At 37.9% G+C, this 271151-nt stretch overlaps 12 protein-coding genes and 2 long non-coding RNA genes across 16 annotated transcripts; 6 read left to right on the top strand and 8 right to left on the bottom strand.

The window, feature by feature from the left end:
* Positions 1 to 29649: 29649 nt before the first annotated feature.
* Positions 29650 to 52774, bottom strand: LOC112057686 (protein krasavietz). The gene is made up of 11 exons (XM_024098195.2): positions 52624 to 52774; positions 52201 to 52272; positions 39058 to 39234; positions 37363 to 37463; positions 36388 to 36526; positions 34838 to 35003; positions 33483 to 33594; positions 32469 to 32600; positions 31651 to 31797; positions 30566 to 30761; positions 29650 to 30057 (listed from the first exon to the last, which is right to left on the bottom strand). Exons 2-11 carry the CDS (start codon positions 52259 to 52261, stop codon positions 30029 to 30031), a joined length of 1260 nt encoding a protein of 419 aa, XP_023953963.1. The 5' UTR covers positions 52262 to 52272; positions 52624 to 52774; the 3' UTR covers positions 29650 to 30028.
* A 629-nt stretch (positions 52775 to 53403) lies between these two features.
* Positions 53404 to 58443, top strand: LOC112057689 (probable 39S ribosomal protein L45, mitochondrial). The gene is made up of 6 exons (XM_024098197.2): positions 53404 to 53575; positions 53704 to 53935; positions 54590 to 54808; positions 55589 to 55758; positions 57056 to 57261; positions 58313 to 58443. The coding sequence occupies exons 1-6, from the start codon at positions 53552 to 53554 to the stop codon at positions 58383 to 58385; spliced, it is 924 nt and encodes a 307-aa protein (XP_023953965.2). The 5' UTR covers positions 53404 to 53551; the 3' UTR covers positions 58386 to 58443.
* An 820-nt stretch (positions 58444 to 59263) lies between these two features.
* LOC112057688 (regulator of G-protein signaling loco) lies at positions 59264 to 163710 on the bottom strand. The gene is made up of 12 exons (XM_024098196.2): positions 163158 to 163710; positions 159553 to 161069; positions 158936 to 159154; positions 73322 to 73411; positions 72085 to 72245; positions 71196 to 71388; positions 70447 to 70593; positions 69539 to 69673; positions 65656 to 66096; positions 64453 to 64617; positions 63711 to 63816; positions 59264 to 62825 (listed from the first exon to the last, which is right to left on the bottom strand). The coding sequence occupies exons 1-12, from the start codon at positions 163561 to 163563 to the stop codon at positions 62719 to 62721; spliced, it is 3687 nt and encodes a 1228-aa protein (XP_023953964.2). The 5' UTR covers positions 163564 to 163710; the 3' UTR covers positions 59264 to 62718.
* Positions 119103 to 122620, bottom strand: LOC128199345 (uncharacterized). The gene is made up of 2 exons (XR_008251993.1): positions 120652 to 122620; positions 119103 to 119927 (listed from the first exon to the last, which is right to left on the bottom strand). It is a non-coding gene; the product is annotated as an uncharacterized LOC128199345 (long non-coding RNA).
* An 896-nt stretch (positions 163711 to 164606) lies between the features above and the next one.
* On the top strand, positions 164607 to 183005 carry LOC112057690 (nucleolar complex protein 3 homolog). Its single transcript, XM_024098198.2, has 13 exons — positions 164607 to 164758; positions 164856 to 165130; positions 166095 to 166321; positions 166939 to 167186; positions 167977 to 168142; positions 169147 to 169267; positions 174318 to 174531; positions 175305 to 175493; positions 176627 to 176808; positions 177365 to 177573; positions 178295 to 178473; positions 180273 to 180484; positions 182774 to 183005. The coding sequence occupies exons 1-13, from the start codon at positions 164753 to 164755 to the stop codon at positions 182964 to 182966; spliced, it is 2421 nt and encodes an 806-aa protein (XP_023953966.2). The 5' UTR covers positions 164607 to 164752; the 3' UTR covers positions 182967 to 183005.
* Positions 180495 to 181999, top strand: LOC128199325 (uncharacterized). The gene is made up of 2 exons (XR_008251976.1): positions 180495 to 180830; positions 180870 to 181999. It is a non-coding gene; the product is annotated as an uncharacterized LOC128199325 (long non-coding RNA).
* Positions 183006 to 183729: 724 nt separating the features above from the next.
* On the bottom strand, positions 183730 to 200608 carry LOC112057691 (kinetochore protein NDC80 homolog). Of its 2 annotated transcripts, none has more exons than XM_024098200.2 (14): positions 200366 to 200608; positions 199301 to 199481; positions 197535 to 197630; positions 196685 to 196764; positions 195499 to 195688; positions 194769 to 194903; positions 193595 to 193683; positions 192794 to 192912; positions 190867 to 191077; positions 188998 to 189136; positions 188358 to 188491; positions 187213 to 187354; positions 186451 to 186665; positions 183730 to 185177 (listed from the first exon to the last, which is right to left on the bottom strand). In XM_024098200.2, the coding sequence occupies exons 1-14, from the start codon at positions 200416 to 200418 to the stop codon at positions 185021 to 185023; spliced, it is 1941 nt and encodes a 646-aa protein (XP_023953968.2). In that variant the 5' UTR covers positions 200419 to 200608; the 3' UTR covers positions 183730 to 185020. The 2 variants fall into 2 exon arrangements, 1 of the variants encoding a protein (XP_023953968.2); XR_008251975.1 differs by having other exon boundaries at positions 185036 to 185177; positions 185787 to 186665.
* Positions 200609 to 204354: 3746 nt separating this feature from the next.
* LOC112057693 (trafficking protein particle complex subunit 2) lies at positions 204355 to 205501 on the top strand. The gene is made up of 3 exons (XM_024098202.2): positions 204355 to 204638; positions 204976 to 205125; positions 205222 to 205501. Exons 1-3 carry the CDS (start codon positions 204549 to 204551, stop codon positions 205399 to 205401), a joined length of 420 nt encoding a protein of 139 aa, XP_023953970.1. The 5' UTR covers positions 204355 to 204548; the 3' UTR covers positions 205402 to 205501.
* A 441-nt stretch (positions 205502 to 205942) lies between these two features.
* On the bottom strand, positions 205943 to 208916 carry LOC112057692 (uncharacterized). The gene is made up of 4 exons (XM_024098201.2): positions 208673 to 208916; positions 207684 to 207986; positions 207050 to 207196; positions 205943 to 206491 (listed from the first exon to the last, which is right to left on the bottom strand). The coding sequence occupies exons 1-4, from the start codon at positions 208752 to 208754 to the stop codon at positions 206433 to 206435; spliced, it is 591 nt and encodes a 196-aa protein (XP_023953969.2). The 5' UTR covers positions 208755 to 208916; the 3' UTR covers positions 205943 to 206432.
* Positions 208917 to 209252: 336 nt separating this feature from the next.
* Positions 209253 to 218770, top strand: LOC112057694 (DNA-directed RNA polymerase III subunit RPC4). Of its 2 annotated transcripts, XM_024098203.2 has the most exons (9): positions 209253 to 209643; positions 210363 to 210490; positions 211430 to 211536; positions 212328 to 212460; positions 213208 to 213285; positions 215010 to 215119; positions 215681 to 215782; positions 216990 to 217097; positions 217675 to 218770. In XM_024098203.2, exons 1-9 carry the CDS (start codon positions 209489 to 209491, stop codon positions 217831 to 217833), a joined length of 1080 nt encoding a protein of 359 aa, XP_023953971.2. In that variant the 5' UTR covers positions 209253 to 209488; the 3' UTR covers positions 217834 to 218770. The 2 variants fall into 2 exon arrangements, with proteins under 2 accessions (XP_023953971.2, XP_023953972.2); XM_024098204.2 differs by lacking the exon at positions 213208 to 213285.
* Positions 218771 to 219916: 1146 nt separating this feature from the next.
* On the bottom strand, positions 219917 to 221857 carry LOC112057739 (probable 28S ribosomal protein S26, mitochondrial). The gene is made up of 3 exons (XM_024098279.2): positions 221417 to 221857; positions 220779 to 220916; positions 219917 to 220134 (listed from the first exon to the last, which is right to left on the bottom strand). The coding sequence occupies exons 1-3, from the start codon at positions 221744 to 221746 to the stop codon at positions 219967 to 219969; spliced, it is 636 nt and encodes a 211-aa protein (XP_023954047.1). The 5' UTR covers positions 221747 to 221857; the 3' UTR covers positions 219917 to 219966.
* A 10851-nt stretch (positions 221858 to 232708) lies between these two features.
* Positions 232709 to 239312, top strand: LOC112057695 (calcineurin-binding protein cabin-1-like). Its single transcript, XM_024098206.2, has one exon. The coding sequence runs from the start codon at positions 232863 to 232865 to the stop codon at positions 239025 to 239027; it is 6165 nt and encodes a 2054-aa protein (XP_023953974.2). The 5' UTR covers positions 232709 to 232862; the 3' UTR covers positions 239028 to 239312.
* LOC112057696 (protein unc-50 homolog) lies at positions 239302 to 246121 on the bottom strand. Its single transcript, XM_024098207.2, has 6 exons — positions 245662 to 246121; positions 244027 to 244092; positions 243237 to 243357; positions 242044 to 242189; positions 240456 to 240557; positions 239302 to 240231 (listed from the first exon to the last, which is right to left on the bottom strand). Exons 1-6 carry the CDS (start codon positions 245894 to 245896, stop codon positions 240095 to 240097), a joined length of 807 nt encoding a protein of 268 aa, XP_023953975.1. The 5' UTR covers positions 245897 to 246121; the 3' UTR covers positions 239302 to 240094.
* Positions 246122 to 248525: 2404 nt separating this feature from the next.
* On the bottom strand, positions 248526 to 265730 carry LOC112057698 (proclotting enzyme). The gene is made up of 7 exons (XM_052888343.1): positions 265278 to 265730; positions 252795 to 252845; positions 251721 to 252707; positions 251063 to 251255; positions 250407 to 250567; positions 249384 to 249640; positions 248526 to 248759 (listed from the first exon to the last, which is right to left on the bottom strand). The coding sequence occupies exons 1-7, from the start codon at positions 265324 to 265326 to the stop codon at positions 248604 to 248606; spliced, it is 1854 nt and encodes a 617-aa protein (XP_052744303.1). The 5' UTR covers positions 265327 to 265730; the 3' UTR covers positions 248526 to 248603.
* Between the last annotated feature and the right edge of the window lie 5421 nt (positions 265731 to 271151).

Raw genomic sequence — 271151 nt, 5'->3', positions numbered from 1 at the left:
AGTTGGCAGTTGCTGGTTGCTGTTTGCAATTTTTTTACCGTCTTCAAGAGAGAGATTTGTTCATTTTTATTACTTAATTTCATGTTTTATCGATTACTGCGTCAAAGAAAAAAGAGCCCTACCTAAACATCGACTTAAAATCACAGCTTAAAATTAAAATTTTCCAAAATTTCTTTTTTTTTTTGTATAGACTGGAGCGAAAGGTACTGGTAGTCGGTAGTGACCCCTAGTATAGGTACATTTAAATTTTTATTCCGGAAAAATTCGAGGGTGCTGCGACATTTGAAAAAAAAAAGAACTATACGCAAACGAAGTTGCGTTCGTCACCAATTCGTCCCTTCATAATAATGAAGTGTTAATTTCAAAAATAACTAATGACAGTTAGTGATTATCATTAAAATTGGCGTAATTTAACAACAAGTAGTCATATTCCCTATGCAGATGGCGAAGGAATTTCCGAACGAATCAATCTTTGAACAAAGAACAAAAACGGCGGGAAAGGTGGACGCCATGTTGACGCGTGCGCGCCGCGCGCGCAGCTGCGCCTACATCTGCCGCTATGGCCGCCGTACGGTGCGACCGTTTAGAAACTTCCTCTTATTGTGACCAGCCTAAGATACTAGACCATCTAGGATTTAGGAAAATAGGACCATATTATTCATAACCTGTAGGCCTCGTGGGCAGAATTGTAAATGTTTATTAAATCCTGGGTAGTTACCTACCGGCAAAGCCATACCGCCAAGCGATTCAAGCGCCAAGAGAGCGCTTCCATCTTCGATTGCATCATCACTAACCAGGTGAGATTGTAGTCAAGGGCTAACTTGTAAATAATAAAAAAAATGTCACTCTCTCTTTCCTTGCGTTGGGACGAAAGTGATATTTCAACTTATCCGCTGTTGATCGCCAAGGATATGTCTTTTTCTCTTTACAAGATGTCGTTGACGCATGCTAGGCCTACTGGGATCACTATCCCTGTTTGGCGTAAACTACTATTCTGTGGGTACTTATAAGCAGCTGGAAAATTGCGTAACTTGATCGGATCCGTTCCCCTGTTAAGCTTCTAGTCCACTCTAAAGTTATGAATAAACATTTCAATAATTAACTTCGGATGATCTTGAGGTGCCGGCTGTGTTGTCAGCAATTTTAATAGTTCTACTGTCATCACTTATTGCACATTTTACAAAAGAAAAGCAGGTATCTTTAATAGGTCCAATCGGTCGGTGTTTCTTTACAATAAATGCAATACAAATAATAATTCACTAAACAAAACCTCGACTTGCAATAATTACTACAGTTTGGACATTTCCATTCGCCTGTAGCGTACACCATACATCGAATATAATATCCAATCGTTCATTATTATGCCATTATAACCTTGGAAGAAAGCCTATTTTTTGCTTTTTTTCCTCTTTGGTGAACAGTTGGTAAAATTGTCTTCGGCAGTCTTTGATTTCGACCAACTTATTCCATATCTCCGACAAATCTGAACCAAAGGGTTGAACCAAACGGTGCCATATTTTTTGTTGTTCTAAATGTTTAGTTATTTGACTTATTTCCATTTTCAATCACCTGTCGTCTATCGAATTTTGGTATTAGGTATCGTATTAATCCTAATTTAAGGTCGCTGCATACGAAACGGAGTTAGAACATGGACCGGGGCGGTCATGGGAGTGTTGACAGTGTGATATTACCATAGATTTTATTCTAGCAGATATGTCACTCGCGTGCCGAAACTGAGGCGAAAAAAAGTGCCTAATTGTCTTAATTTTATTTAGTCGCTTAATAAACAACGAAAAGTTATTTAAAGAAATGATAATTTTTACTGTAATTACCTTATTGAGGGAAACGGACTTTCATTCAAAGTCCAAGCAGAGATAAGTTTCCTACCTCAGACGTCATCACGTCAGTCTCTCTCGTGCGACTTTTAGTAGTTTTTTTCTCTGTATGCGGCAGGCAAAGACCAGTATCCATACAGCCTATGAGTATGAAATTATTGTCTATTGGCTATTCACATCCTGTAAAAGCATTAGTTCTCAGTTTGGTGTCCCCATATTTTAGGTATTAAAACAACATGACAATCTTACACGGGACATTCGTAAATTCAGTAGATAGCAATTTTGATAGTTTAGTTTGACGTCGAACCTACACTGTGCGTAGGTGAGAATACAATGAAATAAACAATTGCATTATCGGTACTAAGAAAACGCATCGGAATTGTGTTTGTATATAAGTACATAATACATAAATAAATAAATTAAACAAATAAAAAACCCGACTGCATAAATTATACAAAAACTGAAAAGAAAAAAAACAAGCTCAGTCCAGAAGTGTAGAAAGCAATTAGAAAACAGTCGGGACCTATCATATTGAATAGAATGATTTTTGTCTACATTATTTTCTTTTTATAAATGAGGGGGTGAAATAAGGGTTGAAAGTCCTTCATTTTTAAAGTTATATTTGTTCATAAATCATGAAAAAAATAAAAAATATAGAATTATTAAACTTCAACCACTAAAGTGGTGATATAGGGGTTGAAAGTTTCCATTGATTTTCACGCGGACGAAGTCGCGAGCGTCCGCTATTATTATAATATAGCAGGATTCGAACCCATGGCCATAATACAAAACGTAGGGTTACTCTTATTACCCACTGCACCAATCGTTAAAATTGTATCTGAGTTGACTAAAAAATGATTTCGAAATCTACGAGCGAGGTTGCAGGAAAATGATATACCTACCACATTTAGCTCCATGGGGGGTTCCCAGCTGTCAGCAGAGATATAACAAGAGCACTTTGATAAGTGTACTGTCGATTCATTCTTGTAGGTACTCGTAGGTGTCATGTGCCTAGAGACATAAAGTTATAATATACATAGTTAATACTACTTGAGTTTTCAAACTATTTATAGGTTCGTAAGTCTTAATTAATTTATTACAATAATAAACGCTCTGTGACTGAATTCGTCTGGGAAAGTAACAATGACAAATGTTTGTACTTACCTTCGTTTTTATCACTAAGCAGACGGAATCTCGCTGGGTTTTCGGCTGACAGTAATGGTTGCTGGTTAAATTATAGGCGAAAATCCTAATCATCAATCATTATTAGGCTATTATAATAATATAACTATTGTAATATACATGGCTTGGGTTCTCCGTACAGGAGAGGAATAAGCGAGTGGATTTGGTGTTTAGACACCTTAATGCTGGTCTAATGTCATCGGTCCAACTAATGGGGTGTCGACCAACACAGTCTTATCCGGTGCTAGGTCGTCCAGCACCTTCGGACCCCAAATTCCGTCGGCTCTACGAACTATATGCCTCGTGACTCGTCCATTGCCACTTTAACTTCGGCATGGTCTGTGACTAGTTCTTCTACGGATCTTGTCATTTTTGATTGGATACTTAGATACAGCCCGCTGTGTGACTTCTTATAAGGTCCATAGTTAGCGGCCAAATTTCGGATCCGTAGGTCATTAAATAAACTTGTGAATACAAATAATAATAAATAAAACACTGTTATACAAGTGCCGGTCATAATTTTGAGTAACAAAGTGCCTCACACACCAGCTGTCTACAATCTCTGATGCACTCTAAAGGTGCATTCACACTTAGCAAAGTCAGAGGCCAACTGTAACTGCCCACTTTCATATAGTGTGAGATGTCAAACTTGATACTCGATAAAATGAAAATACCCCACAACAAAGATATAGAAGGCGACGAATATATAAACACGAAAGTTTGTAGGGATGTTTGTTTGTATGTTTGTTTGGATATTCGTTACTCTTTAACGAGGGAACTACTAAACCTTTTGGCTTAGTACTAAAAATTTGGCTGAAATTTGGAATGGAAATAGATTTTACTCTGGATTAACACATAGACTACTTTTCATCCCGGAAAAATCCATGGTTCCCGAGTGAATTGTGAAAAACTAAATTTCACGCGGACGAAATTGCGGGCGTCCCCTAGTTACATTCAACTCCTCCTTTGCATGGCTCTTTGAGTGCCCAAGCAATCAACGATGGTCAGGGAAAGCTTCTTTAGAAGTTTCGCTATAAGACAGATATCGTTCGTTCGTTATCAACCCATATTCGGCTCACTGCTGAGCTTGAGTCTCCTCTCAGAATGAGAGGGGTTAGGCCAATAGTCCACCACGCTGGCCCAATGCGGATTGGCAGACTGCACACACGCAGAGAATTAAGAAAATTCTCTGGTATGCAGGTTTCCTCACGATGTTTTCCTTCACCGTTTGAGACACGTGATATTTAATTTCTTAAAATGCACACAACTGAAAATTTGGAGGTGCACGCCCCGGACCAGATTCGAACCCACACCCTCCGGAATCGAAGGTAGAGGTCATATCCACTGGGCTGTCACGACTCTTAAGACAGATATAACAATCTGAAACAATATTAATAAAATGTGTACCTACGGTATCCTCGATCCTTAACGTTGACTTAAGTAAAGTGTGAAAGCTCCTTAATTTCATTACGTCGTCAAGTTTTTCGCGTCAAAAACTTGTTTGACTTGTTGAATGACACAACAAGTGTGACACTTTAAAACATGAGGAAATTATGTGCGATATTTTAACACTCAATAATAATTTGTATAAGTTGGGTTACTTGTAACTTGTTACTAAGTATTACACTGTAAGCCCGATTATATTAAGATGGATTAATTTTTATTGATAAACTAGCTGACGCCGCGCGGTTTCTTCCGCGTTCCCGTTCCCGTAGGGATACGGGGATAATAAATAGCCTATAGCCTTCCTCGATAAATGGGCTATCTAACATTGACAGAATTTTTAAAAGCAGACCTGTAGTTCCTATTCGACGAATTATTTACGCGAACGATTAGCGCGTTCAAGCAAACAAACAAACAAACTCTACAAGCTTTATAATAGTATAGATGTACTGTTAGGTCTCACACTGCTCGAGAGGAGAGAGATCAATCCTTTATTAATGACTAGCGGACGCCTGCGACTTCGTTCGCGTGGAATTTAGTTTTTCACAAATCCCTCGGGAACCATGGATTTTTCCGGGATAAAAAGTAGCCTATGTGTTAATCCAGACTATAATCTATCTCTACTTCAAATTTCAGGTGATTCAGTTCAGTAGGCGAGGCGTGAAAAGTAACAAACATTCATACCATCAAAATCATCAGGTTTTCGCAAGTCTCGGGAATCCATGGATTTTTTCGGGATAAAAAATAGCCAGAGTAAAATCTATTTCCATTCAAAATTTCAGTCAAATTGCTTCAGAAGGAGAGGCGTTACAGAGTAACAAACATCCAAACAAACATACACCCATACAAACTTTCGCGTTTATAATATTATAGTCTGGCAAGTTCATTCATGACATGATATGCGGGCGACGTGGGGAAAAACTGCGCGGGTGTCAAATCATGCATGCCGGGAAGTGACGTGCATCAGTCGTGGGTTTTTCATTAATCGCTACACGCCCCCCGGCTCGCGGGAGTGTTACGAACAAAGTTGACAAGCTCTAGTACGTAGGATTAATTCTTTGTTTAATTTTTCCCATTAGGTAAATGAATTCCATTAATCAGGCAAATATCACCCAACCAGGGCCACCATATTTCTTCAACTTCGACCATACATAACTTATCGTATTCAGGGCGCTGGTCAAGCCCACATACTCAGTGGGGCACGGTATCAAGCCCATAGCACACTCGTACTCTGTGGGGTACGTCGAACAAATCGCAGTCCCTGAAGATAAGGTGGCGCGGGTGCAATCTGCCGACACAGCTGTCGGCACAGCTGTGCATCTCGCGGCTTGTCTGACGTACCGACAGCAAAACACTGCGTTCAAAATAATATTTATTTTATTATGGGGGTCCGTGAAAACTGTGCTTGATTTCCTAGGGGTCCGTGACTGAAAAAGTTTGGAAAACGCTGCTTTATACTATAGATATGTCATCATCAACTGACGATGAAGTATTTTCACATGCTTGCAAACGGCTTGAAAGCCGATAAAACTGATCGTGTGTTGGTGATCTATGTGCATGACATCATGCCGACATTAAAAATGAACTGAGGCAAACAAATGTGTCCAATTGTTTATTTCATTTACAGTGGAGTAATTAAATTCGGATCACTTTTTGCGGTGATTTTGTAGACACGTAACATATCTAATAGTAGAAAATATCGTTGGTATTAGCTATAGGACCAAAAGACGAAATACATTTTTTTGTTTTACAGATTGTTTTAAAATTGACAGATTTTTTTGCAGACGGTGCTATTCGATACGTCGTCCAGTTCGAGGTTTTCTGCGGGCACATTGCCTTAAACTCGTAACATGGATTCGTGCAAAAAGTACCTACTTCATATGTTTTTCGAACAATCATTACTTAACGGGGTCCTCGTACTGTGTATTGTATCATTTAACTGCATTGTGCTTACCCTGGCCACAATATATGTGCACGCCGCTGGATATGAGCCATCTTCAAAACAAAGTTCTCCTACCAATCAAACTTAAACCAAACTCAAACCAATACTGATAGAGAGAGGTAAAGTTTGTGAGGTTGTAGGGGGTAAACTCTAGATCTACTGACCCGATTTTGAAAATTCGTTTACCACTAGAAAGACACTTTATTTGTGCGTGTCATATGCTATATTTTATCCCCATATTCTCACGGGCACGGGAACTATGGGTGAAACCGTAGGCCACAACTAGTAAGTATTATGAATTGAATGAGTGAGGCAGTTTGGGTTCAGTTAAGTAACAAGCACAGAGCAACGTTGGGCACACGCAAGCTTCGGCTGGGAGCTGGGACCGGTCGCATCCGGGCCAACCGTTACTCTGCCCACGCACCGCGCCGCCGCCCGGCGTCGCTTGCTGTGCTATAGCTACACGAGCACACAGACAAAAGTCAAAAATCAAAATTCCTTTATTAAGACTTTACAACTTACAATAGAATTTTTATGATTATTTGTAGAGACTCTATCACTCTGAAGGCAAAGGTTGCTGTGGTTCACTTCATTGTTCATTATCAAACTACTAGCTGACGAGACGCGGTTTCACCCGCGTGGTTTCCGTTCCCGTAAGAATACGGGGATAATATATAGCCTTCCTCAATAAATGGGCTATCTAACACTGAAAGAATTTTAATTAACTGAGATTAACGCGTTCAATCAAATAAACAAACAAACTCTTCAGCTCTATAATATTAGTATTAGTATAGTATTGAAGCGCTAACTAAAGTGCCAGGACTCCTTCCTTATAGCCGTAGTGGCGTGCACGAGGTATTTAACAAGGGTAGAAGGCATTTATGTACATCGTTAAATAAGTACTAATAATTATTTTGGTTTTGAGGCAGTCTACTGACCATATAGGCAGCGCAGGCCCGAAGTAAATTTTAAAATGGAGCGAGATCCAATTATGGTGCCTCTCCTCCTGTTTGTTCCTAATAATATGTAGATATTAAATTATGAGTGTAAAGTAAGATTAGAACGCGAAGATCTTTTTTTTTTTTTTTTTTATTCTTTACAAGTTAGCCCTTGACTACAATCTCACCTGATGGTAAGTGATGATGCAGTCTAAGATGGAAGCGGGCTAACTTGTTAGGAGGAGGATGAAAATCCACACCCCTTTCGGTTTCTACACAGCATCGTACCGGAACGCTAAATCGCTTGGCGGTACGTCTTTGCCGGTAGGGTGGTAACTAGCCACGGCCGAAGCCTCCCACCAGCCAGACCTGGACAAATTAAGAAAATCTCAATCTGCCCAGCCGGGGATCGAACCCAGGACCTCCGTCTTGTAAATCCACCGCGCATACCACTGCGCCACGGAGGCCGTCAAATCTTGACCATACTCTGGGGTGACCAATTGAAAATCAGGCGCAGTACCGTCTACGGTTGAGTGTGATTATCATTAAGGCGCTCTCTAGGATTTGGCGCCTGAAGCGACTGCTCCGTTCGCCGAATGGACGGGCCAGCCCAGCATATAGGTACCTACAAACCATTTTTGACTACCTATGTCTTAATTCATAGAATTGATAACAATCATAAAAATAAAAAAGTATAAATAAAATAGGATTCATAGTGACAAAGTATACATTTCGCTGACATCAACTACTTAGTAAAATAAGGGTTCTTTGTTGATTGTTCTCGTAACTTGTTGATATGAGCGTATAGCGGGTCACGCACTAAGTTGTTTATAATAAAAAAAATATATTTAGGGTTGTCACCACGTCCTAGTTCGTAGTGGACGTTGGGGTTCCAACTTCCAAGATTGACCCGCACCGGAATGCGCAGTATTGGTGGATCTGCAACTAGATGGATAAGTGGCGGCTCAGAAAGTTAGAAGACATCTGACATTCTGACGTTTGTGGCAAATTTTTCAATTTTTTTTTATTTCGCCCGCGGGGTGGGCAGTCTATTCTTTTTATTAAGAATAGTACTGTACTCGCAATAAAAAAAAGAAACCAGAGATGCGTCGATATATACTTCTTAAATACTATTTAAATAATTTCAAAGACCTTATTAAGTATAAGGTCTTTGAATAATTTATAGTGTTTAAAATCAATTGTCATTTTATTTTTTTTAATCATTACCTATTTTTTTTAATTCTGTCACTGTTATGTAACAGATTATTATCCCGCCATAGTTATTAGGATAAGTTAGCTTAAGTTCCCTATTGTATTCTTTCTCAATAAAAAAAAAAAATTATGTCGACTTTCAAATTTTATTTAGGGAATTCAACACATTATTGTTGCGACTTATTTCGATTAATAAGTTTGCGCTAAGTTTACACTGTCTGTTTAGAATTTCACATAGCCGTAGCTTTTTTTTATAATTACTTAATTTTTTACATAAAACTTTTCCTCTAGAACTTCATTGACGTCTGAACAGGCTGTATGGTCAATGATCTTTACCTGTCCCCGAATTTAGTTGCGGACAAATTAAAAAAAAAAACATAAAACTCTGCACAGCTGATGACAGCAGTTCTAATTTTAAAGTTCATTCCGGCCCTTAGGTGGGAAGTAATTTGTATGAGTGTGAGAGGGTCAAAAAATTAAACCGGCGTCGGCATGTAATCGGCAACCCTAGGTAGGTAAGCGTGTAATGTTATAGTCATCTAAACAAACCTCCGATATCAAAAAGTGCGCCTCGGATGTGGTCTAAACGTATAATTCTTAGTACGTATACTATACGTACCCAACTTGTACCGTCCATTGTTTACACTGGTATTGTACTGGTATTGTATTGATTGTAAAAAAAATAGTTCACTGATCTAGCCCAAAAACTTATAAAACCACAATTTTGCATGAAAAATAAAATAATTTCTTCCATTATCTTTTTGTACTACTTTTATGTATTCTGTGTGTAAATTATGGAAATCTACACAATGAGATCCTGACTACAGGATCTCTTTTAATATTTGCAGGATCACAAAAGGTGAGAAGAAAAACGACTATTTTGAATTTTTGCAGCGGAGTGTCCGTTATAATTTAATTTTGTGTATATATACAGAATTTTCATAGACAATATAGATAAAACAATATAAAACAGTAATGTTCACAGATAATGTATTGATTATAAAGTCAAGTCCGCACTATCATATTATAGGCCTCGACCGCACTATCAACAAGCCACATTTTGGCGTTAACATAAATTCCCCCCTCTGAAACGTTAAACGTTTAAGAATCAGTAGGAGGGCACAGGGGTAAATGCCGTTTAACGCTCGTCGCACTACTTTCCGTGCAGCGTGGACGAGAAATGTGGTGACCCTGAGGTGTGTGATGCTGCCTTCTTGCCGTAGAACTTCAGTTGGTTCTCTGGTCTTCAATTCAAGTCGATGATGATGATTAACGTGGTCAGACGCCGGCCGACCAGTAAGTGCCCTGGGAAGAGAGGGAGAAAGTTAGGAGAGGAAAATATAGGATGCAAGGGGTATACTATTTAGTATAGCCACCACTCGAATATAAAAACGTGCACTGCTCCTCAAATATATGAGATTACTAACTACTGTCTTAAAATTGAGATGCCTTATTTTGACTTGATGCCCTCTCCCCATAGCTCACAGCAATGAGGCGCATAAATTATAAATTAAAATTCATTTGCATGTTGCAGAGAGTTGCTAATATGCTCGATTCTTGAATAAAAAAATAATGAATTTGCATGCAGCTGACATGACAGTTAGAAATACGAAGGTAATTATCAGACGCTGTTCTAGTAAATCTCCCATTGTGGGAGTTATCGCTAGTCCACAGTGGAGGGTGATCCTTATGCGATCATGCACAGTGCGTAGTGCTAATATTCTTCCCCCCTGTGGACATACTGTTTGTATAGTGGAATAATACAATGAGTGCATTAGTTGAGTGTGTTCATAGTGACACAATAATTTTGTTATGACGTGATGAATGTCTAAAATGACTCGGTATTTCTTGTCGTACCGGTACGCTGATGAATCCAGCCTTGGAAATGATTTCCTCAATTTTGTGTGGAATAAATAAGCAGTATTTTTAGCTTTATGATGACTAGAATCAAATATAATTCGAGACACATATGCGGGACAATGCTTTAATTTAATTATATTTATGTTAAAATGATTTTTAAATGTAAAAATATCTGGCTTAATAATAGCCGAGCGCGCCTTTAATTCCGCCAATATAACGAGTACAACGTTTAAATTGCACCAATATAATACGCATATAGGTGTGAGGTATGAACCTAGGACTGCTACGCCAGACCTAGCGGCGTGCAGCGCTGAGGATAGCTCCATTCGTGGAGTTATTATGTTAGGCTTCGCAGTTAGAACTACCCGCGATTTCGCGCGCGCGATGTTTGTCTTGAAGTAAATGCAAGCGCGATACTCACACATTGACTCGTCGTAAAACGAACTAATTTCGACCTTAACGTGATTGTCACAAGGCTCATATCGCGAAGTATTCAATGTGTTGCGAATGTTTGTTTTCGCTTGCATACTCTCGCACTCTTTAAAAGTATTACGTGATCTTATTTGATCGCATTCTAAACTAAACGCCCTTATCCTTTGATTAGGTACTCGTATTTTAGATACAAATAAGATTGATTGAATGGACGGTGAAAGTAATTCTAGCGGCTCGAAAATTTTACAAGTCTCCAAAACTATTTGAAGTTTATTAATGCTTGAAGGTACTTGACGTGAAAATAATTTTATCATGTAAGATTGAGTAAATGAATTCCCTTGGGCCGTTGGTGAATCCCTAAGGGGTAATCGGACGCTAAAACGACCTGATTGTAAGCGAGTTGTATATTTATCAAATTGTTGTTCACACAATTTCTCGCCATTGATTAGTGATTTTTGAGGTAATTTTTCGACCTCCCCGATTTTTGATACTTGTTTAACTGATTGTTCGTCAGATGACGCACCACAAACAAAATTGTTTCGCTTAATGTTACAGCTACTCTGGCTTATAGGTTCGGGAATAATCGACCATAATTGAGCGTTGTCTAAATATGGCCTTCCGTAACCTAATGAATTTTTAATGAACCCTATATCATCGCAGAAAATGTTGCGGTTATATTCCAAAACTTGGATTGGAGGCAGTTTTAACCCGATTTTATTACTGACCTGCTCGTGGATAATCGGAGATGCACTACAGGTGTCTTTAGATCTCGAAGATCTGGCATTGCGCGACATTATATCGCGCGCCATAACAATGGCACTAATGAAACCATCTTCGATGTCTTCGCGAATATCTAGTTCATCCTGTAAATCACTTGAATTTAAGCATTCTATTTGGCACTGTAAATTTAAGAATTCGTTTTCTAAGCACTCGAATTTGTTTAATTTTATTTCTAAAGTACTTAATTGTAACGAATCTAAGGAAAGTTCACTTATTACACTCAAATGATTTTTAAACCTCGTTACGCGTCGCTTTATTATGTTACGTTGTAGAACTAATTCGTCAAGAGACATCGTTTACGATTTGCAACCGCGAGTGGACTAAACAAACCGGTTCCTTATCGCTTGCACTGACGTTCCTTTGTAACCTATTGATGCGCGGCTGGATAAATTTTAACGTTATAAATTGAGTTTAGTAATTAGTTTTACGTGCGGCGATAGTTACAATTTTTTGAATTTGATTAAGTATTAAACAATGATGGTTCACGTATGATATGAAGTGCGAATTTGAAAATTAGTGAATGTTTCATGCAAAATGGATGACTATACTAATAGTGCGTGATATTATAAGGGTTATTTTGGTTCGATGGATGTTTGTGATGTGATTGTGAGATGGATTAGTGGATGAATGGATGAATATGAATGTTTGTGAGTGGATTTAGACACTTATCTGAATATTTCGGCCCGACGACTACGCCGGCTTCCGATGAGATTTTCTTGTCACGTCTCGACACTGCGGGACGCTGCGGTTCGCTCTGATGCTGCAGATGCGATGATTTGCGGCTCGGCGACTACGCCGGCTTCTGCTGGTGATGCTTCGCGTTGCGCCTGGTGCTTGCGGAACTGAAAAGCCCCGGCCTAGCTGCTACGGTCTTGCTATCTTCGTCGGCCCACGACTACGCAGGCGTCCGAAGTTGTTTTAGGTATCCCGATTTGCGGGATGAATATTTACGCGGCCCAGCGACTACGCCAGAATCCGGTCTTGATTGATTGCCTTGCGCCTGGTGCATGCGGAACTCAGTCCCGGCCTGGCTGCAACGGTCTTGTATGTTCGGCCCCACGACTACGCGGGCGTCCGATGTTGATTCCTCTTGTTGCGCCCGGTACTTGCGGAACTGGCGGGTCCCGGCCTGGCAGCAACGGTTTTCTTTGTTTGAGCCTAATACCGCGAAACGAATTTTGGCGTTTCGGTGATGGCTTCGTAGACTTCTCGCTGGATTTTGATTTTCTTCTCAGGTTTTTGTAGTTTTGTCACACGGTCGCCAATTATGTAAATTATGGAAATCTACACAATGAGATCCTGACTACAGGATCTCTTTTAATATTTGCAGGATCACAAAAGGTGAGAAGAAAAACGACTATTTTGAATTTTTGCAGCGGAGTGTCCGTTATAATTTAATTTTGTGTATATATACAGAATTTTCATAGACAATATAGATAAAACAATATAAAACAGTAATGTTCACAGATAATGTATTGATTATAAAGTCAAGTCCGCACTATCATATTATAGGCCTCGACCGCACTATCAACAAGCCACATTTTGGCGTTAACACTGTGATTTAGCATAATAAGTACGCGCGTTATAGTTCCCTGATATTTGGTCTAAACGGCCATTTTTTAACCGACTTAAAAAAGGAGGTTTTTTTTAAATGTTTGTTACCTCATAACTTCATCATTTATAAACCAATTTTAAAAATTATTTTTTTGTTTGAAAGAGAATACTTCCAGATTAGTTCCATATCATAATCATGATAATCTGCTTAATAATTTTGTGTTAAAATATAATATAATAAGTGTAATTTGTCTTTGAAGTCAGTTAACTTTTTATTTATGTGAAAAAGTCTTTAAAAAGTGTTCGAGAAATGTACATGCCCCGGACCGGATTCCAACCTACGCCCTCTGAATTGAAAACAGAGGTCATATCCACTGGGCTATAACGGCTGGGTTATCTAAAAAGTTACTAAATACAAATTAGGTAAATAGGTAGGTATATCTTTTTTAAAATCAAGTGATTCTAAAAAAGATATACCTACCTAAAATACTACATGATATGTACCTTCTAGTACCTTCTACAGGATAATTTTTACGCCGGGGTAAACCCCCCGTGCAACCGGGGATCGAAACCCGGAAACCGAGACAAAGGGAGTCTTTGGGACCTTTTGTCGGCGTATCTATGGTCTATGGACGATCAGGTAGAGGGCTCACAAAACCTATTATGATTTATATGACTGAGAGCAATTGTAATTGTGATTTGTGGAGAAAGCAATTGTTATGAAATCTCAAAGCACAAAAATACTGTTATTATTTATACGATGCTTTTTTTATCTTTTCGCCGAAATATGCAATAGGCATATAGGTTGACTGGAGCATTCACTTAATTTTTTTTTTGTCTCTTTAGAATATGTACTTACATTCGAAGACTTTATTTACGCAACTTTTTTATAGACTTTTAAAACAGAACAGATCATACCTACACAATTTTGGAACGAATTCTCTCAAAAGCTTTTTCCCGTTTTTGCCATTTTTGTCATTGGTACTCCGCTCCTATTGATTTTAGCGTGTTAATTCTTCTATAAATGAACTATTCCCAACTATTTCACACAAAAACAGCTTTTCAATTGAAATTGTTGTTCCTAAGATTAACGTGTTTGAGCAAACAAACACTTCAAAATAATATTATTGAATATAAGTATAGATTATTGCGTTTGACCAACAAACAAACTAACTCTTCAAAATAATATTATTTTAGTAATTGTGTGGACTGGTTTGCACACATTTTGATTCCAAAATAACAACGTAAGAAAATAAAAGGATAATTAAAAGTAACTTGATTAATAATAATTAGTTATTATTTTTACTATATCTCTTAAATATGACCAAAAGTGTTCTCCTCCAATTAGTAGTAAAGATTATGTTAAGAGAGTACAGCAGGCGGGAATCGAACTCAAGACCTCTCGATGTCGAATCCGGCCCAAGTACCTGCAGGGCTAGCACGGGCAAGGGAAAAATTTATCCACGGGGAGAGGATAAAACGTTTATCCCCCACACTCGTTTTATCCACTCACCGCGCATGGGCACGCCGGTGGATATAATATCCCCGGTGGATAAACGGAGGGAAAGACTTGTCAACCCATTTGTATATATCTTATAAATTGGCATTAGGTATATTAATAGTCCGAAATAAACGTAAATTTGATAATATTTGGTTATTTTGTGCATATTATTTATTTGTTTTCTGTTGGCATTGTTTTGTTTGGTGATTGTTTTTTGCGGTGGTTTGTAGTAGGTATCTATAGTATCTATCATACTAGCGGACCCGGTCAAGCTTCGTTGTGACATAAGTGCACTTATTCTCTATCCCTACTCTACCCTTCTTTACCTCTACCCCTACCCTACCCCTGCCCTACCCCTACCCTACCCCTGCCCTACCCCTACCCTACCCCTACCCTACCCCTACCCTACCCCTACCCTACCTCTGCCCTACCCCTGCCCTACCCCTGCCCTACCCTACCCCTACCCTACCCCACCACTACCCCTTACTTAAAAGAATACTATCGTACCTTTTCCTTATCACTGCGACAGTGGGGACAAATCAAAATGTATAAAACTTAGTTAAGCTAATGATTTGTTTAGCCACAGCCGGTCTAATTTATAGCCTAATTTAGCCGATACTACGATCTGCACGGCTAAACGAGTTAGAATGTGCCAGGGTTGTCACAGCTTATGAAAACTTTTTAGAAAGAATATTTTTAACCAAACTTTCTATTGGTGAAAGAAATTTTTAAAATCGGTTCCGTGAGATTTGCCGTGAAAGCGTAGGACGTGCAGAGTATTAAGTATTTTTTTGACAGCATATGAAAAATCATGCCAGGAAAACACCGTTACAGATTGAACTATAAAGGGTCTTTAGGCGAAAAGCGAAAGGTTACTACGCCTCTATCGGTCTGACACAGGATTCCTCATGATGTCCTGTAAAAAAACATTTTTATGTTTTATACTCGAACGACTGAGAATCTGGACGCTTGTAACACTTGTTGCTTGTTGTGATTTTAAATATTTATTATTTATTTTATTTATGTAAACTAAGATATGGTCTCTACGAGTATGCATGGCTATGGCGGCAGCCGAATTATGCATAAGGAGGATTACGCAACAGCTCTCGAAAACTTATTTTGAGAGTGCCGCCACCCACCCCAACCAACTAGTGATTGAGGCTTGCAGCTACATCCCCGATACCAACACTGATTGTAGATCTAGACGCCCAAAAAACGTCCTTTACGATCCTGACGATGGCATAACGAACGACAATGCTTCCCAGGCAACACAAACACGAGCTGCACAGCGTCTTCGCCGGCGAAGACGAGGTCCCCGATATCTGACGTCACCCAGACGTGGGCTTTTTAACTCACGATCTCGGGGACGCCCGGACTGATACACTCAGGCCAAAACACCCTTCCCGAACGGTCCTCTAAGCCGAGGTCCGAGTCTCAGAGGAGACGCCCTTAGAGAGTCGTTCAGCCCATTTACTCTGCTTCTGCCTTCGGGCACCATCAGGCGATGCTTCTGCGCTCGCCCAAACCCCCCGGTGACGCCGCTGAGGTCCCATAAGGAGCCTACGGCACTTACACAATCAGAAAAAAAAGCAACTGCAGAGCGGCTTCGCATCAACTACGAGTAGGTCACTAAAAAAACCGAGACTTCCAATAAAATTGAGATTTTCTATACTTCCTCAATATTAGGTATACCTAAATGTACTTTGAAATATTATAAGGAAAGTGGTAAGGTAAATTTAAAGCTAAATGGAAATGGGCCGGACATGTCGATCGACTCACAGATGACCGCTGGATTGACAGAATAACGAAACAGCCGGGACCTAAAGGATCACGAGGCAGAGGCAGACCACGTTATTGGTGGGTCGATGACATCATGAATTTCACCGGCAAAAACTGGCTACTGAAGGCAAAAGGCAAAGGTAAATTAAACAATTAACAAATTAAAATACTTAGCACCTAATTGTAAACTGTTAATAAGAAGAAATAAAAGGCTTTTTTTATTTTATTTATAAGTTAAACCCGGTCGTGTAGGTATCGCAGGTATTAAAACGTGGTTGGTTGCGGTGGCAGCCCTAACTACTGGAAGCTCGAAAGTCAGAGGTGAGGAGTGAGGCCCCGCGGTGAAACGGTACCTCCTGACTCACTCGCGGCCTCGCCGGACCTGCACTGTGCTCACATAGTATACATACATATAGCTACCACATATGTACATAACACGTTTCATCATCATCATCAGTGATGGAAGACAAGATATTATTTATACCAGCGTTTCCCATCAAGTGGGCCCCGACCCGGCACCGGGTCGCCAAAAAAAAAAATACCGGGTTACAGCATTATGGAGGCAATGCTGCGACTTAAAATAAGTACTAGGACACAGTAAAAATATATCTAGGAGATGATCGATTTTATTTCTTGACTAATGAGACAATAATGATCTCTCGCTCGACGGACGGATTGTAGGTATTATGGGTCCAAACACTTAATCTATCTATGCTAATATTATAAAGAGGAAAGATTTGATTATTTGTTTGCATTGAATAGGCTCTGAAACTACTGAACCGATTCGTATTCTTTCACTGATAAGAAGCTACACTATCCCAGAGTGCTATAGGCTATATTTTATTTCCGTATTCCTACGGGAACGGGAACCACGCGGATGAAACCGCGCGGCGAAAGTTCGTTTTTTGCTTATCATACATAAGCAAAAAACGGAATTATCAACGTTCGTTTTAGAATTGCAGTCAAGGGCTAACTTGTAAAGAATAAAAAAAAAACATCTGAATACTGTAACTAATGAACAAGACCAACGGCTTGAAGAGCTCTTTGAGGCACCATTGTGTAATACCACCAAGCACCAACTTCCCAATTACGGGTTAAAAAAAGTACTGAAGTCTGAAAATTTCGTAGTCAAAAGCTCAGTATTTTATAGTTAGACCCAGGACTCGAACCTTGACCACGTGATTCGAAGCCACACTACTAAACCAACGAGGCATTGGGCCTTGGTTCAGTAGATTATTGGTTCTCAAAATTTTCAAGACTAAAAAAATACCGATGTTTTACGAAGCTGGGATGGTGTTTAACAAATCTTTAAAATGGATTTAATTACAAATATCTACCCTTATGACATAAACTTCCGCAAAACGTGACAACCCCTTCCTTCGTAACACAATGCAAAACTCAAAATTTGTCAACCGACTCCCTACGATCGCGACCTACTTGCAAATTCAAATTCATAACCATGTTCTTGAGAAAGGATGTTACGGTCGAAGTTCGAAACCGGGTAAAGTTCATGGTTATTAGATACACTCGATTCGCCCCACGTGAGTACATGGATAAAATACAAATAAAAGATGTAGATTTCTAATTATGAAAGAAGATGAGTAGTTTTTGAGTTAAATAATAATAAACGAACATAAAAAATCGTCTTCATATTCTGGTAAATGGCTTTGAATTGTCATACAACCACTGATGAAAATAAGTATTAGCTGTCCTCAGGCACTCAATGTAGTTACCTCTAACAATTTCCAATATTAATATATTAAAATATAAAAATTTTATCTTATTCTACGTGCTATTGCCTAAATTTAACATTTGTATTACATATTTATTTTCGTAAAACTAACTTGACTTTCATATAAACATTGAACCCCTATTCCAGACCTTTCAATTTTTATTTTTGTGACAAAAATTAACTTATGTTATTCTATAAAGTTGCATTTATCTCTATTTCAAAATTTATCAATATCGGTTCAACGGTTTAGCCATGAAAGTAAGAGACTAACTTTAGCATAATTATAATATTAGCATGGATTGAATTATGCCTAGCCCTCTGTGTAGTAGATTAATCCTGTTATCTAAACCTAGTAGTATATACAGTAAAGTACCGATTGCTAAGAATCTACAGTAATCGATAAAAAAAACTACTTTTCATTCACCGAACAAACAATCCCGGATATTATCAATTTTGCACACTCTCCCATGTAAGACGGCAACACAAACCGTGAAGCTACGAAACCAATACAAGTAGGTAAGACAGCTGCGTAACGTTCAAAGAATAGGAGATCGAGTCGAGGAGACCTCTGAATGCCGCACCTGGGCTATTGAATGTACCAGACAAAAACTGGTTCACTTATCCGCTCACAATTGGGAGCCGGGATAAAGATTTCGCTCAACGATATTACCTGGGCACTGCCGAAGGGGATTTGAGATTTCGATGTACACAGCGCACTGAGTACTTACACGTAGGGTTGCCTGTGCTTATATTAAGTTATAAAGGCGAATGTGAGCTTGTTTGTTCCGCCTAAACTACAAAACCGATTTTATTACAAATTATAGAACACTAGGACGCATAGTTAAAACAAAGATTTATTAATCAAACCTACTAAAACCTACTAATCAAAATTTGTACAGCAGATTTTTTTATTTAGGTATACATTTTTAAATTTTTTTTAAATAATAATTTATTTCAATATTTCATCATAACTACCTACTACATTTACATAATATATTGAAAAATTGTTTAAAAAACTAACTATGAAATAAAGAAAAAGTGTTAACCCTAGTAAAGATTGACAGAACTTTTTTTTACTTTTTTTTTGTATTTTTATCTTAGGTAACATACCTAGGTAGGTATACATTATTTCTGTTAGCTTATTCACGCGTCTAATTTCCCATTTTGTTTAGAAATGCAGGTTGTATTCAATCTCACCTTTTTTATACACTACGTAGTAGGTACGTATCCTATAATGTCTCTAGAAACATTTTTTTTATAAAAGTTCACATTTTACAGTGTTAGATAATATTTTGTGTTTGTCTTGTACCAGAAACCAAGCTGTGGTTGCGACAATAGTTAGCCATTGATATCCGTACTTTGCTTTTCTTATATTTTGCTGTATTATAAATGACAAACTTTAAAAAAAAAAACACATAGTTCAAATTTTGCAAAAATATTTTTAGGAGATATGGATGTAGATGATTTTCTATGTCTCACCATTCCATCATACCCTACCATCAAAATATTAAGAGGGACAGATGGTTTGTGGAGAAAAATTAAAGTCAGAAATTATTGCCTTCTATAAATTATTACGGGCTGACATTTGCCTAGTTTCAATTATGGTTTTCTTTCTAATTTTACTTTTTAAAATAATTCAAAAATGTGTAAATTGTAGCAGGTATAGCATTAACATGTCAGAAAACCTGAAAATATAATAAAAATGATTAAAACCATTGTTAATTGTAGTTTGTCACAAAATCATTTGAATATAACGACCTACTAATAACACATACCTGCTTGATTTGTAAAGCACAATGCACGCGGCATCAAAACATTACAATAACGGTGAATATGAAATCAAAGTAACAAAAAAACTGCGTCACGATTTGATTTTATTATAATTTTATGCTCTTTGAATGGGCTCGTTAACACCCTTTTAAATGACTCCGAACGTACTCGTAAGCTCCTCATTTTAACTTTAACATGCGTATGTTTATCCGACTATGGAAATAGTCGGATAAACATACGCATGTTAAAGTTAAAGTTAAAAAGTAGTGGTAATGTTAAAGTTAAAAAGTAGTGGTATTGTCATTATAAGTGGCGCAGTTTTGGCCTGACTTGATTTTTCATTTTTACTTCTAATTGTTGCTAGAAAATATTGATACAATGATAGATTACAAATCAGTTGTTACTTATTGTTCTTATTTTATGTTATTACTAGCGGACGCCCGCGACTTCGTCTGCCCTTAGACCTCTTTAATCCAGCCCTTACAGTAGTATCGCTGTAAAAATGGAGTAACTTCTCCCATTTTTCCAACGTTTCCCTTCACTGCTCTGCTCCTATTGATCGTAGCGTGATGGAAAGTATACTATAACTAGCCCAGGAGTATGAAGAATAATTGTACCAAGTTTTGTTAAAATCCGTCGAGTAGTTTTTGTTTCTTTAACGAACATACAGGCAGACAGACAAAAATTTTACTGATTGCATTTTTGGCATCAGTATCGATCACTAATCACCCCCTGATAGTTATTTTGGAAATATATTTCATGTACAGAATTGACCTCTCTACAGATTTATTATAAATTCCAAAAACTTTTCATAACTATCTAGCACCTGACGTTGACCTTGGAGCCCCGTGGCCTTGGGGCCGAGCCCTAGGGCCGCAACAAAGGCCCGGGCCGTTAAACGGGTCCTGAATGCTCCGGAAGCGCTGCCCCTCGCGCCATTATGTCGGGCCTGTGTGCAAAATTTCGACGGCTTAACATCGTTTTAACGAATTTTCTATTTGTTAAGATGGACGTTGGAACTCGGAACCAGTATTTAGTATCAACTGTCATAATGCCACCTAAATATGGCGTGAAGCGATAAATTTAATAAATGTTTGTTGTTCGCATGTTTAAATGCATTTACACAAGTTTATACTGCATTTAAATGTATACCTATCTAGTCTTTCCACTTTTTGAAGACGGCTTGGGTAAGCGTTTGAAAGGCGTATTGGTGTAAAACTGAAGAAGCATTTTAAAAGGCCGGTTTTCCCGCGTTAATTAAAAATATATAACCTCGTTATAAACCCATATTCTGCTCACTGCTGAGCTCGAGGTTAGGCCAATAGTCCACCACGCTGGCCCAATGCGGATTGGCAGACTTCACACACGCAGACAATTAAGAAAATTCTCTGGTATGCAGGTTTCCTCACTATGTTTTCCTTCACCGTTTGATACACGTGATATTTAATTTCTTAAAATGCACACAACTGAAAAGTTGGAAGTGCATGCCCCGGACCAGATTCGAACCTACAGCTTCCGGAATCGGAGGCAGGGGTCATATTCACTGAGCTATCACGGCTCCTATCTTGTAATAAAACATTATGCTCTCGACGCAGTCGGGTAATAATAGGACTAAAAATACGTATAAGTGTTTTTCAGATAGCATGGGTACGGTGACAGTTCGTTTCACTCTTGATAGTTTGCTGCGATTCACGATAATAGTACCTACGTATTATGAACCTCTAAAAGGCAACGGTCACCGTACCCATGCTATCTGAAAAACACTTTAGTACCTAACCATTCGCTGCCCGCGAGTATTTTATCGAAAAGCCCGTCTGCGTTGAAGAAGCCGACAGTCAGGGAATGCGGTTTTAATCTACCGTTGTGAGCCATTTAAAAAAATTCTTATATTCCTCTATCGCGCGGAGCATGATACTGTGCTCGCCTATTGCCCTTAGTTTACTTTATATTTTTTTACATGTCACGTAACGGATGCGATCGGTCGTCCATTTAGGAGTCAAGTGGCTAAGTAGTGTTTGTGAAAAAATACTAAAACTTTTATTTAGGTACCTACGGATGTACGGACATTTGTACAGATGGTATGTACCCACTACTTAATACTTATGTACTTAGTAGGTAAGTATTTGGCAAAAGTATTATGTTACCAACAGCTTATTGAAGCAGCACCTCAGCTTAGGCCCCATACAAAGACTGAATAGACGTTTTTTCAAAATCCCGAGTCTAGCCACCACTTAAAACGAAATAACTTTGTATAACAATAGTGAATGACCCCTATTTTCTTTTGTATTCGTTTAGTACCTAAATAACAATGGTAAATAGGCGAAACTGTAAAACGAAATAGTGGATTTTAAGTATTATTTATTTATTCCAATTGTTTGTGCAGTAGTTACTAGCCTATTCGCATTTTTAAACTGAAAGGCGATATGCCTTGAATGTAGGGTGCGTTTGTTTTTAAAATGTGACTGGCGATACTCAGAACATAGACTATAGAAAAGAAACCGTAATCTGAAGCATAATCCCACGAAAACACAGTAATATTGTCAATACAATATTGACATTAATATTCATCATACTTATGTACTAGTTTATGGTCTAATGGGCGTTAACTTTGCTGAGGAACTTTTCGATCGTTCCTTTTACCTTAAGATCTATAGACCTCTAAAGACATCGTAGTAATCGGCACCTTAAGTTATTGATATGTCACGTGATTCAATCGGATATGTCATGTCCATACATTTAGTTTTCGAAACGTTAGCTATTGTAGAAAGAGAATAGAATATGTAAAATGGCTAGGCAAATACGGCAAATAATAATACATTTTTATCAAAATTTAAATTGGTAAGAGTGAACTGAACGATCGAAAAGTTCCCGAGCACACTCTGCGCAATAACTATCAATCTATAAATCGTGACTTTTTTCCTGTTCCTTTGGAACCATTATGTTTTTTTTAGCTAGCCCTAGACCACGTCTCACCTGATGTTAAATGACGACGCAGTCTATGATGGAGACGGCCTTAGTAAGAGGCTTCGGCCGTGGCTAGTTACCACCGACAAAGACGTATCGCGTACGACGTACGATGTCATGTAGAAGTTAGTTAGAGAGTAGATGGGCTATTTTTCAAATCGGACTAATAATTCCTGAGATTAGCGCGACAAACAAACAAACTCTTCAGCTTTATAATATTAGTATAGATAATTGCGCATTTCAAACTTCTAACATAATAATTCGTAAATCAGCCCTATTCAGAGATAATAATAAAAATGTCCACAAAAAGCAATCCACGTGTATCCTCGTCCCTCGGATGGCATCAATAGTAACCCGATCTTATGTCATGGTCAAGGTCGAAGGGCTTGTGTTAAGGGGCTCCAAATTGCTCGATTGTGTAGTCGAACTTGCCCTTGGGATTGAGAATTATTTTGATGCTTTTGTAGCCACTTGGTAACGGGTAAGTACTAAATAGGTAACTAAAAAAATTAGTAACGGAATCGGGAATTGTAAAACGAAAAACCAAATTACTAATCGTTACTAAACCGTAGAGTTTGATTGAACCAGAAATTAAAAAAAAACCTCTACGACTAATGATATTTACGACCCGCCACAATTAATTTAAAGGTACCTACTGTAATAGCTGTGTTCTATAATTTCCCAAAAATTTCATTTTTTTTTAGCCAGGCTATACTACTTAATCATACTAAAATACACATTTTTTTATTTACTTAGTGAAAATAACGATTTTTTGTTATTAATAAAAATATATAAAATGTCTGGATAATTCAATGGGATAGTAAAAAGTTCGCGGAACATTTTGGTCCCTTCGCGGAAAGTGACGTAACCTTGCACAGAAAAGTTACTAGTGGCGCTCTCATTCCAGGGCTTCGAAAATAAAGAAATGTATGTGAATGACATATCCGAGGGCCTAGTGGCAGTTTGATACTGTTACTATCACGTTAACGTAAACGCAAATTTTAAGGAAATAAAAACGCGCTAAGGAATTGAAACAGCGCCATCTAGTGGCACTACTGCACAACTGTTTCAATTCCATATAAAATTGCCTCTACGTTAACGCGATAGTAACAGTATGAAATTATTGAAAACTCCCACTAGGCACACCGATCGATAACTTGATCACGTGACCTGTCGATAGCAAATGTCATTGACGTACATTTTTCATTTTCGAAGCGTTAGTATTTGTAGAAAGAGAATCGGAGTGCCACATGGCTACACGCCCTGGGTTTAATATGATAATAATATAATAATAATATGATAATAATAATTATAATAATAATATAATAATAATATGATAATAATATAATAATAATATGATAATGTACACAATAATATGATGATGTACACCCATTGTCAAGAAAATAACATAATGGCAGTGGAACAAAGAGGTTGCCGACGTGGAGCTAGGGGCTGTAAGGATCACCTGATGGTTAATAAATGCATACTAGAAGATGCACATGAATCCAAAAAAAATCTAAGCATGGCGTGGATAGACTATCAGAAAGCTTTTGATAGTGTATCTCACGAATGGCTCCTTAAAATTCTAGATATCTACCAATGTCCCCCTATGATTAAGAAATTTTTAATGTTAACTATGCCAATTTGGAGGGTTATTATGACAGCGCGTGGCTCACAGGAATCAATTACTACTGAACCGATTTATATTAGACGTGGAATATTCCAAGGAGATTCTCTTTCACCACTATTGTTTTGTTTAGCCATCAATCCTCTCTCATTCATACTAAATAAGTATGAAGTGAAAGGGTACAAACTTACATAGTTGGATAAATCACCTATTATATATGGATGATTTAAAAGTATATGCGAACAATAAGAGTAATTTAAAAGTACTATTAGATAGTGTCGAAATTTTCACAAATGATATAGGAATGCGATTTGGGTTAGACAAATGTAATACAATACATCTTTTATCAGGACACAGAAATAACACAACAGGAGAGGGACATATTGAGTATTATTGAGTGGGGATACTGTTCAACAACTTGCTATAGGAGAACAATATAAGTACTTAGGAATACATGAATCTGGAAAAATAAATCACAGTGAAATTAGAGATAAGATATCCAAAGAATATTTCAAAAGAGTCAAAAAGCTTACAAACACTCATTTAAATTCTAGATTTTTAATAAAAGGTATTAATACTTATGCGATACCAGTCTTGCTGTATTCATTTGGTATCATTAAATATAAAATCAGCGACCTAAAAAAATTAGATGTTAAAACTAGGAAACTGCTAGCAATGAATAAAGCTCACCAGCAAAAAGCTGAAGTTGAAAGGCTCTACTTACCTGTTGACGAAGGTGGGAGAGGTCTTATTAATATAGAGTACATGTATAAATCACAAATAGTCAATTTTAAACAATATCTTAACAATAAAAGCGATTACCTAATAGAAGCAATAGTAAAACACGCAGCATAAAAGAAGCAGCAGAAATAGAATCAGAATTACGGTTAACACATAATGACACATACACTAAAAAAGAAATTAAAACTGCAGTAACAAAAAAACAAAATGAACAGTGGCGCAGTAAGCAATTGCATGGGCAATTCCCTAAAAAAGTTTTGGACCAGGCAAATATTGATCGTCAACTCTCGTTTAGGTGGTGTAAAAAACAACAAATATCCCCTAAAGTAGAATCATCAATATTTGCCATACAAGATCAAGCAATATTGACCAGACAGCATCAGCGAGATATACTCAAACAACCAGTAGACGGCAAGTGCCGATTGTGTTTAAATAAAGATGAAACCACCCAACACATAATTTCCGGATGTGAAAAACTGGCAGGGACCTATTATGTTAAGCGGCATAATAACCTTGTTCAGTACGTTTACTGGTGTTTAGCTAAAAAACACAAAATTGAGGTTTCTGACCTCTGGTGGAAAGAAACCTTAATTCAACCACAAGTTAAAGAAATAGAATCCGCGAAAATCCTATGGGAAATGCCCGTTCAAACTGATAACACCGTTACGCACAATAGGCCTGATTTAATTTATATTGACAAAACTAACAATACAACTTTTCTAATTGATATTACAGTACCATCTGATTACAACATAGGGGCAAAAGAAATAGAAAAACTCAGTAAATATCATTTGTTAAAAACAGAAGTAAGTAGATTATGGGACACTAAAACGGTTGTTATCCCTATAGTAATAGGTGCAACAGGTGTTGTGGCTAAAAGCTTGGAAAGATACATAGATAAACTAGACGCCAATATTGATATAACTATTTTACAAAAACAAGCAGCAATTCACACCTCGACCATAATAAGCAAAGTTTTAGGAGACACAGTATTTGTACACAACACACAAGTTACAGACCAAAACACACATGAATCACAAAACAGCACTATTACATTAAATTTAACGAATCAAACATTAACCACAACAAATAGTCAAACACAAAACACAACGCAAACTTAGCAAAGAAGGAGAGGAAGGGGAAGGAATAGGGGAAGAAGGAAAAATAACTGAAGGGGAATAAATGTTCTTTTTCCTGCGAGCCGCAGGACGGAATGTTTATTAAAACCGACTTTTGGGTCGTGAAAGAGAGAACTCTCAACACATAATAATATGATAATAATAATTATAATAATGGTGAGCTCATATCTCACTTGCTTTACATGGATGACCTCAAGCTGTATGCATCAAAGCGTACAGACCTAGTGTCATTGCTGAAGATTACTCAAACCTTTAGCAATGACATAAGGATGGAATTTGGTGTAGACAAGTGTGCGGTCATCAATGTAGAGCGAGGAAGGATAGTGAGCTCCGAGAATATAGTTATTTCAGAAACTATCATTCTCAGATCACTCCTTGAAGGCGAGACCTATAAATACCTTGGAATGACAGAAGCACTTGGTATTGAGACAGGGAATATGAAACAGGTAGTGAAGGAACGCTTCTTTGGCCGCCTGAAAAAAGTCCTAAAAAGTCTTTTATCAGGCGGTAACAAGGTGCGTGCCTTCAATAGCTGGGTCATGCCCTTACTCATATACACTTTTGGCATTCTAAAGTGGACTCAAACCGAACTGGATTCCCTGGACTGTAAAGTCCGCAAACTGCTGACGTCATACCGGATGCATCACCCCCGTTCATCTGTAATGAGATTGTACATCCCACGCAAGTGTGGAGGACGTGGCTTCTTAAACGCCAAGAACCTCCATAATCGTGAGGTGTGCAATCTCAGAGATCATTTTCTCAAGATGAATGTGAGTATGTTTCAGGATGTCGTTGCAGTGGATAAGGGACTTACCCCGCTATCCCTAGGCAAAGAGAACTGGCGCAAGCCTATAGTAATTAGTAACTCAGATCGTGTGGCAATATGGAAGAGCAAGGAGTTGCATGGACGATTCTACAAGGCCCTTACTGGGCCGGATGTAGATCAAATAACATCTGTATCTTGGTTGCAATTCGGTGACCTCTTTGGGGAAACCGAGGGTTTTGTCTGTGCAATTATGGACGAAGTTATAAAGACGAGAAACTACCGGAAACACATTATGAAAGATGGCACTCTAGACATCTGTCGAGCGTGTCATCGTCCTGGGGAGTCCCTCAGGCATATTGTGTCCGGGTGTTCTCACCTTGCTAACGGCGAATACTTGCACAGACATAATCAAGTAGCCAAGATAATCCACCAACAGCTTGCTCTTCAATATGACCTTATCGATTTTGAGATGCCTTACTATAGGTACGACCCAGCGTCAGTTCTTGAAAATAGCAGTGCATTGCTCTACTGGGACCGAACGATTATCACTGACAGGTATATTGTAGCCAATAGACCTGATATAGTGCCAGTCGATCGGTCAGTGCGTCGTGCAATAATTGTTGATATTACAGTTCCACATGACGATAATCTGGTTAAAGCCGAAAAGGAAAAAGTATCAAAATACTTGGACCTTGCTCACGAGATTACCGCCATGTGGAATGTTGAGTCAACTATTATTGTTCCGATAGTTGTTTCAGTCAATGGTCTTATAGCGAAAAGCTTCGACCAACACCTTAAGAAGCTTTCGCTTAACTGTTGGATCAAGAGTCGGATACAAAAGGCAGTGATTCTTGAGACGGCGCGTATTGTGAGGAGGTTCCTCACTCTGGAGCCCTGACCACCGGTTGCTTGGGCACTCAAATGTCCCGCAGCGGGAGGGTGAATTTTTTTTATAAATTTTTAATAATGTTTTGTATTTTATACTTATATTGTTAAAAATTTAAAAAAAAAGAAGTAATAAATAAATGAGAGAAAAAAAAATAATAATAATATAATAATAATATGATAATAATATGTACTTACACTAGTGTCGCGGAGACTTGAAGGCGCGACTTGGCGAGGAAAAGAAGGCTTAAAGAACTTAACCGGGAGAACTAATTCCTCCGCATGTAACACGAGCAAGGAGGCAATGCCTCTCCTCCCGGGAGGAAGAATAGATTTAGTAGAACAGGTTATATTCTACGTATTTCCGTTTTCAACGATGGGAAAAAAATACTAAAATCTTATTTTTATTATTTAAAAAATATTAGTGATTTCACGAAACCGTTACCTCTATAAAACGAAATGAACCTTAGGTATTATTATGTCGATCGTCGATGCCTTCAGAACCTGCATTCTACACCAGGCGCTGTGAGGTATTATGTGAATGTGCATAATTCAAGGACCATCAATACCACAGGGGTAAGGTATAACAAAAGAATGGACCAACAAACTTGGCAATGGAGAATTACAATCTAAATGAGTTCATAACTATAAACATAATGTGGTCCTCGAATTATGCACACTCGATACCACACAGCGCCTGACTATTCTGTAAAGTAACAGAGCTGCGGCGTCGTTTGTTTCCATGGCAACATAGTTGTTAGTGGCATTATTGACATTTTAATTTAGGCATCATAAAAACAAAGTTTTTACAAACAAAATATCTAGTATTAAAGCTACTACTTCGTTCGTAGATTAGTGTAAAATACCAGAATCGCACCCCTGAGGGCTTATTGGCAGTCTGATAGTGTGACGATCACGTTGACGTGTATTTCTAAGGAATTGAAACGGCGCCATCTAGTGACACTACTGCACAACTGTTTCAATTCCATATAAATTCGCGTTTACGTAAACGCGATAGTAAAAACATTAAAAACTCCCACTACACGCACACAGTTTATACACACAAACCAAACTAACCCAACCCCTCTGCAGTGATGTGAACAAGGCTTTAACTAGGGTATATATGGTTCAACACAGACATTAAAAGTATACAAAATTCATTACATGTTCGTAAGTATTCTCATACTCATTAATTTTTACTGTAACAAGTGATTTTTTGCATCCCAACATAACCCCTAACAGGATGCTCGGGAGTATAGTATAATATAATATTTCTTTTTTAAACAGTATTTATTTTTTAATCCAAAAAAATAAACACTGTTTAAAAAAGAAATATTATTCAAGTTAAATAAAAAAAATAATTTATATGTTCTTTGAACATTTTTAATTAATTTTCGGTAAAGAACATAACCCCAGAGTTATCGGAAATAGTATTTGCGATATACCGCACTAGCGTCCGTCCATTCAATCGTTCGAAATATTTGTGCACTGGATCTATCTACCGGAACTTGTCTCAGAGGTTATAGGATAAAATCTTGGTCTAAGGATAAAATAAATAAAAGATAAATGTGTTGCCACCATTTATTTGAATTTTACTAAAAAAATTGAATAAAAAATATTGTATTTCATCAACATGTTACTTTAGCAATGAATAATATACAGTTGTAGAAAACGTCCCGCACGCGTCGAGTGTGCTACAGTTATTATTATGACATCATTTAGTATTATTTATTTATTTATTTATTATTATTTTTTTAATATTAACATTTAATATTAAACTCGTGTTGTTCGTAAGGCCGCGGAGTGGTGAGTGGTTGCGAGTCGGGTTGTCGCGCGGTTGCGGTTGTCGGCTGGTTGTGGTTGTTGCTGGTTCTGGTTGCGGTTGTGTTGTGGTTGTGGTTGTGGGGGACGGCGCTATGTGTTCAGTCTCACTCGCTGCCCTTAAACTAATCTTCGTCTTCGCCGCTTTCAGATTCTGCAATAAGAAACGATAGGTTTGTAATTTTATTCTATGACAAATGTCACAAGTAAAGGTCTCCGTATACAAAACGGGGTTAGGTTAGACGGTGTAAAATCGTGCGTGTGAGGCAGTGACGTGCATCAGTCGTGGGTTTTTTTATTCATCGCTACACGCCCCCTGGCCCGCGCGTAGCATTGGGTGTTACGAACGAAGTTGCCAAGCTATAGGCGGCCCCCGTGGCGCAGTGGTATGCGCGGTGGATTACAAGCACGGAGGTCCCGGGTTCGATCAGTGGCTGGGCCGATTGAGGTTTTCTTAGTGAAGAGAAATAGACACAGAGAGAAATAGAGAAATAGACATAGTGAAAGAGTAGAAAAGTCAAGAGCTAACTTGTCAAGAAATCAAAAAAGCTTTGCTAGTACTAAAATAAAAGAAACAGCCAGTAATTAACATTGCGTTAAAAAAATAACGCTATAGTAATTTCGTACGGGGTTCTTAATCATGAGCGTGTTCACGTGCATACCTTCCTCGGCGTTCTGCAGCCACTCGACGAAGCGCTTCATCTGGTCGAGGAACATCATCTTGCCCTTGCTAGAGTTGGTGTCGCGGTACCACTTGAGGATCACCTCCTCCGACAGCACGTTGCTCTTGTACAGCATCAGCACCAGCTTGCTGAAGGCGCGCATGAAGCTCATGTTCTCGTAGCAGTACTCCTGCACCTGAATACGAAATTCAAAATATATTTATTTTAAGTAGGCTCAGTTTACAAGCACTTTTGACACGTCAGTTGACTATTTGTAAAGATTCTACCACCGGTTCGGAAGGCAGGTTCTGCTGAGAAGATACCGGCAAGAAACTCAACAGTTGCTCTTTTGAAAAAGTCATACAGTATTACAATTTACATTTGATAACAATTACATTACAATTTCTTATTTCCTGTGTGAAGGTGGAAGCTGATCCAATGGCCTCGAAGCATAAGCAAGTACGAAACTGTTCAACTCTAAGATCATAATTCTTTAGTCTAGGATTCGTCGAGAGACATATATGACTTGAGCTGAGTGAATTTTCTGTACTTGCGTATGTATGTATTCTGTGACAGTGCTGATGCCCCTATATTGCCCCGTGGTGGTAAATATGCTAGATATAAACTAATTTATTGTTCATATCTTTTTGAGATGTGATTACATGAAAATTTTAATTTTTAAATATGTTTTTGACAATATGAGCCTGAATATTTCTACTGTATCATGATGTCACTATGACAAATCCCTTACAAACGGAGCGTTTGACAAAAATATTAGTTAACTATTAGTACATCAAGTAACATTGTGATGACTGAAGACAGCGTTTTTGACATTTGGAAATTTAAAAAAAGTACATGATTTTTAAGAAATCCTTACTTTTATTAATTATCATCGATATATTTCGGACCCTTATTCCATGTACTATGCGAAATTAATATTGTTTATATTAAATTTGATATCAGTCAACTACCCTATTGGAATCTACACACATGTGTCGTAGTCCTAATAGTAAGGACTTGGTATCTAGTCAATATAATCATAGAGCCACTCCTGATGCAATCATGACCGAGCTTGCAAACAGTACCTTGGTCAGTAGAGCGCTCTCAGCCTTGGCCGACTGCGCGAAGGCGGCCAACAGCGGCGTATAGTGACGCAGATGCTTCGCCGCCTGCTCGGCCAACAGCTCCTCCTTCTTGTTCCACTCGCCACGAGACATCACACACTGCCAGATCTAGAACAAACATCACTATAAACAACTAATTCTTTGTTATAAGGTCTGTAATGTCTGTCTGTGGTTATGTTCAGATTGCCATGTCGACAGTGTGACGCGGTGAACCAAACGAGCGATGGATAGATCGAAAGACTCGGTCGCACCGCGCTCGTGTAGTTGTACGCGCGTCACTCCGACTCGTCATCAGGTTTCATCATTCGATTTTTTTCTTAGGAATTATAAAGTAATTTTGAAAGTATCAGGTTGCCAACACTTTAAAATAGTTTTTTTTTAATAAGATTTTACTGCAGAAGCTATGTCTATCACTAGCTAGCTTATAGACTAAGAGCCCGAAACCCCAGACCTTTGTCATTTAATGAAATCTGAAAGTTTGTCAACTCATGCTTCTACCATAAGTACTGTAGCCAATTATGGAGTTTGAACCATGGTGGCTTTGGGAGATAGCAGTTTTTAAGAATCCAGACCCTCAACCGGTTTAAGACCAACCCTCAATTTAAGACCGTTGAGGGTCTGGATCCTTAAAACCTGCTACCATATATCCATATTTGGCTACCGTACTTACTTACGGTAGGAGCCTTTAAAAAATGACGAAGTTCTTGCTGGCGTTGGCTTTCCGTCTATTATTTTACAGTGTTGCAGACGGGGATGGCGGGAATGGCAGGTATACTCACAATGGCGACAATCTCGTGGTCGGGGATGGCGTGCCGCTGCGCCATGTCGCGCAGCTCGGCGATGAGGTCGCGCACGGGCCGCTCGTCCGCCAGCTGCTCGAGCAGCGCTTGCGTCAGCTCGCGACGCGCCTCCTATACACACGACCACATTGTCAGTAAATGAAGGCCACAACTCAAAATGGAGGCCCTCAAATCTATTGGTCTAAGAACCGGCATAAGAAATATGTACCCTCATTTGTTAATTCATTAGTGCTATGAAATAAATGATTATGTTCACTGTGACACATTGCAAATAGGTGGCCTAGTTAAATTGCTGCCAAACACATTTTTCATACAAAATCTTAGAAACCATGAACTTGATCAAAGGCAACCTTTTGCAGGCAGTTATATTAAACATAAAATAAGCTTCCATTTAACATAGACTAAGCTGATGAGGGTATATAAATAACATTACTTCTGTTTATATCTGGTAACCCCACAGTTGCAGTGTGAAAGCAGGCAACCTTTACTTTTTTAATTCTTTTGAGTATATTCTATTAACAAATACCATTAAAATAAATTAGTGTACGATTTTCATTAATTAAGCAAAGAGGGAAGTAGATTAAATAAATTTAATCATTTAATAGGTTCTCACCGGGCACAATTTAATAAGGTAACCTATTTGCAATGTGTTGATGTGAATATTTTCTATGATTTATTTCTTCTTCCAAATAAATAACAGATGAGTTAATATATTCGTTATACCTGATCTCGTACTATATGTTCAGATTGCCATGTCGACAGTGTGACGCGGTGAACCAAACGAGCGATGGATAGATCGAAAGACTCGGTCGCACCGCGCCCGTGTAGTTGTACGCGCGTCACTCCGACTCGTCATCAGGTTTCATCATTAAGATTTTTTTGAGCCTCAATAGAAAAATCGACGTTTTGTTGTCTACATTCGTCTCGAGATATGTCACGGTACCTACTCGCACCTACAGAGAGAGCACAAAGCAAGCATCAGTGCGCGAGTACCTGCGAGGCCTGCGCGCGATGCAGCCGCAGCAGCTCGGCGAGGCCGCGCGACGCGAACGACGAGGCCAGCACCTCCTCGCTGCGTCGGTTCAGTGGCAGGAACTCCAGCAGCCTGGGGCAACAGGGTCGATTAAAGAAATATGATATAAAATAGACAATAGTACAAGTACACAAGGTCCAATCCACAACATCATTTAAATAAATAGCGATTCTTTGTACCACACAATAAAGTGCAATTTGGTTTGCAGAGGGCTAAACTGCCTACCGTTATATGTATACCTACAACTTGTCGCTTGTTATATCACCAACACACTGTGCATGTCTTGTTCTAGTTGTAGACTGTGTTGACACAAAAAGTAATAAAAAAAAATGGACAAGTGTGAGTTGAACTAGCCTACTAGATTCAGAAGAAATCTTTCTTTGTAACAAATTGAAAACTTCTTCTCTGGCTATGTGAGGATTATATTCTATATAAATATACGAGTATAGATATATTTAACCAGCTAGACCTCCCTTCTTATAGGAGGAAGGTCGCTTTATAAATACAGTTAAATGGATGTTACAATAACATAAATGTAGCGACATTAATGACACGGCCGTTAAATAAAACGTCGTGCCAGTACAATGTAGCGTTACTCTACCCAAGACACTCAAGTGATTTTTAACATTACAAAACCACCATTATACTTCATGGGATATCAGACTACCCTTTTTTTATTGGTTTTATCTCTTTCATTGCGATGGGACAAGAGAGTGATAGGTAAGCAAAATTATCTCAATCTCTTGCCGTACAAATGAGCAGGTGGTCTCCAGCAGGCTTCGACCATTAATAACAGGATCTGCCTCACTAACTATTACACCTCTGGCAAAGATAAAAAATCAATGATCTAACGCGTTTATAAAAACTGTTACTAAAAATGCCGGTTTGTGTAGTTGAATGGCATAAAAAACATGCAGTTTAATAAAATATGGAGTAAAGTTTCATTTGTAAGTATTTCTATCTTGATTTTATCAAATTTGTAATAAAAAGAATCAATTGTATTGACGGAACTGCAAAAAAATCGATCAAGAAATCGAATATTCTATGTATATATTCTGTCTAAGTCTAAGTGATGTGTTTGGTAGTCTGTGTAAAAATACGCGTGTGTGTATTGCGAGTCGAAATAATAGTAGTTTGCAATGTATGGACACAGAATATATTTAATGGTGTGTAAATGTTTTCGATGTGTGAGTTTACCTCGTACCCCTCAAAAACGACAGACTTTTTTTTTGGGGAAATTGGGTGGGTTAGGTCCATAGTCTAAATAGTCAAAGCTAGCAGGTGCTGGCAGTCACAAAGAAGCCGCGGCACGCACCTGCCCTCCAGTTGTCCCTTCTTGAGCGCGGTGACGAGCGTGTTGACGCCGCGCTCCTGCTTCACCGTGGCGAACACCTCCAGCACGAAGTCCAGCGCCAGGTTGTCCTTCAGCAGGTGCTCGTTCACCAGCACCAGCAGCACCGACGGCGGCACGCAGCCGTTACCTGGTGACACATGACCAATAAATAACCATCACACGTAACAGACAATTACCGGTCAATTGATGTTTTCAGGTATAGATTTTGAATAAAGTATTGTTTATAGAAACCAAAATTGAAATAGCCAAGTATGAAGGATGAAGGAACGAGAGTGCATGATAGGTCACCAATTTGATGGACTGACCAAGTCAATAGGGTAGTCACTCTTAATGGTTCACTACACAAATGTACTATGCTACAGCCTTTCTTGATGAGTACTGTTATTTTTTTTTTTTTTTTTATTAATCATATGTAATAGTTCTAAGCTTATTAATCAAATGTTTTTTCATTAATCTAAGAACAAGTTAATTATAATTATTATTAGGTGTGTAATGACTAGTAATTTTTACCCTTATTCTTAATTTATTTGTTGGTAAACAGTACTTATCAAGATAGACTGCAGTATAGTTCGGACTACTTTAGTATTTTAGTCGAGCAAGAACGATTTTAACAAGTAGTCTAGTATACTTTTAGACTAAAAGGCTACAGTAGTCCGAACTAGGTTTTAGAGGTTCAAAATTGAAATAGCCAAGCAGTACTTGCAAGGTTGAAGGAATAAGAGTGCATGGTGGGTCACCAATTCGATGGACTGACCAAGTCAAAACGACTCATAATGGTTCACTACACAAATGTACTAGAAGAGAGTAAGAGAGGTTAAGTTGATCCAATTAAAGGCAATATTATTATAATGTCCCACAGCCAGCCAGTAGGATCCCGGACAGACCAGGATCCCAAAGACGTAGCTGTGCAGTCAATGTAGCACACTTCGACACCAACGAGGCTGATAAATGCACACGTTGGTTCTAATTGTATGCAATTAAGCTCTTTCTTTTTGACACACATGGTTTCGATAAATGATTGTTTCTTGCTAGGAAGCTAATACCATAAGTTTCACAAGATATGTCTATATACATTGTAGCAGATTACAGGCTAATTTAATGAATATAAACTGACTATGTATCTGATCAGGATAAACAATTGTTTTCCTTATAGTCCACTGTTCATCATCATCATAATATCTATATTAATAAAAATATCTATATTAATATTATAAAGCTGAAGAGTTTGTTTGTTTGCTTGTTTGATTGAACGCGCTAATCTCAGGAACTACTGGTCCGATTTTAAAAATTATTTCATTGTTAGATAGCTCATTTATCGAGGAAGGCTATAGGCTATATATTATCCCCGTATTCCTACAGGAACGAGAACCACGCGGGTGAAACCGCACGGCGTCAGCTAGTTAAAGATAATTATATCGTGACATACACATCCTAAGGCTTACTTATTTTTAGTACTGTATAGATATAAACGTTTCACAAGAAAAATATTCTGCTAAATTTGTGGAACTTACCAATCCAGAGGGCAGTCATCCGGGCCAGTTTGATACGTTGCAGAGGCTCGAACCCCTTCAGGTACACGAGGACCTTCTTCATCTCCTCCTCGAACATCTTCTCCAGATATTTGTAGCGACGCATCAACCGCACGAATACCTGCAACCGAGACCACTCACCATTAAAAGCACTGCCAACTGCTTTATAAAAGTTTGTACAATACGGTGATATGGTCAGCGTTTAAAACGAACGAGTATGAGTTTGTCCACACAAGTATTCAGGACTCTAGCCATTTTTTTCATCATTTTAAGTAAATTCATTTATACAAAATCTCATTTTTATACTCAATAGTTCTCAATAGTATTTCTTGAGACAGGTTTTAGTCCTCTCATGCGTCAAAGACAATATTCCGTGTAGAAAAAAAGACATTGTCGGCCAAAAGCGGCGGAGCTATCGATATTTTCGGCTCTGTCGCTCTGTCGCTCAGTCGACGTTTGCCTTTCCTCATTCCTCTATCAAAGGCAATGGATTTTAAAATGAACTATTTGATTGTTCTTTCAAATAAAAACATGGTCCCAATTCAAAAACAGCACTGCATGCTATTATTTTTGCAGTCCAGAGCAAAATGCTGAGTGGGTTTAATGTTTTTCAAAGACAAAGAACTCTTTTTCGGCATGTTCACCCGTCCAAATCTATACCTATAATAAATCTGTCGAGAGGTCAATTCTACATGAAATATATTTCCAAAATAACTATCAGGGGGTGATTAGTGATCAATATTGAAGCCAAAAATGCAATCAGTAAAATTTTTATCTGTCTGTATGTTCGTTATAGAAACGAAAACTACTCGACGGATTTTAACGAAACTTGGTACAATTCTTCATACTTCTGGGCAGGTTACAGTATACTTTTTATCATGCTATGATCTAGCGGGCGTCCGCTAGTTATAATTAAACTACAGTTAAGATGATTAAGTTAAGTTATTATAGATATACCGATTCGAAGTTGCGCATGCTGTCCATATCCTCACTGGCGTTGAAGATGCAAGTGTTGGTCTTCGGCGACTCCCCATCCATCGACACCAGCCCGCCGGGCACTGTTGGCGACAAGAGGTCATTAGTACATGTCCTTGTGCATCCGACTAAATAACACGTTTGGTTTGTTGTCAGAATGAAAACGAACGAAATGTTTTTATCAACAGTATAGTTCAGGACTCTAGCCAATTGTATCATCATGTTATGTAGAATCTAGACATATTCAAGCACTTTTAATAAAAAATGAAATGAATTTTTTTTATTTTACAATCACTGATGTGGCTGAGACCTTCTTTTAAGTAAACACCTGTGTCAGAAGGCCTCAGCCACATATTATAGCCAAGCCACATAAAGTATAGATATAGAGGTACCGCCAAGCGATTTAGCGTTCCGGTACGATGCCGTGTAGAAACCTTTACTATATTATACTATCTTTATTTATACTTTCTTTAAATCAGGCGATTATTTGAAACTGGTGTGTGTGTCTATTATTTGTAAGATGCAAGACAAACTTTAACCTGATACTTTATTCTTAGTTTTGTTGACGCAACACAAACTTAACATAATATTATACTCTTTAAACCCAAGACAATCTTTAATAGACTACAAGCCCCACAAAAATTACCTGTAAAATGAACCAACGTGAATAACGCTCAGAAGGCTGTTACTTTACACATATCGTCGTCATCAACCCATATTCGGCTCACTACTGAGCTCGAGTCTCCTCTCAGAATGAGAGGGGTTAGGCCAATAGTCCACCACGCTGGCCCAATTCAAATTAGCAGACTTCACACACGCAGAGAATTAAGAAAATTCTCTGGTATGCAGGTTTCCTCACGATGTTTTCCTTCACCGTTTGAGACACGTGATATTTAATTTCTTAAAATGCACACAACTGAAAAATTGGAGGTGCATGCCTCAGACCGGATTTGAACCCACACCCTCCGAAATCAGAGGCAGAGGTCATATCCACTGGGCTATCACGGCTCTCACGGTTTCATTACTCTCCTGTACCGCTTAGAAATTACGGCATAGTGCTCAGAGTTATTTTCTGATATAGTAACAGCCTTCTAAGCGTTATTCATGTTAGTTCATTTCACATGTAATTTTTGTTCAAGGGCTTGTCTATAACATTTAACTTAAGGGGGCGGGGCAGGCAACCAAATAAAATCTCTGTGCCACCGAGACGGCTGGTTCTTCTCTCAAATAATTGCTTCTGTATGGCTGTTTTTTTGTACTATAAGCTTCCAGAATAATATAAAACTATGCCCCTAATAAAGTTTAAGCGAATAATCTTCTCCATTTTAAATAATAAGAATTATTATAGTGTTGACGAATATGAATGACATGAAATTTTGTAATGTTTAAATATTGACGTTTTATAATTTTAGGTATAATAATTGTAAAATTCTGTAAATATTTGCACGCTGATATATCAGTAAATTGTGTTGGAATTTTTTTCTATAGTGTAAGAACCATTATAACCCAGTTTCAGCAAATAAATTATTATTATTAACACAAAGCAAATACATAGTAATGCATGTTTTCTTAGCGAGTGGAGCTGTGATCCTGTTATAGGGAATAGTTTACCCTTCGCAAAGGGTCAAAAGTGGATAATCTGAAAACGCGGAACTAGCAGGGGTATAGTCTACTCACGCAACAAGCCCCCGGCGATGAGAACGTCGAATATGACCTCGCCATAGCGGCGGTAGTCGAGCTTGGAGCCGGCCGCGTCTAGATACTTGTAGGCCGCCTCCAGGTCGCCGCCCGCGCGCTCGAGCCCCGCGACCAGCGCGTCGCGGAACCCGTTCGGGTCGTACTTCTCTTTCTCATCTGTAACAACAATAACAAATGTCACATTATAAAGCGGACCCCTAAAATACTCTTTACTCCTGCCACAACGTTGTACTATCTGTCCACAGGCTCTGCTGCTCTTGTGCAAGTAATCGACTTTTTTTTTGAAAAATTTTGACGGACTCCGTGGCGCAGTGGTATGCGCGGTGGATTTACAAACTGGAGGTCCTGAGTTCGATCCCCGGCTGGGTCGACTGAGATTTTCTTAATTGGTCCAGGTCTGGCTGGTGGGAGGCTTCGGCCATGACGAGTTACCCTACCGACAAAGACGTACTGCCAAGCGATTTAGCGTACCGGTATGATGTCGTGTAGAAACCGAAAAGGGGTGTGGATTTTCATCCTCCTCCTAGCAAGTTAGGACGCCTCCATCTTAGACCGCATCATCACTTACCATCAGGTGAGATGAGTCAAGGGCTAACTTGTAAATTAAAAAAAATCGCCACACCCCTAAATTGTCCTTAGACACGCTCAAAAAGCGACAAAATAAAGTCTCCGCCACCTTTCCACGTACTTCCCATGCCAATCGTCAGTGTGTGGCAGGTTCTTAACGAGTTGAAGCTGGAAATGGACGAGGCACAAAAATTTATAGCCTTTGGTTACCTGCTGGCTTCCAGTTCAGAGATATTAGTGTCCTGCAGTTAACGTCATTGTAATGATGATGATATATAGGTGTCATTGAAAGTTCATATTTATTTCAAGCTATTCACAAATTACATTTTACGGTGGAAAATGGTGTTAGAACCCGTGCCTTCATCCCTGGTCAATATTATTAACATCGTTGATTCGAGTTCCATATCTTCTCTAAGAAATCGAGCTAGCTCTGTAGAGAACCGTTAAAATAGACATAATGATGATGAAAATTGGCTCAAATCATACCAAAATACAAACAAGTTGTTAGTCAACAATCAAATAACACCCCGACACTTAGCTCGCCAACAAACAGCTTGTGTAGCGCTAATGACTTTCGTGACGTCATCACTATCCGGATGACGTGTGGACGCCATGCGGACGACAGATGCGAGCCGGACGCGCGGCAGACATTGCGTGTGTACGCACATGATACGTTATTATACTAATATTATAAACTACTAACGTAGGATACTAATATTATATACGCGAAAGTTTGTATGCATGTTTGGATGTTTGTTACTCTTTAATGCCGCTACTACTGAAGCGATTTGGCTAAAATTAAAAATAGAAATGGATTTTACTCTGGATTAACACATAGGCTACTTTTTATCCCGACAAAATCCATGGTTTCCCGAGATTTGCGAAAACTGATGATTTTAATGATATGAATGTTTGTCACGCCTCGACTACTTAACCGAATTAGCTGAAATTTGGTATTAAGATATATTATAGCATGGATTAACACATAGGCTACTTTTTATCCCGGAAAAATCTATGGTTCCCGAGGGATTTGTGAAAAACTAAATTCCACACGGACGAAATTGCGGGCGTCCGCTAGTTGAGGACAATAATTACTGCAGCATGTTAAAGAAAATCCTTTACTGACGTAATTTAGTGTCATATCTACAATTTTCTTATTCACTTTAGGACTATAGCCACCCACTTTATATGGGATATTATATAGCTTTATATCCTGACGAGAAAAAGAAAACACCTTGTCATGTTGCGGAAAAATAAAAACTCGTTTATTGTATTAGCAAACTGAGCAGACTGCTTTATAGATTTTTTTTCATATTTTTTTGAGACGTGATTATTTATGAAAATTTTAGTTTTTAAATATGTTTTGTCAATACGAACCAAAACGCCTATCGGCCATGACAGTCTATATTTCAACTGTTTCATGACGTCACAACATATAATACCCATTAATCCAATACAAACGGAGCGTTTGACAAAAATATTATTTCGACGTTTGTGTGATCAAGTGTGTTAATGACGTCACAAAATGGACGACAGCGTTTTTGACGTTTGGAAAATTTGAAAAAAATCGTGATATTTAAATTAAGTTTTATAAGAAATCCTTAACTTTTATTAATTGATGTCGAATATCGATATTTCGAACCCTTATTCCATGTACTACACGAAATTAATATTGTTTATATTATACTAGCGGACGCCCGCGACTTCGTCCGCGTGAAACTCGATGTAAACTTTCAATTACCTCTACCCTACCCTACCCGTAAAAAAGCATAAAAAGAAAAAGAAAAAAAAAAAGTAAAAAGTATCCTATGTCCTTCTCCCGGCTCTAAACTACCTCCCTGCCAATTTTCAGCTAAATTGGTTCAGCCGTTCCTGAGTTAAGTGGAGTAACTAACACGACTTTCTTTTATATATAATATATACCTATAGATTGGATATGAGACAACTACCCTATTGGGACAAACAGCATAACGTGCTCTATGAAGCAAGGGAGACTATGCGACCCAGCACGTCGACAAGCCACATAATCATCATTGGCATCTAAACGGCAGTACAGAGTTATTGATCTACAAAAATGTAGTTAAAATTATTTCAGCACTTTCTTCCAACAAGAAATTAAAAAAAAACCATCTAGAATTTTCTCTTAGCAATTTTAGAGCACTGCACAGATGTCAAAGTTCAAAGATCTCCGCTCGGTGAGTCACTCTAATGTTGACCTCTGAACTTTGAGACTTTTATGATATGACACATAATATGTATCTATGTTTTGTCTATGTACGAAAGTACAGTTAGTCTATACCTACTGAGAGTAAGGTTTTTTGTTTGTTTGCGGCTTTGAAGGTTTTTTTTACATTAATAGAAAGCTGCATTCAGTGTAACTTATTTAAAAAAAATTTAGAGATCCGTAAACCAAATCACGTTAACGAAATATAAAATTCGCGTGAATATTATAAGATAAACACCTTCAAACAAACTATTCAATATGAGTCTATAAAATAAAGATAAAATGCGTTCAACTTACCAGATATCAAATGATCCCAACATACAATCTCGCCTTGAAGTCACTTACTTGCATTAATATGGGTGACTGAGGTAAAATGTAACGTGTAACGCGTTACATTGACATTGGCGTCTAATTATAACTGGTCAAGTGCATGTAGAACTGGCACAAGGAATGGCTGTGGCCACGCCATTTTTTTATTATTATTTCTTTACAAGTTAGCCCTTGACTACAATCTCACCTGATGGTAAGTGATGGTGTAGTCTTAGATGGAAGCGGGCTAACTTGTTAGTAGGAGGATGAAAATCCACACCCCGGTTTCTACACATCGCATCGTACCGGAACACTAAATCGCTTGGCGGTACATTTTTGCCGGTAGGGTGGTAATTAGCCACGGCCGAATCCTCCCACCAGCCAGACCTCGACCAATTAAGAAAATCTCAATCTGCCCAGCCGGGGATCGAACCCAGGACCTCCGCTTTTAAAACGGCCACGGAGGCCGTCAACATTACATTCAAGTCATTTCTAGTCATAGACAGAGTCCTACAGACATGCTTCTGACGGCCTCCGGTATCGCAGTGGTATTGCGCGGTGGATTGAAAAGACCGAGGTCCGGAGTTCGATCCTCGGCTGGGCCGATTTAAATTTTCTTAAATGGTCCAGATCTGCTGATGGCGTCAGCTTAGCCTAGTTACCTTTTTACCGGCAAAGACATACCGCCAAGCGATTTAGCGTTCTCGTGTAGAAACCGAAAGGGGTATAGAATTTTCATCCTCCTTTTAACAAGTTAACCCGCTTCCATCTTAGATTTCATCATCACTTACCATCAGGTGAGATTATAGTCAAGGGCTAACTTAGTACAACATCTCAAGTAGATGCCCGCAACTTTCGTCTGAATGAATTTAGGGTGGTAAATTTTGAAAATTCATACTCTGTGACAGGTAAAATGTAAACATCAGAATTCAGAAACTCCAGGTATGCCCATAAGGAATGAAGCCATTGAAATAACTCTTTATTTGGTGAAATTTCACGACATAGCGAATTGTCATTGTGTATGCTAAACAGGCTCAGACCAACTATTGTATAAGACCTGCCTCGCTAGGTGTTACTTTTCTGTCTATATGATAATGATCTAATGCGATTATAAAAGCTGTCTCTATAGAATAGATGTTAAATAGTTGTTATCGTGTTCGTCGGTTAAAGAGTTCTGTAAAAACAAAAAAATTTAAGCTTGTTTTCCTCACAAAATGACAGACAATTTTGTTTGTGACTATGAGTGCAATACAGGTCCTTCTATAATTGGTCTGAGTATACAGGTACAATTTTTGGAGATAATGCGTACTATATACTACGACATTAAGGAATATTTGACTTAATTTTTAATGACATACTCGTACTTACTTTTAATTCCAATTATTGTATTATATTGTAATTGTAACTTTTTCTTTTCTTTTTTTTTTCATTTAATTTGGTGATTATGACTATTTGTGTTATTTTTATTTTATAATTTTATTTAATTTAATTTAGTTATTGTGACTGATTGTATTTATATTTTTCTTAATTTTATTTCACTGTTTGTATTTTTTTTCTTTTTCACCATGTATTTGCACACTATTAATTTGGTTGAATGCTGTAAGGAACGGTAATTCTTGCAAATAAACGATATTATTATTATTATTATTATTATAATGATGGCTGAACGTGGTTTCTGGTGTTTTCTGTATTCTGTGAATGTACTGTGTTGCATTGACATTGGCATCCGATAATAAAACTGGTCAAGTGCATATACAACTGGCACAAGGATGGTTCAATTACATTCAAAGTCAAATTCTAGTTATAGATGACCTAACGAGCAGACTATATCACCTGTTATACAAGTGAAAATGCTGTACTATCATTTGATAGTACTGCAATATTACTCTAGTATAGCAGTAGCGAAGGCTGAAATTTTCCAATAGGTAACCCGATCGTATATTTTTGGGTGAGTACCTACGTTAAATTATTATTTAGATCTACGTTCTTATAGGTTTCGTTTTAATTGCGCGCAAGCATTTATTTTACAAATAGTATAAATGCTATGGTAATATTATACCTATTTCGAGCGAATAAAATAAATTTATAATTATAAATAAGTACATATATATTTGTATGTGGATTTTTGAAAGGTAAGCCGCTAGGAATCGCGTTGTTTCGACACCTCGCTGCTGTAGTATAGTATAGTTAGACTTTATAAGCAGATGGCCGATTATACACCGAAAGCAGAACTAAATGGCTGGCGAATTGGTAAAATACAATTTATTATTATTATGTCACCATAGTCCAAATTTTATAATTATGGTAAGACCATAGGTTGACCAAGTTTTAGGCTTCGTTATATTATAAATAGGAAAGGAAGGAAATATCTAATACTAGCGGACGCCCGCGACTTCGTCCGCGTGGCAATCAATGTAAACTTTCGACCCCTATTTTACTACTTTAGGAAATGATTTTTAAAAATTCTTAAATCACATTATATTTCTTATTTTTTTATGATTTATTTATTTAACAAATTTTTAAAACCGTAACTCTAAAAATGAAGCACTTTCCATACAAACATTGAACCCTTATTTCACCCCCTTCTATTATTATTTTAGGGTCTAAAAGTATCCTATGTTTTGCTTCAAGATCTCATTTACCAATATACCAAAATTCATCTTTATCGGTTTAGCCGTTTAGCCGTGAAAAGGTAACAGACAGACAGACAGAGTTACTTTCGCATTTATAATATTAGTAGGGATTATAAATAGGAAATATTTGATTGTTTATTTGCATTAAAGACTCCAAGCTACTGACACGATTTGAAAAATTCTTTTACAGTTGGGAAGCTACACTATCCCCGGGTGCTGTATATTGTCCCCGTACTCCTACGGGAACGTGAACCACGCGGGTGAAACCGCGTGGCATCTGCTAGTATTCAAGTAAACATAAAACTGCATTTATCGAGTAACGCAAGAAAATACCAGACACGGCACGTGTAGAAATAAATAAAAGATAACGTAAATATATGTGAGTTGCCAGTGTAGTGCGCTTTAATCTGCTCCGAGAGTAAACAACATTTAATTGTACGTTGTCATTTCTATATATTATACCTGTTATTTACTACACACATTGTTTTCCTGATAGCCCAGTGGATATGACCTCTGCCTCCGATTCCGGAGGGTGTGGGTTCGAATCCGGTCTGGGACATGCACCTCTAACTTTTCAGTTGTGTGCATTTTAAGAAATTAAATATCACGTGTCTCAAACGGTGAAGGAAAACATCGTGAGAAAACCTACACACCATAGAATTTTCTTAATTCTCTGCGTGTGTGAAGTCTGCCAATCCGCATTGGGCCAGCGTGGTGGACTATTGGCCTAACCCCTCTCATTCTGTGACGAGACTCGAGCTCAGCAGTGAGCCGATTATGGGTTGATTGTTTTCCCTCATATTTTTACTTTGCAGTATGACTTACTGTTTCTAGACTTGCGATTACATAGAGCAGTATTTTTAGAATGTGGCGAATTTTCCGTTTTCCATAAAATACTATTTTTCATTTAGTGTATTATTTTTATATCTTAGAATTAAAAATACTATATTCATTTGATCTGAGCTGGAAATTGAACCTTTAGAGAACCTTTCTCGTTATCAGTAGCGTGCACAAAGATTTTAACTAGGATGTAAAGATGATACAAAATGAAAAAAATCCTAACAGGTTATGACTAACAGCCAGATTCTTCATGTAAAGCTAAAGTAACAGTAAAAGTAGTAAGTAGTAAAGAAGACTTTATTTTTCAGTGAATAAGACCGTCACTTTTGATTTATGACGTTACTTTGACTGTTACTGGCGATGAAGAAACTGGCCGTTAATGAGTCCTCGTACGTCAGGTTGATCTTAAAGTCAATGAATTAAATCATCACCTCGCATAAAATAAAGGCGGAAGAAGAACTAAACAATCAGTTATCAAGCTATTCTCTAAGTATTTGTAAAGGTAAGTAGTTTTTTATATAAAAGCTGGTTATCTAATAAGGAAGTGTTAATGAAAAGCCGATTCCAATGCCATTGTCAAGTAATGAGCAACGGCACCTTGCCACTATGTAAATGAGTAAGTTCTACTTAGATATGCCCACAAGGAAACTTGGGCGCCCATGTTAGAACTAGGTAGGTAACTTAGTATATAACACATTTGCTAGTAAAGTATCGCTTATTTCACCAATTTCAATATCGTATCGTCCCAAAATCTGTTCTTAGCACACGCTTATAAACTACCTCCCCGCCAAATTTCATCTTTTTACGTCAAATCATTTTCGAAATTTCGTGAACCTTCTTAATCCGGCCCTGTCACAGAATCCGTTATTAGCGGACTTCTAACAACTATAAACTACCTACCTCCCCGCCAAATTTCATCTTTTTTTTTCTTTACAAGTTAGCCCTTGACTACAATCTCACCTGATGGTAAGTGATGATGCAATCTAAGATGGAAGCGGGCTACCTTGTTAGGAGGAGGATGAAAATCCACACCCCTTTCGGTTTCTACACGGCATCGTACCGGAACGCTAAATCGCTTGGCGGTACGTCTTTGCCGGTAGGGTGGTAACTAGCCACGGCCGAAGCCTCCCACCAGCCAGACCTGGACAAATTAAGAAAATCTCAATCTGCCCAGCCGGGGATCGAACCCAGGACCTCCGTCTTGTAAATCCACCGCGCATACCACTCCGCCACGGAGGCCGTCGAAACGTAAAGCAGTTTTCGAGAATTCGTGATGAGTACCTTTCACACATATTTAGATTTTTAAGTAATATGTAACACGAAAACATGAGAAATAATCTATATCTATAATCATATAATATCAGCATTATAAACATAACGGTGGGTAGTTTCAAATCGCCGAGGGATTTGCCAAACGGGTAAGTAGGTCTTGGATTTGACCCAATTCTGTTACTTTCCGTGATATTGATCTTACTCGTTTCATATACACGCTTATAAATACGATTCTTTTACCATGACAATACGTAACTTAGAAGTGTGAAGACCTTGGATTTCTTTTATGGTAAATGAAATTTTATCAAACGTTGTTTTGTCTTTCATACAAAAATACCAAAATCTCAATTAAAATATTGTGAATGGTGATGAATATTTTCTGATCTACTCCAACGATATTTTATACTTTAGATATGTTACATGCCTTCAAAATCACAGCAAAAAGTGATCCGATTAGCTACTACACAGAGCGCACACATGCACAATCTTGTTTACTTACACTACATCTATACTAATCTATACTAATATTATAAAGAGGTAAAGTTTGTAAGTTTGTAAGTTTGTCACATTTTTTAAAAATCTTCGGAACTACTGGTCCGATTTTAAAAATTCTTTCACCAGTAGAATGCTACATTATCGGGGAGTGCTATAGGCTATATTTTATATTGGTATCATATATATTAGCCGAGTTATCACAGTTTTTGTCATACAGGTCGGACTGAAAATCCTCTTAAAAAGACTTATTCGCATGCGCTGCCTTAACTATTGTGTAAAATTGAAATTAATGTATGGAGGCTTTATGTATCTTTAAAAGTTCTACAAAAAAGTTCGCGACACCATATATCTATCTTCTATATATTAGCAGATATAGTACCTTTTGTTTTTTAAAAATTATTAATTTTATATACTTAGGTTTGCGTAATTATTTATGCTACTTAACTTAAATCCTTATAACAATAAATTATTTAATAATCACAAGGATATTATGGAGATAAGATTTGCCCTTTATAGTATGTTAATTAGTTAAATAGTTTCGGAGATAATACAAAATTTCTAAAAGACGCAGAAATCCCGCTACATGACGCCCCGCGCTTTCAATTACGTAGTTCCCGTTCCTGTGTGAATATGGGAATCAAACATAGCCTATGACACTCGCAAATAACGTAGCTTTCTATTGGTAAAACAATCTTTCAAATCGGTCCAGTAGATCCAGAGATTACCTCCTACAACCACACGAACTTTACCTCTTTATATTATTAGCATAGAAGTCTCTATTTCTCTTGGTACGGGTAGGGTACGGGTAGGGTAGGTTTAGGGCCGGGTTTAGGGTAGTGGTAGGGTAGGGGTAGAAGTAGGGTAGTGGTAGGGTAGAGGTACGGGTAGAATAGGGAAGTGGTAGGGTAGGGGTAGGATAGGCGTGAGATAGGGGTACGGGTGGGATAGGGGTAGGAAAGGGATAGGGTACGGGGAGGGTAGGGGTAGGATGGGGGTAGGGTGTAGGTAAGGTAGGGGTAGGGTAGGGGTAGGGTAGGGTAGGGGTAGGGTAGGGGTAGGGTTAGGGTAGATGTAGGGGTTGGGTAGGGTAGTGTTGGGGTAGTGACAGGGTAGTTGTAGGGTACGGTAGGGGTAGGGTAGGGTAGGGGTAGTAGTAAAGTTGACATCGAAATTTACGCGGACGAAGTCGCGGGCGTCCGCTAGTATTTATATATAGTTTTTACACTTCCTGAACACACAACAACACGACATTGTAAACGATATTTAGGTGTTATTTGTTTAAGTAACGTTTGTTGTTTAACAAGCGACTAAATGAAATTAAGACATTTGTCCGCCTCAGTTTTGATGCGCTAGTGCCCTATCTCTAGTATAAAATATCATTGCCTGTCGTGCTTTTTTTTTATTCTTTACAAGTTAGCCCTTGACTACAATCTCACCTGATGGTAAGTGATGATGCAGTCTAAGATGGAAGCGGGCTAACTTGTTAGGAGGAGGATGAAAATCCACACCCCTTTCGGTTTCTACACGGCATCGTGCCGGAACGCTAAATCGCTTGGCGGTACGTCTTCGCCGGTAAGGTGGTAACTAGACGGTGGTAACAAGGAGGTCGTCAAAAAGTCGGAGGTGCTGTATGGATCAGAATGTGGGCGGTAAAAGGGACGGATAGTAAAAGAATGCATGGGAACGAAATGCGTATGTTGAGATGGATGTGTGGTGTGACAAGAAAGGATAAAATAAGGAATGAGTTTATAAAAATCTGAAAGTGGCGCCAGTGACAGACTAATTGAGGAGTAAAAGGTTAGCTTGGTATGCACATGTAATGCAGAGGGGATGAAAGTAATATTACCAGAAGAGGAGGCAAAGAGGAGTGTGTGAAAGAGGACACATGTGTAAAAGGAGTGGATGATGAGTTTATGGATAATAGAGACAAGTGTGAGAAAATTTGACATATTTTGTTTGTTGACCCCAATTAAGTGGGATAGTGTCTAAGTCACTGTTAAGAGCCAGCGAGAATCTCAGTTTGAAACTGTGACTAGGGTTGCCAGGTCACCGAAATTGAAATACAGAGATTTTTGCCTGACATTTGGGTAAAAAGGCCTGAACGTACTGTAAATTTTGTTTGCACAAACACTTGCCGTTCGCCAGTTTGCTAAATGTAAAGCTTAACAAAATCTGTATACGCCAGAAATTGTTTATTTCGGCCAGACACAGAATAGAAAAGCCTTACTATGTCTGGCTTTATCCAGACACCTGGCAACTTTAACTGTGACTATGAAAGACAACAATTTAGTCAGGTAAATCAATACACTAAGTAAACGCAAGTTTGATACACCTACAACAGTTAAACAGTATTCAGTGTTGAATGTGACCCAGTTAGTGTGAATTATTTGCCAGCTAAGGAGATTTCTGCAATGACACACTTCCAATGCATTGCCAAATAACTAACAAACAAGGTTGGTATAATGTAATGAACTAAAATTATTTGTAATGATGTTAATATTATTGTATGATGTTTCTAAAAGAGCAATTACTGTTGATTTTCTTACTGGCTCTTCTCAGCAGAACCTTTCTTCTGAACTGGTGATGGTCTTGAAATAATTGAATTTTGATTTTGAAACTGATACATTTATACCTAAGTTATAATTATAAAAAGGTTTGATTTGATTGTTTGTTTGTTTGCATTGAATAGGTCTGAAATGATGGAACCGATTTGGAAAATTCTTTCACTGTTGGGAAGCTACACTTTCCCAGAGTGCTATAGGCAATATGTTATCCCCATATTCCTACAGGTACCTAGCGGGTGAAATCGCGCGGCGTCAGCTAGTAATACAATTAACAGGGGTTGGGAACCATTGGCTCATAACCCGCATGCAGCTTTATTTAATGTAAATTAGCTATTAACAGAACCCAATCCGAAGCAGGGCATTTTCCAGAGTGGCAAAAATTACTTATTCCCTAGCAGACTTATTTTATTCATTTCAACTAGTTTACTATTTTTAAATAACAAACTAGGCTTAAAAAACTATACTATTCTAACAATATACTAATATAATATTAATTTTGGGTGTAAGCAAAGGGCTGCAAAGTTTATCTTTGCCCAGAGTGGCAAAATTGTTGGATCGGACCCTGACTAAGTTCCTTGAGCAAATATTATAAATAAGTAAATCTACTGAACCAACTTTGAAAGTTCTTTTATCACTAGAGAGCCACATTATTTGTGTGTTATGGTATATTTTATCCTCATATTATAACACAAACGAGAACTACTCTGGTGAAACCTAGTACAGTGCAACCTTAATATAACGTACCTCAATATAACGACTTCCTCGATTTAACAAATTTTTCGTAATCCCCTTGAATTGTCCATAAGAGTCAATATAAAATATACCTTTACATTGCGAACATTCTTTGCGTACAACCTCTTTATAACGAATTTTCAACTATCAAGAAAAAGTATTCATACCTCTAATTAACGAATTTTGCCAACCCAAAACCTTTATATAAAGTTTCTACCAATAATATAACTCTTAATCTTATAATGTGATTCATGTCTCGACATGTTTCGAAACGCTTTTGTTTGTAAAGTAACTTGTAAAGTTGCTGACATCGTCACAGCTGTGTTGCCAGTTACTGATGCAGAAGCGGATGAAGACGAGGAAGAAGAGGGTGAAATTGATGAGCATAACTTCACAATAAAAGATGCTTATAATGCTTTGAATACAATAAAATCTGTATTTCTCAAAAAGGGAGGTTTGAGTGACGATGTAGTGAAATCCATCACGAAATTAGATTGCGCTTTGGATGTCATAACTCATACCGGTGGTAAACAGACAACTATCAATGACTTTTTGTCTAATAAATGAAAAAAATTGACATTAAGCTACTATGTATAACCACTTCTTAATTCTTTTTGATTATTAATGTAAGAAAAAAAAATATTATTGTTTTTAAATACATAGCAAATACATTATAGTAATTTGATAAAAATGTGTTATCATTTATTAGTAGATGTTGTTCGCTATAACAAGATAAGTACGTAATATTGAGGTGAATAAAACTATTCTTTTACCTCTTTATAACGAATTTTAGACCAATCTAACCTCAACATAACAAACCTCAGTTCAACGAATTACTTGATATTACGAATATTTTCTTGTTCCCCTCCGATTTGTTATATCGAGGTTGCACTGTAGTATATTACAAACATGAAATTAAAAAAAAATCATTTCAAATTCAAACTACTAAATCAAATCATAGCTACATTAGCAAAAGTGTTAAAACTAAAATTTAAAAAATCATAAAATAATTAAAAATTAATATATATTACCAAAACAAAAAAATCTTTGCTAATTGTAGACACATAAAACTAAAAGATCTGCGCCAAAAAAAAACCAATAAAGCTTATTATAAATTTTAATTTACTTACATTTTAATGTAAATAGTAAGTGTTGATAGTGTAGGAAAATAGTTAGAAATAATAATCAAATGAACTACCAATTTAATGATATCAAGCTTTAAAATTATGTTTGGTTATTGCTCGACTTAGATATTTTTTTTATTATTGTGGTATTTTCCACATTATTGAAAGACTTGTTTACGATAATAAATATAAGAATTTACTGTAATTGTTGTTAGTTTAGCGTGACTAATAATGATAAATGTCAGAGCAAACGCAAACTTTACCTTGTGCAATGAATGCTTTGTGCAATAATTTGTAGGTAGTGTGAATGACCGAAATCGAAACAATAAAAAAAAAACATGTTTTTCAAAAAAATCACTCACCTCTTTTTCTGGTCTTGATCCGTTGACCCGATAATACTGGTTTTTCTACCTTTTGACTCATACAATATATTGCTGGAACAAAACACGTGGCGAATTAATGCTACGGGCCCGTTAGACGTACGTCAGGAGGTCATCGACTCGGCGCCCCTACTACACCCTACGTGAAACAATTCAACGTTTTCTACATAAAACAAGATTAATTACGTTAAGATGACGCCTACTCACTAGATAAGGCTGGGGACCGCCGTGAAAACGACAGGGACTGTATTTCCTCTTTATTTGGACAAGATTACACCTTCGCGTATGACTCAGCAAGGAATACGGGGAAATCGCGTGATTCTACCAATTTCAGCAGCGAAGAGACGACGATCGATCCAAATTACTCGCAATATATATTTTAACCAAGTATGCACTGATACTCACGTTATTACAGGTTATGTAGGAGCCTTTTACTCCTTTTGCGGGTTCTCTCGGACTGCGCCTGTTCCAAAAAGAAAGAAACGCTGCTGCGGTCTCTATTCCTTCGAGAACTAGAGACAACGTTTATGGAGGCGCCGGATATCCGGTTTATAGGTCACGAATATTGATTCAAATCTTCTGCCACGATTTTCCTTTCAAGTTATATAAATATTTGATTTGTCGCCTTAATTTAGATAAAAAATATTTTTATTACAAAATCCAATTATGAGGTTTAATTAAAACGATTTAATTATCAATTTAAAGGTGATACATTCAAATTACAACATCAATTCACAAAAAGTAAATTTAATAGTAAACAGTGAGAAAAATATCTTAAATTTAATTTTACTATTTTTAAAAAGCGTCACGATAATTTGTTAAATTTAGTAATACTTTATTAAAAAATCTCAGTTTGAAAGGAAAATATATGACTAAAAATGGCAGTAAGAAATCATCATAGACAATTTATTTTTCATCTCTTACAGAGGTAACTTGTGTTTTAGTCCTTTTGCCTATAAAAAAAAAAAACTTTGATATTAGTACAGCCATTATATAGGAATTAATAAAATAAATTTTTAACCGTAACTAATTACTTGTTTTGTAATATTAAAAAGTTATGAATCCTTAGACTTTGTATGTATGTGGATCATAAGTATGTACATGGATAAGTATAGCCTGTGAACATTTGACATTGACAGTTGACAGTAACATATTATTGTAAATGTAGCTGTCTGTGTTTGCAATTTTTGAGGTTATTTTTGTGGATAAAATTTTAATTAAACAATATAAAATAATGAAATTGAATTGTAATTTATCAAATTAATAAAGTTTATCCGGTGTTTACATCGACATTGATAAATCACTGCAAATAAATATTATTATTAAGCTAAGTATGGCGAATACTATATTGAAAAGGGTAAGATAATTTATCACAATTGGTTTAGCCATGAAAGTGTAATAGACTGACAAAGAGATAGACTTACTTTTTAATGTATAATATTAGTTTAAATATTGTATGGTATGTAAAAGTAATCGTTATTATAGCTATGGCGACCGTCTCAAGTTTTATTCCTGCCATCGCGCACGACCACAACAAAACATTACAATCCAAAATACAGAACACACAGAGCCAAGAAATATCTCAAGATTGACTTGCCTGATATGAACGAAGATGAAAGCGAATTTACTCAGGAGAAAATGAGGCAGAAGATGAAAGAAAAGGGAATCTTACCACCCCGGCCATGGATGGAACGACCATTTTATATTAGTGCTACAGGTAACTAACTAACTGTACTTCAAGAGGAGCAGATGTTTCTCAGACAGTAGGAGCAATTTCAAAAGAATTTTATGTATAACTAGAGGACCCATAACATAGCCCTCTTCAATCTGACCCCAAATCCGTTCTTAGCTGATGTTTACTAACTATAAACTACCAAAATTTATAGAAGCAGGTGTTACTTTCCTGAAGTTCATTATGAATATATAATAATTTATTTATTTTGCTATCATCATCATCATGTTGACTCTACTATGTGAAATGGCACGTTGTAGAGTCAACATCTCCTGAGGATGCTCCAGTTTAGGAGTGAAACATACGTAAAGATTATTTTGTCGGATTTGGGTGACATTGTCGCATGGATTTGTTGGTTTTTCACGGATGATAGCAAAATAAATAAACTATTGTATATTCATGTTTATTTTTGGTATTTCACAGTAAGTGACCTTTCACTTTTATATATTTAGATTAGTGTTATGATATTTAACAACCCATATTAACATGGTTATTAAAAAATTGTGACTATTAATTTTCTAGAAGTTTTCTCCCTATATTCAATGAGGATTGAAAACAATGATTACCTACTTGTTTTGAAATTGTCTAAATAAAGACTTTTATATATTATGTTTTTAAAGCCTAAAAAATATTTTACAGGTGGAATTTTTGAAGCATACGTCCCTCCAGAGGGTGATGGAAAAGCATCTTTAGTTTCGCCAGCGCGGGCCAAGCAAACTGTGCAACTGCTAGAAAAGAAGTCCAAGTCAATGTTGGCAATACGCAAGGTCAAAACATTTGATGAGGACTTTGACAGCAAGGAGTTTTGTATACAAGCGCAAAACATCTACATCAAGGCACATGAATGTTTAGTTAGTGGTATGTAAATAATAGTTCAAGGAGCCTATGCTAATTGGGTTCCTAAAAACCTAAATTGATGACCCCCCCACTTGGTAGACCGAGGACATCAAGAGGGTTGCCGGGAGCCACTGGATAACTGGAGGCTCAAGAACATGGTATGGTATGGTATGGTATTGAAGTCCATTAGCCTATGTCTATCGGCTGTAATGATGATGATATATACAAATCACTGCTTATCATAATGGATAATAGGCAGGATATAATGCATGGAAGGAAGATATCCTGTAATACACATGTGCCAAATAGTAGATGGAGCATTTTTCATACAATGCTGGGGCTTAGATTTGATGAATGAACAATTCAAATGTCAAAATTAGTGTCATTTGTTAATAATAATATCAGTTTCATGTGGGCTACAGACCTGCAGTTTGAACTGTATAGTGGAACTGTTGAGTTAAAATGTCTGTGTGTAGGCATAAGTGACACAGATGTTTTTGGCAACATCCTGGGCCTGAATTGGTGTTTCTTTTCCCTTCAGGCTGAAACAGAACTGTTTCTTGGTGGCAAAAAAGTTTAGAAACTACTCCTTTTTTACCTGACTACGGCAAAGCTTTAGCTTATTTTTGGCGTTACATACAAATAAATGTGAAATTCTAATAAAACTTGTTACAGGCGAATATTACATTGACAAGTGTAAAACAGAGCAATGACACCCCAGGATGTTGTATCTCGGTAGCTGAGCAAAACGAAGTCGACCCTCACCGAGGTGTACTAGTAAAGTCTTTGTATGTTGTCCAGGTGACCGTCGCGAGCTGCGGCAGTATGTAACAGAGAAGGCGTACCCCGAGTTCCGGCACAACACGCGACACAAGACAATCCGCTGGCGTTTCCTAGAGTCGCTGGAGCCGCCGCGTGTGGTGCATGCTCGCTGCACTGACGTCGTCAGCAAACAGAATATATTTGGACAGGTATGATGTCATGATGTCGAAATAATCAATCATCATTCAGGTCATTGGTCATAGGATATCGCTTATGAGCACAATTAAACACCAGGAAGTCGGATAAGGGTTCTCCTTTTTACTAAATATCATTATTTATTACATTAAATATCACATCACATCACACTATCACATTAATATTATAAAGGCGAAAGTTTGTGTCTAAGTGTGAAAGTGTGTAAATGTGTAAGTATGTTTGTTCCACCTTTACGCTGCGGCTACTGAAGCGATTTGGCTGAAATTTAGAATGGAAATAGATTTTACTCTGGACTAACACATAGGCTACTTTTCATCCCGGAAAAATCCATGGTTCCCGCGGGATTTGTGAAAAACTGAATTTCACGCGGATGAAGTCGCGGGCGCCCGCTAGTGTATAATATTTGTCTGACCTTCTGGAAATTGATTGAAGGCATTCAGATTACATAGTCTTACGAACTAGGGTTCTAGGATTTGAACACCTGGTGACTCATATGAGACTTTATTCCACTCCTTAATACAATTATTAATACCAAACTTCTGAATAGGCAATTCAAAATCAAAAATCGTAGTCGAGTTCACTATTGTTCACTTGTATCGCTTGTATCACTCTGATGCTCACTTCACTTCGTTTCGAAGTTAACTGCCCGACGTTGAAATGTTCGACGCGTATTTATACCCATCAGAATGTGAGTAGATCATTCTGGTTGTTTATCCCACGAAATTCGACATAAATAACGCAATAAAACTTCTTATCTCAAATGGTGAACGACCCGACATGAGCAAGCGATTATGAACCCTATGTCTGTAGTAATAGGGTTCTCTGTAAAAGTAGATTCAGATATTTGTACAGGAAGTAAAACTATAAGAAATTGTAATTGTTATTTGTAAATTGTAATACTGTATGACTTTTTCAAAAGAGCAACTGTTGAGTTTCTTGCCGGTATCTTCTCAGCAGAACCTGCCTTCCGAACCGGTGGTAGAATCTTTACAAATAGTCAACTGACGTGTCAAAAGTGCTTGTAAACTGAGCCTACTTGAAATAAATGATTTTTGATTTGATTTTGATTTGATTTGTATGTCTTTCACCAGATCACAGTCTGTGGACGCGTATATCCCCGTCAGAATGTGTGTAGACCATTCTGGTTGTTCATTCCACGAAATTCGACGTAAATAACGCAATAAAACTTCTTAACTCAACATTACATGAGCGAGCGATTGTGAACCCTATGTCAGTAATAATAGGGTTCTCCGTAACAGAAGATTCAGATTTTTGTATGTCTTTCACCAGATCACAGTCCGCTTCCACAGTCGGCAGCAGCTGGCCGTGTACGACCGCTTCGGGCGCCTGTTGCACGGCAGCGAGATCCTCGCCAAGGACGTGCTGGAGTACGTGGTGTTCGAGAAGCACCTCTCCAACATGTACGGCGCGTGGCGCGTGCACGACAAGATCATACCCGACTGGGCGCCGCCCAAGGACCCCTCCAGGCTTACCAGGTTTGTGGAATATATCTATACTAATATTATAAAGCTGAAGAGTTTTGTTTGTTTGATTGAACGCGCTAATCTCAGGAACTACTGGTCCAATTTGAAAAATTCTTTCAGTGTTAGATAGCCCATTTATCGAGGAAGGCTACATGCTATATATTCCCATATTCCTACGGGAACGGGAACCACGCGGCGTCAGCTAGTCATTCAATATATCTATATCTATACTTATAATGCAACTGGTCAAAATCTATACATTAATTGGCAATTTTAGATTTTAGTTACATCATTTGTAACGCCAAACGTTACCTTGGAATAAAGGACTACTAGCCCCATCTAGAACTTATAATAAAACTGCAACAGGTACATTTTTCACATTCTGTACATTGAAGATATTTTAAAAATTTTTGTCGGAGGGCATTATGTATCGGACGCCCGCGTGGAACTCAGTTTTTCACAAATCCTACGGGAACCATGGATTTTTCCGTGATGAAAAGTCCATTTTCATTCCAAATTTCAGCCAAATCGTTTCAGTAGCCACAGCGTACAGGAGGAACAAACATACACACACACAAACTTTCGCCTTTATAATTTTAGTGTGATGTACGATACGTTTCCATAACCGTATTATCATTTAAATTGCTCTTTCTATTATAACCTGTTCTGTTCTGTCTTCTGTTAGTTGGTGAAGAAGGAGAATAGAGGTTACTCATGTACTTGATTTAAATTAAAGCAGACATTGTTCTGCTCTAAAATGATGATGATGAATGGTTCTTGAAGTGAAACTTCTTTATGCACGCTTGAGTTGAGGAATAATTTGAAGTTGATGATAAGAAAAATGTAATAGGGCGATGCGTGCTGCCATCTACAGGCGTAGTGAAACAGTGTTTGTTATTTTAAACTACCAATAGATGGCGTTATTAGAAAACTTTGAAACAATCCCTTTTTGTACACTAAAAGAAACTCGATGCAGTTATGCGTGAGGCTTGGTGCTTTGTTTTTATTTAAAAAAAAGTGTTACCTAACACTTGATATTAATTTGATTGTAAATTGTCTGCAGGTTAAAGCCAGACCCCGAGCCGGTTCCCGTTGTAGAAGAGAAGAAAGAACAACCCGCCATAGCTGATAAATAATGTTATTGTAGTGTTTAGTTGATAAGATAGTTGGTCAATAATATAATATTTAACAAAATTATTGTATTTTATTTATTACTTATGACAATGTATATAATATGTTTTTATACTGTTACTATCGCGTTATCGTAAACGCGAATATAAATGGAATTGAAACAGTTGTGCTGTAGTGCCACTAGATGGCGCTGTTTCAATTCCTTAGAAATTCGCGTTTACGTTAACATGATGGTCACAGTATAAAACTGCCACTAGGCTATAAAATCGTGGATGTTTGCGATTTTAATGACTTTTGTAGCCTTGTCCAATGATTAGCCTACGCGGCGTCAGATATTGAGTTCCAGGGTTCGATACCTGAATTTCTTTCATCCCGATCTTCAGCACTAATATAAGTTGTGATTGTAACAGTCACTATTACCCTGACCGTCAAACCAAAGTTAAACATCGTGGTGGGTCTAAAGTTTAAACTGTCTTAAAGAGCCTTGCAGTGTGCCTAGTGGAAATTTACAAAATTTTATACTGTTACTATCGCGTTAACGTAAACGCGAATTTATATGGAATTGAAACAGTTGTGCAGTAGTGCCACTAGATGGCGCTGTTTCAGTTCCTTAGAAATTCACATTTACGGCGATAGTAACAGTATCAAACTGCCACTAGGCCCTCTGTTGACTTTAAAAATCGGACGATAGTAAAACTCTTTAATCTAAAAAAAGTCAATTTGTTTTAGTTTTAGGCTGCAACACAGAAGGTTATACAAAAACATTATTTCTGCAGATTATTTACATTCATAGAAAAAGAAAAATCGCATCTGCTCTGTTATACCATTGAGTGAAGTCTAGGTTGGTCATTAGTTTGGGAAATATTGTAATAAAACATGAAAGTCTGCTATAAAAAATTTATTTCATATAAACATATAACTCTGAGCTCCAATGCCGACGCACTGATATACATTACAATAAATTATACTTTACATTCGCTCCACTTAATAGTTGCCGTCATACTTAGTATGATATCTACACAAATCCACATACAAACATACAGAAACTGAAATTACTTATGTTATCAGAAGTTCGACAGAAACTATTGATTCATATAAATATTGAAAGGACTAACTCAGTCTAAATGAGGGTAGATTTGAGAAGGCGTCGATTTATAATTTTAGAATAATTTATTTATTTTGGTACTCTTACTGTGAAATTAATAGACGCTGTAGAGGTACCCCCAGGGGTCATTCAGCCGCTGAGTGTCGAATTATTCTTTATATTTTGGTTGAGAATTCGACGACACTCAGCGGCTGAATGGTCCCCTGAGGGTACCCCTACGTCTATGAATTTCACTGTAAATCGGACTTCAAGAAGTACTCAGTGCACACAATCGTATTACTATTATAAATTCTAGTACAATAATTAATTTGGATACTATATAATAATAATTATAAAAGATCTGTGTCCATATATTACAAATTTTATTTACAAATCTCATATATTATAAATTTATAAAGGTTTTACACATTTCAATACAACCCTTTATAGAAAAGAATATCGATAAAATGTATGTTTTGTTGGCTGGTGGACTTCGGACGTGGCTAGTTACCACCCTACCAGCAAAGACATACCGCTAAGCGATTTAGCGTTCCGGTACGATGTCGTTTAGAAACCGAAAGGGTTGTGTGGATTTCAATCCAACTCCTACCAATTTAGTCCGCTTCCATCTTATATTGCATCATCACTTACCATCAGATGAGGTTGTAGTCAAGGGCTAACTTGTAAAAAATAATAAAAAATAAAAAAAAAACTATTCTATATAGTAGTACCACCATAGAGACTTTTTACCCGACTGTGGTGAAGTCAAGGCAGGGTTGTTATTTTAGCAGTATATGTACATATATATGTTTGTATGTTCCTTCGCAGCACCTTAAGTCCTAAACTATTCATCAGACTATATATTTATTAATATATTTATTTTTATAGTCCGAAATTTTAACACTTTCGCTGCGGCACTGATTTTTCTGTACTTTCCTCTAGTGCAATACGAGGGGACCATCGACCTCGTACCGCTTGAACACGTTAGACATACGAGGTCAATTGACCTCGTACAGCTTGAACGCGCTAGACGTACGAGGTCAATTGACCTCGTGCCGCAGCGAATGTGTTAACCGACTTCAATGATGGGAGGATTCAAGTTTACCTATTTCCTACATTTTAGTCCGTTTTCCGTAGTCGGGTGATGTTTTTTCTTGTTTACAGTAATACTAGCTAAAAATTATAAAATAGTTTTTTTTAAGAGCATGAGAAATTGAGTCTTATGTATTTGACAAACAAACTAATGTGATTAAACTATATATATGTTGAAATTGTACTTTGTTGACTAATACACAAGCCTCATAGATTGAGGCTGTTATAAAATTTGTCTATAATTAAGTATATTATTATATATTTTGATATAATTTGTACATTATACATTTTATAATACAGTTATGGAGAGAGTTTATTTTACAATTATGAATTGTAGTCGCATTTGCAAATTCAACCTTAAACTCAAACATTAAGGTTGAATTTGCTCTGAATTTGGGATTTTATTGAATATTGGACTATATTTAAAGGCCTTTAGGTATAATTTTCTTTACCAATATATTCTAAAACTGTCAAAACCAGTTTTTAAGTGAATTTCCTACATGATTGTGCGAGGTCAATGGCAATTACATAAAATTAAGACAATTAGCCACCTTTGATTGCCTCAGTTTAGACGCATTAATGGCATATCTAATAGTATAAAATCGTTGACTTAACCAGTCAAGCTGTGTCTCAAAAAATCCCATTTCAGCGCCATTTAGAATCGACAGTAAATAATTTCACTCAATAATTTGGCTAAAGCAAAACTAATAACTAATGGAATTTCAATTATCAAACTTTAAACAATCCAAGTTTACTGGGAGTCTAGTGGCGTGCAAAAGATTTTCAATCAGAGTACGCATTATACTTAGAAATTGTACAAAATGGTATCTATAGCTTGGCAAATTCGTTCGTAACATTTCCGATGGTCCGCGCGCACGACTTCATACCCGCGCAGTCCTTCCCTCTGCCCCGTGCGCACGACCTCACACCCACGCAGTCTATCCCCCCGTCGCCCGCATTTCATGGGATATGCGGGCGACGTATAATCTCTACATTGTAGGCATTTACGAATGTATGAAGTGCAAGCCACTAACTGGGACGGTAAAATTAATTTATTAATAATACAAACAAATCACTGGAGATTGTTCTAATACTTAATTTAATGGAACACTTACATAAACGAGATTGCTAAATATTCATACAGTAGATAATAATCTAGATCGAATATCGATCAAAAGTACATAATTATAAAGAAAAGAAAAACTAAGAAATGCGTTTTTTTTTCTTTTTTAGATGTAATTAAAAACACAACCTAATATGTGACTTGACTATATAACAAATAAATAGGTGTTACTGTTAGTGTTATGCAGTGGTATTATAAAATATTATTATGAGTCTATAAATTGATTTTACATTACAGTGAGATAGATGCTGATGACGTCATCAGCATTTCTATTCAGAAACCACCATCGCTTGCTTATGTAGCTTTTAGTGAGTAATGACTTGCAAGCGATTCTGTGCCATAAAACCATGTACATAGGGTATACAATTCATAGAACAACAATGCAATACCTTAATGTATGAACGATCATAGATCAGCGAGTCGTAAAGTAACGTTTGTCATTGCGAGCGATTTTGTGTCTTATTACCCTGTCCATAAGGTACACAATTTATAGAATACCTCTAAGTTACCTACTTATAAATCTATGAACGATCACACATTTTTCACCTATGTTCTTGCAAGCAATTCTATGCCTTAATGCCATGTCCATAAGGCATACTATGCTTGGAAAATCTTTAGTTATAAATGTGTGAACATTCACACATCTTTCAGCTTATATAAGCGATTATGTACCTTAACACCATACCCATAAGGTACACAATTTATTAGAGAACTGTATTACTTGTAAACAAATGAACGCTTATAAACAGCTTATGTAAACCATATCGGTTGTTGCAACGAAATCTCAGTCTTAAGCCTTGTACATAAGGCACATAACTTATAGAAGAACGTAGAAATGTGCGAACATTCACGATTTATTCACAAACGATTCTGTGTCTTAATACCATATCCATAAGATATACAATTTATAAGAAAACTCTGTATTATTTGTAAACGTTTGAACGCTCATACACTGTCTTCCGGCTGGCGTAAGCGACATTGGCCGTTGCGAGGGAAATTGCTTCTTAAAGCCTTGTCCATAAGGCATATAATGGCGTGTTCAGACGACGGTGGGCGCGGACCTCTGCGGGGGTTTGGGTGGCAGCGGCGGGGGGGTGCGCGGTTGCAGCCTCTGTCTTTGAGTCTCGCGGAGGTTGTCGAGGAAATCTGTAAATAAAATTATTAATTAAACAAATTTGTCTCTTGCAGTGCCAGATTATTGGACGTGTCTGTCTATTGAAGTGCCGAATTATTGGATGTGTCTGTCTATTGAAGTGCCGGATTATTGGATGTGCCTGTCTATTGAAGTGTCGGATTAGTTGTATTGATCTACTGGAGCTCGATTATTGGACGTAGCGGTCAGTTTAAGTGCCAGATTATTGGACGTATTTGTCTCTTGCCATGCCTGATGTCTGTCTATTGAAGTGCCGGATTGTTGGACGTGTTTGTCTATTGAAGTGCCAGATTACTGGACATGTCTGTCTATTGAAGTGCCAGATTACTGGACGTGTATGTCTATTGAAGTACCAGATTACTGGACGTGTCTGTCTATTGAAGTGCCAGATTGCTGGACGTGTCTGTCTATTGAAGTGCCGGATTATTGGACGTGTTTGTGTCTTGCAGACTCAGATTATTGGACGTGTCTATTGAAATGCCAGATTATTGGACGTGTCTATTGCAGTGTCAGATTATTGGACGCGTCTATTGAAGTGCCGGATTATTGGACGTGTTTGTGTCTTGCAGACCAGATTATTGGACGTGTCTATTGAAATGCCGGATTATTGGACGTGTCTATTGCAGTGTCAGATTATTGGACGTGTCTATTGAAGTGCCGGATTATTGGACGTGTTTGTGTCTTGCGGTGCCGGATTATTAGACGTGTCTGCCTATTGAAGTGCCGAATTATTGGACGTGTCTGTCTATTGAAGTGCCGAATTATTGGACGTGTCTGTCTATTTAAGTGTCAGATTATTGGAAGTGTCTGTCTGTTGAAGTTCCGGCTCAATGGATGTATCGAAGTGAAGTGTCGGATTACCGAGTGTACCTACTGACCTGGCGGGTGGTGGTGCAGCGGGTGTCCGGTGCGCAAGGCGGCGCGCACGCGCGAGCCGTCGCCCGACACGCTGGACGCGCTCGACACGCTGCTGCGACTGGCGCTCTGACGGACAAACGCTTAGTTAGTTACTACAGGCTACTAGACAGATACAGGAAAGCATAATAGTCTAGTTGACACTTTTTTTAAAATGGATTTAAATAAAGGCGAATTAATATTATAAAGGCGAAAGTATGTGTGAAAGTGTGTAAGTGTGTAAATATGTTTGTTCCTCGTTTACGCTGCGGCTACTGAAGCGATTTGGCTGAAATGGAATGGAAATAGATTTACCTGTGGATTAACATAGAGTTTTCTTTCCGGAAAAATCCACAGTTCCCTTGGGATTTGTGATAAGTGAATTCCGAAATCGCGGGCGTCCACTATTTTTTTTTTATTTTTTTTTATTCTCTACAAGTTAGCCCTTGCAGTCTAAAATGGAAGCGGGCTAACTTTTTAGTAGGATGAAAATATACATCCCTTTCTTTTTCTACACGACATCGTACCGGAACGCTAAATCGCTTAGCGGTACTTTGTCGGTAGGGTGGGAACTAGCCACGGCCGAAGCCTCCCACCAGTCAAACCTGGTCTAATTAAGAAAACCTCAATCGGCCCAGCCGAGGATCGAACCCAGGACCTTCGTCTTGTAAATCCACTGTGCATACCATTGCGCCACGGAGGCCGTCAAATATATAATATCAATACCTGTGCGTCCTCGTTGTTCTCGTCCTGTATCCGTAACGCGACGTCACTGAGGGAGTCGGTGTCGTCGTCCCGCTCCCTCGCCTCCGGAGTGACGAGGACGGCTGCGCTGGGCACGCCCTGCGTGCTCGACACCTCTACTATTTGAATACGTGCTCCGTCTAACTCCTGTAACAATGCATACATAGATACTAATGTCAATTAAAAACCTTAAAGAGCACGATATTACTTTTTTATATAATTTTATTTCCCAATCTTTTTTTTTTTTTAAATATTCGAGTGGGTACGGCAATAGACCAACGAGGCGGCTTCGAACCACCATCTCTCAGTGATGGATACGACCGCTCTTACCGTTGAGCTATTGAGGCTTCTAAATTACAAGTCTACTTAGTCTTATCGTCGGTCTAGATGTGATAGCTCGTACGTGCAATCTGCCGAACTTTACAGGAGCGACAAAAAAACTTTATTTTAAAGCTAACTGTAATAAATATGTTCACAATTTTAAGTGATTTAGATTTAAGAAATTGTACAAAATTTTATTATTATAAGAGTAAATTACTGGAATACCGTTTTCTATAAGAAAATGGTGGCACTTACGTAATTGTTAGTTACGAAGTATCACATCTAGACCGACGATATTAAATTTTAATAATTAACAAAAAAACTGACAATATATTATGAGCTTTTCTAGACAATAAGTATTAAAAATCGTTACAAGTACACAAATATAGTTTCTCTACAGGATGAAGGAATAATATGCTATATTTTCGATTCTCCATACTGATAGGTCATCCATGGTGTGTTGATCTTATTAATATTATAAACGCGAAAGTTTGTATGGATGTTTGGATGTTTGTTATTCTATAACGCCGCTACTACTGAAGCGATTTAGCTGAAATTTGGAATGGAAATAGATTTTACTCTAGATTAACACATAGACTACTCTTTCCCGAAAAAATCCATGGTTTCCCGAGATTTGCGAAAACTGATGATTTTGATGATATGAATGTTTGTTACTCTTTTACGCCTCGACTACTTAACCGAATTAGCTGAAATTTGGTATTAAGATATATTATAGCATGGATTAACACATAAGACTACTTTTCATCCCGGAAAAAATTATGGTACCCGCGGTATTTGTGAAAAACTGAATTCCACGCGGACGGTGTCGCGGGCATTTGCTGGTTATTAATAAACTCCACGTACCTGAACGAGAGTGTCGGGGTGCAGCGGCGTGGAGTCCAACAGCGCGATGTGGCGCGCCGCCAGCCGCGGGCAGTACCGCTGCAGCACCGGCCGCAGCACGTGGCGCAGGCGGCGCGCGGGCCGGCAGCGCACCGCCACCAGCCGCGCCTCCACCGCCACGCGCAGCACGCAGCGCCGCTCCACCGACAGGCAGCGCCCGCCGACCGCCGTCGACGCGACCGACGCGTCCAGCGTCCGGCCGCCGCTCGCCTCGAGCAACAGCACGTCGTACGCGGCGCACGGCAGGTTGCGACGCGACAAAAGCCGCTCGACCAATCGCCGCACCGACACGTCGGGGGACACGCCCACTACGGACGTCGCGCCGTCGGGCAGCACGACGCGACACAGGGCAGAGTTGCCCGACCATAGACACTGCGTTTGACCGCTCGTTGATTTTGCCGCCTGACAACAAACGTGCACTTATAAATATACAAAAGTTAATTAAACATCTCATCTTAACTGTCATTAAATACAATTTGCTTAAAGCTGTTTGCACAATAGTGACGGAATAAAATAAAGTAATCATCTTTATTTTACACTACCAGAACTTCACTATTAGTGCAGGTAACAGTTCGTTTCACTCTTGAAAGTTTGCCTCGATTCACAATAATAATACGTATTAACGTCATACAGGCGAATGTCACCATACCCATGCTATCTGAAAAACATTTTAGTTCCCATACCCAATAAAATATACCATATACTCTCTATTGGTGACAGAATTTTTAGACTGGTGCAGTAGTTTTTGAGTTTATTCGTTTCATAGAAAAATGCAAATCTTTCATCTTTAGAAAATTAGTGTAAAATAATAATTAAAGAAGTTCGCTTATTTGAAGGAAGGGTAAAATTTAGTTATTTGTTCTGTGAGATAGCAAAATATTTAATAGGAAGCGAAGAATTCTAAGATTGCTTCTGGTTCAAAGTCAGAGATTCAAAAAAAGAATCCTGCACATTCGAATCAAGTGTAACAAAATGAGTTTAAATTAATTTGAAAAATTAAAACACCCTAAGGATTAAGTAAACTTGAAAAGTAAAAAAAATACATCTAACAGGCGTAAACCGTGCAAAAGAATTACACGAATAACAAAACTGCAGCAATCAGGCAAACGACAATAATTAATTATAACTGTCGTAAAATTAAAACATTTACACAACAGAAATAGACTGTAAATAAAGTAAACAAAGTAAACAATGTAATACTGTTAGAGATATATTCATCCAAGTAAACAAGAGATACACAGCGGAGAGGCGTGCAAGTTAAGGGTTTTGTAGTGGATCCTAGTTATAAATAGATGTGTTTAGTTTACACGTTGCTAAGCAAACTGATAACGTATGCAAACACGTGGCTGGGCGTGGCCAATTCATGCTGACGAAAAACTTTCCTATTCTTGGTATTACACCACTAAATATAGTACGAGTAAATAGAATATGTCAGGCGCAATTATAAAAATACTACTTCAAGATACGCATACCGTGATAGGTAAAATTACAAACTTTTATCAGATTTCGATGATATTTAGCGGACGCCCGCGACTTCGTCCGTCGTGGAAATCAATGTTAACCCTATTTCACCACTTTAGGGGTTGAATTTAAAAAAAAATTGAATTACATTATATTTCGTTTTATTTTTACGATTTATGAACAAATTTTTTAAAACAGTAACTCTTAAAATGAAGGACTTTCCATAGAACTTTCAACCCCTATTTCACCCCCTTCTCATTTTATTTTCGCAATAAAAAATATCCTATGATCTTCTCCGTATTATGGTCTTAAACCGTGCCAAGTTTCATTTGAATTCATTCAGTAGTTTCAGCGTGATGCCCGAATGCCAGTTTTATTATAAGTATACATATAGATTGTTATTGTGAACGATCAGTCGAACGTCTATATTATTTTAGTCATTTCATCTATCGAAACAAAACCATGCCGATCTAGCTCCCAAGACTTAGTGATCAGACAAGTCAGTCAAAAATGTTAAAAATTATATTCAATCTATTATTTTTTAACTCTATCTTAATTTTCGTTAGTTTTATTTGACGCTCAAATGTCTGATTTTTTATTAAAGCCCGCAATTTCACTCACGCGTATAATTATCTTAATCTGTTGCAAAAGGTATACCTTTGAGATTATCGCGAACAAACAAACACACAAATAGTTCCGCATTATTGTAATATAACTAAACTAAATGTAACGTAACGTAAACGGAACCATGTATATGTAAATGAACACTAACTTGGCCAAGTTTTTCATGTATATTTGTTTAATTATACGCATTTAGCACAACGAAGTCGTCAGAGGCGTCGTTTCGGCAAATATTTGTTCCATTTTCCGAGATTTTCCACTAACTGTACGCGTTGTCGAGGACAATTAAAATCGTATTGTGCCAGTATGACTTGCAATATGTTATGTGTGTACAAGAAATGCTAGTGTGTGATTAATTCCAGTAATACAAGATAACATTAATACCATTGTCTAGTTTTGAGTTTGTTTACAATTATGCGGTTTTTCCCAAAACGTATGACGCATCCGTTGGCTCGCTGTTTGGGACAGTGCTGACCGCAAATGGAATGTATTGGTAAATAAATAAATAAATATACGTATACCGACATACGAACAATATACTAGTAACCAAATTTATGTTTACAGTTGTGATTATGAGTACTAAGATGATAATTAATACATATAAATAAAATGTCAGCGTCTATCTGTGATTTCAAAATATATTCAGATACATTTTCCTGGTATCTTACTATTTTGAAGATACTCGGTTCCCCAAGATACGAAATGCGTCGTTTAAAAATTTTGTCGATTTTGTCAGAAACCAAAATGTAGTTACCGACAACATCGACTTGTATGATATACTAGCAGACGCCGCGCGGTTTTACCCGCGTGGTTCTCGTCGCCGTAGAAATACGGGGATAATATATAGCCTATAGCCTTCTTCGATAAATGGGCTATCGAACACTGAATGAATTTTACAAATCGGACCAGTAGTTCCTGAGATTAGCGCGTTCAATCAAACAAACAAACAAACAAACTCTTCAGCTTTATATATTATTATAGAAAATTAATATTGAAAATATGGATTATATGAAAATTGTTTTCTCGAACAAATAAACTTGAGTTCAAATAAATGAGTTTTCTTACAAAAGTATTTTATCTTTGTAATTATTTGAAAAATACTAAATAACTAAATACATTTGTATAGATGGGTATTTCGTATCTAGTACTTATTTCAGATACCTTTTTAGAAAATTATTTGTATCTGTATCACCTACTTTGTATAGAGTATCTTATACATCACCACAGATAACATAATGTACAAGTAATAATATTACAAACGACGAACAATAACGAACGGGCGAGGCACGTCGCGCAGCGTGTGCAAAAGCGTCCGATCGGAGCGGCGACACTCGCCTGTATAAGTCGCCCCGGGGCTCAGACCAATTATAGAAGGACCTGTATCGTACTCAAAGTCACGAACAAAATTGTCTGTCATTTTCTAAGGAAAACGAGCTTAGATTTTGTATATATCTTATACTAAACTAGAAGTTTTTGCCCGTTTTTTACAAAATTCACTTACACAAAAAGGTATTTTTACGAAGCTCTTTAACCGACGAACACGATTACAACTATTTAACATCGATTCTATAGAGACAGTTTTTATAATCGCATTAGATCGTTGATCATATACTTTGACAGAAAAGTAACGACTAGCGAGGCAGGTCTATACAATAATTGGTCTGAGCCCCGGGGTGACGCGACCATGTCCTGTACATTTGCGCTAAAACACGGAGTGCGCCAGGCCTGACATCACTACTACAACTACTATAACAAGACTCACTTCGTTGTCTTCAGCGGCGGAGAGCGTGGAGGCGGCGGAGGCGGCACGGTCGCGCGAGGCGGCGCGCGCCTTCCACGGCAGCAGTGAAGCGCCGCTTCGGCGACGGTCCGACGCGTTGGACGCTGACTTCTTTAACTGCAAACGTCAACACCACCCATTATACACTTTTCATCTCACTGGTTAGAAAAGGGTTACTTTGCAACCCGAAATCGGTGCGTAAAATTAGACTTTACGCCCTAGAGCGGAAAATTAAAACATTATATACACTATCTACACAGAATCGGATGACACTTCATATTTTAGTTTTTCACACGGTACCATGGATTTTCTGGGATAAAAAGTATTTTATGTGTTAATCCAGGTTATAATAAATCTCAATGCCAAATTTCAGCTAATTCGGTACACTAGTCGAGGCGTGAAAGAGTAACAAAAATTCATATCATCAAAATCATCAGTTTTCGTTTTCGATAAAAAGTAGCCTTTGTTTTTTTTTTATTCTTTACAAGTTAGCCCTTGACTACAATCTAACCTGAAGGTAAGTGATGAAAATCCACACCCCATTCGGTTTCTACACGACATCGTACCGGAACGCTAAATCGCTTGGCGGTACGTCTTTGTCGGTAGGGTGGTAACTAGCCACGGCCTAAGCCTCCCACCAGCCAGACCTAGACCAATTAAGAAAACCTCCATCGGCCCAGCCGGGGATTGAACCCAGGACCTCCGTCTTGTAACTCCACCGCGCATACCACTGCGGCACGGAGGTCGTCAAAATCCAGAGTAAAATCTATTTCCATTCCAAATTTCAGCCAAATCGCTTCAGTAGTAGCGGCCTTAAAGAGTAGCTAACATCCAAACAAACATACATACATACAAACTTTCGCGTTTATAATATTAGCAGTATGTTGTACCTTGGGCGAGTCGGCGTGCGGCGAGCGCGGCGCGTAGGGCGGCGGCAGGCCGCGCAGGTCGGCGCGCGCGCAGTTGGCGTGCACCTCGGAGCGCAGGAAGCGCGGGTAGCTGTCGAACTTCATCACGTTGAAGATGTGCTTCTGGGCCTGACCGACAGTACGACTCATTAGCTATTGAATAGTATTAGTTGCCGAGTTGTATACTAGATGGCGCTACTGGTAGTTTGGCTAAAATTGTATTGCGCTATTAAGATTTTATAAACATTATCTTTGTATGCCGTTGCTAATTATGGACAATTGTCTATTTCACTACACGAAATATCACATTCACATGGTGAGTATTTTCCTTTAAGCTATCCCATCCTTATTGTAGTTCAAAGGCTACAACAAGTTTAACGTATACCTATGTGAAAGTAATTGATTCTTGCTTCAGGTAGTGTGAACGCCATACTGCGGAGTTAGAGGTTATAAGAAGCTAAATAATTCTTGCTACGAGGAGTGTCAACGTCTCGTCAACATCAATTTTAATTTTGAGTATTCGACTTTCCCTATCATCTCAGTATCAAAACCTGATATTTCAAAAAGTGCTTGAAAAGTAAACCTACTTGAATTAAATTAATTTTGGCTTTAACTTACGATAGAACATGACATTTGACGTTTCATTTTTATTTTGTGACGTTTCATTTTTTACTTTTGACGTTCCATTTTTACTTTTGACGTTCCATTTTTTACTTTTGACTTTGCGTTACCTGCAGGAACAGGTCCTGCGGCGGCGGCACTTGGTGCAGCCTCTGCGCGGCGTCCCTGCGCGGCGCGGCGTCCACGTTGACGGGCTCGGGCGCGCCCTTCTCCGCCAGGTGCGTGTGCCAGATGCTGGCCGCCTGCGCCGCGCGCGCCGCCTCGTCCGCGCACGTGCGGTACTGCTCGCACGCCCACCAGAACCTGCCAGCATCGACATGAGAGCCCTGCTTTACTTAGGCTAGGCGTAGGCTTAGCTTGCGACCAACGACATCATCTCGTGAAGAGAAATAAGAAGACGGAGTTGTTCTAGTCTCATCCCTTTCGTCCCAACGCAATCAAAGAGTCCCAGTCTTTTTTTTTATCTTTACAAGGTAAGGTACGATCCAATCTAAGATGGAATCGGGCTGACTTGTTAGGAGGAGGATGAAAATCCACACTCATTTCGGTTTCTACACGGCATCGTACCGGAACGCTTAATCGCTTGGCGGTACATCTTTGCCGGTAGGGTGGTAACTAACCACGACCGAAGCCTCTCACCAGCCTGACCTCAACCAATTAGGAAAACCTCAATCGAAGATCGAACCCAGGACCTTCGTCATGTAAATCCACCGCGCTTACCACTGCGCCACAGAGGCCGTCAAGTCTGCATACAAACTCGGGCCCAAAATATACTGAATTAAATACTCTGAAAAGCAGAGCTGAAAATTGGCTATAAATTAGGACTATAATCTTCTCAATATAAAACCTCAAACTATACTATAAAACTCACAAAGCTGTTTTCGTTGAATGAATTACCACACGGGTAAACCGTGTCAAAATGATTTTTTTTTAAATTTTAAATTAGTTCCATGGCTATAAAATTTAGGCTACAAAATCGACCCCGACTGCTGCACTGACCTGATGTTCTCGGCGGCGAACTCCTGCTCCAGGAAGTGCTCGAAGGCCGCGGCGCCCGCCGGGTCGGCCAGCAGCTGTTCCAGGCCCAACGACCAGCGCGCCACGCCGCCGCAGCTGCCGTTGGTGCTCGCAGCCAGCGGTGAAGCGCCCTCGCTCATTTGCTGTGGACCACGACCAATGTGAGCAACCAACGCAACAAACACAGCATGTTATCTTTTACTAGAGTTCCTCAGGCGTTCTGGATTTATTTATTTTGCTAACGGCGAATACTTACACAGATATAATCAAGCAGCCAGGGTACCTATAGTCTGGCAAGTTCATTGATGACACTCCCATGATATGCGGGCGACGGGGGGAACGGACTGCGCGAACAGAGCGCGCGGGGCATCGCTACCCCCTCCCGGCCCGTGCCACCATAGGGAGAGTTACGAACGAATTTGCCAAGCCATTGCCATTTTGTTTTTCGTCCCAGCAGGACATTACGTAATTATTGTGAAAACACTTAATTCTAGCTAAATAATTCAATATGGTAATGTTTACGGGAAAATTCTTATGTTACTTATTAAAAGACACATTCATATAGCATATTAATTTGCAAAACACAATATCCTCGTCTGTGTATTTTTCAGTTTTCTCAATGTCTGTAGTGACTCGGTTGATTTCCTGTTACATTTAAGTATACCTATTATATATTTCAGTTGGACATGAAAAATGCCTAATAAAATCGACAATAAAGTGCATGTATAGTAAATATTCAGGAGCCAACGCTCTTGGCACAATAAAAATAACTTTAATAGTAATTTTAACTAAACATAAACAAGATTTAATTATCGACTTTATTTATCTGTATAACAATTCATAATAATTCATAATTCATAATTCTTTATTTGCAAATTGTTAAATACAGATCTTGATATAAATGTTGGCATACAATTTGCTACAAAATAGCATGCAAATTTTGAAAATAATCTTATAACTAAATTACATTATAATTATAGAAATATAATACGCTATAATTATAGAAATGTACTTAATTACTATGATGTTAAAATTATTAATTTATTATTATGTCCGTTATACGTTAATTATGATGAGTGAAGCAGATTTTGTTTTTCCTCCGTTCTTTATCTGAATATTTAAATAGGTGTTTATGTAATTTGACATAACTTGACCTCTTGAAAGTGCTTGTAAACAAAGCTAATATGAAACAAATGAATGTTTGACAGTGACGGCATACCTTGCTGTAGATGCCGTGGTCGTGGTGGCGGTAGGAGGAGCCCGCGCCGCTGCCCGTGGTCCAGCGGCGGAACGGTGACGACTGTTCGCTCTGCGGACAAACAGACACACACGTCAGCAAGCTGTGCAACTCTAGCACTCTACTATCGCTATCAATCCATATACGGCTCACTGTTGAGCTTGAGTCTCCTCTCAGAATGAGAGGGGTTAGGCCAATAGTCCACCACGCTGGCCCAATGCGGATTGGCAGAGAATTAAGAAAATTCTCCGGTATGCAGGTTTTCTCACGATGTTTTCCTTCACCGTTCCATTAAGGAGTCTATAGCAATTACACAATCGCCAAAATAATTCATTTTCAATCGGAAAAAGATTAACATTCGCAATCACTATTTATACTTAGATGTTTTTTACATGGTCTACAAATAGACCATACGTAAAAAATATCTCATGAAAAGGAACAGACTAATTGTAATATGCTGTCTCTTTCGTCCCAACGCAAAAAGATAGAGAGAAAGAGATATATTTTATTATATATTTTCCGACGCCATTGGTCGACTTTTGTCTTTCTCTCACCTCGAGATATGTCGTGGTACGCATCTAAACAAAGCACAAGAAGAGCCTGTCCTGGGTAGACTTTCGTCATTTTATGATTGAAAGCTCATGTTCCTACCATAGGTGAGTACGGTACATACACGCTATATGTAGTAGTACGGAACGTAGAGCCTTTGGGAGGTAACAGGTAACAAAGAAAAACACGATCACATCCTATTCTAACCTTTCTCAGTTGTAAGCACATTACACGAAGCGATCGAGAAGATTTTGTTATATCACAAATTGTCACCATCACGCACTACACCATACGTAATATAATGTTATATACATGTTATACACTATTAAATTGTATGCTATTGTATTATACACTTTGCTATTATATGTTAATTATAATTATAAGGAATTCTCGTCACGTGTATATCGTGGCAGTATCCAACAATGTTTGACTTCAATTAATTAAATATCCAGCAATTTTCTCACTTTTTTTCTGTTTATTCCAAATATTCTGATGAATTGACCGCATTTTGGTTTATCCATATCGAAATCACCGAGTAAATAGCTATTTTCTCCACTAGTAAGGAAAATCAATTTGAATTTAGAACCGATGAAGCACAATAGTAAATAGGAAAAAAAACTGTGCGTACTATTTTTTTAAAACTTAACCACTAACATAGACTTTATAAGTACATTTATTATATTTTATAGGTCCATCACATTCTAAATTTGAATTTACTTTCCTCCCTAGGTAACAAACAAGACTTTTACTTCCTGATTTCGCCGAGTAAAGAAGACTTTTCTTAAGTGAGATAAAAAAGTAGTCAATTTACATATACATATACGAGATAACATTATAAAGTAAACCTGTCATTGTAATGAAAAATAATTCTCAGAAAATGTCTCGCTCTACAAGATAATATTCAAAAGTTATTAAATTTTATTTACGCAGTATCTACACGGTAAACGGATGTTATAAAACCCAGTTCATCTATTAATATTATAAAAAAATAAAATTTGTTGTGTTGTTTTTGGAGGTATTCTCTAGATGTACTAAACCGATTTGCAAATTCTTTTACCACTAGAAAGCGTCGTAGGCTACCTATATTTTATCCACGTATTCTCATTCGAGTGATACAGCTGTGCGTCGACTAGTACAATATAGGCGGACAGATGACGGATGTCTCTGCTGTTATTGTTTATATAAAAAATTTGACCATGACTATGATGATTGACATTTAGAATTGATTTTTCCATTACCCCACTAAATAGGCTATATTAACAACTTTTTCATTTTGTTTTATTGTTCTTATGTAATCAGTCTACAGACTATGAGCAGAATAAGGTCCATATACGTGTATGCCATACGTGGTTGTCAAACAAGAAAAAAAATCAAAATAATAATTTACCTCAACTTTCCAATCAGTGATGTACCATACGACCATTTTTCCGGCAACGCCGTCAAGACACACTTATACAACACTTATTAGTTATGACAACACACACGCATTAGTTACGCTCTAAACATAACCGAAACAAAACACACTTCATAAAACCCTTAAGAATAAAGAAAAAAAACTACGCCCCTATTGGGTTTAAATTGTTTACATCACAAACACAATATTGCTTAATTCAATACGGATAACGTACGTAAACTTTATCCTGAATTCGGCAAACTATTTGTTAATAACAAAAACTTGTGAAAAGTGTCGAATTTGAAAGAAACGCATGAATAGATTTTAAAAATAGAACGCGTCTGTTAACTGTGATTATTTGTTCTTAACGACAATGATTTTTAAAAATTAAATGCGTCCGAGTTCTTGCGTTGCGTTGCCTTTTTTTCAATTCTATTATTTTTAAAATGCACCGTCTTCGTAGAGTCCGTGAACTTTGATTGAATGATTAGTTTCTTTTTAAAAATGGAACGTAACTGAGTCCGTAAACTGTGTAAAATTACTTTTTTTCTGAATTAATTTAAAAATAGAACGCGTTCGTGGAGTGATGCTCTTGTCGAGTCCTCCAATGAACTGATTCAGTCAGTCAATATAAACTCAGTCACCAATGCGGGCATCGTAATGCGAAAATTACAATGACAATCGCAGAGTATAAAACCCCCGTTTCCGGCGGTTTGTGGCGCGTGTTCAGAACTTAAGCGGACAATTTACTAATTTATTTATTTACCTTATTATTAGCTAGTTATGATTATTTTTGCCATAGTTTGGCCCTAATAAGGCACTGTCGGTATTGGCAATTCATTCCCGGAAGACAGTTTACCTTTGGTTTGTAGTAGTGAATTGACATTCATGTAGGTAATTTAAGGAATTTATCACTAGTAAATGCAATGCCTAATACTCCGAAAGTAGAATATAACAGTTATACCGTGCTTTATAACGTGTATTCTTAATTGGCATTGAGAAACACCCAATGTTATATCTATTGAAATGCCTATGGAACCTCGATGTTTACAATGGTTATTGTATTGTAGAAACACCGTGTTAATATAAAACACTGTAATGTGACGCAATCGATATTGTGTCTTCTACATAAATAAAAATAAATTACCTCGTGTATCTGTATGCTCTTAAAAAATATTTTTAAAAATACCAGGAGTTTTTTTAAACACCTGGTATTTTTTTAAAATATTGTTGTTGTTGTTAATGTAGCTGTTTTTCGTGTTGTTGTTGCTGTTATTGTTGATGTTGATATTTGGAATTTATTGTTTTTTAGTTTATGTGGAATAATAACTCCAACAGATGAGAAATCTATTAAGAACCATTTAACACTTTTATCAACCACAAAAACTATCATAACCGAAAATGTTTACCTTTATAATTCAAAACTAACACAAGTTCATATATAATAAGAAAAAAAAATATTTACCATGCGCGCATATTTTCCACCACTAAACACTTCGAAGGCTAAGCACTAACATGCTAAATGGCTAATACATTCGTGCTTCCAACTAAACGACAACCCACGAAGGTCGGGGTCGTATTAATATACACGATTGGCGCAAATCGAGCGAACGACCTCTTTCTAGACGTTCTGGACTCAGATATAAACGATCAAAGATTTAATCACGGGCTCTTGTGAACTGAGAGAGACCTTCAATGTCATATCCATTAAAATGTGTATCAAACCTTGATGCGTATTTACAGAACTTCATTTGCATTGATAGATTTTGCACAGATTGCAGAATATATCTAATCCTTAAGCTTATTTATTTATAATGATTGGTATGAAAGAGAAAACTGATAGACACCCAATGTTATATTCATACAATCTAACAAACCTTGATGTTTGTAATAAAATGCGATGTGTAGCGGTTTTCAAAGTAACATTTTGTTTGTAATTATAGATTTTGCGTGGCTTGCGGATCAGATTCAGATCTACTTCTAAAAGTTATTTATTTATAATAACTGGTGGCAAAAAAATATTCACAGATGTATTTTTAGTGGAGACTGAGAGACACCCAATGTTATACTTATTTAAATCCCTACGAAACTTCGACGTTTGAACAATTTGAATAAATTAATTTTTATATAATAAAATATGCGGTGCATTTATTTTGTAGGTCTTGTGAACTTCAAACTGTTTAAATCTATGTCTTCAGTTGAACCAAATTGTATAATACAATAATTCATTATTTTATTACACGGAAAATAAAAACTGAATGTCCGTTCTAGACCTTCGCAGCCATGAGAAACCAAATCCCCTAGGGCGAGTCAGTGATATCGACGTAGGGGTATTACTTAGTACAAAGATCCCCAGTCGCTACGGTTTATAACTTGGACCGACCTCTTGCTCATCAAGTGACGTCACACGCTGCAGGGACGCGACAAAATCATGGCGTCTGGCAAACGTCCAGATGAGTGGTCACATACGGCGCTAACATACCTCATTGTTTGCCAAATATGGTGACGATAAGCTCTACCTTCCTTCTTTACTGGATTTATATTCGCTGTAGGCTCCTTAAGGGACTGCAGTAGCATTGCCAATAGGCCTAGCATGCGTCAAAGATATATTGTCGACCAATAGCAGGGGAGTTTTTTTTATATATTATTTACAAGTTACCCCTTGACTGTAATCTCACCTGATGGTGATGCAATCTAAGATGGAAGCGGGCTAAATTGTTAGGAGTTGGATGGAATTCGACACACCCCTTTCGGTTTCTATACGACATCGTACCGGAACGCTAAATCGCTTGGCGATACGTCACCGGTAAAGTGGTAACTAGCCACTGTCGAAGTTTCCCACCAGATTGACCTGGACCAAAATTAAGAAATGTCTCTGAATGAAAGCTCTCTGGGCAACGAAACGAAACGAACGGGCCTTCTTCATTGTAGCATAAATGTATTCTGTGATCTACCACGAGAGCCGTGATAGCCCAGTGGATATGACCTCTGCCTCCGATTCCGGAGGGTGTGGGTTCGAATCTGGTCCGGGGCATCAACTCCAACTTTTCAGTTGTGTGCATTTTAAGAAATGAAATATCACGTGTCTTAATCGGTGAAGGAGAACATCGTGAGGAAACCTGCATACCAGAGAATTATCTTAATTCTCTGCGTGTGTGAAGTCTGCTAATCCGCATTGGGCCAACGTGGTGGACTATTAGCCTAACCCCTCTCATTCTGAGAGGAGACTCGAGCTCAGCAGTGAGCCGAATATGGGTTGATGACGACGACGATCCATCACGCTAGCACAATGCAGGATGGCGAGCTCATAATTAATTTATATAGTTATTTTAGATATAGTATTTTGAAATCGGTTGTAAACGTAAAAATAACATTATGATTCATAGCATCACGGGAATTCAGGATGTTTGTACGATCGTCTCATCTCGTGAACGCGACGGACGAGCGACGAAGGTCGTTCAATGAACGCGGCTCCAGATTCGATTCCCGGCCGCCGGAAGCTTGTTTCGGTAGTAAATTTCATCATTTGTTTATAATACTCGTTAAATCGTTCGTTATTAAACTCATGTCTGTCCGTATATCCGCTTCATTAATGCCTTATTTCCGCATCTGACTTCGATCGTTTACATGCTATAATATGAGTTAGAGATGTATTTTCCCTAACCATAATCCAAGCGTTTTCATCTCTAGAACAGTGGGCAGTGAAAACAATATCGAAACCATACCATAATCATAATATCAATATTTAATTAACTGCCCACATCCCTTAGCGCTGCAGAATTGACGGTTCACTAGACCGTGTGTAACAGGTGTTATTTATTTCAATCAGCCATATTTATGCGAGCTACAAACCTTCAGTTTTAACTGTACAGTTTTATCTAATCGAAATTTCAATCAAAATCATTCAATAAAAAACTGTACAGTTCTCAGTTATTTTTACACATGAACATTTTAACTGAACAGATCCACAGTACAGTTAAAACTGCAGGTCTGTTATGTAGTCCGCATTACAAACATTGAAGCTATTTGAAATAATACATTGGAAACTATCGAAATCGTATATTAAGAAAAAAAAACTAGTTATTTTAACTGCAATAACCAATCCGACAATTACGAAAGTGGACCGGTAAGTGATATTACATTACGGATCGTTCGATTACATATCGACTCTAAAACTGCAAAATAATTACAAGATATTACGATATTTATGAGCGAGACTGGATGTGTGGGTTTCTATCGATTAAATTAACGAGTTCAAGTTGCATTAACTAATGATCTTTTTTGTAATCAATACCGTAGTTTGTAGATTAGCAGCGATTTTTATTATCCCGCCATAAATGGATCGGTTTTCGAAACTATTTCATCAGTAAAATATTTCGTTAGTCAATTCATGCAAGATTGTGAAAAGGATCGGAGACGCGTTCAAACAATCTCATGATATACCCTACAAGAATGAATACTAGACTAACTGACGCCGCGCGGTTTCACCCGCGTGGTTCCCGTTCCCTTAGGAATACGGGTATAATATACAGCCTATATCCTTCCTCGGTAAATGGGCTATCTAGCACTGCATTTTTTTTAAATTGGACCAGTAGTTCCTGAGATTAGCGCGTTCAATCAAACAAACTCTTCAGCTTTATAATATTAGTATAGATAAAGGCATTAAGAATCAAAAGTTTGTAAAGTCCTTTTCATGAAAGAAGTCCCCCAGACGCTTGGTAATGGCGCTCTTACTCGTATTGTCATTTGTGTAAGGCGCTGTTAATTTTAGTTCAGGTTTAAGCCGGGGGACTTTTTTCACGAAAACCTTTAACCTTTAACTTTGTATATAATCGATAAACAGAAGAGCAACAAACACAAAACGAATATTTGGAATTCCTTTTTTTAACTGTATTCGTACTAAACCTAATGAACGTATTATTTCTATAGGTAGTTTTCACAGGTAGCAGTATAGAAGATTAGGTAAAGGAAAAAAGTTATTCAGAAAAAATCAGAACTTAACTCAACCGAGGTGGGATATATTAACGATCTCGAAAATTTTAACTTGCCATCTAGATGGTTAAAAATGGGACCACCCTCAGGAATCAAACCCTTCAAACCAAAAAAAAGTAATTTTTAAAATCGGTCTATAAATGACGGAATTATCGCTGCTGGACATACATAAAAAAAAAACATACATACAGCCGAACGTAGAACCTCCTCCTTTTAGGAAGTCGGTTAAAAACAGACAAACACGAATACTTACAATCCACTGCAGCTTCGTCATCAGCCTCTCAATCAGGAGTGTAGGCATTTCGGGAAATGGATGGCCTCGCAAAGCTTCCCGCAGCAAATGTCCGCACTCGATATACTAGCACTTAGCGCTTATACTATTAAGTACTCCAACGCGGAATGTTATCTACAGATAAACAGCGGAAACTTTAGTAGCGAAAACTATTTTCCTACTAAACCTAACACCTAACTACGAGTAGACTCCACGCCACGAAACAAGTCCTGTAGACGCGGCGCTAATGTCTTGATGGCGTCCATAGTCATTTGTGTAAGGCACTGTCAATTTTAGTTCAGGTTTCAGAAGCGGGACTACTTTCGTAGCGCGGAGTCTATAAATACCTACAAATGTCATGCTAAACTTGAGTTTGCAATTTTGTAAGAGTTAGGATTTTAAGTGTTGCTCATCTATACTAATATTATAAAGAGGTAATGTTTGTAAGTTTGTAAGTTTGTCACATTTTTTAAATGGGGTAATCTTCGGAACTACTGGTCCGATTTCAATAATTCTTTCACCAGTAGAATGCTACATTATCGGTGAGTGCTATAGGCTATATTTTATATTAGTATTATATATATTCGCCGAGTTAACACAGTTTTTGTCATACAGGTCGGACCGAAAATCCTCTTAAGCAGACTTATTCGCATGCGCTGCCTTAACCATTGTGTAAAATTGAAATTAATGTATGGAGGCTTTATGTATCTTTAAAAGTTCTACAAAAAAGTCCGCGACACCATATATCTATCTTCTATATATTAGTAGATATAGTACCTTTTGTGTTTTAAAATCTATAAATTTTATATACTTAGGTTTGCGTCATTATTTATGCTACTTAACTTAAATCCTTATCAAAATAAATTATTTAATAATCACATGGATATTATGGAGATAAGATTTGCCCTTTTTAGTATGTTAATTAGTTAAATAGTTTCGGAGATAATACAAAATTTCTAAAAGACGCAGAAATTCCGCTATATGACGCCCCGCGCTTTCAATTACGTAGTTCCCGTTCCCGTGTGAATATGGGGATCAAACATAGCCTATGAGACTCGCAAATAATGTAGCTTTCTATTGGTAAAACAATTTTCCAAATCGGTCCAGTAGATCCAGAGATTACCACCTATAACCACACAATCTCTTCCCTTTATAATATTAGCATCCCACCACGCTTGGCTGGATCGATTTTGCTAAGGGTAGAGGTAAGGTAGGAAAGGTATAGGGTAGAGTAGGGTGCGGGTGGGGTAAAGTAGGGGTAGGGTAGGGGTAGGATAGGTGTTGGGTAGGGGTAGGGTAGTGGTAGGGTAGGGTAGGGTAGGGTATGGTATGGTAGGGTAGGGTAGGGTAGGTTAGGGATTAGGGTAGGGTAGGATAGGGGTAGGGATAGTTGAAAGTTTACATCGAGTTTCACGCGGACGAAGTCGCGGGCGACCGCTAGTAGATAATATAAAAATGTCCATCATTAGTGCCATTTGCAAACTACAGATGGCCTATTTGATTTTAAGGGAAATTTGGTATTTTCTGTAACAAACCAATCCTTCGCATGGCATGCCAGGAAAAAGACATGTCACACAGCCTCATTGGCATGTAAATACATTATGCTAGCCACCCACCATCCGATAAATCCACATGCCTGCAGAGCTAACGGCTTGACATCCGACAAAACTGATCGTGTGTTAGTCACACCAACACACAGCGCTGCAGATATGTGGGTTTATCGGATGATGGGTAACTAGCACACCACACCCTTCAAATTACAACTGCTTGACTTAAAAACCAACACACAGCGCTGCAGGCATGTGGGCTTATTGGATGGTGGGTGGCTAGCATTAGCAGCCATACCCTTCAAATTACAATTGCTTGACTTAAAATAAGCATAGTACGACTATACTTATTCAAAGCCAGCAGCGTACGTACGTCCCTATACGAAAATTTGTACTCCTATTCGTTCTTGTGTTATATATATATAATACAGGCATACCATTTTGTTTCAACAGTTTTTTGGCCAATTTAGACAAAAGCCATAAGAAAATAGCCACTGTTTCAAAACAACTACTTATCAAATACACCTAAGATTATAATGATCGAGAGTTAGATCAGACGTTAGATAAAATGGCGGTGTATAATGTAAACAGAGAGTAATGTTACAGAGACGCGGCAGCGGAAGTTGTTTACAGTCGGGATGAAATTTAAAACCGCTCGTAAACGGGCGGTAAAATTAAACTTTACCACCGCCATTGCTATACAGTGCCGTGTGCTTTACTGTTGAAACCTATTTAATTAATTTGCCGAATCGTAATGTTAATACGGTACATATTTAGTTAATCAACTAGCTGATTTGACAAATGCTGTTCTGCAATATAAAATTACAAGAAAATTTATTTTAATTACTACTGCAAATTAAAAGAATCACGACTACTAAATTTGTGTTTTAAAAGTGATAAAAAGATAAAAATCGGTCAATCAGTTCTAAGGAAGTTTGATTACAAACACAATTTTTTTTAAATAGGTGTTTTCAGTATCGTTTACGAGCAAATGAAAAAGCAATTGGTTTCTTTTTTCAGTATAAAGAATAGAATTCTTTTTTTTGTAAGCATCATCAAAATATTTTTAGGTTAATGCAGTGACTCTATGAGGAAATGTTAAAAATAATATATTTATAAATAAAGAGATACTATGGCAATGCTTTTATGTTTTTTGGTAAGCGTAATCAAAATGATTTTGCTCATACAAGCATTCTTTACGAGATGAACCAAATGTCTATAGATGATCACTAAACATGAGCTGACCCGTATTGCTCATTTGCTATCAACAATAATGAATCCGAACATTCGAACCCAACCAAACAAGTTAAATACCATTAAGCACCAACGAATCGAAGAGATCCTTTAATGGTAATTTTAAACAGAAAAATCTCGGTCAAACTTTTACTTCATATGTATTTTATTATAATTTTATTCAAGTAGGTCAAATCTAACACAAACAAAATCGCGAAATAAGAATAAATTTAAATATATCCAATATCCATACTTCTTTAGGAATCTGTATTAAAACATGATATGATCTTTTTTATTTAATTTACTTTTTTTATAATTTACAGATTAGAAAACTGTGCACGGAAACCTTTGCTAATAATATCATTTTCATTCAATTTCAATTTTAATTAATTTTTTTCCATTTCATATATTTTATACCTTCTTAAAGAGATTTAAGATTTCATTAATTAATACACTCCGCTACCGATATCTCTGTAACAAGATGAATATAATTTCTACACCCAACTTAGACAGCATATTCATGTATCTACCTACTCGTACAGATATGAAAATCAAATTGTTAAAAAAAAATAATTATTTTAAAAATTATTACATTTTCCGACACTAAAATTCCCCTAATTCTCTCATTTACCCATTTAAGGATATATAATGTTAATACTGATAATCACTTGCACTACGCGATAATTAAAATATTAAGAACGAGTGTATAGTTTCAGCGCTCCTGAAGTACTGAAGTATAGAAGTCCGCGCCGAAGTATAGGACTATAGAGTTTAGACAATACAGAGTGGGCGGCGCGTAATTTGTTCAGTTATCATCCTTATCAGATATAACACGTATCGAATGCGTGGTTAGAAGCGCCTCCAAGCGTATCCTATACTTTACGTAGGTGTAATACAATTTTTTGCTATTTTTTATATTAATAGTTTGTTTTTTTATTTTATTAAGTACCTACCTATTGTGATTGTTGTTTTATAATAATAACAAAGTTAACTTTAACACGCGTTTCGCTTTTTTAATCCAATTTATTGACTACTTTTTATAATGACACCCACGGTTAGATATACCCTCATGCCTGCAGCGCAGCCGGTTTGACATTCGTTAATGCTAGCCAATGACGATCAGCGCCAACAAATTGACGTCCGATAAAATTGATCGTGTGTTGGTCGCAATCGGCATGATGTCATGAATATCGCGACCAAAACTCGATCAATTTTATCGGACGTCAAGCCGTTAGCGCTGCAGACATGTGGGTTTACTTGATCGACATTAAACGCATGTGTTGGTTGCACGTTGTGCATGACGGCTCGGCTTGAAGCAAAAATCGAACAACAAACGATTTATTAATGTGGATAGTACTAGTAAATAAGAGTCAGTCTGGAAAAGTAGTACCTACAGCCAAGCAGCATTGCTGTCTATAATAAAAGTTAAAGGGGTACCCTCTGGGGTACTACTGAGTAACTTCAGGACCCCCGTAAGGGTTCAAACGCTTGAGAGAAAAGCCATACAAATATCAGCCAGGTAGGTAAATATCAGTCAGATTCTGACGGCTTCTAAATTTTGATGATTTTGACGGCCTCAGTGGCGCAATAGCATGCGCGGTGGATTTACAAGATAGAGGTCCTGGATTCGATTCCCGGCTGGGCCCAATGAGTTTTTCTTACTTAAATGGTCCAGGTCTAGTTGGCGGGAGGGCACGGCAAAGACCGCCAAGCGATTTAGCGTTCCGATACGATGTTGTGTAAAACTGAAATGGGTGTGGATTTTCATCCTTTTCCTAACAAGATAGCCCGCTTCCATCATCACTTATCATCAGGTGAGATTGTAGTCAAGGGCCAAGTACCTACCCTGACCTTGTGCAGGCCGGTACACAGTTTATCCCAACAGGCAACAAGTTCAAACTAGATCAGTATCTAGAGTACAACATGATGGCAAGTGACACCAGATGCCAGTGATACCGTATCCTTATCTACCAATCCGGTTGACGCCTTGTAAATCTAATACCGGTATGATAAACCAATCTATCTGGAGATAGCATAGTATTAGTTGAGCCGACAACTTTCAGTTATCGTCGTCAGCATATTATAATGACCTCTGTAACCTATAGGCCGAGCCTCCCTCCTTATATCTGGAGTTAAGACCCATCACTCTCTTCTAAACTGGGTAGACGGCCTTGGGATGACAATGTGTGGTTTTGTAACGATGACTGTCAGATGTTAATGATAATGACCAGCAGATCAATTCACTTACTGTAAAAAAAAAAACAGAAATTCACTAACTTTGACATATATGTATAGTTTGTTACTATTTATTCAATTGTAACAAATCAAAATTGAGATTATAGATAAAGTATGCCATCCTACTGACAACCCTAATGCTAGCCACTCACCATCCGATAAGCCCACATGCCTGCAGCGCTAACGGTTTGACGTCCGATAAGACTGATCGTGTGTTGGTCGCGATTTGCATGATGTCATACACATAGCGACTAACACACGGTCAGTTTAATCGGCTGTCAAGCCGTTAGCGCTGCAGGCATGTGAGATTAATTGATCGTCACTGGCTGACATTAGTGGACATTGCCCAGTTGACATTGTGATTTTTGTGGACAACGAAAACACGAGGTTGTAGGTTCGAAAGCAGGATTCGAACCCACAACCTCGTTTTTACAAAGACTAATCACGAATTAACGAGGCAACTTCTATCAAAAAAACGAAAAATCAAATCTTATTAAGATAAGTTTAGATTACCGGTAGCCCGCGATTCAGTACGCGTGGATTTCGAGTTTCCACAAATTCCACCGATTTTTTCAGAACAAAAGTTATCCTAGGTGTTAATCCATTGTATAAATAAAATTATAATATAATTTAAATTTTAGCCAAATCCAATCAGTAGTTTACGTGTGAAAGACTAACAATCATCCATATACATTTTCTGTTTAATAATTTGTTTATTAACTAAACTAGCGTATACTCGGGTCCGCCCTTGCCTCCTTAATCCGGCCCTGTCGTAGGATCCGTTCTTAGCGGACGCCTACTCACTATAAACCATCTCCCTGGCAAATATCGTCTTTCTACGTTAAACGGTTTTCGAGATTTCGTGACCTTCCACTTTTATATATTTAGACAGATTAGTAAGATTAGTCATTCATAAATTATTAGTAGAATGAAAATAAAGATTATAAATAAACTAAATTAGGCTTTCATTCCAAACGATAATACGCTTAAACTCAATAAAATGCCATAATATAATAAAAATACCCGACACAGTATTGCTATAAAAAAATAATCTTTAACGTAAATAGCACAAGATCTCAATTGCTTTGAACATTCTGTTCCATGAAATAAAACGATAAACCAATCAATTATAACCTCTAACACTCACGATATAAGTTTCTTAATCCCTTAATAGTAAACAGTAATTTGCACCGATAAATTGTTATTATCAAAGAGTTTCGGGATATCTTACAATTGAAACAAAACCTTCCAAAGGTAAACGATAAGGCACCTGATAACTCAACAATACCACATACCAACGTCAATCAATAAACTACTAAGCCTTGATCAATTAGAAATGTCAAACTTTATAAACAATAGACAAGAAATGATAATCCAATTTCAAAACTTCTTATTAAAAGCTTTAATACTTAAACAATTCAGCGATACTTTAAATATTCGCAAGATTGTAGAATCTACATAGGACACAACTATGACTAATTAAAGATTTTAACTCAAAATATGTGCAGCGTCAGAAATTAGAATTACGTATTATGTTTATTTTTTGAACATAATCATAAAAGTAAGAAAAAAAAAATTCGTATATAACTAAACTTAAGAGGGATCAAACACACCGAAGTATTTTCAAGACTAGTTCCTGAAATAGTTTAATTAATAATTTGTATTTAAAATATATTGTTTTTAATAAAAATCGGTTGTCTGTAAACAGTTTACTGACGATAGTTGAACGTGACAACGTCATAAGAAAATACTAATGGAATATTACAAAAGAAAATGTTCGTTTTTCTAAAATACTTTAATACTTTTCATAGACCAGAATATACTTTATGTCTTGTAAAAAAGTTGGCAACTGTAGAGCGAGGGAACGACGCATGACGTCAACATTTTTCGAGTGTGCAGCCGGCACCATCGAATTATAAGACGTTGTCATGTCAAAATACAATTTTTTCTTCGTCATACAAGCTGTTCTTATCTGTTTGCGTCCGGATAAAATCTCGACTGTCATCTAAAACGGATTTATAGGCTCACTTGCAGTTCTTAAGTTACGAATATCCAATTTTCTCGAGCTTTTTCCACAAATATCAAATCGGAAATTTCTATTCATACGCAGCGTAGGATTGTACTTATGCTTGTGCTAATAAACAGATCCAGATACTTTGCATAATTTATTGAGTGTTTATATGGCATCACGATTATTACACCATCTTGATACTATTTGTTTATAAGTGGGTACAATTGTACGTATCTAGAGCAGTGAAAGTGCCATGATCTTCTTCAGGTCATATATGTGATGTTTTGTCTTTTTTTTCTTAGGCCATTGAACAGTTTACATAGAACCTCGGAAAGTTACAAGGCAGTTTTTTTATTTCATCATGCAGTAGGGTGCCGATATCTTTTTAAGTCAATACTCAATATTCATTTATTTTAATTAGGCTTGTAAACTGCACTTTCAAAACATCAGGTAATAATACTATAAGGAAAGTAATGGTGATAATAATTAGACGAAATAGGGTTCCAATCGAGCCTTGGTCTAAGAAGAGCCCACAAGAAACTCAGCCAGGTTTTACTTTTTTAGTTTATCACCATTTAACAATAGGTATATAAGTAGCCAGTCATGTAACACATTTAATTTCCAAGCTATTTTGTCGTTTATGTAATCATTAACACATTAAGTTTCGGGATCCTAAGCTCTAAACATCAGCCGTTGAAAAATGGGATGAAAAACGTTTTTCCACTCTAGTAGCAATAGTCAAAATACACAATCCAAAAAAAAGACATTAGTGAAAATTGAATTCTTGACAATTTTGGTAATATAACTTTTTACCATACATTCAAAAATAAAAAAGCTATAAACCAAAAAAAAAAAAAAAAACGCGTAGAATAAACGAATTTATGTATATTATAATGAGACACGGGCAAATACAATAAATAAGTGTGAGTTGAAAATATTAATAGTAAGTTAAATAGGAGAGAATGTATGCGAATGGATTAGCGCTGCACTATTATCTTGCTACAATAGTGTGGTATTATAAAGAGAAAACATATCGACGTGGCTGAGCAAACTGATGATGTTGGAACATATTACGACTGTATAACACTAGCGTTCCACCCCGGCATCGCACAGGTGTATACAGGGTGCTCGGGAGTGTATCCCATAACTTCAAGGTGTTGACCACTTACCGGTACCGAACTGTAAAAGTAATATTTTTTTTAATTATAAAAAAAAATATTCCGACTATCCACGTAACACACGCCTTTATCTATCCTTGCATTTTAAAATACGTAAAACTTGGCTATAATAAGGGACACATTTTAAGATCTATTTACTATCTCTTTTAGATCTATTTAAATAAATAATAAATATTATTTACTCCGAAAATATTCATTTTAGAATTAACTTATGTTTAAGAATATAACCTAAAAGCTATGGGAAATACATCTGAGCACCCTGTATATGTAAATTCATAGCTACTTGACTTCTCAATACATTCACACTGAGCAATGTGTATAAATTACAAAAGTTTAAGTTTTTTTTTATTATCTACAAGTTAGCCCATGACTACAATCTCACCTGATGGTAACTGATGATAAAAATCCACACCCCTTTCGGTTTCTCCACAACATCGTACGGGAACGCCTAATCGCTTGGCGGTACGTCTTTGTCGGTAGAGTGGTAACTAGCCACGGCCGAAGCCTCCCACCAACCAGACCTGGACAAATTAAGAATCGACCCGACCGGGGATCGATCCCGGGACCTCCATTTGTAAATCCGCTGCGCGAGGTTTCCTCATTTTAGAACCCTGACTTACTAATTCAAAATTCCCGCGATAAGGTTGGATATTATTTAAAAAAATTTATAGTGTTTTGTAGGTATCATATTTTTATACTCTATAAGTAAATTTTTAATATAATTCTTAAAATTGCAAGTAAATAAACAAATGACAGAGCAAAGAAACGGAAGACTTCAAACGACAAAACATATGCCATATCTACAATAGATCGTAATCTACGAACATACAGACGGATTACTCTGTGGTATAGATTAATAATACCTACAATACTACAACTACAGCCTACTGATCTTAATTTATGTAAACAGACAGATTTAAAAATAGACATTACATAAATAAAATCATCGCTTTTCATTTAATACGATTAGATTTTAGATTTAAAAAACATTCAAAGATTTTTTCACTAGTTTTTTAAAATATGACTAACGTTTCAACTGAGCGTAAAGCTTTTATAAAAGTTGGAACGAAAATAGTTCAACGGAGGAGATCGAACCCACTACCACTCATATTAAAGTCTTACCTTTTAACCGAGGACCCATTGCAGCTGTTTCAAAAACTTATAAAGCATTAAACAAGTTTGTGAGGTTGTAAGAAATAATTTCTGGATCTATGAACCGATTTTTAAAAGACTTCTACCAATAGAAAACCACGTTATTTATGAGTGCCATAGGCTATATTTTATCCCCGTATTCTCACGAGAACGGAAATCACGAAGATAATACCGCGGGGCGTCGGATAATAATCAATCATCAATTAATAAATAATCTCTAATATTATAAAGGTAAAGTTTGTGAGGTTGTAACAAGTACTCTCTGGATCTACTGAACCGATTTTGAATATACTTTTACCAATAGAAAGCCACATTATTTGCGAGAGCCATAGGCTATATTTCATCCTCGTACTCCCATGGGTACGGGAACTATGCAGGTAATGCTGCAGACCGAATGCTATATAAATGTAAAAATATTTCTATAGTTATTTGTGTTTCTATAAATTAACCCATTACTAGGAAGGTAATCGAAACCCGCGAGAAACAACTAGTTTAGCACAAATTCACAGCCATTTAAAATACAGACAGCTGACATACCAGTAGAATGTTCATTTAATAGTGAGACTCCATTGCGATCCAATTTCAACACCAACTATGAACCTTAACACGTTCGTCATAAGGTCTATCACTGACGAAAGCTCTCCAAACAAATTAAAAACTTTCACTGCGTACAAATAAGTTTCTTCCGCTGTATTAAAATTAAGCACTCTTATTTATATACACTATAAAGTTTATTTTCGAATGACACTTGTGTTACTACCCACACATCAGTATTAGATTTCCATCATTGAGATAAACTCTTCCTGTATTATTGGCTAAATTATTCGGCACTCGTATTGTAAGCACATAAGGGGCATATTCGTTTGGCGAATGGTTTTTTAACTGTAAATTAACGTTTGTATTTTGTAGTTGGGCGTTAGATTCGCCCAGCGAAGCCTACGTTCGGATGCCAACTGTTAAAACAATCGGCCTATACTGTCACGGTCTATGTAATGTTCCCACATTAGTTTGTACTGCAATGAGATAGTAAAGACCTTAAAAACTTTTAAAGTAACTAGCATAAAGTTTAAATTTGAATAACTTTAAATTTCTGATTTATAAGTTAATTAAAGTTACGTTCAATGGAATTGACTTGTACTGTTAATGGATTTGGAAACTACATGAATCTAAACAATTGTAAAAATGTATATGGATGTCTGTTTGGTTGTGTCTGTCACACCATAAATACGACAACCTTCATTTGAGCAACGTGGTCAGTTTAAGCTCCATATCCCCAATCTCATAAGCCCTGGCCCTGCAGTAATACCGTTAAAATGAGCTGGCAATGATGATGCCACAAGTAACTTTCATCTCCATCGTCGTTATCAACCCATATTCGGCTCACTGCTGAGCTCGAGACTCCTCTCAAAGTGAGAAGGGTTAGGCCAATATAAAATATTCTTGCATTGCATGTTGCATTACATGTTGCATTGCACCAATCTATACCCACCTTTAATTTTCTAAATAGCACGCAATCCCTCACGGAATTATCTAATAGTTTTACCATTGTTGACTATCCATCCGTTTAGGGCAATAGCGTCCCCTGACAATGTAACACCATTTCTTTAGTATTGGGTAATTGATACTAATAAAGACAAAATTCTTTAATGAGTGTATCTTGCCTGTGATGACGTATGGAGCGGAAACGTGGACACTGAAGATTGGCTTTATCCACAAATTTAAAGTCGCTCAGCGAGCTATGGAGAGGGCTATGTTAGGAGTCTCTCTGAAGGATAAAATCCGGAACGAGGTAAATCGTCGGAGAACGAAAATAGTTGATGTAGCCCAAAGGATTAGCAAACTGAAGTGGCAGTGGGCGGGCCATATCTGTCGTAGAACAGATGGCCGCTGGGGCAGACGTGTTCTGGAGTGGAGACCGCGTACCAGCAAGCGCAGTGTAGGACGACCTCCAGCTAGATGGTCCGACGACATCAAGAAGGTAGTGGGAAGTGGCTGAATGAGGAAGGCTGAGGATTGCGTGTGGTGGCGCGCTGTCGGAAAGGCCTATGTCCAACTGTGGACGAATACAGGCTGTTTTTTTTTTTCATTCTTTACAAGTTAGCCCTTGACTACAATCTCACCTGATGGTAAGTGATGATGTAATCTAAGATGGAAGCGGGCTAACTTGTTAGGAGGAGGATGAAAATCCACGCTCCAATCGCTTTCTACACGACATCGTACCGGAACGCTAAATCGCTTGGCGGTACGTCTTTGTCGGTAGGGTGGTAACTAGCCACGGCCGAAGCCTCCCACCAGCTTGACCTGGACCAGTTAAGTAAACCTCAATCGGCCCAGCCGGGGATCGAACCCAGGACCTCCGTCATTAAATCCACCGCGCATACCACTGCGCTACGGAGGCTGTTGATTGATGCCTGACAGTACTCGAAGTCAATAACTTGTGGTTCGAAGCCACAAAGGCTAACCACTAGACCAATCAGATAGTCTCAGTTTTGATATTAAATAAAATAAATTGCGGCAAAATTTCAAGACAAATGTGGCACACGCCAACTATAGATTAAACAGAAAGATATGCCTCGAGTCTCGACACTTGTGCAAATATTGCAATGGAAAATATTGGCTACTTCTAGAATCATTTTTTATACGACCTGCAGCACGGTAGTTGGAAATGCCTGACTTAATAACAGAGAGGGTTCCAATTCCTTGGTAGAATATGAATTTTGTATTTTCAACTACACACTATCTAAGTGTTATAAATCTATGGTGGTAGGTTTTAACTTAAAGAGTTCAGGTTACCGTGTAAAACTGCATCATATAACTTCAAGGTTTACTACCTTGAAGTTATATGCAGTTTTAGCCACCATAAACAGATACACTAGACTTTTCTCTACACTACTCCCACTCCAATTAAAATCTTGTAATAAAAGATCTTGAAATTATATGAAAGGCAAGTGAAACCACGCGCCACCTTAAAGGAATCATCAATGTCATATTTCCTTTGAGCTCCAATTCATAAGTGTGCTATAAAAATAATATCACAGCATAATGACATCTCCTGCTTTGACAATAGATGATAAAGTCCCGTGCAAACAAAATAGTGTCACTGCCCAAGTGTTTATGATCACGATCAATCCTTGATTAAGTTAGGGACACACTGTCGGTCGCTGAAATTGATTCGATTTTGATTCTTATATATAAAGAAATAAAGAACTGTTCGTGACAGATGCACACTGTACAGTAATTAACAATAGGCGATAAAGTGTGACGTGACTTGCATTTTTAAAGACACACATACATGTCTGGAGGTCACTGCACCTACTAACAGACTGAATTGCAGTGAAATATGTGTCGATCGTAAACGACTTTATCAACCGCCTTCAAAAAAGCTGGCTGGCTTTGTATGTATATACACGATTTTCTCACAAACTACCTACTGAACGAACGGAATGGTGTGTCATAGATATTTGAGAATTTCAATACCTACATAAGTTAATGGTGTCTTAAGAAAGGGATTGTTTTTATAAACATCCAATGAAATAAACCGAGAATTATTAGTTTAATTATTAAGTCAATAGGTAAATCAATCTAATATCTCTCTAGATACGCTGAGATTATATTATACGACATTATACTGAAACGCTATAAAATTAAATCTTTCTTCTAATATAAAATATAATGTAAAATCATAAATTGACCGGACCTGAGAATCGAACCCGGGAAATTTCTATTGATAACTACATTATTACTATCTGCGCCAGAGAGGTCGTAGAAAAACTGTGCCGGAAAGGTCGGGACACCGAAAAGCCGTAAACAGTTAGACGATAAACTGTAAAACAGTTGTTTTCGCGGTGCTTCCGCATAGCACACAAGTGTAACACAAACAAACACAACTGAAAAACGCAGTTAACAACGTGCGAGCCGACAGACGACAAAACGGACCGTCCTAACCTTAAATTTAATAGTTACGTGAAACTGATACGTTGTTTTTTTTTTATTTTTAGAAGAGACTGAAAATATTTCCTTTAACTTCCTGCCTTTTCGTTCGATATCTCAATAACGATGAGCTATAGGTGAAAAATATAGAGAACCTTAATTACAGAGCTTTTATAGAGCAACAAAAAAGCATTGAGTCAACATTTTCGTATCTAAACCGAGTTATGGTAAAAAGACTGAATTGAACCCTTTTTTCAAGATGTAACAAAAATTCGCATAGGCAATCGTCGAGAATTTGGAGTTAAGCTGTTCTAGGTTTTCCACGTCATATCCAAAATTGAGATTTCTCGGTTCATTTTAATTTCGAAGCCGAAATTTCCGACATGATGACTGTAGCTGTAGTAATACTAAGTAATTGGTGAAATAAGGAAAATATTGATTTCATCCGGTTTTTGGAAAACTGTATTTTCATCGAATCTCGGCCAAAACATCACAGTAAACGTAGTCAGAATTACTTTATCCTGACTATTTAAGTGTCTGTCTTTAGTGTCACTAAATGTGAGTGCGCGTATGTTTGTAACTAACTATGCTCATAAGAAGGCTCGGAGTCACTCAGCGGATCATGGAACGAGCTATGCTAGGAGTATCCCTGCGTGATTGAATCAGAAATGAGGAGATCCGCGGAAGAACCAAAGTCACCGACATAGCTCAACGAGTTGCCGATGGATGTTGGGGTCAAAAGGTGCTGGAATAGCAACCCCGCACTAAGCTCCCCGTACCCCGCCACCCCGTAGTAAGCGCAGTGTTCAACATCAAGCGAGACGCAGGGATTCGCTGGATGCAGGTGGTTCAGTATCGTGACGTTTATAAGTCCACGGACTACGTCCTTCAGTGGACGTCCTTCGGCTGATATTAACTGATTGAAAGTTAGATTTCCTAAATCATTTGCACCGATTTGGATCAGTAGATTTAGCAAATCTCTTTACTTTTTATTATTTTTTTAAACGGCTAAACGGTCGATTGAATAAATGTAAATAATTATTCTCCTCCATGAAGACACAACGATAAAAACCTCAAAAAAACAGTGATGAATGATACTTATCAATGAACGTAAGCCGGCTGTGACTGTGATGTCCCCGTATGAGACAAATTGCTCTTAATTGTTGTCAGCCGAGTGCGGGCATATTTGTGTAGTTAAAATTAATTGTGACTCAGTTGGCTTCGTCGGAACTGTTGTTTATGTTATTTTATGTGGCCCATAAACTTATTGTTATTAGTATAACAAAAACCAGTAACTTTAGGTAGATATGGCGCGTATTGTGAAGAGGTTTCTTACTCTGAAGCCTTAGCCCCAGAACTCAAAATTCTGTAACTACAGTACCACAACATTATATTCACAAATTGTAAATTCTATTTAATGATCAAACAAAAATAAAAAGTAAACAAATAATAATTAGCAGACGGTCACGACTTTGAAATTCTCATTTCAAAGAATAGATTTTCATACTAAGTTTCGCTACCTATGGTCTCAACCTTCAACATAAACCTAAGTTACTCTTTACGGACAGGGCATAGTTGTGATTTCCTTACCCCCTTCCCCCATCATTGACCTCAAAACAAAATAACAAATCGTACATTGTTATAAGAGGTCAAGCCTCTCCCTATGAAACTTTGCATACACGTTTAATTTTGAAAAAAAAACACGTTTTTTAACCTCCATCCTGTGCTATTAGTTTGACGTGTCTGTCTTATTATTATTATATATTATATTCAACCCATATCCGGCTCACTGCTGAGCTCGAGTCTACTCTCAGAATGAGAGGGGTTAGGCCAATAATCCACCACGCTAGCCCAATGTGATTGGCAGACTTCACACACGCAGAGAATTAAGAAAATTCTCGGGTTGTCAGGTTTCCTCACGATGTTGTTTCTTCACCGTTTGAGACACGCGCGACACATGCGAGCGGGGCCTCACTACCCCCCTCCCCCTCACAGCCCTCGCGGAGCATCGGTAGTGTTATGAACGAATTTGCCAAACTATAAGTGCTACAAAAACTGGATGTAAAGCAAATAATTGAGGTGAAATCGGTGACATAACGCCTCGCGCTGTTGAACAGTGTAATACTGTATCAACAGCGGGTATCAGGTCAGTCGACGAGCGGCATCAAACTGTCACTCCGTTACACCGATCACATGATCACACGGAGTTACATCACCGCAACCATTGCTACACAAACATACAAGAGAAACCGACCGACATAACGACGCGTTTGGACTACTATCGCGTTAACGTAAACGCAAATTTATATGGAATTGAAACTGTAGTGCCACTAGATGGCGCTGTTTCAATTCCTTAGAAATTTGCGTTTACGTTAACGCGATAGTAACAGTATCAAACTGCCACTAGGCCCCCTGTAGGCAGTGCAGCGTAAATAATTCACAAGAAACGTTAACGACCTCCGTGGCGCAGTGGTATACACGGTGGACTTAAAAAACGGAAGTCCTGGATCCCCGGCTGGACCGATTCAGGTCTTCTTAATTGGTCCAGGTCTGGTGGAAGGCTTCGACCGTGGCTAGTTACCATCCTACCGACAAAGATACTACCAAGCGATTTAGCGAGTAGAAACCGAAACCTCTTCTTAACAAGTTAGCTTGCTTCCACCTTAGATTGCATCATCAGGTGAAATTGTCAAGGGCTAAGTTGTAAAGAATAAAAAAACGAAAAGAAAAACAGAAGATCGATAACTATTAATAAATTCAAAGTTCCTCCGACGCTCACGAATAATTTTATCGAAAATTCAGTCCATCATACTATCAAATAAGGGTTCCGTTTTTGTACTACGTACGTTCGGAACCCCAAAAACCAATATCTTCGGATAGGCTTGTATCGGATCCTCATCATAAATATTCCTACACGAAAAACATTGCAAACGGGATGAATGGAAACTTACCATCAAATCCATCGAGTGCGTAAATACGCGAAAAAAAAAAAGAAAACTATTTACGCCCCGCCCAAGGCTATGGACGAAAGGAGCGAAGCGATCGCGAATAGGTATCATACACAAACGCGAAATAATGCGTATAACGGATAGATGTAAACAAACAACACAGACAGATGGGAATATTGATATCGGAATTGGTACTCGGAAAATTCTGTGAAAATTGTATGAATGAATTGTAATCAAAGGCGTTGTGTTTAAGATAGTAAGTGTGGTGTAACATCAACACACTGTTGCAATGATTTCTAATGAAAATCTTAACTAATATTATAAAATGCGGATGTATGTTGTTTGTTACGCTTTCATTATAAAAGGCTTATATCTATACTAATACTAGTGGACCCGGTCAAGCTTCGCTTTGACTTATGTGCACTTCTTCCCTATCCCTACTCTACACTACTCTACCCCTACCATACCCTACCCCTTGACTCTTAAACGTTTGTATGGGAAATAGAAAACAATTGTTTTTATGGTTTTCCCGGCAATTATTCTAATTTTTCTCACCTTTTAAACCTTCCCTATACCTCCACGAACATTTGAAGACCAAGATAAGATAAATCCGTTCAGCCGTTCTCGAGTTTTAGCGAGACTAACGAACAGCAATTCATTTTTATATATATAGATTATAAAGCTGAAGAGTTTGTTTGTTTGATTGAACGCGCTAATCTTTGGAACTACTGGTCCGATTTGAAAAATTCTTTCAGTGTTAGATAGCCCATTTATCGACGAAGGTTATAGTTTATTATCCCCGTATTCCTAAGGGAACGGGAACCACGCGGCGTCAGCTAGTATAGTTATAAAAGGCTTGCTAACGCTTAATATTAATACAGTGGCGTAATTGAGACGCGTGGCGAATGGAGCCACAGTAATATCGTCAGGATTTATTTTTGATTACTTCAGTGTGTCTTGTGGCAGTTCTCAATGTTTTCATACAGTGACTATCGCGTAACCGTAAACGCGAATTTGTAAGGATTTGAAACAGTTGTGCAGTAATGCTACTAGATGACGCTGTATCAATTGCTTAGAAATTCACGTTTACGGTTACGCGATCGTCACAGTATGAAAACATTGAAAACTGGCACACTGAGCTCACAGTCCTTCAGCTGGGGAAACGCCTTTGAGCCTTGCTACCCTATAGTTAAGTCACTGCGATAATGTATCTTGTTAATCCTAGACCCTTTCTCTAAAGAAAATATTTTTAAATAATTACCAGAAAATCTATGAGTTAGTAGGTATAGTAGTAAGTAGGTACTCGTAACATCCCAAAACCTCATTTGCATTTGGATATGTATGAGGTACCCATATTGATGTATGAGGGCAACAATATATCGCAAAATATTAACTCTTCAATCTAGTTTATCTTTTTGTAAGAACAATTATTTTTGTCGTTATTAAGAGTAGAACCATCAGCGCTTCGGTAGATTACTTTGTTATCTTTGTACGGAACCCAGTGCACATGTAACACTCACACTTGGCAGGTATTTTTTTAATAGGTTATGGAACAGTGTAACATTCCCACATCTCGTACAGTTTACGGCGCCAATAAAACGCTTGAGGTTACAGATCTTTACTGTTTTATAGCTTCAGTGGCCGCGCATTGCGTTTTATTACGAAGTTTTTGGCAGAGACGTGTTTTTCAAAGTCAAAAGTCAAAGTCCATGATTATTTTCTGAAAAAAAAAAGAAAACCAAGCGCGAGTCAGTCTCGCTCACCGAGGGTGCCGTGCGTATAGAATCATTATTAATACTAAAATAGTTCTGAAATCGAATGTCGCAGTTTTTACCGTGCTCATCCCGCATTTCGGACACCATTTTTTTAAAAGATTTACTTTGCAAATTACAAATTGATGAACAAAATCGATAAATTAAATATGAAACTAGTAATTCTTTAAACACATTTATAATTGAACATAATCTTTTTAACATTAAAATTGAACCGACTTCAAAGACGTATTTCAGTTGTTTTGGTTTGAACATAATATTATTAAACCGCTTGTCATAAAAATGAAAAGGGACCAAAACAAGAGTGAATAGGCACCTTCTAGGCAAGCGTGTCCCATCTTAGACTGTATCTACCCTTACCATCAGGTTAGATCATGGTCAAACGCGAGCCTATTTGCATTAAAAAAAACTCTGTCAAACAAAAAAAGAATTTTCAAAATTGGTTAATAAATGACGAAGTTATATGAGGTAACAACATTCTCGTCAAATTGAGAACCTCCACCTTTTTTTTTGCAAGGTTAAATAGTAGTGTTACAATAATAGTAATAATAGGAAAAACGAAGGCCACAAACAACAGTTGTGAGGACTTCCAAGTAATAAAAATGATATTAAGTCCTCAAATACGCGAACCTTTGCGGTTAGACTCGAGGAAAAGGTCGTTATGATAATAAATTAAGGCCAAAACGCGTACGATGTAACTGCTCTGTTGGTTTTAGTTATACGCCTAGCTTATTTATTATCTATATTTTAATATTATAAATCTGAAGAGTTTGTTTGTTTGATTGAACGCGCTAATCTCAGGAACTACTTGTCCTATTTGAAAAATTCTTTCAGTGTTAGATAGCCCATTTATCGAGGAAGGCTATAGGCTATATATTATCCCCATTTTCATACGGGGCGGAACGAGAACTACGCGAGTAAAAACGCACGGCGTCAGCTAGTTTATTATAAAATAATATTATGGGGCATTAAAAACGGCTGATATTGAAAAGTTTTATGCCGACAATGTAGTAAACTCAAATAAATAAAAAATATATTAAAGATAAGTTTATTTTGTATTTTTTCATTAATAAGATTTTCAATTAAACCTCGAGCTAGTTCTTGATGTTCTTGATGCAGTCAAAGATGGTAGCGGAGATGCTTACTCATAATCGGACTGGGATGCTTAAAAGCATTTCGCAGCGCAAAAAAAAAGAGATTAATTACCCCATACAATAGCACAATTTTTTTAATATAATATAATATAAAATAAATTTTATAATATTAGTATAGATTACATTACAAATACCAAAATTAAAAATAATTATAGAGGTTAATGATAACCTATAATCTAATATTTCATGTAGTTTATTATGTAAGTTATATAGAACAAGTATTTTGATAATTGAATTTTAATCTATATTTGATATAGTATTAATTATATAATCAAATCTAGTTTTCTATTTAATTAGTCATTACATACACAAATAACAACATAAATATTTGACAGTTGAATATCTTGTGTAATTTAGATATTAATTTAATGAGTACCTACGAGTTTTTAATATATTTATTATAATTTTATTTATTAGCAATTTCCATACCAACTACTCTTAGCTTTTCCCCATTCTCTCCCCTACATTAAAATACAAAATAATTTTATTAGGCCTGGTTTTTTCCTCGTTTTAGCGAGGTTAGCGAGCACAAATGTTTTTACTAAAATTAAAGAAACTTTTATAAAAAAATCATATCCCCATTTTAGGGTGTATAGTAAAAAAATCTAAATTTCATTTTACCACTTCGTTGGTGGTTATTATATGCAAAATTACAACTTTCTAGTATGTTATGTCTGAGCTAAGACCCATGACAGGTGGACATGGCTAAACTATAAGGGTCCATAATGACTACGGAACCCTAAAAAGAATAGTATTCGATGCGAATGGAATCGCAGGCGCCCGCTAACATTCCCATAAACAAAATTAAAAAAATTCAAAATTTTATTAGGATTTTATTAGGATCGTAAAAATATCTTGCCGTTATGCGCGCACATGCATTATAGCATATTAGCATGCATATCATGCGAGTCAGTAGACCAAATTGCTTTTACTTTTTTCTCGTCGACAAGTTTACGCTTGACTGAGTAACATCTAGACATAGTCTATAACATACCTCAGAGATCACTATGTGTTTTTTTTATATACTCCTCAGCATAATATGTGAAATGTTGTCTGGAACCGCCAGACACTTAGCTCGGTGGAAACCCTTCCAAAAACACCATTAACAACTTGACAAATTTTCAGCTTTTAGAAGATGAGAAAGGTCTAACCAACACAGGCTATCAGTCCATAATCTATACTTATCTATACTAATATTATAAAGCTGAAGAGTTTGTTTGTTTGTTTGATTGAACGCACTAATCTCAGGAAATACTGGTCCGATTTGAAAAATTATTTCAGTGTTAGATAGCCCATTTATCAAGGAAGGTTATAGGCTATATATTATTCTCATAGTCCTACGGAAACGGGAACCACGCGAGTGAAACCGCGCGGTGTCAGCTAGTTTAAAATAAATCCGATAATCCTGAACGTACCTCGGAAACCCACTAAATCATTATTTAATTTAATTAGTATTTCTACAATAATTAAAGCAATCCTGCTTTAAAATGCAAATTCTGCAATACTTCGCAAGATTTTGATATGTATAATTTCAACAGAATTGCCTTGTTACACAAAAATATGCAAAGTAGTGTAAATAATTCTAGAATCATCACTAGTCAGTAGAAGAATTCACAAACTTGCAGCTTTTATAAAATGATGAAGGTCAGGTAATTAAGTGACATTTTATACAGGACTAGCTGACCGGTTTTACCCTCGTGGTTCCCGTTCCCGTTGGAAAACGGGGATAATATATAGCCTATAGCCTTCATCAATAAACGGGCTATCTAACACTGTTCAATTGCGGTTTAGTAGGTCCAGAGAATACCCCTACAATACTACAAAGTTTACCTCTTTATATTTTTAAGTATTTAAAAAAAAACATTTTACAATAATCTTTTTAGCATAAAAATTAAACCGACTTTAACACAAAATTACCATTTAACCGATTTTCATTAAAATTAAATGGGGCCAATCTGGAAGTATACTTTTTCAAACGAAAAAATTAATTCAATTTCCACGATACAGATCAATCTAGTGTGGAGACCACAGGCAATTTTAGGGTTTTTTGTATATTTTTTTGGTCAATAAAGATTTTATTTATTTATTTATTTTATTTATTTAATTGGTTAATAGATGACGAAGTTATGAGGTACTAACTAATAAAAGAAAATTGAGAACCTCCTCCTTTTTTTGAAGTCAGTTAAAAACAGCGTTACTTGAGTATATCTGACTATTTTACTGTTATTTCACAAAAACCAAACATGGGTTTCTCACAATCCTGCGGATCCCTGACACAAAACGCGATCCAAGATATACAGTATCACATATACACAGAACACGCGAACATAGCTTCAAGGATCAGTTGACTAAACAACATTAAGTACACAATTGACATCGTCCCGATAAATGTGTCGATCACGACATAATACTCCTAAGTCGTAGATATTCGCTAATAGCACGAGTTTGTGGAGGAGGGAGGTTACACGTGACAAAGTAATAGACAAATGGCTTGCAATAGCCAGACATACCTTATTTTTAACAAACATAAAAAAAAAAGTTTAACATAAAAAAAATAATTAGTCCCGTTTTTTGGAAAAAACTTACTTACTTGAAACAACTATTCAAAAATATTTGCCATGTATAAAATCAACGTTTATGTAATTTTTCAGCACATGACTAAACTGCACTGAAGTTAGGGATTTTTGTATTTTGTACAATAATCAATATAACTTGAAAACGTAAAATTTCGGCTAACATATGTTGCGTTATTTAAGTAGGCCTTGGTGTCAGCTATCACCCTGTAGAGTATGTAGTACTATTTACGGGACACCCTGTATAATGTCAAAAAACTCCACTACTCAATACATCATTCAACATCATTTGAACCATCTAATGATTGTTCTATTAACTAGTAAAAGTACGTACGTTCAAGGTCGATGAATTTAAATGTTGTATGTCATGCCACATGCCAGGAGCATTGGCGCGATGTATAATGTGCCATAGAAAGTGCAAATATTTGCTTTCTCTACATATACGAATACTACGTCTGATTTACCAGATGGACTCTTCAATTAATAATGAATGATACTTCGCTTCCTTACTTATTCTTTGCCTATTTTGATTTCCTATCTGAAAACCTTACGACTCATCATCATTAACAACCCACATTCAGCTCATTAATGAGCACGAGTCTCCTCTCAGAATGAGGGGGAGTTAAGCTAATAGTCAGCCATAATAGTGAACCGGACTGAGAAAATCAGGAAGTGAAAAAAATGGAAAATTGGTTTTTCCATTTGTTATCACTTAATCCAAAACGTAATCTTTCGATATCCGCATTTGATTGAATTCATTCATCATAATCAAGGCAAATGTCATGAAATATAGGACGCAATTAGTTTTTCTAGAAATGAATATAAAATCATCTATTGCGAATCTTTCTCAGTCTTAAATATCAGTACCAACCCTGTATTCCCCCTCCTATAGGAAAGGCGGTATGGAGCTTAAACCCACCATGCGACTACAAAGCAGGTTGGCAGGCTTAGAGTGATAATGTTACTCGTAATGCTCGCTCGAAGGCTTAACGTGCTCTCCGAAGCACGTGGGGTGTGTAATTTAGAGCTGAACATTTAATTGAAAATTTCTTACAAGAAAGAAAAGCTCAGTATCTCATAGCCCGAGCCAGGACTCGAATCCAGGACTTCGTGATCCGAATCCGCATAGGCTAACCATTGAACCAACGAGGCAATACTCAGTCAGAGGTCATCTTAATCTATAGGTACTAATATATTATAGAGGAAAGATTCAATAATTTGTTTGTAACTTTTGAATAGGCTCTGGAATTAATGAACCAATTTGAAAAATTCTTTCACTGTTGGGAAGCTACACTATCGCCGAGTGCCGGGAGCTTATCCCCGTATTCTTATGGGATCTGGAACCACGCGGGCGAAAACGCGCGACGTCTGCTCGTCAGGAAATAAATGAGAATGGAAAATGGTTTTCCCAAACTTCCGTATAAGTTAATCTTAAAAAATCTTTCGATAACCGCGTTGGGTTAAATTCATGTTTAACAAAGCCTTCGTCGTGAAAAACTGGACGCAATACATTTTTTGTAGAACATAACAAAAAGAAGAAGAAGACAGTAACAGAAGTTAAAAAAAAAACAATTTTTCATCTCTGATCAAAATTTTTAACTGAAGTTTGTAATTTAACTTTGCAATAGTCGGCTTTGAGAAAAATACCAACACAAATAACAACTTTACGAGCGATATTCAGAATATTTAACAAAACTTATTCCAAAATCCAGTACGGGTTATTCGCTAATTCGATGTCTTTCAACTTTCCCATTGGAACTTTATTAATTGATACAATAAAAATATTTCATAACATATCTTACATCGAAAAAAAAAAAATTACAAACGAAGTAACTTTCATCATCTAAAAAGTCTGAGCTAGAAAACTGGAATTTTTCAATAATTAAATAATAACCTTATTTGTAGGAAACTGGAACTTTTGCGGATACAACTCCTGGAGTCGCTGGCAGAACTGCACTGCACTGGTCGCTAGTCGAGCCATCTTCCAGACCACTAGGTACACTATACTACGAGTATAAACCACTATACTAAACTATACACCAACACACAGTAATTTTTTTTAATTTAAAATTAATATTTGTCACTGAAATCTTTATTATCCTTCAACAAACACAACCCTTTTCATAAAGCACTAATCCTCTAATCCCTTGATACTCCAGATATCTATTATCAGGTAAACAGTTACCAGTATCAAGCTATATTGTGTGCATCTTCACTGTACATTCACAATACCGACAAGGTTCAATAAACTACATAATTGGTGTTGCAAAACAATTTTTGCGAGCGTTGATAACTTTTCGAGATACGAAACGAAATGCCGGCGTTTTCCACGATGCTAACGACGCGTCCGACACGGTGCGCGGTAGGAATCACACTGACGGCTAAGCAATAAGCGTAAGCTAAGCTGACGGTGACGCTGTCCGAGATAATTTCACGTGTATATCCTACAGAAGTTGAGGAAGGCGAGAATCGTACTGGCGAAGCGACGCTCGACAATAAATTGCTACTCACGCACGTTTCTGTTTCTGTTATTGCATTTGCTGTAGGCTATTGCAGTTTCTGACAGTGCTGTAGGTTATCGGGACATCTGCTTGTCACTGGGGGTTTAGGTGATCGCAGACGTTCGTGAGCTAGGGGGGTGGAATGTCTAAAGACGTCATCAGTGGGACTTACACTTCGGCTTAAGAAAGAGAGAATTGGATGTTTTTTTTGTTTTTGCTTATGTATTTACTGCATAGGCTTATTGGGACTGTTGAAATGTCAAGGGTAGAAGCTCTAGCAGAGTTTATCTTGTGAGCTAGAAGAACGTAGGTGAACGGATTGTCTAAAAACGTCTTCTGAAGGACTCAGACTTCGGCTAATACAGAGATGTTGGAACCGAAGTACTTCGTTGGTGGAGTACAATCGGGACACAGACGCAATATGTTTTACTATTTCTACTTTTAGTTCTTTTTTCAAGGTGAAATACCAAGACAAAAAGTCTTAAAGTAAAAAACGTAGTGTGCTCTCGCGGTAAGCCCACGTATCGACAGAGATTACAGGCATTTGATACGGCTACACGTTTTCTGCGAAGCGCTGAAAGTTATGATGTTCTTTAGGCTGGTTTTCTTTATGAGAATTATTAATCCGAGAATCAACGGTTCTTTGTACACGATGCTCATTCGACTCATCGTGACTACAGATCAGTAGAAACTGCCTCGGTTTATTTATTTATTTTATACCGATGATTGACGGGAACAGGCATAAGCTCCACCTGGTACGTTTTTTTCATAGCAATAGTTGACGGAATGTTGAATGTGCAAGTGGAAGGTCATAAGAGGAGAGGAAGGCCAAAGAAGAGATGGTTGGATTGTGTGAAAGAGGACATGTGTGTAAAAGGAGTGGATGATGAGTTGACGAGTAATAGAAACGAATGGAAAAGATTGACATATTTTTCCGACCCCACTTAAGTGGGATAAGGGTAAGGAGATGATGAATAGTTGACGGAATAATAATAGAAATACGGTTTTTTTTTCATATGAATAGCACCTACACGTGTCATTGGCAAGTCTGTGGACGACCAATGGTCATTGGACTTGTAAGATCCAGATCCTTGAGAGCAGACTACGTCCCGGTAAGCGTAGTGTGGGGCGCCCGCCCTCTAGGTGGAGCGACGATTTCTGGAAGGTGGCTGGCATCGATTGCATGCAAAGAGTCAAAATAAAGAGGGCTGCTTAAAAGAGGCCCATGTCCAGCCACTGACGCATAATGGCTGATGATGAGGACGACATGAAAGAAGCCCAGTTTGAAAAGTAAAATGCCACAGACAGATATACACAACAAACGCAACGCCCCACTTTAACGTCACAGGTGTACAAAAAAATTATTTCTTTTCTACGTAAATTTGCCGTACATAAACAATGATCGAGTAAAATCTAGGATAGCCATTTACAACAGCTGTGTGACGCAGCTAGTCACAAATATGGCTCTTGAATGTGGCCTGACGTTAACACCGGTGTTACTCATTACATCTGTTTGTGATTCCGTCCTTTGAATCAATAAGTTAATAGACATAGCTATTAATAGCTATTTCTAAGAAATCCTTAATACCTTTGTTCGAAAATTTCGATTTTTGTTATAATCTATACTAATATTATAAAGAGGTAAAGTTTGTAAGTTTGTAATCTATACTAATCTATACTAATATTATAAAGAGGTAAAGTTTGTAAGTTTGTCACATTTTTTAAATGGGGTAATCTTCGGAACTACTGGTCCGATTTTAAAAATTCTTTCACCAGTAGAATGCTACATTATCGGGGAGTGCTATAGGCTATATTGGTATCATATATATTAGCCGAGTTATCACAGTTTTTGTCATACAGGTCGGACTGAAAATCCTCTTAAACAGACTTATTCGCATGCGCTGCCTTAACTATTGTGTAAAATTGAAATTAATGTATGGAGACTTTATGTATCTTTAAAAGTTCTACAAAAAAGTCCGCGACACCATATATCTATCTTCTATATATTAGCAGATAGAGATACCTTTTGTGTTTTAAAAATTATTAATTTCATATACTTAGGTTTACGTCATTATTTATACAACTAAACTTTAATCCTTATTAAAATAAATTATTTAATAATCACAAGGATATTATGGAGATAAGATTTGCCCTTTACAGTATGTTAATTACTTAAATAGTTTCGGAGATAATACAAAATTTCTAAAAGACGCAGAAATTCCGTTATATGACGCCCGGCGCTTTCATTTACGTAGTTCCCGTTCCTGTGTGAATATGGGGATCAAACATAGCCTATGACACTCGCAAATAACGTAGCTTTCTATTGGTAAAACAATTTTCCAAATCGGTCCAGTAGTCCACACGAACTTTACCTCTTTATATTATTAGCATAGAAGTCTCTATTTCTCTTGGTCATACCACCACTCTCGAAGGACTGGACCGATTTTGCTAAGGGTAGGAGTAAGATAGAGAAGTTACAGGGTAGGGTAGGGTACGGGTAGGGAAGCGTAGGGGTAGTGTAGGGGTAGGGTAGGTTTAGGGCCGTCCGGGCGGTCGTCCGCTAGTATTAGTATAAATAGATTTCAAATCAACAATAATATTGAATAATACTGAATTGACTATTCAATTCGAACCATTAGTTACCTACTGCGAGTGCGTTCAACCATACATAAAAACTTTTCAGTATGGATTTTGAGAGCGAAATAGATAGGTACATCAAGCACGTAGGTGCATGACATTATTGAATCTCTTTCTGTGTAACCTAAAACTGGCACGCCATCGAATACGTAGAGTGTCATCAAAAAAGCTCCCGATAAGCGTTCGGCCGATAGTGCAGTAATTAGATCCTCGTTACCTACACCTACGAGTGACACTGCTCTTTAAATAGACTTTGCTTACGTTTCTATTTTACTCATAGAACTATCTAGAACATATATCTTTTGTTTATCAATTTTTGCTCACGTCCCAATTTACCATACCAGTTCCATTGCTCTTCATAAAAATAGAAATCTGCAAATGAATCTTCAAAACTGAATCCTAATAAGATTCGTATAACCAAGAATACATAAGAAACCTTTAGAATGTAGATGTTGGTGAACGAGGCCAACATCTAGATTATAGTAAAACACCTATGCCAATTTTTTAGTAGTTTAATTCTTCATCATTAACAACCCTTATTCATCTCACTGTTGAGCACGAGTCTTCTCTCAGAATGAGAGAGGTTATACTAATACCACCACGATGGTACAATGCAGATTGGGAGACTTCACGCACGTAGAGAATTCAATATGCAGGTTCCCTCTCTCACAATGTTATTCCTACACCGTTTGAGACACGTGATATTTAATTTCGGAAAATGCAGATGCATGCCCCGATTCGAATCCAAAGTACGATTATTAATTCCAGACAGTAAAATGACATTTCAGTGACAGTTGCACTTATCATTTTACTGACTGGAATTAATAATCGAATACTTTACGCCCTCCGAATCGAAGGCAGAGGTCATATCCACTGGGCTATAACGGCTCATTTGAGTTCATAGTTTGAAAACCAGTCAAGTCCAGCTATTGAAACCGTTATGATAATGCGATTTACTCCAATTGAACTTTTCCTCCCCTTCGCCTAACTAAGCTTAATTTGAACCCGTGGGATATTACAGTGTACAAAGATGACTAATGACGCAATAAATAATTCCACTGCAAAGAACATGTGACTAACGCCTTCACTGATTTGGTACAATAATAACTCGGTTTAATTCTAAGTATCCCACTTCTGATAATTCGGTGTAGTCATAGCGAAAGCTATTCCATTGCCATAATTAATGCAATTCCAAGCTGCTTGCCGGCTGCCCATTGTATTATGATTAGGGTAAGCCGATACCGAATCAGATATTGTTCGTTGCCGAGTAGCTTTATTGGGAAGTATTGACGTCAGTTGAACAATGCGTCGTTGTAAACAGTTTTGGTAGAAACCTCAGCCCCAGTCCAACAAGTCACGTAGACCACTTCTTGTTGACCTGATTTTCAGTATGCTTTATATATTGATAAATAAATCATCATCACCTATTTAACGATCGTTTTATTGACGACTACTTTGAGTCTGAATTGTGGTGTAATACCAACCCCAAACCTTCAACTTTCGGTCCGACATAGAATTATTAACAAATAACAAAAAAATAGACTCTCCACAAGGAAATCAGTAAACGCCTCAGGGAGGCAACAGGCGAATTTCAATTCAACGCGGGAATGCTGCCTGCGTGATGGGCACTCTACCAAGGGCGGCAAATTATGATAAGTATTTTTAAGTATTAGTTTTAATTTAAATTTAAATTAATTAATTTTATAGTTTTAGCCTATTTTAATAGTTAAATTGTACCTTTTGTATTTTAATAAACCATCATAAGGTAACAAAAAATATACAATATAGGTACATATTATCTAATTACCTATTAGTCGAGAAAAAGATCGAGTTGATGAGAGATGGACGAGGCTTATAGTTCGAATAGCCAAATAATTAATAACGTAATTTGTTGTTTTTTTTTTTGCTTTGACCCGCTTTCGATATTTTAATTTATTTGTATAATTTTACCATCTAGTACGTGTGTTATCAGAGGACTGTCAACAATGCCTAACCCAAATTCATAGCATTAACGCCATGATATCTGTCTGCCTCATGATATAACCAAACCCAAGGTTGTTGGCTGATAAAGATCAAATGCATCTTACTGCGCCTCTAAAACTATAGTACTTGTCTCTGTCGCACGAAACCGGAACGAGTGAGATAAATGATAAGGGGCCTTACGCACTAGACGGCTACGACCACGACCAGTGCTATTCTGTAACGATGTTTTTGTTAACTCGATAGTGCGTGAAAAATCACTGATACTTGATGCATCAGCTCATATTTTGACACCAAAATACATAATTGCGATGCAATTAGTGAGAAGTTTCGAATTTACCTCTAAATTTTTCTGTATAACACGATACTATAGAATGGAAAAGATAGAGGTCAATTCGAAAGTCTCACTTGCTGTAGGGTATTAATGTATTTTGGGGTCAAAACATGAGCTACTTCATCAAGTATCAGTGATTTTTCAGCGATCATTGACTCTACAGGTTAAAGGAACCATATTACAGCCGCAGACTGGGCCGGCCCGATTGGTCGTTGCGTCTTACCCGTAATTTTCGTTCTTTTTTACAAAATCAAATAAAAGCACGCAATTCTTATTCATATCATTTGAACTCGGAATAACAACTGCAAAAATAACAAATACAGCTTTACAACCGATCATGGTCGTGACCACCAACTTGGCTACATCCCAACTTCTACGACCAAGGCAACGTCTAGTCCTGGTCGTGGCCCCCTAATGTGCGAGCTCCCTTAGCATCATAAATCTTACAAGGCTGTACCTGTACCGCTATTCCGTTTTTTCGTTGATAAAGGAAATTTGCTTAAAGGTAAAGCAAATATTTGGTTTGTTTTCTGTGTTACAGTATCTTGGGCGCTTTTTGTTAGAGTGTTAAAATTTATGACGGTTTTCGAAATGTAGTTTGTGGAGGATTATTAATCTTTTTACTTATTGACTATAGCAGGTTACGATGTTAATAAAAAATAGAAGAAATTCGTTGTAACTTTAATTTTGAGACTGTACGTTACTTATTTTTCATTAATGATATGATGATGAATATATGTCCTCACTGAATAGTATATTCTGGCAATTTCGTTGATAACACTCCCATGACATGCGGGCGACAGGGGGAAAGACTGCTCGGGTGCGAAACCGTGCGTGCGGAGAAGGCACGTGCATCAGTCGTGGATATTCTTTTCACGAGATACGTTGTTAGTCGCATATAAGGCATGCAGGCCTCCCTTCCAAAGGTTTTTTGGGTTGTGGCTTTACGGTATTGATAATGACCTTTCAAAGCGTTCATATCATAGCATCACGGTGACAAACACGTGCGAGTCTATTTCAAATAAGTTACGTCGCCAAACTAAATTTTGTCAGCCATTATGCAAAGCCCTGAGGCGGGATCGCAAACAGTTTGATGAGGCGCTAACCGCTCATCTCGAGGTCGTGACTGCGAGGCGCTAATGTAATTGTCATGGCCGTCCTAATTCAGGGGGGTCGGGAAACGGGCAGATTTGCCAACAATGCTACCATAATTCACCAACTTTTCAGTTGATTGGCTCCTATTTTTTCGAGAATTCCGTAGATTCTCTAAAGGAGAAACAAAACGAGTCAAATTATTAAAAACTAGCGGACGCCGGAATTCAGTTTTTCACAAATCCCGCGGGATTCATGGATTTTTCTGGGATGAAAAGTGCCAAAGTAAAATCTATTTCCATTCCAAATTTCAGCCAAAGAGGAACAAACATACTTACACACACACTTTCGCCTTTATAATATTAGTGTGACTACAAAAAAAGGAGGAGGTTCGTTACCTCATAACTTCGTCATTTTTTAACCAATTTTGAAAAGTCTTTTTTTGTTTGATAGTGTATACTTCCAGACTGGCCCCATTTAATTTTCATAAAAATCGGTTCAGTAATAATGCGTTAAAATGAAAATAACGAAGTTGCCCGTAGGTACTGTGGCGCTTTCGTTCACTATGCTAGGACACACTAAAAACAGAAAAATTAACAGACTTCAAAATCACTAAAACAAACCAAAAAGCGAAACTAAAAAACAGCGAAAAATAACATCGTATGTGCTACTTTCTGATCACTTTTAAGGCGGTGCAAACACAGTGATGCATTAACTAAAGCCGATGAAGTTTTTAGGATTTAAAGACAGTTCTTTCCCGTGGTTCTTTCAGAAACGGGTTTAATTAATACGTCACTGTCTTGTCACCACCTTCAAAGTGATCAGAAAGTAGCACATACGATGTTATTTTTCGCTTTTTTTTTAGTTTATTTTTGTGATTTTGAAATTTGTTTGTTAAAAACATTTTATTTGAGAAATCAGTTTGGTTTTACAAAAACTTTGAACGTTTTCAAGGTGCTCAAAGAAAGTTCCAGTTTCCGCTCCCAAGTTTCGACTAATTGGAAGACAGGTATAACATTAGTTATTTCCGATTGAGGTTTTCTTAATTGGTCCAGGTCTGGCTGGTGGGAAGCATTGGCCCTGGCTAGTTACCACCCTACCGACAAAGACGTACCGCCAAGCGATTTATCGTTCCGGTACGATGTCGTGTAGAAACCGAAAGGGGCGTGGATTTTCATCCTCCTCCTAACAAGTTAGCCCGCTTTCATCTTAGACTGCATCATCACTCTCCACCAGGTGAGATTGTAGTCAAGGGCTAACTTGTAAAGAATAAAAAAAACGAAAAAAAAAAATAAGACTAATATTCTTAAAAAAAATTTACATAAGTAGGTTGTTACAGATTCATACAGCCTAAGGATTTACCATCAAACATTTATACATTAACATACATTAAGGTTTTATCCCATAGTTACGCAGTTTATCAATTTCAGTTTATCATCATTAATTCATTAGTTTTGAGGTAATCGACACCGCAAAGTCCAAACGATAACCGTCTGAAAAAGACTCGGAAAGACAAAAGAGCAGGTGTGTCGTAATTATTCAGACAAAAGATTCAAAATGATAAAACATTTGCTGCGATATTGTGCAAAGAGTGAAGGGAGTGACGGTCTTTGTTTCAATTCTTCAATATTATTACGTACTAGTAGACGCCCGCGATTTCGTCCACGACAAATTCAGTTTTTCACAAATCTGCAAACGTAACTAGTAGTCTTCTGTGACTATGTGAGCGTAAGGGCTAAGCTTTTTTTCCGTGTTGAGTAAGTGCCGATGCGCGATGGCTCCAGCTATCTAAGGGCGCCTCTTATGAGACTCGGACCTCGGCTTAAAGGCCCATTCGGGAGGTAACCGTGACCTGAGTGAATCAGTCCGGACGCCCCCAAGATCGTGAGTTAGAAAACCCACGTCCGGCTGACGTTAGATATCGGGGACTTCAGAGCTAAGCTAATTACCCTCGCCGACACGCACACAAGCGTACTTATCGTAGCGTAGCGATGCGTCAAGGGCTCCCATTTCGGGGCACATAAAACTTACTACACACTATCTATGTGTTATAAATCTGCAGTCTAGATTTTTATTCTATAAAATCACATCTTAGCTGCTAATATTTGATCCAAAAATACCTTAGAGTAAATAAATTGTAATAATATCCCAATGTAAAAAACTTTATGTATAAAAGGAAACATGAAGATAAGTTTATTTTCAATGAAAACCATTGATAACCTAGCACGCGCGTCACGAAATCAATTTTAAAACGAATGTTTTTCTATTGAAATAATTGGTTTGCGCAGACAATTTCACGACAAAGGCTAATACATGCCTCTGCTAATGTAATTGCATTGTAAATTCTAATTTCCTTACAAACGGTGCTCAGTCATGGAATGGATATTAGCTATAGAATAGATAACCACTGTTTGCCGCGCCGTATTACGTCTATGTCACATGACGTTACCATGGGCCACGAGTCGTAACGATCTAAAAAAACTCAGCGTCAAAGTAATTTTAATCACAAAAATATGGAGGCCAGCGACAGTACATACCTACGCGGCCAAAATAAACAGATATTTTTTTCTACATATCGCTCTTTCTTTCCTCTCGTTGCAAAGAAACGATATATGAACAAAATTATGTTTTGATTATACATTGTCTCTTTAGTGTCAATTGAGGAATTACTACGTATTGTTGTCACAATACAAGCACGGTTACAGGGATAACGTTTTCGACAGTATTCAAATCGACCTGGGTCGAGGAACCATTCATTGCCCAGGCTGTAAGGGAAACTTAACTTTCATGGTTCAGTATTATTATGTTTGTGGATCAATAGCCTATTGATCCACAAACATAATAATCATCGTTTGTGATGCTTTAGATAACTCGTGACACGTACCACATATTTCAGAAGTGGATAAATAATAAAATGCTCCTGACCGAATTGTTTTTTTTTTCGGGCCACGGTGGCCGTGAAAGATCAGGCGCAGGACCGACGGCTTTACGTGCTCTCCGAAGCACTGGAGTGTACCAACACCGCCAACTTCCCAACTCCAGGCTGGTGGGAGGCTTCGGCCGTGGCTAGTTACCACCCTACTGGGAAAGACGTACCGCCAAGCGATTTAGCGTTCCGGTACGATGCCGTGTAGAAACCGAAAGGGGTGTGGATTTTCATCCTCCTCCTTACAAGTTAGCCCGCTTCCATCTAAGACTACATCATCACTTACCATCAGGTGAGATTGTAGTCAAGGGCTAACTTGTAAACAATCAAAAAAAAGGCTGCTATTACATTTTTCAGTAGTGGATACTACAGTTAGAAAGAGAGATAAAGACGAAATCGAAGCTCACAATGTTCAGTTATAATAACATAATATTTACAGAATAACGCATTTTTAAAGCACGAAAGTTCCGTGGCCCAGGTTAAGCGGTGCCTTTGACAATCTCGAGATAATGCTTTTACTCTATACACAGAAAAGATATTACAACCAGTAGTTGGACTTCATACTAGAGGTCGAAACGCGAGCTATACCTACGCTCCTTGAACATGGGGTGATCGTAGGGTGAAGACAGTCGCGACTGTGCCGCGGTGACGAACGAACGCACGGTGTATTAACAGAGTAAAGTGTATTAATAGTATTAGATTTTTTTAATTATGACCAGTAGGAAATACTGTGCCGTTTTTGGATGCATGAATTCAAAATTATCCCATCCAGAGATAACTTTTTTTAAGTTACCTGGAAACTCTGAAAGGTTAACTTTAAAATAAATTTACTTATTAGTAGGTAGGTACATAATCTTGTATTTTTAATGGATAAGGTATTTCCTTTTATCTCCAGAATAAAGGTAGGTATCTGGATTAGTAAATAAAGTGAATAGAGTAAAGGAAAGTGATTGACACGATTGAAATATGTAGCTATACGCGGTTCATGAATCACGATACAGTAGGTACGATAAGCTTGTATTAAAACCTCGACTGCTTGTACAATGTATTGTGTGACTGTGCTCGGATCATTTGTGTTTTGTTACCCGACTGCGGCGAAGCCCAAAGGAGGAGTATGTGTTTCAATGTTATGACTTGTTGTTGTATGCGGGCGACGGGAGGAAAGGACTGCGCGGGTGTGAAGTCGTACGCGCTGGGCATCGTTACCCCCCTCCCGGACCGCGCCGACCTTCGGGAGTGTTACGAACAAATTTGCCAAGCACACATACTGATAAATGATATGTCATTAGACTCGTCTAGATAGGCCGAGTGTCACTGGGTAACTTAGTTCTTAAAAAATCAAAATGGCGGATTTTATGCACTTTAATGTGCAAGCTCATAAAACTTTTGCTCAGCTTGGCATTGGTGACAAGAATTTTAACCGACTTCCAAAAAGAATCGTATCGTATTTACAGCGATATTTCCGTCATTTGTAAACCGTTTCTTTTTTGTTTGGATGAATATTCTTTCAGGTTAGTCCCATTTTTTTCATGTCAGGATCTGATAATGGCATCCTACAGAAATCTAGGGGAACTATCGTATCGTAGGGACAATTAGTGCGTTTGTTCATTGTTTCATTATCTATTTTAAATCACTACAATTTCATGAAGGTATTTATCTTTTTTTTTATTTGTTCACGTAGTGTGGAGGTAATACCTAGATGGCATCACCGAAATAAATATGTTTAAGAATACGACCAATCCTTCAAGATCATTGACGTAGTATCAGCCTTAATTAAATCAACCAATCAAAAAACACGCATTTTTATTTATCACTTCCCATTTTACTACAATTTACAAAGTATTTTATTTGTTTATATAAAAAAAGTTTATTTACAATCACAAAACTAAGTGGAAACACAAAGTTAGCAAATGTAATTAAATTGCTGCATGCGGGCAGCCCTATCACATGTTTACGTACCGCGCGGCTGTAGGTATTTATTTCAAAAATACGGCCGAGTTATTATACTGCTTGTAATATCTTTACTGTGTCTATACGTCATAGCAAAATAGATGTATTATGTCGAGATAATAGGATTTGAATAACACGTAACCTACTTCAATTTACTGTTATTATACTTAATGATGGATGAAAATTATACCGTTGCAAAATGCGATGCGTTTCTAGAAGTCCTTTTATTTATGTAAGTACCTCCTCATATTGAGTATAGGTATAAGGAATAATAGCTTCTTTTAAATATTGGATAGAAGCAGGCGTTACTTTGCGGAAGTTCATCATGATTATATAATGATTTATTTATTTTGCTATCATCCGCGAAAATTCGGCGAACCCATGCGACAACGTCACCCATTGCAAAGAAAATTGCAATTGCACGTTGTAGAGTCAACATCTCCTGAGGATGCTCCGGTTTCGGGGTGAAACGTACGTAGAGAGTATTTTGTCGGACCTGGGTGACGTTGTCGCATGGGTTCGCCGAATTTTCGCGGATGATAGCAATATAAATAAATCATTATATAAGAATAATAGCTTGTTTCAATACAACCTACATAACATTAAACTACATTATCCCCGGGTAAGCAGAAGAACCAAAGTCACCGATATAGCTCAACGAGTCGGGAAGCTAAAATGGCACATAGTTCGAGGACGTTGGGGTCCCAAAGTGCTGGAATGGCGACCCCGCACTACAAAGCGCAGTGTCGGTAAACCCCCCACCAGGTGGACTGACGACATCAAGCGAGTCGCAGGGATTCGCTGGATGCAGGCGGCTCAGTATCGTGATGTTTGGAAGTCCCTACAAAAGGCCTATGTGCTACAGTGAACGTCCATCGGCTGATATGATGATGATGATCCCCGGTAGCTATAGGTTATATTTCATCCGCGTATTCGGGAACGGGAACTACGAAGGTCAAACCGCGAGGGCCTGCTAGCACAATATTATAAGCTCGCTCTAAGCCGAGCTCAGCAGTGAGCCGAATATGGGTTGATAACGACGACTAGAAAGCGCAGGTCGACCCTCCACCAGGTGGACTGACGACAGCAAGCGAGTCGCAGGGGTTTGCTGGATGCAGGCTCAGTATCGTGATGTTTGGAAGTCCCTACAAAAGGCTTACGTCCTGCAGTGGACGTCCATCAGCTGATATAATGATGATGATCCTCGGTTGCTATAGGTTATATTTCATCCGCGTATTCGGGAACGGGCACTACAAAGGGTGAAACCGCGAGGGACTGCTAGTACAATATTATAAGCTCGCTCTGCTGTACTCCGGAAGTTTTATTTTATTCCTTACAAGTTAGCCCTTGACTACAATCTCACCTGATGGTACGTAATGATGCAATCAAAGATGAAAACAGGCTAACTTGTTAGGAGTACGATGAAATCCACACCCCTTTCGGTTTCTACACATCGTACCTAAGCTAGATCTGAAACAATTAAGAAAACCTCAATCGGCCCAGCCGGTGATCGAACCCATCGCTTGGCGGTACGCCTTTGTCGGTAGGGTGGTAACTAGCCACGGCCGAAGCCTACCAGGCAGATCTGGACCAATTAAGAAAACCTCAATGAGCCCAGCCGGGGATCGAACCCAGGACCTCCATCTTGTAAATCCACCGCGGATACCACTGCGCCACGGAGGCCGTCAGAAAATAACAAAACAATAATTCTTCACTTCACAAAAGTCGGTTAAAAATTGTTTGAACTCGAGGCATATAAATGTCTACAGTTAGAACATTTCGGAACTTTATGAACTCGGCAGCAGATGCCAGGGAAGTCGAATTCCTGGACGTTTTGCTCTAAAATTAGTTTGCACTAAAATAGACTCCACCGGGTCTTCAAAGCCTCGGTTACTCGACTGTTGAAGGGACGGCCGAAAGCCGAACGGTTTTTATTTAGGCCGAATTTTTTGACGGCCTCCGTGGCGCAGTGGTATGCGCGGTGGATTTAAAAGACGGAGGTCCTGCGTTCGATCCCCGACTGGGCCGATTTAGGTTTTCTTAATTGGTTTGGCTGGTGGTGGCTACCGACAAAGACGTACCGCCAAGCGATTTAGCGTTACGGTACGATGTCGTGTAGAAACCGACAGGAGTGTGGATTTCATCCTACTCCTAACAAGTTAGCCCGCTTCCATCTTAGATTACATCGTCACTCATCCCTCAGGTGAGGTGAATTATGAATTTTATTGTAGTTCTATAAAAATCTTAGTTAGCCGTGATAGCCCAGTGGATATGACCTCTGCATCCGATTCCGGAAGGTGTAGGTTCGAATCCGGTCCGGGGCATGCACCTCCAACTTTTCAGTTGTGTGCATTTTAAAAAATTTAAATATCACGTGTTTCAAAAGGTGTAGGAAAAACATCATGAAGAAATCTGCACACTTGAGAATTTTCTTAATTCTTAAGCCTGATAATCCGCATTGGGCCAGCGAGGTGGACTATTGGCCTAGCCTCTCATAAGTATACCCACATATGTCTCACTCATTTGTGTACTTTACTCACACTTATAGATGCAATAAGTTACGTGTACTACGTGCCTCATGCTTACTCTAGCCACAAAATCTGAGCACGCCAGCTAGTGTGTAAGTCCTCTAACCCTGGAATTCATAGTCGTGAAGTGAACAATCCCCCACAAACCAATATTCAGTATTCACCCAGGGGCTGACTATTGAATCATCCTTCATTGCATTTCATAAACAAACTACTGGAGAGCCCCTAGGTGACTGGAGTTTCAAGCAAATGTTGTCTATGATTTTACATTAGATCTTTATAAATTCTGTGACACAACCACAGAGAGACGTATTTTGTTAATTCTTTGACATTTTACAAAATAATTGAGTTTCTATTTTCTAATATTTTCATTTACTTTTTGTTTTTATGATAAACATAGTAAAATTTAATTCGTTCAAGAGTACAATAGATCAATTTTATCAAAAAGTTTCTTTCTCACAAGAAGGAGTTGTTAGAAAAATATTGAAGATATGTGGACGAACATGATCATAATCAAAATTATCAGCCGATGGACGTCCACTGCTGGACATAGCAGTCTTGCATGGACTTTCAAACACAACGGTCTCGAGCCGCCAGCGTCCAGCGGCTCCCTGCAACCCGCTTGATGCCCTCGGTCCACCTAGTGGGGGTTCGACCAACACTGCAATTTCATCGGCTCTTCGAACTATGTGGCCTGCCCATTGCCACTTCAGCTTCACGACTCGCTGTGCTACCTATGTCAGTGACTTTGGTTTGTCTGCGGATCTCCTCATTTGTGATTCGATCACGCAGAGAAATCCCAAGCATACTATTTACTATATAAGTAGTTTGATATTTCATACTTTTGTAATGTGGAATCCTACTTGAAATAAAAATATTGTCAGAGGAAATTTGTTTATTTTACTCAAAACCACCTATAATTACCTGAAATAATTACAAGTAGGTACTATTATGCTGTATTTTTTTACAATTTATAGTAAGTGCAGTAAATAAATATAAGTGTAGCTTATCCTTAGGAATAGTGGTAAAATTGCATTTCACAAAGCTTTAGATCACATAATATTATATATGTATTTAGTAGGTAAGCTTGGCCCGGTAATGGGCTGATAATAATGAACCACACACACTTATTGCAATTCTAAAATCAAACCTATATCCTTTTGATACAAAGTTTAATTAATAACAACAATAAATACATAATTTACATATAACTTATTGTTATTATTGTATATTTTTATAGGGCTAGACTTAAATGAAAAATGCAGAAGTAAACATTTAATAATTATCTTTATTAAAGATTTGAATCAATAAATTTTTATTTTCAATCATTCATTCAATTAAGATTTGTATATATTTTCTATTGTTATGGACTTCATAGTGAGTGACCACCTTACAATACACTGCACTCACTCCTACTACTTCAATATTAAATGCTGCTGACTTTTCAAGGTATGAGGGTCTTCCAATTACTGTGATCTGAAAACTCAGATTTTCAAGGACCAAAGTATTCTCAGTATTCTTGGTAAAACAGTATTCTCAGAGCTCATCACTGCTATTCCCTGCCATGATAGCCGGTTTCTTTAAATCTGTGTATAGGGTCCTCCGGGGTTGTTTATATGTATACTTATGCATGACATCAATACAGCTTGACTTTTGGCATTTATGTTATTTCATAGAATGCTTGATGGACTGCACCTACAGTCTGAAAATAAACATTATGTTAGTTACATTTATGTAGGTTATATATTTCCTAAATCAAAACTAGATAGGTATAGATATCAGAATGAGAGGGATAAGGTCCACCACGCTGGCCCAATGTGAATTGGCAGACTTCACACATGTAGAGACAATGTTTTTCCTTCACCGTATGAGACATGTAATATACATTTAAATTCATAAAATGCACATAACTGAAATGATTTGGAGGTGTATGTTTCAGACAGCATTTGAACCTACACCCTCCGAATAGAAGGCAGAGGTCATATCTACTGGGCTATATGGATTTTGACCTACTCCTAATTTATCTATACTAATATTATAAACAGGAAAAATTTGTTTGTTTGTTTTGAATAGGATCTGTAACTACTGAACTGATTTGAAAGATTCTATCACTGTTGGGAACCTACACCATCATAATCAAAGGCAGAGGTCATACCCACTGGGCTAATTGGTTTTATATCTACTCCTAATTTATCTTTACTAATAATAGAAACAGGAAAGATTTGTTTGTTTGTATATTTTGAATAGGCTCTGGAACTACTGAACCAATTTAAAAAATTCTTTCACTGTTGGGAAGCTACACTATCCCCGAGCTCTATAGGCTATATTTTATCCCCATATTCTTACGGAAATGGGAACCACACAGGGTGAAACCGCGCGGCGTCTTCATGAACAAAAAAATATTGATAATGAACAAAGGTACGTACCTGATAACATCCCGTTTCATAGAATCGAAGTGCTGCTAGAATGTATAATACTAGCGGTATTGGTATTCCTCTCTTGGTCTTCTGTGTTCATTCTTCATCAAACAGTGGCATATTATGCCTAATATGAGAATCTTTCGTACATTCCATATCGCCATAGTATTATACTGGGTTTACGCAATTGCGAATATATATCTTGGGCACTGATATAACTCGCTGTTTATAACTTCATTTATAACGATCCGAACGTCCACTTTCTAATAAATAAATCACGAATAACAACAAAAAAAAATGCCAGGGGATGGTTTGGCTGACAAATATCGGTAATTCAGCAGTCAGCCGCCAGCTCCTGTCAAATGAGGGGTTTCTTTTGTCTATGAAACGCGTAGGGATTGAATTCGACACATAGCGGCTGAATAATCCCCTTAGGGGCCCCCTGCTACGACTATGAATTCCACCGTAAGACACGACGAGATTTCCTGCCGTACCCATTTCCGACAAAACAATAAGGCATTTGTTCTATTGAGTCGCTTTATAGCCGTCTCTCTGAATACGGCATTGTATGTCGTTTGTTGTGATTTGGGGCTGAATCAATAGACAATACGCTGTGTGTAGAATGGTGAATACGAGTTCAGACTACTGTCTATTATGTACATAGATATTTAAAGTTATAAAGGATTTTTACAGATCTTTTTATATGTATACACAACTAGCTGACACGGCAAAGGTTGTCCCGACATACGAAAATAATTAATATGTCGACGAGAGAGACATTTGATTGGTTAGCAAAATCTACGTTAATTATTGTGATAATATTAGAATCAGGTTTTCATGTAATTGGGATTTAAATATTTACTTTTTAAATAAATAAGACTGTGAAAGGTTTCCACCACGCCGGACGTGGCGACGCTAGTAGTAGTAGCGCAGTAGAGGGTAGAACTGTAATAATAAGTTAAATGATCGATTCGGTAATGATTGATAGTGTTACTTTGTGTATCTGCCATCCTTGACACGTGAAAATTAGAACCTGCTCTTAGACTACGTCTCCGTTATCAGAAGTGGAATTTAGTCTGCTCCGCCGACAAATATAAAAATACTAAAATCTCGATTAAAAATAAGGGAGTGGGGGTAGGAGATGAATATCTATACCAATATTATAAAGCTGAAGAGTTTGTCTGTTTGTTTGATTGAACGCGCTAATCTCAGGAACTACTGGTCCGATTTGAAAAATTCTTTCAGTATTAGATAGCCCATTTATCGAGGAAGGCTACGAAAACGGGAACCACGCGGGTTAAACCGCACGGCGTCAGCTAGTCTACAGATATATAGATATTTCTCCACGACCTATACTCTTACCTAACAAATATACCTAACAAATATACCAAAAAAATATATATTTCGATTCGATTGATTTCTTAATCAATCATTGAATTCATTGTTGAATGATTTAAAAACAATCATTCGTATAGTTACAAAATCACCATGGTTACGTCATACGCCGTCAAGCACGGGGGGTGACCACCTGCCGTGACGACAGGTGAGACCCCCACCTGACCCCATACTTGAACTGTAACGGTCCAAAACTATGGCTATATACAGACTACAGAGTTATAATGGATTCTAGATACATTCTAGAATTTATAATGTGGGAAACATTGCGAACTGTACTTAAATTACAAATAACACAGTATTTATTACTTCAAGATGTAGTGTTGCAATTAAACATTTATGTTTATTTATAGTATAGTAACTAGTTAAACCGGTACACTTAGTAAATATCACATACAATTAAAAGTGTCAATGCCTATACAAATCTATGCTAATTTTATAAAGAGGTATAGTTTGTGGATCCGTGATAGCCCTGTGGATACCTCTGCCTCCGATTCCGGAGGGTTCGAATCCGGTCCGAGGCATGCATCTACAACTTTTCAGTTGTGTGCATTTTAAGAAATTAAATATTACGTGTCTCAAACGGTGAAGAAAAACATCGTGAGGAAACTTGCATACCAGAGAATTTTCTTAATTATCTGTGTGTGTGAAGTCTGCCAATCCGCATTGGGCCAGCGTGGTGGACTATTGGCCTAACCCCTCTCATTCTGAGAGGAGACTCGAGCTCAGCAGTGAGCCGAATATGGCTTGATAATGATGATAAACTAGTTGTACCGGTACACTTAGTAAATATAACCTACAATTAAGTGTCAATGTCTATCCAAATCTATACTAATTTTATAAAGAAGTAAAGTTTGTAGTATTGCATGTAGTACCATACCGATTTTAAAAATCCTTTTACCACTACAAGGCCACGTTATTTGTGAGTGTCATAAGCATAAGCCCGTATTCTCACGGGAATGGGAACTACTCGGAAAAAAACCGCGATACGTCTGCTAGTTACTTATACATATTTAATTTTTTTTGCTATTCCTACATTGGAGTCCTATTTCATTTATTGATGTATGATACTTAAGCTACGCAGTGTACAAAAATTACCAGCAGGATTATAATATCTACGAAGTTCGACGTGTTGCAATATCAAAACGGACTTCAAATTTGGCGCATACTATACAAATGTATACAAAAAAGTGTACAGTACATTACACGTGCACTTTGTCTCATAAATATGAATTTATTTATTATCAGTACAGTGTCATTGACCTTCAAGACGAAGATAGCGATCTTACCACCATAAATAAATCCGCGCGAACGGCGCAAACTCTTTATGAGAGATTGATGGTGTTTGCGCGTGTGCGTACTGTGATGGAGCGGTTGATATTTATGCCAATGTCATGGTAAGGTTATCCCTTGTTGATATTATAGTAGGGGAGCCGAAGAGGGGATTTTTGCAGTTACTCGAGCGCGGCAGGAGTATACTTTGCACGTTGTTCAGTACCTCCACCAAGTATGAGCCCTCAATATTGGTGGGTACGTTTAGGGCAACCAAAAAAAAACTGACTTCAGAAATACTCAAGCATCACGTCAGATTAAGATGAGGTATGTGAGTTGATTGCTAAAAGGAGACGATTTGAGCGTAACGTAATGGAATGGAAGGGTTCTAAAGTTACAAAATAAAACCCTTACATTTCTGTTATCGAGGCACGAGCGCGGTTATTTATTTACTTATTTTGAATGAACTAATTTCCTGAATAGTCGCTCATGTTTTTTGATGATTTCAGTAAGCCGAGGTGATAAAAGTTGTCTTAAGTCTGTGGTTTTTTCCCCACCGCTGAATGCGAAAAAAGTATATAACCATTTATTCTTTCTATCATTTAATCTACCAAATCTAATCGATTCCAATGACGCTTTAGTAACTGCAAATTTAGCATCCCAGGCTCCCCTACTATAACTCATGGACACAACGAAGGCTCAGAGTCACACAGCGGGCGATGGAACGGGCTATGTTAGGAGTATCTCTGCGTGATTGAATCAGAAATGAGGAGATCTCTCAAAGGAAAGCTGAATATTTCATAGCCCAACCCAAATTCAAACCCTGGACCTCATGATCAGAAGCCACATAAGCTAACCACTGAACCAACGGGGACTTTTATAAATAAATAGATGATTAAAACCGTTGCGGTAAACGGATGAAACACCTCAACACGTTACTCACGGTTCAATATGATACCTATACTTTTTTTATACGAATCTAGTCTTTATTACTGAAACATAAGGTACATTATGACTCAGTCGCACGATATGATGTTCGCATGTTATATGATATTGTAAATTTACACGTAATAGTCTTATTTTTCGCGTAACGCATAACTTCAACCGATTTCTTAAACGAATAGAAGTTTTTTTACAAATATTAGTAACGAAACCTAAGTTAAGAGCCACACCATCAACGACCATTTTCCTGCTTCTCCCTTCCACCACCGAACAGCGAGACAACCTCCGTGGTGCAGTGGCATGCGCGGTAGACAAGACGGAGGTCCTGGGTTCGATCCCCGGCTGGGCGGATTGAGGTTTTCTTAATTGGTCTAAGTCTGGCAAGTTAGCCCGCTACCATCTTTGATTACATCATCACTTACCATCAGGTGTGATTGTGGTCAAGGGCTAACTTGTGAAGAATAAAAAAAAAGACGCCTTAAACAGTGGCTTGCACTTAATAGATGCACCGGGCAATTAGGCGTCAGAGCCTATATATGATGCGCATGTCACATATGGGCCTGGCACACTGGGCCTATATGACTCGAACTTGATAAGCCACATAGGTTAACCACTAACCAACCACCAACGAGGCTCCTTATCTCTCCAACAACTTTTTTTTTAATATAAAGGAATATTTGTCATATCTTTTGAAGGATCTCTAACTAGTCGGGAAAGACTATATTAGGAGTGGGTAAGACAATAGTCCAAAATTGCGGGGGGATCGAACCACCACCCCTTGGTTATGAGTCCGACCACTTTACCGTTGAGGCTTTTTAGCTTGTCTTCGCAAAAGACAAAAAAGACTATACAACGCTGACCGCTACCCTTCGCTACTCAGAGAGCCAAGCAGAAGTATACAAGTATAAAGCCCTCTACACACATACCGTAGTCTTCGGCTGCGGTCGGCGCGCGCGCAGCGACATATACGCGCGGTCCATGGCCGCCACCGCGCCGCTAGTGCAAAGCATGGTTCACACACGACCACTAGTCGTCACTGCTCCGTACAGTACACAAGCACTACTACACTAACACACAGTATGCAAGCGCTGCCACAATGGCCCATAGACAGTACACGGGGATATCACACGACCGCGCTCGCGTGGCGCTCGCACTGCACTGACCTGACCTCACACACCTCACGGCTCACTGCCTCACAGTCACCCTGTCATGAGGTGAATTTGGGCCTCGTCCGCCCTAGGGTAGCTCCCGGTTCGTTTGTTTGTATTATGTATATTATTTTTACTTATAGAGACGAGATAGATAGAAACAAACGAACAGAAATTGTACCTACTTTTAATAAGACTACACTACTTTCAAAATACAAAATTTACCATTTAAATTTAAAAAAAAAACATACATACAGCCGAACGTAGAACCTCCTCCTTTTTGGAAGTCGGTTAAAAATGCGGCGCTGGCCCAATGCGGATTGGCAGACTTCACACACGCAGAGAATTAAGGAAATTCTCTGGTATGCAGGTTTTTTTCACGATGTTTTCCCTTCAATGTTTGAGACACGTGATATTTAATTTCTTAAAATGCACACATTGGAGGTCCATGCCCCGAACCGGATTCGAACCCACACCTTCCGGAATCAGAGGCAGAGGTAATATGCACTGGGCTATCACGGCTATCAATAGTTTATATTGTCCTGCAATTAACAAAAACAATGACATATTAAGGCTGCATAAGCTAGTGATTGAATGCAATCACGCATAATAAGCGATGACACAGCATAATATAGTGAGCTCGCCTAGAAGATGCTTATACGCCTTGCGCCATTAACCTACGGCTAAAAAATAGAGGTGTTATAACTGATGTGTCTGTCTAATTTCTGTGTATTTATCTGTGGCATCGTAGATTCTAAACGGTTGAATCAATTATGATGTTGTTTTTTTAAAGATGTTGTGCGATGTGACATGTGATGTTATTACAATGAAAACCGAAGATATTTTTAGGGGTTTGTATCTCAAAAGGAAAACCAGAACACTTATAGTAACCATTTGGTTGTCCATGAGTCTGTCTATTTAGATTGATTTTTGATGAACAGGATTTCCAACATATTTTTTTTCATGCTAGAAAGAATTTCGGACATATTTTTACGATCATGGAAACAATGTATTTCAATAAATCGAAATTCATGACTGTCAGGAGTTTCAAAATTTTCGAATTCCACATTAAACTAAAATTAAAAATGACGAAATAAGAAACTGCAGTAACAGAAGCACTCCGCTAGTCGGTTCACAACACAAATTACGCCATATGTGAACCTCCATGCATCGTTAACTCAGTCATTGATACACCTGGGCGACAACAATCAAGACCCTACGTTGACGTGATAAGGTTCAGTTTGCAATGGCAAAGTTTATTTACAATGCACCGTCTATTGTGTAGGTATGTCATTCACACATACTGAATGAAATTAATTAGAGGAATTTAAAAATATTTATATTTAACTAGCGCACCAGTACTGTGCTTACTTCGGGAAATCCAAAATTCGACCGCCAAGCGATTTGACGTTCCGGTGCGATGCCGTGAACCGTCAGAGGTATCATCATTAACAACCCATATTTCGGCTCATTGTGAGCACGAGTCTCCTCTCATAACTCTGGGGTTACATTATCTAAGGAAAATTAATTAAAAATCTATGGAACATAATTGTGTTCTATTTCTTTTGTAAATAGATCTTAAATTGTGTCCCTTTTATCGCATCCTTATGTTATAACCTAGCCAAACTTAATTATTGATACATATCATGAAGTAGCTTACTCGTGAAGTGCGGAATGCCAGTTGCAATATCTCGTCGATATCGGCATTCTTACCAATACTATTACGTATTTTAAAGTGCAAGGATATATAAAGGCTTGTGTTACGTGGATAGTCGGTATTATTTGACTTATTTGGAATGAAAACATAAAAATAATTTTAAAAAATTAGTTATGCTCCTAAAAGTGGACTTATCGGAGCCATGATCATGACACCTTGAAGTTATGGGAAATTCTCTCGAGTACCCTGTATCTACTACCTTCATACCTACACTTTACGTTAGCTACGTACCTTGACAACCAATGAGTTATCCTCGACAACCAAATACAGGAGGACACAATTAGCAGAAGACAATGCGTTAAGGAAAACTGACGCCGTAAACAATGATAGCGCACTCATAAGGGGAAGAACTTACATAACAAACAAACGGCATACGTGACAAGTCGCGAATGAGAACGACGCACAAGGAAAAGGAGGTCACTACGCGACACCGAAGGCGCGGGGCACGGGACACTGATTTGGAAGAAAATATCAGTTTCTTGTTTCTGATTGTGTAAGAAGTGGGGAATGGAGCGACCTATGCTTGGAGTTTCTCTGCATGATCGAATCAGAATTGAGGAGATCCGCAGAAGAACCAAAAGTCACATAGCTCACCGAGTCCTGAAGCTGATGTAGTAATGGACAGGCCACATAGTTCGAAGAGCCGATGGACGAGGGTCCCAAGGTACTGGAATGGCGACGCCGCACCAGTAAGCGCAGTATTGGTCGACTCCCCACTAGGTGGACCGAGGATATCAAGCGAGTTGCAGGGAGCCGCTGGATGCTGGCGGTTCGAAACCTTTGTACTTGCGAGCGCAGAAACATCTCCTGATGGGGCCCGAAGGCAGAAGTCGATGTGGGTACAACGACTCTCTAAGGGCGTCTCCTCTGAGCCTCAGCCCTCAGCTTAGGGGGCTATTTTGGAAGGGTGTTTTGGCCTGAGTGTATCGGTAAATATCATATCAGTGCATGACCAGTGGTGCTAACACGCGCCATAATGGAGAAATTAACAAAATATTGTCCAATGGCGGCGCAGTTGTCCAGGGATAGCGGTATTTCCAGTTGCCCCGCTATTGGTTGAAGTTTGTCTATTTCTCTTCACGAGAATATCTCGTAGGGCCGTTACTATCGATATTATGTCTGCTGTCTACAGCATTTCTGGATATTTTAAAACCCTCACCGATCTTCGATTTTTTACAGGGTTTACGGCGAAAGGCTAAGTTTAGAATCCGAGGGTAGAGATCAATGTAGCTTCATCACGAAATATTCAATCACGTACACACCGGGTCAACCGTATTAGCACAGTAAAGACACAGTAAAGATATTACAAGCAGTATAATAACTCGGCCGTATTTTTGAAATAAATACCTACAGCCGCGCGGTACGTAAACATGTCATAGGGCTGCCCGCATGCAGCAATTTAATTACATTTGCTAACTTTGTGTTTCCACCTAGTTTTGTGATTGTAAATAAACTTTTTTTATATAAACAAATAAAATACTTTGTAAATTGTAGTAAAATGGGAAATGATAAATAAAAATGCGTGTTTTTTGATTGGTTGATTTAATTAAGGCTGATACTACGTCAATGATCTTGAAGGATTGGTCGTATTCTTAAACATATTTATTTCGGTGATGCCATCTAGGTATTACCTCCACACTACGTGAACAAATAAAAAAAAAGATAAATACCTTCATGAAATTGTAGTGATTTAAAATAGATAATGAAACAATGAACAAACGCACTAATTGTCCCTACGATACGATAGTTCCCCTAGATTTCTCTAGGATGCCATTATCAGATCCTGACATGAAAAAAATGGGACTAACCTGAAAGAATATTCATCCAAACAAAAAAGAAACGGTTTACAAATGACGGAAATATCGCTGTAAATACGATACGATTCTTTTTGGAAGTCGGTTAAAATGCTTGTCACCAATGCCAAGCTGAGCAAAAGTTTTATGAGCTTGCACATTAAAGTGCATAAAATCCGCCATTTTGATTTTTTAAAAACTAAGTTACCCAGTGACACTCGGCCTATCTAGACGAGTCTAATGACATATCATTTATCAGTATGTGTGCTTGGCAAATTTGTTCGTCACACTCCCGAAGGTCGGCGCGGTCCAGGAGGGGGGTAACGATGCCCAGCGCGTACGACTTCACACCCGCGCAGTCCTTTCCTCCCGTCGCCCACATACAACAACAAGTCATAACATTCAAACACATACTCCTCCTTTGGGCTTCGCCGCAGTCGGGTAACAAAACACAAATGATCCGAGCACAGTCACACAATACATTGTACAAGCAGTCGAGGTTTTAATACAAGCTTATCGTACCTACTGTATCGTGATTCATGAACCGCGTATAGCTACATATTTCAATCGTGTCAATCACTTTCCTTTACTCTATTCACTTTATTTACTAACCCAGATACCTACCTTTATTCTGGAGATAAAAGGAAATACCTTATCCATTAAAAAATACAAGATTATGTACCTACCTACTAATAAGTAAATTTATTTTAAAGTTAACCTTTCAGAGTTTCCAGGTAACTTAAAAAAAGTTATCTCTGGATGGGATAATTTTGAATTCATGCATCCAAAAACGGCACAGTATTTCCTACTGGTCATAATTAAAAAAATCTAATACTATTAATACACTTTACTCTGTTAATACACCGTGCGTTCGTTCGTCACCGCGGCACAGTCGCGACTGTTTTCACCCCACGATCACCCCATGTTCAAGGAGCGTAGGTATAGCTCGCGTTTCGACCTCTAGTATGAAGTCCAACTACTGGTTGTAATATCTTTTCTGTGGTAAAGATATTACAACCAGTATAGTAACTCGGCCGTATTTTTGAAATAAATACCTACAGCCGCGCGGTACGTAAACATGTCATAGGGCTGCCCGCCTGCAGCATTTTAATTTTTATTATTTTATATATTTATAATTACATTTGCTAACTTTGTGTTTCCACTTAGTTTTGTGATTGTAAATAAACTTTTTTTATATAAACAAATAAAATACTTTGTAAATTGTAGTAAAATGGGAAGTGATAAATAAAAATGCGTGTTTTTTGATTGGTTGATTTAATTAAGGCTGATAGATACTACGTCAATGATCTCGAAGGATTGGTCATATTCTTAAACATATTTATTTCCGTGATGCCATCTAGGTATTACCTCCACACTACGTGAACAAATAAAAAAGTCGTCGTCATCACTAGACCCCTTATGCAGTCACAACCCCTATAGGTGGAAAGTTCTCATCAATACAAATTAAACAAGCCCAAAAAAAAAATAACTGCTCTAAATCGTTGACGAGTTCCATAGTTCATGTTTCGGCACCATCATCAGACCGACTCCTTATACCTTCATGAATTTGTAGTGATTTAAAATAGCTAATGAAACAATGAACAAACGCACTAATTGTCCCTACGATACGATAGTTCCCCTAGATTTCTCTAGGATGCCATTATCAGACCCTGACATGAAAAAAAAATGGGACTAACCTGAAAGAATAATCATCCAAACAAAAAAGAAACGGTTTACAAATGACAGAAATATCGCTGTAAATACGATACGATCCTTTTTGGAAGTCGGTTAAAATTCTTGTCACCAATGCCAAGCTGAGCAAAAGTTTTATGAGCTTGCACATTAAAGCGCATAAAATCCGTCATTTTGATTTTTTAAGAACTAAGTTACCCAGTGACACTCGGCCTATCTGGATGAGTCTAATGACATATCATTTATCAGTATGTGTGCTTGGCAAATTTGTTTGTAACACTCCCGAAGGTCGGCGCGGTCCGAGAGGGGGGTAACCATGCCCAGCGCGTACGACTTCACACCCGCGCAGTCCTTTCTTCCCGTCGCCCGCATACAACAAGAAGTCATAACATTCAAACACTTACCTTTATTCTGGAGATAAAAGGAAATACCTTATCCATTAAAAAATACAAGATTATGTACCTACCTACTAATAAGTAAATTTATTTTAAAGTCTTACCTTTCAGAGTTTCCAGGTAACTTAAAAAAAGTTATCTCTGGATGGGATAATTTTGAATTAATGCATCCAAAAACGGCACAGTATTTCCTACTGGTCATAATTAAAAAAATCTAATACTATTAATACACTTTACTCTGTTAATACACCGTGCGTTCGTTCGTCACCGCGGCACAGTCGCGACTGTCTTCACCCTACGATCACCCCATGTTCGAGGTGCGTAGGTATAGCTCGCGTTTCGACCTCTAGTATGAAGTCCAACTACTGGTTGTAATATCTTTACTGTGGTATTTATTAGTTACGTGAGCGAAACACTGATGTAAACAAAAAGTAATACAATGGATTGGGTTTATTTTGAGCATAAAACCCAATCAGTGAATTCCATAAGTAATAATTCAATTTGTTTATATTATAACTAATGCCAGATGAGGGAATATGATGCAAGAAGAATGGAGGAAGCTCGAGATTATATCGTGATGCAATTTGCTTTTAAATAGCGCGTAACTGCCTTGATCCTATAGTTATGTGGCTTGGGAATTGGGATCAAAAATTCAGCTTTCTCGGTTCATTTGCAATATTTATGCCGATTTTTCCGACATAACGTATTTAGTATTGCAACACCACATGTATTGCCAAAGCCTTACTGGCTTTTGGGAATTATTTACTCGCACACATACTATAGGAATTATATAGGAATCCCTGTTGGGAGAAACTGTAACGTGAAGTTATTTCCCTCATTGTTAAATTATATTAATAAAATGAAATCATAGTAATAATATATATAGAAAGTGTGGATAAGCAAGTTAGTGATACCTATAGATCGAGTATCAAGTTCCGAGTGTGCCACTGGCATTAGATTACGGACTTTCATTCAAGTAACGAGTATACGAGTGTCCACTAATGCACTAGTGTAGAAAGTTATATTTTCCGATTTACACTAAAATTTTCGTCAAGTCTGATAACAGCTGCTACAATGTTATAGCTAAGAACCTAATCATTTTTGTCTTAATGTTTCTTGTCTATACTAATATTATAAAGCTGAAGAGTTTGTTTGTTTGTTTGATTGAACGCGCTAATCTCAGGAACTACTGGACCGATTTGAAAAATTCTTTCAGTGTTAGATAGCCCATTTATCGAGGAAGGCTATAGGCTATTTCATCCTTGTGTTTCTACGGGAACGGGAACCACGCAGGTGAAACCGCGCGGCATCTACTAGTTAGTAATAATTGACCGATCAAACAGATGGCATATAGGTATATACAGGGTGTTGGGGAGTATTTCCCATAACTCTGGGGTTATATTCTATTTAATTAATATTTTTGGAGTAAATAATATTTCTTTTGTAAATAGATCTTAAAATGTTTTACGTATTTTAAAATGCAAGGATAGACAAAGGCGTGTGTTACATGGATAGTCGGAATTATTTCAATTACTTTGTACGAAAACATAAAAAGTTTATATTTTTTAGATAAAAACTATATAAGTTATGCATTTCGCCTCCTATACGACTAAATGGACTCGTCAATACCTTAAAATTATGGGAGAAACGGAGGAACACGTCTTACTATACAAGTGCCATCCTGTATCCATCAACCTGAGGCGTAGGTATTAGCTTCATGTAATTATTGGCTATGTTCTTTGGATATAAAATACACAAAAACTACTGATACGATCATAATATGTATTGAAGTTATGACTCGATATTTTTGGAATTTACAGTAAAAAGGTCATCGTTGTGGCCAATACGTCAACCAGTACGAATATGTTGGCCAATATTTTATCACGTTATTCACGTGGCACATATGTATTTTGTGACTTCGCCAACAATTTACTCGTTGTTTCAATGCGTCCGTACTACATGATAGCACACATGTTGGCCAGCGTATTGGTCGACGTGAAACTCGGGCGATAAACTGATGAAATGTTAGTTGTTTTTATTATTAAAACTTACCACATTAGCGAGCAACCGACCATTCTTCCGTAAAAATCGTACTTCCGTAAAAATCGAAATAGTTTACTAGGAACCGTAAGGGCGTGGTATATTTACTAGTAAGTGCTCATCGCAACGCGTAGGAATGCGTCTATCAATCAACGGCGTCGGAGCCGCACATTGTCTGTCGTCACCACTGACTCACGAGCCTTGTCTCTGTCTATGACATTTATTGCTGAGGGTCATAGACAGACGAGACGTTTTAGACAGAGTCTACGATAAACTGTTGTAAGCAAATAGACATATGTTTTCCATCTGTTTTACTAATCTCTTATGTTCATCGCATTCCTTCAAAATGAGATAAACTTATGCATGGACTCGGTAAAAAATGAGACAACGCGATTTGTTATTTGGTCTATGTATCCACTACCACTGATTCACTAGCCCTGCGTATGACACTTATTGCTGACACATATCGTGTCATAGACAGACGAGAAGTGCATCGTAGACAGAGAAGTAAATAGATAGAAAGCATCCAGTGCATTATCTGAAAAAGAGAACAATTTATGTGTACTCAGTAAAAAATGAGACAACGCGATTCGTTATTTGTGCCTATAAATCTATCATTCACTAGCCCTGCGTATGACACTTATTGCTGAGACATCGTGTCATAGACAGACGAGAACTTCATCGTAGACAGAGAAGTAAATAGATAGAAAGCATCCAGTGCATTATCTGAAAAAGAGAACAATTTATGCGTACTCGGAAAAAATGAGACAACGCGATTCGTTATTTGGTCTATGAATTTGTCATCACCACTGATTCACTAGCCCTGCGTATGACACTTATTGTTGAGTGTCATAGACAGACGAGAAGGTTATCGTAGACAGAGATGTAAATACATAAAAACATCCAGTGCATTCCCTGAAACGATACAATGTTACTTGGTTTATGAAATGACAGATGCCTGTCGTCACCACTCACTTTTTTGTTTTTTTTATTATTTTTTACAAATTAGCCCTTGACTATAATCTCACCTGATGGTAAGTGATGATGCAGTCTAAGATGGAAGCGGGCTAACTTGTTACGAGGAGGATGAAAATCCACAACCCTTTCGGTTTCTACACGGCATCGTACCGGAACGCTAAATCGCTTGGCGGTACGTCTTTGTCGGTAGGGTGGTAACTAGCCATGGCCGAACCTGGACAAATTAAGAAAATCTCAATCTGCCCAGCCGGGGATCGAACCCAGGACCTCCGTTTTGTAAATCCACCGCGCCTACCACTGCGCCACGGAGGCCGTCACAAGCCCTGTCTATGACACTTATTGCTGAGTGTCATACACAGACGAGAATTTTGTCGTAGACAGAGAAGTAACTAGACAGATAGAAAGCATCCAGTGCATTCCCTCAAAAAGAGAACAACTTATACGTAGACTGAAACACCGAGACAAGAGTATTTGTTATTTGGTTTACGTCTCCGACGTACTCCGTCTATCGTCACCAATGACTCACTAGCGCCGTCTATGACACTCGGCGAGGCGCCCTTTATCAACTGTCTCCTAGAATCGTTATCCGCCTGCTTTAATGACCCACTACTCTAATAGCGTGGTGAGTTTAAACTCATATAGGATAGAAGTTTGTAATTGTAGCTAATAGTCAGGGATCCGTAGAACATTTTTTACAACTGATTACTATCAAGTTAATTTTTCGTGAGTAGCTTCATCTCGATGAGACGAACAACTTTGTTTATTTCTTAATTATTCTTTATTTACTCTTGATTAATTAATAGTTATACAACTTAACAGTCACACTGTCCTACAAAAATGCGTGGTATATTATCTCGTTCCGACGCTCGGAAATTATTATTTCCTGATAACTCAGTTAGCTACCAGAATCAAGAATTTTCATAAACAAAATTTTTTTGCCTATAAGGCTTTAGTTCGCGAGGTTCATGTTTAGGTCGATATAAAAATTGATTCTTTTAGGAAAGTCTAATAAGCAGCCTGGAATTGGAAACTTAGTGCTTCTAGGTCCCCATGCCTCAGCGAGCTCATAGGCCAAAAAACGAGCCGCAGCCCAATCAAAGCCGCGAACAAAAGTCAAAGCATTGCACAATAAATAACGATTTTTGTATTCTGCATACAAAACTACTTTCAAAGAAAAATATACTTTTACTCATCGCATGTTTCCGGCGATAATTAAAAATGCAGTACCATTAATTACTATGGCATTCTACGTAATACGAGTAAGTAATATATGACGGACGCCGCGTCCTACCGGATAGGCAATAAATCCTGTGGGGTTCCCTTTCCTACTTCGCGCCCGGATGCTACCTGTCTCGCAAATCTAATAAGATATACCTTACTCTAATGACAATTTCTAATAAGTAGCAGATTATGATACGACTGCATGATAGGGTCTTGAGATGCTTGTAATCGAGACTCGTGGTTTTAAAACAAGTTATGTATTGATCCATACTCTATGTCATGTAATTATATGCACTAGGTACTACTAGGTTACTACTAGGTTAGCAATACTTATTAGTGTGAGAAATAAGCTAGGCAGCAATATTTCCTCTGCTGGACTAATAACAGAGATCGTTCAAATCATTAGTTATAGCAAAAAAAATCGGTTCTCTGTAAAGTCGGTTTACTGACAATAGTTGAACGTGACAACGTCATAAGAAAATACTGACGGAATTGTTGCATTTTTATAAAAGAAAATGTTCATTTTTCTAAAATACTGTTTAATAATCTTCATAGACCAGAATATACTTTATTTCTTGTAAAAAAAGTTGGCAACCCAAGAGCGAGGGAACGACGCATGACGTCATCTTTTTTCGAGTGTGCAGCCGGCTCCATCGAATTATAAGACGTTGTCACGTCAAAATCATCAATATTATCAGTCGATGAGCGGCCAACGACTCCCTATAACCCTTTTTGCGCCTTTCGGTTCGGGGTCGCTAATTTAGCACGTTAGGACCAAACTTCAGCTCTTCGAAATATGTACGTTAACAAACATAAAGTCTTCAATATTTTCTGTTTACTGAAGTGCCTATGGACGTTGGGGTCCCAAGGTGCAGGAATGGCGACCCCACACCGGAAAGCGCAGCGTTGATCGTCCCCCACTAGGTGTACCGAAAATATCAAGCATGTTGCAGGGAGTTGTTGGATACTGGCGGCTCGAGGCAGTTGTGTTTAGAAATTCATGCATTCATGTCCAGCAGTGGACGTCCATTGTTGATGATGATGACAATATAATTAAACTTTAAACAAACACAATATTTGACTCAGTGACTCAGAGGATCTTGTTGTGACGTAGAAGCGATAGTAATGCGTATATTTACTAAAAACATTTGTTTGTTACTGTTTTAGGTTCAGCGATGAACAACCGATGAATCATCGCCGTGGGTACATGTAATTAGGCCAACGGAGTAGCAACGATATTATTGTATTCCGTTGCCTGTCTTTCGGTTTTTTACCGAATATATTTCCGAGAGTGCTCACGGGATATTTTTAATCTAGTCCAATTCTACCACAGAACAGCGAGACACCGTGCAAATTGGCATCCTTTTGTTGTCGATGTGCAGTCGACTCGCACGAAACGTTTCGCATCGACGTTGTTAAAGTGAACGCAGCCACCATCCGACATTTGGAACGCTCATGTCATGTGTCACTGTCAAAGTGATGTCGTTTATTGCTCTTCTCACTTCTGCCATCGCATCGGACGGATTCCATTCCAAATCGCATCTCTGTTTTGTTATACTTATACTAAATTACTAATCATATTTCCGCTGAATAAACTGTTTATTCATACATCGTTTCTATTTATTTCTCAAATAATTCTCATTAGGTTATGGGCCCAGACGTATATAGTTCTCATAAGACGTTCCTGGTAAGAACAGCGAAGGTGTGGAATGCCCTTCCGGCTTCTGTGTTTCCTAACACTTATAACTTGTGCACATTCAAGACAGGAGTGAATAGACATTTTCTAGGCAAGCGCGCTCCAACCTAGACCTCATAATCGCTTTCCATCAGGCATGATTGTAGTCAAGCGCAAGTCTATTTAGAATTAAAAAAAAATCCTGTTTAAAATGTTTCAGCAATCATCGAGCTAAAAAATTCCCAGCTTTGTTGCGTTGCTTTGAAATCATTACTTTAAAATGGAGGCAATTTAATGACTTAGCCGATAACATTCAACTCTAATATGAATTTTTATTGAAAAATTCTTGGACGTAAGAAAAGCTTACTATTTCATAGCCCGACCCAAGAACTCACGATCCGATAGCCACATAACTTCACCACTGACCCAGCGAGGCAGTCGTTCGAGTCAAGCATTGCTGTGTTTTGAGTTTTTTTTTAATGTTAGAAATGTGTCCAACGGGCGGGGATCGAACCACGACCTCTCGGTGATGGGTCTTGCTCCATCACCGTTGAGCTATTGAGGTTTTGTCTTAGTATTTACACTTAATAACGTAGTATGTACCTACTACATTTAATTAGGCCAGCGAATTAGCAACGTTATTACTGTACTAGCTGACGCCGCGCGGTTTCACCCGCGTGGTTCCCGTTCCCGTAGGAATACAGGGATAATATAGTCTATAGCCTTCCTCGATAAATGGGCTATCTAACACTGAAAGAATTTTTCAAATCGGACCAGTAGTTCCAGAGATTAGCGCGTTCAATCAAATAAAAAAAGTATAGATTCCTGTTTAAAATTCTGCAGCAATAATGATAAGTCCCACTGATATACGAACAAAGAAATTCCCAGCTTTGTTACGATTTCAAAGTTAATGGTTTGAAATCGTTACTCAAAAAATGGAGGAGGCAATTTGATGACTTACAAGATAACATATCTAAATGACCATTGTTTATTTTGAATTTCAATTACATAAAGGGTCGGTTTCGTCACAGTAAACATTGTTGTATATATTCTGTGGTTTCGTCATCTTATAATAAGTCTGGAAGAAAATTTCTGAGTTACTATAATTGTTTATTCTTCTTATATTGTTGTGTTCTAATAAATAGTAAATAATAAGTGTCGGATAGCATAGCCTTGACGGCCTCCGTGGTATGCGCGGCGGATTTATAAAACAGAGGGTTCGATCCCCGGCTGGACCGATTGAGATGTTCTTAATTGGTTCAGGTCTGGCTGGTGGGAGGCTTCGGCCGTGGCTAGTTAAACCGGCAAATACTTACCGCCTAGCGATTTAGCGTTCCGGTACGATGACGTGTAGAAAACAAAAGGGATGTGGATTTTCATCCTCCTCCTAATAAGCTAGCCCGCTTACATCTTAGACTGCATCATCACTTAGTAAAGACTGCAATAGCCCGGCAAATTAAAACATATTTACTAATCTTTGTTAAAAAAATGTATATGTGTCAAACATTTTACTACCTATATAAAACAAAATTAAACTGCAAGAAAAGGTTATTAGCCCATGCTCCTATAGTCTGGTAAGTTTGTTTATGACATTTCATGATATGCGGGCAACAGGGGAAAGACTGCGCGGGTGTGAAATCTTGCGTGCGGGGAATTAAGGTGCATCAGTCGTGGGTTTTCCATTCATCGCTACACGCCCCCCGGCCCGCGCGGACCATCGGGAGTGTTACGGACGAAGTCGCTAAGCTATATCATAGTAATGGTAGGCAACGAGGGAATGCGGACCATGGTGGCTTTCGAAGGTTTCAAACGGAAAGGTTTCGGAGCGGCTAGCGGCCAAAATATTTTTTTTTTATTCTTAACAATTTACCCCAAGTGTAAGATCGAAGAGGGCTAACTTGTTAGGAGGGGGATGAAAATCCTCACCACTTTCGGTTTCGTTACGACATCGTACTAGAACGCTAAATCGCGTAGCGGTACGATTTTGTCGCTACTAAACTCTACCGGTCACTTTTGAACCACAATGTAAAATTTGTACCAAAATGATCGTTGTAACATACGACACACGATGTAATAAATATTTTTTGGATTCAAGTTCTAATTTTCAAATTTAATATAATTATCTAGTTCTATAGATATCCATGACAGTAGGTCCTACCCTACTACATAATTCCTTATTATCCGTATTTCGAAATGCAATAACAAAATGTCTTTTATCCTGTTCCAATTCCCAAGATGGCCCAATTAGCGGGAGCGGGTGCGACGACTTTATTCTGGGACCCGCCCTCGATACGTCGTCTGATCAGACGTTTCAATTACATGGAAACTAGGACAGACTCGGGGAAAAACAAAATTAACTTTAAAATTGACTTGGATCACTGAAATAAATTTTAGAACTCAAAAAGCTCAAAAGATCGATATAAAATGAATTAAATAACAGGTTTTGCAGAATAAATGAAAAATAATCTTGATTTATTAAGTTACTTCATTCAGAAAATGCATTATAGGAGCAAAACTAATGATTTCCGAGCCTATAATGGTCAGACCTTCTTCTTTCTGTAAAGGCAAACAGTTTGACACACCATGCGCTCTGCCATAGGTTAATTCGATAGGCACCTGCTGAGTTCGAAACTCTGTAGCATGTAACAAAGGTCCAGACCTAATTGTTCATTAAATTTTCTTAGACAATATCACTGCTGGACATATCTCCATTAAGGACTTCGAAACATGACGGTCATTTGCGCCGCAAATGATATCCTCAGTCAACAGACTATCCAGCTTAATGACAAACATTCGAAAAACACCGTTAAACATTACAGGTGTGCTTTTTACCCTTAAATATCTTTAACAGTGTATTTTATTATACCGAGATAAATATAAAAAAGAACAATGTGAAAGTGCCTTTTACCTAGTTCGGACTACTTCATTGTTTAGTCGGGTGCCAACAATTTTTGGTTTTACCGCCCGCTGTGACAACCAATAAGTGGGTCTGCAATAATTGCCGTAACTTATATATTTCTTTATATTTTATTATAAGATTTTATTGTAACCTGTTGGTGTCCTGTTTAAATAAATAAATAAATCAATAGGTGTCAGCGAGTCCCACACACCTGGCCGTAGACTCCCAGCTCTGCTTGTGCAATCTCCGGGCGGGATTCGTATACCGTATATGCGACATGAAAAAATGATAGAAACATAAACTTTCAGCCATCACAAAATGAGGTAAGTCAGGCCATCGCAGGCTATTACTCCAAAATTAGATTAATTAAGATTTCCAAGCGTCGAAGGTCAGTAAATCCGGATGTTACACAATCCCCCCGACAGCGCGGTGGAAACAATGAGTGTCCCTGACAGGACGTCCTATTCGTGACCACACGTACCGACGACCGTTGGACAACGTAACTACCGATACTGTGTAGGGCTGTCGCTACAGTCATCGATGGTCATCTAAAAAATTGTTTAACATTATTATAATACAATACTAATATTATAAAGCTGAAGAGTTTGTTTGTTTGTTTGATTGATCGCGCTAATCTCAGGAACTACTGGTTCGATTTGAAAAATTCTTTCAGTGTTAGATAGCTCATTATTATATATTATATCCTCGTATTCCTACAGGATCGGGAACCACGCGGGTGAAACCGCGCGGCGTCTACTAGTACATATAAAAACATTACATATAATTCCCGTGTTCTATCTATCTATAAGTCCTGCATTACTTTTATTTATTTATTTATTTATTTATTTATTTACGTACACTTACAATATACATATAGAGACATACACAAATAATATATAACTAGATCACATTGACTTATACGTACATCTATGACAAGTGCACACAACATTCACTAAAAACTAAAAAACATGTAAAGTCAAATATCACATTACTTGAACGTATCTGCTAAAAGTTCTGTGAATTTCATCAAGCGAGGAGAAAAACAAATCTAAACTCGGATCCCACTTCAATGCCCCGCTTAGCAATGCCAACGCGCGAACAAGAGAATAATAATCTGCTCCTGGCCGAATTATTTCTTTTTTCAGCCACGGTGGCCAATCTCATGGTGAAATGAACCATGTACGCAAGAGATATTATAGTGCAAGCGTGTGTTTTAATTACAAATGCACTCTTTCCGTCATTCTCATAGTCCGAACTCCAGGGTACTACTATGATTTTACTCGTAAGAAAAATCTCAAAAAGGTATTTTTTTGTAAATTAATATAATAAAGTATTGTAATGATAAAATTTATGTTGATAAGGATATCAAGTTGATTCGTAGATTCGTGTTATCACAAATAGTTTAATCTATACTGATACTATAAATGCCAAGTTAGAGAGTTTGTGAGGTTGTAGAACGTAATATCTGCATCTACTGAACCGATTTTGATACTAATAGAAAGCCACGTTATGTTTGAGTCTCATACGCTGTGTATCCCCGTATTCCACAGGAGTGAAACCGTGTGGGGTCTGCTAGTATTTGTTCTTTTATTTGCACTCGTATTTGTACACTGATCAGGCGAGGCCTACATACTAATTTGGACCCTATGCCTTAAAAATGTCATTAAATTGTTGTTTTTTTATTAATTAACAAAATCGAATAAGTGTCAACCCTAATTTAATAACCAATTGTTCAATAAGAGGTCTTATTATTAGCCTTGAACAGATTGCACGTGGCACAGGGTCGAGCCGGTTCAGCCCACTCAATGGACTCGCTTTATGAATGAAATTAACGTCTGTCTTTATAGAGCACTCATAGTTAGTGCTAAAAAAAAAAAAATCCTGTGACCCTAACATGAAAACGAGATACGTGAAGAGAAATAGACAAAACTCAACCATTAGTGGCGCAACCGAAAACACCGCTATCTCTTTCATTGCGTTGGTATACAAAAGAGATGGGACGCGGACAACTGCGACGCCATTGGACGAAATTTTGTGTATATTTCTCTTCAGTGGTTTCAGTTTCTTCTTGAGCACCTATAGCCAATGACACTCACAAATAACGTAGCTTTCTATTAGTTAAATAATTTTCAAAATCATTTCAATTTAGTTTATACAGAAATTTTTGGCTGGTGGGAGGCTTCGGCCGTGGCTAGTTACCACCCTACCGGCAAAAACGTACCGCCAAGCGATTTAGCGTTCCGGTACGATACCGTGTAGAAATCGAAAGGGGTGTGGATTTTCATCCTCCTCCTAACAAGTTAGCCCGCTTCCATCTTAGACTGCATCATCACTTACCATCAGGTGAGATTGTAGTCAAGGGCTAACTTGTAAAGAATTAAAAAAAAAAAGAAACTAATCGAGCCCTCCACCCTAACCCCGTAAACTTCTCTTCATGCATTCAAATAGTCTGATAATATTCAGTTAGACAACCCTAGATCTTGTAATGAGTGTGACCACGAGAGGCAATTGCCGACAGGACAGGGTGCGCTGCACTAATAGGATGGAACATAATTTCTTTGAACAGCAATTACCGACTGCTATAAGTTTTATAGCGTATCAACCAACGACATTTTACACTATAGACATGTTTACAAAATTACTAGAAAATTACACCGAATTTACTCTACTGAGCGCACACATGCACAATTTTGTGTTTAATTCTGCTATATATCTATGTATGTACAGTTCTTAGCATGATCGAATCAGAAATGAGGAGATACGCAGAAAAACCAAAGTCACTGATATAGCTCAGCGAGTCGCGAAACTGAAGTGGCAATGGGCAGTCCATGCAAAAAGCCTATGTGCAGCAGTGGACTCTCTTGAACTGATAATGATGATGACGATGATGATGATGATAATGATGATGATGATGATGATAATGATGATGATGATGATGATACAGTTTTTAAAGTTCCTAAACACACAACTTGACATTGTACCTATAATATATTGTATATTTAGGTATTATTTCTTTAAATAACTAGCCGCTTTTGTTCATCTCGGTTTTGACACACTTGTGACATATCTCTATTATAATATCTTTGGTAACAACGCATTCATATAATGTACGGCTCTTAAAGTGGTATCATAAAAATATCCTAACGATTTGAACACGACTTAAACAGATGTACTGTATTAGATTACAACCATAAATAACTCTATAGTTGTAACTTTTTATAGCATCATCATCATTATCCTCAGACCGAATAAATTAGGACTTGTATTTTCATATTCTCCAAACAAAAATGTCTGTCTAAAAGTAATCTCTACCAGGCAACCCCTGACGAGAGAATTTGCGAAGAAAGAGCGGGAAGGTGTAATACATTATATGTAATTATATATATAAATAATTAAATAAATATAATATAATATATACGTAAATATAATATTATAATTTACATATGTATTACATAATATATTACAACTAAAAAAACATATAATATATACTACATAAATAATAAATAACAATAAAATAAATACCTCGAAAAATGAAATTTTAATTCAACGACAAATAATAACATTTAACATTTGCAGCAACAATAGCACCAGATTGTAAGTTACATCAATGGTTTGCAGTGACTCTACCACCAGTTCGGTAAGAGAATAGCTCTATGATCTACTGAGAAGAGCGGACAAGAAACTCAGTCCTAAGAAGAGATGTCTTACTCACACAACCCAAGTACGGAGAACATCCAGAATGATTCACAGAAGGCGGAAAGTACTACTAACCCGGCAGCGGGCGGTGTACGCACAAATGGCAGCGGCATATGAATGGGCGCTATTTATATAACTAATTCAGCCTCGCGCCAGTAGCGAGTAGATACTAGACACGCTTTGTTATGGATTGCACCGGTAATGAACTCCGTATGTCGCTCCTGACTAGCCGCTTTGCATTCATCAGATTGAAGTCACATCTATCTATTACATACATGTTTATGTTATCCTGTATGGCCTAGTGTGACTTGACGGATAGCAGCGACAGTGATTGTACCGGAGGAAACACTTCGAGCAGGTCTCAGGTTTAAGGGATCCCTTTAGAATGCTTCAACACTCACCTTCCCTGCTCGACATGTTCTCCATGCCCATGTTATCAATAACCACAACATAAAACATTATTGCACAAAATCACTAACGCAACTGGCAGCGAGACGGTGTCTACGCTGCCTAACAAACAACTGAGCTCAAGTCATCAAATACCCTCTTATTTATACCAACACTGATACCTCCCCTCTACAATATAATAAATAATGAATGTACCACCTGTAATGGAGGAACTTGTAACACTAGCATGCTTCAATATTATATCTCGTTAAAGACAAATTAGTGTCTTTTGTACCAACTCAATCAAAGAGAGTTAATGTTTTCCACCGCTATAGGCAATTTGTCTTACTCGTGATAAGCCACGGTGCGTGTCTTAATCCTACTACGAGCTAAAATTAAATCAGTAGGTAGGCAGTTTCTATTTATGACATAGAGTTTTACTCAGAGAGGAATTTAGACAACTGTACGGAGAAAATTCAACATTGTATATGACACCGTAAATTTGAAAATTCCGTTAAATTATAATCTATCTCGCAGGATTGTGAACTGTCGAAAGATTGTGAACCGCAGCATACACCAAAGAACCAGAACTCGAGTGGCCAGAAACCAATGGTTGGGTTAGGTCAGTTTAAGTTGCTGGCAGGGGTACCGTAAGAAATGTTTTCGTGGCTCAATCATCATGCGACGAGGCGTAGTCGGTTTTTTTTTATTCTTTACAAGTTAGCTTTTGATTACAATCTCACCTAATGGTAAGTGATGATGCAATCTAAGATCGAACCGGACTAATTTGTTAGGAGGAGGATGAAAATCCACACCCCTTTCGGTTTCTACACGACATTGTACCGGAACGCTAAATCGCTTGGCGGTACGTCTTTGTCGGTAAGGCGGTAACTAGCCACGGCTGAAGCCTCCACCACCAGACCTGGACCAATTAAGAAACTTCAATCGGCCCAACCGGGGATCGAAGCCAGGACCTCCGTCTTGTAAATCCAACGCGCATACCACTGGCGCCACGAAGGTCGGTTGAAGTCCGACATAACCTTCTTGCCTCACCATGGCGAGAAGGTATCCATGAGGATTTCCCCACGTTAAAAAAAGGTTAGGTTAAGTTAGGTCTTTTTTAAGTTCGTTAGAACTGGCTGATTATGATGAAATCCCAAGCATGTCCTAGTTATACAAAAGGTGAAGACCTTGACTAAAGCATAACCCTTTTTCAACAGTTGGATACATATTAGTCATATTAAAAAAAACAAAGGAGTGGCAGTTTCCCCGTAAACCATTAGAAATTCGACTTACTCCATTTAAAACGTACAAGTAAGGTTATTGTTGTGTTATCTAATCTAAGCGTGTAGACTACAGTTAACAGGAGTCATTGATAACAAACAAAATGATTTATCGGTATCTTTCTTGGTCTAAGACCCTGAGATGGCGAATAGCTTGCGATTGGAAAGGGTATGAAATATGAATAGTCCGATGTGGGTTGTCAGGGATATACATGTTGAAGGAGCTTTCATCAAAAACGCTGCCTGCCAAAAATAGTCAAGCAATTAAAGTTTACACAGCATTTATCAAGCTTAAAACGAACGAACTTGGACGAAGGTCTGGTCACGCAGGCTCTAGCTCTATTATGTATAGCTTGGCAACTTCGTTCGTAACACTCCCGATGTTCCACGCGGGCGTGTAGCGATGAATGAAAAACCCACGACTGATGCACATCACCGTGCATTAACCGCACTCACGATTTCACACCCGCGCAGTCTTTCCCCCTGTCTCCCGCATATCATAGGAGTGTTATCAACAAACTTGCCAGACTATAGTTAAATGCTTAATTTTTGAACGCCGCAAATTTTTCACAGTCGGATTGTCATACAGAAAATTGTAAACGCATTTGGCATTGTTGGAAGTAAAAGGCGAATACTGGTAAAGATAAAAGGAGACATGGTTAGAATTTTTCTAAAAAAATTGCCCTTACATAAAATTGATAGCGTAGTCACGGAAACAATTAACTACCTTCGACGACAAACTTGTGATGTGTTTACACGACAGCGTGTTACTGTGAACTGCCATGGGAAAGTTTAAATTGTTCCCCTAGAGCGTGATTGCATACACGAAAACGATGATAGTTTTCGAGGATGGAAAAAATATAAAATTTCATTCAATTTGCCGTGCAAACTTTTTTTTAACCATATTTATTGTACAGTTTAATTCTCATTATAATTATATTTCAATAAGCGTCTTAGTAGCATCACAATGGAATAAGGTTACTGGTTAAAACCAAATCTAAATCAGTAGGATCCATTGGGAGCTGCGTTATTACAGACACAAAGACAGACTTATAACACCTATTTTACGCCGAGGTTCACAATTTTAGGGCGATAAAGGTGTATTTAAAGCAACACAAAAAACAAGGTTTTAATAAGTAAATTAAACACACGCGTTTTGAAATAAAACATAGCAAACAAACCGTTCATCTGGCGTTGCATCGTCACATCTAATAAAAAAATAATTTTACACGTGAACCGTGCGAAATAATTTTGACTAATGTCACTTGTCTGACAACTTGACAGTTGTCACTTGACAACCGATAAAACTGATCGTGTGATGATCGCGATGTGCTAACATCATGCCGATCTCGACCAACACACGATCAGTTTTATCGGACGTCAAGACGTTAGCGCTGCAGGCATGTGAGATTACCTGATCGTCAGTGGTTGACATAAGATGTAGAAATGGCATCAAATCGATCGATCGTTCCATATTTCAACGATTTTTCGTTACTCGACGTAAGTACACAACCTCGTACTAAGTCCCACAGTTACATTGTCCCGTGTACTCGTTTTTATGGCGCGAAATGTTTATGGTCTCCCATCACGCCATTGAACGGAGAAAATATCTCTCGACACAATCAGTAGAAAATGGAGCGCTTTGGAGACATTTCCATAATAGCGCACATTTCTATTTTATCCTGGTATAGTTTTCTTTGAACCGTGATAATCCAGTAGATATAACCCCTGCCTGCCTTGATTCAAATGGCGTAGATTCGAATCTGATCCGGGGCATACACCTCAAACTTTTAAGTCATCTTCATTCTAAGAAATTCATAAAAGGTGAAAGGAAAAACATGACGGAAAATTCTCAATTATGCAAACTGAGAATTATCTTGATTCTCGACGTATGTGAAGTTCACATTACTATTAGGCTAACCCCGCTCATTCTGAGAGGAGACTTGTACTCATCAATGTGCCGAATATGGGCTGTTATTAATAATGGTATTTTTCTTTTATTATGTCACTTTTTATAGTTTTTACGCCTTGTAATGTTATTGGATAACTGCTGTTGGACCTGAACTCATCCAGGTCTTGGGTAAGAGTGCTGTGTCTACTACCTATTACTCACTATCATCAACATCATATCAGCCGATGGACGTGCACTGCAAGATTTTTGTAGGGACTTCAAAACATCACGATTTTGAGCCGACTCACTTGATGTCGTCAGTCCACCTACTCTTTCACCACTTCTCCAACCAGAGAGTTATTTGTTTAATGCATAATTGAACTTTCATACCTAGGTAAGAAAATGTACACGACACTCACTAATATTACGTAGTTACCAGAATCTGTGACGTCACACCAATGCTGTGTACACTAACGTGACAAGGGAATGGGGAGGTATTATAAAAATATGACGTCATTTACGAATGGCCTTCAATCTATCAGCATACAATAGAAAAATAAGTTAAGTAGTATTACTTTAGAAGTAGGTAAAGCGTTTATGCATAATCACTCATCACAGGAAAATGGCTACTCAGTATGTCGAGTAGGTCGGAAGGAAATAATAATAATTATTAATATGCTAATTAACCAACAGGATAATCTGTATTATCACTTAGTTTACTACAAAACTATACATTCTTATTAAAATAATAATAGTCAGAGAGATGTTGCATTTTTGAGTAGTTTTTTGTGTTTTCTTCGTTAGTTGCTAATTACAATACCTCTCTACCTGCGTACCCTTGCTTGTCAAACTTGATATTTCAATAAGTCATGTTTGACAAATAGTTGGGACTTGACAAAATCGTATCTATACTAATATTATAAAGAGAAGAAAAAGAAGAGTTTGTTTGCTTGAACGCGCTAATCTCAGGAACTACTGGTCCGATTTGAAAAATTCTTTCAGTGTTAGATAGCCTATTTATCGAGGAAGGCTATATGTTATCCCCATATTCTTACGGGAACGGGAACCACGCGAATGAAACAGCACGGCGTTACTAGTCATCTATAGGATAATGTTAGTGGTTTAACGTTTTTACGCCTCATTGAAGTCATTCAGGTTCATTTATATTGCCCTTTTATCGTAAAAACTACAATAGAAGAGTATATATTATCACAATTTACATATTACAATCATCTAACATTACATGAAATCACGAAGCTACTGTTATTAAATGAAAAAAAAAACAAATAGTACAAAATAAAAACTGCTAAACCAATAAATTCTCTTCATAAAATATTCTTACCAACAAATTGTCCACCGAGTTGTATCCACATATCACATATCCCATCACCCTGTTCGCCATGGCTATCACAAATTCACCATCACAATCAACACCTATCACATCACTTCATCACTTCCACCATAGTCAGTCCATCATACCCACCCAATTGAGTACCTCCTATTTTTATTGTCAGTTAAGTACCCGCATAGACGTAATGACTACGTCAATTTTGTACATTTAACCCAAATCCAAAAGTAATAAACCCAAAAACAAATCACCCACAGAAAGAAATCCTTTACTACGCTGATCAAAATGAGAGTAAATAATGAAATTAAAAAAAAAACACACACTTTTAAATCACTCACTTCCAATTCCAAATGAATTTACTTTGCGGCTTAGTTATTATAAAAATGTCCTGTTTATAAGAAATAATTAGTTCAACAGGGATTACGAAGAAAAATACAAAAACTTATTTATCGGTAGCTATTTCAATAAAAATCGAAGCACAATTAGCGGAAATCGATTGAAAATGTCGATAAGAAAATCGATAGTTTTTCTCCGAACTAGCAAATGGAAACTGTTCTATAGAATACGTGTAACATCTCGAGTGAATTGTAAACGACTGATTGTCGAGTTATTTGTGCTACCGCTCCATTACTATGCCGTTCTAATTAGGACCTTAAGTTCTATGTGTTACAGTTTAAAATAAATTTTAGCAACAGTCTAGATATGTTTCATGGGTTTTTAGACTTTATGTATTGGTGTTAAAGTTCAAAGTTGCTTGTGAATGTGGAGAATGGATTATGGGACTCGGTTAAAGACTTGAGTAGAGTACATCCATCGTAATGATACCTTAATACTGACCAATGAAGTCAAGCTTATTGACACAAAGTCGTAAGTCGACTGAAAAGCTTTAGAGGAAAATAATTTTCCTTAAAAAAATTCGGAGCAATTTATGCTTTGTCAGCGATTTCTTCTTAACACTTCTTAAATCATGTATAATCTAGTAATGGCTATAACTAATGATGTAGTATAAAACTATCAATAAAATAAAAATTAAAAAAAAGAACTCTGAAATAAAGCTTTCTGTTCTTCTAAGAAATTTTCAGTAAAATTATCCACCTGGAGTGAAAAAAAATGGGTTTTACACGATACACTCCCGTGCCTCGGAGGGAATGTTAAGCCTTCGGTACCGATTATCATTAACACATGATTGTAAAATAGTTTAACATTATCATCCTCAGCCCATAAACCTGCATCGGAGCAGCGTGATGAGTAAAGTTCGTATAAGGAAGGAGGCCTTATTTAAGGTAGGAACCATGGGAAGTATTCAACATTATTACCAACAATCCACATTCGGCTCACTGTTGAGCTGTGGTCTATTCATCATTATCAACCCATATTCGGCTCACTGCTGAGCTCGAGTCTCCTCTCAGAATGAGAGGGGTTAGGCCAATAGTCCACCACGCTGGCCCAATGCGGATTGGCAGACTTCACACACGCAGAGAATTATGAAAACTCTCAGGTATGCAGGTTTCCTCACGATGTTTTCCTTCACCGATTAAGACACGTGATATTTAATTTCTTAAAATGCACACAACTGAAAAGTTGGAGGTGCATGCCCCGGGCCGGATTCGAACCCACACCCTCCGGAATCAGAGGCAGAGGTCATATCTATTGGGCTATCACGGCTCACTGTGGTCTATTATGGTACCTATATTATGACATCATCATAATAGACCTATGAATAAACCTATATTCACCTATGTCAAATCGTTTTATTACGTACTAAGGCAAAAATATAATTGCAAAGTGATTCTTGTCTGAGAAGCAATAAAACTGTTGAACATGACAAGTAGCAGACCGTTGCAATAAATTGGTGGCGACCTGCAATTATGATAACCCCGACCTGCCGACCTGCCGACCTGATGACCTGCCGCGAATCTCGCCCACTTTCATTGATAACCGCTTATCAATGACACTTACGAAATACGGTATGATTTCACTTTTTGGAGATCTTATTCCATTAACTCTTATTTTATTTCAGACCTTCAGTTTGCCGTAAATTGTCGTGATAGCCCAGGAAATGACCTTTACTTTCGATTCGGAAGGCGTAGATTCGAATCCGGTCGGGGTATGCACCTCCAACTTTTCAGTTGTGTGCATTTTAATAAATTAAATATCACGTGTCTCAAACGCTGAAGGAAAAACATCGTGAGGAAACCTGCATACCAGAGAATTATCTTAATTCTCTGCGTGTGTGAAGTCTGCCAATCCGCATATGGCCAGAGTGGTGGACTAAGGCCTAACCCCTCTCATTTTGAGAAGAGACTCGTGCTTAACAATTAACCGAATATGGGTTATTAAAGATAACATAAAATTAAAAATTTTGAAAAACCCCGAATAACATGAAATTATTAATTACACTCTCAATCAAGTCGTCAATATTCTCTTTCAGTGCGCTTTCATTTGAGACCCCACTCGAGTATATTTGCAGACATTCGATTGTTCTTCTCCACGTTCTACCCCCACAACTTTTAAACAGCTCAACCGATTTTCATCAAATATGCCAAGAACACAGAAAAAAAACTAAGTTGAAATCGCTTCATCCGTTCAGGAGCTATGGTGACACAGACAGACAGACAGACACGTTAAACTTATAACATTCTCTTTTTGCGTCGGCGACTAAAAAAGAAGATCCACGTGGACCAAGTCGCGCGCATTCGCTATCAACCTTCCACGCATTAGGTTACAGGCAACCTACTTAGCATTGCTAGTTGTCACTGACCGATGCAAGAAGACACACACACACACACACATAGCTACGCGCGTATCGTATTTAGGTCACAGCCTCGATACGGTGGTATCCAGTCACAATCAACTACTGAGACTAATAGTGATACCCTGGCTACACTCACTGAGGTTCTTTATTTGCAAAATTCTTAAAAATCGAAAAATAGCATCGTATGTGCTACCTTCTGATCACTTTAAAGTCGGACTCTCGGTGGAGTTTTTTTTTTTATTCTTTACAAGTTAGCCCTTGACTACAATCTCACCTGATGGTAAGTGATGATGCAGTCTAAGATGGAAGCGGGCTAACTTGTCAGGAGGAGGATGAAAATCCACACACCTTTTCGGTTTCTACACGACATCGTACCGGAACGCTAAATCGTTAGGCGGTACGTCTTTGTCGGTAGTTAAGAAAATCTTAATCAGCCCAGCCGGGGATCGTACCCAGGACCTCCGTTTTGTAAATCCACCGCGCATACCACTGCCCTACGGAGGCCGTCAAAAAAATGCCGGGCCTTTTACTGTGGAGCTATCGAGGCTTTAAATTTTTACGTCGCCTTTCTTGAGCATAGCTTTTTCTACACCCTTTTCAATTTCTACAGGACATCGTACCGAAACGCTAAATCGCTTCGCGGTACGTCTTTGCTGGCAGGGTGATAACTAGCCACGGCCAAAGCCTCCCACTAGTCAGACCTGGACCAATTATGAAAACCTCAATCAACCCAGCCGGGGATCGAACCATGGACCTCCGTCTTGTAAATCCACCGTGCATATACCACTGCGCCAGGGCGAGGCTACTAACTACTACCACAGACGGACATTTGTTTAGCATCATCAGCATGATGACCCTGTGAACATCTTATTGGCCTATTTCCTAAGCGACTGGAATGATATCTGCGTATATCGGATGTTTTTACGAGCGGAGTTATTTCGACACGCGGCCATCTTGCCGATATTCGATAATATTTATGTGTTTGGAGATTTCGTAATACCAAAATATGCAAAAGGTTATTTAAATAATTGAATTAGAGACATGATAGCCCAGTGGACCTCTGCCTACAATTCGAAGAGCGTAGGTTCGAATCCGGTCCGGGCATGCACCTTTAACTCGAATGATATTTAATTTTTAAAATACGCATCACTGAAAGATGCGTATTTTAAAAATTAAATATCACGTGTCTCGAATTTTAAATTAATTTGACCCACTTCCCGGTCTTCGTGTAGGATGAAATTTTGCACACGCTCTGAGCTCTGACGACAATACATCACTAGCTAAGAAACGTCATTACAAATCCAATATGGCGGCCTCCCCAAGATGGCGTACTAGCTGTTAGAAATCCACCCCCATGATAAGGATATCAAATGAAAGGAATCAGGAATACGAAAAAAATAGTCACGTGACTTAAATCTAATATTTTTAATTTTTTAGTGCGTGCCTAAAGCGTGTTTTTTAGTTTTTTAAACTATTTAAAGTTGTTAATTTGTTTGTTGCTCTATTACTATAATGAAAAAAGAAACTTATGTGTCAATGGGCGTTGTCGATAGCTCTTAATCTTAACACTCAAATGGAGATCGTAGTCAGTAGGTGGCTATATTTAGATAGATTAGGCATGGAGCGCTATATTTAGAAACTCTCGACAGATAAAGTGTTAACTTGATAACAGTTTGTAGGAAAATTTACATTTGAGAGGCGCGTTCAATAATCTTGAACGTCTATTTTTAAACTAAAGGGATAATATTATAGACTTACCGTCGCCCTGTGGTTTCACTCGTATAATTCCCGTTTCCGCGTGAATACGATATAGCCTCTCACTCACAAATAACGTGACTTTGTAGTGGTAAAAGAATTTTCAAAATCGGTGTAGTAGATCCAGAGATTACACCCTAGAATACCACAAACTTTACTTCTTTATAATATTAGCATAGATTAATAGAATTTTAGTATTTACGAATAGCCTGTAGCTATAAAAAGACATTAGAGCCCAGTGGATATGACCTCTGCCTTCGATTGCGCAGGTACGAATCCGTTCCGGGGCATGCACCTCTAACTTTTCAGTTATGTGCATTTTAAGAAATTACGCACGTGCCTCAAACTGTGAAGGCAAAACATTTTGAGGAAACCTGTATGCCTGAGGATTTTCTCAATTCTCTACGTGTGTGAAGTCGCTATGGGCCATCGAGGTGGACTAAGGCCTAACCCCTCTCATTCCGAGAGGAGACTTGTGAGCTTAATGATGATGATTTACGAATTTCCTGTAGCTATTATAAAAGGCGTTTCAATGAGCTAGCCTTTAAGGTTAATTTAAAAGAAGTGGTTTAAGACCTCATCAGCCATGCCACGGTTTTTGAGGACTAGTTGAGTAGTCTAACATTGGACAGCAGTATGTTTTAGTGCTAATTTTACTGTACTAACTATGAGGGCAAGTTAAATAAAATGTATCTAAATGTTAAAAAGGAAGTAAGGAGTCACTCGAGGCGGGCGTTTTAATTAGCCAATTCGTCTCGGCCACTTGAGCATGGAATGTGTATTTATGTGATTCACAGAGCACTTCCGGTGCGGAATCTTGATGATATTGTTGAGATAAGATTTGTACTCGACAATGCCTCTGAATTTAAATATCAAAAAGAAAATGGAGTCTCAATTCGACTGTTCATAACTCCAAAAAGGACATTCCTGATCTTTTAGTAAAAACATATCCGCGATATACCGAAAAACTGTTGACCCGATATACCAAAAAACTGTTGACCCGATAGCGGGGTTTTGCGATGAGAAAAGATACAGAACATTCCAAAACAGCTTCTAATAAATTTTCTGGAAAAATTCAGAAGACTCCATAACAATTGAATTTAAAATGTTCTGGAAAGATTAGAAGACTCCAAAACAGTTTCTTTTAAAATGTACTTGAAAGATTCAGAATACTCCAAAACAATTGATTTTAAAATGTTCTAGAGAGGACCTTTCAGATTCAGAAGACCTTATAATAATAATAATTTTCTTTATTTGTGGCTACAAAGGCCCATTGGTGAGTTACAATCTTAAAAATTATGTTAGTAGGTATACAAATTACATTTAAGAAAATAAAAATAAATACTAAACTATCTCACCGCACTATATATATATTTTTATAACAGCCGCTTGTAGATGTTTTGGAAAGATTCAGAATAATCCAAAACAGCTGCTTAAAAAATGTTCTGTAAAGATTCAGAAGCGCCAAAATATCCTAATACATACATATTATGTATTTGCTTTAAATAATAAATTAGAAGTGTAAATGTATGTAATGTGTAAATAAATGTAGTCAGTATCAGTGAGTATGCACATTCCTAATTCATTTGTCATAATCTTTCTTCTTCTGACTGTCTTTTCTGCAGTCTTTCTTATTTCCAAAAATTGATTCTGTGTGAATTCGAAAACGCTCACATGTGACCTATGAGACTTGAGACAATGTCATAATAAAAATTTTAATAAAAAAAATACAACCGACTTCAAAACCTAAAAACGTACCCAATAAACTAAAAAGCGAAAAATAACATCATAATATGTTCTACCTGCTGATCAGTATGAAGGCGGTGCTTAGCCGGTGATGTATTAATTCAAGCCATGTGAGAATATATTATAGATTTAGATTTTGCAGACAGTGTTGTTTCATGAGTTCCTGTCAGAAATGGCTTAAATTAAGACAACACCGGCTAAGCACCGCCTTCATACTGATCAGCAGGTAGAACATATTATGATGTTATTTTTCGCTTTTTAGTTTAGTGGGTACGTTTTTAGGTTTTGAAGTCGGTTGTATTTTTTTTATTAAAATTTTTATTATTTTTCCATTTTTAGTGTAAAATTATATCTCAAACGAATACAGACCCCTAAAGACAGTCACAACCCTTGGTACAAAATTCTCAGCAATACAAGTGAAACAAGCCCAAACACAAGGTAGCTACCGTAAACCGTTAAGGGGTTCCCTTAATTGACCTTGGTCTTCATCATCAGACCCCTAATAACAGACACAACTCATCTAGGTAGAAAGTTCTCAGCAATACGAATTAATCAAGGCCAAACACAAGGTAGTTACTGTAAACTGTTAAGGAGTTCCCTTAAATTGTCCTTGGTCTTCATCACCAAACCCCTAAATGACAGTCACAACCTATTTATGTGGAAAGTTCTCATTAATACAAATTAATCAAGCCCAAACACAAGGTAACCGCTGTAAATCGCCGAGGAGTTCCCTCGTCTGTTTTATGGCTCCATCATCAGATCGATTTCAAACCTTCATGAAATTGTAGTGCTTAAAAGTACTAAATGGAAAAGTTTACGAACACACTAGATACCCATACAATTTTCGAAAGTTCCCCTCAATTTCTCCAGGATTCCATCATCAGATCTTGACATGATGGCAATGGGACCAAATGGGGACTATACCGTTTCAAACAAAAAAAGAATTTTTGAAATCGGTCCAGGCGTCTTCGAGTAATCGGTGTACATACATAAAAAAAAAAAAAAAAAAATACCGACCGAATTGAGAACCTCCTCCTTTTTGAAGTCGGTTAAAAATAAGAATTTATACAAAAATTCAGCTTATTCAGTTTCATTCCGAGGTTATCCTCTTTTTGGATTATCTCACCTGGGAATATGCATATCTATTATTATCTATACCGACTAATATTATAAAACTAAGGAGTTTGTTTTTTTACTTGAACGCGCTAATCTCAGGAACTACTGGACCGATTTGAACAATTCTTTCAGTGATATATAGCCCATTTATCGAGGAAGGCTATAGGCTATATATTATTCCTGTATTCCTCCGGGAACGGGAAAAACGCAGGTGAAACCGCGCGACGTCAGCTAGTATATAGTAAACGGCTTATTTGCTGTTCAACTATTAAAACAAACCACCACACTTTAAATACCCTTTTTCAAAAGTCGGTAAAGCACTCAATAAAACGGATAAGTACGTCGGTAAATTGTCTGTCCGTTCATAAGGTCACCGCGCCCGCATGTCCAATTTACTTGTGAACTTGTAATTGAACGATGACGAGGAATGCGCATCGTCCACTTTACTGCGCCTCACTTATAGCACTATAGTCTGGCAAGTTTGTTGATGACACTCCTATGATATGCAGGCAACGGGGGGAAAGACTGCGCGGGTGTGAAATCATGCGTGCGGGGAAGTGAGACGCATCAGCATCATTGGTGGTCTTACTTTAGATTATTCTATGCTTCATGCGCATATTTCCTACGAGTATTCTATACCTTTATGTTTAAGAAACTACTCTATGTATTTACATGCACACAAGCGATATACGTTTTTTTTTCTGATTGTGTCGTGGGCTAGGCTAGTTCTGGGCGAGCGCAGAAGCGTCGCCTGATGGGAAGCAGAAGATGGCAGAAGCAGAAGATGTGGGCGGAACCATCTCTAAAGGCGTCTCCTCTAAAACTGGATGAGTGTATCAGCCCGGGCGCTCTCGAGAAAGTGGGTTAAAAAACTCACATCTGGGTGACGTCAGATATCGGTGACCTCGTCTTCGCCGGCGAAAACGCTAGTGGTTGTGTTGCCTGAACCAAACGGATGGACCGATTTCGATGCGGTTTTTTTCATTTGAAACCCAGTTTCCTGACGGTGGTTCATAGCTATGTTTGGATGGATATGTTAGGATATCGGTCCAGCAGTGTAAGAATATCAGCTCTTTTCCAAAATAATATATTTTTAAGCCCCGACGCAAGAGGTTGCTATAAGTTTGAGGTCGATGTCTGTCTGTGTGTGTTTCTGACAAATATTTCTATTTGATCCAGCTCACATATTGCAACATAATTTAAACTTTTCTGTTATGAAGGGTAAGTAAGAATAACTGGCATGAAAGTTAGGTAATAATCTAGTTTCATGACCATGATCTTAGTTTTAACTTGTTATTGTTTGTTTTTTACAATTTAACTCAATAGATTTCACCATTAGAAAGTGACATATCCATCGTGGAACATAGGTTATATTTTATCCTCGTATTCCAACAGGAACGACGCGTGTTAAACTTCCATCTGCTAGTAAACGAAATACAATATTTTGGTTCTGAGTAAGCCAAAATAACGTAACGTTTGACGTAAGCGCACCAGACTGTAAAGAGGACCATTTATCACAGCATTCCCCCTTCGTATGCGAATACGCAAACGGTATGTGACGCGAATACGCAGCCGCTGTGACGTGAATACGCGTAACAGTGCGTTAACTTCATTACGCGCTTTATCTGATAAATGGTTATCTATTTTTAATACAATGCGTATTCTATTATCACTTATCTTGTATTTTGACTGTAATTAGAGTGTGGGACGTTGTTTTGGTTTTCTTGGAAATGTATTTGCGAACGTACGATGATATGGGACAGGGCTGACAATATTTTATATCTCACTCTTGTTAATAAAACGCTCACAATATTTATTGTACTATTATACTATCATCTATACTTATAATAAATCTGTGGAGAGATCAATTCTGTACATGAAATATATTTCCAAAATAACTATCAGGGGATGATTAGTGATCGATACTGATGCCAAAAATGCAATCAGTAAAATTTACGTCTGTTTGTATGTTTGTTATAGAAACAAAAACTTCTCGACTGATTTTGACGAAACTTGAAACAATCATTCTTCATACGAAAACGGGAGAAGGTATTCCATTTTTACAGCGATACTACTGTAAGGGCTGGATTAAAGAGTCTAAGAGCGGACGAACTCGCGGGCGTCCGTTAGTTATACAATAAGAATTAAACAAAGTAGCCCTGACCACCGGAGTTTTATTTTTTTATATATTTTTAATAGTGTTTTGTATTATATTTTTATATTAACTGAAAATCGGAATAACGTATGAAGCCAAGCTAATTTTACATTTATTCAATTCAATTCAATTCAATTTATTTATTTGCAATTGTACAGTTACATTAGCTGGTATACAATAAATGTTGAAATAGGTACATTATACAATTCGCCATATACTGGCGAATTGTATAATCATATTCTACCATTTAACTGTTTTTATAATTGTAATTTACATTCATGTAAATTAATTGGTTAGGAGAATTACTTTACTTTACATTTAATGAATGAATTACTTTACATTGTCCCTCATGTAATTATCAAAAGTTACTTGATCACTTTTGGCCATCCGGATAATCGCATATCTGTCTATTGATATAAACGCTATGATGCTAAACGTGTAATTACTCGAGCGAAGCGACGCATTAGTATTGGTAGATTTGCTGATAGGAAGAAATAATGGTTATTATACAATTTCTGCTTCAGCAGTGGGGAAAATAATCAAGGACTTTAAAGACAATATCCGTTTCTTTGGCTCGCCAAAATCGTCAGAGAATATTTTTTGTTGTTTTCCTTAAAAATTAAAAAAAATATCGCCATCGAGGTTCGAGAACAAAAATACGAGGATTTTATTTTGCACCTTTGCAACCCTCTTATTTCCATGAGTTAGGCACAAATCGTCCGATTTTCGAAATGCATACTTTTTAGCTATTAACCACCTTATTATTCTGAAGTAATTTTTTATTTGGGTTACCGCGTAATCACCAATATTCATCATAGCTGGTGAGAGGGATCATAGTTGGTGAGAGTACTCAACAACATGAGACTCCATTAGGTTTATCTGACATACTCGAATAAATCCGAAAATCCCCTCTACGGCTTCCCATTTTTAACTGGCGTCCGGATAATCGAGGTTGCAGTACTCAAATACATGTAGTCACCTATGCTAGACATACCTGTGAGTCCCTGAGATCGGGCTCGCTGGCGGCGAGGGGCAGCCCCTCCGCCTCCCCCGCGCGCGTCACGTCCCCCGCGCTGGCGCTGATGGCTCTTCGTCTCTCCGCTTTCTCCGCTCTCTCCGCTTTCTCCTCACTCGCCTTTTTCTCCCGCTCCGCTTTTCCGGTGAGAATATACTTGGTTTTCGACAGGATGTTCAGTGGACGAGATTTGCGAACCTGGCAATTAAAAGATTTTATGTTTATACGTACGTATTGAAAGATTTACATTGGAAATTAAAACTCGCGGAGTAAATTTTACATAAATCCATCCTGCCTAGTAGCTAGAGCTAAATCAATCTTTTACTTTTCAGTTTTACTTTTTTAAGTATATTATGGAAAATTAATTGTATCTATAACCATTGCCAGATATCACGAAATTATTTATAACATGAACGAAACGAAATGCAATAACAGACTAAGTAACAAGTACAATTTGATATCAAAGTTTTTTAAATAATTGATTTTACGTATAAACCAGTTTCACACGCGTGTTTTCATTCCCTTCGATAGTGTAGATTTAGGTCTTTTTTTACTAATAAATAAAAAAACATGAAAAAAGTAAGCGCGAAACCCACCTTGCATTTCACACTCGCAGGATGCACAAATTTATGATCATCTTTACTACTTTCAGGGGCTTGATCTCTCAGCCCTATCACCAGCATGTCATCCAGCGAAGCCTGCAGATGCCTCCGCCTGGACGGTCGAGCCTCCTCGTGACTCCGGGACGAGTATACTGACACTGAATCCACACTAGCTTTACTTGTACCTGATATAACTGTCACATTTTCAACTGATTCGTTGGATTGGTAATCGAATCTCCTCTGTCTCTCTTCGTAAATCTCCACAGAGTTAAAAGTCTCTGCTACTCTGTCTATCTCATCCATTTCTAATTGGGACGGTATGAATTCATAGTGCCCTTCGTTTTCAGTGTAAACCTGATCGTACACCGCGCCGTTGAAACTTCTCGAACCGGACGGAACGTTGCCGTAAATGTTGTTATAGTTGTAGCTGTCTTCCTCGTTCCTCACGCTCACGTGGCGGGGTTCGTTCGCGTTTAGAATTACATCGTCAAGGTTTAAAGGCCGACCTTGACCTCCAAAACCGTCTACAACAGGCGTGGTGTTGGATAGGAATGATCCGTCAGCTTCGAAGCTACTGCATCCGACCAAACCCATCGGTCTTCGAGGCATCTCTTGCCGGAACCTTCCCGGCGCTGGTTGCTGGCCAGCGAAATCAACAACCAGTATCCTATCAGCGATATTTCTACAATCATTGTGGAAACCGATGCCCGAATCGCTGTTGCTCGATGTGGTTGTCACTTCACTGTGGTTGCTGGGTTGCGGAGAATTCGCGATAAAATCCGGTGGTTCTATTCTGGCTTCCTCGTGTCTGCACGGTCTACGATCTCTCGGCGTGCGGAACACTGGTCGGTTACACCTCGAAAAGTTGCCTAACGCTGGGCTTTCGCTTTTAACGGCCAGTTTAGATATCTGCTGTATGGTCGGACTCGAACAATCGTCTGGAGGCAAAGAATACATCCCCCTGACAACGCCGACTACGTACTCCGCCGACGGTGGAAACTCCAAACATCTTTCTGCAACTGGGTCCCTGGTGCAAGCGATTTGGAACTCTCTCGCTCTTGTTATATGGATGTCGTGCTCTGCCATTCTCGGGTCGACGGCGAAGACGTGACAACTGTGGGACGCCTCTACCTCTACATCGGTAATTTCAGCGGCTGTAACCAATCCGAAAAACCGTCTGTCGGCATCTGAACCGCACCCGGCGTACAGTATCCTCTCTCTTTGATATTGGGCGAGTATTTGGGCGTTCGGACGACGTAAAAGCAGTGCATTGGGAAGAACTGATAGCAGAACTGGTGCAGCTGTCCTTCTTTCTTGCCTCAATTTTCTCACAGCATTCCTCACATTACCTGGAGCAGCGTTGGGAGATGCTTGGGGAGTTTCTATGGTGCCTAGGTATCCTACGACGGCACGGCATTCTAGACGTGCTAAATGGTTTGGCGTGAGCTGAGCGCGAGTCAAGTTCTGTAGGATTTCATTGACGCCTGAAGTGCTTGGCGCAGCGTGACACCCTGTAACACATTATAGCAATACAGTAAAATTTCAACTAATTTTAATTGAAAGGCATTTGAGAAACTATAAATCTGGATAATGGGGATGATGACTAGGTTTGAATATACTGATTTTTAAGACACATTCGGATTGTTATAGCAATACAGTAAAATTTCAACTAATTTTAATTGAAAGGCATTTGAGTAACTGTAAATCTGGATAATGAGGATGATGACTAGGTTTGAATATATTGATTTTTATGAGACATTCGGATTGTCAGGATGTTTGATGTTGTAAAATAAATAAGATTATATGATTTCAAAATCAATCAAAAATCTTTCAACATAATACATTTTTCATTAATGAAGTATAACATATAAGATGAATGCACAAATAAGATATTCTTAAATATATTTTAATGCCCATACAAATCATAAATATTTATTATGGTGCATTTTTGAGCCATCCATAGCACAGCTGCAAACATGACTTATTAAATCCCTGTAACTCTGAAGAAAGTAAAAATCGCAGATACCCATAACATAGATATAGAAGTTACATTCTACAAAATCGTTTAAATATTAGCATGCTACATATTAACATACATTTAAAAAAACTGTCATCATCGCTATTGAATGTATGAACTAAAATTATTTTGTATTACTGACTAATGAGCTAAGCAAAAAAGTACTATGTAACTAGGTAGTTTATGCAGTAGAAGTGGGTGCGAGAGGAACACCAGTGAAATCTCACTATTACCTGCTTAAAGACCTTGGCCTAACCTGACCTGGGTTTTCAAAGCTGATCTAATAGGATGCTAACAAATTTGGCTGGGCAATGAAATGCAAGAGATCTTTTGATCCTACACCAAAACCATAAATACTAAGATTTATATAAGATTTTCCGTCTGCCACAAGATTGACTAGCACTTGCACTATTATTCAAGAAATGCTAATATAGTCATCCATGGATAATCAAGTATTTACTGTATTTGAAAATCCCTATCTAACATTTAATTCCTGAAAAATTTATAACACATAATTTTCTCAATAGCAACAAAAAATATACAACAAAAAAGCACGAAAACAAAAAGAACAAAAACATTACTTAATTGTAGGGCACACTTAAGTAATGTTTTTGTCACACAACTTGACTAAGCTGGAGCATCTTTGGGCAAGCATTTGAAGCAAGTTGAAAACCATATAAAGGAAAAAAGCCTCACTACTCTCAGTCCCCCTGATGATGTTGCTGAGGTCCCATTAAAGAGCCTAAGGCACTTACACAATCAGAAAAAAACCTAAATGATTCATTTTGTGAAGAGAAATAGACAAATGTCACACTATCTCTTTTGGTTGTGTTGGGATGGAAAAGATGGGACTGGTACTACTCTGCTGCCATTGGTTGACATTCTGTCTTTTTCTCTTCACATAATATGATGCTAGGCATACTGGTCTCTGTTTTTGGAGACATACAGGATAAGTTTTCAACTTACCTTAAATACATAAAACCAAAAATGTTCACCATCTCTCAGAGCATTGTTTTCATTAGTGCAGAACATTTGTGACAAGGCAATAAAAATTTAACTAAATTAAAAGTGCTGAGTGACACAGTGCTCCAATTATTAAAAGATTGACTTACTCAAACTAACATCCCTTTCGTGCTAGTTGGTAGTTATCTGGAAACATTTACTACTATCATTCATTGCTAAATACTTTTCCAAAATGGTATGAAAAATTTCCCAAAGTAGCATTTAAACTGTCTTGCGCTTTGTAATGTGGTAGATGTAAGAGTAGTTTTTTATATTTACTTTTTATATCATCTAATTTGAAGTTGCAATACCTCCATAGTTATGAGGCAGAACTCATGAACGAAAATTTGTGGTTTGACCCCTACCCGCTAGACTTTTGTCATACCCACTCCTAACACTATCTTTTCCATAAAATTGGAGTGAAAACATTTTAGCGACTCTGCAGGTCTTAGTCCCTTCATCACATTAACTAAACTATAGTAAACATTTTATAAACCATATTTAAAATAATTCTAAGACTAATTTTTTCTCTCTGAAACTGTATTAGTTTATGTTAGTTTTTCTATGAAGATCACACTACCTGGATGATGCAGCATAGCCGGCTGGGGCCTCCGACGAGGCGGGGGGTACCTCCTCCTCGTCCTAGCCCTTTCCTCAGGCTCCGTGTCTTCCGTGTCGGTGGGCGGAGACTCTCGCGGCGTCACGCTCAACGCTATCGGCCCCGGGGCTGCTGCGACTAGCCGAGCGACTGACGCATGCGGAGCCCTCGCTACACTCGCACCGTCAACAGCGAGCAATGCATCTCCTGCCCGTAATCCAGCTCGTTCCGCCGGCCCGTTCGCCGCTACCGCAGACACCACGCAGGGCCTCTGCCCAGCTATGGTGAAGCCAAACCCACCGGCCCCTCTTACGACCACTACCCGCCGCTCAGCAGCCCTAGATAGAGCTGCCCTGCGACGTCTTCGCCTCTGTTGCTGAGGCACCATTGTACGTAACTTTTCACTGACAAAGCTGCTTCATAATATAAATTCCGAGCATTTTTTCACTAGAACACTATGTCTGTTATGGAACTAGCTGCGCCAAACTGCTATTCAAAGTCAGGAAAACTAGAAATACAACAATTTAAAAGTTACAATCAAAGATTACAGTGTATTATTGGAAATAGATAGGCTACTCGAACTTTTTTCGGAACAAATGTGATAGCGCCATCTAGTGACTAGATACGGTATTTTTAGTATAGTAAAAAGTATAAAAATAATAATGCATATTTTTTGTAAAGGAGAGACATTTTTGAATTTGTAATAGTTGAAGAAACCAATTGAGAAAAAGAAAAAAAAAAAAAGAAAAAAAGTTTTCCTTTGTTACCCCGGGCTCGAACTCAGGATTTTATTATATTGTACCTTTGTTATGCACCACTAGGCTAAATGCCTATGTGAAAAATCGTTGAAATTAATGTACACTTACTGTTTTTCTTTAATAATCCCTTTGCTTTAGAAATACAAACACATTCTTTCTATTACGCGTCAAAATTAAAAGGATAAATAATTCTTTTTTTTCGGTTTTTTTTCCCTACTTACACGGGCTTAATCTCTAAAAACATTCTAGTACGTACACAACTATGTAATTGTATTTACTATCCTGGAATCTTAAATCTAGGATATAGATGGCGCTGCTTCATGAAGATTTCACGTTCTTCTAAGTTCCCATGGCATGGTTACAATAAAGTTTCGAGGTCTCCTCAACTGACATGACGTTTAGAAAGTTTGGTTCCGTTCAAAACAAAACTTGTTTTTGTCGTTCCACGCAACTGCTACGGGTGTATAATTCTTTTTTAATGTTGTAAGCATGTGGATTTTACTTGTGAATAAATGAATGAAAACTGTAAACTAATTAAATTTTGTATAATTTATTATTTGCTAGAGGATTTCAATTTAGAGGATCCAAAACAAAATGATTTATAAAAACGTAATACAAATATCTTCTCTGATGTTTGCGTATGTTCAAACGTTTTTAGTCAACGCCATTTTTTGTCTTTAGAACTGTCAGTGTCAAAAGTTATATTATTTTGCAAATGTCAAAAACATGCTGCATGTTGTTTTTCTATTATAATTAAACGTTTTTAGCAGTGTTATTTCTCGAATTTAAATAAAAGAGGCTTTTAATTTAAGCTTAAAAATGGCGGTAAGTTAATACAATTATTGATACTTATAATCTTTAACACACAATTGTGATACTTTTACAGCTTTCGTTTTAACCTGTGAACCGCGTATTTTCACAGAAAAAAGGCAAAATAAAGATCAGTAAAACGAAGAGGAACAATCAGATAACTAACAAAATGAAGAAGCAGGGTAAGCTGAAGTTGCAGCGGCACAGACAGAAGGTTCAGAAGCAGAAGGCGCCTGTGCAGACCCAGCCTGAATACAGCAGCGACAGCGAGTCCTCGAGTAACGAATGGGCAGACATGTTGGACGAGGACGAACAGCAGTACATAGTCCAAAGGCTCGCCAAACAGCCCCAGTTATTATCTAATATACCAGATGAACCGGAAACTAAGTAAGTAGCGGTTAATTAGCCTTGTTGTTTTCGAAGTGATAACTTCTTATGGGAGGGTAAACCGCTTCGTAACGTGACGCGTTACAGCGTCACTCTGTCTGGCTGCCCTTTCTCTCACTCATAGAGCATGTTTAAGTTATCACTTCTGTTGAGTGACCCGAGACAACCTTTTTTTGTTAGACTGTTTGGCTAATGGTGTTAAGATTGGGCTGAGAACTTTCAATAACAACCTGGAGTTCAGAAATTGGTTATTTTACACCTTTATGTCTTGGAAAGGGCCTTAACTCCTTAATCCTTATTATTACAATACATTTGAGCCACAAAAGTTAAGCCTCTTTCTTGGTCATTATCAATAATCTGTGGTGTTCTTATAAAGGGATGGTGTGATCTTGTAATCAGCAATGAGGCATTCTAAAGTTGGTTAATCAGTTAATTATTGAGTAGAAAGTGGCAATAGCTCCATCTTTAAAGAGTTAACTTAAATTAGAATGGTTCTAGGTTCAAAACCTATCTGTTACACTATAATTATAATCCTGGCAAAGGCTTTACATTTTCTGCAACTGCAAAGTTGCAAAGTTCTAAGTTTTCTATATAAAAAAGACTTTTTAGATACAACTTGTGTTTTTAGCAACAAGATTATAAGTTAACAGTTAGCCAAGCATTGCTAGATTATCTTTGTGTTTGTGAAAATAGGAAAAGATATTTTTTGTTAATACAAACTTGTCTCTTATTGCCTATGCTAAGCTCATGGATGTATGATTTAAAGAATTTAGGCAGTATTTTGAAATTATTTGAAACTTACTGTTTCATTTTATATTAGAAAATTTAATTCAATCAAATTAATAAATTGACGCATAGTGTGCTGATCATACTGAATAATATTATATTTACTTGTAAATATTATGTGAAAGAAACTTTACAAATTTGTGACAAATTAACCTTAACACTAAAAATGTATTTCCAGACGCGGCTCAAAACGTAAACGCAACAAAGAGAAAATGCCCAAACCAATAAAACAGAGCGACACAAACATCTCCGACAGTGACAGTGGAGCTGAGAGTGACACAGATGACAGTGACGTCGAGGAAAAATATGAAAAAGAACAGTCAGAGCGGCCAGCTAAGAAAATGAGACCTCTTCTGCCTATCAAGACTAAACATGGAGTGATGGAAAGAGAAGAAGAATGTGAAGGTAGCTTAAAATCAGTATAACTAGTGCACATTAACTTCACACCTGGCTACCAAACACATAAACATCATTCGAGCCAGGTATCAAGTTAATCCACACAAGCTGTACATATTATTAGTAAATGAAACTTCAATGCCTATAAATTACAGAGTTAAACACTTAGCTGATGTACAAGGAAGTATCATACAAAATTCTGTTTTGTGATCATCCAATAAGTGTATGAATTAAGACTTATAAGTAACCACATTAAATTTAAATTAAACTGTGTAGTGTGTGTGTGTGTGTGTGTGTGTGTGTAAAAAATTAGTGTTTGCAAATACCACCATAATACTTATTTCTGAGGCCAAACAACATCACTGTGTTATAAATTTGTTTTCCATTAAAATAATAAACTTTAAAGTTAAGCACAAGCTTTAACAACTAAAATCATATACCTTAGGTTATTATATTTCAGAACATTGGAATTAGTAGTGATAAAAAAAATGTAGATTAGACATACAATTCTAATTAGACAGTTTATTCACCAAGTTCAACTTGAAGCTTTTAATAATAAGTATAAGTAATAAGTATAAGTTAAAGAATTATATATGACTAGTTGAACAACTTTGAATAAATTTTAGAATCTGAATCGGAGCAAGAAGATGACAATGATCTGAATCAGCGAGCTGACACAAATGAACAGTCAAAGACAGACTCAGGCTCTGACTCGGGTATGGAAGTAGCCGATGAGGTCAACGTCAGTCAGCCTGATGAGGTGGATGAGGTCACTACGGTGGAGCTGTTGGCTGCGAGGAGGGACAAATTGAGGCATGAGAAACTGAGGATTGGTGCACTCTGTTCATCTTTGTTGGAGAGTCCAGAAAAAAAGGTATCTGAGTCATTGTCAGTTATTATGTACCTATTCAAATTCAATTATCGTCGGTCTAGATTTGATAGCTCGTAAGTGCAAACTGACGAACTTTACAGGAGAGACAAGAAACACCTTTTAGGTATCACTAGAAGTCGTTTTATGCAACCAAAAACGTTTTTAATGTACGTACTACAAGATATTTACGGGCTACCACCGGAAAAGCTGTTTAAAGCTTTCTGCATCAAAATCTATTTTTACCAAAAATTGTTACTTACGAGGTATCACATCTAAACAGATAATATAAGGATATTGTAAACTAAACAAGCACTTTTGAAACAACAGGTTAGTCTGTTTGTAGTACTACCTACTACTGTATTTTGTACCACTGTTTTCAGAAGGCAGGATTTGCTGTGCTGTTTAAAAAAATTCATACATCATAGTGCAATAGTTAAATTCATTAAAATTTCTTTTATATCCTATGCAAATGTGCAAGCTAATCTGATTCAATGGTCTTCAAGCATCTTTGTAATTAAGGAATTAATTAATTGTGTAGTAACTTAGTAAATGTTTTTAGCACCATTTAATACATCAATTATTCCCTAATCTATGAATTTATTTTCTTTGTTATTTTAATAGTTGCCAATAAAAGTTCTTAATCTAAGAAATCGTAATGTCTTCTTCTTCTTCCTTCTGGGCCCTGCACTTGGCCATGTGATTGGCTATTGTACGTAGGTCGTAATGTCTTATGAGACATCTTCATTTTAGTTGCCAAGTTTTTTAAACTGCTTTGACATATCTGCTATTCCAGTTAAAGAACTTGTTCCCAATCCTATACCTGATGGAAGAGAGGTTGAAGGACGGAGCACTGAACCTGCTGTCAGTGAGGAAGCTTGCCACCATCTCTGCTGCCGAGGTGTTTAGAGACATCCTGCCTGACTATAAGATAAGGCATCAAGACTACTCTGACATTAAGTGTATGTTTATTCTGTATTTATTTTTGCTTAGCGAAGGCCAGCGACTTCGTCCGCGTAGAAATCAATGAAAACTTTGTGTGTGCTCAATTTCAAAAATTCTTGAATTATAATTCGTATTTTTTTTAAGATTTATGAACAAATTTTTAAAACTGTAACTCTAAAAAGGAAGGACTTTCTTTACAAACTTTCAACCACTCACACACACCCTCTTCTATTTTTATTTTAGGGTTAAAAAGTATATATATATATATATTTTGCTCCAACATCCAATTTACCATTATACCAAAATTCATCTTGATCGGTTCAGTTGTTAAGCTGTGAAAAGGTAACAGACAGACAGACAGACTTACTTTCATATTTATATTTGTATATATTTACTTGTACAAATCCAAATCATTTATTATCATCAAGCATAAGAAGAGAAGAGAACAGCCTACTAACCCACATAATAGTAGCAAACTAAACTGAACATCTTCCCATCTTTTTTTATACCAAGGGAAATCCGGATTTAAAGTGGGCATCAATCTATCATCATTATCAAATGATAATGATACTTTGCGGCACTATCTTGTAAAGAAGTAAAGATTTTGGCCAAGAATTTCAGGGAACTCACTACTGAATGCAGTAGTAAGTTGGTCATTATCACTCGACCTTGAATTAGAAAAAGGTATGGAAGTACTCATGGGCAAACTGGTCTTCCTTGTTCTTATTTTCTCCGAGGCTCCTTAGCTTATAAATATATTTATTAACATCATGAAATTATATGAGATGGCTCTACAATTAACTGCTCCAGTAAAAAAAATTACGATTAAACAATTTTACAAAAAAAAGAAAAACCAAAGTTTAGTTACCCAGGTAAAATTGACTTTTGTTGGTCTGGTTTTTCTTGCTTTGTAGTTTGCAAAAATAATTTCTATTAATTTTAACTAGAATATAAAATAAGCCATGCAAACTATGTGCTATTTTAATCAATCGTTTTATATTCTTCAAATTTTTGTTTACAGTGAAAAAGGACACATTAAGCTTATACAAGTATGAAAAGGAGCTGTTAGAGTTCTACAAGAGATATTTGCAAAGGTTGGAAAAGGCTGCTAATGTGCTGCGACAGAAAAAGGGGGACAACAGGTCAGTTGCAAACTTTTTATCGTTTCTAAAGTCCAACCACTCAGAGATTGCGTTTATGACAGGTGGTGCGAATGGGGCAAACATATTCTATTACAATTGCCTTGTTTTTATGTCTCTCTCTTTCTCTCATGTTACATAGCTACAGCTTGCAACCATGACCATGACCAGTTATAAAGAGATCAATTCCGAGGGCAACCGAAGAGGAGATTTTTGCAGTTACTCGAACACGGCAGATGAACATTAAGAACATGAACCTTGCATGTTGTTTAGTATCTCCATCAAGTATGAGCCCTTAATATTGGTTTGTAAGGAAACCAAAAAAAAACTGATTTCAAAAATACTCTTCAATAATTAGCACGTCAGATTACGATGGTCTGTAGTTTTCTTCCCCACCGCTGAAAGCGAAAAAAGTATATTTTTAGGAACCAGTTGGGTAATTTAATAAAAATTAAGACATTACAAATAATTTATTTACACACACATGTACTTTGTAATAAGAATTTAAACAAAATCAAAGGTCTAACCCCCGGCGCTCTCTGGTATCCGGGCTACCGTTACCGTTACCGAAGACACCACTGGAGTGAGTAACCAGGCTTCAGTGCATGTTAATGTTACTGGAAAGAAACTAATTCAGCAGGCTTTTCATCCCAGCCTATTTGTGAGAACAAGGAGCATGTCTACAGGTAGTGCACCATGCTTTAGTAATACAGAACCACCTGTAGATCTCACTGAACACAACAACAAGGAATCCCAAACACATACATCTGTTCAACAACCTGAGTGGCAGAGGGTACCTACAATCAGAAACCCAAAACGAAAGAATATGTCGACCACACCATCACCAAAAGGGAACATACCAGTGTCAAACCAATTCGGATCATTGGATATTGATGTAGATGATTCTGAAACCCTACCTACAAACAATAAACAGCATGTATTCAAACCTCCACCCATCATGCTATATGGCATTGAAGATGTTGCAAAACTGAACGAACTAATCAGATCAAAATTAGATAAAGAAGAGTTCACCATCAAAATTGTTACCCGAAACCAATTAAGACTTAGTTGTCCGACTATAGAGAGAGAAAACAATCTGATTGGACACACCTTTTCTAGAAAGGATACAAGACCTTACAGAATTGTAATTAAGAAGCTCCATCCAAGTACACCTAAAGAGGCAATACAAGAAGCTATAGAGCAGTCCGGAAACACAGTTTGTGGTGAAATAATAAATACTCGATATGGACCTAATAAAATACCACTATCGACATTCTTTGTAAACCTAGACCCACATCCAAACAATACAGAGGTTAAGAAAATTACCCATATATTCAATACAAAGGTCATTATTGAAGATCCAATAAGAAAGGCAAATGTGCCCCAATGCAAAAGGTGTCAGCAATATGGCCACACTAAGAATAACTGCCTTAGGCCATATAGATGCGTGAAATGTGCAGAGAGCCATAACACAGTAGACTGCCCAAAAAAAGACCGGAATACCCCAGCAAAGTGTTGCCTCTGTTTAGGTAATCACCCAGCAAACTACAAAGGCTGTGAAGTTTATGTAGAAATCAACAAAAGCAAAAGAAATACTTCACGAAGAGACTATATAAAACCAAGAAAACAAACAGAGGATAAAGACCAACAACAAAGCACTGGAAAACAAGAAAATATACAAAAATTAGATAGACCCTTCGCATCAAAGGAGAAGGAACACGCATATACTAGACAACACTCCTCAAGCCAGTTTAATACTAGGACATATGCAGAAGTCGCTAAAATTCAGAACAAAGATGAAACTACAACAGAATCTAAGCTAGAAATACTACTCACAAAACAAGCTGAAAAGCTAGATAAATTAATAGACCAAATGTCAATAATGATGAACTTATTGACCACAGTAATACAAAAGATAATCTAATGGCTACTCTAAGATTGGCAACATGGAATGTTAATGGTCTGATTGGACATAAGAGTGACGTCGAACTACTATTGAAAATCCACAAAATAGACGTACTACTGGTGTCAGAATCTCATCTTACTACCAACCACAATTTTGCTATAAAAGACTATATAACATACACAACACCCCATCCTGATGGAACTGCCCATGCTGGAACAGCAGTAATTGTAAGGAAAGCTTTGAAACATGATATCCTTGAAGACTACAAAACACCTCACTTACAAGCTACAACCATTGTATTGTACGATAATCATGGGTCACTTACTCTCTCAGCTGTTTACTGCCCCCCAAAACCAAACCCAAAGGAAACTCACTTCACAGAATATTTTAAAACGCTTGGAAATAGATACATCTGTGGTGGTGACTGGAATGCCAAAAACGTGCAATGGGGATCACGACTAACTCTACCTCGAGGCAGAGAACTTAATTCAAGTATAATCAAAAATAACCTCAGTATTTTAAGTACAGGTGAACCAACTTACTGGCCTACAGATCCCAACAAATTACCGGACCTCTTAGACTTCTATATATATAAAGGGCTATCAAACTTGTATATAAGTATAGATAGTTGCTATGATAGTTGCTCAGACCATACACCAGTACTAAGTACGGTTAGTACATCAATAATTTCAAGACCCGCCAAAGAATGTCTATACAACAAACAAACTGATTGGTCAGCATTCAGAAAATATATTGATACTAATCTATCGCTAAAAGTTCCACTCAAAACGAATGACGACATTGATGAAGCAGCAGAAACCATAACAAACATGATACAAACTGCAGCATGGATTTCTACACCGGATATAAGATACACGCCAGGTAGTAACAACTTACCCATGGATATCAAAAATAAGGTACTAGAGAAAAGGAGGCTCAGAAGAGTTTGGCATACTAGTCGTCATCCGTTGGACAAAAAGGCGCTAAACCTGGCAGCAGCGGAACTTACATCCTATTTAAAAGACGTAGAAAATGACACATTGAAACATAAACTGATTAATCTGTCTGCTTCGAAAAACAATGAATATTCATTGTATAGAGCCGTAAAGACTAACAAAGCTTCGCCTATAATCATAAAACACCCACTAAAACTAGATAATGGTACATGGGCCAGGAAAGATAATGAACGTGCGGAAGCCTCTGCCAAGTTTCTAAGTGAAGTTTTTACTTCAAATAACGGCGACCCAGACACTGATAGAGAAGTCGCAGATTTTCTGGATAGCGACCTTCAACTAAGCTTACCAATAAAAAGCTGCACCCCCAGAGAGGTCTGGAGAGTAATAAAAGGACTTGAACTTCACAAAGCTCCAGGATTCTGTTTAATAACGGCAGAGGTCTTACTACAACTTCCAAGAAAAGCGATTGTCTTTGTGACTCAGCTTTTTAATGGCATCTTGAGAACATCCCACTACCCGTCTATTTGGAAAATTTCGGAAATTATTATGATACCGAAACCTGGGAAGCCACCGCATCTAGTCACATCTTATAGACCAATAAGCCTACTACCAACATTGTCCAAGGTATTTGAAAAAATAACTCTGTCCAGACTCAAAACCATTCTTCATGAAAGGGAAATTATTCCCCAGCATCAATTTGGATTCCGAAGCCGACACTCCACTGTGGAACAGGTACACAGAATAGTCAAACAAATTAGAGAAGCCCTAGAAAGTAAACAATATTGCTCGGCTGTTTTTTTGGATGTTCAACAGGCTTTTGATAAGGTCTGGCACAATGGATTGCTCTTTAAAGCCAAACATTGCCCCCCACACAACTTCTTCATGTTACTGAAGTCATATGTCAATCAAAGAATATTTCGAGTGAAAATCAATGACGCGTTTTCGAACTTCCATGACATTCAAGCAGGTGTTCCCCAGGGTTCCGTTTTGGGTCCCACACTCTATTTATTATACACTGCAGATATTCCTATCTCAAACAGCGTACTCACCGCTACATTTGCTGATGATACAGCTGTATTGTGTAATAACAAAGACGCAAATATGGCTTCAAATATTCTACAAGTACACCTGAACAAGATAAATTCATGGATGATTAAATGGCGTATCAAAGCTAGTTCCACGAAGTCAACACATGTGACATTTACCTTGCGAATGGACGAATGTACTCCTGTTAAACTGGGACTTGATATTATCCCCCATAGTGACACCGCAAAATATCTTGGGATACACCTAGACAAAAAACAAACATGGAGAACGCATATAGTAAAAAAACGCGATGAACTAAATCAAACCTTCAGAAAACTTAACTGGCTTATGGGAAGGCATTCGCATGTCTCACTCAGTAATAAATTGCTCATTTATAAAACAGTAATAAAACCAGTGTGGACCTACGGCATTGAACTGTGGGGCACAGCCAAAAACTCAAACTTGGAAATACTACAAAGATTTCAGAGTAAAGTTTTAAAAACCATCACAAATGCTCCATGGTTCACTAAGATATCGGAACTACATGAGTATCTTGACATAAAAACAGTAAAAGAAGAGGTTGAACTCAGATCAATGTGCTATAAAAATCGCATAAACACCCATGAAAATAAACTTGCTACTGCCCTCGGTCATCCAATAGATGTTAGAAGGCTAAAGCGCGCCTACATATGGGATCTCCTGTAAAAAAAAAAAAATCAAAATAATAAGAATGTACAAATGTACAAATGAAATACAAAAAATTAACAAATAAAATAAATCAGCATGGCCTTCAATGGAAGGTCAGCTACAGATGCCATGTAGTACCCACAAGCAATTTGCTTAAAGCTGTTGCAGCTGATTGCACAATAGTAATGAATTAAAAAAAAAAAAAAAAGGTCTAACTCGTTAATATATTTTAGCTGCAACAAATTATAACAAATCTTATAACAAATTCTCAAAACTCAAAATGGACAGAGTTTTGACCTTACTTGTAGTCGCTGTTCGAAAATCGCCCAGAATTAAGTGAGCAATGACTTATATAGGCTTGCTGGCGCACTACCACCACTTTTTATCCCTATTTTGATGATGTCATCTCAGAATTCTCCTAACAATATAATCATTTATTGCGTTGTAGCAGAGTTGCAGATTATTTATTGATCCACAGGAAGTTCGACGAGCCCACAGTGAGCCTGGCGCTGCTGTCACTTCGCTGTATGGCGACGCTGCTGGTGGCGCGACCCAACTTCAACTACGCGACCAACATCGCGCAGAGCGTCGTGCCCTTCCTGGACAGTCGCGAGCCGCGCGCACGAGCGATCGTGTCCGAAAGCTTCGCCAGCGTCTTCACCGAGGACAAGAAGGGCGAGATCACACTCGCTGTAAGTCATCATCATCGTTAATAGCCGATGGACGTCCACTGTTGGACATAGGTCGCTTGCATGGACTTCCGAACAACGGTCTCGAGCCGCCAGCATCCAGCGGCTCCCTGCAACCCGCTTGTCTGCGGTTCACTGATGTAAGTATTAACGACCAATATAGCGACCGACACGCTAAGCCTCGTAGCCGATGGACGCGGCTTCCACTTGGAAATGTTAGATCCGGCTCGGCTTAAATGTTGAAAATAACCCTAATTGTTTTTCTTAAACGTAAAATACTGAATACATCTTTGCTATAATAAATTGTCTATGAAGCATATGACCTAATTTTTGGTCCTTCGAACCGGATTTGGCTGTTAATTTATTATATTTTGCACACAAGTGAAAGAGTTTCCTTTATGATTGCTTCACAGGCAGGATTATATTTCAATATGACGGCCGCATGGCGTAGTGGGTAGTGACCCTGCTTTCTGCATCCACGGCCGTAGTAGGTTCGATTCCCACAACTGGAAAATATTTGTGTGATGAATATGGGTTTTTTCCAGTGTCTGTGTGTATTTATACATTATATAAGTATTTATATAATGTATATGAATATATCAACTATCTTAGTACCAACAAGCTACTCTGTATGCTTACTTTGGGGCTAGATAGTGATGTAGTGTTTAAGTATATTTATTATCTTTTATTGATAATAAATTAATATCTTTGTTCGTGCCTTCGTTCCTGCGCAAACTACTTGCGAGGGTATACAACAAGTGCAATTGGTATCACAGATCGTGCGTCTCATCAACCAGCTGGTGAAGCGGCGCGGCGAGCGCCTGCAGCCGGCCGCGCTCGACTGCCTGCTGTCGCTCAACATCAAGCACGTGGAGCTGGACCAGGAGGCCGAGCTGCAGCACAAGAAGCGCCAGGAGGAGAAGCACAAGAAGAGGATCGTCAACCTCTCCAAGATGGAGAAGAAGGTAACCAGCCAGTTGTGCGACTTGTGTCGCAGACAGTGCATCTGATAACCTAGCTGGTGAAGCAGCGCTTGCAGCCGGCCGAGAATAAGAAGAGAGGGAGTTATAGAAACCAGCTTATTCAATGGTATCTGCTTGTTATCTTCTATTGAGAATGTCCTCAATTTAGTCCAGGCACGTTTGTTTTGTTATTCCAGTTCCAGAATAGGATAGTTGACTCATATCAAATTTAATATAAACAATATTAATTTCGCATAGTACATGGAATAAGGGTTCGAAATATATCAATATTAATTAATAATAGTTAAGGATTTCTTATAAAACTTAATTTAAAAATCATGTGTTTTTCAAATTCTCCAAATTCTCCAATTATCCAAACGTCAAAAACGCTGTCATCTATTTCATCACGACGTCACGTTACAATGTTACTTGATGTACTAAACGCCAAACTAATTTTTTTGTCAAACGCTCCGTATGTAAGGGATTTGTTAACGTTACGTCATGAAACAGTTGAAATATAGACCTTTATGGCCGACAGACGTTGTGGCTCGTATTGTCAATAACATATTTAAGAACTAAAAGGAGATGGCCTATGTTTGCCTAGCTACCTGATACCTCATTACAAAAATGAAAGTTATATTAAAAAGAAGTAAAAAATTAATTTAAGAATTTAGGTATAATTTATTTTCAACCATAACTTCAGAATACTACCTCAGGTATAAAGAGTTCTTTTTTTGTTTATTTACACTTGATTTCTATTAGATAAACGTTCCGTTTCTGCGGTTTCTGTAATCTATGGTTAAACAACTTTCAAACGAACCAAAGAATAAGAAAGCTCTTTACTTATTGCAACTTAGTTATTGCTGAAGATGAAGTAGTCTAATGAAGTAGTAGAATAGTCTTATATTATATTACATTATTACAATGGTTACATACTTATGTACGAAAGTAAATAAGAGCTTACATATTCTAGGAAATATATAATTTATCTGAAGTTTGCGTACATAATAATTTGATTCTTCACTGAATCCAAAAAATAAGGACTGGTAATTGTAATATAGGTTTTGGGTTCTAGGCTGAGTGCCATACAGAAGTTGGCCATGTCCATTGCATTAATTTAATTTGTTTCCCACTAGCGCGCCAAGAAACTGAAAGAGGTGGAGCGCGAGCTGCTGGAGACGGAGGCGATGGAGAGCGAGGCGGCGCGCAAGAAGCTGCTGACGGAGGTGACGAAGACCGTGTTCCACATCTACTTCCGCCTGCTGAAGACGGCGCCGCGCTCGGGGCTGTTGGCCGCCGCGCTCCTCGGGATCGCCAAGTTTGTAGCTTTTAGATGACGAAAAATAATCCAATCCAAAAAAATCAAGATAAATATTAACACCATTTTCGGGAATCTACTGTAAGTCAACTTAAAACGGGTTCCTCTAAGTAGAAAGGGAAAAATGTCAGCCAAATTCCTATTTAAATTCTAAATATTCACATTTGAAAAGCTTTTGTCAAAAATTTTCACTAGCACAATCACAATAATAGCCTTGGGCATTGTGGAAACCCCAAAAATTTTTCGTTCCACAACTCTGACCTTTTTCAATGAATTTGCCATCTGAAATGCCACAAAAAGAGTTTCTGGCAAGAATTACCATACCACAACACTGCAATAGTCACAAAACAGTGAACGTGGTCTTCATTTTAATCTTAGTTGGTTCGGTTTTGGTTCAGTGGAAGCCATTTCGACACTTGTTGGCTGGTTTGCTGGTCAAACTCGTAAGCCTTGTCATCTTAACATGTCGGTAGCAATATCAGATTTGAATCCTAAATGCATGTCTCCAACTACTCGATTGATGTTGGACACAGTTTGGAGTGTGTTGTCGCTGCAGGTTCACGCACGTGATCAACCTGGAGTACTACTCGGACCTGGTGGCTATCCTGGCGCGGCTGGTGGCGGACGAGCTGGTGGCGCGGCGCGAGCGGCTGCTGTGCGTGCGCGCCGTGCTGTGCGTGCTGGCGGGCGCGGGCGACGCGCTCAGCGTGGACCCCGCGCGCTTCCACAACCACCTGTACGACAACACGCTGCACGCGCACGCAGGTGAGTGCTGCACGAGCTGGTGGCTGCCTGGCGCGGCTGGTGGCGGACGAGCTAGTGGCGCGGCGCGAGCGGCTGCTGTGCGTGCGCGCCGTGCTGTGCGTGCTGGCGGGCGCGGGCGACGCGCTCAGCGTGGACCCCGCGCGCTTCCACAACCACCTGTACGACAACACGCTGCACGCGCACGCAGGTGAGTGCTGCACGAGCTGGTGGCTGTCCTGGCGCGGCTGGTGGCGCTGGGCTTGGGGTGTGAGCTTGTGAATGGGGTACGAAAACCGAAATGTCATACCGTTTAAAAGCGCCATCTATTGTAGCACTGATAAACTACGACATAACACAGGTAATCCCATACGAGAGATGGCGCTAGTAATTTTCTATTTATTTCAAGTTTCTGTTTCATATATTATTCTATTTATGAAATAAGTTTTACTTTAATCGTCTAAACTCTAAAGCACACTCTTTTTATTTTATAGATAGTTAAACAATGTATGTTATTTTAAACTACCAATAGATGGAGTTTTTAGAAAACTTTGAAACAATCCCTTTTTGTACACTTCAAGAGCGTTTTGTGATGCAGTTATGCCTGAGGCTCATAGATGGCGCTTTGTTTTTTGAAAAATTTAAAGAAGTTAGCAACAGCACACTGATTCTTTTTGTTTTCTGTTTTCTTCACAGACGGTAAATTATGCTGATTATAATTCTGAAATGTGTCGATGTGTTTCAGGCGCGACGCAAGCCGACGCGGCCATCATCGTGGAGGCGATCTGGCAGATGTGTGCGCGCGCGCGCCGCGTGTCGCCCGCCGTGCTGCGCGCCTTCTGCAAGCGCCTCGCCGCCGCCGCCGCGCAGCTGCAGCACCACGCCGCGCTCGCAGCCCTGGCGCTGCTGCACCAGCTCGCGCAGGTGAGCCCTACCACTCGTCATCATCATCATCATCATCATCGTCATCATAGTGCTGCGCGCCTTCTGCAAGCGCCTCGCCGCCGCCGCCGCGCAGCTGCAGCACCACGCCGCGCTCGCAGCCCTGGCGCTGCTGCACCAGCTCGCGCAGGTGAGCCCTACCACTCGTCATCATCATCATCATCATCATCGTCATCATAGTGCTGCGCGCCTTCTGCAAGCGCCTCGCCGCCGCCGCCGCGCAGCTGCAGCACCACGCCGCGCTCGCAGCCCTGGCGCTGCTGCACCAGCTCGCGCAGGTGAGCCCTACCACTCGTCATCATCATCATCATCATCATCGTCATCATAGTGCTGCGCGCCTTCTGCAAGCGCCTCGCCGCCGCCGCCGCGCAGCTGCAGCACCACGCCGCGCTCGCAGCCCTGGCGCTGCTGCACCAGCTCGCGCAGGTGAGCCCTACCACTCGTCATCATAATCATCATCATCATCATCATCATCATCATCATCATCATCATCATCATCATCATCATCATCATCATCATCATCATAGTGCTGCGCGCCTTCTGCAAGCGCCTCGCCGCCGCCGCCGCGCAGCTGCAGCACCACGCCGCGCCCGCAGCCCTGGCGCTGCTGCACCAGCTCGCGCAGGTGAGCCCTACCACTCGTCATCATCATCATCATAGTGCTGCGCGCCTTCTGCAAGCGCCTCGCCGCCGCCGCCGCGCAGCTGCAGCACCACGCCGCGCTCGCAGCCCTGGCGCTGCTGCACCAGCTCGCGCAGGTGAGCCCTACCACTCGTCATCATCATCATCATCTTAGTGCATAGTGCTAATCGTCCATGGGTGAATACCTTCTGTTACCACGTATAACAGCTGCTATCTTCCCGGAAAAGTGTAATTGGAAAAGGCTGAACGGACGTTGACAGGGAGATCTAAAAAAATAGTGAGGCTTCCCCCTCCTACTTGGGGTATACCTGAGTATGACATGGGGTCATCAGCAAGATGACGAAAGTAGTGATGTCTGAAGCTGGAAACAGCAGAGTAGCGGAGTATTCATACTCGGATGTCAAAGCGAATAGTGTATTTGAGACTTTGTAAAATAACAAACAGAGCTTGGTGAAAGCGCGTCTTAAGATATTATGTAAAAAGGAAAAACATAGATTCATAGTTATTTACCACAGATTAATCAATAATATACAGAAGAATAGAAAAAAGAAATATGAAACGTACGTATTACGACGGTGTCGTACCCGTCACGAATATGAAATCCAAAAACGAATACGTTCTCTTGTCATTACAATATGAAACGTAGCATCAGTAATTTTCAAGACTATTCAAAAAAAAATGGCATCTTATGTTTTAAATATTTTTAAAATTGTTCTCAAAAACTAATGAAATAAAATGGAGTATTTTTTTATTGGTTATTATATTAATTAGCTGACGCCGCGTGGTTCCCGTTCCCGTAGGAATACGAGAATAATTTATATAGTCTATAGCCTTCCTCGAAAAATAGCACTGAAAGAATTTTTGAAATCGGACTAGTAGCTCCTGAGATTAGCGCGTTCAATCAAACAAACAAACAAACCTTTCAGCTTTATAATATTAGTATAGATTTACATAATTGTTGTTAGTGTTAAATTTTGAAATACAAATTATGAAAAAATTTGTAAATGCGGATGTCAAAGAGACACGTGATTTTTGTTTTTTTTTGTGGGTTACACCGGCTTCATCACGCAGTTTGTAAAGACTAGGTTACTCTGTGTTATTTACTAAACGTTTCTCAACTATCCCAATGTGACTTCCAGCAAAGTAAAGCGGTCACGTCGCTGTTCGAGACGGACGAGACGGTGGGGTCGGGGCGCTACGACCCCCTGTCCCCCTCCCCCGAGCACTGCAACGCGCACTGCGCCGCCGCGCACGAGCTGTGCGCGCTGAGGAAGCACTACCACCCCACCGTGCGGAGCGCCGCCGCCTCGCTGCTCACTAGAGGGAGCTGGCCGGCGGAACTCAACAAGTTGTAAGTTGTATAGCTTGGCAACATCTCAAGTGACAGTAATACGAAATTTAAAAAGAAAATTAAGTAATCGGTGTACATACATATAAAAAAAAATAATACCGACCGAATTGAGAACCTCCTCCTTTTTGAAGTCGGTTAATTAAAAACTACTTTTTATCACTTTACTCGGTTTAATAACATCACATTAACGTTAGTTTCTCCATTTTTAGTTTTTGAAATATTATTTTTATGTCTGTTCTAATAATTTTTATTCTTAGTTTCTTTTCCTTTTGTGTTATTTGTGTTTTTACTTGGTTTTGTTTTTCTTTAATTTGTTAAATTAATAATAGTTAAAATAAGCATGTTAGTCTAAATATCGTATTAATAGTCTATAGGTAGTAGGTAGTCACTACCTATAAGTAGATTTACAATTATACCTCTATTAATTTAGTTCTTGTTAATATATGTATTTGTATTTAATTGTAATCTGTTGGTGTCCAAATAAAAAAAAACTTCGTTCGTAACACTCCCGATGTGTCGCGCGGGCCGGAGGGCGTGTAGCGATGAATGAAAAACTCACGGCTGATGCACGTCACTTCCCCGCACGCACCATTTCACACCCACGCAGTCTGCCCCTGTCTCCCGCATATCATGGGAGTGTTATCAACGAACTTGCCCGACTATAGTTGTTTGAACGCCTTACTGACGGAGGTATAGTAAGAGATCCGGCATAACAATTATATACCCTCATCTGTTATTTATCTGGGATAAGAAATAAATGATAGATAATATTGTCATTGACACATTGCACATAGGTTGCCTACACACAACTGTTAAATTGCGGCTGGTTATTATAAAATGATTTTTTCACTACTCTTGCTCAAAAACACTGTCATATTACCACTCCACAGCGGGGCTAAACAAGAATATTAGCCTCTAGGGGCTAAAGTAATTTTGTTTTTTTAATTCTTGTCTGTTACGAGTACTAGCCAAGTACTAGCCTACTATAAAACGGAGGAGGTTTTATTCGAAAGTAGAATCATTATAGGTAAGGCGCCGATTGTTTTGAAAAATAAATAAAAACTTTAAATTGGAATGAAATGCACCGTTCTTGTCTGTGGAATGCGTTTATTTTTTTATTTAATTTTATTGAGTTGCGAATAGAGCGAGATTTGAAGACATGGGACATCCTTTACGGTGTAATACCTTTGCCTTTTCCTCATGTCAAAAAAATAAAATTAAAAAGCGAGAATTTAAAAAACAATTGGCGTGAATAACTTCTTCACTTGATTTTTTTCAGAAATTCATTGTAAATTTGTGACCGTAACTTACATATTTTTCAACAATAACTGCTATTGTGTTCTTCATCTAGTGAGAATGGTAATCTTAATTTGGAGATGGATGAAATTTTCAATCTGTTACCATCAAAGTCGAGACGCATTTACTTAAATACTTACTTACGATACCTACGAATACCTACGAAAAATTTAATAAGTGGAGAAAACAACAACGAATGGATTTACTTACGAAAGGAGTTTTTTAAACTATTATCTCTCACGTTTACCTCACATTCATTATTCATCTTCACAGTAGTCGGAAATTATGTTACCGGGTAAAAGCATCTCCCTTAATATCCAAAATTGCAGACTTTGTACATTTAATTTTTAATTAAAATAAATCATTGAACATTGTACTAAACTATTTTATTTTCTCGCAATCGTAGTGAAAAGCAGAGTGTAACACGTGGAGCTAAACCCATTATAAACTCGGTTTCTATTTAGGCGTATAAAAATACCTCGTATATAATGGGTCTTTTTAGCCCCTTGTATAACAATCTACTATTTTTTAATCTACTTCCTTCATTGGTTAATTTAAAAAATCGCAGACGAATATACCCGAATAATTGAAAACGTAACGTTTTCCAGGCCATATACCCTCATTAATTATTTAATCGCCTAATATGATAAATGTTTAACTATTGAGTTGCCTTAAATCTAGTTCATGGTTTATTCAATTTTGTATGAATAACGTGTCTGGCAGCAATATTCAACCTAATCAATGGCAACCTATTTACCTATCGGTTATTTCTTACCACTAATAAATAACAGGGTATATATTATAATACTAATATATAACAGGGTATATAGTAGGAGGGTATATATTTCTAATGCCAGATTCTACACCAATACGCTCAGTTTTTCTGACAGGTCGTGATTGATATGAACAAACATTTAATTACAATTGCCTCGTTATTTTCTCATCACTACAAAGATGTCCTTTGAATAAAAATATCTTTCATTTGTATCACAGAACACCCATGCAAATACTATCGCAATACGACGGGTCCAAAATGGCGTTCAAGCCGTCCGTACCGCCGCCCAAACCCCACGCCCAGCCCGGCAAGAGCAAGACCCACGCGTGGGCAAACGTCGATTTCAAGGCCCACTGTAATAACATAGAGGAGAATGTAGCTATAACCTTCAGTGAAAAGATTGTTAGATGATTTGCAAAACTAGTGTTAATAAAATATTTGACATTAAAATACTTGTTTTATTAGTTTACTAGCGGAAGCCCGCGACTTCGTCTGCGAAAAAGTCGATGTAAACTCTTAACTAACCCTACCCTTTAAGGATGCACACGCGACGGAAGCTTTAAAAAACAGTTACTCCCAACATTTCCCTTCAGTGCTCTGCTCCTGTAGGTCGTAGCGTGATGAAAAGTATACTATAACCTGCCCAGTGTGCCTAGTGGGAGTTTTCAATATTTTCATACTGTTACTATCACGTTGACGTAAACGCAAATTTATATGAAATTGAAACAGTTGTGCTGTAGTCCCACTAGATGGCGCTGTTTCAATTCCTTAGAAATTCGCGTTTACGTTACGTGACAGTAACAGTATCAAACTGCCACTAGGCCCTCTGGAGTATGAAGAATAATTGTCCCAAGTTTTGTTAAAATCTGTCCGAGTAGTTTTTGTTTCTATAACAAACATACAGACAGGCGAAAATTTTACTGATTGCATTTTTGGCATCAGTATCGATCACTGATCACACCATGATAGTTTATTTTGGAAATATATTTCATGTACAGAATTGACCACTCTAAAGATTCATTATAAGTATATTCATCGTCCGCGTCGAAACCCTTGATTACCATAAGAAGGGTCACCATTCTGTGATATACTGGAATCCTCTGCCTTAAGAGTTTCTCCAGTTACCGACGGCGTATTTACGTAATAAGAGGGTTGAAAAATAAAAATGCACCAATTTTACAAAAAAAATCAATATTTTATTATAGTAATAACAGATACAATCTAAACATTTACAATATTATTAATTTATGAGGCACTTTGGTTTATGAATTACCAACATTATAGTCTAGTTTCTATAACATGATCTTCACAATACTAAATGACCAACACTATTTATTAGAATATACCCAAAAGAATTGAAAAAGTAAAGATGCTTTCACATTGCAACTGTGGGGTTGCTAGATAAACAGTTAAGTAATGACATTTTTAAACTCTAATCAGTTACTTAGCCCTCATTCGCACAAGTTTTTTTTAACGGACGTTAAAAAAGCGTTTAAATACAAATTATACATTACAATGTCATGTTTGGCCTACTCTACGAAGATATGCCTACAACATACGTTACAGTGTATATTGTCTAAGAAACTAAACTTCGTTAAGAATGATTATTACGAATATGGGAATGATATAAGGAATCTGCTACGACGCGAATTAAAAAAACTGCCACATAAAAATCAAAATATAACGCAGACTATTTATAATATTATTTAAAAAAATCTGTAAACCAAATTTCATTAAAATTCAAAAGGCAAGAGACAAATAGATATGCTTACTTTGCATTTCTAATATAAGTATGGATGGAAATTGTTTATATTTCATTTAACTATTAATCTTACATACAGATTATTTAGGAAATACAAATTAAAAAAAAATATCACGTCAAGTAGGTTTAGTTTACAACGTTTCAAAACGAGAAATCATAATTTAATAATTTTACTACCAGTTCGTAAAACAGAAACCAGAAAAAAAAACACATTAAATGATTAGTATTATCGTTCACAATGTTTTTACTTTCTCCGTGATTCATAGAGGTGAAATTAAAAGACAAAATTGGCATAAACTGTTAAATTGTATTTGAAGGAAGCTTATAGGCCATAGTCCTCAGATCAATTATTGTATAGGACCTGCCTCGCTAGACGTTACTTTTCTGTCAAAGTATATGATCAACGATCTAATGCGATTTTAAAAACTGTCTTTATAGAATCGATGTTAAATAGTTGAAATCGTGTTCGTCGGTTAAAGAGCTCCGTAAAAATACCTTTTCGTGTGCAAAAACTTCTAGTTTAGTATAAGATATATACCAAATCTGAGCTCGTTTTCTTCAGAAAATGACAGACAATTTTGTGCTTGACTGTGAGTGCGATACAGGTCCTTCTGTATATGTATGTATAATTGGTCTGAGCCCTAGTCTAAATAGTCAAAGGGTACACTGAATGGGTATGAGTGAACTGTGAGCGAGTGAACGTTCAGTTGTCGCTCGCCCGCTCGAGGCGCTCGTTCCACTGCGCCAGCACGTCGCGCAGTGCGGCGCCGGTGCGCGCGCGCGCCGCCTGCACCTTCTGCTGCGCCACCTGTTGTTGTTGCTCCACGTACTCGCGCAGCTTGCCCAGCTTGGCGCGCCATCTGCCGACGTACACAAATATAGTAAGTATAGCCTGGCCAAAACATAAATCTCGCCATGTAGCGGTAAATAAGGGAACTAATTTTCTCCATTTTTTAAATTACGGCTCTGAGTTCTAGAAAAAATGGGAACCGGATATTTTTTTTTTTTACTTTTTTTTTTAACTTACGTTCTAAGGTGTTGAATGTATTAATGGTTTATAATCTAGGTTGGGTTTTAACTCTGGTCAGTATACCAATAAGTTTAAAAGTATGTTTGTTTTTTTGACGGCCTCCGTGGCGCAGTGGTATGCGCGGTGGACTTACATGGGTTCGATCCCCGGCTGCGCAGATTGAGATTTTCTTAATTTGTCCAGGTCTGGCTGGTGGGAGGCTTCGGCCGTGGCTAGTTACCACCCTACCGGCAAAGACTTACCGCCAAGCGATTTAGCGTTCCGGTACGATGCCGTGTAGAAACCGACAGGGGTGTGGATTTTCATTCTCCTCCTAACAAGTTAGCCCGCTTCCATCTAAGACTACATCATCACTTACCATCAGGTGATGTTGTAGTCAAGGGTTAACTTGTAAAAAAGCAATCTGCAGCTGCTCTAGGTGTACTCGTGTGTGACTCACGCGGCGTCCTCCGCCTGCCAGTGCTGCAGCTCGGCGTGCACGCGCGCGTACTGCTGCTCTAGGTGTACTCGTGTGTGACTCACGCGGCGTCCTCCGCCTGCCAGTGCTGCAGCTCGGCGTGCACGCGCGCGTACTGCTGCTCTAGGTGTACTCGTGTGTGACTCACGCGGCGTCCTCCGCCTGCCAGTGCTGCAGCTCGGCGTGCACGCGCGCGTACTGCTGCTCTAGGTGTACTCGTGTGTGACTCACGCGGCGTCCTCCGCCTGCCAGTGCTGCAGCTCGGCGTGCACGCGCGCGTACTGCTGCTCTAGGTGTACTCGTGTGTGACTCACGCGGCGTCCTCCGCCTGCCAGTGCTGCAGCTCGGCGTGCACGCGCGCGTACTGCTGCTCTAGGTGTACTCGTGTGTGACTCACGCGGCGTCCTCCGCCTGCCAGTGCTGCAGCTCGGCGTGCACGCGCGCGTATTGCTGCTCTAGGTGTACTCGTGTGTGACTCACGCGGCGTCCTCCGCCTGCCAGTGCTGCAGCTCGGCGTGCACGCGCGCGTACTGCTGCTCTAGGTGTACTCGTGTGTGACTCACGCGGCGTCCTCCGCCTGCCAGTGCTGCAGCTCGGCGTGCACGCGCGCGTACTGCTGCTCTAGGTGTACTCGTGTGTGACTCACGCGGCGTCCTCCGCCTGCCAGTGCTGCAGCTCGGCGTGCACGCGCGCGTACTGCAGCTGCTGCGCGCGCAGTCGCTCCAGCTGCGCAGCGATGTCCAGCTGCTCGCGGCTCCAGGCGGCCGCGTCCGCTGCCTCCTGGGTCAGCTCCTGCTGCAGCGAATGCTGCTCGCGCTGGATGTTCGCCTTGACATCAGCAATCTTCGAACGGGTCTCCTCCTGTCGAATCATGATAGAATTGTCAACCAATTTGTCATTTTATCAGAGCTACAACTTAGGTTGGCCATTTTGCTTTTATAGTTTTAGCAGACTCAGAAGTGATTACAAAAATAAGAAAACTAATGTCGAACAAAGGTTATGATTCACAACATTTGTCAGGACAACTTAATTAACAAATCAAACTGTAACTAAAATAAGACCCTATAAGAATGACAGAGAATGATCTTGAGTGAAGTCACGCACTTGTGAACGCTGTGTGTAGGGTTAAAGGATCCTTTGACTGTTCAACACTCCTCTTTTCCAATCAAGTCACTCTCCCCGCCTATCCCCCATAAAGAATTACACAACAAGAGATGTGGACGGCTCGAACGCCACGAGCACACTGAAGCCGTCCGTATCGCGGTTGCAACGCGGCGATAACAACAGGCTCACGAGTAATGACGTATCTCTTGTCTCGAGATGAGGTATGCATCGCAAGCTCAACATAGCTCAGGTTGACGATGGACACCTGTGAAGCATTGCTGTTACAAGTACACACAACACTCACCATGGCGGCGGCGCGCCTCCTGCAGAGCGCGCTGCGGGTACGCATGAGCTCCGCCTTCCGTGCGGAGAGGCGCGCGCCCTCCTCGCGCAGCGTCTCCACCGCCGTGGCCATGTACGCCGCGCACTCGGCGCCCATCAGCTCCCTGCAATACACCACAGACTAGACTTAGACTTAAGACTAAGTTAGCACTTTAATCCCTTATGTAATCCACTAAAATACCGATAACGATACTCCACACTATGAGATAGACAATAAACAATTCACTTTGCAGGAAGGAATCTTTCTAGCTTTCAGCTTTCTAAAGTTCGTCTAGATTGAATTGATCGAAAACCAAACAGACATGGCCGTACTGATGACGTCAAAACACCTCTAGGGATGGGCCTGAATTTTTTTTTTTTTAATATTTGCCATATTGTTTTTTATAATATGACCAATATTCTCATTCCCCTCCAACTAGTCGGGAAAGACTGCGCTAGGAGTGGGTGGGTGGCAATAGTCTAACGAGGCGGAGATCGAACCACCATACCTCTGTGATGAGTCCAACCGCTCTTACCGTTGAGCTATTGAGGCTACATGAACAAAGCTCAATGAACGAAATCGGGAACGAATTATTGAATGAAAGTCTAATGCTAAAAATAATTTATTTATTTACACTCCATTCCAAAGATTTTATACTATTAGATATGTCACTAACGTCGAAACTGAGACGAAAAAATGTGACTAATTGTCTTAATTTCAATTAGTCGTATATAGTATCAGACCAATTATTGTATAGGACCTGCCTCGCTAGACGTTACTTTTCTGTCAAAGTATATGATCAACGATCTAATGCGATTATAGAAACTGTCTCTATAGTATCGATGTTAAATAGTTGTAATCGTGTTCGTCGGTTAAAGAGCTCCGTGAAAATACCTTTTTATGTGATTGAATTGTGTAAAAAACGGGCAAAAACTTCTAGTTTAGTATAAGATATATACCAAATCTAAGCTCGTTTACTTTAGAAAATAACAGACAATTTTGTTCGTGACTATGAGTGCGATACAGGTCCTTCTATAATTGGTCTGAGTATATAGTAAACAATGTTTTAAACTTCAATTATAGTTTTCGTAACTTACTCTCCAAATCGAAAGAATGAATAATCTTACTTCTCGTCGATGGCGAGCGAGGCCAGCGCCGGCAGCTGCGCGCCGAGCGTGATGAGGCTCTGCTTGTACTGCACGCAGCTGTCCAGCGTGCGCTTCTGCCACTGCGCCAGCTCCGTCTCCTTGCCCAGCAGCATCTGCACAGCACAGCATGGACTACTGGTACGATGGACCTTGTCGTTACGGTCATAAGGTGCACGATTGCTCGGCACTTGTGATCGGGAAGTTTTTGGAATTAATTGTACGCCAGAATTTGACAATTATCTGAGTATTTTTGCAAGTTATATTGATGTCGTTAGACTACCTGGTGAGGCGGCCTGCGCTTGGGCACGTAACATTATTGTTTAGTTCACTAGACCGCCAATAGATGGCGTTCTTACGGAGACGCTTGTCAAGACTCTGACATTAACCAAAAAAACTTTTATGACATTGACATTTTGTGAAAAAGTGACAAGACAATTTTGAATTATTTTAGTGTGCAACGTATTCGCAAATTATAAACGTTTTTTTTTCATACAATATTACAATTCGTGAGTGTAAAACAATAATTAAATCTCTAAGACTTTAAAGATTAAAAGAATTAGACTCGGTAATTAGACCATTAGTGAGTGTCTTCAATTATAGTTAGCAGTAGTTCTCTCACCTTGGCGATCTGGTCGGCCAGCGCGCGCTTGGAGTCGTGCACCCTGGTGGCGTAGTCCACCTCGTCCAGCAGCCGCGTGCGCTCCTCCACCGACAGCGTCTGCTGCTGCAGCTGCACGCGCAGCGCGTCGTTCTCTGCGCTGCACACGTGCGACATTAGCACTACACACCGCTCAGACTAAATACATAAGGACTAGTATCGCACCCAAATTCACGAACAAAATTTTCTGCCATTTTCTAAGGAAAACTAGCTTAGATTTCATACATATTTTATACTAAACTAGCAGTTTTTGTTCATTTTTTACACCGTATAACTACACGAATAGGTATTTTTACGGAGGTTTTTAACCGACGGACACGATTGTAAACTATGAAACATCGATTCTTTAGAGACAGTGTTTATAATCGCATAAGATCGTTGATTATGTACGTTGACAGAAAAATAATGTCTTGCGAGGCAGGTCTTTATCTAATTAGTCTGAGACACAACGTGACGAGTGAGCACGTCGCCTACACGTCAGCCCCGCTCACCTGCTGCGCTCTATCTCCGTGTCGAGCTGGCGCAGCGCGTCGGCGCGGTCGTGGCGCACGGCCCGCAGCGCCAGCACGTCGCCTGCACGTCAGCCCCGCTCACCTGCTGCGCTCTATCTCCGTGTCGAGCTGGCGCAGCGCGTCGGCGCGGTCGTGGCGCACGGCCCGCAGCGCCAGCACGTCGCCTGCACGTCAGCCCCGCTCACCTGCTGCGCTCTATCTCCGTGTCGAGCTGGCGCAGCGCGTCGGCGCGGTCGTGGCGCACGGCCCGCAGCGCCAGCACGTCGCCTGCACGTCAGCCCCGCTCACCTGCTGCGCTCTATCTCCGTGTCGAGCTGGCGCAGCGCGTCGGCGCGGTCGTGGCGCACGGCCCGCAGCGCCAGCACGTCGCCTGCACGTCAGCCCCGCTCACCTGCTGCGCTCTATCTCCGTGTCGAGCTGGCGCAGCGCGTCGGCGCGGTCGTGGCGCACGGCCCGCAGCGCCAGCACGTCGCCTGCACGTCAGCCCCGCTCACCTGCTGCGCTCTATCTCCGTGTCGAGCTGGCGCAGCGCGTCGGCGCGGTCGTGGCGCACGGCCCGCAGCGCCAGCACGTCGCCTGCACGTCAGCCCCGCTCACCTGCTGCGCTCTATCTCCGTGTCGAGCTGGCGCAGCGCGTCGGCGCGGTCGTGGCGCACGGCCCGCAGCGCCAGCACGTCGCCTGCACGTCAGCCCCGCTCACCTGCTGCGCTCTATCTCCGTGTCGAGCTGGCGCAGCGCGTCGGCGCGGTCGTGGCGCACGGCCCGCAGCGCCAGCACGTCGCCTGCACGTCAGCCCCGCTCACCTGCTGCGCTCTATCTCCGTGTCGAGCTGGCGCAGCGCGTCGGCGCGGTCGTGGCGCACGGCCCGCAGCGCCAGCACGTCGCCTGCACGTCAGCCCCGCTCACCTGCTGCGCTCTATCTCCGTGTCGAGCTGGCGCAGCGCGTCGGCGCGGTCGTGGCGCACGGCCCGCAGCGCCAGCACGTCGCCTGCACGTCAGCCCCGCTCACCTGCTGCGCTCTATCTCCGTGTCGAGCTGGCGCAGCGCGTCGGCGCGGTCGTGGCGCACGGCCCGCAGCGCCAGCACGTCGCCTGCACGTCAGCCCCGCTCACCTGCTGCGCTCTATCTCCGTGTCGAGCTGGCGCAGCGCGTCGGCGCGGTCGTGGCGCACGGCCCGCAGCGCCAGCACGTCGCCTGCACGTCAGCCCCGCTCACCTGCTGCGCTCTATCTCCGTGTCGAGCTGGCGCAGCGCGTCGGCGCGGTCGTGGCGCACGGCCCGCAGCGCCAGCACGTCGCCTGCACGTCAGCCCCGCTCACCTGCTGCGCTCTATCTCCGTGTCGAGCTGGCGCAGCGCGTCGGCGCGGTCGTGGCGCACGGCCCGCAGCGCCAGCACGTCGGTCTGCGCGCGGCGGCGCTCGGCGCGCACGGTGCGCACGTCGGCCGCGAGCGCGTCGCGCCGCTCCACGCGCCGCGCCTCGTCCGCGCGCGCCGCCAGCTCCTCCTCGTCCTGCAGCCGCAGCTCGTACTCTGCACACGTTACATGTTTCATTATTGTACTGAAATACTACTATAACATAAAATAAAATAATAAATAAAAAAAAAAAATAGCTTTATTTCCTTACAATTACAGACATTTTTTTGAAAATTATTATTAAGGTTTACAAGTTTTATAGATTGTTAGTAGGTTAGTTGATATTATCTAATTTTATTTTTTATATTATATTAGTAATATTAATTTTTCATTTTATTATTCTTTTGTGTAAGGACTGCATAAAGCAGTGAAAAATACAACTATCACAACACATTTCAACTATCACAAGCACATCGCGATTACTGCAAAAACAAATTCTTGCAGCGATCTTGTGTATAATAAGAAATACCAACATATTGATATATTCTTTTATAAGTGCAGAATGTTTGCGTCTGCACTCAGGAAATGTGATTAATTCATTTTCTGATTGCAGATGTAAGCCTTACCTTAGACAAATGTATACGAGCCAAAATAAAAAACTAAGTGTATCTATTATATTATTATTTATGTACTTTGTAAGTAATAATGTTGTAATTTTAAGTAATATGTAAAGCTGTTTGTTTTCCTTTAATAAATAAAAAAAATATATCTTTACGCACGCGTCACTTTGAGTAAATTGGTAAAAGCGTTACAAACACAACAGTCTCAAGCCGTTGGCATCGAGCTGCAACCCGATGTCCTCAGTCCACCTAGTGAGTGATTGATCGACACTACGGTTTCCGGCAGGGTCGCTATACCAGCACCTTGGGACCCTAACGTCTATCAAATCTTCGAACTATATTGTGCCCCGCATACCTTCGGCTTCCACTCGAATGGATCAGGGGCCCATCAACTGATCAGCTGCCGGGCATTCGGCGCTGCACCGCAAAACGAGAGCCTTCAAAGAATTGGTTTGATAGGCAATGGATACTTACGGTCGAAGTGTTGCGAGTTGACCTGGGTTGGTTGACCCCAGCTGACGGGCGATATGAGTGTAATATGTCTAGTGTAGGTCGAGAATTGTGTATTGGAATGTGTTCACCCGTCTGCAGGCCACAGCAATCCGCTACCACACCACTATGCACCTCAGTCATAATCTTATCGTCCACTACCGCGGCAAAAGTTAGTTAAGTTATCCAAGTACGCGCTTAACTTCGTCAAGGAGGCTACGACAATTTATCAAGAATGAACGCAACAAGAATGGTCATACGGAAACTCAGACCAATTAAAGAAGGACCAGTATCGCACCCATATTCACAAACGAAATTTTCTGTCATTTTCTAAGGAAAACGAGCTTTTACTAAACTATAAGTTTTTGCCCGTTTTTTACATTATTCAACTACACAAAAAGGTATTTTTACGGAGCTCTTTAAACGACGAACACGATTACAACTATGAAACATCGATGTTATAGATACAGATTTTATAATCGCATTAGATCGTTGATCATATGCTTTGACAGAAAATTAACGTATAGCGAGGCAGGTCCTATACAATAGTTGGTCTGAGTACGGAAACCAAAAAACACTAATTCTCCGACATAACACGCGGTTTTCTACAGCGACCACAATGTTGCCCGCTCATTTTTCAAAGGTCGCGGCGTCAACACCGCCCATTACCGTCAGCGACTTTAGTTCTTCTGCAGACCTTATTCGATCTCGCAGAGAAACCATCGCCTGTTAAGTGAGTTTGAGTCTTCTTATAAGGGTACAGTCTGCAATCACGTAGCTCACCCTTAATTTCCTGCTCCAGCTGCTGTATCAAGCCCTCGTCGTCCCCCAGCACCGCCTTCAGGTTGGCGAGGTACTCCTGGTCCACGTCATCCAGCTGAGCGCCGCCCGGCTCCTGGAATCTGTAGTACAGTTTCAGACGAATTATACAGGGACCTGCATCGCTAAACGTTACTCTTCTGCCAAAGTCAATCTAAAACTATCTAATTTTTGACGGCCTCCGTGGCGTAGTGGTACGCGCAGTAAATTTACAAGATGGAGGTCCTGGGTTCGATCACAGGTGTAGGATTTTTTTTTACAAGTTAGCCCTTGACTATAATCTCACCTGATGGATGGGATGGACTAACTTGTTAGGAATAGAATTATAATACTGTATGACTTTTTCATTTCAAAAGAGCAACTGTTGAGTTTCTTGCCGGTATCTTCTCAGCAGAACCTGCCTTCCGAACCGGTGGTAGAATCTTTACAAATAGTCAACTGACGTGTCAAAAGTGCTTGTAAATTGAGCCTACTTGAAATAAATGAATTTTGATTTGATTTGATTTGATTAGGAGGAAGATGAAAACCCACACCCCTTTTCGGTTTCTACACGACATTGTACCGGAACGCTAATCGTTTGGCGGTACGTCCCTGCGGATAGGGTGGTAACTAGCCACGGCCGAATCCTCCCACCAGCCAGACCTGGACCAGCCGGGGATCGAACCCAGGACCTCCGTTTTGTAAATCCACCGCACATACCACTGCGCCACGGAGGTTGTCAAACTAATCAATGTTAAATGCAAGATTAAGTAAAAACAAACATACCGTAACCAGCACTTGTTGAGATATTCCCTTTTGAGCTGAGACACCTGGTCCTTGGCAATGAACAGCCACTCATCAGACACGGGCATTTGCTGAAACCAATATGTTGGTTTAATGGCCACAAACATCTATGTTTCTTAAAAATAATTCTAGAAGATTATCTAGTCCTAGGATATTTAACGAAATTAATTCACTTTATACACACAAACATTTTTATTCATTAAAAAATTTGATAGTGTATAAAGATTAGTGTGATATGTGCAAATGTCATCTTTTGCCACTACATCCAAAGCCTAATAGACTTACGGGAATAGACACATGTGTATTCGCCTCAGACTAATTATATAAAGACTAGTATCGCACCCAAATTCACGAACAAAATTGACTGTAATTTTCTGTGGAAAATGAGCTTATCTTAATATATAAACGTGAAAGATTATTCATTCATCATCAAATTTCAAAAACCGTTTGACGTACAAAGATGAAATTTGGCAGGGAGGTAGTTTATAGATAGTAGAGGTAAGCTAGATTGAGGAGGTCTAAGGGCGGACGAAGTCACGGGCGTCCGCTAGTATAGTTATATATCAAATACTAAACTAGCAGTTTTTGCCTGTTTTTTTACACTATTCAACTACACAAAAAGGTATTTTTACGGAACTTTTTAACCGACGAACACGATTACAACTATGAAACATCGATACTATAGAGACAGTTTGATAATCGCATTAGATCGTTGATCATATACTTTGACAGAAACGTAACGTCTAGCGTGATAGAACCTTATGTAATTAGTCTGAGGTATTTGCTTACAGCTTCATGTATGTATCTATCGGCACCTAGCTACAGAGTACAGATTAATTATGAAACACGGCTAAAAACTCACGTGGTACAACATCAGAGTATGCCCGACCAGTTTGGTACCGATACGGGGCCCTTAGTCAAGAGCTGGTTCATGCTGTACATTAGTGTCACACACGCATCTAGTATTTCTTTTACAGAATATTTGACAAATCTTTCAAATATGGCCAATATTCCACTCCCAACTAGTTGGAAAAGACAGTGTTAGGACTGGTTACAACAAAGCTCAGGGGGCAGGGAATTAATCAGCACCTCATGTCGATGAGTCTGGTCCTCTACCGTTGAGCTATTGAGCCTTGTGGATGTGTAGAGTACTCACGCAATGCGTGGCCAGGTCCAGCAGATAAGCGATGAGCGCCAGCGCCTGCGGGAACGCGTGCAGCGTGTTGACGGTCTTCAGCCAGGACTTGGACACGGGGCTGGGGTACAGCAGCTTCTTCGCTTGGTGCGGCAGCTGGGGACGGTACATCATGATCATTACCTTACTACTTTACCTTAGATACCTTACCTACCTTAGATATTGGACAGAATGATTTTCTTCTACATTATTTAATAGGTTCCGACTGTTTTCTAATGGGGATGATGACTAGGTTTGAAAATTCATACAGTTTTAGCTTCCTTACATTAAATGTGACATTTTTTAATAAGTGAACTATAAACATAAACGCACAAATAACAAAGATATTAGTAATTTTGTTTGAACGCACATACAAATCTAACGATCATTACATTGCCTATGACGTCATTAGTTCGTGCCATTTTGTATGGCGCGTTTTTCAGGGATCCGCGGCAGTGCCGCAAATCTGACCCTTTAAATCCCTGTAGCTCCGAAAGTAATGATCGCAGATACCCTGTTACTTTTACAAAATTGCTTTACTGATAGTATATTCTTAATTTATATACAGTTTAAAAAACTGTCATCATCCCTATTGCTTTCTACAAGAGCTTGTTTTTTTTCTTTTCAGTTTTTTATACTTTATGGAGTCGGGTTTTTTTATTTGTTTAATTAATTTATTTATTCTGAAATGTTGCTAACTAAGTAAGCTGACCTTGGTGACGTAGTTGTCGGTGGAGAGGCGCGAGTCGCCGGTGACGGCGCCCAGCAGCTCGCCGACGATGTCGACGAAGCGCGCGATGGTGAGCGGGCGCACGAGCGCCGCGCCGCCCGCGCGCCGCGCGCCCAGCGCCTCGCACACGCGCGCGTACTCCGCGCGCTGCCACGCCGCGCTCGATATCGGCCTGCCCAACAACAGCTGTATTCACCACTAGGGTGGTAATCCTAATTTTCGCCACTATACCACAGCCTTTCGTGATGACTACTGTTTACCAACAAACTAATTAATAATGAGTGAGTCCTGGGTTCGATCCCCAGCTGGAACCATTGAGGTTTTCTTATTTGGTCCAGGTCTGGCTGGTGGGAGGCTTCTGCCGTGGCTAGTTACCACCCAACCGACAAAGACGTACCGCCAAGCGATTTAGCGTTCCGGTACGATGTCGTGTAGAAACCGAAAGGAGTGTGGATTTCATCCTACTCCTAACAAGTTAGTCCATTTCCATCTTAGATTGCATCATCACTTACCAACAGGTGAGATTGTAGTCAAGGGCTAACTTGTAGAGAAAAAAAAAAACACCCGCGTCTTTCCCCCCGTCGCCCGCATATCATGGGGGTGCCAACAACGAACTTGCCAAGCTATAGTTACTTTGTAAATGTGTATATTAGTTATCAATTTGTTTTGCTTCTTTCTATAAAACTTGCACAAATCTGGAAACAGTTTCCAGCCATTGAATTTTACATTAACATTTTAGACTTTAAAAGTAAAAAGTAAATATTTGATAAGTAAGTAATGTTTTAGCAGACTCAAAAGTGATTACAAAAATAAGAAAACTAATGTCAAACAAAAATTATGATTCACAACATTCGTTAGGACAACTTAATTAATAAATTAAACTGTAATAAAATAAGACCCTAGAATGGCAGAGAATGACCTTCAGTAAAGTCACGCACTTGTGAACGTTGTGTGTAGGGTTAAAGGATCCTTTGACTGTTAACAAACACTACCCCTTTCCACTCAAGTCACTCTCCCCGCCTATCCCAAGTAACCCATAAAGAATTACACAACAAGAGATGTGGACGGCTCGAACGCCACGAGCACACTGAAGCCGTCCGTACCGCAAGTCGTTGCAACGCGGCGATAACATAAGTATATTTGAATAGTAAGTAATAAGGTAAATAACCTTTGATCTTTGACAGTGACGAACGCCAGCGCCCGCTCCAGACTGTTCTCCCAGCGGCGACTTCGGTCCTCGGGAGTCCTCTAGAACAGTTGGCATTTACATCGTACAATCAATATAAATGGTAAAAAATTTAGGCATACTATACAGGGTGCTGGGGAGTATTTCCCATAACTTCAAGGTGTTGACGAGTCCACTTATAGAAACCAAACTGCATAACTAATATTTTTTTAACTAAAAAATATTTTATGTTTTCATACAAAGTCATTCCAACACTTCACTAGTAAGCTACTTCATAATATTTATCAATGAGTTTGGCTAGGTTGTTTTTTATGGATGCGATATAAGGGACACAATTTAAGACACTAATTTACAAAAGAAATATTTTTTACACTGAAAATATTCATTTTAGAACACATTCCTTAGACATTTTTAATTATTTTTATAGATTACACCTTACCGGCAAAGACGTACCGCCAAGCAATTTAGCATTCCGGTATGATGCCGTGTAGAAACCGAAAGGGTTGTGGATTTTCATCCTCCTCCTAACAAGTTAGCCTGCTTCCATCTTAGACTGCATCATCACTTACCATCAGGTGAGATTGTAGTCAAGGGCTAACTTGTATAGAATAAAAAAAGGTTTTCTACTATAATGATGCAACCTATGGTGGAAGTATGCTTGCTTAACTTGAAAAGAATAAAAAAAAATGCACAATGGAGGCAGAGCTGTACTAGTCCCATCTATTTCGTACTAACGCAATGAAAGCAACCGCCATTGAATGAATTTTCTATATTTCTCTTCACAAGATGATCTTGTTGATGGCATGTTAGTTTGTCTTAATAGAATACTTACCAATGGGGTAGTGGTAGCTCTGGAGTAATGGCTGCTGCGCACCGGGGTGGAGGCAACTGCTCCGTACTTGTACTCTCCTGTCTGAGAGCGGGACCTCTGGAATCATTATTTTTACATAACATCCATATTTAAAATATTTCTTTTTTTTTTTTAATTCATTACTATTGTGCAATCAGCTGCAACAGCTTTAAGCAAATTGCTAGTGGGTACTACATGGCATGTGTAGCTGACCTTCCATTGAAGGCCATGCTGATTTATTTTATTTGTTAATTTTTGTATTTCATTTGTACAATTGTACATTCTTATTAACTTGATTTTTTTTTTTTTTACAGGAGATCCCATATGTAGGCGCGCTTTAGCCTTCTAACATCTATTGGATGACCGAGGGCAGTAGCAAGTTTGTTTTCATGGGTGTTTATGCGATTTTTGTAGCACATTGATCTGAGTTCAACCTTCTTTTACTGTTTTTATGTCAAGATACTCATGTAGTTCCGATATCTTAGTGAACCATGGAGCATTTGTGATGGTTTTTAAAACTTTATTCTGAAATCTTTGTAGTTTTCCAGAGTTTTTGACTGTGCCCCACAGTTCAATGCCGTAGGTCCACACTGGTTTTATTACTGTTTTATAAATGAGCAATTTATTACTGAGTGAGACATGCGAATGCCTTCCCATAAGCCAGTTAAGTTTTCTGAAGGTTTGATTTAGTTCATCGCGTTTTTTTACTATATGCGATCTCCATGTTTGTTTTTTGTCTAGGTGTATCCCAAGATATTTTGCGGTGTCACTAGGGGGGATAATATCAAGTCCCAGTACTTAACAGGAGTACATTTGTCCATTCGCAAGGTAAATGTAAATAACTGTAAATAATTGTATGCCAACATTTATATCAAGATCTGTATTTAACAATTTGCAAATAAAGAATTATGAATTATGAATTATGAATAAAAAATTTAAAAAAAAAAACTGTAATATACACACACATTTGGAATTTACCTAATCACTAATAAGATTACTCAAATAATTACTTTTACTTGATTTCACACTGTATCTACTTAGCATCGTAATGCTGTACTGCTCTAACACTAAAATGAGTCTCATTCCTAGGAGAGGCTTGTATTTATAGACTGGTATAGTTCATCGCCGTCCTGATGTTGTGACGACTGTCACAATATTAATAACACTGAATTCTTGAATGTCAACAGTCTGTATACTACAATATCCATACTTGTATTATAAATTTCACCTGCTTGGTTTCCATTCCCATAGGAATACCGGAAAAAAGTTTGGTTAAACATGCTGATTTCAGGAACTACTGGTCTGATTTGAAAAATTCTTTCAGTGTTAGGCGCAGCGTCAGCTAGGACTTTATATACATAGCAAAAGTTTATCAATGTGTCAAATAGTTAATATTCTAGCCTGCTGTCCAGTATCTTGTGTATAGTGCTGTTACAGTCCGTGTATTTAGCTTTTGTATCTTATTCAATAAAAGCGAAAGGTCATTCATCAAGATATCTAGAAAACCGCTTAACATACAAAGTTGAAATTTGACAGGGAGGTTGTTCATAGGTAGTAGAAGTCCACTAAGATTTTGCAAGAGGGACGGTTTAAGGAGGTCTAAGGGCGGACGAAGTCACGGGCGTCCGCTAGTTTTTAAATAGACATGCTGGTGACATGTCAAACAACGGAGGTACATACAAACAACAAACATGGAGTAATTTCCTAATAAGAAAAAAATTAAACAGTAACAAGTTATGTTATATCACCTTATTTGTAGACATTTTAGTTGTGGAAGCATCTTTACTGTAGCGAGGTCCACCAAATGTGCTCCGAGCAGGTTCAGCACTACTGGAGCGGACGCTAGTTGTTGATGGACGACGGTCAGTTGAGACTCGATCTGTGGAGCCCTGGCGCCGCACTGGCAGTTGAGAGGGTTTGTTCTCCAACCTGATAAGTAAACTTTTAGTTAATATAGATTGCTATGACCTATAAAAACACCTTGGGGTTACCCAAGGTGTTTTTATAGGTAGTTATGTTGTTAGTTTTATTTTATTTATTTTAAAGCAGATATTTTTAACACATTGCTTAAATTTATGCTTTGGCAGGTCCCTAGACAAATTTAGAGGCCGTTAGCATGATGTAATGCCACTCAGTTCTGTATTAACTCTGAAGATTAATAAATAAAACAAATAAATAAAAAAGTCCTAAATTGACATATTTAAATTGCCATCAGTATATTTTTAATGATCCAGTACAGGTCCAGATCTCCCACAGAGAACACTCACTCTGTTCCAATGTGGTTTGGCATATAAATCAGTGAGAACAGTATTGTTCAGTGTAAGTTTAGAATGTGGTGTATGCATTGATATGTTTTGTTTTACTTTCATTGCATATTCATACACTTGTTTTGTATACATAGCGCATGATAAGCCAACAGCATGCTAATATCAGGTGGTACATTTAATAAACTTAGTTTTCAATCACTGAAATTCTTGGCAAATCTACAATAATACAATAAATACCAATATTTTTGAGAGGTATAGGTGTTTGAGGTAGTAGGGTGTAATATCTGAATCTACTATACTGGCTATGAAGATTCCTTTACCAACAGAAAGCCATGTTACTTGTGAGTGTCATAGGCTATATTTTATACCCGTATTCATATGTGAACAGACGCCTACAAGCATCTAATAAAATATCATATTCAATCTCTTAGACAATCACAGTGGATACTCCTGCAATAAATTTATGTGAATTGTTTTAACGTACTTTACGTTTACATGTTATTTTTTAAAATATTAAACATGAATCTTATTTGTACACATTTTTACCTGGATTTACGTATAGAGGAAGGATGTCCGGAAACATATCTGCTAGGCAACATTTTCGTCAACAATTCCAGTCACAATTACGATGGAATAACAAAAAAGTATGTAAGTTTTCTTTGATTTTAAAGTCAAATTTTCTGCTTTTCAAACACAAGAAAATACAACAAAACAAGATTGTATTTACTGTTTTTACCGATTTTCAGTTTGAATTTCAAATTCAAATCACAGATCTATGACATCTGTGTTCAAAACTTCAAATTCCAGACACAGATAATAAATAATAAAATATCAATAATCTATGGTCTAAAGCAGACAGACGATTTTAGTTTTTCTCGGCTCTGGGTTCTGGGTCTGGGTCAGTGTCCGACTTCAAAAAGGAGGAGGTTCTCAAGTTGATATTTTTTTAGGTATTTAGAGCGATTGCGTTTCTGACAGATCTCTCTCTCATGTTACATCGCCGACCTGTCAGAAACGCTATCTCTGAGCGGCCGGACTTTAACAAAGAACATAATACTCCAAGGCGTGCGTGAGTGTGAAATATGCAGCGTTTTTAATGAAAACTGCCAGGTCGGTTGACTTTAGTTGACACTTTATATCGTCACTTGATCCCTTCCACAAATCATTCTATACATATATTCGTAGAAACCGCATGAAACTCCAGTTTAGTAGTTTTTGAGTTAATTGTGAAAAGACGGACAGGCGAAAGACTTTGCTTTATTATATTATAGACAATATAATAAAAATGCTAATTATTTAGTTAATAAAGTTGTATTAAAATTTTAAAATGAAAAATTTAAGAATTAAAAATTTTTTTTTTTAAACCAGTGAATCTTTATTCAGAATTTCCATATCAAGTATTTTTTTCGTTTCTTCTATTAATTTTGGGAAAGTAGGATCGAGTAAACACAGCTTCACAAAATTCTTATAGTTTTCAGGCATTGGTAGTGTATTTAAATTTACTGCAAAAAAAAGGTAGACAAGTTGGAGTAGGGTAATATTACTTGGCAAATTCGTTCGTAACACTCCCGATGGTCCGCGAGGGCCGGGAGGTAGCGATGCCACGTGCGCATGACTTCAAACCCTCCCGTCGCCCGCACATCATGGGAGTGTCATCAACGTACATAACTAACAAAATTAACCATTAATACTGATGCAAAGCTATTTATACTTGCGAACCGCCCCAGCTTCGCACGGGTGCTATATAGATTCTAGTATTTTTAACCGACTTCAAAAAAAAAAGAGGAGGTTATCAATTCGCCGAAATATTTTTTATTTGTTAACTCTATTCTACAGAATAGACTTAGAGGGAGGAGGGAGTGTTTTGGCCTGAGACGTGGGTTAAAAAATAATCACCCGGACATGTCCAGGTGACCAGATATTAATATGCTAAATTAGTCCCTTTTTACCACAATTTAACGAGGTTTCATATTTTTATGGTAGCAATAATAATAAAGTTGCCGTTACGGTTTATTCGAACCTTTCCCTTCCAAAGCAGTTTTAAAGACGTCTTCCAGGTTGTCATAGTTAGGCGTAACTTTGTCTAGTTTAGTTGATACTGCACCATAGCTCACTATTGGGAAACGGGATTTCAGTTCCTTGAGGCATTGTGATAAATTCTCCCTTATTTGAAATTTTATTTTTCTTATCTGTGTGTAATAGAAAGGCATTATAATGTTGTTTTTATTGCACAATAACACAAAACTAACACTGTAAAAAACGAAAGAAAAAAAGCTAATATTATAAAGTGGTAAAGTTAGTTTGTGGTTAGAGGGTAATCTCTAGGTTTTTTGAACCGATTATGAAAATTCTTTTACCACTAGAAAGCCACGTTATTTGCGAGTGTCTTAGGCTATATTTATCCCCTCTCCCTAACGGGAACGGGAGCTAACGGGAACCACGCGGGCGTCGCTTACCTACTTTTCTATCACAGAATTAGAACTACTAAAAAAATATAACCTATGTTACTCGCTGATAATGTAAATCTAAGGTAGTGATACCAAATTGTGCAAAAGCGCAAAGGTCGCGGGCGTCGCTATTAATTTTAAATAGTAAATGTATAAAACGATTCTTGTTTTACAATGATTTCTACAGAATCAGTAAAAAATGGTTACACCGCGCCTCGGAGAGCACTTCAAAACCTCTGCCCTGCATTATGTTTGACATCAGCCTAAGCCCGCCAACCCGCATTAAAGAGGCGTGGTGGGTCTCAACTCCATGTCCCTCTTCTTTAAGGAGGGAAGCTTGGCCCTGTAGTGGTACCTAGTTACTAACAATTTGACAAACTACTACTGTAATAAATAAAAAGAGCTTAAACATAACTTGCCTCTTTATTATCTATGCTGATAATCAAAATTATAACGTCTTCTTTAACGATACCTTTGAGTTTTTTACTAGTATGTAAAGATTCTAATATTTTATCATCAGACGATATTATAAGTTGATCGTAATACAACCTTAAAATCAAATTAGATTGCACATTGTGTTTATTCCAATTCCCGCCACTCCATATATTTAATTTTTGAATAGGTGTGACGAAAGAATCTGTAATTAAATAATAAGTGTACTATAGTTTATGAAGTTTACCTAGCAAATTATTATTCGTAAACAAAAATGTTGTTTACTATTCATATTTTTTTGTTTCTTATTCATTTCGATGCACGTTTATGTTAATAATTTAAAACACACAACTTATTATTAAACCACAACTTAAAATGTATCGAATTCGAAACACAAAATCAAATTATTATTTTTTCTTGATAAAAAGAGTTTTGGCGCCAATTTCCACAATTTCTTTACTTAACGTTTTCGTTTAGAAAAACTTCTTCTTCTGCAGCGATCTCAGACGAATTATAAATGGTCTTACCACTCTGTAAGAGTTTAGGATCAACGATCTGATGATGATTTATAAAAACTGTTTCTAAATAATCGATGTTTCATTGTTGTAAATAATTGTAATCCTCATCGTTTCCATCGTGTAAACAGCCGGTTTGTACAGATGAATGGTACTAAAAACTGTCAATGACTTCTATAGTTTAATAAAAGATGAAGTCCTGTTTCATTTATAAGTATTTATGTTCTAACCATTCTAACTAAATCCAATAGAATAATGACATAGAGAAATTAGATATGGAGATGTATTGCGTATCAAATTAAATATAGTAATTGTGTAGTGTGTAGTGTAAGGTCACAACATAATATATTATTGGATGTTAAATATTTTCGATATGTGATTTATTTCATCCTCTTGAAAAAATTAAAGTCAATTTTACTAGTGAAATTGGGTGCGATACAATGCATTTGTCACTGAAATGTCATTGGACTAGTAAAATGTTATTTCATCGACAGTTGCACTTGTCATTTTACTGACTGGAATTAATAATCGTAGAATATGATCTACAATGTGATGCTCATTGAGGAACGTCTTTTCTTTTCTTTTTATTGATAATGGATACAATAAGGAACTTAAGCTTACTTATCCTAATAACTATACAAATCATGCCCCCGTGGAATGGTGGCGCGCAAAAAATTAGCCCGCCCTTCTGTTACCAGTCGAGGGAACTAGTCGCAGTGAAATGATTCGGTAATTTTTTGGTACTGCGACTCCATGGCCTAAGGGTCTCCAGGGCAAAAGGTACAAAAATATGTATACTTGAGCCAATTACCTGTTTTACATCTTAAGTATTGGTTTTTGTTTAATTCTATATTTTTATTTTGTTATCAGATGAGGATTGTCATGGTCCATGATGCACAGGTAGGTGTTAAATATTTTCGACGTGTCAGTTTAAATTGGGTGCGATACAATTCTATAAATAATTGGTCTGAGATTTGTGCATATGCATTAAAAAAAAAAATAAAAAAATACCGACCGAATTGAGAACCTCCTCCTTTTTTAGAGTCGGTTAAAAAATGATTTACTCTATGGTGTTGTATCATAATTTGTGTCAACTGTCATTGTGATGTCACCTATCAATGTCACTGTCATCTGTCAGTGTCAATTTACGTTTGTGGATTTGTTGTTGGTGTTTTTGGTTTTTGCTGATTTTCTATAAAAATATGTATTTGTAACAGTTAGCATTGTACACATAATTATAATGTCAATACAGCGTTAAAATATAATCTCAATTCTCAGCCATTGGTAGTGAGAATATTTTAACAGAAACACAGTACAAAACTGTATGTTAATAAAATGGCTGGAACTTACTATTTCGTTATAGTTGGCCACTCTGATAACCCTATATTCGAAATGGACTTCATACCTGTCACTAAAGAAGTGAAGGTAAACGAAATCTTAGTCATTAAACTCTGGAAAAGGAATTTTGTACAAGTAGAAAATGTCTGTCAATAAAGTTTGTTGTAGTCCTTAATATTAATAAAACCAATAATTATCTATACTAAATTATAAATAATTATATCGGCCTATTATTTAAAGCTGCTTTCCTATTGGGGCACAGAATTTTCAAACTCTACTTGTAAGAATTTTTACTGATATTTATAATATTTTAGCTTATTTATTCACAGCCAAATATTTAAAAGACCTACCTAGGAGTTTAACGCCATATTTTTTTACAATAATAATTCAATAAAACAGTAATATTTTTTGTTAATGTTTTAAGAAAGAAGACAACAGACACCTGAATCAGTTCATAGCTCACGCTGCCCTGGACCTGGTGGACGAGCACATGTGGAAGGTCACCAACACGTACCTCAAGTCTGTGGACAAGTTCAACCAGTGGTTTGTCTCCGCATTTGTGACTGCTAGTCAGGTAATGATTATGCACTAGTTAATGATCTGACTTTGTACTACCTAAAACATTTTTTTTTCTTATTTTTGTTTAATTAATTTTAAACTTTGTTAACAGATGAGGTTTGTCATGGTCCATGATGCACGCAACGAAGATGGCATCAAGAACTTCTTCACAGATGTTTACGAAGCATACATTAAATTATTACTAAACCCTTTTTACAAGGAAGACACAGCTATATCGTTCCCAGCTTTTGAAAAGAAAGTGCAGCTACTTGGCAAAAAATATCTGACATAAATATTTATTTTGGTCTGTAATTTTATTTGTTATAGCTACTGAAGATATGTAATATATTAAGTGTAATTGTAATTATTATATTTATAACTGTACATAATAAGATAGTTTGATTCCAATTTCATTCCATTTGTTCTAACTTTTTGAGGTACTTGTACTGACTTGTAAATCTATGTGTAGAATGGTTGCAAGAATACTGGCTAAAATTCCACACTGGACAGCCAGAGTGATTCACTAGCCGCAGTGAATTATTCATTAATTCCTTCTGTATAGTATTTATGATCTCAATGGTTTTGAGTGTAAGTGTCTATAAAATATTATAATTTACAAACATTTCACAAAGTCAAAATAGGTACACAATGTATATAGCAATTTTTACTGGCAAATGCAAAAATCTCAGCTAATAATTTGATTTAAAATATCATATTCTACACAGAATAAAGGGCTTATTGTTATTATCAAATTCTTTTGTTCCACATCAATACATGATGTAAAAAGTAAAACCATAGATTTACAATTCAGTACAAGTAAGTAAAACAATATCAATATTTAATCAACACTTTATTTAAAAAAAAAATTTACAATAATACTGTTTTAACTTTCATTTATTAACTTGCTTCTCTTTGAAAATAATTAGAGAATTATAAGTCAAATAAATTGAGATGTATAGTTTGCTCACTTTTGGTAGTCCTTTAGACACTAATAGGTGTGTAAAACTGAAGTTCTTTAACAAGACAAACCTTAAATTTATACACACAAATGTGCTTGGTGTGTCATCCTACCCCTATATCCAAATCACTTTATAGTTATCGCTTTATACTATTATAATTATTCCATTATTCTATTATTTCCAGAATATATTGACTACAGTCAATATATTCTGGAAAGTCCAACAAATGTTTCTTACCAAGTGCAATTTAATATTTTGAATAAATATTTAAAAACCAATTTCAGAATTATTTATAAAATTAAAATTATTAATTGGACTGACACATTGTTTTATATAAAATTGTAGTACACATTAGACTGAATCTTCAATACAGTTCAGGCAGCCCCAGGTCATCAACTGGAATGCTTTCGTTGGAGAAGTCATCTGAAAAGATGAGTCATCATCATTATCTGCCTTTTTTTAGGCTTACTAAAGGTCCAGGCCTCCAGTCTAGCATGTGACCAAACAACTTATCTCGTGTAGATAAATAGACAAATGTCAACAAATAGGGTACAACCAGATATATTGCTATCTCTTTTAATGCATTAGGAGGAAATGTGGGACTACACTGCTGTCATTAGTCATTATTTTGTATATTTCTCTTCACAAAGTATGTCTTTGATCACATGCTAGGCATACAAGTATAAGGGAAGGAAAAGATTATAGTATTATCTAATAAAGAAATGGTGTTTTCCCGATATGTTTTAAATAATTTTATAACTATTTACCCTAAAAGTTTAACACAAGACATTTTTTAGAACCTCAATAGCAGTTGCACTTATCACCGAGGGATGGTAGTTTGATCCTCACCTCATTTGACTATTGTTATACCCACTCTTCTTTCCCGACTAGTTAGAGGGGAATAGGGAATATTGTTCATATTATAAAAAAAGATATACCAAATAATCATTAAAAAAAATGTTTTGTCATTACAAAATTTACCTGTGAAAAATTCATCATTGTAGGAGCAGTCAAGCTCCATGCTGTGCCTCCTAATGTTGGGGGGTGGGGTCTGTGGTGGGGATACACATTTAGTTTTTTGTGGCTCTGGCATATACAGGTAGTCCAGAGCATCCCTGTGATAGTTATCTGTAACAGATCATAATATTGTGTCAATATCTATAGCAATTCCATGTTGTCAGCTTATAAAATATGTTGGTTGTAAAGACAGTGCAGGAAATACTTTAACAATGCCTTGTACAGCCACACAGCTCATTTTAATGGTCTTTTATAGGACCAGGCTTCCTTCTAAGAGAGGTCAGAGAGGCTATATATATAGCCGAAGGACCCATTACACTGCTCTCATGTGAATTGGCAGGATTTACTTAAGCATTATAATTTTAAATATTATGTGTTACATTACAGGTTCTTGCCAGCTCTTCTCAGCAGAACCTGCTTTCCAAACTGGTGGTAGTCTTTAGAAATAGTCAAACTTGACACTAGTATATTGTTCACTAAGAGCATGTTAATAGATTGATTTTAAAGTTTTAGAGTAAAACTGACCACCACTAATCCACATACACAAAATTATATTATATTGATATAATAAATAATAATTAAAATAAAAGAAACATACCATTAACATATGTAGGTTTAGTGAATTCTAATTCCTCAAAGCTGTAACCTGGTTCCACTTCATCAGTTTCGTCATTGTATATAAACTGCAGCATGTTGTTAGCTTTTGGAGTGAACACGGCCCTCGGGGTACTCTGTAGTGCTTTGCCGGTGTTTGAGAGGAAAGATTTCTTCACCTCACCACCTTTCTTCATAGATTTAACTGGCTCATTGGGTTTGATTGGCCCGGAATTAATCATTTTGCCCATATTTTCTGTGTTGTTGGCTTTGGTTGGGCCTAATTTAACAGATTTGCCCATGTTTTCTGTAATTAAGATAGTGCATTAACTTTTGAGATTTTGAGAAAATTTTTCTTGAAAGCAATAGGAAGGAGAATGGACTCTCTCAAAAGAAATTACACTGAACAAAGGGTCAACTGGTATCTGCAGAGACATCCTTACTAAATTGTTGGGAACATTCAAACTATAATAAAGCCTTATTTAATGTGTTTATCAACAAACAAATTAAAAACGAACGTAGAAAATGCATGCCAATGTGACATGACTAGCAATTTATACCCTCATTTTATTTTGTTTGTTGGTGAACAGTGCACCTCGAGTGTGGATTTAGAAGATAAAGCTTTCTCAGGTTGACAAAGACTTTGACTTTGTGGTAAGCTGAATGGCAGGTACACCAGTCGAAGGTAGGAGGGGTTTTAGAGTATGTATAAGTCTAGCATTAACATAAGGTTCTCCATGAGAATTTTCCCTCCTACAGAAAGAACGGTTAATTAATAATTAATTTGATTTGATCAGAACATTTTTGTGAATTCGTCAAAGGTTTCAAAAACAGCAATGAACTGGCCTCTTTAGAAGATTCCTATGGAAAAGTATGAAAGTACTTTACTACAAGCATTCAAATCAAGATTTAGTGTTGAAGAAAAATAGGTAGGTACAGCCGAACATGGAAATCTTCTCTTGGAAGTCGTTTTAATATACAAGAAGTTCTTACCGATATCATTAAGGGGTTGCCGCGAAACATGTTTCTTTGTCTGCCTCGTTAGCTGGTCACCGAAGATGTCGAAAAGTGCCATGCTATTGAACTTAGATAAACAATACAAAGATTAATTCAAATTGAAAACAATTCTCAATAAAAATTTTAATAAGAAAATATTCAAAAGCATGTAATTTCTAATGCAAAATAATATTCGTTAACATGAAAACATGACCCGTCAGCTAGAATTTGAAAAATTCGTTTTTTTCCATAGACTACATAATTTTTTTAAATTTTCAATTTGCTACAGTATAAGACGAAAACGTTGTCAGTATTGTGTTTTCGCCTTTCTACTGCAAAAAACCAAATTATAAAACCTTTCATGTATTAATAATCTCCAAACTAAGAAGTTCGAACATGGATACATAAATCCAATAATAATAAATACTTTCTTTGCCAGCTATTTATTATTACTGGATTAAAGCTAATTCCTCTGATGGATCATTATCATAGACACGTAGAAAACGCTTTGCTTTTTTTTAATTTTGAACAGCTGATCGAATTAATCTGTCATTTGTCAAATCTCACTGTCAGTGTCAATCATGTCAAACTCAAATGTCAATAGGGAAATAGGGAACGTGTTTACAAATAGAAATACAAAGTAAAAACCGAAATTGCTATGATAAAACAATAAAAACAAGAGTTGATATTGAATTTAAACTGTATAACACATTTTATATTGTTCGCTAAATAAGTGTGGCTGTAAATTACTGATTAACATAGTGTAAACGTTCTGCCAAGTATAAACTTCAATACGAGTATTTTAATTCAAAAATGGGCGATAAGTCAAATGTGAATGGTGTAGGCGAAGACCCACTCCAGAGATTAGCGTCGCTAAAACCACCTAGAGATTTGTCGCTAGGTGGTATGAAACCCAACAAAAAAATATTCACTCCGAACTTGAACGTCGCTCGAAATAAAAACAAAGGGTCAGTAACTGCAGCATTGGCAATGCGGCAGCAATGAGTACATTGTATAGTTTATATACCAGTAACACCGTAAATAGTGACTCCCTCATAGTTGATATTTACACAACTCTCACAAATCGTTTTGTGTCTATAAATTATGAAAAGACCTTTCTTACAGTGTGATGGTAATGTTGGTACAGGAAGTGATGAATTTTATCATTTTATCTCTTTTAATTTTTTTTCTCTACAATTTCTGATCTTTTGCAATAGTTAGATGATAATGAAAATATAAAAATTTTGTGTTACATGGTTTGTAGTCACACACTTCTGAAAACAGCTTGACCAATTTTAATAAAATTTTTCTTGTATAGATTTTCTCATGATAAAGAAATTTATATGCCAAAACAACATTTACTGGGTCAGCTACTTTTATAGTAAAAATTAATATTTCAAAATCAGAATCATCTGAAATATTCGCCAACAATATTGAATATTTCAAATATTTTTGTTGTTCAATGAGCTGGCTCTTTTTTGCACAAAAGATGATGGAAATTGAACCAGGCCTGTCTGGATTGACTGATTGATTGTAGAATAAGCAAATTTCTAATTATTGCTTATTATTAGTCCATGCAAGAGGACTATGTCCTATGTAATGGACATTGGCTGCTAATGATGATGATTGTGATGTATTGTAACACATGTAAGACAAATAATGGCATATGAAATTAACTCTGTTTAAGGCCCTCCACAACTAACTCTCGAGATGAGAAAAAGAATGACAGGAATAGAAGAGACAGAAAAAATGATAAAAATAGGAACAACAAAAATGGTCCTAAAATCATTAAATCTAGTGGAGTTTTCTCAGAAGGTGAATGGATTTTTTTTATATACTTCTTCTTCTTAAGGTGCCTCTCCGACTAGCGAAGGTTGGCAGTCAGATTCTTGAACTCGTCTCTATCCTTCGCGAGGCGAAATAATTGTGCGGCGCTCGCGATCCCGGTCCACTCTCTGATGTTTCTCAGCCAAGACTTCTTTCTGCGACCAACGCCTCTTCTACCAGCAACCTTTCCCATCAAGATGAGCTGTAGAAGCTCGTATCTCTCGTGTCGTAGCACGTGCCCTAGATACGCGACTTTTCTCGTCTTGACGGTCTGCAAAAGTTCACGCTTCTGATTGACGCGTCGCAGAACTTCGGCATTCGTCACTTTGTGAGTCCAACTGATAGCCAGCATGCGTCTAAAAGCCCACATTTCGAACGCTTCTATAAGTTTCCTGATGTCCTCTTTTACTGTCCATGCTTCACATCACATTTTTATATACTTATCATAATCATAATTGGTAGTGTGGGTGCACTACAGACATTCAGTTTTATCTAATCAAAACTAGAAAAAACTGTACAGTTAAAACTGACGGACACTACACACATACAATTTAACTAGTTAGGTCACTAGTCCACCACGCTGGCCCTATGTGGATTGGCAGACTTCACACTCACAGAGAATTAAGAAAATTCTCAGATATGCAGGTTTCCTCACAATGATTTTAAAGTTATTTCGTGGTTGTTCATTATGAATATTATTTAAACTGGGTTGAAATATCGACATTAAAAATCTTTTTGTTTTATCGTAGTATGTACCAGTTTAAATAATATTCCTCACAATGTTTTTCCTTCACCATTTGAGAGACAATGATAATTAATTTCTTAAAATGAACAGAACTGAAAAGTTGCGGTGCCCCGGACTGGATTTGAACACACCATATGGCATTTAAATTAAATTAAATTAAATTATTAAACTTACCTATACAGGTCTGGCCAATGCAGAAAGACATTCAAGCAGAGTTTCATACGGCAGAGAGACTGATGTCACAGCTACACTTCAAAAACCAACTATAAGAGTAAAGGATGTTGTTAAGGTGGGTTAAAAATTTTTACTTTCCCTAAGTCACTTAGTAATAAGTTAGGAAGATATAGATTTCAACAGTTTTTTTTTGTAAATCAATTTTTTATTGAGTCTCAATGTTTTCAGGCCCTTGGAAACTTTCTTGGTTACTTTTAAGACAATGTCTTTCGGATTTTTAAGATATTAGCGGACGCCCGCGACTTCGTTCGAGTGGAATTTAGTTTAACAAATCCCTCGGGAACCATGGATTTTTCCGGGATAAAAAGTAGTCTATGTGTTAACCCACGCTATAATATATCTCAATACCAAATTCTAATTCTAGCTAGCTAATTCGGTTCATTACTAATGAATTAGCTGAAATTTGGTAGGTCGAGGCGGGAAAGAGTAACAAACATTCATATCATCAAAATCATCAGTTTTCGCAAATCTCGGGAATCCATGGATTTTTTTCGGGTTCAGATTTTTGTTAATTCAGAGTAAAATATATTTCCATTCCAAATTTCAGCCAAATTGCTTTACTAGTAGCGGCGTTAAAAAGTAACAAACATCCAAACATCCATACAAACTTTCTCGTTTATAATATTGGTAGTATAATATTTTTATGATATACACACACTATGTGTGTATCTCACAAATAACAAAAATTAGCATTAGCAATTAGCATTTTTCAATCCAACCAACAAGTGCCTTGCTATTAATACTGGCACACCCCTAGTATAGCAAGACTTCTGTGCTTTCTCCCATCACACAAACAGGAGGAGGTTCTACAATGGGCTGTATGTATGCTTCCTGTACTATTTTCAGATTGACAAGGAGCTAGAGGAGGAGAAGATCAGAGCAGCATTTGGCGATGGCGCCTCGTATGAAGGTGACAGTGAGGACTTCAGGAATGTTTTGGACGTTGAGACTCCTGTCAAACTGCCCATGGACGATGGAGGTATAGATTTATACTTTTTAGCTTTCACTAGATTATTGTCATGTGAAAAAGTAATAATTATTATTATTTATTAGACAATCCTACATCTATATGTGATGTTAGAGCCCAGTGAATATGACCTCTGCCTTCAATTCAGAGGGCGCAGGTTCGAATGCGGTCTGGGGCATGCATCTTCAACTTTTCAGTTATGTGCATTTTAGAAATTAAATGTCAATCGGCAGGAAATCTGCGTACCTGAGAATTTTCTTTCATTCTCTATGTGTGTGAAGTCTGCCAATCAACATTGGGCCAGCGTGATGGAAAAAGGTCTAACCCCTGTCATTCTGAGAGGAGACTCGTGCTCAATAGTGAGCCGTAAAAATTAAGTAAAACAAGCATTTCTGTGCTCCGGTCTGATCGACATGCTTGCGGGTGTAATAACTTACAGCCAAGTTGCTCTTCCTGCCAGGTTTTATGCCGCTCGTCTTGCCCATTGCTAGGGTGCCACTTTGTTAGTTTTGTCATAGGACTAGCATGCGTAGTATTTGCGCGAGTGTGTGGGAACTGGAAAGACAAGGCAACGTGACAATATCGCGGCAGCGCGAGCAGCAGCGCCAGGAGTTTGTTTTGATGTGATATTACATGCCCTGCGAAGTGTTACTTTGCTTATAAGCGATGGTTTTGGTTTTGCTTACCATTAAGTAGACCATCTTGATCTGTCAACTGTTGAAGAAAATCAATTATTCTCACAAAAACAATTGTTTATAGGGTTGTCGTACATAAAATCGGGCGTCAAGATTAAACAGGAGGTGGTCGTGAAACAGGAGCCCACAGACGACGGTGACAGTAAGACCACTTGCATACAGCCTCCGTCAATTGCGTCACACTATTCATCGAGAAAATATAAACACTTATTTTATTACTAGTGGATGCCTGCTTTAATCCAACCCTTACAGTAGTATTGCTGTAAAAGATGGAGTAACTTCTCCCGTTTTCCCAACATTTCCCTTCACTGCTCTGCTCCTATTGATCGTAGCGTGATGAAAAGTATACTATAACCTGCCCAGGAGTACCAAGAATGATTGTGCCAAGTTTCGTTAAAATCTGTCGAGTAGTTTTTGTTTCTATAACGAACATACAGACAGATGAAAATTTTACTGATTGTATTTTTGGCATCAGTATCGATCGCTAATCACCCCCTGATAGTTATTTTGGAAATATATTTCATGTACAGAATTTACCTCTCTCAGATTTATTATAAGTATAGATGTTTGTTTATAATATTCTGATAATATAATATAAATAACATCTATAAGTATCTGTCAGTCTATAAATACCCTAAAAATTGTCTCAAAATCTACATATGGTAGGGTATACGCAACTATTAAATTTCAAGATCAAAGGTCACATAAATCGTTTTTTGCGATTTGTTTGTAAATATATCATTTCCTATTTGTATTTGTTATCAATATTTTAGAATACAAATTTTAATCAAAATTTGTAGAGATTTGACCTTGAAATTTAAAGATTTGCGTACCCCCTACCATATGTAGGTTTTGAGACAATTTTTAGGGTATCAACATACAAGTATTTATAGACTTACAGCTGGGTATTTCGAATTCTGAGATTCTGAGTGTCAATATTCAAGTATTTACAGACTTAATGCTGGGTATCTCGAATTCTGAGGTGAACTTACTATAATGACTGGACTACAAATCGTAGGTGTGTGTGACGTAATTGACAGATGGTTTATAGCGCATCACGCGTACGCCCGGCGAACAGTTTCGCCGCGGCGAAAGTGGTGCAACACATCAGCAGAACGCTTATGCCGCAGAGCTCTCCACGTCTCCTTGTACCGGACAGTTCTATGTTTTATATCTCTACATTGTGATCATTTGAATGTGAATACCATAAAAAGTAAAATTAAACTCTAATACTCATATTTATAAACATTGATTAAAAGTTAGTCATCAAAGTAAAGTGAATTTTAAGTGTTTGTGTTAAGTGCTAAGATCCACTTTAAAAAAATTGAGGTTTAAATTCATCCATTTTTTTAAATCGCCTGCATCGTGAACTAAAAATTAAGACTATAAAGACAGAAGTTGCACACTCAATGAAAACATACTAAAAACGTATTGGTAAACATCCAAATCAACTTGCAAGGAACCTAATGATGAAGAAACCTGGTACAACTTTCAAAAGGCTCAAGAGACGAGCACCACAAGATGCCATGAAATAGACACTACATTATTATATTTGGGCAAATCACTGGATTTTGCACCTAACACGTCTTAATACAAATATTTAAAATCCAGCTGAATGTCTCAAGACAGATTGCAGGAATATTGAGAGACTAAAAAAAAAATGTTTTTAAATATGTCCATAATAAAATTAAGTACCTATTGAATGCTTTAAGAACAATTTATTCAACCAAAATCGTGTAAATGATTTGTGGTAGAATAAATTGAATTTTGTGTAATTTACAGTCAAATTATCACATTGCAGGCTATTTGGCTTATAAATATACATTTTTAAATGTACATTTTTAAGCATTTTTGTGCGTTTTTCAGTTCCAATCGTGGAGCAAAAGCCGCCGTTGCTGGATATGAAGGAATCGTTCGAAGAGAACAATGTGGCTGACTTGTTGCGTAGCGATAAACCAGCTCTTATACTATTGCAGGTGGACTATTTCTATTGTAATTTTTTATAGGCACCCTACCGGCAAAGACGTACCGCGTTACCGTTCTACCGATGTCGTGTAGAAACCGAAAGACGTGTAGATATTCATTCAACTCCTATTTAACAAATTAGCCCGCTTCCATTTTAGCTTGCATCATGACTTACCATCGAAGCGTTTGCGATCGTAGAAAGAGAATCGCGCCACTTGGCTACAGGGACAGATGAGATAGCAGACAAAGGGCTAACTCTTTAAGAACCTCAATAGCTCAACGGCAAACTGTTCGGACTCATCACCGAAGGGTGGTGGTTCGATCCTCGCTTCATTGGACTATTGTCGTACCCACTCCTAATACAGTCTTCCCCGACTAGTAGGAGGGGAATGGGGACATTGGTCATATTTAAAAAGTATGATAAATATTCTTTAAAAAAAATTGTTTTACAAAACTTTCTTGTTTTTTTCTTTCTTGATAACTTGATTCTTTCTTTCTTGATAACTTGATGTTATTTTATTTTTCTTGGCTGTGCCTTTTCCGCACCTTAATGTGTGGTATTGTGTCCTCAGCTAGCGGACACGCTGCCGGGGCGTGGCGGAGGGCGGGAGGAGGGCGCGCGCCGCAAAGACCAGCCAGCGCCCTCCTCCTCCACCGAGGAGGAGGATAAGAACGTAAGCACCCTTTTAACGCCATCATCAGTCTGACCCTCAGACCAATTATTGTATGGACCTGCCTCGCTAAACGTTACTTTTCTGTCAAAGTATATGATCAACGATCTAATGCAATTATAAAAACTGTCTTTATAGAATCGATGTTAAATAGTTGTAATCGTGTTCGTCGGTTAAAGAGCTCCGTAAAAATACCTTTTTATGTAATTGAATTGTGTAAAAAACGGGAAAAAACTTCTAGTTTAGTATAAGATATATACCAAATCTAAGCTCGTTTTCTTTAGAAAATGACAGACAATTTGTTCGTGACTATGAGTGCGATACAGGTCCTTCTATAATTGGTCTGAGGTCTGACCAGTACGGCCTCCCTCATTCAAGGAGAGGAGATATTAACGCCTAGTGACCTCGATATACATCATCATATTCGTTAATAGCCGACAGATGTCCTCTGCTGGACATAGGCCTCTTGCATGGACTTTCAAACCCCATATACTCCAGCTTCCAGCTGCCCCTTACAACCCGTTTGATGTCCTCGGTCCACCTCATCCAGCACAACCATCATTCCATCACCTTGGGACCCAATGTCCATCGGGCCGACCTCAACGTTAATTCATCAATATTTTGTAATGTGTACAAGAATATATAGGTACAAGGTGTAATTTTTTTTTCTTGTTTTTGTCTCTCTATATCTCTTGTCTCTTTGCAAAAGTTTGTGATTTTACGGATATAGGCATATCTACTTTAAAAACATACAAAACTGTGTACTTATATTTTTGAATAATAATTTGACGGCTACCGTGGCGCAGGGGTATTACAAGATGGAAGTTCTGTGTTCGATCCCCGGCTGGGCCGATTGAGGTTTTCTTAATTGGTCCAGATTTTGCTGGTAGGAGGCTTTGTGGCTAGTTACCACCCTACCGGCAAAGACGTACCGCTAAGCGCTTTAGCGTTCCGGTACGATGTCGTGTAAAAACCGAAAGGAGTGTGGATTTTCATCGTCCTCCTAACAAGTTAGCCCGCTTCCATCATCATCAGTTACCATCAGATGAGTCAAGGGCTAGCTTGTAAAGAATAAAAAAAAAATCTGGTACAAAATCTCCCAATTCTTTAACTATCCCTTGTGGACACCTCACAGTCATTCGGGGCCATGAGGTTCGTGGATAAAGTTAAGGGGAGTGTTTAAACTTTCAGTTTTCACTTTTCCTTACAGGTGGATAACAGATGTCAACTGTCAGACTTGGAAGAGGGCAAGATTGGCAAGCTACGCGTCCACCGCTCGGGGCGCGTCACTCTCTGTCTAGGAGACACCATTTTCGAGGTACAATTTGAAATCTTCTTAATGAATATTTTGTATATTCATAACTAGCGGACGCCGGCGACTTTATTGGAGAGAAAATTTAACTGAAAAAATAAATGGGCTGTATAGTCTTCCTTAGACCTATTTAAAATGTCACATTAAAGCGTAACAACGAGAGACGAAGTGAGGGGGGGGGGGGGCTCCGGTGCGTTAACATTTCATGACGTCGTTCGTCATAGCATAGATAAATGTTAACGCACCAATTAGCAACGCAGACGTTTCATACAATGCGTTAAAAGCAACGCACTGATGAGGCATCGCCTTTTTTCGTAGTTCTTCATATTATTTATTAAGATTGTGTTAGACACACATCATGATTTTATACTATAGATACTACTCCGAATATGTAGGTATTTTATTTATTTATGTAGGTATGTATAATATAACTCGACAATGTAGACGATATTTTGGTATTGTTCGTTTAAATAACGTTCGTTGTTGATCACAACTAACATTGAGATGTGGAAATTTCCTCTTTGTCTCCGCCTCATTTTTCATGACCTATACATATACTGACAGTATTTAACATTGTATGTAGGTGTGTTCTGGCACCAAAGCGTCGTTCCACCAGGAGGTGGTATCTGTAGCCACAGATGAGGCGTCCCGGTCAGCCTGCCTGGTGTCCCTGGGCGCTCTGCAGCACAAGCTCAATATCTCGCCCCATTGGCCTGACATTTTCCGAGACCTGACCATATGAGGCTCTGAGCCGCTGAGGAAATGATGGGCAGGGGATGAGGAGAAACGTACAGATTTAACTGAAAAAGTATCCCCGCATTTTTTACTCTATACCTCTCATAATAAAAGGACGCACAATGTAGAAAATTTCACTTAAAAACAGGCCAATTTTGCTTTGCCAGTTTTAGAATTATTGGTAAAGAAAATTATACCTAAACGCCTTTAAATATAGTCAATTCAATAATATCCCAAATTCAGAGCAAATTCGACCTTAAGGATTGAGTTTAAGGTTGAATTTGCAAATGCGAGTACTTGAATTGAGTGCCAAGAAGTTTTGTTTGTGCACTCGTTGAGTGGGGATGTTTTGTGGTCGATGATTGTGCATCCACTTTTTAATAGGAGATCGATGATGCCACTACATTTCGTTTCATGTAGTATGGTGTGGGTGATAGTTCGTTGCACTCTTGAAAGTTTGCTGCGATTCACGATAATAGCACGTATTATGAACGTCATATAGGCAACTGTCACTGTACCCATGCTATCTGAAATACACTAACATTATAGACGCGAAAGGTTGTATGGATGTTTGTTATTCTTTCACGTAGAAACTACTGAATGGATTTGAAATTGGAATGGAAATAGCTTAGGAAATATATAGGAAAATTATACCCTTTACGCCTATCAAGCGACCAAGGCAACGAATTATTATTATTTATAGAGAAATAGACAAAATGTCGACCAATAGTGACAGAGTAGTCCCAATACCAATACATTTGCCTATATTACAGAAAAATTATAGAAGCGCTATGAATTTTTAATGAATTATGCTACTTTCATACAAAATGTTTCTCCTTCCCTCCACCCTATTAGAGATGAAAATAGTTCTTTGTAAAATAATAACAGTTATTATAGTTTGTAACCAGTGCCCTAATGTTAAGTAAATAAACTTATAAACACTATTTGTGAGTTTTATTTTATATTCTAAAGTTTGATCTAACATTTGTAATTTATATGTGGAACTTGCTTATAGAATTTGGCCTCACTTTAAATGCAAAAAATACTACCTAGATTAGGACGGGTGTACAAAGATGTATCAGTTTGTGATAGCCCAGTGGATATGACCTCTGCCTCCGATTCCGGTCCGGGGCATGCGCCTCAAACTTTTCAGTTGTGTGCATTTTAAGTAATTAAATATCACGTGTTTCATCCGGTGAAGGAAAACATCGTGAGGAAACCTGCATACCAGAGAATTTTCTTAATTCTCTGCGTTTGTTAAGTCTGTCAATCCGCACTGGGCCAGCGTGGTGCACTATTTGGCTTAAACCCTCTCATTCTGAGGAGACACGAGCTTAGCAGTGAGCCATATATGGGTTGATGATACAATTGTGCTATAGTAGGATCTTACCAAAGAACAACTTGAACAGAGAGGGGGGGTGTTAATGGGTTTAATACTTTCATAACTTTACAGCTGTGTTCAAAAGTCCCAGGTTCTGATCAAAGATTTTTTTTTTTTTTTTTAATTCTCTACAAGTTAGCCCTTGACTACAATCTCACCTGATGGTAAGTGATGATGCAGTCTAAGATGGAAGCGGGCTAACTTGTTAGGAGTAGGATGAAATCCACACCCCTTTCGGTTTCTACACGACATCGTACCGGAACGCTAAATCGCTTGGCGGTACGTCTTTGTCGGTAGAGTAGTAACTAGCCATGGCCGAAGTCTCCCACCAGCCAGACCTGGGCCAATAAAGAAAACCTCAATCGGCACAGCCGGTGATCGAACCCAGGACCTCTGTCTTGTAAATCCACTGCGCCACAGAGGCCGTCAGTCTACCAATAGACCCAACATCCACAGTCATCATCATCATCAAGAATGGTCGTCCACTATTTGACATAGGTCTCTTGCATAGACTTCCAAACACTAAGTTTCGCATCAAGCGGCTCCCTGCAACCTGAATGATGTTTTTACTTCTTCAGTCCACCTCATAAAGGAGAGTAAAATTGTTTCACCCAGTGGGGGTCGCACAGTGAATCCATGGAATATTTTTTCTCCATCAAAGGGAGGTATTTTATAAGGTGGATGATTAATAAAAAGACAAATATTATAATAAACCTAAATAATTTATTTATTTTCTAAGTAACTTAAAATTAACCAACACTAAACGTTTGTTTTTTCAGCATTCTTTTCATATGTTATAGGAATATCTCTTCCAGGGAATTGGTTTCCTTTTAAATCAATTGCAAAATTGTAATCTGTGGGGTTGGCCAGTGCGTGGTCTATGGCCGCTTCTAGAGTCTCTGGTGTGATGAATGTTGAACATAATTCCTGTGAAAAAATTAAACTTTGTAATGTTGAAGTCATAGCAATCATATGGAGAACTAAGGTAAGAAAAATCAATTTACAATAGGATAAAGTTGATAAGTGTCTGGCTATAAAAAACATCAAAACCTGCCTGAGGACTTTTGTAAACCTGCATACCAGAGAATTTTCTTAATTCTCTGCGTGTGTAAAGTCTGCCAATCCACATTGGGCCAGAGTGGTGGACTATTGGCCTTACCCCTCTCATTCTGAGAGGAGACTCGAGCTCAGCAGTGAGCCGAATATGGGTTGATGACGACAATAGAAGTGAGACAATTAATTGTTCTCAACATCACACATTAATATTATAAAGGCGAAAGTCTGTGTAAAAGTGTGTGTGTTATGTTTGTTCCTCCTTTGTGCTGCAGCCAATGAAGCGGTTTGGCTAAAATTTGGAATGAAAATAGATTTTACTCTGGATTAACACAGGCAACTTTTTATCCTGGAAAAATCCATGGTTCCAGCAGGATTAGTAAAATACTAAAATGCCAGATCTGAAAAGAATATTATAATCTGGCATAGAAGAAATACAACTTTTATTCTGATAGGATGAGAATTACATCTTTGCATTGAATGCAGATGCATAAAAACTAATATAATTTACGAAGTACCTTTTGTTCTCTGATCTTCTCTGACGCTATTGCAATTTTGTCTTTCATCTCTGCGTCTTTGACCTCCATTCGTTTCAAAGCAAAGTCCTCCATAGCAGCTAACTCCACCTTTCTCCGCTCTTCTCTTTCTGCGGCAACCTGATTAAGCAATAACATTTTCATATAACTTATTGATTTTACACTTGTTGACTAAATTTTAGCAGCAATACCACTTATCTTTAAAAATTTTGCTGAATATAGTTATAACTACACAAGCGGACGCAAGCAACATCATCCACCCTTTGACTTCCTTAATTCGGTCTTATCACAAAGTCTGTTCTTATTGGACACCTACTAATTATAAGCAACCTCCCTGCCAAATTTCATTTATGTATGTCAAACAATCTAAGAGATTTTGTGATGATTGACAAACAATAACAAAATTAAATACTTGTATATAAATGTGACCTTTCACAAGAATTTAAGGCTACAGTTTGTTATGAAAACGGAGCAAGTGGAGATTCCTAACGTTAGAGAGCAAAGTGAAATGCTCAAAGAGTCATTTGTGCCTATAGACAAAGTATTTCTACAAGCTCTACTTTTTATTTATAAAAAAAATTATTAAAGATTGCTGGCTATTTGTAACTGAGGGATCTCACCTGACTGTTCCATTTATCGTTAATTTGAACACACTTTTCCCATTCCTCGGCCTCCAAGCGCTGGGACATCTCCGAACTGGCGCTCTGGAGAGAAGATCTCTCCTTTATCATCTCTTCATGGTAAAAACGTCTTATTGCACGCATTTGTGTATTATAATTGTTGTTTATCCGTTGCAGCTCTAAACGCTCCTCTGTTGAGATCACGGGACGTTTAGGAATACGGTAAATTTTGCTCTTCGCCACTGGTAACCATCTCGGTTTCCGATGAGCTTCCGCGATTTGTGTGACCATTGGACATGTTCGTTTGAGAAATACATGTTTAAAATTCATCTTTCAAGTACAGTTTTTTTTTATGTTTTTCACTTTTTGGTGTAAAAACAAAATTAATAAATAATAACCTAAAATTCGTTCCGCAGACACTTGTCGTCTGTGACAGACACAGAATCAAGGAACATATTGCACAGAATAACACAGAATACCCAACAAAAAAGGCCCTCCCAACCGTAGAATAAAAAATGAGAATCCTCCATCCTTTACTAACAAAAGAGAGAGATATCTCCATCCTTCTCCTTGTTATGGGCTGTAGTAGGTGGTGGCCATGCCTATCTCTTTCACCTGTACACTTAAATAAACTTGCACACTGTTACAATTCTAAGTATCGAAGAACTGATGTGATTGGTCAAATTTACACAAAGAAAAATAATAGCTTTTATGAATGAAAGAGAAATGTGTTTATACCACGTGTGTAAGATTGTTTTGAATTTGTTGCCTCGTGCCTGCGCCGCCATTGTAATTTTACTGCGAAAGATTGGTTTTGACTTTTCAATAATTGAAATCATTGAAATTCGCATGAGCGCCGCTGGAATTACTAATAATAAGGATAAATCTTTCTTGTTAATTAATTATCTTCACTAAATAAATTTTGATTTATAAAAAGATATACAATGTAGTTCGATTCGTGCTTGGTTATTGATAAAAGTAATTTTGTTTTAAATGTGTTATTCCCAAGTGTAAAACGCGATCAAATTACGTGCTGTACCTTTTACTGATAGTGATAACACTAGATGGGAGGCATGGTTCATCAATTGTCCAATATTACGGAAATATACTCGTAGGCAGTTAGAAAACGTTAAAATTTGTGAAAACCACTTTCTACCCAGGTATGTAATTATTATAGATTGACAAAGGATGCTATTCCTACTTTAAATTTAGAAATTACACTATCTACTCCTAATCAACCCCTTCAATCTGATCCAAATACTATTTCACCACCATCTGTAATTTCAAAATTTCTAGATTTTTTTCCATTCATTGTAATGAATTCCTGTACAATAGTTGACCATATTCCATCTACTTTTACATTACATACAGACAGACATCTTCAAACCCATTAAATTTCAGAGAGTCAGTCTGACAGTGGTAAAGAACAGTTTTCAATATTGTCTCCGGTCAATGTTATTGAAAATTCCAATTTACAAACTGATGTTGAGTCTACTTTACAGACTTCAACTGCGAGTCAAGCTGATTCCATACCTGCTAATTGTGAGTCTGCTTTAGAAAACATACCAGTGCACGTTAGGTCATATAACAGACTCAAGTCATGTAGAAAGCTAGATTTAGTTCCGGAAGATAAGTTTGAAACTCTTCGTAAGAAAAATTCACGTCAAGCTAATAATAATCATTAAAGAAACAACTAAAAAATAAAACTCAACTTAACAGATTAAAGGCTAAATATCAATCTTTAACTAAATTAAAACTTTTTGTATCAAAGTATCCCCTGTTAAGTCATTTTGAAAAGGTATTAGTAGACTCACAATTAAGATTATCTGGTGTTAAATTCAGAGGTGCTAGATATATCTACCAATGATGAAAAAATTTTTGCACTTTCCTTATCTAAAATTAGTCCAAAATGTTATACTTTCATACAGGTGTTATTCAAGGTTTTGAGGATATAGGAGGTGGTGTCAGAACAAATAATGTTGCTGATTAAGTTTTAGTTTTTATGCTGTGTGGGATATTTTATTCTTGGAAACTACCTTTAGCTTTTTATTTTGTCCGAGATGGAATTAAAACTTTAAATTTAAAAAATATTCTTAAAGAACTTCTTGATGCCATATTTAAATCAGGATATGGAGTGAGATGTACTGTCGCAGATCAAGGGTCTGCTAATGTTGCAGCAATAAATTCATTAATATCTGAGATTTACTTATTAACCATAATAATAGTAATGATCCTGATAATGTCTTTTATTATATATATAATAATAATAATAATAATAAAATATATCACATGTATGATGTACCACCGTACGTACAACGGCCAAACCTTAGTGGCCAAGTGCGGATAAGGCCCAGGAAGAAAAGAAAGAAAAAGAAAGTACCACATTTATTAAAATGTTTTCGAAACAATTTTCAGAAAAAAGACCTACTTATTGGTAATCAACGTGCACAGTGGTCCATCATTGAGGAGCTCTATGCTACAGATGGTGAAGCCGGACGTGCAAGAACCACAACCCTGACGGATAAACACATTAGACCAACTTCTAATGACAAGATGAAGGCAAGTTGTTTTAATCCCTTTTTAATACCTTTAAACAAGCATTCCTTGTGTATATACAAGCTGAATCTCTGAAAAAGTTCCAACAATTTAAATGAAATTTAATATGCAGGGGTTTCGGAGGTTTACTGTTAGTAGGTGCGCCAAACAAAAATTTGAACAAAGCTCACAGAGATATTCATATAATGCACAAGTATGAGACAAATATTTTAGCATTCCATGGATTCATGGTGATCCTCTCGCACCTTCTATGGTGTACAGATACAGACTAACTACATAGCCATTTTTAGTCAATTCATTTGTTATACTACAGCCTTTCCTAATGAGTACTGTTTACCAACAAATAAATTAGAAATGAAGGTAGATAACACTTGTCTTTTTATAACTTATTTATTTTAAATTATGTATGGTTTGTTTATAAAATGTTATATAAAATATATTTACCATATCTGATTGTTCTATGGTAATTAATCAAATTTATTTTCATTAATTTAAGAGCAAGTTAATTATAATTATTACTAGCGGACACCCGCAACTTCGTCCGTGTGAAAATCGAAACACACTTTCAACCCTTTCGCCACTTCTATGTATATTTTCATATGTTTTATATCACACCATCAAACTTCACGAAGATTTTGTGTGTAAGTGTGTAAGTATGTTGTTGTATGATGATGAAGATTAAGGACAGTTAATGGAATTCCTCAACAGTTTTAAGTAGCTACTTTGTGATTGGGTTTGATTAATTTGTATTGATGAGGAGTTTTCACCTAGATGGGTTGTGACTGTCATTAGGGGTCTGGTTAGGAATACGAAAGACACTTAACTGAACTCTTCAACGATTTACAGTAGCTACCTTTTGTTAGGAATTTAAGTTGTGTAATCATGTCATCTCTTTTTATTTTTATTTATTTATTTTATAACAATATTTATATTAGATATAATAACATCACCATTAGGTAATGACCAGGATTTCTCTCTGGGGCACGCAGGTCTGAGTCTGACACCACCAAGTGTCTCCTGCTACTAAAATTTCTCTTAACAAGTTCAGTGCCACATCACACGACGTCGCGTGAAACGGCCTTTTACGCTGAGGCCGGTAACGCGACGTCGCGTGTCAAACTTGATATTCGTGTTTCTACACCTACTAAAATTGTCAGTTCACCAGAAAACATGTTGAAGTACGTAATTTTATTTGGACGGTGTTAAGCTGTTATGAAACGGCCTTTTACGCTGAGGCCGGTAACGCGACGTCGCGTGTCAAACTTGATATTCGTGTTTCTACACCTACTAAAATTGTCAGTTCACCAGAAAACATGTTGAAGTACGTCATTTTATTTGGACGGTGTTAAGCTGTTATGTATCAAGCCACAAAATGTGTGAAATTGAACTTTGAATGCAGTTTAGTTTAAAATTTCATAAAGAACACCACCGTATTATTATAATAATATTGTCATCTATACTTGTTCATATTTTGGTTACATTGGTACATTATTGCAATCTAATCAGATGGTTATATAATTCACAATCAAACTATTGTATTTAGCGTTTATGTGATATACTGCATTGGGTGTAAAGGAAAATAATCTATTGCGCTATTCCTATTTTTGCCTTAATGTACTATCCCTCCTAACAAATTATCTGTAGGTATCCTTGATACCTACAGATAATTTGTTTTTAAATACAACCGACTTTAAAACTTTAACGTACCCACGCAACTAAAAAGGGAAAAATAACATTATAATAATTTCTACCTATTGATCACTTTGAAGTCGGTGTCAAGCCTGTGATCTATTAATTCAAGGCGTATCGTAAAGATTTTTGTCTCAGACATTCTTTTTGTCATTCATGTGGTTTTTTCATAAACGAAAAAAACGAACAAAGTGATTCATAGGTAGAAAATATTATAATGTTATTTTTCAGTTTCGTGGGAACGTTAAAGTTTTGAAGTCGAATCTACTCAGCATTAGAATTAAAATCTACGAGTTATCAATAAATACTCTGTGAATCTTTACTTTCTAAACATACTAATATTATACAGGTAAAGTTTGTGGGATTGTAAGGGTTAATCTCTGGATCTACTTAACCGATATTCAAAATTCTTTTAACACTATAAAGCCTCGTTATTTGTGAGTGTTAAATGCTATAATTTATCTCCGTATTCTCACGGGAACGGGAATTACGCGGGTGAAACCGCGGGGCTAGTCTATACTAATATTGTAAAAAGGTAAAATTTGTGAGGTTTAAGAGGGTAGACTCTGGATCTACTGAACTGAATTTAAATATTCTGTTAATAATAGAAAACTACATTATTTATTAGTATTATAAGCTATATTTTATCCCCATACTCCGAGGAGAAAACCGCAGAGCGTCTGCTAAAAAATGTTTGAGGAATTGTAAGGGGTTATCTCTGGATCTACTAAACCGATTTTGAATATTTTTTTACCAATAAAAAGCTACGTCATTTGCGAGTGTCGTAGGCTATTCTATCCACATATTCTCTCGGAAACGGGAACTACGCGAGTAAAACCGCGGGGCGTCTTTTAAAATATTATAATGAGGTAAAGGTATTGTAGGGGTAATCTCTGGATGTACAGCACCGATTTTGAAAAATTTTTATACCACTAGAAAGCCACGTTATCTGTGAGTGCCTTGAACTATATATTCTCCTCATACTCTTAAGGAAACGGGCATTACATGACTGAAACCGCGGGGCCTCTACTAAAATACTATAAAAAGGTAAAGTTTTGGGTATTGTAGGGGGTAATCGCTTGATCTACTACACCGATTATGAAAATTATTTTAACATACTAGAAAGCTCCATTATTTGTTAGTTTTACAGGCTTCATATTCCCACGGAAAAGAGAATTACGCGGGTGAACCTGCGAGACGTCGGCTAATGATGAATATATCACCCCTATTTTCTCACCCTTAGGGTAGTAACTTTTTTTTTAAACTAATATGAGACTAATTTTGAAGTCATATCTTATAAAAGAAAAATTATTAAAATCTGACTATAATATAAAAAGTTATTCGTGGGTTTACTTTACAATTAATGGGTAGGTATACATTCAATTAGGGTTAGATTTTTTTTCGTATTTGAAATTTATATGGGACCTAATTCGAAATATATTTTTTTTCATTATATTTCCTTTCTAACAAAACAAAATTATCAAAACGGACTGCTCAGGATTGTGATGTTTGGAAGTCCCTATAAAAGGCCTATGTCCTACAGTGGACGTCCATCGGCTGATATGATGATGACGATGATGATAAATTTGGAAAAAAATCCAACTCTATGGTTAGGAAAACAGGGGATGATTGAGTGTATACCCATTAATTGTAAAGTAAAACTACGCAGAACTTTCTTATAGTGAAGTAGATTTTGATTTTTGATTTGGCTAGGCATTTCACCCAAGCACATAAAACGCGCTGCCTTGGTCCACGCGCCTAATTATACCCCGGCCTTCGGCCGGGGGTTTGTGGTAGGGCCTCCGACCGTGGCCGCCGCATTATACCCAAGCACATAAAAAGCGCAAAATCCAGCCGCGCACCGAATAGCTCAAAGCAAAAGCGGGACCGGAGCGGAAAAATAGCTCACAACGCGTTCTGGTCACAATAAAACATCAAATGTCGGTCTGTCTGTCTGTCTGTGTGTATGTTCGTTATAGGAATAAAAACTGCTCAACGGATTTTAACGAAACTTGGTACAATTATTCTTCATACTCCTGGATATAGTATACTTTTCATCACACTACGATCAATAGGAGCAGAGTAGTGAAGGGTAAACGTATGTAGGGAAAACGGGAGAAGTTACTCCCGTTTTCGTAAGAAGAGGTTTAAGGGCGGACGAAGTCGCGGCCGCTAGTCTTCTAAAATAGTAGATTGTTGTTGATACAAGGGGCTAAAAAGACCCATTATATACGAGGTATTTTTAGGGCCCGAGACGTAAGGCGAGGGCCGCCTAAATAGAAACCGAGTTTATAATGGGTTTAGCCCCATGTGTTACACTCTGCTTTTTACTACGATTGCGAGAAAATAAAATAGTTTAGTACATGTTCAATGATTTATTTTAATTGAAAATTAAATGTACAAAGTCTACAATTTTGGATATTAAGGACAACCAGCTTTTACCCGGTAACATAATTTCCGACTACTGTGAAGATGAATAATGAGTATGTGAGGTAAACGTGGGAGATAATAGTTTAAAAAACTCCTTTCGTAAGTTAATCCATTCGTTGTTGTTTTCTCCACTTATTAAATTTTTCGTAGGTATTCGTAGGTATCGTAGGAAAGTATTTAAGTAAATGCGTTTCGACTTTGATGGTAACAGATTGAAGATTTCATCCATCTCCAAATTAAGATCACCATTCTCACTAGATGAAAACAACAATAACAATTATTGTTGAAAAATATGTAAGTTACGGTCACAAATTTACAATGAATTTCTGTAAAAAATCAAGTGTGTATTATTCACGCCAATTGTTTTTTAAATTCCCGCTTTTTAATTTTGTTTTTTTCACATGAGAAAAAGGCAAAGGTATTACACCGTAAAGGATGTCCCATGTCTTCAAATCTCGCTATATTCGCAACTCAATAAAAATTAAATAAAAAAATAAACGCATTCCACAGACAAGAACGGTGCATTTTATTCCAATTTAAAGTTTTTTATTTATTTTTCAAAACAATCGGGGCCTTACCTATAATGATTCTATTTTCGAATAAAACCTCCTCCGTTTTATAGTAGGCTAGTACTTAGCTAGTACTCGTAACAGGCAAGAATTAAAAAAACAAAATTACTTTAGCCCCTAGAGGCTAATATGCTTGTTTAGCCCCGCTGTGGAGTGGTAATATGACAGTGTTTTTGAGCAAGAGTAGTGAAAAATACTTTATTAAAGTTTATTTTTTACTAATAGTAATGTGGCAATACGTTAAAAACACGAATCACGCGTCTTCGCGTGATGAATATATATTTAAAAATGTATAACCTTATGTATTATTTTACCGAAGATTCAATATAAAAGTATTATTAGAACAAAAAAATGCAAATTAACGGCTTTTTAAGCAACTTAAAAAAAGGAGGAGGTTCTCAATTCGACACTTGTTTTTTCTTAACCAATTTTAAAAATTCTTTTTTTGTTAAAAGATTATAGTTCCAGATTGGTTCCATTAAATTTTTATGACAATCGGTTCAGTAATTTTGTGTTGAAATGAAAATAACGAATTTTCCCGTACTGTGGCGCTTTCGTTCACTATGCTAAGACACACTAAAGACAGAAAAATAAAATCTTTGTAACAAAAAACTTTAACCGACTAAAAATAAAAAGGGAAAAATAACATCGTATGTGCTACCTTCAGAGGGACTAGTGGCAGTTTGATACTGTGACGGTCGCGTTAGCGTAAATGCGAATTTATGAGGAATTGAAACAGCGCCATCTATAGGTACTACTGCACTGTTTCAATTCCATATAAATGCTAATTTACGTTATCATTTTGAAGGCAGTACCAACACAGTAATTCAGTAACTTAAGCCGATTAAATCATATCAATCAAGTTTTAGGATTTCAAAGAAACGGCTTTGATTATTATGTCACTCACTTGCCACCGCCTTCAAAGTAATCTGAAGGTAGCACATACTATGTTATTTTTCGCTTTTAAGTTTTTTTTTGTTATTTTGAAGTCGTTTTGTTAAAAAGATTTTATTAATGTTGGCCATTTAGGTAATTCCAAGATTTTGGTTTGGCAATGAGGCAGAACTTGAACCTAGTACCTCGTGATCCGCACGGGCTAAGCACTGGACCAACGAGACAATAACTATTATGTTATTCATACTATTGTACAGTGTTAAATGTTCAATTTTTAACCAAATTTCATTTTACATTACAGGTCAACCATGCAGAAGTATTCAGCAACACAGTCTACATCTCTCTATCGATTTATTTGAAGACATGCGAACGATTTAGAATGGACCATAATTATAGTGTCCCACCTATTAACATTGATAATGGCTTTTTCACTGCTGAAATAATATTATTCATGAACAATTTGTTTGATAACCTTAATGGTGGTGGTCATAAAAGTACCAGTTTACGTAATGCTTTATCTTTAGAATCAGATCACTTTCAGTTTTGGAATGAAGCAGTGAAAAAATTACAATCAATGAAATTTGATGCTACAGACTCAAGAAAAATGAGGCCAATTTCATTACGTAACTTTTGTCACGATATAAAAACCGTAAAGATTTTAAAAACATTTCAGGCGTTAACTTCTTGAGTCTTCAGCAATTAAACCAGGATCCCCTGGAATTTTTTTCACAAATCAGAGGTCATGGTGGCTCTAATACACACCCAGATTGTCACAATTTTATTTCGTCATTTAAGACATTGTTAATTAATGATATGACATCTGATAGTTCTATATATCCAAATTGTTCTCGCGATAAAGATAAAATGCTTGGTTCTCTCAGGAGTTTAATTAATAGACCAAAAATAGATATTCAATGTATTGATTACACATCTCAACATCAAAATTTAGATTTCATAGATACTTGTATTCCTTCCGAAAACGTTTTTCAAATTCAAGCTGTGTTTTTGCAGGTGCAATTTGCAGATATTTATTTTCAAAACTAGATAGTGCAGACTGCCAAAGTTGTTAAAATGCACTATTGTCTGATGTAAATGAACCATTTCACTCTTTAATTGAATCCAGAGAATATAATGCAAGTACCAGAATTTTTTATCATCCGTCTCCTAATCTTTTGAGTCTTGTATGACAATGTATTTATTTAATTGAAGAAATATAGCCAAAAATTTGTAACGTTTACATTTACACAGATTTAATTAACGTATTTAAAAGTCGGCTCGATACTTCTTTCTTATCTTGTGACAAGCATAAATTGGATTTTTTTAACGCTTTTTGGTTGTTTGTCATTAGAATGCAAGTCAGACAATGGTGTATTAATTTTAATAGGAAGATGCACAATGTAGATACTAGAAAGAAAGGAAAGGAAATGGAAGATATGCTTAAAAATAAAGTAAGTTAAGGTGCTAGCTATAGATCTACACACCACCAAAGTCAGTAATTTTTTCATACCGTATGTTTATATTCATATTTTCTTAACTTGGAATTTAAATTAAAGATTATTTTTCATGCTATTTATCAGTCTTTCAAATTTCCATTTTGAATTCTTTCAAACTATTACTTTTGTAAGAGTAAGTTATTAGGTATTTGTATTCTATTATTATATTTATTTTTTGATAGACTATTATTATAGATTTTTGTTTGTTAAGAGTTAACTCAAAAACTTACACTACTGATTTTAGAAATCCACTCTTTACTAGAAAGCTACATCTGTAACATATACAGGGTGCTCGGGAGTATTTCCCATAACTTCAAGGTGTCGACGAGTCCACATAAAGGAACCGAACTGCATAACTAATATTTTTTTAACTAATAAATAAAATCTTTTTATGTCTTCGAACATTAAAATACGTAAAACTTGGCTACGTCATAATTATAAATATGTATTAATGTACGTCATTATATAAATTTATTATTATGTATTAATTTTCGTTAAAGAGTAACCCCAGAGTTATAGGAAATACTGTCAAGCACCCATGATAATCAAAACTACTATTCCGGTAAAACCATGGTCAAGTCTGCTAGTAATATACATATAATTAAGTATAAGTCCTAACAAATCTGTGCCTCCTGTGATATCCTGTCCTTGTTGTACTTTTAATTAAAAATCTTGCCCTTTGTATTACATTCTAATGTATATTGTAAAAAAATTGCTAAATTTGTAAAAAAAATGTTTAATACTGAAACAATGTGGGATTTCACAGTATTGTACGTGCTTTGTGTTTTTATTGTTTTTAAAACTATAATTTTGCAAATGATTTATAATTAATAATTTACAAGGTCAAGTAAAAAAAAAATAGTAAAGAACTAAGAATATTATGTTGATTCTGTTACACTGTTCTATCTCAAATTTATTTGTTTATTGAATCCTCATAATGTTATAGAAAAACAATATGTAATTGATTTTCCACCAGCCTAAAATTTGTATGTACACAATATTTGTAATTTTGCGGATTGTGAATGATAATTACAATTGTAAATAATGTTTTTTTTTAAAGAGCAACCACTGAGTTTCTTGCCGGCTCTTCTGCCTTCCGAACCGGTGGTAGAGTCACTACACAATTAACAGACAATAACAAAATAAATAGATTTAAATATATTAAAGGCTTTTCTTTTCCTTAAAATCTAACAAGTAAATATAAATTTAGGTGCACTAGTAGTGTAAGAGAAAACCGGAAATTTCTAAAATCGGTACATTAAAAAATCTTCAACAAGTGTGTGTGTTCAGCACTAATTTCTCTAATTACGATTTTTGCACATCCCTAATTTTACTACGATTTTATGCATGTGTTGAATTAGAAAGAGATAGGACTTTCCCCCCACATTTAATTTTTTCCCAAGTGTAAAAGAGAGGTCCGAGAAATTTATGAATGACATTTTTATACACACATACAAAATTTCTAACCAGCACAAAGCTTTGTTCTGAGTCAGAGGTCTGCTTCATTTGTGGTCTGTGATACCCAATTACTCATTAATCAATACAGATAAACAAAAATTGTACAAACTGTCATTTGTCAATCTCATTCACTTTATTTGATAACCGCCGTCCCCATGTAATAAATTTTATTCTATGGTAAATGGTGAATGGTCAAATAGTAGTAATCTGTGGGTCAAATAAATATTTGATTTTAATCTTTGGTGATATGTGTTTTTGCAAATTTGCAACAGAGCGGCTTTGTTTATTTGTTAGGTGCTTGTTAGTGTTAAATTGTTAAAACCCGGCATTATAATTTAATATAAAACGTAAAACAACATGATCAAAATATCAGCTTTAAACGATGATTCCGTGGAAGAAAGCGATTCAGAGGTCGAGGTATCGCGAGAAGCATTGGAACAAATCGCCTTGCAACAGTATGCCAAAGCCTTAGAATTACAACGGAGAGGGAGTATTACTGAAGCCAGTCAGTTACTGAGAGATCTTTTGGACACAGAGTTGTTGTATGACGTTAAGAAACCAGGGCCAGGTGAGAAGGCGTCCGGGCCGTTGTTTAATTTGAAGTATCTGTGCTTTAAAAACTTGGCGTCTATTCTGACGACGGCAGGTGATATTGAAGGCGCGATTGAAGCTTATAACTCTGCCGCCGAGCTCGATGACACTGATATTACACTCTGGCACCGTTTGGGTACTGTCTGTTTGCGAGTTAAAAACTATGAAACTGCTCTCTATGCGTTTCAAAGAGGGGTCGAACGTAACCCTCGTCACTGGCCGTGTCTTGATAAGTTGATTACAGTTTTACTCGGCCTAAACTATAAAGAACAGTGCTTAGCCGCTATTCATGATGCATTACAACTTGATCCTGATTACTTGAGGGGCTTAGTGTACAGAAAACATATTTATGAAGTATATAAACATATGAAAGAGTATATGGAGAACATAAATCCAATTTACAAATGGAATGAAAGTGATGATGAATCAATTGATGAGGAAAAGGCTAAGGAACTCCTCAAGGAAGCTGAAATAATCAATGAAACATACATAGAACAACAGAGAGCAGAAACATCAAAATATTGTGTCCCAAATCTCAAATTAAAGAAACCTATATTACAAATGTCTTGGCAATCTGTTGGTGAATCATTGGTACACATGCATAATTACATTACTGAGCACTGCTACAGCCATGCATGCTTTATAGAAATCACATGTGAAAATGGGCATGAAGAAGAAAAGATGGAAGTATGTGAGGAGCAGCAAGAGTCAGATGACAATAAAGCAGAGGAAAATGGTACAGACAATGAAAAGGTTACAGAAACTGGCTCAGAAAATGAGAATAATGATTTGTCTGACAAAGACAAAGCAACAGACAGTGAAAAAGTTGAAAGTATAGAGATAACAACATCAGAGCCTACAACAGAGAATGTTCCCGAAAATAAAACACAGAAAAAGGCACCGGTGAGGCGAAGAGGGAACCCTATTAATAACTTGAAGCAATGGGGGTGGTGTGGTGGAAAGTCTGTAAGGAAAAAAACAGTAGATGAAGACAATATATATGAAACCTTGAGAAGAATGGTGCCCATGGGATTGGTTTTAGAAGTGGCACAAAAGAAAGAAATGAGAGCAAAAGAAAGTTCTCCTGAAATATCAAATTTAGAGAAACTATTTGTAGAAAAAGAAACGCCTGATGATGCAGCAGCATATTTTGGAACAGATTGTGAACAGAAAGATGTGAAATCGTTTATTGATAAATATACAGAGAACAGGAGGGATATGATTGATTTGTTAAAAGACTATCTGAACATATTAGCTGGGAAATGGAAAACTAGATGGCCTGAAGGACTTGCAAAAGTATTTGTTGATGCCAACAAATGCTACGGCAATCATATTGACATTCCTGCATGCAATGATGATAATAAACAAGATTTACTACATTACACCTCTGTTAATATGTTGGCTGAAGAATTCACAGTCAATGAAAAAATTAACTTAAGTTTAGAAGAGAAAGCAAGACATGAATTGAATGTGATTGAATCAATAGAAATTATTCTGACTTTAAAACCCCACATATACTCAAGCACTCATTGCTTAGAGATGATTCTAAGGTCTCTCTGGCTTAGATTACACATTTATATTTTAAATAGATGTGAGGAACTAGCTTTGGACTGTGCATATCAGCTTGTAAGTGAATTTGATGCTATGGGAGAATTCCGTGATACATACAGTTTGAACTTGTGCAATTTCACATTTAAGACTGATATAAATGAAAAAGAAATTTTAGAATACATAAAATTTTTGGAGAGAAACAAAAAATTGGCCACAGTTATGAATTTGTTCAGGCGAGGCAATTATGAAGAAGTTTTAAATATTCTCATTGAATCTTTTGAACATTGTAAAACGATTGCCAGAAAAAAAGAAGAAGATATGCCTTTAGATTTCTGTGTACAACTTTCTCTTATATTGGATGCATACTGGATCCTAGATAAAGTTGACTGTTGTTTCAAGTGGTCATTAATATGTTTACATGAGGCCCTGAAACATTATTTCCGGCTCACATCAGGTTCTGCTGATTATGAGAAGTGGAATCTCACTGTAATAAAAATATTAAGTTGTATGGAACATATTGTTAGAACAGAAGGATTGTCGTGTTTGGAGACAGTTACACAAAACGAATTGGGGCAGGGGATTGAGGATCTGATTCGTATAATAGGCCACCAAGTAGAGTCAAATGCAACAGAGATGCCATTCAATACTGTAGCACCTTGGATTATTATTCACTTCATTTTGCAGAGAGAGGAAGATCAAGGCAGAAGCAGGTCATTGACAGATATTGATAAGATTGCATGTGATGAAGTGCCCAATCCATTGATGGTGTTGTTTATAGCACATGAACAGTTGGGGTCTCGGGGCTGGTGTTGTAAGTCTGATTCAAATCTTCTATACTTCATACTTGATACAGTAGTGCCCCGGCTCCAATCGCCATCTCTTTCAAAAGCATTGGAACAAATCAACCAATACATGGAACAGTGTGTTTTTTGCCTCTATGGACATCCAGGGAAGAAAAATAAACTTAAATACCTTGTGGATCACAATGTCACACCTCAGGCCTTAGATTGGAAAAGAGCTCAACAGATATATGAAATCTTTAGACCATTAGACTTGCCCCCACTAGAGGGTAAAGTGTCTGGAATTTCTTCTGATGAAGAAGCTTTATTTCTCAACATTTTATCACTTCTGCCAGCAGATTGTGACCCCTCAAAATATGTACCAGAGATGGAGAAATATATAAAAGGCATAGAAAATAAACTGCCAGCAGTTCCACCATTATTACCATATAAAATGAAGGATATTTACTTTTTACTGGGTGATTATTATTTTAAAAAGAATGACACAAAGTTAGCTATTAAATATAATACATTAGATGTGGTAATAAACAATGATAGATTTAAATCTTGGGCTCAAATTTCCTTGGCTAAAGCCTGTAATTTGGAAAACTCATTAAAATCTTACAGAAATATTAATAACGAAAAGGATTTCCTTAATCCTGCCAAAACAGCTATAAGATGTTTCAAGCGTTCACTAGAGTTGGATCCTTCGTATAGGTACATGTGGATAGAATTTGGCAATTTTGTATATTGCGTTCATTCATTTTGTTCGAGGCTTTTGAAACAAGCTACAGAATCAATTGGTTTTAGAGAATTCAGTGCATATGAAAAGCAAAAAGAAGATCTTTTAAATTTAACTTATAAATGTTTTATCACACTAAGAGATGATCTCAACAGTAGCTGTGACACTGACAAATGTAATGAGGAATCCTGGTTATTGTATTACATGTTGGGAAAAGTAGCTGAGAAACGAAATAAACCACCTTCTGTTTATCTAAACTTTTATTTACAAGGAATCAAAAATTTACAAGAAGCTGGGGCTACATATCCTTCCAAAATAAACTACAATTCACCATCACATCTCTCTATAGAAGTACTTGAACTACACTACAGAATTCATGCCACAATTCTGAAATATATTGAACAACATGAGAATAAATTAATTCCAGCATCAGTTGGAAAAGTTTTTTTGAATTGCATCGAAGAGTGGGAGCAAAGCCCATATAAGAGAAAAAATAAGAAAGACAATGTCCACTTTATAGAAAACGAAATGAAATCAGAAGACACGCCGGCAGTTCATGCAGCTAATATCCTTAAGCGATCTATTAGTGACGCTGGGGAGGAGGATAACCGTGAAGCAAAGAGACTCAAGATGGAATCTGCCGCTGCTAAAGTAAGACGATCGGCGTCCTACGACACTGAACGACTTGGGAATAAAGAACCCCAGAAACAAACAGAAGTTCAAGTAAGTGAAATCAATGAAGTTGTCACTACTGCTACAAAAGAAAATCAAGAGTCTGGCGCTAGTAAAGAATCGCATTTCAAGTCTGTTAAAGAACACACAGAAAAAGAGGTCGACAATGTGCCGCAAGCAAATAATACAGTTGAAGTAGATAAAAAACAAGATAGTTCTAGCTCATCTTCTTCATCATCATCAGATTCAAATTCGAGTGAGTCGTCGTCATCTAGCAGTACTGAAACTAGTAAAGATACTAATGAATCGAGCAAGTCTTCCCAAGATAACAAATCCTTGAGTGATGAAGAAATAAAAAAAATTGTTTCAGCGTGTCTTGATGCGCTCGAGGATTGCGCGAGTCGATATACACCGCATTATAAAGCCCTTTATAGACTCGCGCATTATCACTTTTACTATAAAAAAGGAAAGGATATTGAACGATGCAGAGACCTCATGTTATCTACCTTTACTTCAAGATCTGGCAAAAAAATGACTGGCCTATTTAGTGAAAGAAAATCTTCCAACTTCTTTAACAATATTTGGTTATTGCGTTCAGAAGAAGTAGAAAGGCCGGGAGGTTTCGCATTCCACATGAATCGCTGCGTCTTACTCACGCTAGAAATATTAAAGGAAATAGATGACCACATAACTTTACTAGATTTGAGCTTGCATCTACAAAGGGAACCGGATCTCGAGAAAAAGTACTTGAAGGATTCTGATAGAGAGGAATTGGCCCTGCAAGCGTTTTCGTTATGTGTACAATCTCTTAAAGGGCAACTGCAAAAGTTCAGTCAACAAGCCGACATCAAGAGTAACAACGTCGAGAGAGAAGCTTTAAAATGTCTTATGATAGACATTCACAAAGCTTATCAGAAAGTGACAAAACAGCCAAATATAAAACCGCCAAACTCGAAACAACTCGTAAACTTACTTGTAGATGCTTATAAATTAGTAAACAGGAAACCAATAACAGAGAATATGAACCTGGTTGATCTCAGTCTGAAATATGTTTCTAATTTTAGAAATGCGGCCCAAGCGAGTTTGCAGAAAAAACAAACCACCAAAGCTACTGTAGCAGAACCAGCCAAGACGGCCACTGTTACGACGTCACAACCCAAGGCAGACCCCAAACCGCCGAGCATTCCACCCTCTCCCGGACTGCCCAAGATGTCTTCGCACGAAATGTCAACATCATTTCAAAATTACGTCCCGTTGCTCAATGATCCTGTGCTCTCACAACTATCCTTGTCTTATATTAACGCCCTGGCCGCTTATCCGATGCAGAACAGTTTACAATCCAGCTTTCAAACTACACTACAAAATTCCTTCCAAGCGGAATTCTACAGACAGTTCATGGGTCAAAACTTTTCTTCATATTTGCAGCCGCCTAAAAAACAGAAGCGCGGTCCAAAACAGCCGTCCACTACTCGAGGTGTGACACAAATGAAAAATGTTACATCCAAATCTTACACTGGATCGTCTACGTCTATAACGAAAACTACATCGACTTCTACAACGAAAACTACATCAACGCCCGTAACGAAAGTCACGCCATCAGTCACTAAACCTACACCCACACCAGTAACAAAAGCATCGACATCTATAACGAAAGCTGTACCGACGTCGATAACGAAAGCTGGGTCAACTTCTATGATCAAAGCAGCGCAAACATCTGTTATAACCAGTCTCCAAAAATCTAGTTCAGCGTCGTTAGTACCCAGTATGGGGACAGTGTTGTCGACTTTGCCGGCGTCCATGATTTCGAATTTGTCTTCCTTTGGCACGACTTCTTCGCACATCACATCCAATAGTAGCCAAAACAAGGCACCAAACGCACATATGACGAGTTCATCTACCAACACTGCTGTGCACGCCAAGCCTCCGATCCCACATCAGCAAGTCAGTCCTGGAAAGACGTTGCAAGAGAAATTAGCTGAGCGACAGAAGAGTATTCCTTCTGCGCCGAAGGACATTAACGCGTCTATAAGTAGATTACCTTCCTCGTTGACTATAACCAAAACGTCTGCACCCAAACAGCCATTGGTCCACGGCAAGAGATCTGAACCGAAAAAACTGGCATTCGAGGAAGTGAGAACTTTGCCCATAATATCTGCTGATGAAGTCATAGTTTTAGACGATGATTAGAAGACAATATTTCAAAAATTCAATAAGAAATCAAATAATTGGCATTCATTCATAAATCAATGTAGGAAATGTTTTGTGATTAGAAGTCTGTAAAAGTATTTATTAGTGTGCTGGCGCAGCCATTTTATTTATTTGATTTTATATAGATATAATAAATTATAGTGATTATAATTATTAGAATGTGTAAGAAATTGATGTTGATTTATTATTAAATCTTTTTAATAATGTAAACTTGTATAATGTGAAAAGGGAAATCCCGAAATAAAACAATATATTCAAAATAAAGACTATCATTTATTTTAAAATCTATTAGTATAATATTATTTTCTAATTATATTTAACATAATTTACAGAACTTGTTTATGATAAAGTTGGAAATTACAATAACTATATTACATTAAAATGTGTTCACTCTTAATTAGAAGTTATAATTGCGTGCGATCTACCATCGCCATCAAACAGTACTTACTCTTCAATAAGTTAAATTTCGGCCGCTCAGAGATTGCGTTTCTGACACCTGTCAATGTCAATGAGGTATTCAAATATATTTTATTAACCTTATTAACGGGTAATAACATTAAAATTGTATGATTATGCCAACTTACAATAAACGTATTAATTTTGGGCTAAAATTATTTAATAACATGAATTAATTAGCAAATATCAAAATGACAGGTGTCAGAAGCGTATTATCTGTGCGTGCCCACCCTAGAATGGACCTGCAGGATTCTGGGCTACCGATATGGAATTCTAATAAGATACTAATAATAGGCTTGATGTTGGGGGAAATGATCCTAGATACGCCAATGATTACAAAAATAAAAAATATGATGAAAAACGATGTAGTGACTGATTATTTGAATGGTACACTGACGTACATGATAACCCCGCTGATACAGGATGTCACAAAATCGACCCCAAACCCACCCATTGGAGTAGTATGATGGGCCCAAGCTCTATATGCCATCTCATAGGCCTCGCCTATAAAAATTAGCTGGTAATGGCTTACATATTCTTTATCTCCTTATTCAAACTATACACCTATAGGTTGTTTATGTCACTCAATGCTATAGAACTCTGTAACGGTAGAAATCCGTGAGCATGTGGCTCAGGTTCCAGTTGGCAAGCAACGTGCCGATGTAGAACATAAACAGTGCTGGCAAAGGCAAGAGGAATACCCTTGCGTTTTTGATCATTGGCAAATCTGGAACAAAGAAGAAAATTATATTAAAGGTTAGGTTAGCCTTCTGTTCTAGGCGACCGCGACCTGGTCGCACGACCCACTGCTTAGTATGAATTTATATGAAGCACTAAACAAACTTTGTTATAATATTTTCGGATAAAATACCCTCCAATTAATCTTTCCCTACCTTCAATGTGCATAGTTTTATTATAAATATAAATTAGGGGGTAGTATGCAATACTCACTACTGTATCCGAGGAATGTGATGTAGAGATAGTAAACAATGGAGGCGAGCCAGAATGTGTTGGACACGAAGCAGGCCAGGAAACCTCTGTGGCTCAGGAGATCTGAAACATAACTATAATAAGTCATCATCATCATTAGCAACCTATTTTCGGCTCACTGTTAGCACGAGTCTTCTCTCAGAATGAGAATGGTTAGGCCAATAGTCCATCACGCTGGCCCAATGCGGATTGCAAAGTATATCCGGTAAAACACAGACAGACAAGCTACATTGCGACGGTGTTGCAAAGAAGCTGGTGGGAGGCTTCGGCCGTGGCTAATTACCACCCTACCAGCAAAGACGTACCGCCAAGCGATTTAGCGTTCCGCTACGATGCCGTGTAGAAACCGAAAGGGGTATGGATTTTCATCCTCCTCCTAACAAGTTAGCCCGCTTCCATCTTAAACTGTATGATCATTTACCAATAGATGTGATTGTAGTCAATGGCTAACTTGTAAAGAATAAAAATAAAAAATGTCTGCAATTTCTCCTGTGTCAACAGCTATTACCCACGATCCTTCTAGCACAGCGAATTGAGTCTAATGAATCAATCTGATATTTTCTTTTACTACTAGGAAGCTAGTAGTAAAAGAAGTTAAGAAGAAATTACACACTCTAAAGGCTACAACAAGAAGCGCCTAGATAACCATCCAAACATACTTCCAACACAATTAATGAAGAATGAGTGAGAATTTAAAAGACTATAAAAAAAAGCTTCCGCTGACCTTTAATAAAGAAAAGTATACATAGGGCTCATGTCACTGGATGTGATGCCCTCCAAGTCATGACAACATACAGACCATTTGCTGAATGTTTTTTTAATAACAGATTGCAAAAAAAACACAAAAAACTAGGAAGCTACATCTTCACTGAGAAAGTAGACTATATTTCATCCTCCTCCTCCTCATCCTGTGGGGATATTCCACAATAACTGGAGCTGGAATGTTGAATGTACAAGTGGAAGGACATTAGAGATGCGCCGACTATGACTTTTGCCGATTAATCGACTAGCCGATTAGTCGGTTGCAAAGATGCCGACTAGTCGGCCGATTAGTCGGCAATGCCGATCACGGGTCGGGGATTTCCGTAAAGCTATGTTTAGATACAGCTGATTTAAGCGCAATTCGCTTGCAAGTGTGTCGACGTGTTTTTCTTAATTGCTTGCTGATATAGCTGAGCAAAAGTAATTTTTCCAAGCAAGCGACATGATAAATATTTTTTTTGTACAAATAATACTATTTTTGTTAATGAAAATTAAAGAGTTGTTTTAAAATTTAATCATGACAAAAAGAAAATCTTTAGTAAAGATGTTTTTTTCTTCCTCAATACATAATATTATTAAGAAATGCATACAAAATATTAAGCCGGCGCTTTTTGTCGACTAATCGGCTTTACCGACTAGTCGGCAACTAGCCGGCGCATCACTAATTGACATATTTTTCCGACCCCACTTAATTGGGATAAGGGTAAGGAGATGATGATGATCCCCACGATATCTGGAGCTGTGTGAGGTTGGAAGCACAGGCGTGAGCTACTGCAGGCACACTCACTGTGTAACACCAGGAACAGCAGTATCTGGAAGAAGTGCAGCAGCGACAGCGGCGGGAAGAAGGCGTTGATGTGCACGTCGAACGCGTAGCCCCACTCCACGTCGCCGCCCGCGCCCGCTGCCGACAGGTACTTGTTGCTGATGAACCTGTGGGAAGCAAATCATCATCAGACTCCAAATGTCCAGAGTACGAAACGAAACGTCAGAGTCCATTCGTACGTAACAGTACGTTTAATTATAGAACTAGCATTTTAATATACCTTATCTTAATATATGTAAATCTCGTGTCACAATGTTTGTCCTTGATGGACTCCTAAACCAATTCGCACACATGTGTTCGATCCAACTTGAGTTATAGGATAGTTTAAATCTCAAATTATAGTCGCAATTTTAATTTGTTGCTAATTATTTGTCTCTATAATTATAAAAGAAAGTCGTGTTAGTTACTCCACTTGTAACTCAAAACGGCTGAACCGATTTAGCTGAAAATTGGCAGGGAGGTAGTTTAGAGCCAGGAGAAGAACATAGGATACTTGCGCCTATAAAGGATCGTAAACCATCCCTTCCCGCACTTCCCTGCACATATCAATCCATTCTATTACTTCCGCGTCCTGTGACTGGGCATTGCTGCAAGACAAGAACACTTAAAACTATACTCTGTTTTTTGTGTGCTTAAAGTATCTGTGGCAATAACTGCAGTGAATCAAATTTTAATCATCTATTACCGCAAGAAATGTGAGAGCATATTTTGGAGAAAGAAGAAGAAAGCAAACAGAAGCCATTAGGTCAGTCCTCTTAATTTCCTAGGTTATATCCTAATTGAAAAATCTACAATCCATTACTCCTAAAAAAGTTAAAAATAATTATTTATGCTTTTTCAAAATTCAAATTATTTTTTACAAGCCTAAAGCCTAGTTGTAAAACAAGTTGTATTTAACAAGCACTTTTGAAACATCCAAGTCTGTTAGTGAGCATTGACTCTACTACCGGATTTTAAATACAGATTTTCTTGAAGAAGAAGAAGTAAGTTGAGAGAAGCAAGCGAAACTCAAGCATAGTCTGCTCTGATATTGCAGCATGCCAGACAGTTATATTCATTTATCACCAAATTTTTTCATATAACAGGTATCTTCAGAAAGGACATTATTAGTGTAAAAAGTTGCAATTAAAAAGTTGATAAAATCTATTTCTTACCAGAAGAATGTGGATACCAGGATGCCAGTCCCGATGAAGTCCACAAACACAACAAACAGTACAAATAGCACTAGTTGACCCCAAGACAGACTCATGCCCAGGGCGAAGCATATGGATGACACTGGAAACATAATATCAGCTTCAGCTTATTGTAAAGGGCACTTATAGGGGCAGGGCCTCCTTCCATATAAGAGAGAGAATTTGGCGATATAAGGACTTTTATAGCCTAACCCAAGACCTCATGCTTCAAAGCCCTAACCATTGGACCTATGGGCAATCTATACTATATATTATTAAGCTAAAGAGTTTGTTTGTTTGTTTGCTTGAAGGCACTAATCTCAAGAACTACTGGTCCGATTTGAAAAATGTTTTCAGTTTTAGTTAGCCCATTCATCAAGGAAGGCTAAATGCTTTATATTATCCCCGTATTCCTAAGGGAACGGGAACCACGCGGGTGAAATCGCATGGAGTCAGCTAGTCAAACATAATATAAAAAAATTAACTTGTAGATAGCAAGTTCCAGCAAGTTTCACAGCTAAGCCTGTTATTGATTTATATCAAGGTTTGAATTAAAGATGTTCTACTGTATAACAGAGGTTTTGTAAGAAAAAGTCACACTTTTCAAGCTTCAATAGTTCTTTCAAAGCTGGTTTCAAATTCACCAAGTTAAAGGTTACAAGTACAACAAGGTAAAACACACTAGCTTGTTTAAAAAAATAGGAAAAAGAGAATGTTAAGTAGTTATGTTTAAAGACTTAATAAATAAAAATTAAAAAAAAACAGTACTTACAGAATAACCATATACTCAATAAAACCAGAAAGGCAGGGTCATCTCTTGCAAATTGTGATTTTGTATCTGAAATGAATAATATTCTAAGAACAGTGAAATGTTTGAAACAATTCATGTTTAGCTTATTTTATCATACATTAAATTTTTCAATCATGAGTAACTGAAGATGGAAATTGTACATGAAAAGATTGATTGTTCGTTCTTTTGTTATCAACCCATATACGGCTTACTGCTGAGCTCGAGTCTATTCTCAAAATGAGAGGGGTTAGGCCAATAGTCCACCACTTGGCAGACTTCACACACGCAGAGAATTAAGGAATTCTCTGGTGTGCAGGTTTCCTCACAATGTTTTCCTTCACCGTTTGAGATGCGTGATATTTAATTTCTTAAAATGCACACAACTGAAAAGTTGGAGGTGCATGCCCCGGACCGGATTCAAACCCACACCTTCCGGAATCGGAGGCAAGGGTCATATTCATTGGGCTAACACGGCTCCCATTTAGTTGTTGTTGAAGAGATTGTAGATGATTGTAGAGATGCAAATGTATAAAACATGACTAATGAGTCATACAAATTATAGGCTTGAAAACTGATACTATATATAAATATATATTCACACTTGGGAATACACCCAAAAAGCGAAGTTATCATAGAAAACATCTACTTATAGTTCTTTACTGATCTCAAATAAACCCAAAAGAGAAAAAAAAAGAAAAAAATTCATAAAATTCATCAGAATCTATACAACAATATAAGGAAACGGAACACTCCATAAGGTCATCTCTTGTAAGAATCAGACCTTAGAGACCCTGAAGATCAGGCTTGGGAACAATAGGGATTTCCTGCCTGTTGGATGAATCTGGAAGTAATTTGACATACAGGTAGATTATCATCGTCATCAACCCATATTCGGCTCACTGCTGAGCTCGGGTCTCCTCTCAGAATGAGAGGGGTTAGGCCAATAGTCCACCACGCTGGCCCAATGCGGATTGGCAGACTTCACACACAGAAAATTAAGATAATTCTCTGGTATACAGGTTTCCTCATGATGTTTTCCTACACCGATTGAGACATGTGATATTTAATTTCTTAAAATGCAGACAACTGAAAAGTTGGAGGTGCATGCCCCGGACCAGATTCAAACCCACACCCTCTGGAATCGGAGGCAGAGGTCATATCCACTGGGCTCACGGCTCTCCAAGATTATAATAGCACGCTATATTCTATACTAATATTCCCATAGAAACAGTATATATGCAGGTGATACTGTATAGCATAGTTAGTATGTAATGTTTAAGTAAATACTCAATGAGGAGATTAGTAAAAGAACCAAAGTCACTGACATAGCTCAGCGAAGTGAAGTGAAGTGGCAATGGGTGAGGTAGTAAAGGTAGTAATAGTTCGAAGAGCCGATAGATGTTGGGGTCCCAAGGTGCTGGAATGGCGACCTCGTAGCGGAAAACGCAGTGTTGTCGACCCCCTTCCCAAGTGGACCGAAGACGTCAAGCGGGTTTAAGGGACCCGCCGGATGTTGGCGGCTCGCAACCGTTTTGTTTAGAAGTCTATGCAAGAGGACTATGTCCAGCAGTGGAAGTCCATCGGCTGTTAACAATGATGAAGAAAATAAATACTCACGTTTCCTATAATTAAAATTCCTGAAAACCTTCTGTGGCGCCACAAATAAGTACACCATTTGCCAAGCAGCAAACTCGAAGTCCATTTGGTTGAACTTGAACAACCTCCTCAAGTATTTGTATCGTTTCACAGCGGCGCTCGCTGTAGTCGGCTGGTAGTTCGCTGGGGCCGGCAGCGGAGACGTGCTCCTCGGATAAGACGTCGACGGAGTCGGCGATGTTGAGTATTTCATCATTATTACTCGCAAACGTTCATAACATTGAAGTCACTGACTAATCACCAATTTGACTGTTAATCACGTTCTCGTATTTGTGAAGTTTCACATATGATGAATGAATACTTCATAACAATATTCTATCGTTTTATCAATTAAAGATACTCTTTATTGTATTTACTATTTAAAATTAAATTAACAAAATTTATACAACACACAATCTCCCATCACGTCATTAATGTCAAATGAATGACAATGACAGATCACAGATGACAGACGTCAGTCGACATGCTGTCAGTTTCAATTTGATGTCTGCGTTTGGAAACAGGAACAGAACAATATTTTAATTTTATCCATAATTTTACTCTTCTTTCTTTCAAGGACACTTTCCGTAAAAATTCTCAGCCCCGAAGTAAGGAAGTTGGTGGTGCTACACCGACATGCCTCGGAGAGCACGTTCATTAACATTAACATATGATAGTGTCGTTATTAAAGATTCACAAATGACTTATTAGAGAATTTCTTAATTCAATTTTAAAAACCTACTAGTGGACGCCCGCGACTTCGTCCGCGTGAAACTCAATGTATACTTTCAACTAACCCTACCCAACTCTACCCAACCCCTACTCTATCCTACCCCTACCCTACCCCTACCTTTTCCTGAATTGTCTTTGCTATAAACCTCACGGAGCCTGAGACCTTTCCAACGAATGCAAAACCGTGGAAATCGGTTCGTGCGTTCTGGAGTTATAGCGTCAGGAAGGAAAACCCGACTTATTTTTATATTGTAGAAGATTAACATATAGGAAATGGGAAATTGTACTTTTTAGAGTACTAAATAAGTAATTGTAGGCACAAAAATAAAACACCATTATTAGCTGACTGCGATTTTTTTAAATTAAATTACTTAATTATCTTACAATTAATTTTTAATACAATCACAATTAAAGTCAAAAAGCATAAAGGACAAAATTACGATATAAAAATGTTCTAATAAATAGGTGCAAATAATATGGCATAAGTACCTACCTAGTATCTAAAATAACTCTAAAATAATAATAATTATGGAAAAATCTTGTACGGTAACTGGTAAAATACTGAAAATTTGAATAATTGGTACGGATGCATCTTTGTATAATAATGTTTAACGAGAGGGATACAAAAAATTGTTTTATTTACAAGTCCATTAATATATTGAATCATCAAGTAAACAGGAATTAAGTCGTATATTTACTTAGTAATCTTATAAAAGAATTTAAATAAAACTTAAAATAGATTCATGACTATCATGATACTAAAATTGGTAGAACACCAATATACACTTAAATATCATAAAACAAATAACATTAGCATTAATCGACTGTAATCGATTATTAAACTTGTTAGAAGTTATTAAAAAAAGGACGTGCAATGTACTTACTCGTATTGTAAACAAAATCCTACAAAAATAATTCAAAAAAAGGTGATTTCGTTGGTCGTGTAGCGTAATATTTAAAATCTATTATTTGACATGGTCCATCCAAGACTATAAAATTTTACGTCATCATGGGTCTTAAAGAAAATAATAGGTAGTCTAAATAGTTACCTATTCAACTGCATCTCAACGGGTTAATTTGTTTGTACATTTCTGAACGAAACATAGAACATGGCTTTTTAGCATTTTAGCTTAGCGTTTTCTTAAAATAATAAAAAATAAATCGAGTACTTTAATTTCGTTTAGAATTTATTTTGTTGGATTTAACCCCAGATTTAGCCTGAATTTTCCAATTAACTACTTTATTTTTTCTGAATTCTGAAGATTCAACGAGTCAAAGATTTTATAGGTAAAAAAATATATAAAAGAAAATCGAGTAAAGGGCCCTACTCACACATCTGCCGCAGGGGCAATCTCGGGTGCACGGCGGTTGTGGCGATATCGGGAGTATCTCTACACACTTGCCTGCCGTGCAGTGTTCCAGAATAAGCCGAGCTGAGCACACGTATTGAGAATGGCACCCATATTATCGACCACTCAAAAGATTGGAGTAGCCTTGGCGCTTTCTGTGGTGCTACCTCAAAAAAAAGGAAAAGGAGATACTGGGTGAAGAAATGGCTACAGAAAAGAAGTGAGTTATGCCACATGAATATTATTAAAGTACACATTTTGATTCTACGCTGCTTGTACGTGCACTCCGTGTGACAGCTGCTGACAAACTGACTGAGAAATTGCCCCAATCGCGCTACACACGCACCGACGGCAGGGACGACTTAGGGATCAAGGATAGTCTCGCGCCACACGGAGTGCACGTACAAACAGCGTAGAATCAAAATGTGTATTTTTATAATATTCATGTGGCATGACTCACTTCTTTTCTGTAGCCATTTCTTCACCCAGTATCTCATTTACCTTTTTTTTTGAGGTAGCACCACAGAAAGCGCCAAGGCTACTCCAATCTTTTGAGTGGTCGATAATATGGGTGCTATTCTCAATACGTGTGCTCAGCTCGGCTTATTCTGGAACACTGCACGGCAGGCAAGTGTGTAGAGATACTCCCGATATCGCCACAACTACCGTGCACCCTAGATTGCCCCTTCGGCAGATGTGTGAGTAGGGCCCTTAATGCAATAGTACTAATACGAGGAATGGTCATTATTATATTTATTTATAAACGGGTTTCTAAACATGCTACGAGAAGCACGAACGAACCACATGAAATAGTTTTTCAAAGATTTGCCTATTAATTTATTATTAAACTAAGTTTTGTTGCAGCCAGCTCAGATACTGCGTGACCCGGGTATAGACGCCCGGGTACCCCGGCTCGCCGCACTTGTTTCCGAACGAAACTACACCGATCTGCGTCCAGCGACCGTTGGCGAGTAACATGAGAGGACCACCGGAGTCTCCCTGGAATTAAAAACATAACATTAAACAACATTCAGGCGAATATTTAAATATTCATCATCATTATCAGCCTAATTTTATAATGATTTATATATTTTGCTATCATCAGCGAAAAGTCGACGAACCCATGCGACAACGTCACCCAGGTCTGACAAAATACTCTCTACGTACGTTTTCCCGGATCATTCTCAGGAGATTAACTTTGTAATTGCACGTTGTAGAGTCAATATCTCCTGAGGATGCTCCGGTTTCAAGGTGAAACGTACGTAGAGAATTTTGTCGAACCTGGGTGACGTTGTCGCATGAGTTCGTCGGCTTTTCGCGGTTGATAGCAAAATAAATAAATCATTATATACATGATGAACTTCCGCAAAGTAACGCCTGCTTCTATCCAATTATTATCAGCCTATTTTAACTTTACTCGTGGAAATACTCTTGCGGATAATATGAAATTATTACCACGAATATTCGGATTGGTATTTGATATGCGCCAGGAAGAGTAACAAGTCCACCTTCCCCTGCTTATTTTCCTCGCTACTTCCCACCAAATTTAGGCAGTGTCTGGCAGAGGCAAGAAGAGAAGTCAAGGTTTGTAGATAATAACACTGATAATGATGTGAAACTTACCTGACAAGCATCAACACCTCCCCTAGGATATCCAGCACATAGGAAAGTGTCAGTAATTGGTTGGAAGTATGCTCTGTCACAGTCCTCGTTCCTCCATACAGGCAGCTTTGCTTCCAACTGTCTTGAGCTCTCTCCACCACCGTATCTCGTGGTGCCCCATCCTACCACGGTAGCTACTGAGCCGTCAAACTGCTGTCTTGATAGCTCCCCGTGTGGTAGGCAGATTGGTATCACGTATTTTGATTTGTGGACGTTTTCTGAAACAATATTATTGAAATCAAAATAAATTTATTTCAAGTAGATTTAGTTTTAACAGCTGCTATTCTAAAATCATAATTCTTTCAATGATTTTATGCTTCAATAGCTGACGCCGCGCGTTCTCATAGGATAAAGTAGGTACGGGGATAAAGTATAGCCTTCCTTGATAAATGGGCTATCTAATACTAAATTATTTTTTCAAATTGGACCAGCACCTGTAGCCCAGTGGCACGTCGATTCTCTTTCTACGATCACAAACGCTTCAAAAACTAGAAAAAATTTAGGAATGTCATTTGCCATCGACAGGTCAAGTGATCAAGATCATTCCCGTACATTTTTCTAGTTTTCAAAGCGTTTGAGATCGTACAACGGGAATCGACGTGCCACTTGACTACAGGAGGAGTAGTTCCGGAGATTAGCGCGTTCAAGCAAACAAACAAACAAACTTTTCAGCTTTATAATATTAGTATAGATTGTCATTGTACAGTATTGACAGTCAATGTTTAACTGGTTTCTATGTAGCAACATAGGAAATAGCTACTTTGGTGTTAAATAAGCATGGCTGAATTTTTAAAATTATACCAGAAATTAGTCAAAAAAAAACTCATAATACGACCAATGAGCTTCTGTTTATTAAGAAAAGTATACATGGCTGTGTCAAGATTCAGTAACTTAACCATCTAGCCTATGAGTACTGATGGCACAGCTCATAGATAAAAGGTTTATGATATTATAAAAGACTTTTGAAGGATAAGGATAACTTACCAGCCAACACTAGCACAGCAATATCATTGTAGTAGCCAACCCTGGAGAACTGGTCGTGAGCTCGCACGGCGCTCACACGCAGGGTGATGGGGCGGGACGGCTCGTCGTCTCGTGACAGGTCCACGTCTCCCAGACGTACACTGAACTGACGCGCTGGGAAGCTGAAAAAGGTTACAAGTTAACTTTTAAAAGGAGTTGAAGTTTTGTCAATAAGCCGAAAGTTATGGGATTCTTATTAACGAGGTACAGCCTCGTAATATGATGATTTGGAAAGCTAATGGGAGTGTTACAAAGTTGCATAAAAAAACAGTTGTAGTTCTGTTCTCGAGCTGCAGCTAGGGTTATTTTGTTTTCAGAAGGAATATATTTTCTGACGATTAACGCCGACAATTTTTTAAAATTGTCTTTAAAATTTGTATATTTTTCCCTATTGCTAAAAGCAAAAATAGTAGGTATTATACTCCCTATCATTATCTACGAAATCTAATACGTCTCCGTGACGCTCGAATTAATCCCAATTGAGTATGATAGTCTCTTTCCTACCACTAATATAGCACAGCATAAGCGCTTTAGGTCTTGTCACAAAAAAAATAAATAAATAATTTCAAGGTAAAACCAGCTGGTACTGACAGTCAAACATAAAATATTGAACCTACGGCCTCTGCTTGGAGTCCCGCGTGCAATGTGCAGCAGTCAAGACATGTCTCCTGCCGACCAGGGTACCTCCGCACCAGAACTCGCGTCGCTTGCTGCCGTGCAGGTATATAGCAGCCATCCATGGCCACGCGCCAGGCTTAGACTCCGTACCGCCCACTATTCTGCCACCTTCGTCTTCTCTCTGCCCACAGTCTGAAATTTAAAAAAGAATTCATCAATAAGGTGACTTCAGTTAAAGGCAGTTTAGAAGGACAAAGTTATTGCAGTTCGATTATTAGGATAGGTTATGTTTTGCTAAATACGTCACGGTGTGCGAAAGCGTAGCCTAGTCCTATCATTACGCGAGTCAGAATACCGTGGGGTTTTAGTCGGTAAGGGTCTGATGTAATCTCCTCGTTCCTTCGTAACAAGTAAGATTTACCCACTAAAAATAATAGTTTGGGAAACAAACAACAGGCTCTAAGATGTGAAATGAATATAAAAGGATGTTATTGGTTTAAACTTAACGAATTTTCAACGGATAACACAGATTTTATTAATAAGCTCTTTACTTACATTACTTTAATTAAGCTCAAACGAAAAATGAGTCAAACTAATTGCTTGAATTGCGTGAATGAATTCTAGATCAAATAAACTTAAAATAAAACTAAAAATTACCATTTACATCAACAACCGTGGAGTAGTTCGCGATGAAAGGAGGTGGCAACGTATAGTAGCTAGTCGTTGAAGGTATTCTTGTAGTCGTTGTTGTAGGTACTGTAGTGGTAGGCCTAGGAGTAGTAGTGATTGTGGGCTTTGGCCTTTTAGTGGTCAAAACTAGGATAGCAGACGGTTTCTTTGTTGTTGTAGGTTTTGGAATAGGCCGTTGCGTTGTAACAGGAATCAAATATGTCGGTTTGCTGGTTGTAGATACAATTGGCTTCTCAACAGCCTGTGTAGCTGGAACTACAGCATCTCGAGGACAACACACTCCAGGCACGAATAAATCCTTAAAACATAGTGATTCACGAAGATTTACTAGGTTAAGGAGCAGTTGCGGACAGTTGCTCAGATCCTCGCAAATGCCTTCCTCTCCTTCTGGTGTTGTACAAGCTTTAGCGTCATTTCTATCCAAGTCACCTGTTGCTATTCTCGTAATCGGTGCATCAGGTAAAACTTTAGGCAACGCTTTCTTGACTATAGGCGCAATTTTATCTGTCACGTTCCTTCCTAAAACGTTCTTGCTTATTGTATACAACGCTTGTGGTAGTTGTTGCAAGTTTGGGTCAGATTCATTTCTATCGTTCTCATTTACTATATCAATCAAGTAATGACCAACAGTGTTAATGGCTCCTAAAGTTTCAGATATTCTTGTAAAAGCAGATTGTGATAGAAGTCTTCCGTCGTTTTGGGTGTTCCTCGACTCTGTGTTTATTAAATCGATAGATGGCCTCGTGTCATAGGCTTGAGGGTACGTTTGGAGTGTCTCTGGATGTTGATAGGGTCTTTGGTTGTACGAATATTGGTTGTATTGTTGATTGTATGGACCATTATAGTATTGTTGAATGTCAGGTGATCTTTTCCGCGGGGATGTGAACTGATGCCACGGTGGATGACCCGATTGGATATATGGATATGAAAGTTGATTCGGCTGCACGAATGATACTGAAAATGCAACAACAGATTTATTCAATGCATAGTTCTATGTACTAGAATATAACAGATGTAATAAAATGATTGATGCATACCTACCCGTGTGAGCTGGGTGCTGACATTTTGCAATTACAGTTAGATATAGAATACCTGAAAGAAATAGAAAGAGAACGATTAATAATTCTTCTAAATTATAAGGTAACTATGTCGCGAAAATTGAACGCTTTTTTTAGAATATGGAATACTGTAGAAAATTAGATAACAAAACTTTACAGACTAAGAAAAATGAAAGGGTGTAAATCAGTCAATGAATTAATTTTATCTGTGATTTTTTTATGTTTTTTTTTATTGAAAAAGAATACTTTACTGAACTTAGCTAATGTATCCTAATAAATATACAAATCATGCCCACGTGGAATGGTGGCAAGAATACCAGTACAGGCTGCATTTAGTGACATTGTATTATATATTGATATCTAAATATTTATAACTCAAAGGTGACTGACATAGTGATCTAGACGGATCGGGCTGATAGCTTGAAATTTGGCATGCAGGTAGATGTTATGACGTAGGAATTCGCTAAGAAATTATTTTGATCAATTCTACCCCCAAGTGAATAAAATAGGGCATGAAAGTTTGTATGAAACTTTGTCAAATTTGCGGTGATTTGGCTGAAATTTGGAATGAAAATAGATATTCTCTGGATTAACACTTAGGTTACTTTTCATCCCGGAAAAATATATGGTTCCCGCGTAATTTGTAAAAATCTAACTTAATTCCACGCGGACAAAGTCGTGGGCGCCCGCTAGTTGATAAAATATTTCTAGAACCTGAATAATTAGTTCTGTAATTGTGTTAATTGTATGCTGTTTAAAGAGGGAATTAAAATAATTCAAATTAAACTATTTTTTTTAATTAACTAAGGAGTACCTCAGCGTTCAGAAATATTGCTTTATACTTAGTGCATAATATGTAAACCTAAGGTAGTTTATTATGCTTATGTTTGTATTGATCGTATGTAAAGCTAGTAGGTACATTAGTAGGTAATTTAACATGGTTTAATAATTTTGACAGTATACATTATGACTATTATTTTATTTTATCTGTCACAGTAGTTTTGAGTTAGATTTGTCATAATCATTGAATCTTAAAATGTTAAATTGTATAAGCTATTACATATGTTTTCTTTTTTATCTATTTGCTTTTAAATTAGGATTATACATAGTCTATTTAAATTTTTCATACACCAAATTATTATGGAAGAAAGTATCAGGGTCTTATTATATTTAATCTTTGTAAACCTGCTTTCTGATGAATAAATAAATTATTATTATTATTAATATTACAATTTAGGATGTTTTATTCATTTTCATTAGCAAGTCTTCTAAGTAAAGACAAGTGTTTGAACGTCCGACGTCTTATTATCTCGCAACACGGAAAGTGTCTGTTTGTAGAGCTCTCGTGCCTTCTAGTTGGTAGTTTTGTTACTTCATTGTTCGCAGCGTAAAGTGTCTCATTTCTGTTGCTTTTAATTTTTCATCACCCTTTTTCTTCCTTCAAGGCAATGCCCAAATAGTACGTAACACAGTTTCTGCATTCATTAACATTTTCCATTCAGTAAATTGAACAATAGCTAATGTCTTTTCTAAAAATAAAAAAAAACATTCTATACTGCGTGATCGAATCAAATGAGAAGGACTGTAGAAGAACCAAAGTCACCGACATAGATCGCTCAATGAGTCGCGAAGCAGAAATGGCAATAGGCGGGGCATATAGTTCGAAAAGCCAATGGACGTTGGGGTCCCAAGGTGCTTGAATCGCGACCTCGCATTAGAAAGCGCAGTGTTGGTCGATCCCCTACCAGGTAGACTGACGACATCAAGCGAGTCGCAAGGATTCGCTGGATGCAGGCGGCTCAGGATCGTGATGTTTGTAAGTTCCTACAAAAGGCCTATGTCCTGCAGTGGACGTCCATCGGTTGATATGATGATGATGATGATGAGTGTTAGTTATAATAATGAATTATAAACAGCTAAAACTCCCGTGATTATTGTCGGAGTATGCCCGACAAATCCACACTGAGCTTGATCATTCCACACTGCTTATTTTTAACCGACTTCCAAAAAGGAGGAGGTTCTACGTTCGGCTGTATGTATGTTGGTTTTTTTTTTTTAAATAATCTCTGTAGTGGATATCAAAACTTGCTATACTCATTGTACTGTAGGACCTGCACAGGCGTTTGCCTAGTGATAGCCTAGTGGATATGACCTGACTGATGACTGCCTCCGTTTCCGAAGGGTGTGGGTTCGAATCCGGTCCGGGCATGCACCTCCAATTTTTCAGTTGTGTGCATTTTAAGAAATTAAATATCACGTGTCTCAAACGGTGAAGGAAAAACATCGTGAGAAAACCTGGATACCAGAGAATTTTCTTAATTCTCTGCGTGTGTGAAGTTTGCCAATCCGCATTGGGCCAGCGTGGCAGTGAGCTGAATATGGTTGATAATGATGAAGTAGGGTTGTGAATTTTAAATTAAATATTGAGAAGCTCCCAAAAACAGCCAGGTGTCTCAAGCCAAAATATTCAAAAAAATACCATCAAAAGAATAGTCATCAGATGAAGATGGTTCAAATCAGCTTTATTAAAACTTTCTAATTTCCTAACTTCATCGAGATTTTTATCTCAAAAAAGGCGATCACTGAAGAGATCACGTACCCAAAAGTCGAGTGAAACCGACCATATCTGTCATCTCGCCGGAAATAGAAGTGAAACCGTGGTACGAGGCGGTGGACATTTTTTCTTTTGTCAAATTAAAAGTTTTTGCGTGACGGCGCTTGTGTAGTCCAAGATTATTGCACAATTAAGGCTAATTTGGGACACTGACGTTTTGTTCGTAGACAGTTTTTTGGCTGATGTCGGTTTAGTCAATGATTATTGTATACTGTAGATAATATGTTACGTGTCTACAAAATCACTGCAAGTGATCTGAATTTAGCGACTCCGTTGAGCGTACACATGCACAATTTTGTGTTTATTTACATTATATTAATGTACCTAATAATATATGGATATAATATATTTTATATTTTTTTTTTATAAATTTTTAATAGTGTTTTGTATTTTATATTTATATTGACATTGTTAAAAATTAAAAAAAAAGAACTAATAAATAAATGAGAGAAAATAGTATGGATTTCTTTAAATGGAAGACTTTATTGTCAATTCTGACCTACTCGTACAATTATATATAATGTACCTACATTGTATATATTGTTGTATATGAACGCTTTTTAAACTTCCGTTAAAAAAACTCTCGTGCGAATGAGGGCCTACACAACCAAGACTGGTAATAGACATTGGAAAAAGAAAACCCCTTTCTGTGATAAACATCAGTTAATTTGTTAAAATACGAATATAATAAAATCTAGACGGTTTTGTTACCTTTATGGCATCTAGAGAGAGACAATCTTTTAGGGTACGATGAAAACAAAATAAAAATAATATCGTGGAATCATGCACACTGTTATAATTTCATTTAACCTCCTTTCATCCAGAGGTTAAGGAACGCGATGGGAAAAGACCGGTTGCGTCGAAATATAATGTTTTTTTTCATTTGTTTTGTAAATGTTCCGTGTACTTTAAAGGGCAACGGTGTCTTAACTTGTGCCTTTCTTTCTTTACATGTTCAATTTGGTCATTAATTGTTATTAACATCTGATCTGGTGATTGTTAGGCTTTATTAATTCTGAATCTGTATTTAAGTTATAGAAAAAATTAGAAGCCTGCGGCTTTTAAGCCTTCATCATTCATTTTCATCATTTTCAACCCATATTCGGCTCTCTGATAAGCTCGAGTCTCCTCTCGAATGAGAGGGGTTAGGCCAATAGTCCACCACGCTGGCCCAATGCGGATTGGCAGACTTCACACTGCTTATCAGAGAATTAAGAAAATTCTCTGATATGCAGGTCTCCTCACGATGTTTTTTCTTCACCGTTTGAGACACGTCATATTTAATTTCTTAAAATGCAAACAACTGAAAAGTTGGAGGTGCATGTCCCGCACCGGATTCCAACCCATACCCTCCGGAATCGTTTATCGCGACTGAATTTTAGACCGAATCACAGATATAATGTAGCACCACCATTTACCCAATTATGGGCTGAGATTTTTTTCTGAAAATACCTTGGAAGCAGTGGTGGACTTAGAAATTACATTTTATTCTGTCAATGTCATTGAAACTTTGTGCTCTTTAGACTTCATTACATCAGATTTTCGTTGATTTTCATTTAGATAATTTTTCAAGACTCGTATTTAATGACGTTTTTATTTATTTCTGTAAGACAACAATTTTTGGTGCCAAATTAGCCGCCCCGTAACATCTGCCGCCCTAGGCTCCAAGCTAAATCCAGCTAGTAAATCCGCCACTGCTTGGAAGAAAGAAAAGCTTAGAATTTCGTAGCTCGAACCCAGTACCTCGGGATCCTAAGCCACTAGATTAACTGGGTAACCATTAACAAGGCAGTTAAATTATACAGATTATTTCCCACGGATAGATAAACGAAGATGGTATTTATTTGGTAATCAAATGAAAATGGAGAAGTATAATTGCGGGCCTGTTGTTTTCGCCTCGGATTCCGATTTCTCATGCATTACAAACATCTGACGTGTCGTAGAGAACGAGCCCAAAACACAATGTTGCGTAAGTGAGTGTACCAAACGCTTTCTAGTGGAGCTCACTGGGTTCACGATCAGTGGACCAATGCCAACCAGCTGATAAACGATGCCATATGCTATAAAATTAAGATGATATTGTATTGTCTTATGTTTCATATAGGGTGGTTTTTATCGAACTTTCGATATTCAAGTTGATGGGTAGGTATACCTTATTACTAATTATAATATTATCGATACGAGTATATGTATATTTTAATGACTGCAGGCTCCGAGTAATTACATTTTATTAGACTTTGTCGTTTTTAAATGATCATGATCATATATTTTTGACAGAGGGGTAACCCCTAGCGAGTCAGGTATAGAAGGTACCTATAATTGGTCTGAGACATGAATTTCTGTCAGACGAGGTTGATGGCGTGCACTAGTATATTACACTCGGTACGAAGTGGGCAATTATAAAGTGCACACGTGAGCGGAGTATCGATGAGCTGTAGGTATTTCCCGGGGCACTGGGGCCGAGCATTCGGGTCAGTGATTGTTATGAAATCAATGCAATCGTTAGCGATGCTCGAAAAAACTGATCGCTATTCAAACTGAACTACAAACTATACGCTAAACTATATAGGTAGCTATAGTTTTACGTAATAGTTTTGATAGACATCCGTGACTATTTAGTATGGAATTTGGGTTCTAAATTGAATTTTTAACCAATTTAAAAAAAGGAGGAGGTTATCAATTCGTTGCAATCTTTTTTTTTTATGTATATCCAACGATATATTTTTTTATGTAGTTCAAGACGCCTGAACCGATTTGATTTTGTTGTTTGATAGGGTTTGCCTTCCATTTGGTCCCATTGTAATCATGTTAGGATCTGATGATAGAATCCTTGAGAAATCGAGGGACACGTTCGAATATAATTGGGACAACTAGTACGTTTGTTAATGTTTTCAATAAGTATTTTAAGGAACTACAATTAAAAGAAGGTCTGGTGTCGATCTGATGATGGAGCCGAAGCACAGACGAGGGAACTCATCATCGATTTACAGCAGTTACCTTGTGTTTGGACTTAATTAATTTGTATCGATTAGAACTTTACACCTAGATGAAATGTAACTGTTATTGGGGCTCTGGTGATGGAGACGATTGACTTCTAAAGGAACTCCTCAACGGTTTACAGTAGCTATCTTGTGATTGGGCTTGATTAATTTGTATTGATGAGAATTTTAAACTGTTTAAACCATAAAGATTTAGGATTTTCAGGAACGGCTTTAATTAGCACAGCACTAACTTGGTACCGCCTTCATACTGATCAGAGAAGGTAGCACATACGATGTTATTTTTCACTTTTTGGTTGAGTAGAAACATTTTTGTGGTTTTGAAGTCGGTTGTATTTTTTTATTATTTTTTTTTAATACTACCTACTGGTGTAAGACCTGGCGTTAGAAATATATATAGATAACATTATCTATACTATGTGCGGTGTAGCATGGTGCGGGTGACAGTTGCTTTATGACGTTCATAATACGTACCTACTATTATCGTGAATCGCGACAAACTTTCAAGTATGAAACGAACTGTTACCTATACCATGCTCTTTCTACGATCGCTGACGCTTTGAGAACTAGAAAAATGTATGGGAATGACAGATCTTTATCACGTGACCTGTCGACAGCAAATGTCATTCCCATACATCTTTACAGTTTTCAAAGCGTTAGCGATCGTAGAAAGACAATCCACGTGCCACTTGGCTAAGGGGGCAGTTCTATTTAGAACTTGCTGCAGTTTTAGTGATGCAGAAATCGTCAAAATGTTACGTATTTTTAATTCTAAAACAATAGATAATACTAAAACTAAATGACAATATACATTGCTTATACAATCAACAATAAAAAGCTTTCGTTAAGCCGAGAATGCTAAACGTCGGTTAATGGATGCATGACTGATCGTGGTAACTGGTAATAGTCTGAGAGCATGTGACGAATAAACTTTCGTCATTTATAAAAGCTTTAATTTGTCAGCCCATGCTCTTATCATAGGTAAGTACGGTAGGTATGAAATTTTGCACACGCTCTTAGTTCTGACGACAATACATGACTAGCTATGAAAGGTCATTACAAATCCAATATGACGGCCTCCCCAAGATGGTGGATTGGCTGTTTGAAATCCATGATATGGATATCAAATGAAAGGGTTTGCTGTCAGTAATACGATAATTGTCACGTGACTCAAATTCAAAATGGCGGACGTCCAAGATGGCGGACAGTCTACCCCCCCCCCCATTATTTGGGTATTAAACGTGTTTTTTAGTTTTTAAACTATTCATGCTATTACTTTGCGACCCACTTCGTTCCGATCATCGCGATCTCCGTTCCATAAGGGAAGGTAATATATCTGTAAGTGCAAAAGAGTAATTCTAATCTACCTATGGCGCAAGCAATAATGCACTAAACATTCGGCGCAACTTATTGGCTGAGAAGTCAGTCCTAAAACAGTTCTTCAAAATAATAACCCTAATACTATTAAAATCTTCACCAATAGCAGAAATAAAATAATTTGTAAAAAATACTTTGTTGGCTTAAGGTTTGAACCTCTGTTACTTGCAACCTCTTAAAGTTATCATAAAGTCTGTAATTGTTAACAGTATTTATTTTCCGTATACTATATTTATTTATTTACCATGTTTTACGATATTCTATCCATTTGATACCTTTAAAAGAAAAATTAAAGAAATAAAATACTGAAGAAAGCTCGGTCAACCAGGTTCTATTTATTTATCGCTTAAGCACATTGATTATGCTGACAAACTTTCAGCATTTATAGAATGACAAAAGTCTATTTACCACAGACTCTTGCACTGTCTGTGGTAAATAGGTAAGTGGCAACAGTAAAAATAAAAACAATTTTATGCGCTTCCGTAACTAGTAGTTTAGTTGAGAACGCTTTTACTTTTCATGTTATTGCTGTTTTGAAGTTACGTATATCGCTTCAGAATGGAAAAACAGAAATAATCTATACATGTAATAAATCTTTAGAGAGGTCAATTCTGTACATGAAATATATTTCCAAAAAGACTATCAGGGGGTGATTAGTGATCGATACTGATGCCAAAAATGCAATCAGTAAATTTTTTGTCTGTCTGTCCATCTGTCTGTATGTTCGTTATAAAAACTTGGTACAATTATTCCTCATACTCCTGGGCAAGTTATAGTATACTTTTCATCACGCTACGATCAATAGGAGCAGAGCAGTGAAGGGAAGTGTTGGAAAAAGGGAGAAGTTACTCCATTTTTACAGCGATACTACTGTAAGGGCTGGATTAAAGAGTTTTTGTGGTCTCTTCTCGGACATTTCAAAAGTGTTTGTAAAGTAACTGAAATAAATAAATTTTGATATTGACCCTGCCGACGCGATTCTGAGCATTTTTAACGGACGTTAAAAAAACACTCGTCCGAATGAGGGCTGAGTCTTTACAAATGGTCAACCTTGACGTTTCAAAATTCAAAATTCAAATTCTTTTTTGCTGATTACATAATCAATATTATAATGTATTCGATGTATTCGACCATCTTTGGCATGCAAATTCAATAAAATAACATAAATTAAAAAATAAATTAGTCTAGGAACAAATAACATCTGCATTACTATAAAAAATCATTTACTGAAAGCATTTATCTAACAACCACGAGAATAGTTATTGAAAACTAAGCCTTTAATAATTTAATTTATTTTGTTTTTGATTTTAAAACTACACAAGGTTCTTAGTCATAAGCTTACGAGTATATATGCGGTGTAAACGAGCTACCGCAACCTATTCTATATATAGCTAGCAGTAACAGTGACACCGCGTCCGCTAAGTCGGCCACGCAAACCGGACCCGATGTGTTACGACAGCTTACAGCACCGGGTATTTGCACGTAACAGCTTATAAACTCGCGTAATTTGTGTAATATAGGAACTAATGAATAATACGGAGTAACAAGAAATAAATAATACGTCATAGAGTCAGAGAAACAGAAACAAGAGAGAGATGCACTCAGATTTTTGACGTGACAACGTCTTATATTTCGATGAAGCCGGCTGTACACTCGAAAAAAGATGACGTCATGCGTCGTTATCTCGCTCAAGTGTTGCCAACTTTACAAGAAATAAAGTATATTCTGGTCTATGTAGATTATTAAATAGTGTTTTAAAAACCAACGAATTTTTTTTTTGAAAAATGCAACCATTCCTTCAGTATTTTCTTATGACGTTGTCACGTTCAACTATCGTCAGTATACCGATTTTGCAGATTTGATTTTTTTTTAAACTTACTTCAGACTTGGAGTCAAGTGTGAAGTTTTCACACGTCACTGGTTGTCACGTTCAACTATCGTCAATAAACCGACTTTACAGATAACTGTTTTTTTTTAAACTTACTTCAGACTTGGAGTCAAGTGTGCTTTTTCACACGTCACTACGCATAATTCGTATATTTTAGGTTTAAGGGAACTAGTGAATAACAACAATTACTAAGTAACAGAGAACGAAGCGGAGAGACGTAGGTTTTTAAGGAAATCAGGTTTAGTGAAAACTATTTATTAACAATTAAGTAGGTACATAACATCACTAAATGCGTTTAAGAACCGGCTGGATGAATAAAGCAATAAGAAGCAATAAGATATAGGCGCATCAGCGAAAGCTGCTTAGCTTATAATTATAATAATAATTATAGACTAAGCTAAGCTAATACTATAATAAATGCGAAAGTATGTACAGCCAGAGTAAAGATACAGCTGTTTGTCATTCTTTCACACAAAAACTACATAATGGTTTTATGTACGTACGTACGTAAAATTGGAATGGAGATTACCTGGATTATATTCTGTACTAACTGAAGCCGCGCGGTTTCGCCCGCGTGGTTCCCGTTCCCGTAGGAATATGGGGATAATATATAGCCTATAGCCTTCCTCGATAAATGGGCTGTCTAACACTGAAAGAATTTTTCAAATCGGACCTGAGTAGTTCCTGAGATTAGCGCGTTCAATCAAACAAACTCTTCAGCTTTATAATATTAATATTAGATATAGATACATACGCTACTTTTAACCCCAGAAACAACCATGGTTTCCGCGGTTATAAGAACAACTAAGTATGTTACGCGGACAATACAAGTCGCTTTGGACAACTAAATCCTAGGTTTAAGTCCTGGAGCAGGCTATAACATTCTAAGCCTTTCTTTCTTTTATGAAACTCTTAAAGGCTTGTTTAAGATTTCATGTGTAGATTAGTTTTGTCTGTTTATGCTAATGTCTATCATACCGGAGATTGCTTGAAGGCAACGCTGACTTGCTCAATAACAGTCACTGAGTGAAAGCAAATGATGTCATTCGATGCGTCGTCGACTTCCATGACGAGCTGTGAATGGAGCTCTTAAGTAATCCTTACTTACCTACTTCGTACGAGCTATACAGATAGTTCGAGATGTTACGTAAAGGACTTTTTTGTTAATTGCCGTGTTAATTATTATCAACAATAACTACCCATATTACTCGCTGTTGAGCACGAGTCTCCTTCGAGAATGACAGGAGTTAGGGTAATAGTCCACACGCAGACTTCACATACGTAGAGAATTAAGAAAATTCTCAGGTGTGCAGGTTTCCTAACGATGTTTTTTCTTCACTATATGAGACGTGATATTTATTTCCTTAATATAACTGAATAATTTGAGGTGTATGTCCCGGAACGAATTTGAACCTACACGCCCTCCGTAATCGCTGGCAGAGGTCATATCCACTGTGCTATCACGGTTGTCACCTCGGCTTCGCTGTCTACTGCATATTAAATGGTTTTTTAGTGGTCCACAAGCAGCCTACTTAACAGCTTATTATGGCCAGGACTCCTTCCTCATAGGAAAGAGGATATTATGGAACTTAGACCCACCATGCTGCTCCGATGCGGATGGCGGGCGGGTAATGTTAAACTCTTATATCAAATGTCAATGATAATAATAAATTACGTACACCACCATCCTCCCCACTTTGGACTAAGATAGTTAAAACCTTTGAGAAGAAAAGCTATAGGTATTTCTTAGTAGGTAGCTACTGACAATATCTCATCTGAATCTATTAAGAACTTTATGAGAAAATCGCGAATATACAAACATATATACGGGTTTAATATAGAACCTTATTTTTGAACCTTACCCGCGTATTTCCCGTTCCCGTAGAAATACGACGATAAAATATTGCTTAAAGCAATCGGGGATAGTGTAACTTCCGAACAGTGAAAGAATTTTTCAAATCGGTTCAATACTTTCGGAGATATAACGCAAACAAACAAACGATCAACTATTTAATCTTTATAATATTAAATTAATCTTTATAATATTAAATAGATTTATTATGTCATGATAATATTTACGACAGTTGAATATCAATTATCATAATTAGCAGTTCTTGGCCTTGACTCTACTTTCGCCATAGAAGTGGTGGGGAAATGATGTTAGCACGGTTTCGAACGAATCGCACTGATTTTCATGCGTTTTTCACTAATATATGTATAGAGTGATTTATAAAAAAGGATTTGCCTAAGTACTTATCAATAAGTTGTCAAGATTTTGTGTAAATTGATTGAAATATGACGATAGTTCTTAGAAATGTCGGAAAAAGTTAAGTCGTTTAAGAACTTTCATCGAAAACGATGTCTAATCCATAAGAGATATAACAAAACCATGCACTGTGGAATATTACTTATCACTTTGATATTTTATAAAAAAAGTCCGATGATGATGAGAAGAGATAATATCTACGTACGATGTTTACATCGATTGTAGAAGTGGCGGGCATCCGCTAGTAAGTAAATAAATACAAAAGATAATCGCAATAACGCGAGTTAGCTCATTTAATAGGGATGATGACAGTTTTTTAAATTGTATATAAATTAAGAGTATGCTAATAGCAAAGCAATTTTGTAAAAGCAACAGGGTATCTGCGATCATTACTTTCGGAGCTACAGGGATTTAAAGGGTCAGATTTGCGGCGCTGCCGCGGATCCCTGAAAAACGCTCCTTACAAAATGGCACGTTTTAGTGACGTCTTTGGCTCGCTGATCGTTAGATTTGTATGGGCGTTCAAACAAAATTACTAATATCTTTGTTATTTGTGCGTTTATGTTTATAGTTCATTTATTGAAAAATGTCACATTTAATGTAAGGAAGCTAAAATTGTATGAATTGTATGAATTGATAAAAAAAATTTAAAAGATTTTGAAATTTTATAATCTTATTTATTTTGTAAATATCTTTGCTTTTTATGTATAAATTAGTTAACATTGACCCTATTTACCCGAATGTATCATAACAATCAATATATTCAAACCTAGTCATCATCCTCATTCATGATTGGCGACAAGTATACGGGCTTAGCCTAGTTTTGTATGTTTCTTTGATACCTATTGTGTACTTAGATACGTGATAGCCCAGTGGATATGACCTCTGCCTCCGATTCCAGAGGGTGTGGGTTCGAATCCGGTCCGGGGCATGCACCTCCAAATTTTCTGTTGTGTGCATTTTAAGAAATTAAATATCACGAGTCTCAAACAGTGAAGGAAAACATCGTGAACCTGCACACCAGAGAATTTTCCTAATTCTCTGCGTGTGTGAAGTCTGCCAATCCGCATTGGGTGGTGGATTATTGGCCTAACTCCTCTTTTTCTGAGAGGAGACTCGAGCTCAGCAGTGAGACGAATATGGGTTGAAACTGAATGACTGTTTGTGTTTGATTCTGATGTCATTTAACTTAAAGAAATTAATATGAACTGTTTTGAAAGTAGGTATAATAAAAAATAATTATTACTGATTGGTTTTAGATAGTATGACCATCGACGTTTGCCTGTACCAGGTAAATAAAAAAAAACTAAACCATAACTCACCGACAACCATAAAGATGCAGCACTTCCCTAACCTAATAGTGCTCGCCATAATGCCAGTTCTAATGTAACGCTTACGTCACTGCACTTTCACTTAAGCGGGCAACATCGTTTAATCACTTATGAAACCGAGGACGCGGCCGCTGCACTCAAGTTCAACGCACTACCTACCGAACCACCGAAAAATTTAAAAAAATAAAAGAGGAATTTCCGAACGCAATACGAGATGTCAGATTCGAATTTCGGGATACGCGCGCGAAAGAACACGGATTTTTATAATTTCGAACGCAACGTTTACTTTTTTATTATTATTTAGGTTTAGAGTTCCTGTTTCTGTGTTACCAAAAAGTAATTATATATTTTACTGAGCGATGTCGGAGGATTTTTGGCGGATTTTTTTTTTCATAAATAACGCGTGTCGCGCGCTCACTTTCGTGGCGTGCAGTGAGCCGAGCACGTTTTGCTGCGTGCTTTTACTTTCCACAACACACTATATTTACAGTGGGGATCTGAATTACGGATCTATCGTGATCTGTATCCCAAGACAGATACCTATTGTTCCAATAATAATGTGTATGAAGATTTACGCAGATCACTAACTTTTACCAATTTATTTATGAGAAGATCTCATACTAATGTTAACCTACTAAATAAAATAAGTTTTTACTGTTTCTGTCCCGTCCCAACCCGTCTCTTCCTATTCTGTTTTAATTTATTTGTCAAAGCTATTGAAATTATAGCTCAGGATCCGTAGAACATTTTTACAATTCATTTACTCTCAAGTTAATTTTCCGTGCGTAGCTTCATCTATGATATTGCACTGTCTATGTCTATTATGGCCTATTAATTAAGCAACAGTAAAAAAACCAGCTGGTTAGTAACAACTAACAAGACGAAGCTACTCACGGAAAATTAACTTATTAGTAATCAATTGTAAAAATTCTCCACGGATCCTGGAGTATAGATATTAAACTATTCAGATTTATTTTAATAAAGTTATGGTTCAATAAAATATACTCAATGTATGTAAATAATCATACACAAATAGATAACATAATGAGTCTTTACAAGCAGCGTGGTGAAGCCGATGAAACCCATAAAAAAACAAACGTCACGCGTCTCCTTGACATTCGCTTAAATAAACTTTTTTCATAATTTGTATTTCAAAATTTAACATTATCAACAATTACGTAAATTAATATTATACCAAATCAGTAACTACGAATAAAAAATAGTAAACTTTGTTAAACTTTAAATAGAATATACTTACTCGTAGGTACTTTAATATCTTGGTTATTGTAGTAAGGCATTAGACCCAGTTTACTTTGTTAAAGCTAAGGCAACCGTTAAAACCGCAAGTTATGCAACGGAAAATGACATACCTTTGCACTCTATCTATTTTAAGCTCTATTTAATAACTTAAAGTGTAAATATTATTATGTTTTAGAAGTATCATATTTAATCTATCTGGCAAAGTTGGCAATGCATTGATTCTCAATAAAGAGATTTCTAGCTTGTGCCAATTTAGGATTTAAAATGTTCTAAATTATTGGTTAAGGTATGATTTTGTAGTGATAGCCCAGTGGATATGATCTCTGCTTCTGATTCCTTAGGGTTCGAATCCGGTCAGGGGCATGCACCTCAAACTTTTCAGTTGTGTCTCAAATGGTGCAGGAAAAACATCGCGAGGATTACCTGCATACCAGAGAATTTTCTCAATTATCTGCGTGTGTGAAGTCTGCCAATCCGCATTGGGCCAGCGTGATGGACTATTGGCCTAACCTCTCTCATTCTGAGAAGAGATTCGAGATCAACAGTGAGCCGAATATGGGTTGATATTGATGATGATTTTGTACTGGGCGTCGACGGTGACTAGTTACTACTTTACCGACAAAGACATATTCGGTATCGCTGAGCGATTTAGCGTTCCGGTACGATGCCGCTTAGAAAATTTCAGAGGTAGAATAGAGTAAGTACAATTTGTCGTTGAATAAAAATGTTTCCTTGTGTTTTTATTAATACACGCTTTATAATATTAGCTTCACTTGTAAATAGGTATGTAAGAAAATCTTGAAATCTTAATTTGACCCACTTCCCGGTCTTCGTGTAGGGTGAAATTTTGCACACGCTCTGAGTTCTGATGACAATACATGACTAGCTAAGAAACGTCATTACAAATCCAATATGGCGGCCTCCCCAAGCTGGTGGACTGGCTATTTGAAATCCATCCCCATATTAAGGATATCAAATGAAAGGGTTTGCTGTCAGGAATACGAAATAATAGTTACGTTACTTAAATACAATAATTGTAATTTTTAGTGCGTACTAAAAGAATGTTTTTTAGTTTTTTTTAACTATTTGTAGTTAGTTTTGTAAATGTCAAATCGTTATTTTGTTCTTTTTGTCTTACTCGACAGGCGAAAATTCAAATCATTGACTTGACTAATTATATTTTAAAATCTTCTAAAAATTGCTTTGTTTTTTTTTTCTTAATAATACACTTCAAGGAAAATCTTCATTAGGCCACGCAACGCGACATAAATAATTATGCAATATGTGTTGTAACTTTTCCAGAAAAGGTTCTCCATTTTGTAACATTGGGTTTTTACAGCTGTTTCATATTCAAACCAAGGTTATTTAGTTATTACAAATCCCATTTCTTTTATTCTCTACACGTTTGATTTATTTATTGTATGAAAGTCATTTAAAAAGCCTATTTAATGGCCCACTAGGGCCAGGGGTCCCTCCTTCAGGATTGGAGGTATGGAACTTCAAATAATGAATCAGATAATTAAAAAAAACTCACGCTGTTTCAAATGCGAGACGGCAGGTTTACTGGCTTAAGCTATTAAGCCATCCAGTTAGTCCATCAATTTTACTATAAAAACAATACTACCGACCTACTGTTTATCACTTAAGTACCACAGAGTAACCAGAGTGAGTCTTTAGAAGCAACGTAATGAAGCCGGCGAAACTCATTAAAAAAAACAAACGTCACTCGTCTCTTTGACAAGTTGACAACTAATACATAAACAAACTATTTTCGTAATTTGTATTTCAAAATTTAACACTAACAACAATAACGTAAATTAATATAATAATCAATATTATAAAATACTCCATCTTATTTTTTGTAAACAGTTTTTAAAATATTTAAAAACATAGGACTTAAAACATAATTATGACGCTATTTTTCGTAAATAATGTTGAAATTTACTGATGGGACGGTTCGTGTCGTACTGACTCGAGAATGTATTACTTTTTGAATTTGTATTTGGAGCGGCTACGACACCGTCGTGTTCCGTACGCTCCATCTGTATATTATTGATTAATCTGTGTTAAGTACCTAATAGGTGAAAACGCATTCAATGACTAGCTTCATCATGATCATCATCATCATTAATAGCAGACGGACGTCCACTGCTGGACGTAGGTGTCTTGCATAGACTTTCGCGGTCTCGAGCCGCCAGCATCCAGCGGCTCCCTGCAATTCGCTTGATGTATTTAATAGGTCACAATCAATAGCTAGCTTGTAGGTGGTAAAAAAAGCAGAAATAAAGTCCCAATATCTGACGTCACCCAGACGTGGGTTTTTTAACTCACGATCTCGGGGGCGCCCGGTCTGATACACTCAGGCCAAAACTCCCTTTCCGAACGGCCTTCTAAGTCGAGGTCCGAGTCTCAGAGGAGCCCTTAGAGAGTCGTTCCGCCCATCTACTCTGCTTCTGCCTTCGGGCCCCACCAGGCGATGCTTCTGCGCTAGCCCAAACCCCCCGGTGACGCCGCTGAGGTCCCATAAGGAGCCTACGGCACTTACACAATCAGAAAAAAAATGGAAATTAAATATACATACGGACAGATTATATTAATATTATCTACATTACGGTGTAATCTCATCATGTTGGTACATGCTCAAATAAACACACGGACGAGTCTTCGTGTTTTCGCATAATTTCCCTACATTTACATTATTTTCCGCTCGAGTTATTTTTAGTAGACATTTTGTGGCGCTGACTACCTCGCACTTTTTAACGAATTACGTAGATACGAAAATTTAAAAACAAAACTCTTTTTAAATCATCATCATCATCATATCAGCCGATGGACGTCCACTGCAGACATAGGCCTTTTGTAGGGACTCTTTGTATGTCAAACAAAAATTCTTTTTTTTCAAGTAGGTAGTCCAATATTCATATCTCGAGCATTCTATATGTATTCTAAGTTCTCCTATAGAATTTGGCACCCACTTAGATATGATTTCATAAGAATTTGGCTCACATTTTCACATATTACGTTTTGATAGGATAAATATGATAGTGACAACCTATATTTCCAACTTTTGGGCGTTTCGTGTGTAAGCGGGAAAAAGAGATTGTTTTTTTTTAACTTTCGACATTTTTAAGTGAAAACTCTTTAAGGGGTTTTTTTTTGTGTTTTTATCGGGAAGCACCAGATTGAGTGAGATTGTGGATTACATGACTTTCACACGTAGTCCCCTGTAGTCCGGGGGTTCCGTATTATTGATATGGCTGAACCGATGGTGGATTTACAAGTTGGAGGTCTTGGGTTCGATTTTAGGTTTTCTAAATTGGTCCAGGTCTGGCTGGTGGAAGGCTTCGGCCGTGCCTAGTTACCACAAAGACGTACCGCCAAGCGATTTAGCGTTGCGGTACGATGTCGTGTAGAAACCGAAAGGGTGAATTTAATCTTACTCCTAACAAGTGAGCCCGCTTCCATCTTAGATTGCATCATCACTTACCATCGGGTGAGATTGTAGTCCAGGGCTAACTTGTAGCGAATAAAAAAGTTAGTACATAAGTAACTCTAAGGTTTCTCGGATTTCATTAAAAAAGGCTCTGAGATTCGTACTTAGTACATGGGTGAAGCATAGAGTTGAGTAAGAGCCAGTTTATAGTACTTGTTGAGAGGAAGTCAGTACAAAGTCACCTTGCGACCTGACTTTAATTTGCAGTCACTTTGCGAGCGCCTGCCGTGTGGAGCGAGCAATATGTGCTATTTAGAGCCTGGCCTTTGTGCTACCGACAAAGATATAGAACTCTGAAGATCTTTCTCTTCTACATCTATGCTAAGGCATAGTTCTTCTATTCCCAGAAGACGATTTGCCTGTGGATCTAGTAGTAAATTGACATCGCAGCAGAAACGCAGTGTTATTTAGAGTAATACAGACGGAATCCTGACCCCCAACTTCTTCGATACATTACATTCAACTTCCTTTACTTTTATAAGTTACTTCCTACTTAGGTTACAGAATCCACCAAACCAAAATCTAAATTCATTTATATCAAGTAGGCTCAATTTACAAGCACTTTTAAAACGTCAGTTGACTATTTGTAAAGATTCTACCCGCTCGGAAGGCTGGTTCTGCTGAGAAGAACCGGCAAGAAACTTAACAGTTGCTCTTTTAAAAAAATTCATTATAATATTATAATTTACAATTGATAACAAAACAACATAACAATTTAATATAGTGTTACTCCTTGTGGATAAGGTGGAAGCTGATCCAATGGCCTCAAAGCACCTTTATAATTAAGGAACTCAATAATGGTATAGTAACCTCGACTAAGTAAAAGTAAAATAAATCTAAACTAAGGCTTAGTTCTTTTATTCCCAGAAGACGATTTGCCTGGGGATCTAGTAGTAAATTGGCATCACTAACACTTTTGCGTGAGTAAAGTAAACACAGCAGAAACGCAGTGCTATAGTATTTAGAGTTAGATATACTGACGGTATCCTGACCCCAACTTCTGGGACACATTACATAGGCTTCTTTTACTTTGATAAGTTATTTTCTATTTACATAGGTAAGTAACTTCCTATTTACGTTACATGGTGGATTTGTAGATACAAAGCTAATGC

Source organism: Bicyclus anynana, chromosome 22 (genome assembly GCF_947172395.1).
Source record: "Bicyclus anynana chromosome 22, ilBicAnyn1.1, whole genome shotgun sequence".
Classification (NCBI taxonomy): domain Eukaryota; kingdom Metazoa; phylum Arthropoda; class Insecta; order Lepidoptera; family Nymphalidae; genus Bicyclus; species Bicyclus anynana.
Note: the sequence above shows the minus strand (reverse complement) of the source record. Positions and strands in the feature narration are given on the sequence as shown.

Bases quoted from the DNA above. Each gene is read 5' to 3' on its own strand.
- LOC112057686 (XM_024098195.2), bottom strand. From the start codon at position 52,261: ATGAGTCAAAAGGTAGAAAAACCAGTATTATCGGGTCAACGGATCAAG. The intron at 37,464-39,057 runs GTGAGTAGACTA...TGTCGCCAACAG, and splicing joins CATCGCCGGGGGCTTGTTGC to TGCCCGGCGGGCTGGTGTCG. The intron at 32,601-33,482 runs GTACTCGCGCAC...TCGTGTGTATAG, and splicing joins ATCGCGCGCAGGCCTCGCAG to GAGGCGCGTCGCGAGCTGAC.
- LOC112057689 (XM_024098197.2), top strand. From the start codon at position 53,552: ATGGCGAATACTATATTGAAAAGG. The intron at 53,576-53,703 runs GTAAGATAATTT...TCGTTATTATAG, and splicing joins CGAATACTATATTGAAAAGG to CTATGGCGACCGTCTCAAGT. The intron at 57,262-58,312 runs GTTTGTGGAATA...AATTGTCTGCAG, and splicing joins GACCCCTCCAGGCTTACCAG to GTTAAAGCCAGACCCCGAGC.
- LOC112057688 (XM_024098196.2), bottom strand. From the start codon at position 163,563: ATGGTGCCTCAGCAACAGAGGCGAAGACGTCGCAGGGCAGCTCTATCT. The intron at 159,155-159,552 runs GTGGGTTTCGCG...TTTAATTGCCAG, and splicing joins CTGCGAGTGTGAAATGCAAG to GTTCGCAAATCTCGTCCACT. The intron at 66,097-69,538 runs GTGAGTCTTGTT...GTTTGTTGTCAG, and splicing joins CCGCCGCTGAAGACAACGAA to GCGGCAAAATCAACGAGCGG.
- LOC112057690 (XM_024098198.2), top strand. The intron at 167,187-167,976 runs GTATCTGAGTCA...CTGCTATTCCAG, and splicing joins TGGAGAGTCCAGAAAAAAAG to TTAAAGAACTTGTTCCCAAT. The intron at 178,474-180,272 runs GTGAGCCCTACC...TGTGACTTCCAG, and splicing joins TGCTGCACCAGCTCGCGCAG to CAAAGTAAAGCGGTCACGTC.
- LOC112057691 (XM_024098200.2), bottom strand. From the start codon at position 200,418: ATGTTGCCTAGCAGATATGTTTCCGGACATCCTTCCTCTATACGTAAA. The intron at 199,482-200,365 runs GTAAAAATGTGT...TTTACTTATCAG, and splicing joins TCCTCTATACGTAAATCCAG to GTTGGAGAACAAACCCTCTC. The intron at 186,666-187,212 runs GTGAGTGTTGTG...ATGATTCGACAG, and splicing joins GGAGGCGCGCCGCCGCCATG to GAGGAGACCCGTTCGAAGAT.
- LOC112057693 (XM_024098202.2), top strand. From the start codon at position 204,549: ATGGCTGGAACTTACTATTTCGTTATAGTTGGCCACTCTGATAACCCT. The intron at 204,639-204,975 runs GTAAACGAAATC...TAATGTTTTAAG, and splicing joins CTGTCACTAAAGAAGTGAAG to AAAGAAGACAACAGACACCT. The intron at 205,126-205,221 runs GTAATGATTATG...CTTTGTTAACAG, and splicing joins CATTTGTGACTGCTAGTCAG to ATGAGGTTTGTCATGGTCCA.
- LOC112057692 (XM_024098201.2), bottom strand. From the start codon at position 208,754: ATGGCACTTTTCGACATCTTCGGTGACCAGCTAACGAGGCAGACAAAG. The intron at 207,987-208,672 runs GTAAGAACTTCT...TCTTAATTACAG, and splicing joins GCAACCCCTTAATGATATCG to AAAACATGGGCAAATCTGTT. The intron at 207,197-207,683 runs GTATGTTTCTTT...GATCTGTTACAG, and splicing joins TAAACCTACATATGTTAATG to ATAACTATCACAGGGATGCT.
- LOC112057694 (XM_024098203.2), top strand. From the start codon at position 209,489: ATGGGCGATAAGTCAAATGTGAATGGTGTAGGCGAAGACCCACTCCAG. The intron at 211,537-212,327 runs GTGGGTTAAAAA...TACTATTTTCAG, and splicing joins GAGTAAAGGATGTTGTTAAG to ATTGACAAGGAGCTAGAGGA. The intron at 217,098-217,674 runs GTACAATTTGAA...CATTGTATGTAG, and splicing joins TAGGAGACACCATTTTCGAG to GTGTGTTCTGGCACCAAAGC.
- LOC112057739 (XM_024098279.2), bottom strand. From the start codon at position 221,746: ATGAATTTTAAACATGTATTTCTCAAACGAACATGTCCAATGGTCACA. The intron at 220,917-221,416 runs GTGAGATCCCTC...TTGCTTAATCAG, and splicing joins ACGATAAATGGAACAGTCAG to GTTGCCGCAGAAAGAGAAGA. The intron at 220,135-220,778 runs GTACTTCGTAAA...ATTTTTTCACAG, and splicing joins AGAAGATCAGAGAACAAAAG to GAATTATGTTCAACATTCAT.
- LOC112057695 (XM_024098206.2), top strand. From the start codon at position 232,863: ATGATCAAAATATCAGCTTTAAACGATGATTCCGTGGAAGAAAGCGAT.
- LOC112057696 (XM_024098207.2), bottom strand. From the start codon at position 245,896: ATGATGAAATACTCAACATCGCCGACTCCGTCGACGTCTTATCCGAGG. The intron at 243,358-244,026 runs GTAAGTACTGTT...TTATGTTTCCAG, and splicing joins ATTGAGTATATGGTTATTCT to TGTCATCCATATGCTTCGCC. The intron at 240,232-240,455 runs GTGAGTATTGCA...TCTTTGTTCCAG, and splicing joins CACATTCCTCGGATACAGTA to ATTTGCCAATGATCAAAAAC.
- LOC112057698 (XM_052888343.1), bottom strand. From the start codon at position 265,326: ATGGCGAGCACTATTAGGTTAGGGAAGTGCTGCATCTTTATGGTTGTC. The intron at 252,708-252,794 runs GTAGGTATGCAT...TTGCATTTTCAG, and splicing joins TCAGCACCCAGCTCACACGG to TATCATTCGTGCAGCCGAAT. The intron at 251,256-251,720 runs GTAATTTTTAGT...TTTAAATTTCAG, and splicing joins CACGGTTGTTGATGTAAATG to ACTGTGGGCAGAGAGAAGAC.